Source organism: Cydia splendana, chromosome 10 (genome assembly GCF_910591565.1).
Source record: "Cydia splendana chromosome 10, ilCydSple1.2, whole genome shotgun sequence".
Taxonomy (NCBI): Eukaryota; Metazoa; Arthropoda; class Insecta; order Lepidoptera; family Tortricidae; genus Cydia; species Cydia splendana.
The window spans coordinates 18506656-18750448 of NC_085969.1; the positions used below are offsets into that span (position 1 = coordinate 18506656).

General features: G+C 38.8%; 6 protein-coding genes across 6 annotated transcripts; 2 read left to right on the top strand and 4 right to left on the bottom strand.

Moving 5' to 3' along the window:
* Positions 1 to 127077: 127077 nt before the first annotated feature.
* LOC134794409 (toll-like receptor 7) lies at positions 127078 to 131677 on the bottom strand. The gene has a single exon (XM_063766217.1). It carries the CDS (start codon positions 131461 to 131463, stop codon positions 127714 to 127716), a length of 3750 nt encoding a protein of 1249 aa, XP_063622287.1. The 5' UTR covers positions 131464 to 131677; the 3' UTR covers positions 127078 to 127713.
* A 6126-nt stretch (positions 131678 to 137803) lies between these two features.
* On the bottom strand, positions 137804 to 167170 carry LOC134794410 (UDP-N-acetylglucosamine--peptide N-acetylglucosaminyltransferase 110 kDa subunit). Its single transcript, XM_063766218.1, has 11 exons — positions 166879 to 167170; positions 166536 to 166746; positions 164747 to 164930; positions 146169 to 146237; positions 144350 to 144546; positions 142533 to 144174; positions 141906 to 142197; positions 141521 to 141701; positions 141157 to 141261; positions 140595 to 140750; positions 137804 to 140546 (listed from the first exon to the last, which is right to left on the bottom strand). Exons 1-11 carry the CDS (start codon positions 167012 to 167014, stop codon positions 140501 to 140503), a joined length of 3219 nt encoding a protein of 1072 aa, XP_063622288.1. The 5' UTR covers positions 167015 to 167170; the 3' UTR covers positions 137804 to 140500.
* A 9206-nt stretch (positions 167171 to 176376) lies between these two features.
* LOC134794464 (protein inturned) lies at positions 176377 to 212025 on the bottom strand. The gene is made up of 13 exons (XM_063766281.1): positions 211879 to 212025; positions 211429 to 211598; positions 211014 to 211156; positions 208734 to 209648; positions 208383 to 208624; positions 187060 to 187150; positions 186250 to 186421; positions 181985 to 182198; positions 180600 to 180693; positions 180436 to 180521; positions 179383 to 179565; positions 178856 to 178996; positions 176377 to 176503 (listed from the first exon to the last, which is right to left on the bottom strand). Exons 1-13 carry the CDS (start codon positions 211974 to 211976, stop codon positions 176398 to 176400), a joined length of 2655 nt encoding a protein of 884 aa, XP_063622351.1. The 5' UTR covers positions 211977 to 212025; the 3' UTR covers positions 176377 to 176397.
* Positions 212026 to 212452: 427 nt separating this feature from the next.
* LOC134794436 (uncharacterized) lies at positions 212453 to 221129 on the top strand. The gene is made up of 10 exons (XM_063766249.1): positions 212453 to 212692; positions 214421 to 214585; positions 214861 to 214947; positions 215459 to 215674; positions 216332 to 216484; positions 216969 to 217197; positions 217493 to 217803; positions 218447 to 218594; positions 218962 to 219192; positions 220999 to 221129. Exons 1-10 carry the CDS (start codon positions 212468 to 212470, stop codon positions 221052 to 221054), a joined length of 1821 nt encoding a protein of 606 aa, XP_063622319.1. The 5' UTR covers positions 212453 to 212467; the 3' UTR covers positions 221055 to 221129.
* A 1376-nt stretch (positions 221130 to 222505) lies between these two features.
* On the bottom strand, positions 222506 to 223538 carry LOC134794452 (uncharacterized). Its single transcript, XM_063766267.1, has one exon. The coding sequence runs from the start codon at positions 223455 to 223457 to the stop codon at positions 222546 to 222548; it is 912 nt and encodes a 303-aa protein (XP_063622337.1). The 5' UTR covers positions 223458 to 223538; the 3' UTR covers positions 222506 to 222545.
* A 136-nt stretch (positions 223539 to 223674) lies between these two features.
* On the top strand, positions 223675 to 242595 carry LOC134794462 (exportin-4-like). The gene is made up of 15 exons (XM_063766279.1): positions 223675 to 223956; positions 226594 to 226872; positions 227510 to 228337; positions 230269 to 230435; positions 231195 to 231362; positions 231937 to 232043; positions 232940 to 233096; positions 236774 to 236933; positions 237730 to 237899; positions 238261 to 238391; positions 239018 to 239169; positions 239476 to 239645; positions 240223 to 240322; positions 240677 to 240862; positions 241537 to 242595. Exons 1-15 carry the CDS (start codon positions 223906 to 223908, stop codon positions 242008 to 242010), a joined length of 3300 nt encoding a protein of 1099 aa, XP_063622349.1. The 5' UTR covers positions 223675 to 223905; the 3' UTR covers positions 242011 to 242595.
* Positions 242596 to 243793: the final 1198 nt, after the last annotated feature.

Consider the following 243793-nt stretch of genomic DNA (forward strand, 5'->3'; position numbering starts at 1 on the left):
TACTCTGTTGCAACGTTGCTGCTGCAGCACTGTCAATTTTCGTGATAAAATTATGTGACTGACTTCCATGCTAAAAGTAAAAATGTACAACTGTCTGTCTATCAAATTGGGTTTTTATATCGAAAAATTTTCGCGCTCGCTTCGCTCGCGTTTTTAATCACTTTCTAATATATAGCGACTGCAGCAGCATTACTCTGTTGCAACGTTACTGCTGCAGCACTGTCAATTTTCGTGATAAAATGATGTGACTGATTTCCATACTAAAAGTAAAAATGTACAACTGTCTATCAAATTGCGTTTTTATATCGAAAAATTTTCGCGCTCGCTTCGCTCGCGTTTCAATAACTTTCTAAGATATGGCGACTGCAGCAACATTACTCTGTTGCAACGTTGCTGCTGCAGCACTGTCAATTTTCGTGATAAAATGATGTGACTGATTTCCATACTAAAAGTAAAAATGTACAACTGTCTATCAAATTGCCTATTTATACTGAAAAAATTTCGCGCTCGCTTCGCTCGCATTTTCGATCACTTTCTAAGATATGGTGACTGCAGCAGCATTACTCTGTTGCAACGTTACTGCTGCAGCACTGTCAATTTCCGGATAAAATGATGTGACTGATTTCCATACTAAAAGTATAAATGTACAACTGTCTATCAAATTGCGTTTTTATATCGAAAAATTTTCGCGCTCGCTTGGCTCGCGTTTTTAATCACTTTCTAATATATAGCGACTGCAGCAGCATTACTCTGTTGCAACGTTATTGCTGCAGCACTGTCAATTTTCGTGATAAAATGATGTGACTGATTTCCATACTAAAAGTTAAAATGTACACCAGTCTATCAAATTGCGTTTTTATATCGAAAAATTTTCGCGCTCGCTTCGCTCGCGTTTTTAATCACTTTCCAATATATGGCGACTGCAGCAGCATTACTCTGTTGCAACGTTAGTGCTGCAGCACTGACAATTTTCGTAATAAAATGATGTGACTGATTTCCATACTAAAAGTAAAAATGTACAACTGTCTATCAAATTGCGTTTTTATATCGAAAAATTTTCGCGCTCGCTTGGCTCGCGTTTTTAATCACTTTCTAATATATAGCGACTGCAGCAGCATTACTCTGTTGCAACGTTATTGCTGCAGCACTGTCAATTTTCGTGATAAAATGATGTGACTGATTTCCATACTAAAAATTAAAATGTACAACAGTCTATCAAATTGCGTTTTTATATCGAATAATTTTCGCGCTCGCTTCGCTCATGTTTTTAATCACTTTCTAATGTATGGCGACTGCAGCAGCATTACTCTGTTGCAACGTTACTGCTGCAGCACTGTCAATTTTCGTAATAAAATGATGTGACTGATTTCCATACTAAAAGTAAAAATGTACAACTGTCTATCAAATTGCGTTTTTATATCGAAAAAGTCTCGCAACGCATTGAGGTTACAAGGGGCACGTGTCTTCCTCAGGAGTCTGAAGAAGACCACGGTTAGTGGCGGTCTAGCCACAGGCAGGCCGCTTCGCTTTCGCTCGCGCGCGTATACCTTACGGCTTACTGTATCGTGCGATATACACCTACTACCTACTCTGTCGTTTAAATCACGTGTAAAATTTGAATAAGGGCAAAAAAACTATTGACTTTGGAGTGTAGTTTTATTTAGTGGTACCTAATTGTAAAATATTTTATCTGGACTACAGTCCTCTAGCATATCCATCTGTCAACTTTACCTACTTCAAGTTCCGCCTCCAGGCGTGAGGGAGAGAAATTAGGATTAGAAATTAGCCGCTTACTGACACAGACCGAATTCCACGCGGGCGGAGCCGCGGGCACAGCTAGTAGCAATTATAATAAAAACATGTCATCAATTAAAATTTAAAAATTACCAATTATAATTTACGAATGTCGAATGAAGGCCGATCCATCTTTTAAGCATTGGTGAATCCCACCTGTCGGCAAACACCCTTAGAAGGCTGCTAGGGCTCCCCCGCATCCTTTCTAACAATGAGGCGCAGCGCTTCCTCATGATCGCATGAAAGCCGTCAATCCCCGCCTCCGTAAACATGCCCGAAGCACTGCACCTCCGATGAAGCCCCAGCAACGCCCTAAATGCATTATTATATTGCACCCGGAGTGCGCTGTACGTCCTCTGCGCATAATTGACCCAGAGATTGCAAGTGTAAAAGCACTGGCAGTATGCCCTAAATAGCGTTAGTTTTGCTTTTCTAGTACTATAGTGAACGGGAACGGTAAATCGTACACGATATAGTTTAAAAAAATGGCTGTCCAGGAAATGTCAGGATTTTTAGGGCAATGTCACAGAATAAATAATAGTACTAGGTACAGAAGACTCACTCTCTAACAAAACGCGTCTGTTGCTATCAGGACAGATATGGCCGTTAGGTGGCGAAGGCGAGCGCCACGCGCGGCTTATGGCTAGCCACCGAAATTGGTGTGGAACGGATATACTTTTAGCTACCTGTTCCAAAGCGACGAAATCGCGGAGTGAGCCACGCCTGGCAATGTCCGGATTTAGGTATGTTAGGATATTACATTTTTTCATGGGTCAACCCTAGCTTCGAGCTATATTATCCACAACTTGAAAGACGACAAAAATAAAACACGGCCAACATTACCAAGAATGTGCACGTATACTCGTATTCAGATCACATTGGAATAATAATCATACGGCCGTTTCAATCATAACAGTACACAGACACAAATATGTATATGCAGATATTACATGTAATGTAAGCTTTTGCTTATAATTTAACCCGCGGGGTCTTGGGTACGGGAATGTTAGCCAAAGAATAGGTAGAAACTGTACAACTAGAGTTAGACCAAGAAAAGTCTGCAGCAATTTTGATAGCCCGCGCAGTCCAAGTGTAATTATACGTCATAATTTCATAGAAGTTTGAAGATCAAAATCGCTGCAGACTTTTCTTGGTCTAACTCTTTAAACATTTCTAAGCACATTTGGAGTTTACTACCTATTTTTAAATTCATAGTTTGGTAACCATTTTACAACAAACCAATTCATAATTATTTACAAGAAATTATTTCCGTAACCAAAACCCCCAGGTATGCTTAATAATGTTAGGTACCTACCTACACTTCTGTAACTGTTGAACCAAACAAAAAAAACATAAGTATGTAAGTACTTTTTTTGCACCATACGAGTATTAGGTGAATCGGTCCTCGCTGGAAGTACCCGCCACTGCCTCTTGGTTATCTTTATAACTTTCGGAAATATAGCGGAATCTCCTCTAACTAATTTATTTGATAATCATTCAATGATAAGGGATCGTTAAAATGACACTACTGTGATGTACCCATATACTGCGGCCTGCGTAAGGCGGAGCAAGGAAGCATATATCATTACCACATACACATTATGCAAAACGGATCGGACGCATCTTTTGTTTGCTCTGCTCGGATCTCTGTGGGAACTACGCATTAAGACCGATACAGGTGTCGGCTGCCGTTTAAAAATAATTAACGACTAAGGTCGATACCTTCGGATTTAAAAAAAAGAGCTTGTGGCCTAGCGGTAAGAGCGTGCAATTTACATTCCGGAGGTCGCGGGTTCAAACCCCAGCTCGTACCTACCAATGAGTTTTTCGGATCTTACGAAATATCATTTCATATTTGCTAGTCGCTTTTCGTAGAAGGAAAATATCGTGAGGAAACCGGACTAATCCGAAAAAGGCCTAGTTTACCCAGAAGGGGTTGGAAGGTCAGATGGCAGTCGCTTTCGTAAAAACTAGCGCCTACGCAAATACCTGGGATTACTTATCAAGCGGACCACAGGCTCCTATGAGCCGTGGCAAAAAGCCGGGATAACGCAAAGAAGATGAAGATGAAGGTATCGTTCGGATTTAGACTGCACCAGCATTACTGCAGCAGTATAGCAGGGCGACGTTACTGCTGACTGCATTGCTGCAATGTCGAAAATCCGGGCAGCAACTTCAGTATAGACGATAGACGCGCTCCAGTACTCCTGCAGTCAGGGTTTGCAATCCGGATCCGAAATGTATGAAATTATCCGGATCTGGATCCGGATCCGCGGATATTCCCATACCTGCAGTAGGTACACCATTACTGCAGGAAACGTCTAAAAGGTAATTTTATCGAAACTTTTATAAGAAATATATGACTTTTTGCTGCCGACTGCAAAAGAAAAAAAAATTGTTTAGTTTATTTAATATTTAGCGTCCTCCAAATGATTTGATTCCTTTGACGTTTGTATAAAACAAACATTAATATCGACATTACATCGACAAGCAACATAAACACGTCCACTCTCGTTTCGATATCCCACTTACCATTACACACAAAGCCACCAAAACTGGATCATTTTTAGGACAATTTCTATAAAAAGTGACCCGATTTCATTGCTTTTCATTACAGTTTGTCGACACGTGTAGGTGTTGATCGCGTTAAGCTGCGCTTAGCGCCGAGTGACCTGTAAACCTGTCTAGATTAGCCCGCCGGCAAATTACGGCCTACATTACAATATCGACACTTAGGTCGATACCAAACATAACAATATTATCGAGTGTAGAAGTTGTAGAACTCATATTACGCCTACAGATGTAGTTTATAATCTTATTCCATCGTATTTTCAAGAAAACGTACGAACGTGTCCATGTTATTTCAGTAAATTACAGTACAAAAGGTACAAAAGTACCTACCTACGAACGATATTTATTTTTTATTTTTTTATTTATAGCATTATTTCAGAAATATTTTTTTATACTATATCTACAGTTTTCCTTAATCTACGATAGGCAACCGATTCTGTGTGGCTTTGGGCAAAGGCCTCCCCCAATCTTCTCCACTCTTCCTTATTTTGCACTAATCTGGTGCATGTTTTAGTCCTTCCAGCCATGTTTTCGATTTCATCGGACCATCTTTTAAATTGTCGACCTCTGTTTCTTTTATACCCTCTAGGGTGCCAGAGTGTTACAATTACGAACGATATACAAGATGCTAATGATGATAAGATGAGAACAATTTCTACATTTCGAAAGCCGCTTCAATTTGAAAGGTAATTACCTACATAAATACCGATTACAATTGTGAGTAGTGAGTCCCCGGAGCGACATAGCGGCGCTAATAGCAATACTTAGACTATCATGATTAATGCCGCATATGCCACATCCTTTATGTAAATACAAGATCCGAGGCGGTTAGGGCCAGTGTACACTTAGGGCTAGGCCGCAAAGAAAAGGTATTCAAACCTGATACCAATTAGGCCAAAAAGAAAAAATAGTCTGACACAGATAATTTAATTACAATTCAGATTTCAAAATTTCGTTAGAACTGGTTAAGTTTTCGAAGAGGAAACAGTCGAGAGAAAGCTCGATTTTTGAGATTTTTACTCAGGATTTTTCACCTAAGCAGCAGTTGTCCTTATCGCACTAATTTTAGGACCATCATCCGCGCGCCGGAGATATTTACCTGAAATTCTCAAATCTAAGAAGGGGCTCAACAGCTGACCAGTCTCTTCAGAGTCCCCAGCAAGCTCGGTTGAATTTCACCTTCCCAGATAAATGGAGTTTCGTTCTCATTTTAAAACTACGTGTTCGATTGTAATTAAACTTTGCACATACAATGACATGAGGTAAGATATCTAGTTTTGTAATTAGTTTATATAGCTCCAGTTTATAAAACAAGCAAAATAGAGCAAAAACAAGTTTTGTATGAAAAACTTTCATTCGCAGTATTTTTTTAACTATGGTATGTGAAGCTACATAAACTAATTACAGAACTAGATATACCTTATCTTATTGTAAGTACAAAGTTTCAGCGCAATCTAGATAGTTTTTTTTTATGAGAGCGTAACTACGTCTGTATGGAGAACCGCGCTTGCGGCGGATTTAAGAATCGATACTAGATAACCAATGATAGAAACTGGCCCCGTAGACAACATGCCAATCGCTAACTACTCGCTCGCTACTGTCACTGTCACACAGCCGTATTCGAACAATGAGATACGTCAAATACTAGATATTGAAACGATATGGATTGGATATGTCAGTGTCAAACAAGTGACGTTTTTGTTTGAAGAAACGTCAATTTTGACTGACACTAATATGCAAGAGTGATAGAGAGACACAAAGCGATTCGATGGCAAAGCGTAAGCGATTGTCAGTGTCACCTTGGCTGGGCCGCCAGTGTACCTCCACCCGTAGAGCAACGGCATGTGTCTATGTATGTCCGACTGTCAGCCATGATTGATGTCTTCCGCGAACGGCAGATTGGCCTAATGTGTACTACGGCCTAAATTGGGTCACTAGTCTTTTAGATACGAAAGGTTTACACGGTGGTTTTTAAATTTTGACCGGGCTTTTAATCTATTTATTATGGAAAATAATTTTTATCAGTCATTAGCATACATAGGTATCGGGGTTTTCGGTGCGGCAATGTTTTACACTAGCTAAAGAACAGGTAAAAACTGTAAAAAACGATACTAATTTAACATTTAATTCATAGTTTGGTAATTATTTTACAATAAACAAAGTTATAAATACACGAACTCATTCCCGCACCGAAAACCCCGATGTATGCATTAGTGACTACTGTGAACACGACTCACGACTGTGAAAGAGTACCTTCCTCAAATAAAACCACTTGTTTACATAAAAGATATTTATATACAGTACTTAAATAGTTAACTTAAATTTAAAATTGCCCTTGCCCTTGGAGGCATTGTACCGAGGATGCTGGCAGTGCTGTCGGCATTTCCTCGTTGTATCGCAATGCTGATACGTTGTGCGAGGAAGCCGCCAGCTCTTCGGTCACCAGTTACGTCAACCAGACGCTTCGCGATTTCTGTAACGTGTACCTACCGTGTGCGCGCTAGGACCCCATGGACCCAGAGTTTCAACTCCAAACTACTTGAGATCTGTTGGTTGTATGTTGTATTGAGGTCTGATTCCAAATCCATGTGAACTATGTATATCTCAAACGAAACCGAAGTGCCTTTTATTTTATCTTTCATGGTAGGTATTATGGTTTCATGGTTCATGGTTAACGACCGGTCTGGCCTAGTGGGTCACTACCCTGACTATGAATCCGATGGTCCTGTGTTTGAATTCCGGTTCCTGAGTCATAGATGTTTTCAATGTATAAAATATAAGTATGTATGTATTAACCGTTAGACCGTTACCAAAATCTCGCTCTCACGATGATGGAATACAGGCCACTATAGGGTTCAGCGCGAATATTAGTGACTAACACAGTGCTAACACTATCAATAATCGATCAGTCACTTTCTGCCAATTATCGAGAGTCACGGATGCTTAACAATACGCAACTATATCACCATAGGCTCGTTTTGAATCACACATCTTTGGATTAAAGGAAAATGGAAAAATTCAGCTACCCAAGCTTACCAGAACCGTGCGAATTTTTGAATTTATTTCTTTTGTTACTACTACCACAGAATAAATAAAAATAATAGTACTTACTAAGGTACAGAAGGTTCACTCTCTAACAAAACGCGTCTATTACGACAGATATGACCGCAAGGTGGCGCAAACACGAGCAGGCGTCTATTCCGTAGCGGTGCGCGACAACTACTAGGGCAAGACACCAAAATTGGTGTGGGCCGCATGTACTTGTAGCGACGCGACGAAATCGCGGAGTGAACCACGCCTGCTACTACATTACTTTTGATGCTGGCTGTACTTTACACAAGTTTCAACTATCTGAATTCATACGTTATTACATAAGCCAAATTCACAAGTAAAATCCCGTTTAAAACGGTTTAAATACGTATCGGATTTCAATATACTTATTACCATTTAGTTCACTACACAATTTACCTTAATCATAAAAAGTTTTATAAACCATGAAACCCGATTATACCTCAGGCCATTCCGAAACGGATTAAACCCATTCCCGCTAACACGCTCCTATTTATTTGGAATCGACAATCGCAGTTGGAACGGTTCCAAGACAAGTTGTTCCGAAATCTAGTAATCTACTAGGAATGTATGGCTTGGAGTAAGCCTAAGCCTTAGTTATGTGATAAAGGTTTGCTTTGATAGTGTGGAAGGGAAGTAAATAAGTTGGAACAGTTTTTTTTTATTTAGCAATAATTATTCAAAAAAACGGAACTTTATCGCATAAATTACTTAAAAGAAAAATGTTACATAGGTACTACAAGAAGTCACGTGACTGTTTCTAAATAAATAATCCAAACCCTTTTTACAATCCCAATAAAAAAATAATTAGCTCGATGCAGATGTCACCGCTTCCGGAACAGCGCCATCTAACGTGATACTTAGTACCTAAACACATTTGTATGAAAGAACTCTACAAGTTCCTATCACCGTCATAGCCACTTTAGGTATAACATTCATTCGCTACTTGAATGGGCACAAGTACCCATAAAACCATATACCAATAAAACCAATATTTCAAAAATAATCCAAAACCGATTAAAATTTCATTAGCGCGATATAGAAATCGCCGCTCCCGGTACAGCGCCACCTAGCGTGATATTGAGTAATCATGTTTCTATAACAGATCTCTACAAGTTCCTATCACCGTCATAGCCACTTTAGGTGCCTACCTATAACATTCATTCGCTACTTGAATAGGCACAAGTACCCATAGGATTTCCTTCATCGGAGAACGGTCTAGACGGAATTTACCACACAAATGCGATAGATTTATGCCTTAGAGAGACCACAATACTGACAGATTATTTAGAATGTCGTTTTACTTGGGTCCTCGTACAGTTAAATGGAAATCTTAAAAGGGAAATGTAGGTTTTAGTGCGAGTAAGTTGTACTTCAAATAATAAATGAAAACTTTTTTTGACTCGATGAAGTAAAACAAAATTTGCCCCTAAGGGAAACACAAAATTTATTATATTTATTTAAATTTATTAATTAACTGTAAGATATCAAGCAAAATCAAACCAAAACAAAACCAAATGAATGTTATTAAATATTTATCATTCAAAATCATCATTTAAAAGTCAATTCTAACAGCAAACATAAGAAAACAATTCAAAATTTACATTTGATTACTTTACCTCACATGTGGATAAAATGCAACTTTGCTGTCAGTTTTTTAACAATCAAGAGTGAAAAGTGGGTGAAAAGATTTTTAAGTCGTATACTTAACTAGAATATTAACTGTCTCTTTCTAATGTTATCTCGACCGCGACATGGTATCACAGCGCATACGTACTACCTATGCGCTAAGGATGTTATGGTGGTCCGACACTGGCTGTTATAACATCGTGTGACAGGGACAACATATTAGTATTGATAGTATTTTATTACGTTGTCCCTGTCACACAATGTTATATAACATTTTATAACAGCCAGTTTGATCACCACCCTAAGTTCAAACCAAGTTCAAACTAAGTAGGTAGTTGAAAAGCACCTCTTTTGGCAAATATTTGCTTAGTCAAATTAGATAAAAAAAACCGGCCAAGTGCGAGTCGGACTCGCGTTTCTAGGGTTCCGTACATTAGTCCGACTCACGCTTGACTGCACATTTCTAATAGGTTTTCCTGTCATCTATAGGTAAAGAACTATTTTGTGTATTTTTTCAAAATTATAGACCCAGTAGTTTCGGAGATAAAGGGGGGGGGGGATGGTAATTTTTTGGCTATTTTCGTAAATAACTTCTAACCTATGTATTTTAAAATTATAAAAATAACATGTCCATCTTTGGGTCACTAATTTACATATGTGTACCAAATTTCAACTTAATTGGTCCAGTAGTTTCCGAGAAAATAGGCTGTGACAGACGGACAGACAGACAGACGCACGAGTGGTCCTATAAGGGTTCCGTTTTTTCCTTTTGAGGTACGGAACCCTAAAAACCAGTCAATTGCGAGTCGGACTCGCGTTCCAAGGCCCCGTACATTACCTAATTTTTAACAATGTATTTTTTTATGTATGTAAAACGTGAATGAAATGTCTTTAAAAACCCGTAGGGGTCGAATCAAAAAGTAAGTAATTCAGTCCGACTCATGCTTGACTGCACATCTCTAATAGGTTTTCCTGGCCTCTATAGGTAAAGAACTATTTTGTGTATTTTTTTCCAACATTTTAGACCCAGTAGTTTCGGAGATAAAGGGTCCGAATGGTCGGACAGACGGACGCACGAATGATTCTATAAGGGTTCCGTTTTTTGCCTTTCGAGGTACGCAGCCCTAAAAATAATATTTTAATAATTACCATTAAAAAGCATAGGTACAGTCGGCAGCAGAAGTTGCTACGCGGGCCAGGTGTTCAAAATAATGCAGATGTATTTCCTTTGTACCTAGCATATAAAATTTGAAGAACTATGAAGAAAATCCCCCATGAAATAATATTTTAATTAGTTAGTGCCAGAGTTTAAAACAAAGGGAACAAAAGTGATATGATATTAAAACGGCTTCAGCTTTGATATGGCCTGAAAGGCGTGAACGGATCCTTAATTAAAGTTTTCACTATCATTACAGAGCTCCTTTCAAACCACGAGGTCAATTCTAATTTCACAATTTGGTATAGTTATGAATTGGTTTTGACACGACTTTTTATTATCGTCTTGACGATTGGTGCTCATCTCACGCACGATTGCCACTACATACAGATCGCTAAATCTCGGTCGGTCGATCGGTCTCGATGGGTCGGTCGGTCGGTCGGTCTCGATGGGTCGGTCGGTCGATCGGTCTCGATGGGTCGGTCGGTCGGTCGGTCGGTAGATATCTAAAGATATTATAATACAGATCACTAGTAAAGTTACTAGCTTTTACTTCGTCTGCGTGGAATCAGTAACAGTAGCTAGAGTATGTACCTATAGCGCCTGGATAAAGTGTAGTGGCAATCATTAAATTTGCGCCCAAGCTTAATTGCTTACACAAATTATCAGGCAATTCATTAACTATCTCAATGCGACCCCCCTTTTCAACCTCTTAAGGGATGATTTCCGATATAAAAACTATTCTATGGCCTTCCTCGGAACTCAAACTATTTCTATACCAAATTTCAACTAAATCGGTTCAGCGGTTTAAGCGTGAAGAGCTAACACACAGACAGACAGACACACTTTCGCATTTATAATATAAGTATGGATTAGGTCGTGTCAAAATAACATCAGAACCGTAACAAAATGTTAAATCTGAATCGGATCCTGGTCGAAATGGGAGTTTACTATTCAAAAGTGGGTTTAACTTTTATATTAATGGGGAAGTGTGGTTGAATAATTTAAGAGTTTAATTTTAAGGGGTTAGAAGTATTTATTGTTATAGCGGCAACAGAAGTATATCATCTGTGAAAATTTCAACTGCCTAGCTATCACGGTTCATGAGATACAGCCTGGTGACAGACAGACGGACAGCGGAGTCTTAGTAAAAGGATCCCGTTTTTACCCTTTGGTTACGGGACCCTAATAAAAGAAACTTCACAGATATAAATAATAATAAAATAAAATAAAATAAAATAAAAAGCCTTTTATTTCCCGCTAAATTGTTACAGGTTTTTTTGCTGTTAAAGATTTCTTACATTATGGTTAGTAAATCATTTTATGTTTCATGCTTAAATACTAGTTTAGAATTGTTAATTTTCTTATAAATATTTACTAAATAATGTGTACATAACAGGAACCCCTCTCAGGTGAAGGCCTCTTCCAAAGTTTGCCATTTTGTTCGGTCTAATGCTGTTTGGTGCCAGTTTGGTCCAGCTATTTTTATTATGTCCTCGTCCCAGCGTGAGTGTGGTCTTCCACTGCGTCGCTTGCCTGCAGGGCCTTTCCATAGAGTGACGATTTTCGTCCATCTGCGGTCTTTAAGTCGTGCCACATGTCCGGCCCATCGCCATTTCAACTTTTGAGCTTGGTTGAGCGCATCTATAGTTTTAAGCGCTGTTCTTATTTTCGTGTGTCGTACCTTTTGAATTTTTTTCAAGTTTAACAGGCTACGTTCCATACCTCTCTGACACGTTATTATTAAATTCTGGATTTTTTTGGTGAACTTCCAAGTTTGACTTGCATATATTAAACATGGAATTATACATGTGTTCATAACTTTCTTTTTCAGCTTTATTGGCAATTTACTTTTAAACACTTCCTTTAGGCTCCAGTACTTATTCCAGGTAATTTTCACTCTCCGCTCTACTTCTAGTTCATTGCTATTTCTGTTGAATCCAATTTGTTTGCCTAAATATATATATTGTTCCACATATTGTAATAATTCATTGTCTAGTGTGATGTTTGATTTTTTATAATTTGACATGATTTTTGTTTTAGAAATATTCATTTCAAGACCTATTTGCCAACTAGCTTTATGTAGAGTTTCGATCATGTATTGCAGATTTGGTGCTGATTCCGCCAGTAGTACTAAATCGTCTGCAAATCTGAGGTGACTTAAGGTTTTTCCTTGTATCAGTAAGCCCTGTTTTTGCCAATCTAGTTTGCTAATAATGTTTTCTAAAATAGCAATAAAAATTCTTGGGGACAGGGGATCCCCTTGCCTTACTCCTCTTTTTACTTGAAAGCTCGGACCAATCGTTTCTAGTTTTACTCGGTTCGTGCTCTTATTGTATATAGATTTTAGAATATCTATGTATTTTGTCTCTACCTGTTGAGCTTTTAGTGTTGTCCATATACTTTCGTGGGATACAGTGTCGAAAGCTTTCTGATAATCGATAAAAGCTACGTACAATGGTCGGTTTTGTTCCTGAAATTTCTCTATTATTAACTCCAAGGTATGGATATGGTCCATCGTAGAAAAACCTTTTCTAAAGCCGGCTTGTTCGATGGGTTGTTTTTGTTCTAGTGATACATTTATTCTCTGGTTTATAATGGTTGAAAAAAGTTTATATATGGATGGCAGAAGGCTTATCGGTCTGTAATTGCTGATATTTTCAGGGTCTCCTTTTTTATAAAGCAAAATAATATTAGATTCAGACCATTGTGTTGGTGTTTCAGTGGCTTCTAAAATTTGATTGAATAAATTTGCTAGTGGTCTGGCTAGTATATCTTGACCGATTTTTATAGCGTCGTTCGTAATGTGATCCGAGCCTGGACTTTTGTCTGATTTTAGCTTTCGTATTGTCTCTATAATTTCTTCACAGTCTATAGGCTCTATGACATATCTTGATATTTCATTTGACAGCTGAGGCTTCGGTGAATAATTCTCTATTGGATCTCTATGTGTTGTTGTGGCGCTATATAAGTTACTGTAAAAGTCTGTTGCAACCTTTATGATTTCAGCACGGCTATTTTTCGTTTCTTCCTTCTTTTTTAAACTTTTGATCCATGTCTTGTTTGTTCGTAATTCTTTATATCCTTTTTTTGTGCTTCCATTCTGTTCTAAATGTCTTTCTAATGTTAAAAATCTGTGGTGTTGATAGTCCATTTTTATATATTTACTGGTTAATTTGTATAATGCTTTGAGTTCGTTTTTCTGTGATCTAGATTTATTTTTGGTTTGTTGCAATTCTTGTTTTCTTTTTATTAGATTTTTTGTGCGTTCTGTCAGTATACTACGGTCTTTGGGTGAATCTTTTTTACAAGCACTTTGTAAACTTATTTGAATTGTGTTGATTATTTTGTCATAATGGGCTTGTACTGTCTCCTCTTTATTGCTGTATTCTAGAGTATTTATGTTATATATCAGGCATTCTTTAAACTGTGAAATCTCTTCTTCGCTATTGAGAATGCTGAGTTGTTTATTTATGTAGTTGGCTCTACTTTTCCTCGGCTTAGCAAGTGTTATTGTAGCTCTGAGCGGTCTGTGGTCTGACGGATAATCTAGATTCAAAGTTTCGATATTTTGAAATATTTGTGGACGATTAGACATTATGAAATCTATTTCGTTTCTATGTTGCCCGTTTGGCGAGCGCCACGTCCATCTGTTTTTGGGTTTTTTCTTGTAAAAAGTGTTGATAATTGCTAGCTTGTTTTCCAACGCAAAGTCTATGAGCCTCTGTCCTCGTGCGTTTCTGTCACCATAGCCATATTGCCTTGTTACAAGATGTTCATCCATTTGTGGTTTGCCTATTTTTGAATTGAAGTCCCCCATTAAGATGTAATCTTCATATGCCATGCTTATAGCTTCGTAGATTTCTTCGTAGAAAGTATTCACTTCTTCTTCTTGCGCCGCCTCTGTGGGTGCGTATACCTGTATTATGGTGAGCGGTTTATCTGAAATTTCGATGTTTAGAAGTGCGACTCGTTCAGAGATTCCAACATAGCTCTCGATATTATCTTTTAGGTGTTTGTTTATTAAAAAACCGACTCCATATTTTCCTGGCGTTTGACCCGTGTGACACAGAATGAAGTGATCGTATTCTGAAATTTCGTTGCCGAGGCGTCGTATTTCTGATAAACCTATGATGTCGTATTTTATATTCGCTATTGCTTCATTTAGTTCGATTAATCGTTCGTGTGATGAAAGAGTTCTAACATTGTATGTCAATATGTAGAGCTGGAGTGAGCTTCTTTTGCTGAGTTTTGTAAGTTCTGATGATTTCTTTGGAAGGTTTTGGTCATAATCTTCCACGGTGACCAACCGGCTTGGAAGATGGATTTGTGGTGTTAATAGGTTTTGTTCTTCGTATAATACGTGTTCTGAGAGAGGTGTTAATTGCTAGGCGTTCAAGTTGTCTTCGGTTCTATTTTTATCTCCTTCCTGCTTACTGTTTGTTTGCTTATTAGTTAGGAAGTTAAGGATGCCTGGTTTGACGGGTCCTTGCGACGTACTGGGTGAGCTTTGAGATCCATTCCGTGTTGCTACAGTTTTATTTTTCTTCGCCACTTGAATATTGTGTGGAGGCTGTGGAGCGTTTACTTGGGAGTTGCGAGTAAAGTTATTTTGTGGTGAGATGGATAGGTTCCGTTTCCTGGTATCTGAACTTGATTCTGTCTCAGAATTATTTTTTAGTACAATTAGTTTGTCATATTTTATAATGACTCTATTTCCTTTATTTTTCTCTACCTGCGCTTGCTCCTGTAGCTCTCTCCTTTTCTCCAAAATGTGTTGTGGATAATCTTCCTTTACGTAGTAAGCAGTATCCTTTAGTAGTCCTTTTTGCTTCATTATTTTGATTTTGCTGCCCAAAGTGGTAAATGTAACGGTAATGGGACGGGGGTTTTCTGATTTTTTGCCGATTCTCCTCGCTTCTTGGATATCTATGTTATTTAATTTTATTGAAAGGAAGTTGTTTATGAAGTCAATTATATTTGTTTCTAGCTGTGAGTAAGAATTTTCATTTTCCTCGATGCCGAAAAATACCAAATTTCTCTGTCTTACTTGCTTTTCTAGGGTATGAAGCCTCTGTTCCTGTTTTTCTATCTTTTGCAGTAATTTTTCTTGACTGTCTTCCCATATTCTAAATTTTGTGTCTAAAGTTTTGTTTATGTTTTCTGTTATCTGTTCAGTAACTTTCTCTCCATTCTTTTCTATTGTAATTTTTTGTTGGTCCATGTCTTGTTGGAGCTTACGGAGTGCGGACATAACTTCTTCCATCTTCAGGATTTTTTAATTGGTATTTTACAATCTTTTGTCACCTACTCGACGCTAGATGGCGCTCTTACGCTAGACTTGATGGTGGGCAGTTGATCTTTGATTTTTGCGCCCTCTATTGGGCGATAGCAAAACTATTCCTCGGTGAGTGAAGCAGTTTATTTACCCTTTATGCCGTTATATTTGCAGGTTATTTTGATGAATTTGATTTTATTTTTCCACTAACCTCGGCGTAATTATGGTATTTTTCACTATTATTGTTCTCTGATCTTCCAGTTGTATTTAGTTCGTTTAAAAGTCTTCACTAGCACGGAACAAATCACTTGTTGTGTAACTTGGTTTTGTCTGTTTTGGCACTGTTTCTTCACATTTTTAAGGAAATTTATAATGTATTCTTGATTTTTCTTCTTTGCACTATCTTCCAAACTGATAATTAGTCTAAAATTCGTAGTATTTCCATTTTTGGTAGCAACATTATACGGACAGTAATGTTTACCGTGGCACAGTAGCGCCCCCTCTCCCCTCCCCCCCTCCCCTCCCCTTCACAGATATACTCGTAATTAATTAAATTTATTTTAAGACGATAGGTCGGCCCAATGCCCTTGAGCGTCTGGGTGGAGCTAAGCGCTCTGTCCCCGCACCACCCGCTTACCCCGCTCACTGCGATCGTACGTGAATTTTGTATCGCTGCACCGCCACGAGGTACAAAGAATAAGATACAGCCCAGAGGCGCGCAGTTGGCGCTATACTCGTATAATCTTTTGTTTGCAGATATTTTGTTGTTTGAGTATGAGTAGATCATGCATTTAGTGGAGGTCGTAAATTCTCCTCGTCCCGTTAAAAACTCGCGTCCCGCTTAATAGGTACGCCAAATAAAATTATATTATTATTATATATTACTTACCCATCCCGTTACGCACCGTGTACGTTTGTGTAATTGACATAACCGTCGTATTGGTAGAGTGTCTTTCTATGAAACTTGCTAACTATGTAATCAAACTTGATGAATGAATGAACTTTTGTTTACAATTACATAGTTAGCAAGTTCCATAGAATGATACTCTATGGAATACGCCGTTAGCCAACATTTTTTAATGTGTTTATTACCTACCTTAGGTTTTTTCTTTTGTCTAATATCTAAAATTATCTTTTATCTGATCCTTATCGGCGTAAGAATGCGACGCCATCGCCATCTGTTTGACCGTTATGGACCACGGAGTGCAAGCTATCGCTCCCATATTAATTTGCAGTCAGTTACTCCACGACTTTCTAGCTGAGCCTATCGTGGTAGCTTTGAACGAGGAGGTTATGTCGCTCCGTGATTTCTTTGTACGCTTGTACGCTTTGTACGCTTATGCTCGGCCCAAGTGCAGCCAAAAGGCTAATTTGTTGTGGCGTAATTACACTAAATCAATAACGCATGGACGTTTTAGTGTTTAAAGTATTATCAGTATTAAAGTAGTATCAGATGACCGCTTCCCATCAGGCGGCTCATTTGCTGACTATCAGATAAAAAAAGCGGCCAAGTGCGAGTCGGACTCGCCCATAAAGGGTTCCGTAGCAGCAAGTAACATAATACAATTGCGGTTTACGATTTAAGACTTATTAAAAAAACTACTTACTAGATCTCGTTCAAACCAATTTTCGGTGGAAGTTTGCATGGTAATGTACATCATATATTTTTTGAAGTGAAAATTTATTTAGCGGCGCTGGGCACTTTTTGAGGTGGGGATAAAATGGTAAACTCGAGACAGCGTAAGGCGATCACGTGACCGTAACGTTTAGATGGCATTTAAACCAATAAAGAAAAAATCAATGACATTACATGAAAAAGGTTCTAATCTTGTACGGGTTGAAATACGAAGATCTCACAGTTACATTCTAACTTTATATCACTCAAATATAATTCAATAAAGCTACATCTTGATGAAATCGCTAATAAAAGTGAACTCTAGTACTGGTGAATAAAACGCAAAATACCATGACCAAATATATTTAGATGCGAGGTCTGCAAGGTAACTTTACAATTTCTATTCGAATTTTAAACAATTAACGCTACAAATTTGAATTTCGAATTTTAAACAAGCTCACTGACCAGCAATTTCCGAAATAAAGTATTTCAATAGAAAGGAGGATGGGTCAATTATACATAGTGCTGCAGACATTTTGGACTAGTCATTGAGTTTTCACTTCTGTCGGCACTCCCGGAGTGCAACCCGTTGTTTTTTTTTAGTCTTATCACTCACGAATCCACAAGGGTTCCGTTTTTTTGCCATTTAGCTACGGAACCCTAAAAACATTTCTCGAAAGAAGATATTTAATATTTATAATATTTACACATGGCCGGGATATCCCTATTATATGCCTGCCGAGTATGATATTAAACACACAGCAAAGAAATTATATTTTATGAACGTAAGGCCGGTAAATGTTATCGCGATTGCAATAATAATATGTATGTATACTTACTTTTCTCAAAAAATGCGTGGAAATACTCGTGGAAGTTCAAAAAGGACGGGACGTAATGACAATATTTCCACGCATGTTTGAGAAAACTTAATTTACTTAATAAACTAACATCATTTTAAGGCGTGCTTTTCCCGTAGGAGCTAAGCGAACCAGTTTTTTGAATCCATCGGAAATATAAGAAACAATGTTTTAAAATTGTGAAAAAAAAATATCTTATACTTAAGGATCTGGCAGATATGTTTTGGATCTCAAAAACATGATTAGATAAACTTTGCTCGATAGAAAAAAATTCCAAAGTTACGCCTTTTTTTAACAATAAATCAATCTCAGAGCTACAATACAAACTTTATTGGCTTGTTTTTTACATAAATGTATAGGTAATAAGATAATCTAGATGGTTTGGATCACTTTGTCTCGGTAACATCATTAAAATAATTTCTATGTTTCAATACCTACTAAATCCGCAACCGCCATCACTCGCGAACGCACTTACGCCCTCTTCAGTCGCGCGGCAGCGCTTGTAGAGGACGGACCTGCGTCAGTGTGTTCCGCGCGGTCACGTGATTTTACCATTTACAAACAATGGGAATCAAAGCATATGAAACGTAAGAAAAAGTCACTAAGTGCTATAAAAACACACTTTCTGATAACAGAAGCATCTAATACTTTACGAGGTGCTTGAAAGCGCCTAGCTTTCCTACATCAACAGTTAAAATATTTCAGTATTTTCACTAGGTCAGGAACCAATTTCAATGTAGGTAAATAATATTATATTCCTAGATAATATAATTGTGAGTATGTAAGTATGATATATTTACAGTATTTCACCTTTACTGATATACCTACGTCCGATCTGTAAAATGATTATATTCCTTCGTGCTCTTTGACTCCTTTGAAAATCACTAATTATTTATTTGGATGTATACAGTATGGGGATGTTACAATATATGTATAGTGTTACGCTTTTAGTATGAGGGTGCCGAAGGCGCCCGGCTTTGGATCGCATGCAACGCGCCACGCCCGTCAAGCGTGCAAATTCATCATCATAATCATAAATTTAAATAAATATAAAATGTCAAATTGAAATAATTGAAAAAATTACCCTAATAGGCATATCGCAATACAATTATTTAAGAACTAAATACATATCACTAATTTTAATATTTGGCCACGGTCGACATGAATTAAATATAATTGAGAGTTCAAGGTGCCTACAGGCAGTTCATCTTGCGCTTGGTTGTATTTTAGTCTTGTTCGAAGCGTCACACGTGAGGAGGAAGTTGGAGCTGCAACACGACCCAATAGGAAAAGTTACGATTTCCCAAGCACGCGAGGCCGAAGGCCGAGCTGCGGGAATGAAGTTCTCGCATGCGGATCTTTTCTTTCTATCAAAAGTACAACTTTATTTATTTCTCCCTTTGGAAAACAAACTACTACACAACAATAACAACAGCAGGAATGGACTGCTACCAACAATGTGGGTTAGGTTAGGTTAGAACTGCGACCCTCACAGGAACAGACTGCTACCAGAAAAGTGGGTTAGGTTAGGTTAGAAATGCGACCCTCACAGAAACGGACTGCTACCAGAAAAGTGGGTTAGGTTAGGTTAGAACTGCGACCCTCACAGGAACGGACTGCTACCAGAAAAGTGGGTTAGGTTAGGTTAGAACTGCGAACCCCACAGAAACGGACTGCTACCAGAAAAGTGGGTTAGGTTAGGTTAGAACTGCGACCCTCACATAACCGGACTGCTACCGAGCTACAGGAATGAAGTGCTCGCACGCGGATCTGTTTGTCCTAGCAAAAGTACAACTTTGTTTCTTTTTCCCTTTGGAAAACAAGCTACTACGCAATTACAACAGCGCAAACAACAACATTACCAACAACAACACGTCAACAACAGCACCAACAGCAAACAACACGCGTACCGCGGGGCCCTGAGGGCCCTGCGCACAGGGCAAAATCTAGTTAATATTATTAAGACGATTGGTAGGCCCAATGCCCTTGAGCGTCTGGGTGGAGCTAAGCGCTCTGTACCTGCACCACCCGCTTACCCCGCTCACTGCGATCGTACGTGAATTTTGTATCGCTGCACCGCCACGAGGTTCAAAGAATAAGATACAGCCCAGAGGCGCGCAGTTGGCGCTATACTCGTATAATCTTTTGTTTGCAGATATTTTGTTGTTTGAGTATGAGTAGATCATGCATTTGGTGGAGATCGTAAATTACATGTCACGGTTAATACGACTCGCGTCCCACTTAATACGCCAAATAAAATTATATTATTATTATATATTACTTACCCATTCCGTTACGCACCGTGCACGTTTGTGTAATTGACATAACCGTCGTATCGGTAGGTAACCGTTCTATGAAACTTGCTAACTATGTAATCAAACTTGATGAATGAATGAATTTACTAGTAACTTTTGTTTACATAGTTAGCAAGTTTCATAGAACGGTTACCTACCGATACGACGGTTATGTCAATTACACAAACGTGCACGGTGCGTAACGGAATGGGTAAGTAATATATAATAATAATATAATTTTATTTGGCGTATTAAGTGGGACGCGAGTCGTATTAACCGTGACATGTAATTTACGATCTCCACCAAATGCATGATCTACTCATACTCAAACAACAAAATATCTGCAAACAAAAGATTATACGAGTATAGCGCCAACTGCGCGCCTCTGGGCTGTATCTTATTCTTTGAACCTCGTGGCGGTGCAGCGATACAAAATTCACGTACGATCGCAGTGAGCGGGGTAAGCGGGTGGTGCAGGTACAGAGAGCTTAGCTCCACCCAGACGCTCAAGGGCATTGGGCCTACCAATCGTCTTAATAATATTAACTAGATTTTGCCCTGTGCGCAGGGCCCTCAGGGCCCCGCGGTACGCGTGTTGTTTGCTGTTGGTGCTGTTGTTGACGTGTTGTTGTTGGTAATGTTGTTGTTTGCGCTGTTGTAATTGCGTAGTAGCTTGTTTTCCAAAGGGAAAAAGAAACAAAGTTGTACTTTTGCTAGGACAAACAGATCCGCGTGCGAGCACTTCATTCCTGTAGCTCGGTAGCAGTCCGGTTATGTGAGGGTCGCAGTTCTAACCTAACCTAACCCACTTTTCTGGTAGCAGTCCGTTTCTGTGGGGTTCGCAGTTCTAACCTAACCTAACCCACTTTTCTGGTAGCAGTCCGTTCCTGTGAGGGTCGCAGTTCTAACCTAACCTAACCCACTTTTCTGGTAGCAGTCCGTTTCTGTGAGGGTCGCATTTCTAACCTAACCTAACCCACTTTTCTGGTAGCAGTCTGTTCCTGTGAGGGTCGCAGTTCTAACCTAACCTAACCCACATTGTTGGTAGCAGTCCATTCCTGCTGTTGTTATTGTTGTGTAGTAGTTTGTTTTCCAAAGGGAGAAATAAATAAAGTTGTACTTTTGATAGAAAGAAAAGATCCGCATGCGAGAACTTCATTCCCGCAGCTCGGCCTTCGGCCTCGCGTGCTTGGGAAATCGTAACTTTTCCTATTGGGTCGTGTTGCAGCTCCAACTTCCTCCTCACGTGTGACGCTTCGAACAAGACTAAAATACAACCAAGCGCAAGATGAACTGCCTGTAGGCACCTTGAACTCTCAATTATATTTAATTCATGTCGACCGTGGCCAAATATTAAAATTAGTGATATGTATTTAGTTCTTAAATAATTGTATTGCGATATGCCTATTAGGGTAATTTTTTCAATTATTTCAATTTGACATTTTATATTTATTTAAATTTATGATTATGATGATGAATTTGCACGCTTGACGGGCGTGGCGCGTTGCATGCGATCCAAAGCCGGGCGCCTTCGGCACCCTCATACTAAAAGCGTAACACTATACATATATTGTAACATCCCCATACTGTATACATCCAAATAAATAATTAGTGATTTTCAAAGGAGTCAAAGAGTCATTCCGTTACGCACCGTGCACGTTTGTGTAATTGACATAACCGTCGTATCGGTAGGTAACCGTTCTATGAAACTTGCTAACTATGTAATCAAACTTGATGAATGAATGAATTTACTAGTAACTTTTGTTTACATAGTTAGCAAGTTCCATAGAATGATACTCTATGCAATACGCCGTTAGCCAACATTTTTTAATGTGTTTATTCCCTACCTTAGGTTTTTTGTTTTGTCTAATATCTAAAATAATCTTTTATCGGATCCTTATCGGCGTAAGAATGCGAACTATCTAGTTCTATCATCCGATCAGGGTGCTTAGCCAACATGCCAAACGTTGACGCTCCGTAGAGTTGCGCATAGTCTCTCTCTATCACTCTTACATATTAGTGCGATAGAGAGACAGATAGCGTTTCGTTGTCGTAGCACTCGTGCCGCAAACGATTGGGTGCCTAGCTAAGATACCAATTTTTGTTTTTAATTTAATAACCAAATCATTAGGTACAATTTAGCTGTTTTTAGCGCTTTCTGTCTCTATCACTCTTACATATTAGTGCGATAGAGAGACAGAGATAGCGTTTCGTTGTCGTAACGCAAACGATTGGCATGTTGGCTACGCACCGAGGGTGCCTAGCCAAGATGACAATTTTTGTTTTTAATTTAATAACCAAATCATTAAGTAAATTTAGCTGTTCTGGGGGCCTAGCCAAGATGCCAATCGCTTGTGCTCCGACAACGAAGCACTTTCTGTCTCTATCACTCTTACATATTAGTGCGATAGAGAGACAGAGATGCCGTTTCGTTCTCGTAGCGCAAACGATTGGCATATTGGCTACGCACCCAAGGTGCCTAGCCAAGATGTCAATTTTTGTTTTTAATTTAATAACCATCAAATCTTTGTGTACAATTTAGCTGTTCAAGGGGCCTAGCCAATATGCCAATCGCTTGCGCTCCGACAACGAAGCGCTTTCTGTCTCTATAACTCTTACATATTAGTGCGATAGAGAGACAGAAATAGCGTTTTGTTGTCGTGGCGCAAACGTTTGGCATGTTGGCTACGCTTCCAAAGTGCCTAGCCAAGATGCCAATTTTTGTTTTTAATTTAATAACCAAATCATTAGGTAAATTTAGCTGTTCTGGGGGCCTAGCCAACATGAGACGATAGAGAGACAGAGAGAGCGCTTCGTTGTCGGAGCGCAAACGATTGGCATAATGTCTAGGCCCCTAGAACAGCTAAATTGTACCCAAAGATTTGGTTATTAAATTAAAAACAAAAATTGTCACCTGCTAGGCACCTTGGGTGCATAGCCAACATGCCAATCGTTTGCAGTACGACAACGAAACGCTATCTCTATCGCACTAATATGTAAGAGTGATAGAGACAGAGAGCGCTTCGTTGTTGGAGCGCAAGCGATTGGCATGTTGGCTAGCCCCCAGAACAGTAAAATTTACCTAATGATTTGGTTATTAAAATACAAACAAAAATTGGCAACTTGGCTAGGCACATTGGGAGCGTAGCCAACATGCCAGTCGTTTGCGCTACGACAACGAAACGCTATCTCTGTCTCTCTATCGCACTAATATGTAAGAGTGATAGAGACAGAGCGCTTCGTTGTCGGAGCAGAAACGATTGGCATCTTGGCTAGGCCCCTAGACCAGCTAAATTGAACCTAATGATTTGGTTAGTAAATTAAAAATAATACGGTTACTGAAACTATGCGTTATGCGGCAGCGTTATTGAGTTAAAGGAATCTGTAAAGTAAAATTGTTGATTAAGGTTAATAACCTTTATATATAGAACCCTTAATTGACCGTCTCCTTTAAAATTGTTACTTTCCTTTAGGTACTTTAACTCGAACACGCTGCCATGAAATTAAAACGTTCTTACTGATCAATAATAAGTACACATGTCTATATAAAAATAATAATTCTACATGAAATGATCAGAAATACGTAATGCAAAAAATACATACGTACATATACAATAAAAACTCTAAAACGTGACCATTTCCCGGTCTAGTTAAAATACTGCCATCATAAGATCATTATACTGTGACCCGTCTGCAATGTTTACCGTGCGCGGCGCGCGGTCACGAGCTCGGCGAGAGGGTCGCGGGACGCGCGGGCGGGGCTTCACGGTTTGCCGCGCACCTCACCCCCTCAGATTCGTTGATGAGTCGAATCATATCGCCTTAATAGGTAACAATCCGTCCAATGTAATGGTTTCTGAATCAAACTATATAGTATATACTAAAAGGAGACAGATGACAATTGCGTGCGACGTCATGCCACGTCACCACCACCACCCCTCTCACAAGCCTTTATAAGCGGGAGCACACCTCACATCGGTCTCTTTTTCTGCACCAGCAACGTGGAGTAAGGGTTGTTTAGGGAAGCCTTTGTCAATTCTGTACATTTTTTAGATTTCTGTGTATTTTAGTTATTCATTATTGAGATTAGTTTTAATGTTAAGGATCATAATTGTGTAATTTAAAATAAATAAGTCGATTTGTTTTTAATATTTTTATTTAAATCCTGGCCATCGCTAAAATCAGAAATGGGATAGTGCCTATCGCCTATCGTAGTTTTTGATTAGCAGCGAACATTGATTTAAATCTTTTTATAAATTAACAATGACCGAAAGATCCACTCGTAATAGGGGTAGGAGTAGGCAGAATAATCAATCAGTTCCAGGAACGGACGGCCTCGAAGAGCAGCTTGGCGATATATTGGCGCGCCTTCACGCCCTTGAGGGCAGCGCGCCGGTGGTCCCGAGCCCGGCCAATGGCGCCACCAGCCACGTGGAGCCGGACGCTAGCCACGTGGACGCGGCCAGCCGCCTTGACATCGCTGCTCCCGGATCCAGCTCGCAGGCTCCGTCGTTGACACCCGGGGCAAGTGCTAGCACCGTCGGCGAACCAAATGGGAGTTCTTCCGCAGCACCTGATGCTACTGACCGTCTCATTGGGGCCCTTACCGCATTAACTAAAGTAAGATCTAACCATTACTACATTTCAAATTTTGATCCAAGTTTGCATGACATCGATTCTTGGTGTGAAGAGGTTGAAAGAGCACGTGATTTCAATCGTTGGGATGACAATGAGTGCCTTTCTAGGATAGCTAACTGTTTGAAAGGGGACGCTCGTAGTTGGCTTAACGAGTGGGTTACCAACGATCGTTCGTAGACGAACTTTAAATTCGAATTTAAACCGTTGTGCTCGCGAAGAATCGATGTTGCTAATATTTTATTTAGCGTCATGTCTACAAATTCCGACAGTTATACCACGTATGCAGAATATGCAAGACGTTCGTTACTAAGATTGAACATAGTAAAAGGTTTAAGCGACGAGTTAACGGTTGCTATTGTTATACGAGGTATAACTGATGCTCAGATTCGGGCTGCCGCGACTAACGCTCAACTATTGCCCAGAGATCTTGTCGAGTTTCTTTCTATTTATACCAAACCTAATTCAAATATTGCTCAATCATCCACACGCCAATCACGCAGTAGGCAAATTGAATCAAATAACCTAAAACGCGATAATAATTTTAATACGCCCAATCGTGAATTAAAATGTTATTCATGTTTTGAAATAGGCCACCTGCAACCCTTGCCCTAAACGATTTAAACAGCTTGAGGACCAGAAAAAGCCTTCTGACACTTCGTCTAATACCACTGCGAACGTTTGCTCGTTTTGTAAAAAACCGGGTCATGACGACACTGTGTGCTTTGCTAAGAAGCGATCCGAATCACGAAATTAAAACCATGTTAAATTATTGTCGAGAATTAACGGGTAGTTCGGACGAGTGATATTACGACGGCGGTAATACAAGGCATACCTACGGATATTTTGATTGACAGTAATGACAGTGACTCTCGCTTTTATTTAATCAGTATATCCGTGCTTAAATATTTTGAATACACTTTCAAGTTTTGCGCGGTATTGGCAGCAATATCGTTAGCACTGGTGGTGCAACATTCCTAGTTGAACTCTGTGATTACGCTTTGAACGTTTTATCTATTTATGTGTTCCCCTGAGTATAATACTAGTGTGCCCGTGATAATTGGGACAATTGCTTTGATTGGCAACTGAGTATAGCATATCTTCTGGCTTGAATGGTAAACATTACGTTATTTCCTTTTTCTAATACTAACGGTAAAAAGGACGTGTTACGTGTACAATTCAGTAATCCACTACCGATCAATAGTCCGCTTACCGGGTGAGGTTATGAGAAATTTTCGCAATTATTTATAACTGTAACGACCGTTTGGTTGAGTTTTGGTTGATACGACTGTTACAGACGGGATGTAGATTGAATTGACAAGTAACATTCCTATTAATTTATAGACCATACAAAATGTCTATCGACGAGAATTTGATAGTGCGCGTGACAGTTCGTGATCTATCTAGTTATTATTCACGAGTCAGTCACAGTACGCTAGCGCGCTAAAAACAGTAAAGACGCGACGCAAAAGACCATACGTGCGTTGATTACCGTACGTTGAATGCCATTACGGTGAAAGATCGCTTTCCACTGCCTCTGATCGAGGACCACATACACCGTCTTGGTAAAAGCTTGTAGATACTTTTTTTGGATATGGCCACTAGCTTCCATCAGATAGCATTGGATAGCGATTTTGAATATCTAAAGGTCTTGTAAGGCCCTTATAACGCACATATGTACACCAGCGAATAATAACAATGACACTCTCTGCTGGGTTATCAATTACCTAACTTTAAGTCGTAAGAAATCACGTCAGGTTAGGCCGAGGGAAAAATCCTTGATTGACTCTCAATGTACTACAAACGTACGTCAAATACGACAATTCTTGGGCTAGTCTGTTATTTCTGGCAATACATGCCCGAATATGCAGTTACGATGGTTTCCTGAATTATGCACTTTTTTAAATAATGAGATACATAGCGCATCGTTTGATTTGTTTACATCATACTGCCTGACTCGAAAGGTTTTAAATGCGTTTCATTAATAGTCTATGCATTTCAAATATTGTTTGCCTAATAATGACTAAAGACGACTCTAATTTGATTTATTTTGACAATAGCATTGTTAAAGTATGTCGATTTAAGTATGCAAAATTGTTTTCCTAATACGTACGGATACGTTCGGATATAGTTTTAGGGTTATGTTAAGAGTATAGGGCCTAGCATACATTGTATAACTCCTCAATTGCACGGTGAAAATGGACAAGTGGAGCGATACTGTAGTTGCTACATAACATGCTTCGTGGAGGTCACTAACTAAAAATCGTCTGAAGCGAATATTTAAATAAGATAGTTTTTATAATTAAAACTTCGCAGATGACTGGCAAGCTCAACTCCGGGTGCGTGGACCTTACCACGTCACGGGAGTGTGTGATCCACACGGTCGCTACAACCTGCGACTGGTGGCCCGGCTCCTACGGCAAAATACAAACTGCAGCTGAGCGTTTGTTTATTTGGCGCGAAGAATTGACCCCAGAGTCATGTGCCGCCTTCTTTGACAGTGAGTAAATGAAATTGCATTCTATGTAGCTGTACATGCAAACAAGGTGCCTCTGTATTTGGTGCTACATAGATAGACATGCTAACTTGGTGCCTCTGTCCGTGTTTGGTTGTTTAAGGATACGCTAACTTGGTGCCTCTGTCCGTGTTTGGTTGTTTAAGGATACGCTAACTTGGTGCCTCTGTCCGTGTTTGGTTGTTTAAGGATACGCTAACTTGGTGCCTCTGTCCGTGTTTGGTTGTTTAAGGATACGCTAACTTGGTGCCTCTGTCCGTGTATTAAAATATAAGGGTTAAGCTAACTTTGTGCCTCTACCCATAAGGACACAGTATTATTAGATAAGCAAACTAGGTGCCTCTATCCTTTTATGAGACAGACATGCAAACTAGGTGCCTCTGTCTTTCAAGTTGATTAATGAACTGTCTTTTAATTTATTTTGTTATCAATTCCAGGTGACGAGGACACTGCACAATCTTTGACTCAAGCACTGAAACTGTCAGCCCACCTGCCGATGAGTCAGCCGGGTCCAACTACTAGCGCCGCACCTCCTGAACCTAACATCCAGGAGAGCCAAGCCGTAGAACGCACGAACCGCCACCTACCATCTGCCAGTCACACAATAGAGAGCTTCGCCAGACTTATAGATAACGGCGACAATGACGTTCGTGACGCTAAAGCGCAGGAGCCTAGACGACCATGTGGTCGAGGGCGACCACGTGACAGGAGAGGCCGTAAAAGGAGACAGATGACAATTGCGTGCGACGTCATGCCACGTCACCACCACCACCCCTCTCACAAGCCTTTATAAGCGGGAGCACACCTCACATCGGTCTCTTTTTCTGCACCAGCAACGTGGAGTAAGGGTTGTTTAGGGAAGCCTTTGTCAATTCTGTACATTTTTTAGATTTCTGTGTATTTTAGTTATTCATTATTGAGATTAGTTTTAATGTTAAGGATCATAATTGTGTAATTTAAAATAAATAAGTCGATTTGTTTTTAATATTTTTATTTAAATCCTGGCCATCGCTAAAAATACCTACAACATAAGTTGCCAATGTTGATCAATTACATAATTATTATTGTTTAGGAATCGAACTTTATTAAAAACGTTAAATTTTAATGGCAATATGTCGGCGCATGTTCGAAATAATTTTTTATAAATTTCAAATGAAGCTTTCTCAAACATAAGTGGACATATTGTCATTAGGTTTGTAATAATAGGCTGCGAAACACCGTGTTACGCGCGCTAAAGCGCGTCACAACCAAATCAACTTTCTGCAGTTATTTAATCTTTGCCCACAATAACTCCAATTTTATTGCACTTGGGCTCAGCACAAGCATGCAGGATACAAGGAAGGCACGGAGCGACGAGCGACACAGCCTCCTCGTCTCAAAGCTAGCACACGACTGCCGGCCACGCCTTTTTCGAGCTACATACGCACGAAATGTTGAAAAATATTCAATTTAAAAAAAAAAATATATTAATTAACATTATTCTACGTTGCATTTGTAGTGTCGGTTAAAACATTTATTTTAGTTTAAAAATAACTTTAATCGAATAAACCGTTTAGTAGAAATAGGCCAATTTAGTCGCAAAACTGCCTATCGTAAAGTTTTTTTTTTACGAAAAATTATAAGTCACAGGTAAAAAGTCAAACGGTACAAATATTGCACATAAAACGTAGATTCATATATATTTTTTTCATAATTTTTTGTTGAACCGTTTTGAAGATATATACTCTAGAAAGTAAGAGTTTACGGTCAAAAACAGCGCGTAGCGCCTTAAATACAACAAAAGCTAGCGGCCCGAGACCGTTACCTTTTGTTATATTGTCCACAGAAGAGACCTTTTTCCGAAATGTGTTTGACCCATAAAATTAAATTGACTGTCTTTTACCCACCATCGAACACATACTTTATTGAACAGCTACCCCTAAATCTTAAGATCAGATAAAGAGTGAAGTCGGCTAAAATCACAAAGTTCAAAGCGACGTTCCGCTAGAACTGCGCCGTGCCACCTGCGCCAAGTCAAAGTTTTGAACTAAGCCGTTTATTACTATGGGGTTGGCCGGTCGAAGTGTTTAGCAGATGGCGCCAACATAGCTTGCCCTGTCAATCCCTAGAATTGTATCGAATTCTTGTTTTTTTAATGGAATTTTACGAGTATGCCCTGGGTACCAGACCTTTAAGCCAAATCTCATAGAACTCGACTAGAGAAAGGGGGAAGCTATGATGGCGCCATCTATGCAAACTTTTGACAGTTGCCAACCCCATTGGGCGAGCGCTGGTGCAGGCAAAACTAATTCTAGCGCGAACAAGAGTAACTTGCCCCGAGCCTTGTCCGAGCTGAAGAGCCGAAACAAGTTTTTTTATACTACTTCTGTGGCAAACAAGCATACGGCCCGCCTGATGGTAAGCAGTCTCCGTCGCCTACGGACACCTGCAACTCCAGAGGTGTTACATGCTAACATTCCGCACCCTCGTTGAGCTCTGGCAACCATACTCACCCGCAGGAACACATCGCTATGTGATCACGTGATGCTTCCATAGAAAACAAAGTGTCGGACGCCTCGGCCCTGACCCAGACCGGTCTAGAATGAGTATTTAAGGATGACTCACGCTAGGCTGGGCCGTGCCCGCAGGCCGAGGCGTCCGACATGTCCTTTTCTATGACGGCTGATTGGTGATCACATGGTACTTTCCATAAAAAACGAAGCGCCGGAAGCTCCGGCCCGGCCCCGGCCCGGTCAAGCGTGAGTCATCTTTTATCCTGGTCTACCTGAGCCCACGACTCGCCTGAGCCAGGCAGGCGATTACAATTGTATCCCTGATCAAAGGAGTCGTCCATAAAATACGTCGATGGTTCATCCCTGATTTACGTGCACTTTGGCGGGAATAGAGTTTCGAAATGTTGATTAAGTATGTTAGTCTATAACAAGTCGAGAACAATACTGTGTCGATATACTACCCTATTGTGTTACGCAAACTTTTTTGTAACTTTTGATACCTAGTTCTTTTTTTTAGTTCTCGTTTAAGCTAAGATTCTTAAATTAATTTCTACAAAAATATGATGTTTGTAATTACACTCCCTCACTTCGTTCTATGTAAGTAATAATATATATGTAATAAATAATAATAAATATATAAATATACCCCTTACATTTCATTAAAGTGTCAAAAGGGCCTCTACGTGTTGGCTTCAGCTACGCGCACGCCTCCCAAAGGTCCGGAACACCATTGTTCCGTGATGGGAAAGACATACAATAAATAAATATAATAGTTATGATGCCGAACAACTATCGGAAATATATCCTGAAGGATGGTACGGTCGACATTTGTCGGGCATGCCGCCGCCCCGGAGAGTCACTCAGGCATATAATTTCCGGTTGTTCTCATCTTGCTAACGGCGAGTACTTGCACAGACATAATCTCGTAGCCAGAATTATTCACCAGCAACTTGCTCTTCTATATGGCCTTGTGGACCGCGAAGTGCCGTACTACAAGTACTTACCTGCGCCTTTTCTCGAGAATGGTCGTGCCACGCTCTATTGGGATCGATCTATCATCACTGACAGGACTATTATTGTAGCCAATAAGCCTGAGTTCGTCGGGCCGTGCTCGTTTACATCACCATCCCCCATGATGAGAATCTCATGAAGGCCGAGAAGGACAAGTCCAGTAAGTACCTAGACTTGGCTCACGAGATAACCGCCATGTGGGATGTTGATTCGACGATCATTGTCCCGATAGTCGTTTCAGTGAACGGTCTAATAGCGAAGAGTCTCGACCAACATCTTGAGAGAATCTCGCTAGGTAGTTGGATCAAGGGTCAGATGCAGAAGGCGGTGATCTTGGACACGGCGCGGATAGTACGTCGGTTCCTCTCTCTGCAGCCCTGACCACCGGTAGCTTGGGCCTTGCCCCGCTGCTGGCGGCACCCTAGGTTAGGTTTTTTATAATGTGTTTATATGTATTTTTATTGTTTTGTAAGTGTTTTTATATTTTACTTTTATATTCATATTATAAAAACCCTAGCCTAAGAAGGATGATGAATAAAGAGAATAAATTAATATTATCAGGACATTCTTACACAAATTGACTAAGTCCCACGGTAAGCTCAAGAAGGCTTGTGTTGTGGGTACTCAGACAACGATAAATATAATATACAAATACTTAAATACATAGAAAACATCCATGACTCAGGAACAAATATATGTGTTCCCCACACAAATAAATGCCCTAACCGGGTATTCGAACCCGGGACCATCGGCTTCATAGGCAGGGTCATCACCCACTAGGCCAGACTGGTCGTAATAAGTATTAAATATAAGTCGATACAAAGTTTTATCTGTTACTATTGTTGACTGTACGACTTATCAGAACTAAGCATGTAATGTGTGTAGTCATCTGAAATCGAAAATATTAATAAATTCTTGGCGATAACCCTTTACAATTAATATTAATATAACAAACAAGCCGGTCAAACAAGTTTGTCAGTAGAAAAATGCGCGAAATTCAAATAAAGCCGCTCTTTTCTACTGACGGAAATGGCTTGACAGAGTATATTCTTAAAATTTGAGCAGGGTAAAAAATTGTTAAACTCTAAGGCCGTTTTGATTGGACTGTATACAGGTTGATTCATTTTTAATTCGCGTGCAGATCCATGCGATAGCGCCTCACCCCAGTAATCCAACAAAAGATAGCTTTGCAACGTTCAAGCAAACTTCAGTAATACCTACCTATTTTATTTTGCTGTAAAATTTCTCACAGGAGGTGTTTTAAGGCGGGACGTGTCTTCTAGCACCAAAAAAATAGATTATTTGAGCGTTTCTTTTATATTTTTTGCCATTTTTACATATTTTGACCTTTTTTGCCACACTTGTGTTATTTCTAAGTACAATCACGAGCTCTTTCGATCCTAATAAGATAAAAAAAATGTTAAAAACAAAATAATATTTTGCTAATCCGCGAAAAGATAACGTGCTAGTCAATCAGTGCTAACCCGTTATACTTACTTGCGTATTTTTACATGCAATTAATATTCCCACCCTCCCACCGCAAAAATAAATACGCAAATAAATATAACGCCTCGCCTCTCTACGAGGCATCCTCAGGAGTTGTTGACGGTCTGACGCCCGGCAACGGAATGACCTGTCTAGAATGGTCGGCCATATTTATACCTTGACCACTCCCCCTACCGTGCAAGTGTGAGTGAGATGGAAAAATTCGTAATAACGGCGATGACGCAACATTCAATTGTTCGTTAAGAATCATGCCCCTATTGTTGTACCTAATTATTTCCAGTTGTTCCAGAACACCCAAACGCAATCCCTTTTCGCAAACATGTAAAATATCAAAAGAATGATTCTCAGATAAAGTGTGACCTGTATCTAATAAGTGCTTTGCAAAATTAAAAAAAAAATGTCCCAGAGTTTTCTTTTTTATTGTGTTACCATTTCCCCATATACTTTGTATGGCGGTAACAAAAAGGATAGTTTGATAAATGTATGGAAATTTTAGGACACTTTTTTTCTCCTATACGAATGAAAAGGGCTCACGATCCTTACTAGAAATAACACAAAAGTGGCAAAAAAGGTCACAATATATAAAAATGGCAAAAAATAAAAGAAACGCTCATTTATAACAAATGGAGGCAAACAATGCTGGGGCTTGTGTAAAATATAGATATTAATTTATTTAGTTGTTATTTTAATTGTTATTAGTTTTTACTTTTTTGTATACTAACATAGACTAAGGCATTGTTACTAACAACTTTTATGGGCCACAGGTCTGAAATAAAGGAATATTTAATTTAATTTAATTTAATTTAAGTTTTATTAGAAAAAGTCCGAACTTTTTCTCACGTAGTCGCTCGTGTCACTCCCGAGAGTGACACGACTGACACGAGTGACTACGTGATTACAATTACTAATTGCAACTCAATATAATTAGTACCAAAGAGAACCAAAGTTACCGACATAGCTCAAAGAATTAGCAAGCTGAAGTGGCAGTGGGCTGGCCATATCTCACGAAGAACCGACAACCGCTGGGGTAAATGTGTTCTTGAGTGGAGACCGCGACTCGGCAAACGTAGTGTAGGACGCCCTCCGACCAGGTGGGATGACGATCTGCGAAAGACTGCAGGCAGATGCTGGATGCGGCAAGCTGAGGACAGGGCGCTATGGCGCTCTTTAGGGGAGGGCTATGTCCAGCAGTGGACTAATATAGCCTGATGATGATGATGATGATGATGATGATGATGATGATGATGATGATAATTATTACAATGCAATTGCTAAATGTTTTCTTTTATTGAGGTGTGCAAAAAAGAGTAGGTATTGCTATATTAAGTCTTATCTTTATACCTATTCATAAGCGAACTTGTTAATTAATTTTACTAGATATAAGTTGAAATGAAAATCATATAGGTCGTAAATGACGAAAAAACAAAAGTTAAATTTGTACGGAAGCCTCGGTGGGGGAGTCCGACTCGCACTTGTCCGGTTTTTTTACATATAGGTATTATATGTACGTATAAGAGCTTTCCCCATGGTAGGTATATGATTATGAGAACAACGAAACTAGTTAGTATGTCACACATTCTAACTAGGAGACGCTCGCCTTAAGAGGAAAAGGGACGGCATCTTCCCCATACAAACGTAGTCCCCATTTTCCTCACTAGTTATTGACATTATGGTAAATAATTTCATATAGCTATGCCCCTACATTTGACTTTTTTCGATTTTTTGATTATTAATAAAATCAGGAGCGAAAAACAGATTACATACAAATTTGTAATGCTCCTAGCTCTTTTTTTTAATAGCCTGTTATAGTGTCCCACTGCTGGGCAAAGACCTCTCCCCTTGATTTCCACGACTCCCGTTGTTGACTTGTTGAGCATTTTCCGGTCAGTTATTAATGAAGGTGTGTAAGTCGTCCTAACTCTTATAATAAGTAATTAAAAATTCTAAAAAAATCAAACGTAGGGGCATAGCCGTGGTTGGTACTTGATATACAACAAATTGTGTTAAAATATTTTCAATAATGTTAATTTTCGGAGAGGATAATGAGGACTACCTTTGTATGAAAAGGCGATTTCGCGCGGGTCCTCCACTGTCGTCTTTAGATTGACCTACTTTCCAGATTACAGCTGCAAATGATTCGGGAGTAAGCTGCTACCAGTGACAATGGACCGTGAGCACCTTCAGTGGGGCGCTTAAAACTTGGCGTTGTGGATTATTCATGCTACGATGATCGCTCGTTCACTCGATTTTGCAAAGGTGACAAATCGCTTCATTGAATTTGCTTCACTTTTAATCGCACTTATGCGTGGTGCCACGCCGTTTTGTCGACTAAATAGTGTTTCGTTTTAAGTTTATAAAGTACATATTTATGTTAGTCTGTAAGGTATTTGTAATATGGGCCTTGTTGCCTGATTTAAATTTCTAAATAAATAAATAAATAATAAATAAAACATGTAAAGATGTAGTGCATAATTTTTTTCCTTCGTATTTTCTTGGAAACGTTCGTATTTGTCATGCTACCTCAGTCAACCTCAGTACTTTTTGTACCGAGACTGAATGAAATAGCAAGACACGTTCGTAAGTTTCCGTGAAAACACGATGGAAAGTAATTATGCACTACATCTGTACCAGCCGTTCACAAATCTGTACGGATATGATGGTCGTTCTTGTCTACGTGACAGCGTGATAAAACGGTGTCCGTCACTTTCTATCCCACGGTGTTAAAAAGTGACAGTTGTTGTATCACGTGGATAAAGCTATCCATAATACGCCGGCAGCTGAATCTAGAATTTGTAGCTACGATAATTTAACTTCTTCATCAACGAGAGCTTCATTTTTTACGATGTAACTTTTTGAAGAGTCCTGTATTTTAAATCGTAAAAGTTAACAGGCCAATTCTGGTTTTAAGGGGCCCACTCATTACCAGTCCGCCGGACAATATCGGCCTGTCAGTTAAACGCAAAATCGGACAGCTCCGAACAACTGACAGGCTGATATAGTCCGGCGAACTGGTAATCTGTGGGCCCCTTAAAACCAGAATTGGCCTGTTAACTTTTACCAAAAAGAATAAATAGTATAGAGGGGTCCTGTCATTGTAAGTTATTTTTTAATCTTATAAATAAATAAAATGTAGTAATTCATATAGTATAAGTTAGTACTTAGCAGTCGCCTTGTGTCACCGCCTCAATTTCGGGCAGGCTGAAAATCAGCGCTGAAACCACCCAGTAAAAGGCGGGGCTTCCAGCACATTAGCTGAGACTGTCCAATTGTCACGTAATTTGAGCTTATTTATACATGTACTGTCTAGGTTAAGTATGTATAGCTTAAGTGTGTAAAAATAATTGTAACCTAAAATCCTTGTTGTGGCAATAAATGCTTTATCTATCTATCTATCTATCTAAATTTTGTAGTCACTGTAAATTTACTGCCATCTATCGACACACGACTAAAACTCAAAATGAAAACATATAAAGTTATCAAAAAATTTATATATATGGATAAAATGATTTTGTTATTTTTATATCATTTTGATCCATGTTCATTCACTGATATCTATGTGTTAAAATTGATAAATATGAAACGGTGTCGTCACGCCATCTAGCCGAGGATAGGCTAAAGGCGTGTGCGCCATCTATCCGAGAATGACTTTTACTTGAATTCTGAGGCACGTTTTTTCCTTAGACTTTATTCGTCTTATACGAAGTTACATATGTCTTTGCTTTTACTTTTTAAAATACAGGACTTTTCAAAAAGTTACATCTAAAGGGGTTTAGTTATTCTACTGTTTCCAATATGATTTCATGAAAAAAAAAACATTACCAAGGTGATTTACGCACTGTAAATTTTCTGAAGTTCCAAATATTGCTCGGCTGAAAAAAAAACTATATTTAATTCATTGACATTGTAGGCAATGTTACATATGAAAGTCTAATAGATGCTTAGGGGTTAGTAGTATTGACATAGACGTAAAACTCAGAATATATCAAGACCTCATTACTTCCAGAATATAAATAACGTCCAAACCCGCCCAAACCAGACACCATGACAGTTTACAGGACATTCAAAACTCTAAAATGAAATGTGGTCGACATCTGCCCCACTTTCATAAAAGTTGTAAGAACCATTGTAAAACTCATTTAATTCTGTACCGTATTAATGCATAATAAAATCCAAATTTGAACTTATTTTTCAATGGTTGTTACGCGTGGGGTAGAATTTTCGAAGGGAGCTAGTCGGAAATTTCTAGAAGACCCGTTGGGGATTTTCGTGAAATGCTCCAGAACGATCTAAATGCAATCCGAGACTAGATGGACGTGTGAATTTCCTATTTGGTCCCAGTTGAGAAATTTTAGGTTATCCAAGACTTTGAGCAGTTTACCTACTTAGAAAAGCGACGGAATATATCTATCTATACATATAATAAAGCTGAAGACGGTCGAAAGTCTGTACATGGAAGATATTTGAAAAAAAGTTGGCTGGGGATACTTAGAATCGATAACAGAACACGTTCCAAAAGTTTTTAGAATTTTTGTCTGTTTGTCTGTTTATCTGTTTATCTGTTTGTCTGTTTATTTGAACGCGCATCACATGAAAACGGCTGAACGGATTTTGATGAAAACTTTACTAATCTGTCGAGAAAATCCCCGGTCAGGTTATAGGCTATAAAAATTCAACCCCTAAAAGGGGGGGTAGCCACAATACCCAATTGGCTTAAGTTTGCCCCTGAATCTTATGGCGCTACTTAGGAAGGAGGGGCAAACTTTTTTCAAATATGTGCTACCACTATTGAGTACCCTGGTAAACCAACAGATGGCGCTGAATTTAATACGTTGTGGCATGAATAAGCCACAAAGGAAAGATATTGCCAAATTAACTCTAAGTTTAGAAGACACGGATATCAACAAAAATAATTGAATAATTATGTTGATTTAATAAATTAATAATATATCGAAAAATGTTCGCGCTCGCTTCGTTCGCGTTTTCAATAACTTTCTAAGATATGGCGACTGCAGCAGCATTACTCTGTTGCAACGTTACTGCTGTAGCACTGTCAATTTTCGTGATAAAATTATATGACTGACTTCCATACTAAAAGTAAAAATGTACAACTGTCTATCAAATTGCCTATTTATATCGAAAAAATTTCGCGCTCGCTTCGCTCGCGTTTTCAATCACTTTCTATGATATGGCGACTGCAGCAGCATTACTCTGTTGCAACGATACTGCTGTAGCACTGTCAATTTTGGTGATAAAATGATGTGACTGATTTCCATACTAAAAGTAAAAATGTACAACTGTCTAACTGTCTATCAAATTGCATTTTTATATCGAAAAATTTTCGCGCTCGCTTCGCTCGCGTTTTTAATCACTTTCTAATAATGGCGACTGCAGCAGCATTACTCTGTTGCAACGTTACTACTGCAGCACTGTCAATTTTCGTGATAAAATGATGTGACTGATTTCCATACTAAAAGTAAAAATGTACAACTGTCTATCAAATTGCGTTTTTATATCGAAAAATTTTGGCGCTCGCTTCGCTCGCGTTTTCAATAACATTCTAACATGTGATAAAGGTGACATTCGGGTGGCGACTACAGCAGCATTAGGTACTCTGTTGCAACGTTACTGCTGCCGCTCTGTCAATTGTCGTGATAAAACGATGTGATTAATTTCCATTCTCAGCTGTAATGCGGCAATGAACGTCACTCAATTTACCAAAAAAATAAATGTAATTTTGATGACCCTAGGGAGAGGGGGCACCATGGTCTAGAAATGCTTAGGGCATCAAAATATCTTAATCCGGCACTGGTCGTCGTTCGTTTCGCATTACCATGCATTCCCGAAAACAATCGAATCATTCCCGAAAGTCTCGCTACGCATTGAGGTTACAAGGGGCACGTGGTCTTCCTCAGGAGTCTGAAGAAGACCACGGTGAGTGGCGGTCTAGCCAGGCAGGCCGCTTCGCTTTCGCTCGCGCGCGTATACCTTACTGTATCGTCCGATATACACCTACTAGGTACTCTGTCGTTTAAATCACGTGTAAAATTTGAATAAGGGCGAAAAAACTACTGACTTTGGAGTGTAGTTTTATTTAGTGGTACCTAATTGTAAAATATTTTATCTGGACTACAGTCCTCTAGCATATCCATCTGTCAACTTTACTTCAAGTTCCGCCTCCAGGGGAGAGGGAGAGAAATTAGGATTAGAAATTAGCCGCTTACTGACACAGACCGAATTCCACGCGGGCGGAGCCGCGGGCACAGCTAGTATATGTATATAGAAGACGCTCTCAGTACAGTTTTAACTTCGAAAAACGGTTCATATGACAGCCGCAATATCACTGAAAGTTATCCCTTCTCCATAAATATCGCCCGCAGCTTTGAATAACATACATCGATACATTGATTGGTCAATAAAAGTTTTAATTGGCAAAAAAAAAGTCAAACATCTTGCGCGGCACAATTCCCTTGAGGCTATTTTTGAGATTTATTTAGACTTCTATAGTTATTCTAGAGTCCGACATAGTTATATGTAGCTGTTAGTGGTACCTATAAGGTAGGGTGGCCTAAGACCGGATGTGACCTAAGATCGGATGCATAGAATCTACCGCAAACTAAGTGATATTTTTCACTGATGGCAACATAGTTTGCTTCGCCATTTTGTTCCGCCCCTCCCGTCATTCCACGATCGGCGCTGCGACGATCAGCACGTGAGCACCGGACGTTAAAAAAAAAGTTGCTGTTTTTTCGAATTTCACGTTGATCCGGTTGTCTCTCCTCGAGTTTGTTTTCACGCTATCGTAAGTATATATAATTTTATTGCTTTTGAAGTTAATTATTGCGTTTTAGCAAATTCTCTATAGATTTGTATACTTTGTTTACGCCTAGGACGTCTGTAGACAAAGATCCGGACTTTCCTCCCCTTGCCAAAGATCGGACTAATCACTGAGGCACTTAAAAAACTCAGCGGTTCTCAAAATTTCGGATCGTAATAAAGGGATATAAATGAAAAAAAAACGTGGATCATGACAAGACAATATATCTACGTGAATTCAGCCCTTTTTTACAAATAACCAATGTATATCCGGTCTTAATTCACCATCTTAGAACGCTCCCAGACTGAGTTATTAAAGTTTGAGAATCCCAATTTAGCTCCAATGTGCCTGAGGAGGTAAGATCGGACTATAAAATCTCAAAAAATAAAGAATTAGTTGGTCTAGTCACACCACACGGCATATCAGGATGATTTTGTGATATGTTATTGTTAACTTAACATCGGATATTTTCCTGTTGTGCACTCTAATGCTGCACCAACAGTGTTGAAGTTATGCAGTAGTCCGAGCTTCGGCAACACTTTGTAAATAGTTACTATTAAGTAGTATTAAGATAATTGCAATGCCCTAACGGGGTATCATGTACCTACTCTTCACAATGTTTTATACCATCCTCTGTAATGAACATGATCGCAATAAATATATGAATATGAATATGAATATGAAACACTAGAGTTTCGTGTAATGTATCCAGAAAAAAAAAACCGTCACTTTGAAGGCGTGTCTCACACAAACTATTGCTTTTATTTATCGAAATAAATAAAATATGACCAAATTCATTGTTTCATTGTTAATTACTTTCGATAACAGCACATTTAGAAAATAGTCGTAGGGTATGATAAAAAAAAACTGTAACCCTGTCCAAAATTGAAAAAACGCGTCCGATCTTAGGCGATATACAATACAATACAATTTAATAGTCCAAAACTTAAAACATTAGATAAGGAGGCTGATGAACAAGTACAGTTTTATAAAATGTTTCGTTTATAATTATTCGTTACAATTTTAATTGAAACAAGCCGTGCCCATGTTTTATAATAATTTGTGCTCCGGGGTGGCATTCGACGTTTTAAAATGTGATCTTGATTTGATAATACCACCCTAAGGGCCACTTGCACCATCCGACTAACCCGGGGTTAAGCGGTTAAACCGTCAACCAAGTGTCAACTCCAGGTGTAACCGGTTAACCTCGGGGGTTAGTGGAATGGTGCAAGTGGGCCTAAGTTCTATTATTAAGGACGTCTTCACTTTAAATGCGGATCCGCACGCCGCGCCACTCATGTGCGCAAACGAAATAGGTATTGCTAGTAGGTATGTGCCTGACCCTATCTCGCTCACACACCGCAACAGCATGTGGGTCCGCATCTGTGTGATAACCATTTTAGCCTCCAAGTTCAGGATGACTCACGCTAGACCGGGCTGCCGTCCAACATGTCATTTTCTATAACGGCTGATTGGTGATCACGTGGTGCTTTCCATAGAAAACGAAGCCCCGGAAGCTCCGACCCGGCCCCGGCCCGGTCTAGCGTAAGTCATCCTTTAGTCAAGATCAGATTTTTATACTTGAAATGCCGCTCCATGTCGTAATTATTTTCGCGATCGCCGGCGCGCACCCGGTCATTAGTGTCGCAAATAAAATAAACAATGTCCCGCATTACACATAAACGGTTATTAATTACACTTAAGTGCACACGTGACTGAAAACTTTTATAACTTAAATGTAAGGATGAAATTGGTATGGTATTCGATCTTACAGAAGAAAATGGGCCATATAAAAAAAATATGGCCTAGCACTATAATTAATGGTCAATTAAAACACATTCGCTAACCAACAGACCAATTGGAACATTTGGGGCGCGAGTCGAGGCGCATTTGGCTGGTTTTCTTCAATTGTCCCGGTCGACGTTCCCGTACCTACTGTACCTACCCTAAAAATGCAGTCCCGTCTTTCCTATGTTCAAAATGAAAAAAATGAGAGGTGAGATTGTGATACATATTATAAAACTCCATCGCAATAAATACACAGAGAATGTTAATTGTACCCCCAACAACAAAAGCGTTTTGGCATTAAACTGGCAAATGGCACATTAAAATGTCAAACGTAGCGGCAATCATGACGCGCTGGGATATCTTTCCCAATGTCATATTTTCATGTAATATATAAATGTAAATCCGACCCTGATGCATGTGACATAAAACTCATTTTTGAGTATACTGTGCAAAGTTGACACGAGGATAAATAAGTGTTAAGTATGCTATCGAGGAAAATTCGGAACAGGAGTGCTTTTGGTGCAGTTACCTAAAGGAAAATAAACTTTGTTTAATAGGTTTTCTGTCTCAGTATAAATATAGGTAGGTATACATGAAATCAAAAGTATATGGTGGCGGAATTCAAGCGATGATGATTCACACAAAGGCCATAAAGTTAGCTTTAGTGGGCCATATTTTCCAGCCAATGCCAGTCGCACACATAGCTAATACGGGGTGAAATCTGGAAGGTGATCAGGGGGTCAGAAAACGAGACGAAACGCTATCACTTCCATACATTATTTACCATTATCTTAGCGTTTCATTTCGTTTTATGCAAACGATTGTCATCTGGGTCTGGACTAGGCCCCCTGAAACGACCAGACATGATTAGCATTGGATATGTTACGCAAATGTTCACACCAAAGTATCATGTAAATTAAGCATATCGTTATAAAATGACAGGGATAAATAAATATACTAAATATTTAACTTCAATTGTATGGGAGCGGGTTCGTGACTATTAATGCATGAAACTTTTATCAGCCAGACAGATATCACGATTCACGATCACAATGCGATCTTCCTAAAAGTACGTGAAACCGAGTTCCCGTAAGTTCACCGTGTCGTTATAAACCTTGTTATTTAAAACGGCCCCACGAGTTAACTTCTCGAGGCCCGGGCGTTATTTGCGAACTTTTCCAAGTCCATGCGACAGCGGGTTTCGGGTTCTCGTGTGAAAACGATCCCTTTTCTGCACGCGGTTTAAATTTTAAAGAGCCTTTTTCGAGAAGCGTTTTAAGAAGCTTTTGTTCAGTTTTGTAGGTAAGATACCTATGTATACGTATTACACGGATTCGAAATGTATTTATACCGGAATGGGTGATTAGACTAGAATAGATTTATTTTCATAATAGCATTACATTTTAAATTTTTAAAGTACCTACCTATGTTAATTTACAAGAATACATATATTATGATCGTCAATAAGAAATAATAAAAATTAAAACACAAATCAATACATTGCAAAAGTGAGTAGAAAGAATAGAAGATAATGTCAATAACACATTAATAATATTAAGTAATTAAGAGATTTAGCCCCATATAATTGAAGCCAACAGTCTCCTAAACTCATCAGTAAAGGGAAAACAGTATGATACTTAGGGCCCAGACACAATTATAGCTTACAAGCTAGGGCCGGCTAATTACTCCATCATAATGACTGGGAGCCTAGAGTATCGTAAAAAGTAGCGTATTTCATCTAAAGTGTCATTCTATGCATGGTCTAATAAAACATGGTCTTCCATTCCCAGAGTGACACGGGCCTACGTCACAATAACATTGCCACTTTATTTCAACATAACATGTTACATGGGTACATTATACCTATGGTTAATAAGTTAAAATATTTCTTTATAATTTTATAATTTTCATTTATATGTATTTTAGCTTAAATTTTACAATAACACGTCATTTTTAATTACTCGTTAGCAATATCTTCCGATTCACGAAAGAAATTTCAGACTTTCGGATAATTCTGTTTATACTACTGGCAACACAGGATAGCGCTGTGCACATTTGACAATTCGGATCTAGATAACTTCATGCCCTGACCGTCATCCTTGTCGAACGCGTGTTAATTGTTATTTCCTTCTCGCTCAGTGTCAGCAGTCGCAGTGTTTTCCAAACTTTTCACGTCGTAAGCTTGGTAATTAATGTGTAACTGTGAATTAGTTTTTTAAACGTTTGTCTTGTATAGATAAATAAAGTTTAATTTAATACATTAGATTTGTTTTATTTTACTATGTTTCTACATGAATAACTTAAAATTAATGCCGTTAAAATAATTTTCACCGTTGGTTAAAATTCTCCCACATTTCAAAGTTTGAGAACCTGTAAACAGCATGATGACGTAGGCGCGTGTCAGTTAGGTCATACGCGAATCTCGGAATGGAGTACCAGGCGGAGTATATTATTATACCATGATTCTATGGAACTTGCTAACTATGTAAACAAACCGCCATATTGAAGCTGTCAAAAAATATGAATTTACTAGTGACTTTTGAGTTCTATAGAATGACACTTTATAACAGCAAGGTTATTATGTTTTTTTGTGCATTAAAAAAAAAGTACTGAAGCCGAATAGGAATACTTACCTAAATATAATTTATACGAAAATTATATTTCAATTGTATTAGTTGTAACAATGTCAATGTCAAGCCAGCCATTGTACTTTGTAGGTATTTACGCAAAATATGACTTTTTGTACCTCTTATTTTTCTCTTTTGTTTGGGACATTGGTATGGGTCGAGAAGCCTCTGTAAGGGGGCTACATTGGCTTTGAAGCTTCAGTAAAAAAGGAAAAAAATACAGTTTAGAAACGGCCACCAAAAATATTGTCACGCGGTTTGCAAACATTTTTCTTCATATCAAGGGTGCTGTAACATGAAAAAGGTTGAAAAAGCCTATGTATTTTCTTTCTAAATAATACAATGCTTTATTGTGCACACTACATAAAATAAAAGATAACTATAGAAACTTTGAAAAGACGTAAATTTGTAGGTAACAACAGGCGGACTTATCGCTAAACAGCCAAATAACCAAATGTAACATAAATATGTGTGAAAGTGAATCTTTGATACCTTTAAATAAAAAAACATTATTGGACATCCTTACACAAATTGAGTTAGCCCCACAGTGTAGGTACTTAGACAACAACAAATACTTAATGTTTTCTGTGTACCTGATTCATATCAAGAACAAATATCTGAGCTCATCGCACAAATAAATGCCCTTACCGGAATTCGAACCCAGGACCATCGGCTTCATAGGCAGGGTTACTACAGATTAGGCCAGACCGGTCGTCAAAATCTTTTATGTTAAGCAATATCTTATTTTGTAAATTTTTCATGTATTCTGCCTCTGTGTTCGTTAATTACGAGTACGACAGTATTTTCCGCCCTAGACCAATATGGTACACAATTACTGCACGATTGCAATCACGGCAAACTTATTGGCACGAAACCTGATACACACCATTTCTTATCCCCAAAACGACCCGCAACGCAAAATACGGGTACTTGTACGATTGTTAACTTCGTAACAAATGAGTTTAGAATATCTTGTATATAATTCCTTCAAAATTAAACTCTAAGGCAATCTAGATAAGACTTAAATTTTATTGAAAAAGTATTATTGCCGTCGTCTCACGCACACTATAATCAACGCATTGATAGACCCTAAACAATGCTCATTTAGACAGTGTTCGTAAGATCGGAATTAATACACGCGACGCCATCTCATGCCTATTTCAAGCAGGGTTGGCAGATGAAAATTGATATTGACATTCCCTAGTCCTGTTCTTAATCACTGACCCTTTTCATTTTCGACCCCTTTGCTGATACTGATTACTGTCGGCTGATGGAACTGCCGAGTTCTTGTATTAGGCTCAATTTAGACAGTGCGAGAACTCGCATGCGAGTTTCATTACATTGCGTTATTTGATCCGTCTGCTGTGTTGAAGTAACCTCAATGGTCCGCAATGTAACTAAAATCGCACGCGAGTTCGCGCGCCGTCTAAATGAGCCCTTAACCACGCCCTTTGCCGGAATTAACCTAGATGCTGATACTCAAATGAAAAATAAAATCACCTTCTAATACTATTTAGATTTCTTTTGAGCATATATCCAATGTCACGGAATCAAACGACTTTTAAAACTGTTAAATTTGCGCTAGGTTTGGAAACTATTAGTTATATGCATAATTATAATATTACTTATGTACATATTATGTATATTTATCTGAAATAAAGAATTAATAATAATAATAATAGTCATATATCCTAACAATATACTGTTAAGACAGCTACTTATACAGTTTTCTTATGCTGCAACCATTTTTCTGAAAATAATGATAATATGAAAATTGGCACATACATAAAAATGGGGTCCGAGGAGAAAGTACAAATTGACGACATATTTCTACTTAATTTTTTTCAATGTAACATACTTTTGATTTTTTTTATATCCGTGAGCCGTACTATTAAGTGTGTGGTTCTATAGGTAAAGGTTTATTATTATTATCTACTTGTTACTTTACCGAATAGATCCAAATACCGTTTCATTAACACATTACGCGCTGTCATCGAACACCTCCCCCTCCCCCACTTCCCAAACCATCAAATTGCCAAGTGCGACCATCAAATCTGCTAATACCAACAACCCTGCAACACTCGAGCAACGCGAACTCATTAGGAGAACATTATGCTATCAGCTGTAACTCCTGATAAGGCAACCGTGGCAACACATTTGACTTCACACCATCCCATGCGAAAAACAACCTTATATGTAGAAAATACAGTTTATTCTTCTTTGGAATTCAGGATGAACTTCTGACGTTGTCAAAATTGTGATACACAGTATTTGTGGTGGGTATAATGAAGTATTTTCGTTTAATATCTATAGCTCCGAGGGCGAAATTTGAGAGAACAGTATTGATTGCCGAGGCGAACGATATTTTGAATATTTTTACATCTTTTGAAGCGTGCATCTCATGTTTCTCTGAAGCATTGGTATTTTATGGTATCATTTGTTTTTATTTTAAAGAAAAATGTATTTACATTGTTGTAAATGTGTATTAAAAATAAAAAATAAAAACGACACAGATTATTGAAGGAAAGTAGGTAAGTGTTCAAAATAATGACACACACTTGAAATGACGATGACGCCATAGCCTGTAGTTATTTTATTAGAAATAAGCTGTCAAACACAAGGACGTTTACCTTAATTTGAATTTCAGGCAGAAATTAACCCGATAAATAGCGACCAGACCACAAAAAGGGCAAAAACTGTCCGTTACAAAATGTTTTCCCAAAATCCCATTAAAATGCTAATATTGCATAGTTAGCTAAGTGCTAACTACTACACCGAATATACCACAGACTGAGAAGCATACACTTTCGTAGTAAAGTTTTTGATTCGTTTATTTATTTTATTTGTCTAATCCTTTTATCCTTTTTGATTCACAGCTGATTTTTTGAGGCATTAAATTACTGTACTATACTATATCATTTTAACATGTTTATATTCATCATCATCATCATCATTATAATCTTCAGTCGCCCACTGCTGAGCATAAGCCTCTCTTCGTGTACGTCACTTATCCCGGTCCTGGGCTATATCCTGGGTATTATATACCGGGCTGGGTATATTACTTATTTGTAACATAGAACCTAAATCATTCCAACTCACAAAGAAAACCTAGATTACACGAATAAGATATATTGAAATGAGATGAAAAATCATACAAAGGGCAGACTAAGAGGATTAACAAATGCTGAGGTCTAATAATCTACCGAACAAAAATCTTTGATTTTCAAATGTACTAAGGTTTTTTTCCGTTGATCCATTATCGACTATTGCCCTAGTGCCACGCCAGCTGTATAGGTATCAGTGGCGGAGCGTCCATAGAACTCGGTTCCCATCGGCTTGTCTGATATTCAGGCTCTTGGGCCATTTTCCTTAAACTTATGAAGAAAAGGAAGGGCAACTCAGCTACGGCTTGCCTACGTACAATCTAGAGGCGCCGCCACTGATAGGTATCGCCACCAAAGTTGAGGTCACACACATGTTATTGTCATGTCTCTTCTTCCTCGGTTATCCCGGCATTTTGTCACGGGTCATTATCATGGGAGCCTTGGGTCCACTTGACAACAAATCCCAAGAATACGTAGGCACTAGTTTTTACGAAAGCGATCGCCATCTGACTTTCCAACCCAGAGGGGAAACTAGGCCTTATTGGGATTAGTCCGGTTTCCTCACGATGTTTTCCTTCACCGAAAAGCAACTGGTGAAAATCAAATGATATTTCGTACGAGCCGGTATGTTAGTGTCATGTAATTACATCGTAATTTTGAATTTACTATACCTACCAATAAGCTAAGGTACCGTTCAGACTACACCAGCATTACTGCAGCAGTATTGCAGCGCGGCATAACTCCTAACTGCATTGTTGTCGCAAATGTTAAAAATCGACGTGACATTTGCAACAGCAACGCAGTTGAGAGTACAAGTAAGGCACCGCACCAGGGACGTTAGCTTTAAAACACGTCACATACAACTAAGCGCTACAAATGTATGTTTATGTTATAACCACATGTTTAGCTACCTAAACGGGAAATAGTTTCAAAATAGGTGCATCTGTTAATTAACCACTTAATTAACAGAGTTAAAACAGACACATAAACTGCAGTAAACGCACCGCAAACTCTATATGCGGTGCATTTACTGTATTTTATGTGTGTTGAAATACGTAAGTGGTTAATGCTTTTGAACCTAGTTTTGACCCCTGAGGTAACCGGTAGCGGTTCAATTGGGAATCATTAGTAAGCCCTGCGGAACACAATGGTTGGGATAGGTTATTGCAAAGTCATCTTTTCCTTGTCTATTTTTAGTCAAGTACGGAAAGGGTTATGACTTAGGTATGACTTTGGCGGGTTGAGAGATTGCGACATCGCCTAGTGCTGCGTCCTTGTCGCCTACAATTGTCTGCCAATTTCCTTGATAAAATTAACTTTGATAAATAAATGATTCTTGAAAACGGATTGAACGTCATTCGAGGCAGCAATGCGGCGGTGAACGTCACTCATTTTATCAAGCAAATTGACAGATACAGCGGCGAGTAATGTTGCTGCAGGTGACATCCGAATGTCACCTTAAAATTTCCCGTGCGTTTTCGTCGCTTACGCACTTTGCACACAGCCAATAAGTAATTTAAAGAAGACACATTTATTACGTAATTGGTATGATATTAGATCAACAACCTTTTTCACTAGACTTATATCGACCGGGATATGAACCGTGATTACCTTTTGTATTGTTTTCGAGCTCCCGATATTTCGAAGCAGTTATATGCATCTTGTTCACGGGTAACCTTAGCGGGTAACTGATGATAGCGGGTGGGTGTCAAAATTGTGTAGACCGCGCTCGGTCAGAGTGTTGCCAACTCAGATTTTGAAAAAATGCTAAACTAATGTCTAGATTATGCCAAAGTTTTTTGAAATATGCTAAAAAAAATGCTAAAATGTCACTTGAAAATAGACACTTAAAATAATATGGCGCCTAAAAATATTCAGTAAAAAACACCGTACTTTGTCAGTAGAAAAAGTTGCGAAATTCAAATTTTCTATGGGATGATATTCCTTCGCGCCTACATTTTTTTTAAATTTGCCACTTTTGTTTACTAACGGAAATGGCTTTACAGACTATAGTTACGACGGTTACGAGTCTGCTGTTGTTTGGCAATATAGGCTGGCCACAGACGCACGGAATTTTCATTCGGTCAGGACGGTCAGGTGTGAACGGGGCGTCGCTATACACATAACTATACATGTCTCGTTTGCAGCCGTCATTCGTTTTGCGTCCATCCGCCCACAAAAGTCAAAATTCATATGAAAATATGAACCACAGACACAGAAGGCGATGGCGCATATTGTTGCTGCCAAGTTGGTGCAAACTTGGCTTAGACTAAATTATGCTAAAAAATATGCCAGATGCTAAATGGAAAATTTTGGTGCCAAAGCGAGTGAAAATATGCCAGATCTGGCATCATTTATGCCAAGTTGGCAACACTGCTCGGTCTACCCTCATTCGTGCACGTCGGCTGCGTTCGCTTTCAACGTCGATATAAGTCTAGTGAATCATTCAAAACTGTTAACAACTTTTTTGTCAAATTCTCAATAATAACCTAACAATGAAGAACTAAAATAGCAGCAATCGATTGCCACAAGCCAGGCATGCAGGTATAATTAGAAGTGTATCGGACGTGTAATGAGCGCGCCGCAACGTAAATAAATACAGAAGTTCCGCTGGTTATCTTTTTACAATCCTTCTGAACAATATACGGTACTGTAGAAATATTATGTTTTTTTTATAGGAGGCAGACGAATCGCCTAATGGTTAGAGTTACACCAAGAAAAGTCTGCAGCGATTTTGATAGCCCACACAGTGCAAGGGTTATTTAAAACGTCATAATTTCATAGAACTCTAGCAATTATCGCCCACTCCTGTAACACCAGAGGGGTCTATTGGTCCGAAAATACATAGGCGACAGTTCCACGGTTTAGCTGTGCTATGCTTTTCTGATGACAAATGGACAAAACGTTTAAGACGAAACAGGAGCTGAGTTTAATATTTTAGGTAAATATACCCGTCTCGCTAACGGAAGCGGCACCAAAAAGTAGTGCGATAAGGACAAGGCGAAAAATCCTGCGTAAAAATCTCAAAAATCGAGGTTTCGTACTCCTCTGTTTCCTCCTCCAAAACTTAACCAATCGTAACCAAATTTGGAAATCTAAATGATTATGAAATTATCTGTGTCGGACCGTTTTGCTTTATTGGCTAATTGATATCAGTTTTGAATGCCACGCCTCTCATTGCGGCATAGTCAATTAGGCCATTTTGGCCATTTTTGAAAGCCTTTAGCGCCTTAAAAAACAAAAATATCAAAAAAAGCAAAGCGGTCCGACACAGATATTGACAATATTAAACTGTGTTGAAAAAATCATTGCTCTAGCTTCAAAAACCACGGAGGAAAACGAGGAGTACGTTTGTATAGAGAAATGACCACTCCCGTTGGCTCTTAACTACCTGGAAGGGACCATGTGGGAAACGATGATCTGGGCGTTCCCGCGCTCGCTGGGCAGACGGCATAAAGAGTGTCCAGCAACTGGCTCACAGAGGCACAAGACCGAGAACGGTGGAAGAGGTTGGCCTATACCCGGAAAGGGTTCTAACACTTTATTAGATAAGCATAAAATAGTATTTCGTTTATAAATAGTTTGTATAAGTGGTTACGGAAAAAAAGGCTTTTTATTTTATTTTATTTATGCAGGAATTAATCCAAACAATTTTTCGATTTATGATTTCATCTTATATATCTTGCACTGCATGCATAATTTTTAAGTACATGATTTTTTGTATTTTTCCAGGTATAGTGAACCGATATTGTGCTAGTTCTGCTGTGCCTGCGCGCCTGCCCGTTAATTGCGCAGGCGCCGTATAAATACATCTAAGTGCATCGACCGCGTTCCCACCGGTCAGCTAATCCCGTCTGGCTGCGGCTATCGTCTAGATTCGATACTTTCAACTAGTACAGTCGCCTGCTATATGTACAGTTATCATCAAAAGAAGCGTGAGGTTACACGTCAACAGCTTTACAAACAGTTGACACATAAAAACAACAATTATAGTAGGAGATCTCCCATATAGCCGACCTTCACCAATCTGTCTGACGGATGAAACTATGAAAATATGAAAGAAAATATGTTCCAGAACATAAATAAATAGGGTTGCCTAAAGAAATATGGTAAGGCTATTTTTAAAAAAAAATTGAAAAAAATTTTTTTTCGGCAAATTTCACCGATTTGTCTGACGATCGAAATGAGTTTAAATGGAAAGTATACAACTTGTACAACATAAATCATCTAGGTTGCCTATCTTTTTCCGGTCACTATTATGTGGTTGCCGTGTTTAAAGAGGTGATTTTATATCGATAATTGTACTCATCTGTCTGACGCTTGAATTATACATCAAAATGATGGTAATTTTATTGCAAATACAATGGCATAGGGTTGCCTGCGAAAATCCGGTCACAAATGAGGGTTGCCAGGCTTTTAATTAAAATAAGAAGGGGAGACTTTTAGCGATAACTCATAAACGACTGAACTGATCAAGTTTGTTTTAATTTTATTTGATTGAGTTTTTTAAGCACTATTTTCATGATTTTTTTCATATTTTTTGGACAGATTTTTCAAAAGTTAGAAGGAAAAACTTGTTTTTTTTTCTTTCTAAACGATTATTTCCGAAATGATTCACTTTATCAAGAAATGGTGTTTAAAGACCCCTATTAATTTTGAAAGCCCTATCCAACGACACCCCACACTTATGAGGTTGAAAAGATAAAAAATTTGTCACACACAATTTGTTTCTTTCAAAGCGATTATTTCCGAAAATATTCACTTTATCAAAAAATGTTCTTTTAATACCCCTATTCATTTTGAAATACCTTTCCAACAATATCCCACACCATAGGGTTGACACGAAAAAAAAAATCCTCACATATACATTTTGGACCGCTCGGGAAACTCGGCGACTTTTCTATGACATTATAAAAATTAACAATTTGAATAGATTTTTCAAAGGTTTTCATCATTCAAATTGTAAGAAGAACGTTTTCAGATGCATACGGATAAAATACGTAGGCTTTAAATCCATACGCATAATCTTAACTCATACTAAAAAAATATTGACACAAATACCTAAAATAAAATAAAATAAATTAGGTCACCTCAGAAATAACTGTAGGTAACTAAATTCTCTTGGAAACTTTAAATGGGACAAAACCCGCCAAGGTTTACGATGACATAAACTAAGTTACGCAAAGTTAACGTGTGTAAACGTTGGGACAATAAAAGCACAGTGTAAAGACAATGACAGTAAACTATGTCCGAAATTGCCTGCGACAGTAACCTAACTCCCGGCCATTTGAAATAGGGCAACGGATTATACCTAATCAAAATAACTTTAATTAACTTACTAAATAAATAAAACTATAACGTCTTAAGTCTTCTTCGTTATCCCGGCATTTTTGCCACGGCCCATGGGAGCCTGGGGTATGCTTGGCAACTAATTCCACTTGGCTTAGGAACTAGTTTTTACGAAAGCGACTGCCTTCTGACCTTCAAACCCAGAGGGTAAACTAGACCTCATTGGGATTAGTCCGGTTTCCTCACGATGTTTTCCTTCACCGAAAAAGTGACTGGTAAATATCAAATGATATTTTGTCCATACCTAAGTTCCAAAAAAATCATTTGAACCCGCGACCTCCGGATTGAAAGTCGCACGCTCTTACCGCTAGGCCACCAGCGCTTCTGGATGTAAATGAAACTGACGTCAATAAGGATATTTATATTAAGCACGCTTCTGTCCACAACTTCATCCACGTGGGTTGATGATGATGATGATTAGTAAAAACTATCCTCAAATGACATTTGCGGCAGTAATGTTGTAGTAGCAATCCTGCTGCAGTCACCATCTGAATGATACCTTAAAGATGGACTACTTTGCTCTATTAAATATAGATCTATTCTGACAAAACATTATGAATATTTTTAATTAGAAACAAGCTGTGTGATTGTATGACGCCGACCAGAATGGATGGTATCATGTACATCCTGATGTTTTGTCGCCAGCAGCATTCATACAAGCAGATGCTTATATTAATGATACTGAACAAAAAGTATTCGTTAAGCACCGGCACAGATCGCTTACTGCTAGATGGAGCATTTAAGACCCCTTGCTCATCATGCTTGGATGTTCACACAACATACTACGCGATATGTATACTTATGCCAAAATTGTAATACTTTCCCAAAAATATTTGTAAGACTGCTACTAAACGCTGTTTATAGTAAACCTCCTGAATCATAATTCCATTTATATTTTTTAGGGATATGACATTAAGGATCACAATTTTATACATTTGAAGTTCATTTTCTAGGTCAAACTCAAAAAATTAGAAAAATACATTTATAAAACCGAATATCTCATGAAACCATTTATTTTTGACAACTTGTTGAGAGATACTTATTTATTGCAAATTAACTTTATTAATATTACGAGTAGCTCCATAAAGGAATGTATCGGAACAGAACCCCTCTGAATAGAATGAGAGAAAGTTATCTGACAAGGGTAAGTACTAGAAAGAGACTAGGCTTTTCAGATATCCTGTTCCCTCGAATTTTCAGACTTCTTACTATATAACTTTAAAATAAAACTTTGTCAATTTACAAGCTCAAGCATGCCTGCAAGGTGTTTAGGGCCACACCATAGTTACATCTTAAAGTTGAAATCTGACAGATCATATCCGGTATATGATATGACGGGTGATCGATAACCACGTGATGCTTTCCATAGAAAATGAAGTGCCGGACGCCTCAGCCCGGACCCAGCTCGTTCTAGTGTGAGTCACCCTTAATGCTGCATCTATATCACGTAGTCCACAGCCACCGGCCATGGCCCGCTTAATGGGACAGGACAGTTTAAACAATTGCTCAACACTAACAAAGGTAAGCCATTGTTTATCACGTCACCTGTCCCTTGCAGCCACAATTACACTGATTACAATGATTACTGCAATTATACGCAACGCCGTGATGACGGACTTTTTATCATACGTGCGTTGAATTTGGCAACTTGTGCCAATGAGATATACGTATCTTGAGTCACGCTTGTCTGCTTGTACTGAGTTTCGAGCACGGACTCTAGGATAGAACTAGGAAATATTTTGCTATTGTTCACCTGTCCCTTGCAGCCACAATTACACTGATTACTATGATTACTGTAATTATACGCAACGTCGTGATGGCGGACCTTTTACCATACGTGCATTGAATTTGGCAACTTGTGTCAATAACGTATAGGTACGGTACTTATCGTGAGTCATGCTCGCTTGGCTGCTGGGAGTATAAAATTGTGCTGAGTTTTGAGCACTGTCACTAAGAACTAGAAAATATGGGCTATTATTTGGTGAACTAGAAAACTAGAGACTTTGGAGAACTAGAAAAGGTGTATTGGTGAACTATTTTTATAGAAAATCTTTCATATGCAGCTATAATTACACTAATTACAATTATTTCTGCAATTACATGCAACGCCGGCGGACTTTTTTGAACCATACGTGCGTCTAATAATTTGTCAACTTGTGCCAATCTTGTCAAAGATTTTAGTAAACGCGTTTCTGCATATCTTTTGTTTTTCTATAGAGATCAATGAATTCAATGATATTTTACCAATTTCGAACTGTGTAGGCAACAATATTCAACTGTCTTTAAATAAAGATCACACCAAAGACTTTGTTAAATTACTGTGTGAAAGTCAACAACAATAGAACCGAAAGTGTTTAACAGTGACAAAATGCATTTAACCTCCAAAACTAATTTCCCAATGTCCCATGAGAATTCTAAATAGGTATTCCACAACACATCTCAACACTAAGAACTAAGATGAAATTTTAATTTTTAACAAGCAGAAACGTCTGCGAACGATGCTATTAAGCTTAGAATAAATTTAAAAGTGGAAATATTACTGTCTTGGGTGAGACTTGAACTCACGGCCTCTGGATTGATACTCCAGCGCTCTGCCATCTGAGCTGAGCTGAACCAAGACCTCATCCATAGCCAGCAAATCTTTCCACCATATTATAGGTCAAGGGGACCATAGCGACATCTACCGCAAGAGTGTTACACTTCTTAAACGGCTACCGGAGTTCCAAGTCATATTGGAAATTCACCAGTTACGATGTGCTAACCATACTAATTTTAATTTTTAACAAGCAGAAACGTCTGCGAACGATGCTATGACAAGACCGTAATTTTTCCACTTTTAAATTTATTCTAAGATGAAATTTGTTTCGACTTGTGAACTCAATGTAAAATTAGCAGCTCACGTCGAACGAATTCCTAGGGGAGATGCAACATTTGCGGTTTCCTAAAATAACTAAGTCTTTGTACAACTATTTCTTTGTTTCTGCTTCCCGGTGGGAACGACACGATATTTCTGATGCTATTTTAAAAGAGCAGTCTATTAAGGTCAATTGGTGGCTATAAACATTTTATTTGATGAAATTTGTCGCGCTACAAAACATTTCCTTCTGACAACTGGGTTAAACGTTCCATTCATCGGTCGTAAAATTAAATCACAATTAATTTAAGCCCTTTTAATATATAGCCCTATAAATCATTCCGCATATCACATCACCTATCTTTTGATCGACGATTTCCATACAAGGGTAGTGCATAAATTTTCCATTTGTTTTGAATATAAGGGGATCGAAACACGTATTGGGCTTGAACCTTTATATCACTGATCAAATATAGGTAACGTTCAGAACGCAAAACAACACAGATTGAGAAATTTCCTTTGTTTTAGCTGCTCTCCAACGCAGTTTATAAAATGTTGTATACTCTTGTTCCTTGCATGTGGTTCGAGCGGTATATCGAAGAGAGAAATGCGTACGTACATTAATAGCTTTATGCATTGGAGCCATTTGCCTGTATTGATTTATGGAACATCTTCGTGTGGGCGGTGATGTGTGTGCGTCCGCTATTTTCCTTTTATCCTAAAGAGTTGGCACTAATTTATTAGTGCGATTACCACCCAGGCAAGGCATTAAATACTACAATGCGAGCATCGTTACAGTTTATGTGCCCAGCTGTACGTAGCCATAAACGTAGAAGCAATCACAGCAATATTGTTAGGCTAGGTATTCGCATAGAATTTACTGAGGTAGGAGGAAACACTTTACTCATTGTTATGTCCTGTAAACCTTTATTTTGTGAAATATCTGCAAAATTTCTCATGCGGCAAAGGTACAACATAAATAAAAACTGGAAAACTGGATAAAAATAGGTCCTACGAATAGAAGTCTCTAAAAAGCTTACATCAAAAGGCAAAACGTCGTTAATTGTGAAATGAATAGTTCGATTTCATCATTGAAAATGTCATTGTGACGTTGTCTTGCCTATTCTGGCAATAAACATTCATAGCAATGTGTTCCTTGTGTGTCCTAAGCTCAGAAGCTACATGTTACAAGTAACCACGATACAAATGATCTGTATCATTAGCTCTGCAGCACATGTCAGACCTACAACGACGCCGCCACGCCGCGCCGCCGCCGTTACAAAGTAGCCATCATATTCGGTTATTTACTCCACGTTGCCGGCGTTCATTTCTATGCTAATCGGAAGATCGCCAGGCGCCCGGACATTCTATTTACTACACGAGTACAGGCGAGTGAAAGCTCATGGAAATCAGTAGGTATACATCTACTGGTTTCCATGAGCTTCCACTCGTCTCGTCGTCGGGAGATCCCAAAAACCAATGGTTGATACCTACAGATGGTTTTTGAAAGATTTTCTCTCTCCGATTTCTAGGATTGACTTCCGTCGCGCTCGGAGATTAGTGAGAGACGACTACGCTCAGCGCTTTCAACTGCTTTGAACAGTTTAACACATTCAGTGCCGAAAACCCGACTATCGGGTATTTTATGATTTCGTTCCCAGGCCGGACGAACCCGATAGTCGGGATCGTGGTACTACTGCTTTATATGGCGAAATTGTTGTGGCCTGACGTGTTCGTCTTGTTTGGCTGAGTGCCAATGAATGTGTTAAATATTAGCTATGAGTAGGTCCTGGGCCATTTAATTTTAAGTTGTACGCTACATTTTTTTTCAGATTTCACACAGAATCACAAGCTCTTTCGATCTTAATAAAAGAAAAGAATTATACGAAATTTTCCATACATTTCTCATTCCTTCTATTCCGTTATCATCATACAAACTCTATGAAAAATGGTAATACTAGGGACACTTTTTCATTCGCGAAGCATTAAGAACAACACAACCGGCTAGGATGGACGACCCTTTGAGGTTTGATGAGGATGCACGGAGCGCATTAACATTTTATAATCTAATATGTTGCCGTTATGCTTGCTAACTTTACTTGGAGACTCACAAATTAAACTAGCCCTTCATCATGAGAAAACATATCTAAGTATCACCACAGAATAAATAATAGTACTAGGTACAGAAAGTTCACTCTCTAACAAAACGCGCCTATTGCGACAGATATGACCGCAAGGTGGCGCAAGCGCTAGCAGGCGTCCGTTCGATAGCGGTGCGGTGCGCGGCAACAACTGCTAGACACCAAAATTGGTGTGGCCGCATGTAGGTGCTTGTAGCGACGCGACGATATCGCGGAGTGAGCCACGCCTGGTATCATTTAATACAGTTTTTATTATCCCTATAGGGTCCTAATACATCGCGACCCCTAATGTAGTTTCGTTTTATCTACTTACGTAACTCTAATCTCTTATAGCCGCATTGTCGTGGTTAGTCTCTCATTTTCCTCACTAACTCCTTTGGATTACACCCTGTATGTAAATCCAGCTGATTGCGAAATTCCTCAGAGCGATTTAGGACTTTTCAGTGTAAAATTAATGGAAATACTAAAAGACATTTTAATAATCCTAAAGAAATATATTACTATTTAACTTTTTTTTAAATACAAAAAGCACAATAAAATACGATTTAGGCTTATTTAAATACAAAAGCACAATAATATATTTAGAAAGATTCTCAAATAAATCACAGTTTTATTCCGCCCGTAAGCCTAAGACGTAATTACTGAAATAGCTTCAGTATTAAATTGAAACAAAGTAAAGTCCAGTATTGTAAAGTGAGGTAAGTCCGGTCACGTTCGCAGTGTAAACGAACCATAAAGACGGGGCACAGTAGTAGATATAAGCAGTAGCCCAACTCCACGAAGAGAAGTAGAAAAACCGGACACGTGCGAGTCGGACTGTTATTTATAGCGGTAACAGAAATACATCATCTGTGAAAAATTCAACTGTCTATCACGGTTCATGAGATACAGCCTGGTGACAGACAGACAGACAGGTACGGTCGGTTTGGGTACGGAAACGGAACCCTAAAAATCATTTATAATGTGCCAAACTTAGATAGAGTAAGTCAAGATAACTTGGCACCGTTTTGAACGGAGCACAGTGAAGGACTGTCATTATTAACGTCATATTTTCATAGCAATTTGACATGAATGATGACATTGCCATACTTTATGCCATGCAGATTATATGTAAGTATATGTAGGTAAATTAATTTTGAGGTTTACTATAATGCTTGATATTCTTTGCCTTTGAAACTTTCCTAGGACGCTTTATTTGTCCTTAACTTTTTTCTTTTTAAGTGACAACTTCTAGGGATCGGATGCAACGAAAAATGACTAACCCGGTGCTTCTTCTCTGTCGTATCGCACTTGACAGAGCGGTCGTGGTCACATTGGGGCGTCCGCATCGGTAGTAGAGGCGGACACAGCTCTTCGCACAATCTCCCGCCATCTCTCCCTGTTGGCAGACTGTCTGGCACAATCAGTCACGCGGTTTCCCACTGCCTTGTTGCTTACTTTAATTAATCGAAATAAAAACGTGAAAGCGAGAAATTGCTTCACACTGCAAAAGTTTCTAAGCAGTTGGACTACTGCTTTAAGCTTTATTAACACTGCTAAGGAAGAAGGCAGGTCGAGTATTAGTATTCGCTTCATAACTGCTTTAGCCTGAAGCACAAGCTGTACAATACGTGGCGTTGTATGAACTATTAAATTTTATGAACACACACAGATACGTTTGAGTTTAAACTATGACTCACTACTTAAGATGCCAAGCTTTATCGGATACAAGATCATGCAAGTTCGCGTAAAACGTTATCATGTAAAATTGATGATGATGATGATCCTTCTAGCCGATTTCAGCCGTGGCGACCACTACGACTCTATATGTTTAGGTATTTAAATAAAAGTAAACAAAATCTACCCTCAAATGGCTCGTTAAGCCAGTTGAGGGTAGATGAAAACATTACATGAACAAATAATGTAGGTTAAAGTCAGGTCGTTCAGTGACAGATCCAGGCGGTTTTGTATTTGGTTGGTTAACCAATAAATGTTATAACTACCCGAAAATGTACAAATTGTTTGTTTACTTTTGTTTAAATACCTAAATACAATACAGAGTTATAGTTCGGCGCTCGTGTGCCCGAAGATGGCTGACGTAGCCGATCTTCGAGGTGAACCTCCGCGCACATTGAGGGCACGTGAGGACCCACCCATGTAAAACTGTCAGTCAAAAGGCGTTCACTAATTGACAATCAAAATCGGATTTGAAATGTTGTATGTAAAAAGGTGCTGTTTTGAACTTTGGCCTTTGGACGTTGGCTTGACCATCTTGTAAAATCCGTTTCATTTCGTACGGAATTAACTATTCCCATACATTATTTAAGTTTAGATTGGTGGCGATTTCTATTAACGATTGTTATCTTGGCTAGACCCCCAGGCACGGTGTATACACAGCCTTAAATCGATCAGGTGGCAATAAATTTGTGGATGGACGCTAGAGTTTACGGGAGCGATTTAGATTATCCGGAGTCTAGATTGAATCTAGGACGATCTTATAGATAGAGCATCTCGCTGGTGCCAGACATGGTAGAGTTAGACCAAGACAAGTCTGCAACGATTTTGATAGCACATGCAGTGCAAGTGTTATTTAAAACGTCAAACTTCAATACTTTTTTGAACTAATTTTCTTTTTATTTACATTAGTGAACGTAAGATTTCATTGACTTCTTTTACTATCGTCATTTTACAAGTGACTTTTTTACCTATTTGTAAGTGTACCTATGTGATGTTTTGTCGTAAAAAGGTTATATTTTAAATCAGATCCCTGTCATTACATTATTACAATATTGTCGCAACATGAAACCCACTGAAACTGCGCGGAAAAACATCAACGCATCATTAATCATCATCATCAACACATGACACAATGTCATCAATCACAGTTCCTTCAATCCATCCGAAATTCGGATTTTATCAGGACTGCTGCAATAAGTGTATTATTTATCGAGTTGGTATTGTTGATTGTAATAATATATTTGGGTTAAGGAGCGCTGGTGGCCTAGCGGTAAGAGCGTCCGACTTTCAATCCGGAGGTCGCGGGTTCAAACCCCGGCTCGTACCAATGAGTATCATTCGATATTAACAAGCTTTTATTAGGTCGACCTGTATGTAACTAACTATGTAATGGAATCTAAGGTAACTAATTTAACCATCTTCCAAGGATCATAGCGTCATGAAAATTGGCAGCTGTATGTAGTTCTGATGACAATAATACAATAATATAGTACTGTCGAACTGATCTAATGATGGAGACAGGAGGTGGCCATAGGAACTCTGTGATGAAACAACGCAACCTAATTGTGTTAGGGGTTTTTAGAATTGTCTCGATGAGTAGGTATTAGTTGTCTGTTGTAAGAAAAGTACAGTCAGCGATAAAAGCTTGTACCAAAAATGAAATTTTTGCCAAAAACTTATTTACCAGTTGCTTTTCGGTGAAGGAAAACATCATGAGGAAACCGGACTAATCCCAATAAGGCCTAGTTTCCTAAGGGTTGGAAGGTCAGATGGCACTCGCTTTCGTTATGAACGTTATCTAAGTATGTATATAGCGTCGCCTAGTACCCATAGTACAAGCAATGCTTAGTTTGGGTATGGGTTGATCTGTGGAAGATTGTCCCCAAATGTTTATTTATTACCTATTACCTACCTACCTACTCCTACCTTATACTTACCTACTTACTCCTTATACTTAAGACGGACCAATTACCTACCTAACCCTTATACTATACCAAAGAACTGATGTAAAAAGTAATGAAATAAAGGCATTTGCGTTTGTATTTGTATACCGTACCTAATTTTTTCATGGTTGTTACATAAATAATATGACTATTAGGAATACTACACGTGAAGTAAGCTCGATTCGATCGATCGAAGCGCAAAGAATTCCTCAACAACCGGTAAGTTCGCACATAAGTCTGTCCCCGGCGTTACATACAGGACATAAATCCCAATAAAGGTACCCCCCGGTCACATCAACACGGACACGTTACGGGCACGTCACGGACACTTTCCCGCGACGTTACAGCCTCGTCTCCATCAATTCACATTATCGCCACTTTCCCATCCACACTATCTGCGCGTTAAATTTTACGATACTCATTTGGAAGACTCATTTTCGACTAAAACTCAATTTGTCTATGAACATAAAAAAGTGAGATACCACGAGTGATAACACTAAAATTTAACGTGAGTGTAATGGAATTTCAATTTATTCGTCTTAATTGTGAGTACTTGATTACATACCAATAAAGACAATATCGAAGTTCTAACTCTAGGCAGGTACAGTCAGCATCAAAAATAGCGTGTAATAACTGCGTGAACTCGATCGCACTGATGTTGGTGCGATCGAAAGGGATTGCGTTCAAGTTCACACAGTCGCTATCGTAAATGTGAAATGTCAACTCGTGGTAGCCGTACAGGGGCCAAATTCGACTTATACAACTGTCAGATTTCGCGTCCACATCAAATCAACACTTGATTTTGATTCTATCAAGTGTTGATTCGATCAACTGTGGATAATATCATTTGGAACAACCTAAACTCATTCCTAATTAAAAAAAATAATTAAATTACAACTTTGTTTTATTACTACTATTAATACTGTATGCATTATTATTTGCGTTATTTGACACATTATGACTGACGTATATAGAGATGTAACTAACCCAAATCGATTGTCACATCAAGCGATTACGATTGGATGGCACGTAGACTGAGGTATCGAATTGTGACGTATAATGAATTTTTATTTGAAATTTAAATAAAGCTAGAATCATATGGTTTTCCCGCAAGGTAAATGCATTTAATACACCGACCGAGTAGGTCGCACCCATCGTCAAAATTTAAACTAACTGGGGATATATTTTAAAGTTTATTTATGTTATTTCTGTGTCAAATTTGTTGGCTGTTAGGTGACGATAAATATATCCATATTTACAGTTAATTATCCACCTTTTCCTTATTTTTATTAAAAGAAAAATGAAAAATTCATATCGATTTACTTAGACGACTACCGATTCATAACGGTGGTGTCCGGCCAACCCTAAAATTAAAAAAAAAAAGACGTAGAACGTAAACGTTCGCAGTGCAATAGTTTTCCTTTGTGATTTCGATGTGCAAGACGTTTTACGTTGTATTGCTGTTGTGAGTGTCAGATGTCAAATAACGCAAATAACGATGCACACAGTATATACGGTTTATAATGGCTCTGAACTCGGGGTGGTTCGGTTTGGTTTGGTTGTCACCATGTTGTCACCTAACTGAGGATTGCTAATGTCAAATTTTGACATTGTACGTATTCGAATACTCACAATGTCAACCCACGTCAACGGGAGATCAACACGATACCTCAAACGTCGCTTGTCGAATACCCCTCCAGGAATCAAGCTTGAAATGCTAGCTTCGGTAATATGAATAGGCAGAGTCGTTACTAAGCTAGCCACGTTTCCTTTTTCATATTTTCTGGCTAACTAATGGCGCGGTCGTCCATTTTGCTCTGGCGCATTTTAAATTTTGCGGGCGCCTTCTTTCAATTAGTTGTACAAACAATTAGGGAACTCTGCATTCAGGAGCTCAGGTCAATTTGTATACAAATTATTAAGAGGGAAGTATAGCTACTGATAATTTGATAAAAGGTACTTTTTCATACAATTTCCATTTCGGGAGAAAACGTTCTCCACTAACTAAATCTTAACATATTATTATCACTTTGATTTTGATGTCGATCGCTTCAGCATAATATATTCTAAGTTTGTAAGTTTTGCAGTAAAAAAAAATCGTATTGCAAAAAGGAAACTTATAAACCTAGTTTTTTATTGTGTCAATAACATACTAAAAATCATGGAGAATAGAAAATATTTAGAAACTAGTGGAAAAACGTTTTCTCTTTTTGTATGAACAATCACCTAAGAACCTGAATACTTTAATTTTTATCGCTAATGATCAGAACAATATACTTGGACTGATAGGTAATAAAATCACATCCCTTGCAATCCTGAGTCGTCTGGTGTTGAGTTTGACTCTTAGCTCGTACGAAGGCAGGTCTGATATAGGTACACTACCTAGATAGGTACATATACAAGCAGATGAAAGCGACAGTAAAGGATGACTCACGCTAGACCGGGCCGGAGCTTCCAGCGCTTCGTTTTCTATGGAAAGCACCACGTCATCACCATCAATCACCGATCAGCCGTTATAGAAAATGGCATGTCGGACGCCTCGGCCCAGGCCCGGTCCGGTCTAGCTTGAGTCATCCTGAACAATGAACATTGAAAGAATATTTATCCGTATAGTCGTATTATGTTACTATGTCAGATGGCAGTCGCTTTCATAAAACTAGTGCCTAATACGTCAATTCTTGGGATAAGTTGACAAGCGGACCCCATGCTCCCATGAGCCGTGGCAAAATGCCGGGATAACGCGAGAAAGAAGAAAAAGTCCTATGTTACGAAGATACCTTTAAATAGCCCTATCACATCCGTGAGTGGAAGCCCCTGCAGTAGGACTTTTAATCTGATAATAATTATACGTCGCAACCCCTAGTTGCGTACATAAAGTCAGTTGAACAAAACAATACATTTTGGAATAAATCCCGAATCACAAAGCCATAATTTTTGCTACAACGTACCTGGATACACTAATAGTTTTCCAAGCGCAAGCGAGTTGATTGCTCAGACAGACCAGTTTAATACCGGCTAATAACACAACTGCTGCAGGGACTTGGTTTGACTTTAAGGATGTGGCCCTTAATCGCCACCCCAGGGATCACTCACGCTGCGGAGGATCAAGCATCTTTGATTCTCCTTTTCAGCGGTGTGGGAACTCTGGCGTAATATAAGCCAGGGCCGCCGGAAGGAGTCACGGTAGAATCTCAGGCATCCCATGGCTCCTTCTAAACGGTAAGAAGGGTGACGCCAGAGTGGCTTTTAGTGGGTATACCTCCTCTCCCCCTCTCAATAGGAGAGGATGGCTACAGGAGGTAGTCCCACATATCCCCCCAAAGGCTCCCCAGGTCGGGGGAGCTGCAAGGCGTTCAAACGAGTATCGCCCTAAGGGTGAACACCGCGAGCGCAGGCGATTGTACATCCATATGTCATATGCCAGTCTGTTTGTGGAGACTGGTCTGTTTAAGCTAACACAAGCTATTATACTTAGTAACTTTATTTTTATTAATTAATTACAGTGAGACGCCTCATTCTGCTCTCGTATGTTTCTTTTCTCTTAATGAATGTATTAATTATACAGGATATTGACTCTTGGAGACCCTATACATCTCTAAGGATAACTTGATAAACTATATAATGTTATAGTTCTGACACCTAGAGACATTTACACCTCTAAATATTATAGTTTTTTTTTGTATTTTGTATCTGTATTTTTATGTAATTCGACATTAAGAGACCATATACATCTCTTAGTAATTGTAATACGTTAGATTGAATTCTTAGTTTTATTTTATAAAATTGTTGATGTTATTATTTTTGCATGTATGTAAATTCAATGATGACGTGTAAAAGTGCCCTTGTGGCCTATTTGCTGAATAAATGTTGATGTTTGATGTTTGATGTTTGATATCCATACTCCATACTAATATTATAAAGGCGAAAGTGTGTCTGTCTGTCTGTCTGTTACCTCTTTACGCTTAAGCTGCTGAACCGATTTAGGAGAAATTTGGTATAGAGATAGTTTGAGTCCCGGGGAAGGACATAGGATAGTTTTTATGTCGGAAATCATCCCTGAAGAGAGTGCAGGGGAGTGGAATTGAAAGAGTTAATGAATTGCCTAATAATTGAAGTAAGCAATGCGCGAGTTGAATTATTGCTATTAGCAATCCAGGCGCTATATCTATTTTAGGTGCTGTCACTAAATCCACGCAGACGAAGTCGCGGGCAAAAGCTAGTATGCCTAGTATCTAATACGTATCTTGGGGTCTCGATAAACTGGTGCCTGTAAACGTGACACGCTTTTACTTTGCCACCACAGACACGTACACGCACAGTAACTCACAAGTCGAAACGAGCCAATCCGTTAAGCCGCCTCTATTCATGCCAGCCAAACAAGATTAATATTTGTTAGCTCGCATATACACGGCGTTACGTTGATCAATTCAGACTTATTTACGGCTCGATTCGTTTTTTCTGTAATTTTATATTGCAGAGATAGGAATTTGACAATATTTCTGTAAAAAATGATTTTAGGTACCTACTTCAGACTCTGCAGCTAGTTTCAAAGAGAACAGGTTTGAATATGTAGAAAGATTAAAGATGCCATTAAGAAATACGTTTATCATTATCAACGTCCAAAATTATTAACACTTAAAATTAAATAATACAAACTGACGCTAAGAAGGAAAAAGGAGAAAATAGAAAACAAGTTAAGCAGTTAGACACAGTCACAAACTTACTTATTACTGTGGCGCGATGACCCGAAGTGGATCTTGGCCTCCGACGCCAAAAACCGCCATAATGCTTCTCTGGCCATAGACGTTTCTGTCCAGGCGACGGCACCAATTACGCTAAGGTCTTTAATCTGCACTTCGTCTCTCCAGCGGTACCTAGAACGTTCACAATAATTGTATGGTGACGGCAAATACAACGTATCATCATTGTATTTCAACGTACCTATATTAGACATAGGGATCTCTTGTGTTGCGACGATTCCGCTCCACTTTAACTGTACAGCTATTTGGCTGACTTTCCCTCTTAATTAATATCTAACAGCTTAATCCCACATCCCATTCCTTCTACAATCCGTTTGATTGCAGTTTTCTCCAGAATTTCAACCGCAAGTAGGTCAAGAGGGATTAAAATCGCAGGCCCGTCACACCCCATAAACTTTATCTCGCTCACGCAGCAACGTTAACGGTAATCCTAATTAATTAGCCCGTTACAAGTTAACTAGCAAAATAACCCTTATTTTCAATAGCGTAGGGAACGAGATATGAAAGGGGGGAGTTAAAATAATGGCTCCGTACTTGACGTAACATGTCTACGGTTAATGCTCACTTGAGAGGCGTTACGGCCCATTCGAACAATGCGTATAAGATGTCACAGCGATGCGATACCGATCACACGCACCCGAGTTGCATACATCGTCATTGTTAGTAGCTTGGTACTAATTACAGGGCTAGCGTGTCTTATAGTAAGTCTTGGGCAGTTGTTTAAAAGTCTTTGACAACCCTACTGTGTCCTTGTGCAGTGTCGGCATTTACGCAAACATCAAAGGCCTCGGACTATTACTCTTTACACTGTGCTATTACTTAATACAAGCAAATTGTGTAATACTCGTATGTATATACTTTATCTATGGATAAGTGATCTATGTTTGCGACATTATACGCCTAATTCACGTAAGTTTTTCTTAAATAACTGAAAGCCGAGCTGTCGGTGAGTACTCAAATATTACTTAACAAAATGTAGGCAAAAATGTCTCTCGCTTTATCAAAACAAAAGCTTTATAAAAAGAATTTCTGCTCATTGTCAGCTTTTTTAGGCATTCCATTTGTTATTCACGAGTGTCGTTCCACGTAACCTTTTATTTATTTTTAGGGACAACCCTACAGTAAAATGAGAACCTTTCGCGAAAATTATAAATCGACATTTCGTTATCTTCCTCTCTATTTGCTATACAGTCGATAGAGAGGCAAATATACGAACGAACGAAAGGAGTGACAGATTTTCATGACCCATTATAGCATTTCAGGTGATAACTCGTAAAATGGTTAAGGGAGATGTGTAATGTAAATGTGTAAATGTGGACGTCAGCTGCCGCTCCGTGGATGGGTTGAGGAACAGTCATCGCATACCGATTAAAAGCTGTATCAGGTCATAGACGCAGAAGCCAGACAGGAGCATCTATCGCGTATTTAAATGCACCAGCTCCGTATTCCACCACTAGAGTGGTTAAAGATGGCTAATGAAGTCTCGTGAACATCAGTTGCCACTCCATTAACCACTTTACGAGTTATCGCCCGGGATGCACCGGTCATGATAATCTGTTTCGTTTTTTTTTTATATTAGCGCCTGGCCTGCAGTCTAGTTGGCCCTGTGATGTCTGCTATTGCGATGAATAATATGTTGCAATCCCGTCTCACGGTTTTTTAGAACATACATATTTTATATATGGACAGTGAGCGTATAACATTACGATATCGACTATCAGTAATTTAAAATACTACCTTTTTTTATTGCCAAGGCCCCTGAGTTACGTTAATTAAAAAAACATAAATGTAGCTAAGTTATAAACTCTGTGGCGAATGAAGAAAAACTGCCTTGTCTATAAAAGTGATCATAAAATTGCTACAGTAGTTTGGGACGTTTGGGACCAATGGGAATCATGTTAAGACGATGAAACAGTTGTAAAATATTTTATAACTGAAGGAAATTTGTAGAGATGCCCCAAATAGTGAATTTGGCCGAATACCGAATACCTAATATTCGCCCCCCCCTCTCGGCCGAATACCGAATATTCGGCATGACATGCGAACATTTTCCGTCACAATTATTATGAAAACTGTTCGCCAACAAACCACAACGTTTGCTAAGATTTATTGTTATGTTGAACAGAATCAATTAATGTAGGTAGAATCAATCAAATCATACCCATGATAAAAATAAAATATTTTGGAATCAACAAATGCTCAAAAACGTATACCTTGGTATTTAACTAGTTTCCAAGAATACATTATATACCTAGTTTTTGTAATTTTTCTTTTTAGGTATGTGCAACAGGTATTCGGTATACGGCCGAATAGTAGGTAACATCCGGCCGAATACCGAATATTCGGTAAAGTGCCGAATAGGCCGAATACCGAATAGTTGCCGAATATTCGAGGCATCTCTAGAAATTTGTAAGTTCTGTAACTTTGCACTCGTTTAGTATCCTTGGTAAACGAATATTATAATTGGGTACAAATATACTTCTTATGATGATAGCTCGTTTAAATACAACTTGATCATGTAGGGGACCATTGGGCAGTCCCCCCCCCCTTGTTCTGATTTACACGGGGGTGCCCGAGGCTCCCGACTGCCCAATGGTCCCCTACCTCCCCTACTTACTAAATAAATAATTTTCGCTTGTAGCGAATTATGTAAATAATGTACAATTGTAGATATCCAAACAGGCCTAAAACTTTTTTAGTCAGTAGTAAGGTTATGCGACTTTTCATAAACTGACTTTAAAGCTTCCTTAAAATAAACTTGACAGCATGTTAAAACCTTCCACTTTTTTAAATTTGAATGATGAAAGTCTTACAATTCGAAATATATATGCGAATCATTAACTTTTCTACTGTCCACAGAAAAGATGCCGGTTTTCACACACCCCTGACCATCGTTAAACTTTATGCCCTTGTAGTAAGGTATACGAAACAACTGAACAGACGATGAAACATTTTTGACGCAGTGACACGCAATGCATCCTTTTAAACAAAAGCTGACCTAATATCCTTAATTAAAATTCCCCCTCACACCGCATTGGAGATAATTCCCTTTAATGGTCTTTATAGTTGCATTTAACTATCACAGATATCTTTCCGGGGTCATTACACCCGGGCGCCGCGTTAAAACCAAAAGGTAAGCGTGTATAATGGTGCCATACTTACATAGGCTTTTATCGTTCTAAGGCGATACTGGCCGGTCGCCACCCACACATCTAGCCGTCGCTAATGGCATAGTGTATTCATTTACTGTTTTGATTTCCGCTATAAAAGTTTAAAACAATGATTTATACCATTTTATACCGAATTTTTGTCGACCGCGATAAAATTCTATGAAGTTGACGATACTGGATTTGAATCCCGATTAGGGGGGATATTCGTGAGATGAGCACGTATATTTTGTTTCTGAGTCATGTAAATATTTTGTTTTCTATAATATTGCTTATTTCTAGGTATTGCACCGACCGTGGAGAGACCACATACAACAACCGTCGTAGGAAGTGGCGTACCTACGCGTGGCCGAATGGGGCCTTCGCCCACGGCCTCGCACTTAAGGGGGCCTCGCAAAGCCAACCTTTTTATCACCTTGGGAAAACACATTGAAAAGGGCAAATGGTTCGCGCTACGCCACTGGTCGTAAGTATATAGATAGACATGTCAACGCCATTTTATGTTTAGTTTCTTACGTCCATAATATTTTATAATAAATATGTGTGTGTATGTGTACCTACTCCATTCATTAAAGTTTCGTTTCATTTGTTTCTCTCTTTATTACAAGTTATAATGTACAATATACGTTTGCTGAGCTTACTTTAGTACTAAAACAGTCTCTGTTTCTTCATATTTTCGTGTTTTAACATCAAAAATACAAATTTTTCTTAATCGTTTACGTTTGAACAAGATTTTGTAATTTACGAGGCCAATACAAACATACATTTTAATGTCAAAATGATATGTACAGTCGAGTGTAAAAATATGAGTGCATATAACTTCTCAAAAATAAGTCCCCTAGATCTTAATTCGCTGACATAAGAGTTATGGGACATATTTTTGAATATAATGTGTGCAACCATATATTTACATTTGACTGTACCTAAATAATGTCATGGTATCACCATTCCCCGTGCGTCTCGCTATACATGTACCGAAATGCAGGCGTGAATGATAATAAAAATACATCATTTTAACATCGTCAGTTCGAATTGGCCTGTAGGTCAGCTGATTGATTCATTAGAGGATATTAATGATTCAGAGAAGCAGCCGGTTCCTTGAGAACCTGTTTAATGCGATGATATTATGGTAATTGAGTCGTTTGAGTCCTCGGTGAATCAGACCTGGGGTAACCTAGTTAGTTTGTATCTAAGGAACTGGATATGCAGCTGTATTTACATCTACATCCAGTGAATATTTGTAGAGTTTGTCTAGAAAGAGGAGGGTCGTAGAATGTATGGGTTTATATTCCACGACTCTTCTCTTTCCGCACAGACTCTATGTTTCGTCTTTGTCAAGTTATTGTTACTGTTAATACCATGACAACGGCCACACCATCGTAAAACTCGAGATTTGCATTTATTTGCCCACTTTCTATTCACAGCCATTTGGTTTCGAAAGTAAAACCTACCATGACTCATATTAATAAGCCCATTCTTACAATGACTCATTACCTTGATAACGACCACACGGCAAATCACCTGGACAACATTTACGGTCTAAGTCAACCGAAAATCGCACCTAAATTTGAGTACATAAATGCTATATCGACTGCACTAGTTTTATTCAGGAATACAGGACTTTGGGGATGTATAAACTTCCGTGGCACGTCACGCGAGCGTGTCAACCCTATTTTTGTATTCCACGGCACAAACAAATGAATTCTCCGCCATTTATTACTTGTCCCTATTACTGGTATATTGCTGAAATGAGACAGTTATAGTTTCCCGAGTTGTATTAGGGTTGATAATCCGATATTTTATTGATTCCTATGTAAACATTGGTAATATTCGGGGTTGCCAAAGGGATGGAAACTTGGAATGTAGTTACATATTTTATTGGACTCTATCAAACTGCGTGTAACTTTTCAGTAGTTTACGACTAGAACATCTGTTTGTGTTGTTTGTTATTCATGAAGTTGGAACTTTTACTTATTCGTGCATTAATAATGCCTATGTGGATTAAGTTGGGTTTATGTAAGTCTTATGTGTCTGAAGTCTGGGCACAATGTACCTACCTAATGAAAATCTGTAAAACTATTTAAACAACTATTTGTCTGGCAACAGGACTGCCTCATGAACAAAGCCCGGTCCGACCGGGGAAATTTTGGGTTGAGGTTTAGCTAGTGCTAGGGCAAATATGCATATTATGTCGATGTCGATAAAATTATGACGTATGATACTACAGTTACACCGTTTTCAATAATATTAGAATAACTGACTATACGTTTATATTTAAATGTATATGTATAATTGAATATTAGCCAATCAGAACATTAATTGAAAAAATTACAACAGTTTTTTTTTTATTTATTTAGGAGGAATATTTATAGAAAAGGCATAACTGTCAGCGATATGTGTTACATAAAATTTAAGCCATATGAACCCTTTTTCAAAGTCAAAAATGTACCGAGAGCTTCTTATATAAGTATGTATCCGTCGCTGCCTTGGAATTCGAAACATACTTATGAAGAGCAGACTATAAGCCTTTAAGGCACCTTTTTTGGACCAACCCCTAAAGGGGTGAAAATGGGGTTGAAATATCTTACACTAATATTTTGGGTTTAAACTATAACAGAACGCTAGAGCAACGTGAACTGACTTAAGAACGCCTTGCCTTTACCTTACAGCCTCAAGTATCGTTATTGTTAACCGCTCATAACCGTAAATAGAGTATCATAATTCAGTAGTCTTCCAGGCCATTACCACAGATAAATTACGCCAGTGACGCCGACATCTGGCGGCAGGCCAAGGCGATGGAAGAATCGCACCCGGTCTACCAGTAGCGTTACAGAACACCGAAGAGTCTACGAGTCGGCCATCCAGCATAATGGTACCACCACACTCCAGCGTCCAGCATAAAGGTAAGTTATCCAGAATTTAGAATGCTTTAACGTTATGGCTGCAGTAATGCGCCGTAAGTCGGCAGAATTGTGCTGGACTAATATTTCGATATAACATCTGTGTTAACCATGATTCTAGCAAATAAATTACAAATTACAATGTCAAAATTCCTGGATTGTTGTAATACTGTAGTACTAACCCTGTATTGCTGCAGCAATTGTCAAAACTAGTGAGAATGCCTGGATTTTTGACAGTTGTTGCAGCAATGCAGTCGCGACAATGCAATCTGAATTCAAATATTCTTAAAAGCGTCCTCCAAACACACGCGTTTGCTAAAGTAAGGACGCTAATCGCGAAGAATGTCGTACATTGACCGGCCTGTTCTTATCTCTATCGCACGCACATAATTATATTGCTGTCCCGCTCGCACAGTGTCATTCACCGCCGACATCATAGGCGGTACAGCAATATATTTTTTTACGTGCGTGCGAAAGAGATACAGGAACAGGCGCCGTAGACAACATGCCAATCGATAACGCGTCGTAGCGACCGAAACGCAACTTTCACTGTCACACTAATATGGAAAAGTGATAGAGAGACACAAAGCGACTCGATAGTGAAGCGCAAGCGCTTGTCACCTTGGCTAGGCCGCCAGGCGAGTTAATGTACGAAATTATTTGTGTAGGTCACATTACGCTGGTTGGTCTAAGAACTCGTCTAGCCTCGCTAACGCCATCTATAGGAACATTCGGTCAGGGCATTGAAAATTTCATTTGTTATGACGAGTGCCGTTCTGCCGTTATGTTCGAGCGTGATACTGTTTTATGGCTGTAATTTATTTAGGCTGTGGCGATTTCGAATTTGAATGTGGACGGTAGCGGTTTGTTGTTTGTTCTGCTTTAATATTAATTGGGTGTACTTGGGTGTGTGTTTTCGTTTTTAGCATAAGGTAAACGTGAACCCGCTGAAATATACCTACCTATTAAAATCCTTTAGGTAGTAAGTCTGATCCATAGACGTATATCTCAGGACTGACCTTACGGGCAAAAAGAATGGGGCATGAATGGGGCCAGTACAGCGGTGTGACACCGCTATCAACGCGATTGGTCGCAACTAGTTGCGTTAGACTGCACGATTGGCTCGAATTTGTGAGTGACACCGCTGAACTAGTACCATTTTTAGTGCCGCAAGGCCCGTCCTTAGATACGTCAATGGTCTGATCACTGACGTTAGAATCTTAAGTAGGTAACGCACCGAATTGATCTCGTCCTGATCCCATTGGTTTTCAAGTCACATCGCTTAGGTACTGAACATAACTCGTGTGCTCTTATTGTCAATAAGACGATATAATCTTCATGTTTAACACTGTCGCCTTTGTGAGATACTAGAGCATTACATCACACATAACACCTTAAGCTTAACATTACCAATGATCCGGTCAAGTTATGTTCTAATGTATGGGGAAGACAAATAAATTATAGCCAGCATGAAATGAATGTAGTATGATACCCTTGGGTATGGTGCTTTACGCACACTAGCGTCAAAATTAAAAAAAAAACTGTCAACCGGGACATATTTCATGCTAGAAGGGGGGGGACGCTAGTGTGCCTAAAGTACCATACCCAAAGGTATCATACTATTCATTTCAAGCTGGCTTTAATTTGTTTATCAAAAAACACAATTTGATCGAATCACAAATATAAGTATAGGATGGGTAGTTGCACAAATCTGTTTTGACATTTTGCTGGGACATCACTGCCGTGACCACGACCAGTGAAACCTGTGTCGAAATCGAAACGTCGATAAATAAAGGTAATAAAATAAATTCGCGATAGACCCGTCTATAAATGTGAGTTAATATCTGTTCAAAACGCGAAAGTTTTAAATATTATATAGGGTGGGAGTTGATCATCCACTTATTTGATTTTGAATTAGAAACTACGACTGGATTCTAGAGATGTATTTTAAACACTCGTTTTGATGTTGACCGTGACTTTCTGACCCCATTGATAGACAATAGAGGAAACAAATCGTGTTTAACCACAAGAAAGAGGTAAGGTCAAAGCCAAAACAAAGCCGCTACGATGCGATGCCTACGATACGAAGTGAAGTTTAAATGCAAACGAAGTGTTGAAAAGGGTCAGTCGGCGCGCCTACCATCAGGCGGGGTGCATGCTTGTTTGCCACCGACTTGTTATAAAAAACTCACCTTTTCCCTTTGTCATATTCATATTATATATCATCCAAAATTTTAACAGCTGGACAAGACTTTCTCCCATGAATGACTAAGCGCCACTTGCACCATTCCACTAACCCGGGTTAACCGGTTAAAGCTGGAGTTACCATGGATACCAGTACAATTTGAAAATGGGTTAATGGTTTAACCGCTTAACTCCGGGCAAAGAGAATTAAGTAGATGCTTTCTTTTGTCTATGCCCCGGGATGGGATATTGCAAGTGGCCCTAATAAGAAGCCGAAGAGTCACGGCCTGATTCCAACTTTAAGATACATCAGTCGTCAATGAATATATCTAGAAATGATATGGATTAGATATGTCAGGGTCAAATGTGTTGTTTCTTCAAACAAAAACGTCACTTTTGACACTGACACATCTAATCCATATCGTTTCTAGATCTATTAATTTAATTGACGTAAAGTTCGAATCGGGCAGTCAAATTCTGGTGTGGCAAATATTGTATAATTTTTAGGGTTCCGTACCCAAAGGGTAAAACGGGACCCTATTACTAAGACTCCGCTGTCCGTCCGTCCGTCCGTCCGTCTGTCACCAGGCGGCAGGTATCTCGTGATCTGTGACAGATGATGTATTTCTGTTGCCGCTATAACAACAAATACTAAAAACAGAATAAAATAAAGATTTAAGTGGGGCTCCCATACAACAAACGTGATTTTTGACCGAAGTTAAGTAACGTCGGGCGGGGTTAGTACTTGGATGGGTGACCGTTTTTTATAGATAATGGTACGGAACCCTTCGTGTGCGAGTCCGACTCGGACTTGCCCGTTTTTTATTTTATGTCAGATGTTAAGAAAAGGAGATGGCGGAATGACTTGTACGCATTCTACCCCAAATGGTGGGAAAAGGCCGATGACAGGGTCGAGTGGAGAAAACGAGGGGAGGCCTTGGCCCAGCAATGGGACACCAAAGTAGGCTAAAAAATGTCAGATGTTTCGTGCCCGTGACGTAACGGTATGCACGTTCGTCATATTCATCTAATGCCACAGTGGAGTTGTAGCTTTATCTAACACTCGCTTTATCCTCTCGCAGACATTGTTAAACCTCGTCAACAAGCTCAATTAAAGCTCCTGTTCGTTTTTGTAATCCGAGACGCCACCCACGGCGCGATATGACGCGTTATGTAAATATCACAGTTGCAAACCCGTCGGGACGACATTCCAATTTTAAGAGTACTGAGTCGAATTTCTGCTGGAGATCCAGTATAGTTTATAACCAAATCAGATTACTTTTTTTTTATAATTTAGGAGGCAAACGTGCAGATGATGCACCTGATGGAGCAATGACCGTAGCCTATGGACATGCACCTGCAACACCAAAGAGGTTACAACTGCGCTCTTTTCTTGAAGATTTGAAGGTTGTATCGATACCGACTAGTTGTTACAAATCAAGAACAGAAATGCCTTCGGCAGAGTTAATGTTCGTGACATAGCACATTAGCTTCAAGAGTAGAAGCAACCGAGTTCTGGACACTAGAAGCAGAGCATCTAGTGTCCAGAACAAGCACCTACGAAGTTTTTTTGCAAGATCCGGCATGATTCCTTGATGGGCATTTTCATTTAACTGTGTAGGTACCTTAACGGCCGGTAAGCAATCGTCACAAAACTGACGGTCAATGTCAAACCTGACATTTTGTCAGGAATGTGACGGGGAGACGTTACTGAAACAAACTGAAAATGCCCTGATATCAAATGCATGACTATGCCACCTCCGCCGCCTGAGCCTAGTAAAAGAGATTCAAGTAGGTAGTTTTAGGTAGTAGGTAGGTGTTGGCTGGACATTGCGAGGGATGACATGCGAACCAATGGTGCGAACAAAAGAGGATCCCCAACTGTACGTCTACCACCAGTTTTGACATTGACATAACGCGCACGTCTACGTAATTTACTTTCTGTACATCTCGCTTGCACTAATATGCGAGTAAGAGCGAGATGCATAGAAAGTAAGTTACGTAGACGTGAGCGTATATGTCAATGTCAAAACTGATGGTAGACGTACTGGTGAATAAAAAACCGCAAAGCGAAACCTGGCGCCTATTTCACCAACTTGGCAATTGACACCTGAGTCACCTGACACTGACAATATCCAGTACATTTCTGAGTCAGTAAGTGACAACGGTACATAGCAAGAACGTTTACTTGTTGAATCAGCAACGTACGATGAACTGTCAATATCAGGCGACAATTGTCAGTGTCCGAATCAGTAGCTGAGGATAGAGACGGGATAAAAGCTAGAACAGAGACAGCAGAGACGCCGAGTGAGAGAAAGAGATACAGATCTCCAATTCCACCTTACACTGGCGGTGGTGATCTCGACTCTCCAGCGCTCGCGCCTGCGTCGTTGCGTGTTCGGAGAATGTTATTGTATTCTCTTTGCGATGTGTTCGTGCCATACTTCCGTATCTTTTATGAGGTCTGTGTTATGTAAGTCTCTGCTGTCAACAAAAATATTTGTTGGTGGGTACTGGGTAATAAACAAAAACTTTGCTTTGGTGTTTTACTGCTACAACTTTCACAATACATAGCACAAATCGCGAACATAACGATAATATACACATAAAGTGTAAACAGACATGAATAATAACAAATAAAACCTTTGTTTCATTTGTACTTAAGTTTGGTCTGAAGTACGTCATCCGTTCTCATGCTTCTAAGTTCTAATCTATCTATCTATACATATAATAAAGCTGAAGACGGTCGAAAGTCTGTACATGGAAGATATTTGAAAAAAATTTGGCTGGGGATACTTAGAATCGATAACAGAACACGTTCCAAAAGTTTTTAGAATTTTTGTCTGTTTGTCTGTTTATCTGTTTATCTGTTTGTCTGTTTATTTGAACGCGCATCACATGAAAACGGTTGAACGGATTTTGATGAAAACTTTACTAATCTGTCGAGAAAATCCCCGGTCAGGTTATAGGCTATAAAAATTCAACCCCTAAAAGGGGGGGTAGCCACAATACCCAATTGGCTTAAGTTTGCCCCTGAATCTTATGGCGCTACTTAGGAAGGAGGGGCAAACTTTTTTCAAATATGTGCTACCACTATTGAGTACCCTGGTAAACTAACAGATGGCGCTGAATTTAATACGTTGTGGCATGAATAAGCCACAAAGGAAAGATAATGCCAAATTAACTCTAAGTTTAGAAGACACGGATATCAACAAAAATAATTGAATAATTATGTTGATTTAATAAATTAATAATATATCGAAAAATGTTCGCGCTCGCTTCGTTCGCGTTTTCAATAACTTTCTAAGATATGGCGACTGCAGCAGCATTACTCTGTTGCAACGTTACTGCTGTAGCACTGTCAATTTTCGTGATAAAATTATATGACTGACTTCCATACTAAAAGTAAAAATGTACAACTGTCTATCAAATTGCCTATTTATATCGAAAAAATTTCGCGCTCGCTTCGCTCGCGTTTTCAATCACTTTCTATGATATGGCGACTGCAGCAGCATTACTCTGTTGCAACGATACTGCTGTAGCACTGTCAATTTTGGTGATAAAATGATGTGACTGATTTCCATACTAAAAGTAAAAATGTACAACTGTCTAACTGTCTATCAAATTGCATTTTTATATCGAAACATTTTCGCGCTCGCTTCGCTCGCGTTTTTTAACACTTTCTAATATATGGCGACTGCAGCAGCATTACTCTATTGCAACGTTACTGCTGCAGCACTGTCAATTTTCGTGATAAAATGATGTGATTGATTTCCATACTAAAAGTAAAAATGTACAACTGTCTATCAAATTGCGTTTTTATATCGAAAAATTTTCGCGCTCGCTTCGCTCGCGTTTTTTATCACTATCTAATGTATGGCGACTGCAGCAGCATTACTCTATTCCAACATTACTGCTGCAGCACTGTCAATTTTCGTGATAAAATGATGTGACTGATTACCGTACTAAAAGTAAAAATGTACAACAGTCTATCTAATTGCGTTTTTATATCGAAAAATTTTCGCGCTCGCTTCGCTCGCGTTATCAATAACTTTCTAAGATATGGCAACTGCAGCAGCATTACTCTGTTGCAACGTTGCTGCTGCAGCACTGACAATTTTCGTGATAAAATGATGTGACTGATTTCCATACTAAAAGTAAAAATGTACAACTGTCTATCAAATTGCCTATTTATATCGAAAAATTTTCGCGCTCGCTTCGCTCGCGTTTTTAATCACTTTCTAATAATGGCGACTGCAGCAGCATTACTCTGTTGCAACGTTACTACTGCAGCACTGTCAATTTTCGTGATAAAATGATGTGACTGATTTCCATACTAAAAGTAAAAATGTACAACTGTCTATCAAATTGCGTTTTTATATCGAAAAATTTTGGCGCTCGCTTCGCTCGCGTTTTCAATAACATTCTAACATGTGATAAAGGTGACATTCGGGTGGCGACTACAGCAGCATTAGGTACTCTGTTGCAACGTTACTGCTGCCGCTCTGTCAATTGTCGTGATAAAACGATGTGATTAATTTCCATTCTCAGCTGTAATGCGGCAATGAACGTCACTCAATTTACCAAAAAAATAAATGTAATTTTGATGACCCTAGGGAGAGGGGGCACCATGGTCTAGAAATGCTTAGGGCATCAAAATATCTTAATCCGGCACTGGTCGTTTGCGGAGTCAAACGATTTGGGACTCGCATTTTATTTCGCATTACCATGCATTCCCGAAAACAATCGAATCATTCCCGAAAGTCTCGCTACGCATTGAGGTTACAAGGGGCACGGTGAGTGGCGGTCTAGCCAGGCAGGCCGCTTCGCTTTCGCTCGCGCGCGTATACCTTACTGTATCGTCCGATATACACCTACTAGGTACTCTGTCGTTTAAATCACGTGTAAAATTTGAATAAGGGCGAAAAAACTAATGACTTTGGAGTGTAGTTTTATTTAGTGGTACCTAATTGTAAAATATTTTATCTGGACTACAGTCCTCTAGCATATCCATCTGTCAACTTTACTTCAAGTTCCGCCTCCAGGGGAGAGGGAGAGAAATTAGGATTAGAAATTAGCCGCTTACTGACACAGACCGAATTCCACGCGGGCGGAGCCGCGGGCACAGCTAGTACAGTAATATACTAGATCTGTCTCTCTTTATCGCTAGGTACTTAAATAATTACCTGTGTAGTTGCTTTTTTTATTATTTACGCCACAATATCCTGTAGAAATTAGGTACACTGCAGAGGTGGGTTAGGTCACTCACGTATTTAAGTCGGAGACTGCTCGACATGTTTCGCTCCAATCTTCGACTTAAAATACATGAGGGACCCGTTTTAATACTTATATTACCTAAATATGTCTGTGTCCCAGGGAAGTTTTGTTATTTAATTACTGCGAACGAGTCACATGAGCTCAATTAACGCCGTTTATCTTCCATTTTATTCCATTTAAGCAAGTGTCATGTTCAAGAATAGTCTGTCAAATGAATACTTAATCGCCACACTAATTGTCCCGGCCCTTAATTGGTGATCCAATAAGTCTTGACATTTATCCTCGTCAACTTTGAATTATAACTCTGTATACTCATAAAATATTCTATGAATCGATAAACCATAAACCGTCAATGTAAAGCTATTTCTGCGCCCCGCTTTCATCTTAAACCTTTTTGAATTATATTTCATTCATTTTATATTTAAGGGATTTACAAGCATAGCTTGTCATCAAATTTTAATATTGAGAGGCGATCGTGAAAAGATAGGCCGTGGGGCGAACAAAAACAAGGGCCCGGGGCCCGGAGCTTATTAAATCAGGTTTATTAAAGGGCAGACCAGGACCCTGATCCTATCTTGGGATACCAGACCTCAGAGATTTTCGGGACAATTCTGAAATTATTGCACTTGAAGAAATGTTTACATAACAGTAACAAAATATTTTGTTACTGCTTACATAAACATGGGACCTACGAACTATGTGTTACCTGTTACAAAATAGATATTGAGCAAAATTTATTGCTTTTTACTTAAGTTCAGTTTTTTTTGTAATTACTCAATGAGAAAAGGATAGGATTTGTCAGACCAACGATTTAATTGTGAAATGGAGCAATTCACCAGGGTTCACCAGAGTATCGCTCACTTTTTTTTATTTTTCTGCTTATTATTATAAAGTTGGTGACGCGGCCAGAAGGGCCGCATCCCCAAGTGTCGCTCATGAATATCTTCTGAAGATGCTCGCAAGCCCATTTTTGGACTAACGTTCTTATCCCGCTTTAAAGAATGACAAAATTCAGCTCATAACATACAGAAAAACAAACGGGCGTTTATATACAATTTTTTTGTGCAATGAATGCTCCAAATTTCCTAGTGATAATTACGAAGTAAATCAGTATGTCTGTTACTTCTTCACGCTTAAGCCGCTGTAACGATTTAAGGGCCGGGGAAGGACAAAGGATAGTTTTTATCAATCATGCACGCAGACGGCTCGGCCACGACATTGAGCGACTTGCGATGGCGGCAGCGACAACCATAGGTGGGAACGAAAGGTCCGATCGCTGTGTCTCGCTACAACCTATGGTAATCGCTACCGCCGTCGCAAGTCGCTCAATGTCGTGGGTAAGTTGCGAGTAGAAGCTAGTTTATGTTTATTTTTAAATGTACATCTGGTAACCCTAATTCTATCTCGTCTTAGGATTAGTCTGCTTGAGCACTCGCTCAAAGGAAAACACCCAAACCCCGTCAAGATAATTAGGCTGACTCGGGCCCTAATTGGATATAAATTACTTAAGCGTCGGAGGTATTACGGAATCGAAAAGCGTCACTAATAGGTGTCGTGTTTCTAAGTAACACCTAATGGATATCTAATAATTGTTTTCTCTATTTAATAACATTTTTAAAACATAATAAAAACGCTTAAATTAAAAACTTATAAATCAAAAATTTTTACCTAAGTCGTAGTCGCTCGGTAGGGTGTCCAGAAAAGCTGCATTTGATATTTTATATGAATCAATCAATCAATCAAAAATATACTTTATTCATGTAGGCCTAGCAACAAGCTCTTATGAATCGTAATTAATCTTAATCTAATTATCAGAGCAATTTATTGATGTTAATATTATTCCATAATAAAATTGGATTATTATACATATCAAATTTAACACTAAGAATTTCACAAAAGGATCATCAAACATTAAAAAGATTGTATAAAAAAATACTAGTCTAGAATTTCTAGAATGATATAAATGATGTTACTTCTAATTTTATTGGCATTTCCCGTGACTTTGCCTATGTGGAACGTTAACCACCCTCCCATAGAAACAACCAATACCTTTGGGAGATGGTTTCTAGACAAAAAAATATTCTTACCTCCTTAATCCTAAACGCGTTACAATTAAGCTTGATTTAGTTAATTTATGTTTTATCCCTTTCTTACAAATAAATGAGTCAAAATGACAGATTAAGACAAACGATAATTAGCTAATTGAGGGGTTAGTCTTTAGTAAATCCGACTAGGTAGTATCGTTTGCGTGAAAGGGTAGATAACAAACATAAACCCATCTAATGTTACAAAGTTTCATCGTCATCATTATCATATATATTTATTTGTCCCACTGCTGAGCACATAGGTTATCTACTTATTCCATGGTACAGTCATCAGCAATAGTATCTTACACAACTAGGGCCGCAAAAATATGTGACACGTTCTTATTTGGAGCGCAATAAGAGCACGTCATATATTTTTGCGGCCCTAGTTGTGTAAGATACTATTGCTGATGACTGTACAACAGAGTTTGGTCTATAAGTAATCCGTTTGTTTCCCTAATGCATATTGGAACTTCACACAGACTTTCGTCACATCAAATTATATTGTTACAAAGTTAATAGGTTGTTTATTGAAGAAGTTTATTGAAATTTTCTTGGCAGCAAAACTTTTAATTCACTTTAAAATTTATGCGTAAAAAAGTACCTATTTGGGCGCCATTAAAATTCGGTTACGAACCAGCCATTCCCCGGCGCCGGTTGAAAGCTTTATAATAACATGTCATTACTATCCTCTTAATTCGTTTTTTTTCTAAAACCTAGTTCGAAGACAAGATTAGACGTAAGTATTAAAAAACGCATAAGTAGAGTTTTTAACGTTGGAACAATTTCTGTAATTGCTCGTGGACCTAGATCGTACCATGTGATTAGCAATTAGAGGATACAAGGCATCCGAGCGATTACGTCCGCCGTTTAATATGAGTTTCTAGGTTGTTTTCATTCTTGATGATTGCCATATACATATGTACGGAACTAGAAAGACTCTAGAGTTCATTGTAGCGGCAGTGATACGACTATTTGCAGTAATCTAGCATATGTGCATGTGAGTCATGACGCCCATTCATAATTGCGAAACAAATCACATAGCAAAGTGGAACTATAAAAAGTTTAGCGCTTTAAGCGATTGTAGCCGCAGTGCACTCAAATATAACTTTAATTCGTAGTGTAAGTACCTACGTATGTACTACCTACTATTTTAATCTTCCAAAAGGTATTGGTTTTCAAGGGTGAATTGTCAAAACGGTCAAGTGCAGAGTGTGGTTGATGGTATGGAGGTTGAAGAAAGAGTGATTTGCATGAATTAAACAAGTATACTATGCTAACCGTTTTAAACTTCTTAAGTATTTCTAATTGGGCGCGATAAAGCGTGTGTGGAGCGCTGCCATTGGTGCTTTAGAAAAACCCCCCGAAGACTAGCCGAGCCCGGCGGCTACGTTTAGATACTGCACTATAGTTTAATACAAATACAAAGTTGCATTCGCAACAGCCAAGGTAAATATAGGTAGGTACGGTGCGTAATAAAAATAACGCAAAGAATCACAGAGAATAAAGGAAGTCGGCAATTAAAACAGTATCTACATCACCCTCATTACATCATACAGCACCGTAACGTTGAAATGAAATGTTTTGCCGCCAAGTAATTACCGCAGCAAAAACGCGGCGCTCTGGAACTTGGCGCGTTTTTCTCCGGCGATTATCCTCGCCTGTGTTGCCAGTAAAAACGGGAGTATTTCGCCAATTCGAACGTAGGTACACTCATACATATTAGAATGAGATCTAACGTAATAGTCATTCAAATATCCTGTATTTCGCTCGTATTACTTATTCGTACTCACATGTATTACGAGACGAGACGCACGATAACTAAATAACATGTTCCAAATATAATTCTAATGTAACAGGCCAATTCGAACGTACACTAACAATAACATTAGAATGATTTTGGATCATGTTATTTAGCTATACTGCGTCTCGCTCGTTCCAATACATGTACGTACAAGTACAAGCGAAATGCACGATATTTTGTATGACACTAGTTAGATATCAGTGTACGTTCGAATCGACCTGTATTTGTAAACGGATCGCATAACGCAATCCTGCGTTCCGCATGGCCGAGCGGTCCAATTAAACGATAATTAACCAAAAATCTTAATTGGCTCCTTTATTGATTTGGGCGAAAATTTATTTAATATCACAACTGGAGCCGCCTTTTTGCCGCTCTGCTAATGACGTATTCTGCCGAACGCTTAGGGCATTATTAAACTTGCTTGCCGAGCTAAACGCTCAAGCGAACCGGTTTCTTTTGTCTGTATGATAAGATTGATAAGGATCCTGATCCTTTTGCATTATTTTCGAAAACGATTTTGCGTGCTCTATAGGTACAGCACAACCGAGGTGTGAACCCATTATTTGTTATATTCATGTTACCTGTCGTGATTGTTTCACCGGATGGTCTGATCGGAAGATCAGCGCTGGAATTCGCCAGCAACATGCTGAGGTGAGACCATTTCGTGGCACTTTCTCCTATTTTATGTTTCTCTGCTTGTATAATTTTCTTTTTTGTGTTTCTGCTCACGAATAAAAATATATCTTTTCTATTCTATTATATTCTATTTTTTAACACCACACAGCCACACACATAGGTATTAAAAGGTTGAGTTCGTTCTCCAGTTGCATATACAGTCAGAAATGTCAGCATCAATAGTAGCGGATGACACAACGCGTCAAATGTATCTAACACCCCAAATATAGATTATTTTCTATTTATTTATTTATTTATTATTAATATCTTTTACAGTCTTGTTTGTTCTACATATGGGCATTTTCACTTGTACTTTAAAGCGCGACTTATGTAAGTCGTGTTTCAGTAACGTCTAACCGTCACATTCCAAAATGTATGGGATTTGACATTGACCGTCAGTTTTATGACAATTGCTAACCGGCCGTTAATGGTACACACATGAAAATGCCCATATAAAGAGTAAAGACATCACTTTTTGTGAGTCGCAAAATGACATGGCCCTTTAAGAATGACATACCTGATTCATGTCTACCATCTCCATCTGACCGTCTAGAAAGTTTTTCGTCGCTTTAAACCCTTGCTTTGGTACACATTCTCCACTTAGGTCGGTGGAGCAGAAGTAGCGAAACTCTTCCTTTCTGACTGTGTCTGAGTGACATGTATACAAAAAAGACAGTTCATGCTCTATGACGGTCTTCCCAACCAAAAATGTTATACTTTTTTATCACTTGTCATGCCATGCGTCACTTTCGGACTTACATATTCGTTAGAACGTGACAGTCATGGCGACAAATGATAAAGAACCGACCATCTTAGCTTTACTTGTCTCCACCTTTATCGTACCCAAGTGTGCTCGGCAAGTAATAGTAACGACACCTCGGAAATGTGCCTCGATACCGCCGCTCTTCCGACCCGTATCTTATCGGCCGAACGCGATCGTTTGGGTTATTGCCACTTCTCTGTTTTTATTTACAAAATTCGATTTACATAAACGAATATAGGGACAATAACATCAGTCTGTTCGGTAAACGTTCGTCGTCTTTATAGGTGGGCGGAATGTGGAACATTTGGGACATATATGTGGAAATGGTTTGTAGTTTCAGAATTATAGAGGTATAAAAGTAAAGCATGTTTTTGTGTAACTGTAAAATAGGTAGATACAGTCAGCAGCAGAAGTTAGGTACTTGGCGCAGAGGTTGCAAATGGTCAGCATGTGCAGACTATTTTGGCTACCTTCTTCTGTTGCTGACTTTATATTTGTACATATATTATACTGGAGTGAATTCTGAGTGATACATAAACTACAACCGTCATTTGTTTCATATACGTACGTTCTTACGTTCTATAGAATAGTTAATTAAGATTTTCAACTTAAAAATCTTAACTTAAAAATCTTAATTAACTAGGTACCTACTATCTAATTAGCAACAGTAATAGTTGTTTAACTTTGCTGTTCACACACATTTCGGTTTCCGCTGCCACCTTCAGGATCCGGACCTTCCATCTCACATACCGTATTGTAGTACCTACTTAGCCTTGTTCTCAGTTCTCAGTCTCTCTCAAAAATAAAAACCCGCGCGATGGCTGTTTCTTCTGTCGCCATATATTTTGCCCCCTTCTAATTTCCTGGCTTAACGCCCACTCTTAATACTGACTGTACACATATATTATGCATAGTCAAATGTCTCACCTTGGGCCCAGGACAAGGCGGGCCTTTTACCGGCTAATTGATTTAACTCGACCTTTGGAAATACCTCCGCCGTGTAATTATCTGACTAACCTAATTAGAACTTCGGAGTACATTAGAAAATTAGAACCGAAGTGAGCTGATATATAGTCTGTATCTTTAGGTATTTAAATAAAAGTAAACAAAATCTACTCTCTATACATATATCTATCTCTATCAAATGGCTCCTTACTTACATGATTAAATAATGTAGGTTAAAGTCAGGTCGTTCAGTGACAGATTCAGGTGGTTTTGTATTTGGTTGGTTAAGCAATAAATGTTATAAGTTATAACTACCCGAAAATGTACAAATTATTTGTTTACTTTTATTTAAATACCTTAAGATACAGAGTTATGTAATATGTTATGTATACTCCTTTGAATATACAGGATGCTTTTGTGATCGCTGACACTGACCAAACTCTGAGGGGTGAATATGTAGGTCATACTGAATAACTTTTACTATGGACTCGAAATCGCGAAAAAATTAGCTGTCTTTTAGAAAAGATTGACTGATTCACCGAAATGTATATGAGACGCAGAATTTTTTTGGCGATTTCGGGTTGGCCGTATAGTAAAAGTTATTCAGTATGACCTGTAGATATGCCTATAACATAGTTACCTACCTACTACTGAATAAGTACCAACAGTAGGGTAGGTGTAATCAGCGAACGAAAGAATTATGCACTTTAGTACTTTGCCATTGTAAACTTCAAAATCTCTCTCACAGCTACTCACCGAAGCGAATCTCAATTCAAAACGACATGGTTGCTCGGTGCGCTCAACATTTTCATAAGCCGACTGTTCGTGTCATAAAATGAAACATGACGCATGACACATGTCAGAATAAACAAAGAGAATGTGTTAAATCACCAATTCACTGTTAGCAGAGGCTAGTACTAATAGAACACTCACTCTGACAATTTCGATATACGCCACGTATCTCATCGTAGGTGGTCCAATCAATATTTTACTGATAGCAAAGGCTAGAAATAATAGTAGATTGACATTTTTCATACAACACAGCGGGCCTCGTGATGTAAGTAGGTAGCGCTATTTAGGTACTATTTTTACATTTTAATTTTATGTATAAGAAAACTGTCACCTTATTTTGGTAACTTCGAAACGTAAAATTGCCTAAAAGTGATTCATCCTTACGTGTCTTATCATGTAAACAAACAAACTTCAAATCCATAGAAACTCTAGACATCGTAATGTCAGATGTTTTTGAGGCGATCTGTTGGTTACTGCGATTATTGACGAAAATCTTATTAGAAATGATATTTTTCAGTGGTTATTTGGTTAATTTCTATACTTAGTGAGTTTCTTTAAGTATACAACAACATTTTAAGATTATTGAGTAATTCCAGAGAAAAGTGTGATAATGTCTTCGAGAAGTGATTGTTAACATGATAGGACAAGTAAGGATGAATACACTTTACTTGCCTGACTGCTCTGAAGTTTTAGGTCTATGTTAACACACTTGATTAATTTAATACCTACCTACTTACTGCCTGTTAGTAGCAACTGCGAGTCATATCCTTTCTATATGAACAATGAAGAAAGCAGTATCTGAATGAACTTTGTACACTTCTGTATCTTGTTCCATTGAGACGCTAATCTGCACTTTATCCAATAAAGGAGTCATTTAGGCATTGAGTCATCTCAGGACTCTGTCTTTAAGTCTATGAACTAAGAAGTGCTGTCTCGTAGTTTATTTGAAATCCGGTAACCTATAGTAGTTTGAGTTTTCACCAATTTATTACCTAAATACTTATTAACTACGTTTCCAAAAAAAACTCCGAAAATCGTAACTTAAAAATTGAATAATATTTAGCATCTTATAAAAGTAGTATAGTAGTAATCACTTTATTGAGCACAGCACAGGTTTACAAAAGCGTATTTATCCCTACAAAAGCCTAAAAAATCCTAAAACTAAACCTATACGGTTTAGGCCGGTTAAAGAAAAAACAGCCTTTGGCAAAACATTATTAAATCATACATTCGGACCAAAATAACATCGTAAATAGTACGGTTTGGTGAATAAGAAGCCATATTTATACACAATTTTATATTTTACCCAAACATACCCTACTTAGGCGGCATCGCCCTTAAGAAGGCGTTAGAACCTGTATCGTGGGAAGGTAGGTATCATAGCGGAAATATTATACATATTAAAGTAGACAGCACTATGCGCTATGCGTCTTTTTGACATACTAATACCCATCTCGTTCTGGTTAGTACGATGAGATAGAGATGACACGTTTATTACATTGAGCTTCGTTTTTTGTAGTTTTGTTGGCAAATCGTGTGTAACGTAACTCGACTTAGCTCGTGGCTGTCTGTTCGAATCCTTATTTTAGAATTTCCATAATCCGGACCCAGAGCGACCTTCGCAAATAGCCGCCCTTGAAACTACCTTTTACTTTATACAATTTATAATATAAATTGTATTATACCTAAGGAATTTTACCTAAATTTCTAAAGGCAGCTAATCTGTGGAATGAAGTTTCGCTCGCGGTATTTCCCAACCGATACGACCATCAATCCTTCAAGAAAAAAGCGTACCTACTCCCATCTTAAAAGCTGGTAACGCACTTACAACCCTGTTGCTGGTGTCGTTGGCCGACGGTAATTGCTTACCTACCACCAGGCGATTCGTCTGCTCGTTTGCCTCCATTAAGGCAAGTCATCAACCATATTGTCTATGTTGATACATCTACATGAATTATGCACATTTATTTTTCTATTCGTAAACATCAGTCAAATTATTTTCTATTTTACTTATAAAGGATCCTGCTTCAAAAATTCGTTAATATAAAACCAACGAATATAAAAAATAAGTTCAAAAACTAAAACCCGACTACTGCAAATCGCGCTCTAAAAAGTATGAAACAAGATAGAATTCTTATCTGAAATTATCATATAGGAAAATTCTCTCTGTAAATATATAAAAAAGTGATAACTCTTATAATTTTCCTATATGATAATTTCAGATAAGAATTCTATCTTGTTTCATACTTTTTAGAGCGCGATTTGCAGTAGTCGGGTTTTAGTTTTTGAACTTATTTTTTATTTAATTAATTTTGGGGTCAGGATTTCGTTACTTACAATAATATTTGAAGTCACTTAATATTACTTTTGCGAGGGCGTCCTCAGTACAGAAATGCACACAGAGCGCCGCATATATCGGGCTACGCCCGACAACCTTTGGCATGAAGGCGCCTTCGGCGCCTGGCTTTGGAACGCGTACAGCGAGCCTCGTACGTCGGGCTACGCCCGACTCTTTTAGTATGAGGGCGCCTTCGGCGCCCGGCTTTGGAAGGCGTACATCGTGCCTCGTACGTCGGGCTACGCCCGACTCTTTTAGTATGAGGGCGCCTTCGGCGCCCGGCTTTGGAACGCGTACAGCGAGCCTAGTAAGTCGGGCTACGCCCGACTCTTTTAGTATGTGGGCGCCGAAGGCGCCCGGCTTTGGAACGCGTCCATCAGGCCTCGTACGTTGGGCTACGCCCGACTCTTTTAGTATGAGGGCGCCTTCGGCGCCCGGCTTTGGAACGCGTACAGCGAGCCTCGTACGTCGGGCTACGCCCGACTCTTTTAGTATGAGGGCGCCCAAGGCGCCCGGCTTTGGAACGCGTACATCGTGCCTCGTACGTCGGGCTACGCCCGACTCTTTTAGTATGGGGGCGCCGAAGGCGCCCGGCTTTGGAACGCGTACATCGTGCTTCGTACGTCAGGCTACGCCCGACTGTTTTAGTATGAGAGCGCCGAAGGCGCCCGGCTTTGGAAAGCGTACATCGTGCTTCGTACGTCGGGCTACGCCCGACTTTTTTAGTATGAGGGCGCCGAAGGCGCCCGGCTTTGGAACGCGTACAGCGAGCCTCGTACGTCGGGCTACGCCCGACACGTTCAGTATGAGGGCTTCGAAGGCGCCCGGCTTTGGAACGCTTACATCAGGCCTCGTACGTTGGGCTACGCCCGACTCTTTTAGTATGAGGGTGCCGAAGGCGCCCGGCTTTGGACCGCGTACAGCGCGCCACGTACATCGGGCTACGCCTGACCCTTTTAGTGTCGCCTTTTGGACCGAGTCCGGTGCGTCACATTTAGGGCTTGCAATCCGGATATCCGGATATCCGTTTTATCCAGATATTCGTACAAGTTAGTATCCGGATTTAGATTAAGTTGATATCCGGATAAAACGAATAATTCGAATAATACAATTTTTAAGAAAACTATTTTAAAAACGTTGAGAGTTGTAATGTAAACCACGTTGTCGGTTGATTTTATTTATTTGGATACATTTTTACGTTATAAAACTGTTTATTCATTACTCCTTGATTGGCGTCTACTCCTTTATTTCCACAATCGTATGCAGATCGACCTAGCTCCGTAAAAGTAACTTTAAGTGTACGAGTACCGTGTTCCTTTCAAACATTACGTGACGTGATGCGCTGTCATTATTGTTAGCGTCCGAATTAATAAAAAAGTGCGAACAGAACTAATCATTTTAGTTCGCGTTTGGTCCAACGGAGGAAGACTTCGGTTGATATTAAACAGCCGATCTAAATGCAGTAGGGTTTAGCAGAATGATGAAGGTTTTAGAATTTTGTATTTGAATAAATAGAAGAGGGAAAATGATCGGCCACATGCTACGACACGATCACTTCATCAGAAACATCATAGAAGGGAAAATAAAAGGAAGGAGGGAGAGGGGAAGAAAGAGTTATATGAGCCAAGTGAAGGAGCATGATGGACCGTGTCGTACCAAGACATTAAGGGGCTGGCTTCGGATCGACCAAGGTGGAGACAACTTCATCACGCTGCACCGACAATAGCCCAGCTCTTAAATTGAATGATGATGATTTGAATAAATCTGTAATGGAAACCTTGATTGACTTTAAATGCAATGTAAAATCACAACAATAAGAGACTGTACTGTTCTAACAGTCAGAAAATTCTCTAAATATTATCAAATACTCTACCAAGAAATGAATTTCGGAGCGCAGACTGCCAATAATAAATGGAGGGTTGAAGTATCGCCATAACATATTAAATTATTGCAAATATAGTTTGTGTCACCCGTTCGACCATATCTAATTAAGCAATCAAAGCTTGTGTAAGAAATCTTTACCGAAAATTATTTTAGTTCTTGGTGAATATAATTTATTGCCTAATGGCATTTTGCCATTATCACGTCACGTGGCAACTCAACACAATAACTCGTACCAACTTAACTAACCTAACCTAACCTCACGGTTACATCAGCTGTATGTTTGCACTTGCACATCAACTTAAAAGCATCGGCGAAAAGGTAGAACGCCAAAAATAGCTTAAATACTTGCTGTTACATAGCCTTGTATACGTAAAATTGTATTATATTACACTTTTTATTGAGTTCATGAGAGATTTCTTAAATAAAAAGTAAGTATTCGAATTATCCGTTTTATCCGGATATCCGGATCGTAAAATAATTAATATCCGAAATATCCGGATACGAAAACTGGGCGGATATTGCAAACCCTAGTCACATTAGGTACGTTTCAGTATGCTTCGCCTGACCACTGCGAATTTTAACGAGGTGAATATACTAAGATTACTAAGCAACTTTTACCATGGGACCAAGCCCGATCTCGTAAAAAAATTTGCTGATCTGGACTTCTATACCTATTCACGTTATAAAATATTACAGGTCATTAAAAAACACCATGTATATAGCGGCCAAACAAATTTCTTTTGAAAAATCCTTCTTGTATGGCCGTAGTCGCGTAACACGCGGATAGATAGAATCCAGAGCGATTGTAGATTCGTAGTACGAATTACCTACCAGATAAATTAATGTTTTATCGGGTGCATTCAAGCAAAGCCGGGTGCAAAAGCTAACAATATGTATATATTTGAAATGTGCTAATTGAGCTCTTTCAAATGATATACAACACGTCATCATTACTTATTTTTATTTTTTTGGTTCGTGACTTTATGACCTCTAGAGGGCGCCGTGTTCATTTTTTTGTGACGTCATATAGCCTATAACCAGCGGACGATTAAGACTATTCGAATGACACGTCGTTTGTCAAATTTCAATGAGTACTTTAGAAGTTATGAGGGAACAGATGAACATACATACATACATACATACCCACAAACATACCGGTCAAAATCATAACCCTCCTTTTGCGTTGCCGTAGTCGGGTAAAAACAATCGAACGGGTATTTCTCAGAAACACTCAGAAAGAATTCCCAGTGAAATTGGTCGAAACTGTTCGAATACTTAAAGGTTTTAGTCGAGATTCAAGAACAAAATCAACCCAACCCAGATTCGGACTGAAACTGCACGTAATCTGCAATACCGGGAAAAACCAGTACGCCTGGTGTAAATTTCATTCGATAACGTAACATGGCGTACGCGTTTGCGTTAAGCCTCATTTTGTATGGGATTTTGAGTTTCCAAACTAAATTAGTAGAGATGCACCGGATATTCGGTTACTATCCGGTAACCGGCCTACCCGGCCATTATATTAACTACCGGCCGGATACCGGATAGTGGCCTACTATCCGGCCGGATACCGGATAGTAACATTGCTTGATTTCGGAGTAAACAAAATTGGAATAAGAAACAGTCACGGTTATAATCGTACTCGTTTATTATTTTAAAACAATTTAAACATTCCACTCACTTGCACGCGCACTCATTTCGAACCTAGAAATGAGTCCGCGCGAACGTTCACTACGAATCAGGTCGAAACCTGGATTAAATGCGCACCTGAAATACCGAAATGTAGGTATAGTTCCGCCGGCCGAATAATCGGCGGCCGGATACAAAATATTCGGCCGATGGTCAAGCCGAATATCCGGTATACGGTATCCGGCCAAACAACTATCCGTTGCATCTCTATAAATTAGACATAACGCAAACGCTCGTCACGCTATATATCGAATTAAATTTACAAGGGGTTCTGCAGTTTCTGCACTATCGCCATAACCTATATTAGAAACGCCATTTTACTCCTCTACCAGACAAGTCCATCGAACAAAGAATGTATAAATCAGGACATTTCAGGCGGCACGGGACTGGAAACCCTCACCTCTCGAATAAAAAATAATAATATTATGAGATTTGTTCGTCTGCCGCGTACGGATGGCAGTATTGAGTAGTGATGTGGTGATTTATCCTATCTATATTTTCCAAGAGAATGAATAGTTATTTACGATACAAGTGCGGAAAAGAGGAAATTCGAAACGAGTGGCGATAAATTGAATAGGCTACGTTCCTACTAGTCAAATCAGTTTCTTTTTTAGAACTGTCAAAACGATTTGCTAATATGGAATTTATATGAAAACGAATGTAGTGACGTCACGGTAAACTCACCTACTTTTTATATTTCAATCCGATTTATTAAATACAAATTGTATTTAAAAATAGCTGCTATCTATGTTTTTCTAATAATTATCTGGTGCTTTATTTCGTGCACGGTTTAAAATAATTTATTTTAAGTACAGGAAACATCCCTATATTCCCTATTACCTTATCGCACGTGGATTGTACAGTCACCTGCAATAACATGTTACTCAACGAAGGCCGCAAAAATATCTGACACGATCTTATTTGTAGAGCCATAAGAGCGTGTCACATATTTTTGCGGCCTTCGAAGAGTAACATATTATTGCAGGTGACTGTACTACGTTTTACAATACATATGACCCTTTAAATTTTTGACATAAGCACGTATTGTCCTTATTCCCGCCCTAGGGCGATAAAGTAGCACTATATATATGTACCTACTGTAAAAATATTTTCTTCACACTTGGACCCGGATTGTTTGAGTGAGAGTCATAGTTAAAGCCGGAGAAACAGAAACGGATACATCACTAGTATTGAAGGACCGTCATAAATAACGGAGATGCCCGCACCTGCTGAAAAACGCGAGTATGGATGGATATGTACGGAACATTACGGCCTTCCCTTCGGAGATGTGGGAAATGTATTCTATTAAATGGTTTAAATCTGTCTTTCCCCGTTATGTATGTCTATTGATCTTCACACAAAACGGAAACATTTTGACATTGGAAATGTCTTTTCGTTCGCTCCAGTATACGGTCCGATTTCACGAAAAAGTGCGATCCCCTTATATCTCGGAAAGTTGTGAAGATATGATATTAAAAAATAGGCTCAAAAGACGCATAATCACGAGAGCTGTAAGGTGCAAAAATAATTATTCGAGAAAGTCAAAAACAAAAAAAGTTATGGTCGAAATAGTGAAAATAAAATTCAATTTTTTCCGAATTTTTGATTTTGGTGCTCGATAATTTGGAAACGAAGAATGATATCAAAAATTTGAGAAAAACGGCTCTGGACAATTTAGTCAGCTACAATTTGAGCCTAAAACAAAGACGATCGGGTTAAGGGTTTGCCCTGTAGCCTAACCTTAAAATAGTCAAAAAGTCAGAACGACATTTTTCACAGGACATTTATGACTTCATGTTTCGCAGAGTTCGTTATCGGTGTTTGTTGTGAATTATCGGGATTATGACGGCAGAATAACACTTGCACTGCGTGGGCTTTCAAAATCGCTGCAGATTTTTCTTGGTCTAAATCTATCTATCCTGTTTGAGACGGGCGTAGATAACGCACTATTTGACAATCTATGCATTCTTGTGGTGGTGGAAATAGAAATAGAGATAGAGGGAGAGGGAGAGGGAGAGGGAGAGGGAGAGGGAGAGGGAGAGGGAGAGGGAGAGGGAGAGGGAGAGGGAGAGGGAGAGGGAGAGGGAGAGGGAGAGGGAGAGGGAGAGGGAGAGGGAGAGGGAGAGGGAGAGGGAGAGGGAGAGGGAGAGGGAGAGGGAGAGGGAGAGGGAGAGGGAGAGGGAGAGGGAGAGGGAGAGGGAGAGGGAGAGGGAGAGGGAGAGGGAGAGGGAGAGGGAGAGGGAGAGGGAGAGGGAGAGGGAGAGGGAGAGGGAGAGGGAGAGGGAGAGGGAGAGGGAGAGGGAGAGGGAGAGGGAGAGGGAGAGGGAGAGGGAGAGGGAGAGGGAGAGGGAGAGGGAGAGGGAGAGGGAGAGGGAGAGGGAGAGGGAGAGGGAGAGGGAGAGGGAGAGGGAGAGGGAGAGGGAGAGGGAGAGGGAGAGGGAGAGGGAGAGGGAGAGGGAGAGGGAGAGGGAGAGGGAGAGGGAGAGGGAGAGGGAGAGGGAGAGGGAGAGGGAGAGGGAGAGGGAGAGGGAGAGGGAGAGGGAGAGGGAGAGGGAGAGGGAGAGGGAGAGGGAGAGGGAGAGGGAGAGGGAGAGGGAGAGGGAGAGGGAGAGGGAGAGGGAGAGGGAGAGGGAGAGGGAGAGGGAGAGGGAGAGGGAGAGGGAGAGGGAGAGGGAGAGGGAGAGGGAGAGGGAGAGGGAGAGGGAGAGGGAGAGGGAGAGGGAGAGGGAGAGGGAGAGGGAGAGGGAGACACGAAATGGTCTCACCTCAGCATGTTGCTGGCGGCTGCTAGCAGATAGCTGATGCTGAGCCCTGGCAATACCTAGTGGAGCTCGGGTTTAATACAACATAAGCACACGCTGTTTTGGTCATCGGACTCGTCTCGATGAGCACTTAGGAGAGTAGTACCCAAGATAGAGCTGATGCTGAACCCTGGCTGTACCTAAAGGAACTCAGGTTTGTTGCAACATAGGCACACGCTGTTTTGGTCATCCGACTCGTCTTGATGAGCACTTAGGACAGTAGTACCCAAGATAGAGCTGATGCTGAACCCTGGTTGTACCTAGCGGAACTCAGGTTTGGTGCAACATAGGCACACGCTGTTTTGGACACCCGATTCGTCATGATGAGCACATGGTAGAGCATTACCCAAGATAGCTGATGCTGAACCCTGGTAGTACCTATTGGAACTCAGGTTTGGTGCAACATAGACAAACGCTGTTATGGTATTCTCTCGTCGCGTCAAACTGCTGTCAAGAAAATTTCATAGCTTGCAGCAAATGGGCCGCTGCCGATCACCACTTCTCGAGTTGACTACGGATTTGCCGTGTAATAATTTTCGTGTACTTTGAACATTAATATATCCTGCTTATTAATCGAAAAATGAAATATGTACCTATACTTATGCGCCGCGGCGACAATTATTCAAACTTGGATACGCGTGTGGAAATTTTGCAATTTGTTTGTTCACATGCGTTATGTCCAGGATACTTGTGTTAGTCTAAGAATAAAATAATTATCATTCAACGTTGTAGTTTTATTTTGTAACTTTTTCCTTATCCAGACTTTCTCGTCGCTCAGCTTCGCTCAGCGACAATATTTTTTCGAATTCCGTAGATTCATTTCCAATGTGCTCGATAGTCGTGTGAGGCACGAAATCTGTGAATTTTTTCTTTAGCTTGAGGAATATCAAGCATTTATTTAGTGTCGTTGTAATTTATGTCACTTTTCGACTTTGTTCGAATGTTAATAATCGAAATTAAACTTTCGTGAGATATATTTCTAAATATTTCGGTCACCACGGTTACACGGTTACGGCACTCGAGTCTGAGGAGCCTGACGGGCCCGAAACATGTCGCCAATAGCGACTAAAAATACTATTAAGTGTAACCGTAGTGATCAAAATATTTTAATGTTAATAATGTTCAAAATTGATTGACGTTTAGTTTCTCAAGGGCCACTTGCACCATCTCACCTAACCCGGGGTTAAGCGATTAAACCGTTAACCCAGTGTCAAATTGTGCTGGTAACCATGGTAGCTCCAGGTTTAACCGGTTTAATAGATATATGTTACTTGAATGTTCATGTCAAATGTCGTTTTAAAATAAGAGTGTAACTTCAATTGTATAGCAGCGCTAGGATCATCTGACACTTAACCGGATAATATAGGTATTATAGGTAAGTAGTTTCTACGTCAGCATACCTACCAAGCCTGTCAAGCGTGAATAATTTAAGTATATACCCTCGACCGAGCTATCGGGCCCTCGTTCGGAAATATTTTAGCAATTAACCAAAAGGCGTAAGTAAAATTAGATAATTTACCGTTTCTGCGTAGGACGGAGCGTGGGAGCAGTATTGCTTTACACACAAAACGCCGGTTAATGATGATATCCTGTTATCCCTCATCAGGGACATAGGGCTCTCAGAAGGGATTTCCATTCTTCGCGGTCCAGCGCGGCCTCCTCCAGCTCCGCCTAGCCGAGGCCAACTGATGCCGCCTCTTTTTCCACTGTGCGCCTCCAGGTGGTACGTGGGCGACCTTGCCCTCTTTTTCCGGGAATTTTCCAGGTCAGCCCTTGCTTGGATAGGTGATTGTTTGGCCTTCGTAAAACATGTCCTATCCAGCGCCATTTCCGCAGAAGTATCTCCTTAGCTAAAGGGTTTTGGCCAGTCAGTTCCCATAATTTAATATTGGAGATGGTCCGTGGCCAGTAGACTCCTACGATTCGCCGCAAACACTTGTTTACAAACACCTGGAGTCTACTGGTTATGTCTTGCTTGACGGGCCATGTCTCGCATCCATATAGGAGGACCGACTTTACGTTCGAGTTGAAAACCCTTAGCTTGGTGCGGCGAGTGATGACTGTGGAAGTCCATACGGGTTTCAACTGCGCATATGCGGCGCGGGCTTTATTGATGCGAGCTTCAACATCCGCTTCTGCACCTCCCAGGGGGTCCATAACACTTCCCAGATATGTAAATTTTGTTACTTCTTCAACTGGTTCCCCGTTTACTAAAATAGGCATTGCATTCGGGGCGTGCAGGCGCATAGCTTTCGTGTTAGCACAGTTGATACGCAATCCCTTTCTTCCTGCGGCATCGGCCAATAATCGGTCTTCGACTGCAGATGGTCCTGTGTCGTAGCGAGTAAGCACAGGTCATCAGCGAAGTCAATATCTTCAAGGGTTTTGCCACGCAACGCCGGTTAATACGAGGAATTATTTCGAATATAAGACTTTTTGTAAATAGAAAAGGATATGTAAATAACGTACTTGCGAAAGTGGTAAAATAAAGGAACAAGTGCTGCTAAATCCTGTATGGCTACCTACTTGTACCTACATGAATGGCCAAAACACGCATCTGAGATAGGGAGCATGTAGAACTTAAAGAAATACCTAACGTATTAGGTTTAATAAATGCGTATTAGGGTTCCGTACCCAAAAGGTAAAAACGGGACCATTACTAAGACTCCGCTGTCCGTCTGTCCGTCCATCCGTCTGTCTATCACCAGGCTGTAACTCATGAACCGTGATAGCTATAGGTACACTGAGCAAAAAAACTAACAAAAACACACTTAGAATTACAAAAATAAAACTTAATCCGGGGACAAGGAGAGTCAACTAATAGGAACAAATTGACTTTTGCAATTTCCATTTAGTAGGAAATACAACTTCTATATTTGTAATTTGAAGTATGCTAGAGTAATTTCAGAAATTTGGTTTTGTTATTCCGAGAGGTGCTTTAGCAATATCGGAGGTGATGACGTCATGGGTGAAAACTAACCGTTTTGTAATTCTAAGCGTGCTTTAGCAATATCGGAGACCATGACGTCATAGGTTTTACTAAACTGTACTGCGATTCCAAGCTAGCTGTTGTTATTCTAGAGATAATGACGTCACAGGCAAAAACTAAACTGTTTGCAATTCCTCCGCCCCTAGCAAACGGGCGCCGCGAGAGCATGTCGCGCGCGTGGTAGCTACCCGTCTCTATTTCTGTCTGTATGAATAAAAAAGCGTTTGGTAGTATATCTCTGTACTAAAGAGGCACTATAAAAGCCTGTCGAGATATTCTACCCATTCCTTTCTTATTCATACAGTCAGAAAGAGACTAGTATTTATTACGCGCGCAACATGCTCTCGCGGCGCACCTGTGCTAGGGAGGTTGGAATTGCAAACAGTTTAGATTTACCTATGATGTCATTATCACTAGAATAACAACAGCTAGCTCGAAGTTGCAGAACAATATATTCCTGTAGACACCAACTACACAGTAGGTCGCGGGTTAATATGTCCATGGCCCACAATATATCCTAAATTTATTATTTAACTTAAGTATGTTTTAAACAAAGAAGACACGAGACACGCCCGCCCGACATCCGACACAATACTAACTCTAACCAAATGAACGTAGCAAGTAGTAAATTTTACTAAAATCACTAACATTCGTTTCGCTGTGTTGGTATTACAAAACTCGTTTAGTGATTGGTACAACAATGAACATAAACACAACAAGTCTATCTACTAAATACCAGTAAACTTTGTAATGTCGCTATAGTAACAACTGAATTGTTATTTTAAATGGGGTAATGTTATTCCCGCGAACTCGTTTTTTAGATATTACAAAACTATGTAAGTGAGACATTTACTAAAATCATAACTTGAAATCACAGATGCTTTTTTCCAAAAATCACAAACTTTACTAGTAAAAATCGGAGAATTTTAGTAGTAATAAAAATGGATTGTAACAAATACTGAACTTTGTTTAATGCTCCATTTACTAAAGTCTGTTTGCTGAAATTAGATTTAGTATTACTGAGCTGTTTGTAGAAATAAATAAATTTTACAGAAATAGTGAAACTTCCATGATTACTACTAAAACTTCATTTTTTCCCCCAGTACAGAACTGTTTATTAATTCCTGGTGATGATTTTTCTCTCAGTGTAGGTACTAAAAACAAAATAAAATTAATGTTTAAGTGGGGCTCCCATACAACAAACGTGATTTTTTTGCCGTTTTTGCGTAATGGTACGGAACCCTTCGTGCGCGAGTCCGACTCGCACTTGGTCCTTTTATTTATAATATTCTTACTAGTAAGACAAATCACCCTTTCATCTCCGCTCATCGCCGCCCCAGTGGGAAGGCAGACTAATATACTCGTCCTATCTAGATGTCGTACATATTTATTTTAGTATTTCGTGTACACAATTGATAATTTCAAGGGAATCTCCCTACAAAAAGTGACAAAACATATTTCATGGGTGAAAGGCTTCAAGCCTCTTTCCAAAGTTTGCCTCACATATAATCTCCAGTATTTATAAGCTTGCTTTGGAACCATCCTAATTTCTCAAACAAACATTTCTCGCTAATGTTTTCCCGCGTCGAACGTATTTATTTAGCCTCAAATGGAACCAGTCAGTATCTAATAACTTTCAGACCCAATAGGTCATATAAGTGTGTCAATATCGATATTCCTATGCGGTTTTGGTAATGTCGGTTGTGTTGTATCTATTATCTGAAGTTCGGCGCGCCTACGCAAGTCATACGGGTAATTTATAGACGAAGCCAGGCTCTAATTCATAATCATTACGGTGACATGTCCGTGTTTGTTTACCTGTTACATTCTCATTTATTATCGATAGTTAATGTATTGAGAATATTGGGATATTACAGACTAGACCTTGAAATAACGTACGTACGTAGCTACTTATGTTTTTACACAAATAAAACATACTGGAATAAAGTTTAATGTGTTCGGCATTTTAATGTAAAGAGACTTCTAAACTTGTACAATTGTTGTACAAGTTTAGAAGTCGGTACATAAGTGCAACGGTGCCCCATTTCGCTCGCAGCCAGAACTTTCCCGTACATCTTGTTTTTATTATTTTCTGCTTGTCTTTAATACTTAGTATTGCTGGGAAGAGAACACTGGTTTACTTTTGACGTGGCAAAGTCTTTTATAGAAAATTTTGTTACTAAATCGTTAGATACCTACCTAGAGTTAGACCAAGAAAAGTCTGCAGAGATTTTGACAGCACACGCAGTGCAGGTGTTATTTTAATCGTCAAACATCTATGAAATGATGAAGTACATATTTATAAATAACACTGGCAATTTATGCAGTATTTTCTTAGTCTAACTCTAGTAACAAGTAACTAGAGTATCCTAAAGGTAGTTAAATAATGGGTATGAAATACAGGGGGTCCCACGGCAGATTTCCGATTTTAAGGCCCCGTGGATTCAGGTTCTCTCACTCTCAATGAGTTAAGAGCATTCCATACGTTTTCGTAACTCAGATGAAGATTATTTGATATTGCGCTCATATTGTACAGAATAGGAAACTTTATCCACCGAATTTTATCTAAATCTGTTGGTTGTTTGGACAACCATAAGTTTGGAACATAAAACACAGAACTCGAAGGTTAGCTGCAAGTGATCCCTTATAGGGATAATTTCGCCTTTGTACCTCTTTTTCTGTAAATTTTTGTAAACCTGTGTCATGTACAATAAAGTGATTACTACTACTACTACTAAAACATTTGAGTCCCCGACCTCGCTTCGCTTGATCGAACATACCACAAACCAATGACCTTTACTGATCTACTAGAGTTAGACCAAGATAAGTCTGCAAGGGTTTTGATTGTGCTATCAAAACTCAATGCAGTGCAAGTGTTATTTTAAACGTCAAACTTCTACGAAATTATGACGTATCGTGACTCAGGTAGGTAAATCGCGATTGCGATTTTGGTATTAAGAAAAGGTAATAGGGTAGATATTTGCTGAGAGAATTGAATGGATTAATTGGAGTTTGAACCAAATAACATTTGCACAGCGTGTGCTATCAAAATCGTTGCAGACTTATCTTGGTCTAATTCTACCAGAGCACTGACTGATTCACACGCAAACTATTCAATCAAATAACAACGTCCAATTCATTTAAAACAAGAGTTCATCAAATGCTCAATGGGCTCGGAATCTGAATTTGTCTCGTGTAATTGGCGCTCTCCTGAACTGCAGGCAAATTGCACTACTCTGGTGCTACGATGGCGCTTCAACCTCGCAACGAGTCCGTGCCAAATTGCCTAGGAACAACAGCGAGCAGGCAGTAGGCCTACTTTGGAACGATTGTCTTGTATTTTTATTTTTAATTAAAAATAAATTGTATCAGTAAAGTTGTATACGTATCTGTTTCATAAAAAATAATAGTTGTATTGTAAAAGTTTTATCGCTTTATGAATTATGGCAGGCAAATTGCACTACTCTGGTGCTACGATGGCGCTTCAACCTCGCAACGAGTCCGTGCCAAATTGCCTAGAAACAACAGCGAGCAGGCAGTAGGCCTGCTTTGGAACTAATGTATTGTATTTTTATTTTTAATTAAAAATAAATTGTATCAGTTGTATACGTATCTGTTTGATAAAAAATAATAGTTTTGTATTTTAAAAGTTTTAACGCTTTATGAATTATGGCAGGCAAATTGCACTACTCTGTGGTGGTACGATGGTGCTTGAACCTCGCAACGAGTCCGTGCCAAATTGCCTAGACACAACAGCGAGCAGGCAGTAGGCCTGCTGCTTTGGAACGATTGTATTGTATTTTTATTTTTAATTTAAAAAAATTGTATGCGTTGTATACGTACCTAATTTAATTTACGTATCTAATTTAGGTATGTAAGGTGTTACTTTTTGTTGAATTCTGATAAATTTAGAATTGAATTCCTAAAATGGACTCTATAATTGGATGAAATTTTTGGTGATTTTCAAAATAAATATTTCGAAGTACAGTCACCTGCATGTTACTCTTCGAAGGCCACAAAAATATGTGACACGCTCTTATGGCTCTACTTGTAATATCGTGTCAGATATTTGTGCGGCCTTCATTGTGTTACATATTATTGCCGGTGATTATACATAGGGGGCATTACCCGGATACACTATAAATATTATTCCCGTAGGCCTAGCACAGTAGCCCAGTAACTCATATAGAACGATTGTATCCCATTTCCGTCTTCCAATAGTGCGCCTGCTGTATTTTGCTTATTGCGCGGCCTTCAATATTAAACTGAACAACATAATGCCTTGCCTACTTACCAAATTATGCCCCACGGGACAGCCAAAATGGAGGAAGTCATATTTTTCTATTTAATACTCGTTTGCCTGTATTTTCTGCGGTTTCGTAAGCTACTTCGTATACTAGGTTACTAGTCCAACAAAGTGTGGGTAACTACTTACCATTTGATTAACTACATAGGCAGTTAAGTACAGTCGCCATCAGATATATCGGAGCGGCCAAGGTGCTCACAAATATCGGAACACGCCTCTATTGTCAGGGCGTTAGAGCGCGTGTTCAGATATTGTGAACACCTTGGCCGCTCCTATATATCTGATGGCGACTGTACTTATATCTATTATCTATTAAATTGTTACTACGACTAGTAGTTGTACAGTCAGCATCAAATATGTATGTATGTAAACACTTTATTGTACATAAGACAGGTTAAGATACAATTATTCAGTCAATCAATCAACCGAATTTACCCAATATTTAACAATGTATTTTTTTATGTGGAACGTGAATGAAATGTCTTTAAAAAACCCGTAGGCGTCGGATCAATAACTATTAAGTAATTAAGTTTGACTCACGCTTGACTGCACATTTCTAATAGGTTTTCCTGTCATATAGGTAAAGAACTATTTTGTGTATTTTTTTCAAAATTTTAAACCCAGTAGTTTCGGGTAATGATCGGACAGACAGACAGACAGACATACGCACGAGTGATCCCGCACGAGCGAGTGAGCGATACGGAACCCTAAAAAGGACAGACAAACGAACACTAGGTACAGAAAAGTTAATTATACTTCAAAGTATCAGTCTATGCGTCAATCAACAGTATACTAGCGTATCATTATCTGTTAGCTTAATAAAAAGAAATATGTCTCTATTTGTAGAACGTCTACTTTTTCCCGGTTTTTTGCCTCGGCTCATGGGAGACTGGATTCAGTTTGGGACCTAATCCCAAGAATTGTTGTAGGCACGGGTTTTTACGAAAGCGACCATGCGACCTTCCAATCCAAAGGGAAAATTAGCCCTTATTGGGGTTATTGCGATGTGTCCAGTTTCGGGTAAATATCAAGAATATCCGAAAAACTCATTGGTACGAGCCAGAGTTTGAACCCGTGACCTCCGTATTGAAGTCGCACGCCCGTAACGCTAGGCTAACATGAGAAATGAAATATACTATGACATATTAAGCATCAAGTTTTAGTTTTCTTTACATACCCCGCACCAACTATGCTTCTCTGTTTGGCCTAAAGGTTGACTGGTAGAGAATGCCGTGTAGCATTAAGTCCGCCTTTTGTCACTGTGTATTTTTTACTGTGCAATAAAGTTTAAATAAATAAATATTACATGAGTTACAAAATGTAAACACAGGTTAGAAATGACAGAACAAGCGGATCGAGAGCAGCTGCGGCAAACATTCAATCTCAGACGTTAGGTCCGAGACCAACTCGGCAATTTCAGCGAGCAGCATAATATACGCCACGACAGGATATTGTATGTGAAATATGATGTTGATGTCAACTTGAGCCAGTCTTCTCCGAGACCACGGGGACAACGCCGTCCTCGAAACGTCGGAGGTAAATTTTAAAGCTTAAATACGCGATTAAGTCCCGAGTGCAGTTTGATAATGTTTAATAATCGTGAAAGTTTAAAACAGTATTTTAAGCCAGGCCAGATAGTATTTTTAATACATCGTGGTATAAATTGAGTTAGCCGTCATATAGAAAACTATTAAATTAAAAATTAAAAAAACCCCTACGCTAGATGCCAACAAAATCCATTTCATGCCAAAAATGCCTTACATAACTTTGTAAAAGAGCTGATATTATTCAAACTGCTGGATCGATTTATATCAAATATAGCTAATAACTAGCGCAAGGAAACTTGGTTTCACATAAAAACCGCATCCGAATCAGCCCATATGTTGGCGAGCTACGATGCCACAGGCAGACTGAGAGACGGACATTATTGGCGTCAAACATAACACACCTCTTTTTGCGTCGGGGGTTATAAAAAAGACATGCTAGTTGAATGAACGTCCAACTTGGACGGAGCTCCTTTGACAGCCAGTCTTGTTGAAAAGAATCTGGAATAGAATAGTTGAGTGGAACGCAAAGGCACGGAACTCGACCGCACACTGGAGGTACCTGTAGGCAGTGTGCTTGAGGTATTTTTGAGCTGTCTGACGGAAAAAAATAGTGCCCATTATAGCATAATCGAACTAGGGCAGGACAAACGTCGAAATCTCTAGAATAGTCCTGAAATTTGGTACATATGTATATACAATAGTTGTCTTTAAAGTAATACCTATGTTGCTACGATTTATATTTTTCAAATTATTTAACTTAAATAATTAATTTAAAAGAAAACCTTAGGTACTAAACCGTCATATCATGGCATATTTACTTACAAGTCTTTTTCCATAAATTAATTCAGAACCTAGGAACAAATTTTTTGGCTAAAAATTTCAAATTTCATGTCCAATCTCAATACCGCAGGTTACTTTCCGAAAAAATCTTCATACTTCTATTCAGGAATTTTGCTTTACACGTGCCTGCCTAATCTGAATTATTGTATATGAATTTTAGATATATTTGAACATGCCATGCAAATGAATCATTCATAGTTATATCAAACGCTTCACGAATATGAATGCTGTATTTACATGAATATTTGGTAATTTATCACCAGTAGCTTGCCAACTAGTCCGATTCAGATATTACAATCTGTTACGGTTTTGATACCTACGACCGTGAAGATCTCTCAAGCTGATTGGTGCATGCGAAATGAAGTGAAAGTCATGCGTGAGATCCGCGCCAATCACCAAGACGACCGTCAAGGTCTTTAGACTTATATCGACCGGGATATACCCAAATAACCATTCCAGTCGCAGAATCACAAAGTGGTAACTAAATGTCAGATGTGTCGTAACAGAGTCCACACAATGTGTCTAGAATTGTTTCGAAACAAAGTGTCGTCGCCGTGTCTACACTTTTCCGTAACAAGGTGTCGACACATTTGTGTGCACTTTGCGTGCGGTTTGCGACTAAATCTGACAGCAAATTTGTGACAGCAAATGTCAATATAAAATACCTCTTGAAAACCAAGGTTTGTCAAACTACTATTAGTGTCTCGTGTGCTCGTAATTCTAGTAAGTCATCATGGGCAATGCAAATGATAATAATCGACCGAAACCATATAAACACCCAACACCCGTCAACCTTTTACAGAAAAGTTTTTAAAGAAATTCAATAAGCTACTTAGGTCAGGCAACGAATGCTCCAAAAGTTGTAGAGGGAAATGCTCGGAACACAATTTTTGACTCCGTAACTCGGTTTGACAAGTTAGGAGGTGAACATATCAAAAGTCCCCGGCCGTAGCCCTTGAGCGGGGGGGCGAGAGGGGGCTTTGAAGGTCCCATTTTCCCGTTTTTCGATTATATCTCGGAAACTATGCATCTCAGCGACATGGCCACTTATACAAAATGAAAGTCAATTTTTTCGATATGTTGAATAGTTTTTGAGATATCCGCTCTTGAAAGTTTATTTAGGGCTCTCAATTTTATCCCGATATATCTATATCAGTGAAGGTGCCAGGCCGTGCTTGGTATCGTTTTCGTATAAATCTGGGGTGTTGAATCCATTCAAGATATCACATTGACACCATTCCACAAAATAAAAATAAATCTTTTTAGGGTTCCGTACCTCAAAAGGAAAAAACGGAACCCTTATAGGATCACTCGTGCGTCTGTATGTATGTCCGTCTGAATACACAAAATAGTTCTTTACCTATAGATGACAGGAAAACCTATTAGAAATGTGCAGTCAAGCGCGAGTCGGACTTAATGTACGGAACCCTTAATACGCGAGTCCGACTCGCACTTGGCCGGTTTTTTTGAAACTCCTCTTGACGCTCAACCGCTGAACCGATTTCGTTGAAATTTGGTATAGAAATAGTTTGCGTCCCGGAACAGGACATAGGATAGATCTTATAACCAAAATCATCCTTTGAAGGTGTGAAAAGTGGCGTGGAAATTTGTACGGGAAATCAATAACCGCTGAACCGATTTATATGAAATTTGGGATGGTCTACATCTTTGATTTAGTTAAAAATAATGAAAAAACATGACTTCAAACCTAAACTTAAACAGTATTAACTTCAAGAAGTCAATTCTGAATTCCCCCCTACACCTCATTTCACACCTTTAAAGGATGATTTTTGAGATAACTTATTATATCCTGTCTCGGGACTCAAAATATATGTGTACCAAATTTAAATTAAAACTGTTCAGCAGTTTAAGCGTGAAGAGGAGTTTAAAAGAAAGTACTTTAATAAGTTTATATGTTTTTACTTCGGAATGGTGTCAATGTGATACCTTAACTAAATTTGGTACTGCGAACTTATACGAAAACGATACCAAACATGGCCTCATAGCTTTACTGTTGTAGAAGTCAAAATAAAATTGAGAGCCCTAAATTCTTATTACTTGGCCAAACTTGTGTAGAAGGAAAAGGTAAAATAAAAGTCTTCGGCAGGAATATAAGACACAAATATATTTTTTTTTTGCGTTACTATTTCATTCATCAAATATAAACATACCTTGATTATACTAATTCTAGTGAGATCCTCATAGATAAACAAAAACATTTAGTTAAAAAATTACAAGGTCGAAATGTCACGGAACTTGTGAGAGTAATATGTGAAAAATAAAAACTTTTATGACAAAAAAAATCTGGACACAATTTAAGAATCACCCAATTGCGTCGAGGAATCATCTGTATTTTTGCTTGTTTCATTACCTCCTCGCTTCTTTTTTGTCCTTTGTATTCTGTAGCAATTTGTTAGATCTGAAAATAAAGATAACTTGCGTCGTCACGGATGTCGATTTATAGGTTTAAGGGAGTGCAGAATTCGAAAACGATGATCACTCTATAATCCAAGATGGCGGCTACGTATTTTGTCATAAAAGTGGAATCCAAAATAGTCATCATTTTCGAAATCTGCGCCCCCTAAAACCTATAAAACGATATCCATGACGACTTTTATGACATAGTGCATTGCCGCCATTTTGAAATTGAAAATGTTATCATTTTCGAAATCTGCGCCCCCTAAAACCTATAAAACGACATCCATGACGACTTTTATGACATAGTGCATGGCCGCCATCTTGGAATCCAAAATAGTCATCATTTTCGAAATCTGCGCCCCCTAAAACCTTTAAAACGATATCCATGACGACTTTTATGACATAGTGCATGGCCGCCATCTTGGAATCCAAAATGGTCATCATTTTCGAAATCTGCGCCCCCTAAAACCTATAAAACGACACCCATGACGACTTTTATGACATAGTGCATGGCCGCCATTTTGGATTCCAAAATGGTCATCATTTTCAAAATTGGGGCCCCCTAAAACGTATAAAACGACACCCATGACGACTTTTATGACACAGTGCATGGCCGCCATTTCGGATTCCACAATGGTCATTATTTTCGAAATCGGCACTCCCTAAAACCTATATATCGACACCCATCTCGACTTTTATGACAAAGTGTTTTGCTACCATCTGCATGCAAGACATTTCTATTATTTTTACGTACAAAAATGGCCCCCTGTCAACTTTCAATCGAGATTTAATCGATAATTTATTCGATTAATATTCAGATTAATTCAATTTCAATCTATGTTAGGTCGAGTAAACTAATCGCGATTAAAATTTGAGAATTATTTTTTTTATTCCATTAATTAGTCGAATAAACAGTTAATCGATTAATGTCCATCTCTGACCACGGCATTTTTACACTTTGAGAATATCTGAAAACAAATCAACACAAGGAGCCATTTTGCAAATCCAGTAACATACCAGTAACTTTGTTATTACTTTTGACAGCGCGTGTCATGTGTCAACACAGAGTCGACACAAAGTCGAAACATTGCAACTACTTTGTGACTGCAATATTTCTCAGCCTTAAACCATATTTATACATCATAATTAACAAGTTTCGTAGTATGTAAAGCGTTATTTCTGTTATTTAAGTATAGTATACGCATCGAAGTACTAAAAATGCTTCAAATAATATAGTTATGAACACAGGCACTGAGAAGTAAACAATTTCATTTCCGGCTAAACTAAAACAATGTGGTGGCGCGTTGATTATATTACACTTAGTTTATCAAATCACTCGAGCAGTTTAATTCCCCATAATAATTTAAGTCCTATTGTAATATAAATGCAAACAATATATAATTACGTCTTGTAATCCGTTTTAGAGATGGCGTATTAATGTCACTTATTTTTATTTAAGTATTTTTCCATCTGACAGTTTCCATTTGACAGGAACAAAATGAACGAATGAACGAATGATTTTGGCATAAAGTAGTCGCAAACCCGAAACAATGTGTGCACACGGCGACCACACTTTATGTCACTTTGTGTCATGTGTCGACCCTTCCCCATTTCTGGTAACTGTGTCGACACGGCGACGACTCTGCGACTGGAATTGTGACCGAAACAGACGGTGTCGACACAAGATGTGTCAACACCGCGTCGTAACGGCGACTGGAAATGGTTGTATGGGTATACCGCGATTATATTGGTATTTAGTCATCTTGCTCGTTGGCCAATTTACGCAAATTTAGAGCCGACCCATACAACCATTTCCAGTCGCCGTTACGACGCGGTGTTGACACATCTTGTGTCGACACCGTCTGTTTCGGTCACAATTCCAGTCGCAGAGTCGTCGCCGTGTCGACACAGTTACCAGAAATGGGGAAGGGTCGACACATGACACAAAGTGACATAAAGTGTGGTCGCCGTGTGCACACATTGTTTCGGGTTTGCGACTACTTTATGCCAAAATCATTCGTTCATTCGTTCATTTTGTTCCTGTCAAATGGAAACTGTCAGATGGAAAAATACTTAAATAAAAATAAGTGACATTAATACGCCATCTCTAAAACGGATTACAAGACGTAATTATATATTGTTTGCATTTATATTACAATATGACTTAAATTATTATGGGGAATTAAACTGCTCGAGTGATTTGATAAACTAAGTGTAATATAATCAACGCGCCACCACATTGTTTTAGTTTAGCCGGAAATGAAATTGTTTACTTCTCAGTGCCTGTGTTCATAACTATATTATTTGAAGCATTTTTAGTACTTCGATGCGTATACTATACTTAAATAAAAGAAATAACGCTTTACATACTACCAAACTTGTTAATTATGATGTATAAATATGGTTTAAGGCTGAGAAATATTGCAGTCACAAAGTAGTTGCAATGTTTCGACTTTGTGTCGACTCTGTGTTGACACATGACACGCGCTGTCAAAAGTAATAACAAAGTTACTGGTATGTTACTGGATTTGCAAAATGGCTCCTTGTGTTGATTTATTTTCAGATATTCTCAAAGTGTAAAAATGCCGTGGTCAGAGATGGGCATTAATCGATTAACTGTTTATTCGACTAAATAATGGAATAAAAAAAAGTTAATTCTCAAATTTTAATCGCGATTAGTTTAGGCGACCTAACATAGATTGAAATTGAATTAATCTGAATATTAATCGAATAAATTATCGATTAAATCTCGATTGAAAGTTGACAGGGGGCCATTTTTGTACGTAAAAATAATAGAAATGTCTTGCATGCAGATGGTAGCAAAACACTTTGTCATAAAAGTCGAGATGGGTGTCGATATATAGGTTTTAGGGAGTGCCGATTTCGAAAATAATGATCATTTTGGAATCCGAAATGGCGGCCATGCACTGTGTCATAAAAGTCGTCATGGATGTCGTTTTATACGCTTTAGGGGGCCCCAATTTTGAAAATGATGACCATTTTGGAATCCAAAATGGCGGCCATGCACTATGTCATAAAAGTCGTCATGGGTGTCGTTTTATAGGTTTTAGAGGGCGCAGATTTAGAAAATGATGACCATTTTGGATTCCAAGATGGCGGCCATGCACTATGTCATAAAAGTCGTCATGTATGTCGTTTTATAGGTTTTAGGGGGCCCCGCTTTCGAAAATGATGACCATTTTGGAATCCAAAATGGCGGCCATGCACTATGTCAAAGTCGTCATGGGTATCGTTTTATAGGTTTTGGGGGGCGCAGATTTCGAAAATGATAACATTTTCAATTTAAAAATGGCGGCAATGCACTATGTCATAAAAGTCGTCATGGATATCGTTTTATAGGTTTTAGGGGGCGCAGATTTCGAAAATGATGACTATTTTGGATTCCAAGATGGCGGCCATGCACTATGTCATAAAAGTCGTCATGGATGTCGTTTTATAGGTTTCTGGGGGCGCAGATTTCGAAAATGATGACTATTTTGGATTCCACTTTTATGACAAAATACGTAGCCGCCATCTTGGATTATAAAATGATCATCGTTTTCGAATTCTGCACTCCCTATCGACATCCGTGACGACGCAAGTTATCTTTATTTTCAGATCTAACAAATTGCTACAGAATACAAAGGACAAAAAAGAAGCGAGGAGGTAATGAAACAAGCAAAAATACAGATGATTCCTCGACGCAATTGGGTGATTCTTAAATTGTGTCCAGATTTTTTTGTCATAAAAGTTTTTATTTTTCACATATTACTCTCACAAGGTCCGTGACATTTCGACCATGTAATTTTTTAAGTAAATGTTTTTGTTTATCTATGAGGATCTCACTAGAATAATACATATATTCAAGGTATGTTTATATTTGATGATTGAAATAGTAACGCAAAAAATATATATATTTGTGTCTTATATTCCTGCCGAAGACTTTTATTTTACCTTTTCCTTCTACACAAGTTTGGCCAAGTAATAAGAATTTAGGGCTCTCAATTTTATTTTGACTTCTACAACAGTAAAGCTACGAGGCCATGTTTGGTATCGTTTTCGTATAAATTCGCAGTACCAAATTTAGTTAAGGTATCACATTGACACCATTCCGAAGTAAAAACATATAAACTTATTAAAATACTTTCTTTTAAACTCCTCTTCACGCTTAAACTGCTGAACAGTTTTAATTTAAATTTGGTACACATATATTTTGAGTCCCGAGACAGGACATAATAAGTTATCTCTAAAATCATCCTTTAAAGGTGTGAAATGAGGTGTAGGGGGGAATTCAGAATTGACTTCTTGAAGTTAATACTGTTTAAGTTTAGGTTTGAAGTCATGTTTTTTTATCATTTTTAACTAAATCAAAGATGTAGACCATCCCAAATTTCATATAAATCGGTTCAGCGGTTATTGATTTCCCGTACAAATTTCCACGCCACTTTTCACACCTTCAAAAGATGATTTTGGTTATAAGATCTATCCTATGTCCTGTTCCGGGACGCAAACTATTTCTATACCAAATTTCAACGAAATCGGTTCAGCGGTTAAGCGGTAAGAAGAGTTTCAAAAAAACCGGCCAAGTGCGAGTCGGACACGCGTATTAAGGGTTCCGTACATTAAGTCCGACTCGCGCTTGACTGCACATTTCTAATAGGTTTTCCTGTCATCTATATGTAAAGAACTATTTTGTGTATTCAGACGGACATACATACAGACGCACGAGTGATCCTATAAGGGTTCCGTTTTTTCCTTTTGAGGTACGGAACCCTAAAAAGATTTATTTTTATTTTGTGGAATGGTGTCAATGTGATATCTTAAATGGATTCAGCACCCCAGATTTATACGAAAACGATACCAAACACGGCCTAGCACCTTCACTGATATAGATATATCAAGATAAAATTGAGAGCCCTAAATAAACTTTCAAGAGCGGATATCTCAAAAACTATTCAACATATCGAAAAAATTGACTGAATAAACTTGTAACAAATTAAATAAACTTTCATTTTGTATAAGTGGCCATGTCGCTGAGATGCATAGTTTCCGAGATATAATCGAAAAACGGGAAAATGGGACCTTCAAAGCCCCCTCTCTCCCCCCCGCTCAAGGGCTACGGCCGGGGACTTTTGATATGTTCACCTCCTAACTTGTCAAACCGAGTTACGGAGTCAAAAATTGTGTTCCGAGCATTTCCCTCTACAACTTTTGGAGCATTCGTTGCCTGACCTAAGTAGCTTATTGAATTTCTTTAAAAACTTTTCTGTAAAAGGTTGATGGCCAACATTTTCAATTTGGATTAACTTTCGGCCAACACTGATTACGAGCACACGAGACACTAATAGTAGTTTGACAAACCTTGGTTTTCAAGAGGTATTTTATATTGACATTTGCTGTCACAAATTTGCTGTCAGATTTAGTCGCAAACCGCACGCAAAGTGCACACAAATGTATCGACACCTTGTTACGGAAAAGTGTAGACACGGCGACGACACTTTGTTTCGAAACAATTCTAGACACATTGTGTGGACTCTGTTACGACACATCTGACATTTAGTTACCACTTTGTGATTCTGCGACTGGAATGGTTATATGGGGAGACGCCATAAAAGAAAAAATCACCAACTGTCACGATGACACTTCATATAATAGTTTAGAGCAGCGGTCGGCAACCTTTTAGCAGCCAAGGGCCAATGTAGTTAACGGAGGTGACGCGGGCCGTACTTTGTTAATATTTATGACTTTATGAGACATTGTCGTTTGTCACTATTACATACAAAATAGCCAAGGCGCTTCTCGGGCCGCAAGTGACAGTTTCGCGAGCCGCATGCGGCCCGCGGGCCGCAGGTTGCCGACCGCTGGTTTAGAGTATTCATAAACTGCTTGGTAGTAACCATGAATCCATGGTTACTCGAGGAGGGGGGGATACCCCTTATCCAGGACTAAATACTTCATATAATCAGGATTGAACTTCACTTTAGGTAAGTTCGTTATTTGTCGTTTATTTATTACTCAAATAAGTGACACAGCATTACAGTAAAAACTAAGGCACTGTGAAACTACAAAATAAGAATACTCTTGAAAACAACAAAAAAAAACTACAAATAAAAACCAAAGACAAATTAAACATTAGATTTGGGCGACAACGTAACAGCGTGGCTCCGTTGCGTTTAATCCAATGATTACCTTTTGTATTCTTTGTTTTGTGAACAAGATACATATGTAACTGCGTCGAAATATCAGGAGCTCGAACACAATACAAAAGGTAATCACGGTCCATATCCCGGTCGATATAAGTCTAGTGAAACTAACCGTGAATCATTCAAAACCAACGTCAAGGTCGTGTCAAAACCAATTCAAACCCGTAACAAGTTGGTAAATCAGAATAGGTTTGCCTGCCAGCCTGGTTTCTTGGCTGGGCCAGTGCCTAATGGATTCAAATCACATGTCACGACGATTATCATACAATCAACATCATATTGACTGTTAGTGCGTATACGCAAGCGGACTTTCAAAGTGAACTGTGAAGTGCATATTTGTGATTTTTAGGGTTCCGTAATCCGTACCCAAAGGGTAAAACGGGACCCTATTACTAAGACTTCGCTGTCCGTCCGTCCGTCCGTCCGTCCGTCCGTCTTTCTGTCACCAGGCTGTATCTCACGAACCGTGATAGCTAGACAGTTGAAATTTTCACAGATGATGTATTTCTGTTGCCGCTATAACAACAAATACTAAAAACAGAATAAAATAAAGATTTAAATGGGGCTCCCATACAACAACGTGATTTTTGACCAAAGTTAAGCAACATCGGGCGTGGTCAGTACTTGGATGGGTGACCGTTTTTTTTTTGCATTTTTTTTTGTTTTTTTTTTGTATTATGGTACGGAACCCTACGTGCGCGAGTCCGACTCGCACTTGCCCGGTTTTATGGCTATTACGTAAGTTTTGTACCGTTACTTCGATTTTTAACACAAATAACGGCCTGTAAGTTTATTTTTATGTAAGTATATATGTTTATGTGTTAACAAATATGATAACGAACAAGTTTTATACGTCTATTATAACCACATCAACGGCGAGCCGGCCTAGAATTTTAAAATGAATAGGTAGGGTAATTCGCCAGTGTTAGTAATTGGCTACCAAATGAATTCTATTCACCTATAAAACAGAGTTCATTTCAGTATAAGGTTTCAATAACTGGCCAGCTTTCAATAACTAGCCGCCTTATACTAAAATTAATTATGTTTATAGGTGAATAGAATTCAGTTTTAGTTTAGGGTGGCCAATTACTTTACTAGCGAAATACCCACCTATGAATCTGTCAACTTTTCTCATCTCATTGCAATTTTGAGGTATGTGTCGTGGTTGACTGCTAGAGAATGCCTTGAGGCATTAAGTCCTTACATTGTTGTATTTGTTCAGATTACAGCTCAAATTTTAGTTTAAATAAATAAATTCACTTTACAAACTCAAATACTAATTACTATAAAATCGCGCTGCTAAAAGTTAGCCACTTACTTAACCGCATTTTAATAAACATTAATAACAAACTAAGAACAGCTCTTCAAGGAGGATTAGTAGAATTACTTAAGCAAATGTTTAAAACTCGTCGCAACTATCCTAACTTAAAGTTTTAACCCTCTTGCAATCTGCTCCCCTCTGGAGGGTTTCGGAGCTAAGCTAATAAAAGAATAATTGTACAAGTTGATTTTTGCCCCCACGCGTGTCGTAACTTGATTGTCGCCAACTTACCCGTAAATGGCTTCCCTGTTGATAAACTACAGTAGGTCTGCTTCGCTCAATGGGCCATGTGGAGTAAGAGACAAGTAGTTTATTTTGCAAGAGAACCAGTATGAGGATTCCCTAAAAGTGTTCCTCTTTCCCCAATGATTCTCTTACACCATCTAAATTTAAGTCATTCTAAAGTTTCGTCTAAATCGCACAGGTATTATGAAATATTCGCAATGGATTATTTAGTTCAGGTACCCCTTAGCGCTAATCTTTGTCACAGTTTATATAATACTTTCAAAAGTTTGTTTCTAATAAGACAATAAAAAGACAAATAAATAACTTAGGAACTAAATATATCTATGAATAAAACTAAATTAAAACTAAGAATCCTAAATATAATACTTTTGTTTATATAGATAGGTGTCATAAAGCTTTCACTGGAAGCCGGTTGTTTCGTTGCTCTCCTCAGCTATCCCTAAATTCGTCTCCGATTCCTGAACATAAGCTGAAGGGCGATTGTGCACTGCAATGAATTTTACTGTCCGGCAGTCCGAGTTTTTACGGTCCGATATGGCACGCCATTAAATGTATATAGTAGCTTGTGCACTAGACGTAATTTTACCGTCCGACATTTTACTTTTCCCCATTCCGGACAGTTTTTTTCCGGTCCGAGATGACAGCTATGAAAAACGTGTTTATGCTTGTGCACTGCGTCTGGAATTAGTATTACCTATTCATGACTTGGCCGGGCGGGGGCGGGCTAGGGGGGTGTGTGTTTCATGCTACTACGCCGCACCTGCGAGTAAAAAGACGGACAAGTGCACAAGCCAATCATCCGTTTCTTTCATGCCACTGCGCCGCACCTGCGAGTAAAAAGACGGACAAGTGCACAAGCCAATCATCCGTTTTTTTCATGCCATATCGGACACAGACTGCCGGACAGTAAAATTCATTGTAGTGCACAATCGCCCGAACAGTGAACAAGTACCTACTTATTTTTTTGACAAGTTGTATTTTCGGCTGACACATCTTATATATATACAGGGCGAAATCGGGGTCGTGATTCAAACCTATTGTACTTAACTCGGTAAATTAATGCGATGTTAGGTATAAAGTTAATTTTTAACTAATTGCAGCTATCCATTAATTAATCAGCAATTTAAGTATCCCAGTTGAAAACACAAATTATGGTTACCTTACAATTAATGTTAAAACCTATTTAATAAACAACTGATTAGACGAGTAAGAAATGTCAACCGTCACTGTTATGACAAAGTCAAAACTTTAAAATAAATAAAATCATTCCAGGACATTGAGTTCATTAATTCTGGCAATTCTAAAGATAATTAAGCAGAAGAATGCCCGCGGCATATCCATTTTCAAATGTTGAGCGGTCTGACATGGTAATGTTTTATTACCAAGCACGTCGTGCTACCACTGCTCGGGATTTATTTATTTATTTACTGCTAGAAGTGCCGGAACATTAATAACTTACACTATCAAAACGATGGTGTTTCGGCTCATTTTGAACACCGAGTACGCAATTACCTCGATGAACAGTTCCCGGGACGTTGGATTGGCCGCGGCGAACCCGTGGCATGGCCTCCTCGTAGTCCCAACCTGACGCCCTTGGATTTTTTTCTCTGGGGCGAAATCAAAAAATTGGTGTATGAACAAGAGTCCAACACTATCCTTCGATTAGTTCGAAAAAAGTGTGAAAATGAATCACTTTGCTCTCGGCAGATTAAAAGATAACCTAAGGCGACGAGCCGAATTGTGTCGACAGCAAAACGGATCACACTTTGAGCAGCTCCTGAAGTAGGTATGTTTAAGTTTTGGTCGTATTTGTTAAAAGCTTGTGGAGTCTCCGTCCCAGTGATTGTAATATTATTTTAATAAAGTCTTTAAATTACTTTTTAAACTTTTTAATTGCTTTTACACTGAATGTAAATCCGAAGATAAGTGTTATCAATTAATTATCGTAAGTTACCACTACTTTCTTTACTAGATGTTTGTCTTGTCAAGTCTGTACAGGGTGACCATGACTCTAAATAAGATATTATTTTGTAATTAGTTTTTGTATGTACGAAAAAGATACAAATTAATGCACTCTAATCTACAGTGTTGTATTCCTAATTAAGTGGCAAGTCTTATTTTTCTTTCTTGCTACACGACCCCGATTTCACCCTGTATATAGGATAGGTATTGGTAGTCACTAGCTAGCCTACTGAATCTTGTTCTGTGTATTATATTGCCTATTAAATTCGCAGCTAGTAAAACGAGGAGCTAATTCCAAGTTACATTTTATTGTGTTTGCGTAACTATTTTACTGTCACAAGTGTTATGGCGGCAAATCAAATTCACTTACGTTGCTTTCTGAAGAGTAGCACTTTTGTCAGGATTTTGAAATGCTGTATGAACTAATGCATGGGTTGGGTGCTTACGACTTTTTAGAATCGTACGATTTAAATTTATTGGTATTAGGGTGCATTGAAGCGTGAAGAGTGATTTAGTCGATGTTTTAACAATATTTGAATTTTTAACTTCCCCATTAAGGGTCAAACAGATCACTGTGTTATGTCTTTCCTGTAGACATACACAAGAGTTAAGGGCTATAAAGGTTAATTTTCTTATTTAACCCTTATCCACGTGAAAAGGTCCTCCTTTTATTTAAAGAACTATGATAAAATCATTACTTACATGCCCATAAGCTGTTAACTATTGCCCACAGGAGAGAAAACTAGTGTGTTATCGCGAACAGTACATTTTTCTCTCCTGTGGGCAATAGTTAACAGCTTGTGGGCATGTAAGCAATGATTTTATCATAGTTCTCTAAATAAAAGGAGGACCTTTTCACGTGGATAAGGGTTAAATAAGAAAATTAACCTTTATAGCCCTTAACTCTTGTGTATGTCTACAGGAAAGACATAACACAGTGATCTGTTTGACCCTTAAATAACTTTATGGGCTTAAACGTATGCATTTTAAGGGTTAGTGGACTGGTCACAATTTTCCTAATATTTAATGGGTAATTTATCGAAATGTCGAGCATTGCGTAAATAGCGAGCGAGATTGCATAAATCGAGATTGAATCTCGAAAATTGGCTCGAGATCTCGCAGTTTCGAGATTTTGATAGCATGTGTGCAAGTGTTATTTATACGTCATAATTTCATAGAAATTTAATGAGCATACCTATCTATGTCACTTTGGTGACAATGCAATGTCTAAAGTAGCATCAAACTGGAGAGATGGAAATAGTGATTTAATTCTTCGCATGGTCTTAGTGGTTACTTATACTAGCATAACTAGATGATAAGAAAATAGCTAATATTGAAATTCATAGGGTTTCTTTTTGTGTCGAATCGTAACTAGGTATTTCACATTATCGACCAGATATTATAAGCACGTTTAAAGGATAACTCACGTTAGACCGGGCCGTGTCCGGGCCGGAGCTTCCGGCGCATCGTTTTCTATGGATAGCATCACGTGATCGCCTGTCATGTCATAGAAAAGTAAGCCCCGGATGGCCTGCCCGGACACGGCCCGGTCTAACGTTAACCTTTGAACGCCACAGACGGCAATTCACGTCAATCGTTTTTTGATGAAAATCTACTGAAAAACACTTTTAGGTTGGCATTACCCTAGTAGCATTTTCGTTGGGCCCTACGGTGCCAACGGTAGGGAAAACGTTGGGATGAGGTTCGTTCCGTAGCCAACATTAATTTTGTATTGGCCCACCATCGCATTTACCAACATTCGCTGTGGCACAGATGCCCAACAATGGGCCTTTGTGTATTTTGGTACCGTTGGCTAAACAACGATAATATTCGTTGGCCCAATGATGACATATATCGCATTTACCAACATTGGCAGTGGCAGTGATGCCCAACAATGGGCCTTTGTGTATTTTGCTACCGTTCGCTAAACAACGATAACATTCGTTGGCCCAATGGTGACGAATACCGCATTTACCAACATTGGCTGTGGCACGGATGCCCAACAATGGGCCTTTGTGTATTTTGGTAACGTTGGCTAGTCAAGGATATCATCCGATGGCCCAATGATGACAAATATCGCATTTGCCAACATTGGCTCTGGCACTGATACCCAACAATGGGCCTTTGTTTATTTTGGTAACGTTGGCTAATCGACGATATCATCCGATGGCCCAATGACGACAAATATCGCATTTACCAACATTGGCTGTAGCATTGATGCCCAACAATGGGCCTTTGTATATTTTGGTAACGTTGGCTAATCAACGATATCATCCGATGGCCCAATGATGACAAAAATTACATTTACCAACATTGGCTGTGGCACTGATGCCCAACAATGGGCCTTTGTTTATTTTGGTAACGTTGGCTAATCAACGATATCATCCGATGGCCCAATGACGACAAATATCACATTTACCAACATTGGCTGTAGCATTGATGCCCAACAACGGGCCTTTGTTTATTTTGGTAACGTTGGCTAATCAATGATATCATCCGATGGCCCAATGACGACAAATATCGCATTTACCAACATTGACTGTAGCATTGATGCCCAACAATGGGCCTTTGTGTATTTTGGTAACGTTGGCTAATCAACGATATCATCCGATGGCCCAATGATGACAAATATCGCATTTACCAACATTGGCTGTGGCACGAATGCCCAACAATGGGCCTTTGTGTATTTTGGTAACGTTGGCTAGTCAAAGATATCATCCGATGGCCCAATGATGACAAATATCGTATTTACCAACATTGGCTGTGGCACTGACGCCTAACAATGGGCCTTTGTGTATTTTGGTACCGGTGGCTAAACAACGATAACATTCGTTGGCCCAGTGAGCACAAATATCGCATTTACCAACATTGGCTGTGGTACTGATGCCCAACAATACCAGTTGCGTTTGCTTGTGGCGTCACTAGATGGCGTTACTGTCTCCAAACATCGAAGTTATAGTTATTTTCTCGATTATTCCGGATATAATCATAATATTTTTTAAAAGTAACTTATAAATCTAATAGCTATAACTATAAAATTTATACATAAATTTAAAAAATTGTATTTTACCAACATTTTCTCAATTTAAATCTCAAAAAACATAAATCTCGCTTACGAAGTTTCGAAGTGCGGTTAGTATATGTACAAATTAGAGTGTATAGTAAGTGTACTTGCTTCGGCAGTACATATACTAAAATTGGAATGATACAGAGAAGATTAACAACAACTGCTGCCTAGGGCCTTCATGTGGATACAACCAATGCCTACCGTAGTGTAATTGTAATATTTATCAGCAAAGGCCTAACGTCGTATTACACAACCACTTACTTAACGTAGGGTAACTGTAGGACTCGTAAACAAAAGCCCATTACATAATTAGACTGTAGGCACACTATAAATTACACAACTATTTACCTACGGTAGTATTGTAATAATCCTACACAAGGCCCAACGTTAAAGTTACAATGTTGGCCCTTTGTGGGACAAGCTGTGTTGGGCCTTCAACCTGGTGCACGACTACCTACCGACCTACCTGACTTGCCGTTGGGTAATTGTTGAATTTGCAAACAGAAGCACAACGAAAAAATTGCCCTTTTTTATTTTTTTGCAGTTGGCCCTACAGCAAGCCATACGGCCAAATGTAACAATTAACCAACCATCAAACAAATGTGTATAGGCCCAACCACGGCCCAACCAAAACCACCACCGTTGAATAATTGTATGATTTATTTAAATAGGCCCAACGAAAAAATTACTCTAATGGCCCTCTGTTGGGAATCTTCGGGAGGGCCTTTGTCGAGGGCCCTCCAGCAAATCGTACGGCCAAATGTAACAATTAACCAACCATCAAACAAATGTGTATAGGCCCAACCACGGCCCAACCAAAACCACCACCGTTGAATAATTGTATGATTTATTTAAATAGGCCCAACGAAAAAATTACTCTTATGGCCCTCTGTTGGGAATCTTCGGGAGGGCCTTTGTCGAGGGCCCTCCAGCAAATCGTACGGCCAAATATAACGGTTGCCCAACTAATACGTAAACAAAGGCCCAACAAAATCCCTACAAGAAAATGCTATTTGGGTATTTATTCACAGAACTAAATTTCACCCCCGTGGCGTCAGTGGCACGGCAAATGGATGCGCCGTTTGGCGTTCAAAAGGTAGAGCTTATTATTTTGACATATATATAACTCTAGTATATAAAAACAATACAACATAGTTCCTCTTGACCTTAGCCCTATTTCTAGGCACATTCAATGTTCACACACGCAACCCAATAGCGTCCGAATTCTAGGAAACTACGTACGCGCTTCCAGAAACCGCACATACCTACTCATACCTAAATATATTACATACCTATATATAATAAGTTAGACGCGTGCCCGGAACGCGCGTTCGCGGAACTGGGCACGAACACGATACAAGATAACACCAGCACGTGTCGCTTACGTGCCCGGCATACTACGCGCTGTGGAATTAAGGACACATTCTACTTTGTATTATAATGTAATGATTTCTTCTGAAATTCTTTCGCGTTAAGAAGGATGTTGCACCGGCAAAAACCGAATTATTTTATTAGTTTAAGTAAGTACATCCACATCGTGTATATTATATATTACACTTGTTGAATCCCGGGTTCAAATCCTGGTAAGGCCATTTTATTTGTGTGTTTATTACAAATATTTGTTCCTGTGCTATGAATGTTTTCTATGTATTTAAGTAGGTAGGTATCTATCTATTACATACATCGTCGTCTAGTAACCTACCAGTACCAGCCGTATTGTGCTTGCCGTGGGGCTAGGTCGATTTGTGTAAGGTTTTCCCATAATATTTATTTATCTGTAATCCATCCTCTAACGGGGTAAAATAGGGGTTGAAATTTAGTAAGTACCTGAGTTAGGGGCAAATTATTAACACATAATTAAGTAGGTAGGTACAGCCTACATCTTTCATTTCTCTTTTACTCTGCCTCATCCATCTTTCATGCCAAATCAATACAAATCACATACCTAATTTATCATATGCCAAGTCAGCCAACACATTCCTGTAACTTACTTTCCAATAACTAATAATATATTTGTTCGATATCCTCTACTATTTTTTCTGTTCTGGCAATTGACATTGGCAATGATAAAAAATTTCATCAATCTCATTCAGAACGGATATGATGGTCGTTCTTGTATACGTGACAGCGTGATAAAACGGTGTCCGACACTTTCTATCCCGCGGTGTTAAAAAGTGACAGCTATTTTATCATGTGGATAAAGCCACCCATAATACGCCTGCAGAACAATTTCATTTTAAAGCAATAGGTAGTTTGAGTCGTTTTAGGTAGGTATTTAGTAGGTAATTGTGGATTTGTTCCTCGCTTATTCGGTGACTACTCGGCTAAAAAGGCACCTGCAGGGAACACTTTTTAACTAATATGACTGAAGTAAAACGATTGTTTTTCAAGTGCACCAGAACTTAGATGAAAATAAAAAATGTAAGCGCCATTTGCTCGGGATTAACCGGTTAAACCGGGAGTTACCATGGTCACCAGTACAATTTGACACTGTTTAACCGCTTGACCGCTTTAACCGCTTGACCGGGTTAGTGAGACGGTGCAAGTGGCGCTTAGTCAATCATTATTTAGTTTCGTCTAAGTTCTGATGCACTTGAAAAACAATAGTTTTACTTCAGTCATATTATTAGTTAAAAAGTCGGTTAGTCGGCTTGTCAGCCAAAACAACAATCGGTACATCACTAAAAACAAGGCTTTGTTCTTTTACCTACTTATACTGCCAAGATAACACGCAAAACCTAACCTTAATACATATTCAGGCATCTTCGCAGGAGAGCTGACAAGAAAATATTAGGTAAGATTCCATTAACATCAAGTACCCAAGTACTTTACGAGAAAACATGTCATTCCGAACAGACGTATGGAATTGAAAGCAGATTCCTTGGATAAAAGCCGTGTGTTATTTGCTTTGTGGGAAGTGGCGATGTTATTAAAATTCATATTTATGAATGTCAATTTCGTTTTCTATTGGTTGTCTTCGTGAAAATGGCGCAAATTTGTGCGATAGGGAGACAGATACCTAAAGAATGATTGATTTTCGTTTGTCGCTAGTTCGCGACGCGATTAACACATTCATTGCCACTAAGTGCTACGGGTTACGCTCGTACCGCGTAGCCACGTCTTTGCCGTTTGGAGCGCGTAGTCGCTACGAACAGTGTGTGTGTAGTACGAATGTGTTAATAGAGTAGGTACACGTGCCTGATACAGAAGTCAGCATTATATTGAAATACTTCCATACTCTATTCACACAGGCATTCACGGTACGCTGACTACATTATCTTCCATACAGCATTATCTTCCATATGCTCTTTATTCGTAATTATAATGGAGTTAGCGAGCGGAAGCACTGGCCACTTCTACTAATTAGGAAAAGGTTGTTAAAACATTGTGAGCTTGGTGTAGTTACGACCTTTTGAAATGGAGTTTGAGAACTGCGTGTCATCGGCGCCTGAGCATGAGCACAGTTTATAAACTTGCAGGTAATTAACTGCTTTCAATAGAACGCTCAAAAATGGGAGTCCTGCAATTGATTGCTAAATTAAGGACTTCATTGTCAAAGGTTTATCATTAAACCCATTTTGTTAATGATGGACACCGTTAATTAATACCTTTTATTAATTAGCACCCATTGTAACTGTTAGGCACTAATTACAAATAATTATGTTGCATTACTTTCTTCAAAAGACTTCTTTAAAAAAATATTGTATAATGACATAATCCGATTGGTTCATTACATTGATTGGCGTCAGCTTTCGTGAATCGACCTGATATTCAGTCATATTGCTGATGTTTTAATGCACTTATTTAAAAGGACGCCTGGAACTCATGTCAGGAAGTACAATAGGTAGAATCATTTGATCGGTCGTAAATTAAGTGATTGTCAAAGATGAGTTACTGTCTATGTCTATACTGTGACACAGACGGTGAAGTGATGAAAAATATTAATATAATTTTATATTCATTTATTTTATAGTGGTGATTATCCACGGTCGTGCATAAGTGTAATTTTATAGGCATAATACAATTTGCCGTGGTTCTAATGATGAGGGCGTATTATTTATAATTTTAACATCAAAATTGAAAATGTACAGTCAACAGCAAAAGTTGCTACGCGGGCGAGGTGTTCAAAATGATCTTGACGTGACTTTATTATTAAGAGAATAATACCGTGTCAAGGTGATTTTGAACACCTCGCCCGCTTAGCAACTTCTGCTGCTGGCTGTACCTACATCACATCACAGCAACAACGGCTTTTTATAAAAAGCTCCATTCTCCACAAATATCGCATCAATCTTCGATATCTCGCGGCGCCGATAAAAGTTTCGCACATAAAACAAAATATTTCACCGAGATTGCGGAAGGCGAATAAAAACACACATTTCTGCCTCAAATTAATGTAGCTTATACTATTTTATTTTTATACCACGTCGGTGGCAAACAAGCATGACGTAAAACCACCCAACTATATAGTCAAAAAGCTCCCAACTATAGTTCAAAATTATCTCGAATAGTTTCGTTTAGCTATAACCAGTACTTGAACGTAGTAATGGCAAAATACTGTAGACCAAGGCGAATTGGATCAAGATGAAAAATCAGTTGATATTTCAAATATTGCATTGATATGAGCGAAATAAAATTACTCCGTACGTTCTCTTCTCTTAGCCTGCGACGCAGTCGTATGAATATTTTAAATAACCACAGATTTCTTTCTAGCCTAATCCGATTTACCCTGTGATTCAATTGTTCTCGATCTACCCTAAGTGCCTAAGGGTGGTATTTCACCTGTCCAATTTCTTGGCCCAATGTGCATTGCGTCTCACTCTCTCATTAAGCAAAATGTGAGACGCAAATACACATTGGACCAAGTACCTAATTAGACAGGAGGAATACCAGCCTAAGTATTTAAGCACCATATTAATATGTCGAGCAATTTTTGACTTAAAATACGTGAGTGACCTGTTTTAATATATTTATATAAAATAAGACATTTATCTGAGTTTTTATATACTTACATATTTAATAAGACTTTTATCTGATTAGGTACAATGTTCTTAAGCGTTTAAAAAACTCATCGTCTCTCTCAAATCCTTTTCAGCCTTAGTAAATTTACTAACTCGAGCGCAAAAATTCTTGAATTCACTTTTCTTTTATTTTTGCTAGACAAAAACCTAACGAAACACGCGGCCCTAGGGACTGGAGTAAAAAGAAGCGACGAGTTTTTTGCGACTCGGCAAAAAAGTCAGAACGGTAAGACATCAGACCGATAAGCTAGACTTTGTTATTTTATTACTTTCTCGGTAATATTGCAATTTGTTTGCTCATCGCTGAAACGTTTTATGTTTAGACATACTTACTTATAGTTTGATTTATAGGACGGACACAACGCCCCAAAGTATCTGCCACCCTGGTAGGTATAACTCTAAGGCCCACTTGCACCAACCCACTAACCCGGGTTAACCGGTTAAACTAGGAGTTACCATGGTTACCAGTACAATTTGACACTGGGTTAACAGTTTAACCGCTTAACCCCGGGTTACTGGGATGGTGCAAGTGGCGCTAAGAGTCTAAGTGCCACTTGCACCAATTCACTAACCCGGTGTTAACCGGTTAAACCTGGAGTTACCATGGTTACCAGTGGAATTTGACACTGGGTTAACGGTTTAACCAGTTAACCCCGGGTTAGTTGGATGGTGCAAGTGGCTCTAAGATATATACAGTATCTACAAATCTACAGTTCGCATTCAACCTTTAAAATGACTTCGATTGCGTAACTTCGATTGTTATGTATGGGAGCGGCTTTTTGGCGGCGGGTTCGTGAGACTTAGTATTTCTCTTGGTCAGTTAACTGTAAGACGAATGATCATACCTACTTACTTGAAATATTATGTAGTTTCAAATCTGAACATTTTATTGGTTAGACCAGGGGTCAGCAAACCGCAGCTCGCGAGCCGCATGCTGCTCTTTGGAGGTAAGCGATAAAAAAACATATTTAGAGTGCTTTGACCACTGAATACAACATTTGCAGCTCATTGCGATTCCTAAAATTGGTGATTTCTGCTATGATTGGCTCGTCTTTTCAAAAGTTTGCCGACCCGTGCAGGCTAAGTTGCTCCCAGTTCCAGGAATGCAGAGTAGAATACACCTGTGCTGTTAATGAGTTCCTGCTAATTGAATAATTAAATAATTACCGCATTAGCTGGCGAGGCAGCTAGAAGGCAAAACATGCGTGGCTGACTTGTATTCGCGTGTTACTAACCTGGGGCCCTGGGGCTCTAGCCAAGATGACAATCTTTAATAGAAAACGCCAATCGAAACTTAACTAATGTATGGAAATAGTCACCTGACTTTTTGTAGCATCTGTCATTCCGATACTAATTAGGGTTGCGTAAAAAGGGGCCTATTACCAAGACCACTGTCCGTCTGTCTGTCCATCTGTCTGTCACCAGGATGTATCTCATGAACCGTGATAACTAGACAGTTGAAATTATCACAGATGATGTATTTCTGTTGCCGCTATAACAACAAATACTAAAAAGTACGGAACCCTCGGTGGGCGAGTCCGACTCCCACTTGTCCGGTTTTTCTTTCCGATTGGCGTTTGTCGATGTACAATTGTCATGGTAATCTATTCGCTAAAAAGTAATCTTTGGTGAACAAAAATATCATTACAGTGTCGTAAGATTTTTTTGAGTTACCTACCTATATGTACATCCAAGGTCACTAAGCGGGTCACTTTTCATAGCAATAATAAGGTGACAGGCAATTAACTTGCTCTAGAGTGAATTTTCAAGAGAATACCTACACATCTCTACGCTTCCGATATTCTTTCTTAGATATTAAAAAAGTTAGAAGCTACTAGAAAAATGTAAAGCAAGTCGTGACTGTAAATCTTAAGATATTCACACTTCACTGAGCTCGGTTGAATCAAATATAGCAGCTTTTATGTCAATTTTTAAAGCACAGTTAACTTAAGAAAAGAACGTTTTAGCGACGTCTGGCATATGAAAGAGTGTACACAAAACGCTTGACTTGGTAATGTGATATTTCCAAGACAGTTGAGACTAGGTATCTCGTTCGTAATAGTACGCTATCAAAGACTCGTAGCGTTATTTTCCCATTTGCAAAATCTGTAAAAGAAAACAAGTTGAATAGAAACATTGCGAGCAGGTTTGTGTAAGTAGATATTGAAAACATACGCCCCCGCCGCCGCCGTTGCCTCTCCACTCATTTTTATTCTGTTTACACGAACCATCTGCCTCTTTCGTCGTTAAAACTGAATCGGAAATAGCATAAAACATGCATTTTAATACCGACTTTAACAGCTTCATTTCCATCCGGGAGAATCATAAAAAAATCATTTTCATAATTTATAAACCTTTTTATTTACATACGAACCTATTTAAATATCAGCCGATAAGAATACGACTACACAATAATTTACAGTCTTTTGAATTAATACTTAACAACTTCTATACAAAGTATAAATTAATAAATACTGAGAAGCAAATTGAAATGCAAAATTTGGTATCAATATTGTACAAAAGATATTACAAGATTGTTACTATATACAATGCTCAACAATTTCTATAACAATGAATTAGCGAAGGCTAATGCTACGCTAAAGTTTAATAGAGGTATAGAATCGATTACGAGATCGTCCGAGGTTGTTAAGCTATGGCCAAAGTTGGCTCATTTGCGCTAGTGAGATAAATGCTTACATTACCACACGGTCGCAAAATCGTGTGACTTTTGAACGAGATACAATCGCCAAATGATCAAATTATAGTCTGTTCGTGATCAGCTGAACGGAATTACTGATTGCGTTTTCAGTTCGCTGATTGGTAATGCATTTATATTCTAGTATTTACCATGTTTAATTAGTGTTTTTGAGTTTCATAAATTAAACTCTATTAAAAGTTCCACCTCGTATTTTAGGACAGCAATCTATGTATGTATGCGATTTATCTCATTAACACAACCAGTTTTCCACGCTTTACACAAGATACGTCTGCACAGTGTGTTGTAGCACCACAGATTGTGGCTGATGGTGCCTCGAATGGTAGTCGGCCGAGGAGTAGTCGGAGTCTATAGTCGAATATATGTGTTCGGACAGTGGCCGATCCGCGGGCGAGCGCTCGGCCGACGTGGCCGACTTGCCACACAGCGTCTGACACGTGCTGTTCAGCACCGACGCGTCCATCGTATAGGTGTTAGAGCTCCTCCCGTAATTCAGACGCTTCAACTTATGACTGCGCCGTTTAGACAACGGCATCGCGTAACGTAATCTCTCCCAAAAACGTTTCTCTTTCCACGTTATCTCCAAACCCGTTTTGAAATATGACTTCAATTCCGGATCTCGTGGGACGAGGCCCGCGGTGACTATTATTAATTTATGTGGATTCTTTCTTAGCGCCCGCTGCAGCGCCTGCCGGAACTCCATCTGAGACCACTCGGTCAAGATGAAGTTCTTTGTTAGAACTACAATGATGCGACGAGAGGCTTCCGTCGCCTCAACTACTAAATCAGGAAACTGCGCGTATGTTGCCTCAAATTGAGGTACGTCGCGGTAATGTAAACAAAGATGGTATGATGGATAACCGTTCTCGAGCTCTCTGGCTAAAGACTCGATCACAAACTCCTCGTCTTTAGGACTGTAGCAGACGTACGCGTCGTAAAGCTTATCCGCATCCTCGAACGCTCCCGCCAGAGGCGACAGCTTGATCCCACAGTTGGAGAACAACCACATTCTACAAGCGTATCTAAACGTGAACACTAGCACTAGTATCAATAAAATAAGCATGAACCCCGTCAGCACGGACGCCACTAATGGCAGGTTGTTGGACACGAAGAAAGCGCTTATCACAGAGCTATCGCTCATTTCACTGCAGACCGTGACATTTAGATTCAAAGGCTTCTTCGCCGGCTCGGGCCCATTCACACACCACACGCTACCGATATCCAACACTTTTTCTACGTTTTGCGATATGTACGTCAAAAAACCTTGTAAATATTTACAGTCGCAAGACCAACGGTTCCCGCCCACGAAGAGCGTTTGCAACTTTTTGTTATTGTCTAAGTGCCACAGTCCGTAATTCACGAGTCTGTTTCCGTCCAAGCGTAAAACTTCCAGGGCTGCCAACGAATAAAAAGTTTCGTTTGAAATGTGTTCTATTATGTTATTCTGCAGATACAATTCTTTCAAGTTGCTCAACTTTGCAAATTCAAGCCCGCGTAATCTCGTCAGTCTGTTATTGTCGAGGTGCAATATACGCAGCTCGCTCAACCGGTTGAACGTATCATTTTCGATATGCGCGATGTTACTAGAGTTTAAATAAAGAATGACCGCTTTAGGCATCGGATCGAAAACAGTCCCGTTTAATTCATTATAAACATTTCCGTCTAAATATACATGAGTTGAGTCCGAAGGAAAGTTAAGTGGAACTAATTTTAGTTGTTTTAAAGAACAATCGATAACGCTCGTCGACTTGGTCGAGTCGTGATAACAAGAGCAGTTTTTAGGGCAGACGGTTTTGCAGTCGCAGTTTATGGAATCGCAACAATGGCAACCCTCCGGGCAGTGAGTCTCGAACTTACATAAGAAGTCTTTGATATGCAGAGAGCTGACAGGGAGGTATTTCATGCCGCGAACGTAGGATTCCTTGCAAATTACATTTTCTAGGTCCATGACTCGCGGATATTCCCGGGAATCTAGCGAGTTGATGAGCAGAAGCCATTTCATCGTGCAATCACAGCGAAATGGGTTGCCGCTAATGTAAAATTCCGGCAGGGCGCGATCGTCCGCCACTCTCGCGAGCCGCAAGCTATTCAAGTCCAAACTTTCGATCTCATTTGTATACATATCGACACGAGAAAGATTTCTCTTTTGAAGGAATGTGTCCGTTTCCACGCTGGCTATAAAATTGTTATTTATAAACAGAAGTTCGACGCTATTGGGTATAGACATCGGCGATATAGCCACTAATCGATTATGGCTCGCGTCTAAAGTTTTGACCTGAAGTTCGTTCTGAATTTTGTAATAGTTTCCGAGAATTTCTATAAAGTTAGCGTGAATGTCGAGCCATTTCAGACTGGCGGGTACGAAAGCGTAATCGAACCAGACCAAATGGTTTTCTGATAGATTTAGCCACAGCAATTTTGTCAACGACACAAACACTCCGTTTATATCTGAAATGAAGTTGCTATCCAATCGGACGGCTTCCAATTGCGTGTTCTTTTGAAAGGTTTCCGTCTCGATGGACTGTATTTTATTTTTTGCCATATTGAGAACTTGTAAACTTGTCAAACCCCAAAACATGCCAGCTGTAAGGTTTCCTATTTGATTATCTATCAAACGCAAACCGGTCAACTGTGAGAGATTGTGGAATGAATTATTTTTAATTTCAGTTAGCAAATTCTCCCCCAAGTCTAAAGATTTCAAGAACGGCAACTGCAAAATCGCCTCGGGAATGCTCGTTAACTTATTAGAACTCAGATCTAACTCTTTTAAATCGGAACAGTTTCTGAAAGCGTTTTCGCTTATGTACGACAGTAAATTGTTATTTAGATTAAGTTTGTTTAGAATAAAAAGTCCGTTGAACACGTGTTCTTCGATGGCTTGCAGTTTGTTTTGGCCGAGGTTTAGAGTGTGGAGGTTGAAGAGCGGGGCGAAGGCGTTGTCGTCGATGTGCGAGATGCTGTTGTTGTTGAGGTTGAGTATCTGCAGGAAGAACAGGTCCTTGACCATGTGCGAGGCGACGCGCGCCACGGCGTTGTGCGACAAGTCGAGCACGACTAATCTTATTAGACCACCGAACGTTTCATCTTCTATGCGGTCGCTCTTCAATTTATTCGCCGAAAGATCTAAAACGAGCAATTGTTCCAACCGATTAAATATCCTCTTGGGTAAAGTTTCCAGCTCATTATTCTGCATATAAATCTCTCGAATCTCTCTCGTATTGGAAAATAGGCCTTCCGGTAAATAATTTATTGCATTGTCGGATAGGTTCACAACTTTTAATGATAGCAGGTCGCTGAACACTTCGCCTGGCAGCTCGTTTATCTTATTATTTTGCAAAAACAGCTGCGTTAGCCTTCTCAGATGTAGGATCTCCGAATCAGCCGGCAAAGCCATGATGTCGTTGTAGCTTAAATCTATTGTTTGTAAAGTCGAACCGCACTTATGTCCGAAACCGAGTTCATCCACAAATTTCAATTTGTTCCGCGTTAAATTAAGCGAGATAATATTTTCCAAAGCACAGAATAAGTCCGAAGGGATTTTCCTAATATTGTTGAATCCTAAATCTAGCGTGTGTAGTTCTCTCAGACCGTTGAAGGCGCCTAGAGACAGCTCGAGTTCCTTATTGCTGCCCCAGTCATTGTTCATGGAGCGTATCTTGAGGGACTTCAAGCCTCGGAGTCCCTCGAACACGTTGCCGGGCAGACGGAGTATCTTGCAGTTGGTGATGGATATCTCCGCCAAACCTTGCATCCTACTGAAGTGGTGGTCGCGCAGGGTGCTCTCGGCCAACAGCGGGCCGCAGCGGAGCGCGAGCCGCTCGGCGCCGTCCGAGTGCATCGAACCGATGTCCCTGTCCGCGGACAGAGCCCGCACGTTGCACTCCAGGGAACCATTCACTCCGGACACACGAAAACAGGCGTCCGCGTCCGGCGCCTCCGTCAGCGCCGCGCCCATCACAAAACAAAACAATATCACGTTAATTATCATTTTAACCACTGTGTCCATATCATTTTGATCACTTGTCAAAGTATGATGAATGAAAGTCGGATATTTACGTCGCGCACGGCCATATTTACTATTTAACTGTCGCCGTGGCTCGATAGTATGTGCGGAAAGATTTCGATAGCCTCAGCGCAGCAGTGTGCAGAGTACGGAGCGGCATAGCGGAGCGAGCACACTGTACCCCCCGCGGCGGCGGAGCCGCGACTGCCGTACAATGAAATGCGATGAATGCGTTTGGCGCGGCAGACGGCAGAAGGGACAGGGGGCCTACCTCATACATCGAAATTCAATGCCCCCTCCCTCCCTATCTCTATCACTCTTGCATTGAGTGACAAAGATGTCAAACAAGGAAAATTCGGATTCGGAAGTTCGCGGTAGGCCTCGAGACCACAACAATTCTATTGCCGCATTCTAAACAACCCCCGGTGGTTTTCGTAGGGAACCGTTACGTCACGTGACTTTTACTTGATTACGGTTATTTTCTCGTACAAAGCGTGCGGTCAAAACAGATGTACACAATGAGTATTGTCATTAATCTTGAGAAGATCACACTGCCCACAGTAGATAGTGTGAAGATTGTGAAATACTACAACAATTGTTAAAGTTTTACTTTTGCATTGAATGCAATAAATTGTTAACTTCAGGAATCGGGAGAGTTCCTTTAGTCATGATTTTTTATTAACCTGTTATTACGTTTGCGTGCTAATTTATTGATGATTTATAGATTAGCGTAAGAATTACTGTAATTTATCATTATGAAATAAATAAACTAAACTAAATTAAATTAAATAAGAATACGCCTGTAGGTTTAAAGTAATATTTCCCAGAGCGCAAGGGAAGTCCGTGGAAGGGCAAACTTACCAAATAAAGTTTAGAATTTTAATATTTCCAAGAAGTTATTTCTCTGCGCCATGCAGCCATTTTACTCAATAGCTATTCGAGCTCTCCGAGTATATTTTGTGACAAACTTATTTTTTCTCTTCACTTTATAGTTGTAAGTTTGTTTGTTGCGAGTGATTGTATTGACTTGAGTTAGGTTTTACGACAATGCAATATTAAATTACCTACAAGATGCTACAAAGAATAGTTACTATTATAATATGGTTTTGTCTCTTGCATATGCCAAGTGTATTAGGGTAAGATGCAACACGAATATTTGGGCTATTTAGGACTGGGTGTTGCCAGTATAAAGACAGATCCCACATTAGCAACAGTACAAACATACATATAGTTTGTCAAAGGACTGTCTCATTTCAATCATAGGCAGAGAGAATCATACTATCTTTGTCTTACACTAGTACTAGCACCCAAAAGAAAATGATGGGTATAGTTTTCCGGGTTCTTACTGACTGACCAATTGGTTTGACCAGCTATAGTCAAGTCACCTAATATCCCATACCTATTGCTAAACAATAACCTTAGCATACCTTAAAGGTACAAACAGCAACACTCCTAACTGTACATCGGTGGACGGTGGACCATATTACATTACAAAAGGCATAAGTTCACCTATGTACAGGTAACAGTGTGGGTGATGTTGCCGTTCGGGTTCAGACTAGGTACACCAGCCTTTACTGCTGCAATTAAATCAATTTTTCATATCTCATGCTCTGAAAGTGGGTCGTTGTTGTTCTAAAAGGTGCGCAGAAAGTGATACGTTTATGCTCTAGCGCAGAAAAGTGGTGTACTCCTCTGCGTCCCCGTCCCACGAACAACTGGGTGGAAACAAAATGGAAAAATAGTGTCTTTATTTCCTCGCCTGGAACAATTGGTAATTGTTTAATTTTACTAATCCCACGTTGATCCTTTTTTTTTATAAAAAATGATGTAAGTAAATTGTTAAAAACTAATTATTCTTGATTTCTTTCGTTGAATTCTATTTACTCGATTTCATAAGGCGGGAACCAAAAGGAATACACCAAAAATATTTTTTTAAACCTTACACTTGCGTAAATGAGCAAAGGCAGAATCTTATACAGCCACAGTTAAACGTTTGTACGATATTAAATTGGTTTTTAAAGTTATTTAGCACTATATTCATGAAAATAAATAAAATACAAGATAAAAAAATCTTTTATTATTAATTTAATTGTTATTTAATATTTAAAATACTTTTATTATGTTATTACGTAGTGCGGCGCACCAAGGTCGCGGTGCGGTCTGGTAGTCTGTTGCGGCTTTTAGAACGAAAAAGTATAAAATTAAAAAGTAAGAGGCAATCCCGCTGATTTTCATACTATAATGAACAAATCATTTTAAAATTACTGCAGTTTGTTAAAAAATGTGTGTTTTTGTAAATATTGCAATCTAAATGATTTTCGCTAGGGGTTATTAATCTTCACACATGTAAAGTCTCCGATTGCAAGTAAGTCCTAAGGAAAAATATCATGGCCGTAGGTCTATTGGGTACTTCAATTACTGATTTTGCGAAATTGCCTTGTCTTGTTTGGTTTCCTCGCATTCGATATGAAAAGTAGAGTGTTTAACTCGGGTGAAAGGCACCATTTCCGTCTCGGACTATTGGCGCTCTCACTGCGTTCGAGCGCCAAACTACCTCGACAGAAATGGGTTCCTTTCAACCCTTGGTTAACAATCTACTATTGACATTTGCGGCAGCATTCCATTCGGCAGTGATGTCGATGTTGCTGCCCGGAATTTTGACGTGTGGCAGCAATTTATTTATATAAGTAAGTATATATGTGTATTTATTTATTTCAAATACCTTACAGACTAACATACATACCTATGTATTTTATAAACTTAAAACTAAACACTACAATACAGTCGGCAGCATTACTGCAGCAGTAATGCTGGTGTATAGTCGACGTCAAAGATATGTTTACATTTTTCGCCTTATTACAAAGGAATAAGGTGCAAAAGTGTAAACATATTTTTGACGTCGACTGTACGAACGGCATCTTAATGCGCCTGAAGGAACTAAATAGCTACAAACCCATGACACGGATCTTGGCAACAATCTCCTAGGCGATGATACGAGCCGCATGCCGATGATACATACGATGATATGAACATTCACAAAATAGTTTTCACCACACCAACTCGGAAAGGCTTACTTTGCACTTCAAAAACGGATAGCAAAGTTGCACTTTGCTATCAGTAATTCAGATGTGAGGCAAAGTAATCAAATGCAAATATTGAGTTGTTTTCTTATGTTTGCTGGTAGAATTGACTTTTAAATGATGATTTTGGATGATAAATATTTAATAACATTCATTTGAATTTGATTTGGTTTGATTTTGTTTGATATTTTACATTGAATATTTGCTTCGGGTTGGTGTGGTGAAAAATTTTGTGTTTCACTCGGGGGCAAATTTTGTTTAACCCTCGTGCTTTGAAACCCTCGCAACGCTCAAGATTCCATTTTTCGAACCACTCGCTACGCTCGTGGTTCAATTTTGGAATCTTTCGCTTGCTCGGGTATCAATATTAGCACGAGCGGTTAAACAACAACTTTGCCCCCTTGTAAAACAAATAACTATTAAACTCGACCGTAAGCCTATTCCTATTCGTAGCCATAAAATTACGCGTAGAGTTAGACCGAGATAAGTCTGCAGCGATTTGGATAGCCCACGCAGCCCAAGTGTTATTTATATTTCATAGAAGTTTAACGTTTTAAATAACACTTGCATTGCGTGGGCTATCAAAATCTCTGCAGACTTTTCTTGGTCTGACTCTAAACAAAACTTAAGTGGTATCCAGACGGGAATCGACTGATTTGATCAGAAATGAAATTGACGTCAATCTCCAATTTTAGATTTATGGTGATATTGGAGCCCTCTAAATTAAAAAAATGCCCAGAACGAAAATACTGGCCTCACAAATTGGTATTCTTGCGTCCGCACCTCATTTTATCGGTAATATCGGTCATTATCGGCGGTTGAATTCGGCGAGCTAAATTGGTATTTGCATCCGCATCGGGCAATTGAATCAGATTGGCGAAAAATTGACTAATCTGGCCTTTTATCTTATGCTCGGGTCACGCGAAGCAAACTAAAACGACTGCAATTTCGGTTAGGATACATTTTAATGCCCAAAGCATTTTTTAACTATTAACGCCTTTTTCTCTCTGGTGTCATAATCAATAAGGGCATTTTCAAGTGAAAATGCCCTTTCTTAAGTAACTGTACACCATTAACGGCCGGTTAGCAATCGTCACAAAACTGACGGTCATTGTCAAACACCTTTGTCAGGAACTTAGAGGATATAACCAACGGAGACGCCATGTCTATAATTTTCGGTACAAAATAGTCTGCCGTTTTTTGCGGGGGAGGGGCACATCAAATGTATACGTAACGTAAACATAGCCATGTCAGATAACCGTCAGTCCATACATGTGGTTGACCATTGGCCGCCTATTTTCGACAGAGGGGAACGCCTGTTAATGACCACATCAGGAAAGTGAGAGTTGAGTTAGATTTGAGTTAAAAACAACTTAAGTCGCGCTTTAGCCCTTGAAAATGCCCAGAAAGAGTTTGCTTCTGAAAGAATCAACGACCTCTGAGGGCCAACTCGAACCACGTTCGTCGTGTTGCCTCTCTGTCGCACTTGTAAATTCGTACGTAAGTGTAACAGTCGCAGTAGTAGGCCCTCTGCTTATAATAACGTAGAAGACACTTCAAGCGTCGAGTGAACTTGATGGCAGCGAATTAATTAATGTAAACTGCTACTATAATGTGTTCTAACTACTTTTAATCTAATTAATTAAAACCATTACTAGAGTTCAATGCATTCTTGAATGGTGTTAAAAATAAAACAGTTTCAGTAACTGATACAGTTTAGCGAAAACAGAGTTAGTAATACGCTCTGTGTCGCGTCTTCATTACCCCACTATATTAGCTTCTGAAGTGGCGGAGTATGTACGGTCAGCCAAGAAAGTGGTCTACCACTTTTCGACTCTATCAATCAGATGATAGAGTCGAAAAGTGGTAAACCACTTTCTTGGCTGACTGTACCTACACCAGAAGGGGTGCGTAACTCCTCCTTTCGTGCAAACTCGGCTCCGTTCGGCTCAGCATTTCTCCGAACAATTATTAGGGTTGACACATCTTGACGTCCCTTTGCGTGCACGACCACAGATAAGATAATAATGGCTTGAATTTTGACAACCCTAAATAGCCGAAAGGGATAGTGCCATATATTAGAAAGGGACAGCATGATTCGATCCTGAACCGCTGTCAAACTTCGGTTTTGTAGGACGGACGTTTCCTTTCTTTCGTGTACGGAGTACTATTATTTATTCTGTGACACCAGTGGCCTATTTTATAAAGCTACAAGTTACAATTTACAAGCGTAAGTCTCTTTCTAACGCATAGGGTTAGAAAGAGACTTCCGCTTGTAAATTGTAACTTGTAGCTTTATAAAATTGGCCACAGAAGACCGGTTACACGCTGAAGGTGTTCAAACTGTTCAAGGACGGATCCAGCTTTATGGTCAGGTGCATAGTCTAATAAAACATGGTCTTCTATTCCCAGAGTGACACAGGCCTACGTCACAACAACATGGCCGCTATATATAGCGCTGTCGCATGATGACGTAGGCTTGTGTCAGTTAGGTGACCTAGAAAAGACGGGAATAGAGTACCAGGCGGAGTATATTATTATACCATGGTCAGGTGGGGGAGCGGTATGGTCACGTGGTCAAACTGTAATAGTCTTTACATAATAGGCCAATCAAATTAGATCCAAAAACAGCGTTTTGAGGAATTAATACCCAGCAAGCTGGAAATCGTATGTATTTTCATTTGGTCCTAAATGCCTGTATATCCGAGTTTGATCCATCCCAGGAGGTTAAGGGCTGATTTACACGGCGCGCGAACTCGCATGCGATTTTAGTTACATACATTGCGGCCTGTTCGTTACGTCCAATTCAACCGACCGATCAAAAACCGCAATGTAATGAAACTCGCATGCGAGTTCTCGCATCGTCTAAATGAGCCCTAAGGGTCGCAAAGAGAACGATTTTCAAGATTCACCATATGCCTAGGAATCAGCCTGATTTTACGATCCGCCGCCGATAAATATGATATGACTAATGGATCTAATTTTCATTGAATGAGTATCCATAACAACACACTATTAGTACATTACGATATAAGTGCGAAAAATAGGAAATTCATGAGTGACGATAATTTAAGTCGACACGAGTTGCGAATTACCTCTTCGCACGTGTATCGTACGTTTTACAGTACATATGGCCATTTAAATTTCCAACATAGTTACATAATGTGCTTATTATAGCACAAGGTGTCGTAACGGAGCACCAGCTGTTCTGTAAAATCATCAGTAATCTAGTTAGTTTTGTAGGAACGTAATTGAAACCACACTTTCATTATTTTGTTTTTTATTTCTATCCTTAAATATTAACTATTTACAATAAAATCAACCGCAAGTTACAAAGGTATCAACTGGGTTTGTCACACTATCAACTTATCAACTCATTTGTACGCAATAAATAGTCAAGAATTACAATTCGTCCACTCGAAACTTCATTGTGCCATGTCTCGATTACCTAGCCGAAAATACTGAAATGTAAAAAAATATACCTCTTTAGTAAACCAAGATACATGTAATAGATTACGAACAGCGTGTAATTCAAGAAAGCGATGCTTAAATGCAATTTTAACACACTTTAAAGTTGACTGCCAAAGACGTCGATGAACGCGCGAGGCTGCATCCCAATATCAACCTTCGTTGCTTACCCACAAGGTTCACAATGACGCGCCCGCGCACTATAGGCATGGCGTTCAAAGAGTTAATTTACATAAAAGGACCTACTCTTTATATTAGGTACATATATCAGTAGTTAACAGATGTTAAACATAATTCATGGTGGCATGGTATCAAAGAAAACATCCTTAGTTGATAATATTTACAAAATCTTTAAATTAACCAAAGGCACAAACTAGGTATGTTAAATTCGTTGACGCACGCTACAAAACAAATATCCAGAGCTATTACAACGGCAGATGTCGAATATTGAGAAATAACATCACAATTGTCTAATAACAATGTATAATACATAGCCATTAGATATACTATCACAATACTTTAGCGTCCCCTATCTTAACAACTATAGGAAGAAACCCACTGAGTGACTAATAGTTAAATTGAACTAATGAACGTAAATTGTCAGTTGCAGATTGGGATCATGTTCAGTCTTACTTATGTAGCCCCAATGATATCGTAGGTAGGTATTGTTCGAACATTTGAACAGCCATCATTAGTGAAGTTTTCCAAAATTGCGAAATTTTAACGTCGAAAATTTTCCGAAGATTCTCACATTGAAATTTTCCATTTCTAAGAAGAAATTTTCCTTTGTTTTCTGTGAAATTTTCGATAACTATTTGGGAACTTTAACATCTGTAGCCGTCATTAACTTCAAAGACTATTATTAGGCATAATATGACATAACTTCATACTTTCTAGCAAAGAACGAGTTACTTTTCGTCAAATTTGTGCAAAAGTTGTCACAAACCACAATCACTAATGGTCTTTAAGAGCAGACTTTACAAACACTCAAATATTCATTGTGGTACCGGATTTCGAATGTATAGTTCATACTAATTAATTAACATTTTATTTTGGCATCTTCAAATGTCTCGTAACTTTGCTTATCAAAGCATTTACAAAACGTTTGTGGAATCCATTTTGTACAATACATAAAAAAAATCGCATTTCTACGAAAATATGCGACACCTGTCAATATTATCAACAGTAAAAATAACAATGAAACCAAACATTGTTTCATTCGAACACATGCAGTCAATATTTTATCTTCAAAGTGACTGATTCATTTTATGAGTATGTCGCACAGAAAAGAAGTAACAGTTAAAACAGCAATCTGCTGCCTAAAAGGCCACATTTCTATTACTATATACTTTTAGCGTCGAAAAATATATCTGCGCAATAAATTGGCCGTTTTTTATTGTTGGCGAATTTTTCTATTCGTTAGATTTCAATATAATATGGTGGATAGTTTTCTATTCTGTGCAATATAAGCACAATATTACGTCCGTGCGTATTATATCTCCTACAAAATCTTCCTCTGAGTTACGAAAACGTAACTCAACGGTAAATTACATTTTTTTGTGCCAATTTGGCATTTATCCCGCCCAGAATGAGGAGCTCTTCAAACCAGCCAAATTTAATCGAAATCTAACGAGAAGAAATCGATAACAAATAAAAATCGGCCCAAATGGAGATTACTCAAGCGATTGACTAGAAAAACTAAGTAGACTGGCGGCGTAGCCAAGATGCCAATCGCTTACGCTCCGTAGTGATCGAAACGCAACTGTCACTGTCGCGCTAATATGGAAGAGTGATAGAGAGACATAATGCTTTTCGTTGTGGAAGCAATAGCGATTGTAACCTTGGCTAGGCCGGCTGGTTCCCACAAGCAGTGGAGGAAATCTAACCCCCGTATTGATAAAACTTAGCAAACCTTTGTTAAATTCTATCCCTTTCTAACACATTAATTGCCAAAATGACGGTAAGGACAAACGATTATCAAGGGCTTTTTAGACTTAACTGGCGTTTATGAATAACGCCATTAGGATATTGTCACACTTATATTTACTCAGTTCTAACGTCACACTTTAAAATTGTCTTTAACCACTGACACTGATCAACTAGCATGAAACCGGGATGCGTAATTCAGATCATATTTAACACCTTCATTGTAACATACCACAATAGGTACTAGGAAAATTACAATATTAACGTTTATGATGTCATTGCAAGATTAACAATCAAACGCACGAGATTTATGAGCTCATAACAACATCACGTTATCATCACGATGAGGCATAAATTATTTTAACAAGGTGAAATAATCTTTGATCTTTACCACTTGCATTAATTAACACTAACGCACCAAAAACATTTGTCCGCGAAACTTCTACACTATCGCTTTTGGATTGAGATTTGATGCATTTTAACACGTTAAAAAAGCATTGCCATTTCAAAAAAACCCTTATCATGTAAGGATTAAAGTTGAAACTCAGTTAATGTGTTAAGCAACACTAACGTTCAGTGGCACTGTACATAATACGCTCCCGGTCCGCCTGGCTGGTGGCCGGTGGCTGGTGGCCGGTGGCCGGTGGCCGGTGGCTCTACTTGTCGACGGCGGCGAGGTGGTCGGGCCGCTCGCCGCGCGCGTGGCGCTCCCACATGGCGTGGTAGAGCATCTCGAGGCCGGTGGCGTACGCCTTGCAGTCGAACAGCGGACTCTCCATTCGCGCCGCCCATACTTTCGCACGGATGCCTTTTAAACTGAAAAGGAAGGTTTCATTTTAGCAAACATTAATATGGAGGGCCACTAGGCAGCAAATAATACCGCGTAACGTTTACCCCGGCCCTTAAGATGGAACTGAAAAGGCAGTAAGATGAGTTGTTGACAGGGATGCTATTTTATAATTATATTATAACACTAGTATTCTGAATGCCGTAATCAAATTCACAAAGAACTTCTACTACGGCAAATATTAGAGTGGAGAGCACGTAGGTTATGACTGTAAGGAGCACCCCAAAGATAAACTTTATAGGGCTATATATTTAAGGATTTTAAACTTTAATTCAATAAGATAGGGTTCAATTTTGCATAATTTCTGACACCCTTATGCCTTATAAAGGGTTAAATGGGCTAAAAACCAGTGAAAATAATATAAAATATACTTACTATTCTCTATCGGTTCCTAATCTTACAGCTATGTCTTGATATTCTTGCCTCGTCCTAGCTATTAACTCTGGGCACCCCAGTGTGTTGAGTTGAGAAGCTGCCACTCTGAAAAAACGATAAAAAACTTGTTAGTTTATATGTGAATATTTTTAAACTATCTAGGTCTCATAGGCGGCGTGCTGTGCTCGTCGGGAAACAAAACAGATGATGAAGGTGGTAAAATTACTATAGTATTAGCATAAAACACGAAAGTTTTAATTTTCTTCATCACACTAATCTTGAGTTGCACACGCGATTATTAGGCCGCGGACTAGACGCACGATTGGCTGCGGGCAGTCCTCTTGCTACTGTGACATGTCCTCACCTGGACGCTAACGTCTCTCCGGGTAGAGTGACGACCGGGGTCCCGGTCCACAGGATGTCCATGCTGGTGGTGTGTCCGTTGCACAGGGGAGTGTCCAGGCATACGTCAGCTAGTTGTCCTCGCCGTACGTGCTCTTCTTTAGCGGCTACGTTCGAGAAGATTATGCGGCCGGGTGGCAGTCCTGAAAAAAAAATAGAAAGATCTTATAATTTTGTAACATTGCAGAACAGAACAATACATGTTTAGTGCAGAGGAATTCGCATGAAGCAACGAAATAAACGTGACAGTTTTTCTGAAGTTCACCCAATTTTGATTATGTCATGTCTGGATGAATCATCTTTTTAGTTTCTACCTAATACCATGACCTGCATTTCTCTCAACTTACCTAACTGTTGAGCCGTGGCCTGCAGGTTCGGCTCGCCGACTGCAGGGAACCTCAGCAACCACAGCACACTGTTTGGTACATGCTTCAGTATGTACACCCACATATGTAGCGTTAGCGGGTCTATTTTGTACAGTTGGTTAAAGTTGCAGTATACAACAGCGTCGTCGGGCAGGCCGTATTGTTGTCGGGTGGTGATTACGATGGATTGCGGTACTTCTTCGCCGGTTGCCGCTTTGTTGTTGGTTTGCGTGGTTGCCAGGCCGTTTTGGAGTATTACACCGTTTACTGAAGTCTGTAAAATAATTGCAGTGTCAACACAAAATTGAAGAAAATAATACAGTGTCAGTGTCAAAGTGATAATGTGGAGTTTTTTCTAAAACATATCATGGTATATGGTAAATGGTACATGGTAAATGATAAATTTTCTAGATTCATGTTTTCAAAATACATATGTATAAGAATTTACAGTGTTGACTGTTGAATCTAATAATTTGCGTGATTTATCATCCAGTTACTTATACTCAAATAAAAGGAAGATTTAAATCAGTCCCTATTCGGATTACAATGGAATTTGAGAGGCCATATTATAAAGAGTATTAACAAAAGGTTACAAGTGTTGTTTCTTACCTGAACTTGTCCGGAAGCAATCATAGTCTCAATAGGCGTGGTTGTCGGTAATTCTGCTACTTTCAGCGATATCTCCACGGGTCGAGCAGCCCTCACTATTTCTTTAATCTCCTTAATATCGGTATTCTCCACTAAAGGCGATAGATCTGTAGCATTGATCACGGCTACATTATCTGCTAGGCTGCCCAGGTTGTTGTGAGACTTGATTTTGTCACTTAAGATTAGACGCTCTTGTAAATGAGGGAACATTTGCTTATGATCACCAACGAAGTATGTATTAGGCATATATGCGAGCTTCTCGCTGTATTGGCTGGCTAGTTCTAACGGAGATGTGACGGCGTCGGTTACTAGATAGTCCATGTAGCTAGCTCCACTGGTACCTGGGTAACCCAGCCACATAACTTGGACAGGCGCGGGTCGGAGTGCGAATATTTCATTCCTAGCTCCTTTAGTGTACCCATTCATGTTTACAAGGATATGGATGCCGTCTCCGTAGATTTTGTCAGCAGCCTTTCCGTTGCACGGCATTTGGGATAGATCTATGAAGTGTTCAGCTTCTCTAGCGATTTTAGAACGGAATGTTGTGCCGTCATCAGTGCTTAGAGCGTAGCAGAAGATCTCAACCTTGTTACGGTCATGCAAGCCAGGCACAGATTGCATTAAATGCGATGTGGGATGGTTTCCAAAATCACTGCTCACGTAACCGATACGAAGACGTCCTTGGAGATCGCGAGGGAATTTGTATGTAGGTTTGTGTAGTACTTGGACTTTCTCTAAGCAAAGATTTGCGTGGCGTGCGGCGATAGCCTTTCTAAAGTCATGTGTTAGTGGGTACAGCATGGAATGATGCGGATGGACCGACGGAAGCCTGTTCTTGTCCAACTGCTCAGCAACAATGCTGACTAATTTCTTCATTCGGGCTTCATAGTCCGTCCAGTCGCATACAATTTGCAAGCAGTGGGCTAGATTGCAATACGCATCAGGGAAGTCAGGCTTCAGCTTCAAGGCGGTTCTATAGGACTGTATGGCTTCAGGAATGTTCCCTGAGTCTTTGTGGATGCTTGCGAGATTGCTGTGAGCGTCTGCGAAGGCTGGGTTAATCTGGATGGCTCTGGTGTAACACTGGAGCGCTCCTGCGACATCCTGCATCTCTTTAAGCGTGTTACCCATATTGCTGTAAGCATCCGCGAATGTTGGCTGGATGCGGATAGCCTCTTTATAATGCATGAGAGCTTCATTGAGTTTGCCTTGTTGTTGCAGCACGGAAGCTAAATTGCTGTGGGCTGCGGCGAATTCTGGGAAGACTTCTAAAGCCTTCAGATATAGTCGCGTAGCCTCCTCGATATATCCTTGTTCACGTTTGATGTTGGCTAAATTGTTGAGAGAATCTGCGTGTGAGGGGCAGAGACGTAGAGCGGTGTTATAGCACTCTTCGGCATCGGCGACTTGGCCTTTCTCTTTCAAAGCGTTCGCCAAGTTGCAGTAGGCGTCAGGGAAGTTGGGCTGGAGCTCTATGGCTCTCCTGTACGTGTCTACGGCCAGGTCGATCAAGCCCTGCTCGTAGTAGACGCAGGCCAGGTTGCCGTGGACGACGGCGTTGTTTGGTGATAGGTTTAAAGCGCGTAGATAGGCGGCTACGGCCCTAAAAAGGAATAAACATTTGAACATTGCTCTAAGTTTTATTTACCTATAGTGAAAAATGTACCATCGCAAGGCAAAAGATAGGTTGTCAATTAAGAAGTAGCAAAAGTAATCCAGTTCAAAAACAGTCTTTTTTCTGGAAATGACAAAAATAATGCAAACATTTTGTTAAGTACCTGTCAAAAATCCTTGCTTCCTTGAGAACATTCCCCAAGTTAATGTAGGCGTCCAAAAAGTTGGGATCCAAGGCCACGGCCTTCTCAAAGTGGTGAATGGCCAACCAGATCTCACTCTGGGCGTTAAATACACATCCCAAGTTGCTCCATGCCACTGCAAAGTCTGGCCTAGTTTCGATGGCCTTCAAGTAACAAGCCTACACACACGGAAATGTAAAATGTTATTATTTTGGACGATGTAAAAGGGAGCGATGGTCTGAAATGTCCGTTACGCCAAATGTCGAGTTACAAAATCGGGTGATGCCTGGTCGGACCGCCCATAGACGAAAATAGACGCCGCAAAAGGGTACAATGACGCTACAAAAATCTATTAAACCATTTTTTAAATGGTAGAAATACACTAGCTGCGTCTATCTTCGTCTGCGGGATGCCAGTCGACCCAACACCAAGCCCGAAAAAAAATAATTACGCAATATGCACCCTAAATCAATTACGCCGAATGCCACACGATCAGCAGGAAATGCAAACGACCAACCGACGTGATATATGAACGCGACCCAAAAAACAAGCGAAAATCTTTCGTGTTTCGATACGCTTCCACTTCCTAGCCGATGGGATGATGACGACATGACATCAGAGACGGGCCTGACGGTAAGTTTAGTCTTCCCTACCGGTACACTTTACCTGGAGCGAAAACGTTTGGAGTAGCGCGGCGACCAGACGTTACCAACCGTAATCCAGCTAGATACAGCACCCAGCTCACCTACTGTCTTACCAGACAACACCTTGTGAAAATATAATAATAGAAATTAGTTGATTTTGAGTCAAACTATTTCACCGGATTGTCGTCTTAGCACACATATTAATAAATCAAATGTTTATGAAGGATCACAGCGAGCTCCGCTGTCTCGGCAGGCGTGAGGTGGATGACAAATAAAGAAAACTCGCTACGTCAACCACTAATGAACTACTGCCTCCCTTGATCCTCAATGCAATGTATAGTTACTACAAGCACTAAGGCGCGTCCACACTAGGCGCAAAGTTAACGGCTAAGCAATCAATTACAATCTGTTTTTAGAATAGCGTTTACACTACGCCGCTAACTGTGGGCTTAATGTGAACGTGGCCTTATTACATTCTATTGATATTGAAGAAAACAGGATGTTAGTATCAATGATCGTATATTTGAGCATGTAACATTAGCGCGCTCTCCTCTCATACGTGAACATCCCACACAAATTGCGTTACACAAAATCGGAGCTCCAAAATGCAGACAACAAATTGCAATTAACGAAATGGCGAAACTAAATAGTATTTGTGTGGAATATTACGGTTGTACATTACGCTTTGATGCTGTCGCAAAATATAATTTACCTTTTAGGTCGGATAATATTTTGTGACATTCGGTTGTGTGTGTAACGAAGTTGAAAACAGAATGGACTCGACGCAATTATGGCAGAGTTGCGAGATAAGAAATAAAGGAGATTAGAATGTAATTATAAGTTCAATTTAATGCCCGCAAGCGTATAAACAGAAATCGGAAAATATGTTCAAAAATTAACTACCTATTATTATCTGGCATCTCTAAAAACATGTGTTTTCCACTTCGCTAACACTAACGGTTTAAACAAAATCGCATCTAATATTCAAACGAAACATCGCATTATTTAAACCGTTATAAACAAGTTACGCTGTGCTGAAATTACGCAATAGACGCAGGGCAAGCAGAGAGCACGCTAATTTAATATACCTCAAAGGAAATACAAGATGAATCCTGTTTACTTGAGCAAACCAGTGTCTGGAGCAATATTGCGCTTACCTTCGCCTCGTCCAGACGTCCCAGCGCCTTGAGCAAATTTCCCAGGTCGCTCCTGACGCAGTATAGGTCCTGCAAAGACACAATAAATCTTAGTTTGCAAGCTGGGAGATTTACTGAGATTGTCGCGCAGTTCTTATATTGGATTTGCGCTAGGCTTACGAAGTCGCGGTTGCCTCACGGGACGTTATTCTTTTGTTAACATTGGATGATAGAAGTCGTAAAACGTATTAGAGTTCACACCAAATTGGTACTAGAACATGATCAGATTATGTTTGTGCTTTTCTTCGGCAGACACATTTTCTTTAACAACGCTCGTTGTTTTCCTTTTATACAAGGTTTTAGCAAAATAAATTAACACCAACATTTTGGTGAAAATACATTCACCTTCGCGGTATCTTAACAGGACGATTATTGCGATGTTTAAAACGAGACTTAAGCGAGTACCTGCATTGCATGAGGGCCAATCAATTTCCAGACCCACTCTTTTTTTGGCCCTGGAGGATATATTATTACCTCATCAACAGAACAAAGCAAGTGTAATTGTGCAGTCTAGAGGGCGAGAACAGAACGTGTCAGGTAGAGGACAGTAGAGAACATGATTCGTGACCTTCCTCTGTCCTCTGTCTACCAGTTTTTTTAGACTGTCGCGAATTCTGTACTACTATTATTTATTATGTGGCCGAAGTGAATAAAAGACTGCACCCTATACATTCAACCACCGCTTTTGTAGTAATTAACTACAAAGCGAGTGTAATGCATGGCGCATACTCGTATATCAGACGTTACGCAACCCATTAACATAATATTATTGCACGGAATACGATACTGCAACGCTAACCATACCTAGCTACAGTTTGCTATTAAAGTTAAAACAGTTGTGTGCTCAAAGGTTACGTGTGAAATGTGGAATTAATGAGCTATAAAATAAAAAAATGTTGCAGTATAATTGTTATCTATATACAATATGGATACTTTGGATACTATTTTAACTCAGCTAAAACTTCGATAGCGTTGAAGAACTCCATTTTTGCGACTAGATATGTATTTCATATTTGTACAGACGTGAAACTTAAACGTTTGAACCTAATATTTCGTTTTTCTGACCACAAAACTTTTTATAAGAAATTAGGCCAATTAGCGCATAACTGCCCTTTAGGATTCCACACAGGTTTTAAGGCTGTATGGCGAAGTTATTTCATGGTAAACCATTATCTCCTCGATGTTATCTATCAAACTGCAAGTAGGCGGCAGAATAAATTTAATTCTAAATTAATAGAACACAACTAAGAACAAGAACGGCTTTAAGTACAGTCACCAGCATAAATATATTACTATGGGTAGTCGTGCAAAAATATCTGATCCTCCATTTGAGGCATAAGTATATGACGACTTTGACGACACTACCTCGGTAAAAATATGTGATGATTTGTGGCCGGCAAAAACATTGTTACTCTGTATCCGCATAAATATCTGATCGGGTCGCTTAAAAATATTTGATTACTCATAAAAATTAAAATTATGTGATTACTCTCACCTGGCATAAATATCTGATACACTATGAAAGCAATATCTACATCTGATGGCAGATGGACCGCCTATATATCTGACACGTTGGAAAAGCAAAAATATGTTATTGTTGTTATCAACCTGCAAAAATGAACCATACCCGTTTGGTATAGAGCCGTAAATTGTATGAAGTTATTTGACAATCCACGAAAACAGTGCAGACTTGTCATTGCATATGTCTATCTCACATTTTTTTATTTGCACAGTTAAATTGTGACTTATTTAAAAATCATGTATCAGAAGACTTGATAGGAGATGTGTAATAAACCCAAAGAGTATAGTAAGTATATAATAAGCCTCCTTCTTACATGGCATTAAAAAGAATAATAAATAAGTCAACTTGAATATGTCACGTTACATAAAATCGACTTTATTATTATTTCGTAGGGATAGTTGCCTATTAATTTACTCCTTGGGGATAATCACAACAGTTAGGCACAGAAATAAATATCATGGCGACTTATCGAGTCGACGACCATTTAAAACATAGAATTGTTTCCATGCACGAGGAAAATAAACCCATTCATGAAATAATGGATGTGTTAGGAGTTTCTGTAAGTTATTTTATATTTAATTACTTAATTCCGACTTCATGAATAGTGTTATTACTTAATAATATATTCTTAATATTTGTTTTTTTTTGAGAAATACCGTTAAGTTATGGATTACGCGATGGGAATCAGAAGGCAATGTCGACCATCATAAAAGTTTAAGTCGTCCCCGTAAAACAACAGCCATTCAAGATCAAAATATTGTTCGCTTATATCAAGAAAATCCTATAACTTCAACGCTCGTAGTCGCAAATGACTATGGTATATCCCGCGATAGTGTTCGTCGAAGATTGAAAGCGGCTGGCTTAAGAAATCGAGTCCCTGCACGAAAACCCGTGCTGCAAAGAAGGCATAAGGACCTCCGACTCGATTTTGCGAATCAATATTTAAACTTTGATTTTAGAAACGTCGCGTTTGTAGATGAAAAAGTGTTTCAGTCAAGCATGGATGGTCGAGTGTCATCGTGGAGATTGAATAATACCCGTTATGACGAATTAAACGTAATGGAAAATAGAAGATCGGGTCGTATTTCATGCGGAGTTTGGGGATGGATATCGTCTGCAGGGCCGGGAGAACTGTGCCAAGTAACTGGTCGATTAAACAGCCGAGATTATATTGAAATCCTCAACGATGTGCTATTGCCCTCGTTGCATATTACTTATCCAAACGTCAATCCTGTATACGTGATCCAGGACAATTGTTCTTTTCACGACAGCCGTATTGTTCGCCATTGGATTAACGAACAAGAGAAAATTGCGTTGTTAGACTTCCCACCTAAAAGTCCAGATCTAAATGTCATTGAAAACTTGTGGGCCATAATGACACAGCACTGGGACCCCACACAAGCCAGAACGAAGGCAACTTTAAGTCGGCACTGTTTTGACTTATGGGAATCTCTGCGGGGCTTGAATCATTGCTACAACATGGTTATGTCCATGCGAGACAGGCTGACTGATGTTATCAATGCCGAGGGTGGGCATACTAGATATTAGAGTTCATTTCACGTATTCTATTAAAGCAGAGGATAGGAGTTTAAGTTCAAGACAATTTATTTTAAGTTTTTTATTGGTAAGAAAGTGAAAATAAAATTGATAAATAGCTGCCGTGTTTTATTGAATGCAGTTGTGCGGCAGCTGTCCTACGAGCGGCAATAAAGCGATTAACAAATGGTTATTTTCCCTAGCTCGAAACGTAGAGGGAAAATATTTAAAGTTGGCTTACATACCATATAGATCATGTCATTCAGCCAGAAGACGCGTGCCTTGGTTCATATTGTCACGGCATTAAAGGTTACATTTGACAAATTTGCGCGTCTGTGAATGACACGATCATAATCTTGTATACAACAAAGCTTTTATTTCAATGCTACAAACCATTTTATTTCGTCAAATTGATGATAGAATAAAATGTAAGACAGACATGCAATGACAAGTCTGCACTGTTTTCGTGAATTGTCAAATAACTTCATACAATTTACGGCTCTATACCAAACGGGTATGGTTCATTTTTGCAGGTTGATAACAACAATAACATATTTTTGCTTTTCCAACGTGTCAGATATATAGGCGGTCCATCTGCCATCAGATGTAGATATTGCTTTCATAGTGTATCAGATATTTATGCCAGGTGAAAGTAATCACATAATTTTAATTTTTATGAGTAATCAAATATTTTTAAGCGACCCGATCAGATATTTATGCGGATACAGAGTAACAATGTTTTTGCCGGCCACAAATCATCACATATTTTTACCGAGGTAGTGTCGTCATATACTTATGCCCCAAATGGAGGATCAGATATTTTTGCACGGCTGCCCATAGTAATATATTTATGCTGGTGACTGTACAAAAGAGGAAGTCCGCTCGACTGCTGCGTGGTTGCGAAGGAGGTTGTTCATTCATTAAGGCAGTCACAGGCTTATTGGGTCGGCGCTAACGTAGTAAATAAACAGGCAACGCGCCGTCTTTGTTGCGATATAGGCGTGTCGCAAATAGGTACCGCATTAACATTTAAATAACTGAAAATGCGGTGATGTAAGGATAAAGGCGTGTTAATTTAAGTATAGCATTTAAATAATTAAGAATGAGGAAATGTGATGTCCATTTGCCAAATTAAAAGCCAAAACGTCAAGTTGTAGAAACTGTGTCATGCCCCTTTGCGCTTGATCGACGAGCCTGGAGACACTCTTATACTTTTAACTGATCATTTATCAATCATATATCTTTGCAATAAAGCTTACGAATCGTCTGTTAAGAGCCAACGGGAGTGGTCATTTCTCTATACAAACGTACTCCTCGTTTTCCTCCGTGGTTTTTGAAGCTAGAGCAATGATTTTTTCAACACAGATTAATATTGTCAATATCTGTGTCGGACCGTTTTGCTTTTTTTGATATTTTTGTTTTTTAAGGCGCTAGAGCCCTTCAAAAATGGCCAAAATGGCCTAATTGACTATGCCGCAATGAGAGGCGTGGCATTCAAAACTGATATCAATTAGCCAAAAAAGCAAAACGGTCCGACACAGATAATTTCATAATCATTTAGATTTCCAAATTTGGTTACGATTGGTTAAGTTTTGGAGGAGGAAACAGAGGAGTACGAAAGCTCGATTTTTGAGATTTTTACGCAGGATTTTTCGCCTTGTCCTTATCGCACTACTTTTAGGTGCCGCTTCCGTTAGCGAGACGGGTATATTTACCTAAAATATTTAAAACTCAGCTCCTGTTTCGTCTTAATAATGTGAACGGTGGCTCATGTTTACCGTCGAAATGTTATCGGATCAGCCAAACACTTGGGCACTGTTGTTTGTTTAGATTGTCTAAATTATCAGTGTGTACACAATACGCGACCTTGACAATGATGACATATTAATGTATGTTACGTCAGTCGTCAGTCGTCACTCCGTTATAACAGGGTCACTATCACAGCGTTTTAGTTCCCCTCATTTCTTTGGATATTTGTGAGGAATTATTTCGATGTTTTGATGATATTTTTAATTGTCTGATAGAGGTCCCCACTACCACCAAACCACCAGAAATATTGAAATATAGATAGAAGTACTTCCAGAAAAATGTGTCCAAGGACACGCCCGTGATATTGACACAACAATGCCCTTGCCCTCGTCCTTACTTGCCACTGTGTAATTAATTAATTATGTAATAATTATCGATGCAATGTGTCATTCATTTATCTGCTCAATACAATGTAGTGTACTTTAATCGTTATCTAAGTAGGTATTACCTACTAACATGTTTTTATTATGTAGGTACCTACAGCTACAACCTATACCTATACAATAGAAGTATAATAATACTCAATCAACAATTTAAAAAAAAATACAGCTATATCCACTACATTTTTTTCCTATAAAACCTCCTATTTTGGAAGTCGGTTAAATAATATATGTAAACCGAGCTACAAAAACGAAACGTAACTGCGCAGTGGAAAAGTTTGTTTTTAACTTAGGGGCTGTCCATAAATTACGTCATCGATTTTTGACCCCCCCACCCCTAAAATCATCCAGAAATCATGCTTCGAATGACCCCGTTTCCTCCTTCGTGCAATTGTGAATTATTGATAAACTATTGACCAACATATAAAGGCAAATTCATCGCGTAACGTAACACACAAAAGGGGCTATTCATAAATTACGTCATTTCAAATTAGGGGGGGGGGGGGGGGGGGCTGGACATCGGATGACGGTAGCATGATGTAGGAGGAAACGGGGTCATTCGAAGCATGATTTTTGGATGATTTTAGAGGGGGGGTCAAAAATCGTCAAAAAACGATGACGTAATTTATGGACAGCCCCAAAGCAAAATTCATTTAAAAGTTTGACGAAGCAAACACTTCCTCCTATATGACAGTTGCTGATAAATGGACAGGTGTAATTGTATGTAAATTAGCGCGTTCACTAATGTCAATAGTATGACGTAAGATAACATACTACTCAGTGTAAAATCAGTTTTGTAGATGGGTTGATATCGTTCTGATTGTATGGTTTGTGGTACTGGTTAAATAAAATATATAATATTTAAATATTTAATTTATTGAATGTTTCAGAAAAAACACTAAACAGTAAACATAGCTTATTTGGAACAGGGATTGCCTGCCTCGTATTACCTAAACGAACTTTACATGTCAAGTCAACTGCGGTAATGCAGCTCTCGCGATGTGCCTCTACTTGTTACTGTCAGTGTGACGCAAAAAAAGCTAACATTTATTTTATAACTAAAATCTACTTGTAATGTCCCGTCCCGACGGCGGCGCTTAAACTAGAAGACAATTTGATTTATTTGATAAATAGACTGCCCGATTCGAACGTTAAGATACGTCAATTAATAGATCTAGAGATGATATGGATTAGACGTGTCAGTATCAAAAGTGACGCTTTGTTTAAACAAACGTCACATTTGATTTGACACTGACATATCTAATCCATATCGTTTCTAGATCTATTAATGGTCTAAGAGCTAGCCACGGCAATAGGTATGCAATTTATAGAGCAACGAAATCCCTCTAGTTAGTATGCCATACTATTATTATTTATTAATCCGGGCGCCTGGCAGCTGTCTAGCGGTGGGTGCGGAAGTGGATGGGCAACAAAGGGGTTGTAAAATCAATTGAAGGTGTGCAATTTATAGAGCTCTGTGTTTGGTGTGATATAATAGCTAATTATGTATTTAATTCAAATATAACAATGCCAGGCGTTTTATTTGGGGGAAAAGTAGTGCCAGGTGGTGAAAATACACAATCACTTGTGCGCCTGCAGGAAGTACTCACAATTGCTTTACGCATAGATTGTGAGTCAGGTGCAATTTGCTCGTGATCTTTTTGCACAGACTTATACAGAACAAAGTGAGGGAGTGTCATTATATACTCATTATAAATGTCATAGAAATTTGACAATAATGATATGGCATCACCACACTTTGTCATTGCAAATGCCATGCAAAGTTAGCTTGGCCCGATTCTACAAGCCTGTTACGCATCATATTTCACGTGCAGTTGAGTTTGCGTTCTGTAGTGACCACTGCATTACTGCAATGATACGATCGCGTGAGCTCACTCTAGTGGAAAGGCGTCATGTTCCGCGGTTCCGGGGTAGCGTACAACCGTCGACACAATTAATTTCAATCTTATTGTATGGTGATAAGGTTTACTAATGGTTGCTAGTGCCGAACCCGACAACGGAGCGAAGCCATTTTGTTCTTTTATTTTATTCATGGCTCAAGGCTCTTCAACACCCCAACTGAGTTGAACTGAGTCTGTTCACGTTACATGGAGGCTTATCCCAGATTGTTGCGAATAAATCTAAAAAGGTATATACAATTTTTACTATTTGCGAAACATACTAACATTGAATAATTTTACGGACGTTGTGAACGCTGCTCGCACTGTCAGTGCTTGAGAAAGGAGACCTGGGCTCTCCGAAAGATGTCGCGCGAGTCACTTAAAACAAGTGAGTCTACACAGTAAAATTATTCAAATAATAGAATAATTGTACAATACCTACAGCTTAAGCCAACATTGCCATTAAACGAAAATAAAGGTCTACTAATAAACGTCCAAATTAAATTCTCATCAAACTGCTAACAAGTACGTACGTACATTACATACGCATAAACATACATATTTATGACCTCTATTTACACCATTTCGGCATTTTATATCACTAAAATGACTCATCGGTTTATATTATATGGAAAAGTACAATTGTTACAGCACAGGGAGTTTCCTCTACAGCTAATTCACAAAACATGATGGTCCAAGTGTATATATACAAGTATAACTAGACCTTAATATTCGCTACAGTAGTATGAGATCGAATCTCAGACTATTTCGGTTATTCAGAGGTGACCGCAGTGTTACCAGCGCGACAACTTAGAAGCTAAATTTAGCAGCTTTTGAAGCACCAACATTTGCTAACTGGCAACTTTTAGCATTTAAACATCTAAATCTATATTTTAGCCAAAACATGCGTCATTTGTAACTTTAGTTAGAACATTCTTATAAAATATTTTGTGTTATTTGAACATAAAAAATCTAGACTACAACATGAATTACTTAATGACGCCAAAGACAGTGTAAAATAAACCTTCATGCCATCCAATAACGTCCACTATGGCATGTTATATAAAATATACGTGGCGTTCAAAAGTTTAAAAAGACATCGATTTCAAAACGAGTCCCCATAAATTTTAGCATTTTTTCTCTAGGTCGCGTTGGCAACACTTGGTGACTAGCGAGGATTATTAATGAGTCGGCCAGATAGGTTGCCAAGGTTGAATTAATGATCCTTATCAGCGTTAACAACGTTGTACTACATGTACTCGATTAGAACTGATCGTTGGACACGCCTCACGGTTATATCCGTAATATTAATTACTTCAATGTAATTTATACCTTTTTGAATTGGAACAGAGTCGTATTTCTTTTGTTTCATCCGATTTCAAAACAATATAAATCCAACCATATTTCCTTCACGATTGGTTTCAAATTCAAATGGCATTTTTTTTAACGGTGGTCCTTAATAGAAGGATAGAACAAGGACGGGATGTTGCGGAGGACCTATAGCGAACCACTTGGTTCGTATGTTATCTCTATTGCTCGATTACGCAAGAGTGATAGAGAGGCAGATAACGAAATTTCGATTGTCGAAGTTCGCGGTAGGCCCTCAGATCATGTGTAGTTAAGTATCGTAGGATTCGCTTCATAGAACAACGACGGGATGTTGCAGAGGGCCTACTGCAAACCACTTCGATCGTTTGGTCTCTTTATCGTTTGATTACGCAAGAATTATAGAGATAGATAGATATTTCGATTGTCGATGTTCGCGGTAGGCCCTCAGATTGTATGAAGTTAAAAGACTTAAAAGTTAAACATAGGTGTACGTTATTGCATAATTATTGGATAAGGTACTTTATTGTTGGAAATAAAGGCATACTCGTATTATTTATTATAAATTACTTTCTGCTTTTGTAAAATTGTTTGAAAATTGGAGCTTACATAAATCTACCTTTGTTTGATTTCACGCCATGCGATTTCGTCACTTTTAATTCTACCACCACACACTTACGAACGTAAACGAATACGAATCAATTTAAATTTAAAATTTGACTTACTTTTATTTAGACCCCTTTAGCTAAAGCCCTGATCGCTCAAACTTCAAAGTAACGGTTCGTCGATTTTTAGGGTTCCGTACCCAAAGGGTAAAACGGGACCCTATTACTAAGACTTCGCTGTCCGTCCGTCCGTCTGTCTGTCACCAGGCTGTATCTCACGAACCGAACAGTTGAAATTTTCACAGATGATGTATTTCTGTTGCCGCTATAACAACAAATACTAAAAACAGAATAAAATAAAGATTTAAATGGGGCTCCCATACAACAAACCAGGGTGACCACTATTTACTACAACCAAAATTCCCTGACTTTTCCCGGTTTTCCAGGCGTATTTTCAAGTTTTTCCCTGACCATAATCTTAAATGTAATAAATATAAAATATATAATTGGAATACATTTTTCAGTTTTTGCAGAATTTTCTGCTAGCAAATTACAATTTATAAATACAATGAAATAATACAAAAACGGAAATAATAAGTAGTAGTATCTGAATAGCTCAGTTGGTAAGAGCGAAAGCATAGTTAGACGGAAGTTCACATCCTACGTCAGGTGACGTTTTTGTACTGTTTCATTGTATTTATAAATTGTAATTTGCTATCAGACAGTTCTTACAGTTACCCAATAATTGATTTAATTTTTGACCATTTTTGTTAAAAGCTGTACAGGAAAAACCAATTGAAACAGTAGGTACCTCTGACTACTGAATTTATTGGATATTAAATGTATCATATAATATAATCCAGCGAGAAATACTAAAGGGAACGATTTATACGGGCCTTAATCGTATTTGGTATTACTAAGAATAGTAAGTAGTAGACTTCAAAGTTTTGCGTATTATGGTACAAAAGCGACGAATTGAGAAACCCCATTTTTTAAGTCGGTTAAAAATCTTGGGTATAACTGAAACAAAACTACTTAGTGATCAGTGATCATGTTTATTATATATTTGAAAAAATAATAACAAAATCTATTGCAACTTGGTAATCTGTTTTTCCAATAACGCAGCTTCTTTGGCAGCCCCTTCGAGAATTTTTGCCTTTTTGCTTCTAGTTCTCTGACCATTTCCTCCGTTTTTCTTTTTTCTGCTCTGATTTTCGCCTCTGAACTTAAATTTTCCTTCTTTTTGTGTAGCTCCTCCGTGTACAAGGAGTGAGCATTACGAGCCGCATGTGGATATTTTTTTTTAATATTTATTTTGTCTATACCGCCGTGGTAGAGTCAGACCAAGAAAAGTCTGCAGCAGATTTGATAGCCCACGCAGTGCAAGTGTTATTTTAAACGTCAAACTATGAAACTATGACGTATAAATAACACTTAGGTACACTGCGTGGGCTATCAAATGCGCTGCCGACTTTTCTTGGTCCGACTCTAGGATATAGCGTCATAAAACTCATAAATATCTCCTTATTGATGGAAAAGCCACGCTCACTATAAGCGTTTCCGTGGGATAACACCATGACCATTTTTATTAAAGTTTGTAAGTCTTTATTTTCCTTTTTTATCAAACCGAGCCAAACATCGTCCAGCGGGCGCAGCACGGTTCCATTTTTATCGTCTATCACTATGCGCGTCCCTTTCGCACTTACATACTTGTTAGAACGTGACAGGCATGGTGACAAGGGATAAAAACGCGACCGTGCTACGCCGCCAGGTGGCCGATTTTTGAATTTCGACCACTCGATTCCGTGTATTTCATTAAATAATATCTCCACTACTAGGCATTTAAATTCTACCAATAGAATTGAAATCGAGTGGTCAATACCAATAGATTCCAAATTTCGATCGCTCGTATTTCAAAAATTAGCATTTCGCCGTTTTCCACCGATTTTCGAGTGACGAAATCAAGCGATCGAAATTCAAAAATCGGCCCCCAGTCGGTGACCATCCTTAATGGAAAATTGTTTCATAGATTTTTTAAATTCAGGTGATTTACAAATATCATTGCAGACACTTTTGGCGTTATGTGCTTCATATCCTGAAAGCCGGTTATTTTTGACAAATATGTCCAACACTTTATCGAGCCTCTCTCGTCGGAATTTTGCATTGACTGCGATTGCGGGATCGAAACAAGATATTCCCTTAGTCAAAGCATACGAAATAACTTTAGTGGCGCGATCAACAACGCTAAAGTTCTCGAGCCAACGTACGTATAGTCAGCAGCAGAAGTTGCTAAGCGGGCGAGGTGTTCAAAATTACCTTGACGCGCTCTTATTCTCTTAACAATAAAGTCGCGTCAAGATCATTTTGAACACCTCGCCCGCTTATCAACTTCTGCTGGTGACTGTATCTACTGCACAAAATTTTAATGGGAATGTACTCGAGCCTGAAAACCTTGTATAGTCTTCACGTCGCGCGGGGCTATAGCAGAATAGGTAGTATAGAGAACGTAAAAACGCTACAAACAACCTTCCATCCCGAGGCTTTCAGTGATTTTTTAAACGCATTGTTGTGATTATGAAGTCCACAACTCCCCATGTTGAGCAGAATTGGGTCACCTGCTTCGCCCTCATTTTTGAGTTTGGACTTTAGGCCTTTGCAAATTTTTTTTATTTACATTAGGGCCATCCATCGAAACCTGCAATGTTTTTTTTGTGACAATGCCATCAGTGGTGGCAAGAAAAGCCTTCAACAAATCAGCAGCAGTTGCGTGCCCCAAACTGAGCCGTAATATCTACTTCGGGGACTTTGTTTTTCTCATTGTCCCAATAACGGAAAAAGATGTCCATCTGCCCTTTCTGAGCAACTTTATTAAGGGATTCGTCAAAGCCAATGGTAACGACATCACAATCAGAACATTCTTCTTTTAATTATCGAAAAAAATATGGCGCCCGTATACATCAACAGTGTAGGCTATTTTTGTTCTTTGCAAGCGCATTTTTTTTGCGATATCAGAGTCCGGAATCATCAGAGGAAAGAAATCTACGGCTTGTCCATCGCCCCTTTGTTAGCTATGACTTAGTACTTGATACAGATACCAAATGATTTCAGCCTTCGTCCTTAATCAGCATTGTCATTAAACACGTTTTTCTTTAAGAGCGCTATTACATTTCGGCGTTGAGCGAGTTTAGGTATTTTACGCGCTGCGGCAGGCCGTGCGAGCTCAGTATGCCGATCCCTTCTACCACACTCGCACTACAATGATGGATTAAACATTCTTGATCCTTCGCGAAGCATATTGAAATCAACCATAACAACACTAACTGTGCTTAACTTTTAAAGTCCTAAAACTGTTATTTGGTAAGTACGAAAATACTAAATGCAGTGCAAATGTAAGTGTGTGCAGTGTTCATAAATTAATCTTTCATCTATTTTTGACGATTTTTGACCCCCCCACCCCTCAAATCATCCAAAAATCATGCTTCGGATGACTCTGTTTCCTCCTACGTCATACTACCATCATCCGATGTCCAGACCCCCCCCCCCCCCCCTCCCTCCATTTGAAACGACGTAATTTATGAATAGCCCCATACTCGTACTTATGAAGGTATAAGTATTACTCGAAATAAATTATAGGTACTCGCTTATTTACATGTTTCGTCATAGCATTTGGTACCTATAGGTTGTAAAGTTTGTATCAACGAGGGTTTAAAAACGAACTAGTATTGAGGATCTGATGATAATGATGATGATTAAGGTGGCCACGGATACCAATCAACCATGTAGTAACATGATTAGGCTCGTTTGATTCGTCTCAACAAGATCTTTGACACTGAAGATACACAGGGTCTGATGATGGAGCTGGAAGGTGGCCACGGGTACCAGTCTATCATGTAACTAAACCACTTCGTGTTTGGGCTCGTTTGATTCGTCTCAACAAGATCTTTGACACTGAAGATACACAGGGTCTGATGATGGAGCTGGAAGGTGGCCACGGGTACCAGTCTATCGTGTAACTAAACAACTTCGTGTTTGGGCTCGTTTGATTCGTCTCAACAAGATCTTTGACACAAGACAGTACTCAGGGTCTGATGATGGAGCTGGAAGGTGGTCACCATTACCAATCAACCATGCAACTAAACCACATCGTGTTTAGGCTCGTTTGATTCGTCTCAACAAGATCTTTGACACTAGGTGATACACCAAACACGAAGCCCAAACACGATGCCCAAACACGAAGCCCAAACACGTAGCCCAAACACGAAGTGGTTCAGTTACGTGATAGACTGGTACCCGTCGCCACCTTCGAGCTCCATCATCAGACCCTGAGTAGTATCTTGTGTCAAAGATCTTGTTGCGACGAATCAAACGAGCCCAAACACGAAGTGGTTCAGTTACATGGTAGACTGGTACCCGTGGCCACAGTCCAGCTGCATCATCAGACTCTGAGTACTAACTTTTGTCAAAGATCTTGTTGCGACGAATCGAACGAGCCCAAGCACGAAGTGGTTTAGTTGCATGGTTGATTGGTACCGGTGACCACTTTCCGGCTCCATCATCAGACCCTGAGTACTATCTTGTGTCAAAGATCTTGTTGAGACGAATCAAACGAGCCCAAACACGAAGTGGTTTAGTTGCATGGTTGATTGGTACCGGTGACCACATTCCGGCTCCATCATTAGACCTTGAGTACTATCTTGTGTCAAAGATCTTGTTGAGACGAATCAAACGAGCCCAAACACGAAGTGGTTTAGTTGCATGGTTGATTGGTACCGGTGACCACCTTCCGGCTCCATCATCAGACCCTGAGTACTATCTTGTGTCAAAGATCTTGTTGAGATGAATAAAACGAGCCTAAACACGAAGTAGTTTAGTTGCATGGTTGATTGGTACCGGTGACCACCTTCCGGCTCCATCATCAGACCCTGAGTACTATCTTGTGTCAAAGATCTTATTGAGACGAATCAAACGAGCCCAAACACGAAGTGGTTTAGTTGCATGGTTGATTGGTACCGGTGACCACCTTCCGGCTCCATCATCAGACCATGAGTACTATCTTGTGTCAAAGATCTTGTTGAGATGAATAAAACGAGCCTAAACACGAAGTGGTTTAGTTGCATGGTTGATTGGTACCGGTGACCACCTTCCGGCTCCATCATCAGACCCTGAGTACTATCTTGAGTCAAAATTAATACATATAGAATGTCAGGTCGTTTCAAATATTTTTAATCCTGTCCGGTAGTTTATTAAACTGTACCATTATAAATTATAATACTATAAAAACAGTGCTAGGATCAAAGTCTCTCGTTGCGGTTTACACGCACACAGTATAGCGTTTTACACGGCGCCCGCCGCACACAATGATAAAAAATCTCGTTGTCGCCGTTGAAAATGTGCGGAGCCGACCGACACACGTCCTGCCTCTACAAGCTCTGCCGCGGCACTGAGCTGGCGCAGCGCACGTCATCGGTAATATAGAGTAGTTTTCAAAAAATTGCCAAAAAATTATAGTAGAATTTCATAAACACTAATGTATACCAACAGTATAAGCAAACGTTGCAGATTGCTTGAGTATGAAAATGACTTCGATATTAAGTAGATTTTCGTAGGAATTGACACTTGTTTCGGAGAGAAAATTGAGTTCGTTTTACTTTGATTTTCTCTTTCTCAAAGGTGTGTAGGAAAAATATCGTTTAATATGCCTAAAGTACAGGGTATTAGTAATACAAAATAGCCAGGTTTAGCAGAGTAAACTTCTCAACATTTCCAAATAAGAGCTTGCCATTCAGTGCTTCACGGGGTTTTTCGGAAACGACCATCAGAAAAAAAATCATTACTAATTTAATAAGTCCTTTTTCTAATATTTACAACGATATTTAAAAAGATAAGAAGACGCTTTTACTGGAACAAGTACTCATTGTTTCTAATAATGAGCACAAAGTCCTGAATTTCGTCGACTAGTATCATCAATTTTGCGTTATTTCGACTTTTCTTGTAAGAGCGCTCTTAATATTAGTGTGATGTGATAGCGTGATCGCATTTACCTACTATAGTAGGGGAGAAGTGGCATGAAAGAGCCAGGTTTTGAAAGAGCCATTTGCATTATTTCGGTAGTTTTAGAACAGATTTGGTTGGCAATATTATTTTTAGGTGGCAACACTGATTTCCTGTCACCCACAAACATTTGACAGTTCGCTGAAACCAACAGACGCCGGTACATCGAGTCAAAGATTTTGGCACTCAAAAGTAAGTTTTTTGCTTCATTTAAGTCGTTTTTTGGTATTTTTTTGTTAACAATTATAGGCAAATGGATTATAGATTCAGTTTGTGCATATATTTGGCCTTATAGCTTCATAAAAACTAAGCTGCAAAAGGTTTGATATTGTTGTTATTTTGAAGGTTATATTTTTTTCTGGAATCAGTAGTGAAAGAGCCGAATGAATGGGCCATAAAAAGTCGGCTCTTTCATAACTGGCTCTTTCATAACCTTGAAATTTTTTTTTTTTAATAAAATAAAATAATACTATATATCCATATTTTTAATTTGTTATTAAATTATTTGCTTCAGATATTGCATTATGGAGAACGCTGGTCGATAAAAACGAAAAAGACCCGAAAAATCGGTAATTGAAGAGGCAGTCGCTGAAGTTTTAGAAAAATGTCAGTCTATAAATAAAACTGCACTTATCTTCAATATATCGAGGGCTTATTTAGCAAAAATAGTTAAAAAAGCAAAGAATGAAGCAAAGAAAACTCCAAAACAAAAACAAACAGTGATGATTGCACAGTTTGTAGCAAATCATATGAAAATAGTGATCAAGATTGGTTTCAGTGCAAAGTTTGTTTTGGTTGGGCTCATGAGCCTTGTGGCATTATGGGGCAATTGAAATTTTTTTGTAAGATAATGTATCTAATTATGAGAAAAATATGTTACATATTCCATGTTGCTAACAGTCTGATTTTTATAATTAATGAATAGAGAGATATTTAAGCGTTCAACGTTAAAATATTACTTTTGAAGTTCCTGAAGATTTATTGATGTTGGTTTTGATAGAAGGTTTATATTTTATTTATTTTAGAGACTGTTATTAATAAAAAGCCCCATATGCTAGGTTATATAGTAGGTATAAGTACCTATGACTGATTAATTATGTTAAGATTAAAGCGTTACAAACGATTACTTAAAATGACTGATAGAATTAAAATTTTCTTAAAAATGTTAGTAACTACTTAAAGAAATTTGTTATAATTTATTAAGAGTTTTTTTTCATGTCGCATTTATTATTATTTTTGATAATTTTCTTAATTAAGCGTTGTAATACGAACCGGCTCTTTCAAAACTTGTAGCAGCTCTTTCAATACTAAATTGTTTTGAAAGAGCCAAATGACACATTTTTTTGAAATGCATATTTCGTTGATTTTTGTATATTGTTTAAGATTTGTTTGTACGAAATTACATGCTCAAATAAATAAAGAATAGTTTACATACATAATAATAACATTTTTTTAATTGTAAGTAGTCTTTTTTCCTCCGTAAAAAAAACTGGCTCTTTCATGCCACTTCTCCCCTAGATATTTAATGTTTGGAGATGGTAAAATTAATAATTTGTTTTTTTTTATACAGTCGACGTCTAAGATATGTTTACACTTTTGCACCTTATACTCCTTTGAAATAAGGCGAAAAATGTAAAGATATCTTTGACGTCGACTGTACATACAGAGACAATTTTTATTCCCTGACCTCCATTAAATTTCCCTGACAATTCCCTGACTTTTCCATGACTAGCGAAATTCCCTGACTTTTCCCGGTTTTCCCGGTTTTCCAGAAAGTGGCCACCCTGACAAACGTGATTTTTGACCAAAGTTAAGCAACGTCGGGAGTGGTCAGTACTTGGATGGGTGACCGTTTTTTTTTTGCTTTTTTTCTCGTTTTTTTGCATTATGGTACGGAACCCTTCGTGCGCGAGTCCGACTCGCACTTGCCCGGTTTTTTAACGTCCCTTATAACGTAGGGTGAACATTCACGACGCTTATTCATTTACGATTCAAACGAACCAGTATAAGCCTCAACTACAATCACGAATAATTGTAACGAACGAATACTACGTTCAAAGACGACAACTGACGCGTTCGGTTACAGTGTAATATGAACCTTCGTGCATTCCGATAAGGTTTAAAATGGCGCGTTGTATATAATAGGCGCGGCGTTTGACAATTCCTAAACCTTATTCCAAAGGAATAAGGTCCACCGATAACACTTAAGTAGTTAGTACTCTCTCTTCTCTTAACGTGGTCAGATTCAGATATTTGTGAGCAATTTGGCCGCTCCGCTATATCTGATGGCGACTATACAAGTATACATACATACAAACAACGTCGAGCAACTTTGTGAATAACGTAGGGAAGGGGAGACTCCCCTTCGCGTTTATTCCGTTCGTTATAGGAATGGCTTTTAAATGAGTTCGGCCGTTTGATATTATTTGTAGAGGAAGAATTTAGTATATCATATAGATAGAGCAGTAATCATTATAAACGATTTTACACTATTCATTTAACGGCTAAAAAAACCTTTGAAAATACCTACACAAAATTAAGCTTTTCGTCACTGGTACCCAATTTGGTTGACTCATTTTGCAGATACTTCAGAACATTCATTGTGAACACAAACATCAGCCTAACCTTGTATCCCAAATTGACAGTTTGACTGTCCCAAATTGTCTAGCCCAGCGGTCGGCAACCTTTTAGCAGCCAAGGGCCACATAGTAGTTAACGATGTTGACGCGGGCCGCACTTTGTTAATATTTATGACTTTATCAGACATTGTCGGTAATGTCGGTTGTTAATATTACATACAAAATAGACAGGGAGGCTTGCGGGCCGCAAGTGAGAGGTTCGCGGGCCGCGGGTTGCCGACCGCTGGTCTAGCCGATTCGTCATTACAGTATGAAATTTGTACAAAAGCAGTATGGATTGGAGAGTAAACTGGCCAATAAATTTTAAAACTGACATTTTAGTACCTGGGTTATAAAATAAAAATTAACCCTAAACTCAACAACATCCAAAATACTTTAACCTATTTAGCAATTATTTCCTAGCTATTGAGTGCCGAGGCAGTTTGAATTCACCACTACCATCCTGTATCAAATTATGGGTCAAATATTTGTCCAACCTATTCTGTTCTACAGAATGGAGAGCCCTGGTGCACAAAACAACAACCTCATGTTGTTGTGACTATCAGTCATGAGGAAAAGAGGATGTTGTCCTATGGCTCCCCAGAGGTGCAAAGGGCCTTCACAAGCTCGCGCCACGCCTTCCTATCTTCAGTGACCCTTCTGGCCTCGCCCCAACTCAACCCGACTGCTTGCAGCTCATTTGTGATGGACCAAAAGAGGATGAAGAGACATTTAATGTTCCGTTCTGTTCCGTTGCGTTCTGTCATGAGTATAAATAACCTAGTACTTACAGGATTATACTGTAGCGCTGTGACGTAAGCCTGCACGGCCTGCTCCATATCCCCGGCTGCGACAAGAGCCGCAGCCAGATTAATGTAGCCATCGATGAAGTCTGGCTTCAGTCTGACAGCGTGTCTGTAGTTCTCCAAAGCCTCTTGGAGTTGGCCTCGCTCTTTGAACACATTCCCGAGATTGCTAGGACAAAAACAGAGATGAAAAAAACCTATGTTTCACTTTAACCACACAACTTTAGGGCTACAAGCCAGCCATAACACACATTGAAGTTTTACAATAAATTTGATTCTTTTTGAAGGTTATAACCAGAAATTAATAGATTTCTTGTCAATTAATCTAGTGTACGAAAATAAAGTTGAATCGGCCTTGGTTTTAAAACAAATAACAAATGCCATTGAAGTAAATTATCACTAAATTTGGAACTATGGCCTAAAGAGCTGACCTCGACCTCTACCATTTCATATAACATACATACTGACCCTTATCAATATCAGTTACAGAGCTAATTTTAGCAGATTACTAATACTAAGCATCGCCAGGAAAAATGCCCCAAATTTAATGGCATACAAGTGCCAACATATTTGGCCAAGGAATTTGCCTAATTATATCCCATTTAATCAGGCTATCAAGAACTCAAATATCATAGTTGCCTTTAATCTGTGATATGTTAACTAATGCATAAATTTTATAAAGTGTGACTGTTATTTTAAACTAAAAGTATTAAACGTTCAGAACAGCAACAACAATTAAGTTGTTGTTAAGTATATATGCAGCGTCTATAGAATGTGTTAAAACCTATTTTCTGGCCACTATTTGACTGATATGATGATGATTTTTCCATAACACAGGAAATACCTGAAGCCTACAACACACATGGCTGCATTGACATATATCTAAAGACGGACCTTACGGGCATTAAGAATGGTGCTAGATCAGTGGTTCACGAATTTGAGCCGATTGTGCAGTCTAACACAACCAGTTGCGACCAATCGTGCAGGTGATGCGAACTCATCAACCAATCATGGTGTGGCATTAGACTACACAATCAGCTTGAATCCGTGTGTGTGACACCACTGTACTGGCCCCATTCGTATTGCCCATGACCCGTCTTTAGATACATATGTCAATGCATGGCTGTAATTGTCCAAACATTTGTGTCACAGCGGTTTCTTTCATACACAACAAGAACAAAGTATGAAATAAAAGATGAATAAAGATTTTTTTAGATTCTGCAGACAAAGGAAACTCACAGTCATTGTTTTTTCAACATACTTCATACCTACTTGTTTTATAAATACACTCCTTTGTTGTAATATAGTAGTTAGCCTGGCAAACAAGTTTTGTCAGTAACAGTAGAATAAAAAAAACTATACTTTTGGGGTAATAATGCTAGTTATGCTATCATAAAAAAATACAGTATGATTCTAATCTCTCTGCCTATGCTCTATTGACAAATGACTTGCCAAACTATAAATTGTGTATAATTGTCTACAAAATAAAATGTTTCATGGTGCTAAAACTTTATTGTTTTTGTTTTTATTACAAAAATGCTAAATGTCAGCATTTGATATTTCATCACTTGATGTGTTCAAAAAAGAGTACAAAGTAACAATCGATGTAGTTCTGCCAACCGGGACCAACTCAACCAACCAACTCACTAAATCTCTATTCCAATGTTCACTTCATATTTTAACTGTTTTAAAACCAATAGTCGATTTTCCTTTTTTTTATTGTGGGGTTGTTGGCTCCCATTTGCAAAATTACGTCCAAATCACCACGTCTTACCTGTATGCTTCCGCCAAGAGTGGATTTTGCTTGATCGCCAGCGTCGAAAAGTGCGCAGACTTGTCCAGCCGTCGGCACTGGAAGTGTATGGACGAGAGCAGCAGAAGAACCCCTGTGTTGGAGCTGTCCTGGCGCCAGAGCTGCATGCAGTGCAGCTCGGCACTCTCGTAATCACCCGCCTGGTACTCCCGGTGCGCAAGCTCCAGAAGCCCTGAAACAATTTTAACAATAAACTATATAAACTGAGGCTACGGCATTGTTCAAGAAAATTCCCATATATTAATGGCTATTTAAAGATTACATTAATCCGAGATGCTATAGGTTGAACTTGAATTACACTTACCGACTGTCGATATTTGCTGGATGTCAGACATCTTCAATATTACGGCATTTGCGGGGACACCGACTATTTGCTGAGGCTGAGTCGTGACAGATTGGGGCACCGCGACGTTAGCTTGAGTTTGCATTTTAGTTATCATAGTTTATGTGATGTAATCAGATTGGCATTAAATACGATGTAAAACAACACATTATTCATTTAAACGAGAAAATAAAAACGAATAACACTATTTTTCCATGGGAATATTCCACCACAACACCACAGTCACCACAAATCCATGAGCCAATCAATGGGCACGCGGAGAACTACAACCGGAAAACCTTTCTTGCTCAGTTGTCAAAAGTGTTGCATTGCGGTTGTCTATGGTTCCTGTCATATTCCAATTTTTTAAACTGAAAAATGGCGTTTATAGAATGTTTCTTGTAAGTTAACATCATAAAAAGCATTTTATAGATTTATATAAAACGTAATAGAATTTATTAATGCACAATCGCAATAATAATTCATTTTATCATAGACAAATTGAGATGTTATAAACCTCATTTTACTTACGCGCTTCCGGCGTGTGAAGTTATTTTTTTCCGCGGCATTTTTTAAATATTTTATTGCTTGTTTTGCAATGAATATATGTGACGTCCCACGGTCAAAGGTACCTTATGGCGGGTATGGAGTTATGCATACCCCAGTAATCTACAATAAATAAGCTATCGATAACACAAAAGATCAACCTTCTAGGTTGCGTAGTTACAGAGATATGATTTTTTGAAAATAATGTTGTGAAATTAGCAACTTTACGATAGAGAAGTTTTAAGTTTAGCCGCCTAAAAAACTATGTTCCTGAAGTAAGTTACATAGTTGACTAGAAATAATAATACCTTATAAGTATATGTGAGATTAAAAAAATATTGCGACTTGTTCTGTAATTAATGCAAATAGAAACTTTTGATATCGACTGATTTATGTGTATACTAGCCAATCTCTTGAAAATAAAGTTTTATTTCATTTTCACGATTGATTGCAATGAGCTCTCAAGATTTAAATTCTATCTATTAGAAAACGACACTGACAGACAGTTTAAGCAAAAAACAATACCGATTTAGAGGTGAAAATGTATTTTCTGACTTTTTCATATAAAATCACAAAATTGAATATTTTTACTTTTAATGTGACACACAATCAATTTTTCTGAGCACATATGAAAGAAATTCTGTCATTCAAATGAAATAAATCCTAAAACCCCAACTAAATACTATATTTAACCCCTTATGCCACTTTAAACTTACATAACAATAACAGTATTTGCTCCATACATTTACGAAAAGGTACCTTATGGAAATAAATCTAATAATACATCACTACAAAATATCAATCATATTACAGTTTATCTTTTATGAATAGAAAATATTAATTTACATTAAACTGCCCCAAATTTAATTAGTTCTTCGTCATAAAATAGTCTAAAAATAGTAAACTCCGGTCCTTACCATATGGCAGTCACAGTATATAACAACATACCGTTAGAACTAAAACATATAGAGAAAGATTCAACATTCTTCAACAAGCTAAAAAAGTTTCTGGTTGAAAACTCATTTTACAATATAAAGGAGTATCTTAATTACAAGTCTTAATTATGTTAATTGCTAGTGTGTGCTAGTTTTTAAGTACTAGTTTTTAAGTATTAGTTTTTAAGTATTAGTTTTTAAGTCTTTATGTATATTGCTGTGCCCCAACGGGGTTTATGTTTGGAACATGTAAATATTTTAACTCCTTGTAAAACCCATAAAAGCAATGAATAAATAAATTATGAAAAATTATTATAATAATCTTAAAAAAGACCAATAATTTGTATGTAATGAAAAGGTACCTTGTGATTAAGTTACATGATGAGGCATGATGATGATGGAACAGTTAGGATAAACTAATAATATTTTGGGGTTAAGATGGTATAAATCGTCTATTTCTTATCAATAATATATTTCGGTTGCTATTGAAGATAAGCGGCATTGAGGTTCAATGACCTCAGATATTCCATAAGGTAATGCGTCGGGTATTGGCATTTTTCAGCAAACCAATGGCTGATTTACTGCATGCGACCAAACCAAATGAAAATTATTCTAGTTAAGAAAGACTTGACGAGAGTAACTTTGGTATAATAGCAGGCTACTTGGATTTGTGATGTCGGTCTATGTACGGTTATAATATTTGCGAGGCGCCCCAACCAGAACTGAAATTATCAAATTAGTTTTGCAGAATGCTAATACAGTTCTCTACCAAACTTCTTTTCCCGTATTGACTAGTTTTTTTGGGAATTTTCAATCTTTTTTCCATAAGGTACCTTTTCTACTAAACTCTGAGACGACATTACTAGGCTTAATTATAACTAACTTATAACAAAAATAAAAACAGGTAAACAAACGTTACGCATTAAGGTTTCAGATCACACAATAAAAAAAAATTGAGCATTTTTTCACCTCTTTACAAAACATTTCATATCTCCGAAACTAGAAACCCTCATAAGGTACCTTTTCCCGTAGAACGTCACATATCAGTACGTTATTGTTGCAAAGATTTAGCGTTATAAATTATTATACAATTATTTTTTGTCCCGATGGTTATGGTAATCCATAGAAATATCTCTGGCTAAAAAACTTATACGAAGCCATTATTAAAACTGAAAACGAAACATTTTTTATACTTCTTTATTAACATTTTAGGGCATTTCGGGTTTTCTCTTACCTGTTAGTAGCCAGAATTCTGTGTATCAAGTTCGTAAAAAGGTTTCATAACATACCTACTCTGGCACAGTATCAAAGAATATAATACTCACGGTGCACAGTATGCACGGTATGCACAGTACACCTTCAGTACACATTGTCCGTAAACAAGGCGGCAAATTTAAAAAATGTAGGCGCGAACAAGGCGCGAATGTCTTATAGAAAATTTGACAAAGCGGGTGTGTTCACAGGGTGTGTTTGATAATAGGTGTTTGAGTACATTATGTATGCATTCTTACTTTGATTCTTACTGCCAACTTTGTACAAAGTTAGTTTGACTCATACAGACTACTGTGAGGTGTAAAATATTTTTATGAATTAAAATAAAACAACAGGCCATTTATCTAGATAAGTGTATAATAATATTAATCATAATAAAAAACTTTATCACAACATTTACTTATAGTTCATATTGGACGGAAGAACATACATTATTATTTATTAAAGCTCAGGATGGAAGAACATTATAACATAACCATTACTTACACATGTAGTGCATAATTATTCTCCTTCGTATTTTATCGGAAACGTAAACGTTCGTATTTGTCATGCTACTACAGTCAACGTCAGTACTTTTTGTACCGAGACTGACTGAAATAGCAAGACAAATACGAACGTTTCCGAGAAAATACGAAGGCAAACAATTATGCACTCCATCTGTACAATAAACACTTATATTTAGCCTATTCTCTAAAATATATGGTCACACACAACTAAATAAACAGTTTCCATTTTTCTCGTTCGTGTTAATATTGATAAAAAAGCTTCACGTCGTCAAAATCACTATAATGTGATTTTACTAGTCTAAACCTGCAACATCGATCAAAACGTTACTTATCATTGGCCAAGCAAGCGTCAAACGCATCGATGTTGCCAGTTTACACTTCTAAAATTGTAATTTGTTATACAATGAGGTCCATAAGTCTAACGCCGCTTAAGAGCGCTCTTACAAGAAAAGTCGAAATAACGCAAAATTGATGATACTAGTCGACGAAATTCAGGACTTTGTGCTCATTATTAGAAACAATGAGTACTTGTTCCAGTAAAAGCGTCTTCTTATCTTTTTAAATATCGTTGTAAATATTAGAAAAAGGACTTATTAAATTAGTAATGATTTTTTTTCTGATGGTCGTTTCCGAAAAACCCCGTGAAGCACTGAATGGCAAGCTCTTATTTGGAAATGTTGAGAAGTTTACTCTGCTAAACCTGGCTATTTTGTATTACTAATACCCTGTACTTTAGGCATATCAAACGATATTTTTCCTACACACCTTTGAGAAAGAGAAAATCAAAGTAAAACGAACTCAATTTTCTCTCCGAAACAAGTGTCAATTCCTACGAAAATCTACTTAATATCGAAGTCATTTTCATACTCAAGCAATCTGCAACGTTTGCTTATACTGTTGGTATACATTAGTGTTTATGAAATTCTACTATAATTTTTTGGCAATTTTTTGAAAACTACTCTATATTACCGATGACGTGCGCTGCGCCAGCTCAGTGCCGCGGCAGAGCTTGTAGAGGCAGGACGTGTGTCGGTCGGCTCCGCACATTTTCAACGGCGACAACGAGATTTTTTATCATTGTGTGCGGCGGGCGCCGTGTAAAACGCTATACTGTGTGCGTGTAAACCGCAACGAGAGACTTTGATCCTAGCACTGTTTTTATAGTATTATAATTTATAATGGTACAGTTTAATAAACTACCGGACAGGATTAAAAATATTTGAAACGACCTGACATTCTATATGTATTAATTTTGACTCAAGATAGTACTCAGGGTCTGATGATGGAGCCGGAAGGTGGTCACCGGTACCAATCAACCATGCAACTAAACCACTTCGTGTTTAGGCTCGTTTTATTCATCTCAACAAGATCTTTGACACAAGATAGTACTCATGGTCTGATGATGGAGCCGGAAGGTGGTCACCGGTACCAATCAACCATGCAACTAAACCACTTCGTGTTTGGGCTCGTTTGATTCGTCTCAATAAGATCTTTGACACAAGATAGTACTCAGGGTCTGATGATGGAGCCGGAAGGTGGTCACCGGTACCAATCAACCATGCAACTAAACTACTTCGTGTTTAGGCTCGTTTTATTCATCTCAACAAGATCTTTGACACAAGATAGTACTCAGGGTCTGATGATGGAGCCGGAAGGTGGTCACCGGTACCAATCAACCATGCAACTAAACCACTTCGTGTTTGGGCTCGTTTGATTCGTCTCAACAAGATCTTTGACACAAGATAGTACTCAAGGTCTAATGATGGAGCCGGAATGTGGTCACCGGTACCAATCAACCATGCAACTAAACCACTTCGTGTTTGGGCTCGTTTGATTCGTCTCAACAAGATCTTTGACACAAGATAGTACTCAGGGTCTGATGATGGAGCCGGAAAGTGGTCACCGGTACCAATCAACCATGCAACTAAACCACTTCGTGCTTGGGCTCGTTCGATTCGTCGCAACAAGATCTTTGACAAAAGTTAGTACTCAGAGTCTGATGATGCAGCTGGACTGTGGCCACGGGTACCAGTCTACCATGTAACTGAACCACTTCGTGTTTGGGCTCGTTTGATTCGTCGCAACAAGATCTTTGACACAAGATACTACTCAGGGTCTGATGATGGAGCTCGAAGGTGGCGACGGGTACCAGTCTATCACGTAACTGAACCACTTCGTGTTTGGGCTACGTGTTTGGGCTTCGTGTTTGGGCATCGTGTTTGGGCTTCGTGTTTGGTGTATCACCTAGTGTCAAAGATCTTGTTGAGACGAATCAAACGAGCCTAAACACGATGTGGTTTAGTTGCATGGTTGATTGGTAATGGTGACCACCTTCCAGCTCCATCATCAGACCCTGAGTACTGTCTTGTGTCAAAGATCTTGTTGAGACGAATCAAACGAGCCCAAACACGAAGTTGTTTAGTTACACGATAGACTGGTACCCGTGGCCACCTTCCAGCTCCATCATCAGACCCTGTGTATCTTCAGTGTCAAAGATCTTGTTGAGACGAATCAAACGAGCCCAAACACGAAGTGGTTTAGTTACATGATAGACTGGTACCCGTGGCCACCTTCCAGCTCCATCATCAGACCCTGTGTATCTTCAGTGTCAAAGATCTTGTTGAGACGAATCAAACGAGCCTAATCATGTTACTACATGGTTGATTGGTATCCGTGGCCACCTTAATCATCATCATTATCATCAGATCCTCAATACTAGTTCGTTTTTAAACCCTCGTTGATACAAACTTTACAACCTATAGGTACCAAATGCTATGACGAAACATGTAAATAAGCGAGTACCTATAATTTATTTCGAGTAATACTTATACCTTCATAAGTACGAGTATGGGGCTATTCATAAATTACGTCGTTTCAAATGGAGGGAGGGGGGGGGGGGGGTCTGGACATCGGATGATGGTAGTATGACGTAGGAGGAAACAGAGTCATCCGAAGCATGATTTTTGGATGATTTGAGGGGTGGGGGGGTCAAAAATCGTCAAAAATAGATGAAAGATTAATTTATGAACACTGCACACACTTACATTTGCACTGCATTTAGTATTTTCGTACTTACCAAATAACAGTTTTAGGACTTTAAAAGTTAAGCACAGTTAGTGTTGTTATGGTTGATTTCAATATGCTTCGCGAAGGATCAAGAATGTTTAATCCATCATTGTAGTGCGAGTGTGGTAGAAGGGATCGGCATACTGAGCTCGCACGGCCTGCCGCAGCGCGTAAAATACCTAAACTCGCTCAACGCCGAAATGTAATAGCGCTCTTAAGGTGCGGTCAAATGCCTCAAAATTTCACCTACCTAAAATCTATATCTACTAGAATTATACTGCATAACCGAGTCTTGAATGTTTGTCACACATGGAAATACCAAGGGTGGAAACTTGCTAGTTTACTCACAACCTCTCACAACACACAAATTATAAGTGTTTATTCTAAGCTTCATGTTTGCCCATTTTTAACCGACTTCAATTTCATAGAAGGAGGAGGTTCTGTATTCGGTTGTGGCTATTTTTTTTTTTCTATGTACGTTCACCGATTACTCCGACATCCGTAGTCCGATTTGAGTAATTCTTTTTTTGTTTGAAAGGAGCTACCTCCGAGTTGGTCCCATTTTAATTTGGTTCTGTTCTGATGATGGGATCCATGAGGAATTGAGGGAACTCCTCAATTTTTAAAGGCACATGCATGGTGTTTTGGGCGTTTTCTTAAGCAACTCGAGCATTTTCTCCCGAAAACCACCAATTTGATGAAGTAGACCTGATGATGATGATTATTTTGATGATAATGATGATGATTTCTTTAAATGTAAGTATGTTCAGCGATTACTCCGGCACCTGTGATCCGATTTGAGTAATTCTTTTTTTGTTTGGAAGAAGTTACCTCCAAGGTGTTTCCGTATTATTTTTGGTTCTGGTCTGATGATGGAATCCATGAGGAATTGAGGGAACTCCTCAATTTTTAAAGGCACGTGTTAAGTGATTTCGGGGTTTTCTAAAGTAACTCGAGCATTTGCTTCCGAAAACCACCAATTTGATGTACTGCAACTGTAGCCTTACCACGAGTTTGACATTGACACATTCGCTAACGTCTTATGCATCTAAATGTAACTTTTTATGCATCTCGCTCACACTAAGGTTAGTACGAGCGAGATGCATAGGAAGCAAGTTACAAACATGCTAGCGAATATATCAATGTCAAACTCGTGGTAAGCTGGTAAGGCTACTGATCGGGGATTAGGGTTAGGAGTTAAGGGGTCAGGGATTAAGGGGTCGGGGAATGGCGGTTGAAGGGTTGCTGGTTCAGGATCGAGGGGTTCCTGGATCAGGGGTTGATGTGCTGTGAGGTTGAGTGATCGGGGGGCTGAGGGATTGGGTCAGTGGCGGGGCGGGCGGATGGATTTAGTTGACAGGAATTATAATTTCCTAGACGGACTCGAGAAAATTTCTGGTTCAGGGTCGAGGGGTTCCTGGATCAGGGGTTGATGCGCTGTGAGGTTGAGTGATCGGGGCGTTGAGGAATTGGGTCAGTGGCGGGGCGGAGGATGGATTTAGTGTAGTAGTGACAGGAATTATAATTTCCCAGACGGACTCGAGAAAATTCCTGATTACATATTTATTAAAGAAATAGGTACACGAACTTAGTGTTAAACATGATCTTGTTTTTCATTCATGCGTCGCGCTCTTAACAATGCGTTAAAACTAAAAATGGAAAAATAAAAACTTTTTACAAAAAAAAGCAAACCGACTTCAAAAAGGATGAAATAAAATATTATCCTTTTTGAAGTCTATGCGTTACCAACTGATATGTTTGAAGTCGGTGCCAAGCCAAGTAGTAACAATACCAGTCAAAAATAATCAGCTTTATGGCTATGAATCCCATTAGAACTGTACTAATAACTATTACAAATGTGTAAGTAATTCTGTCTGCCTCTTTGTCGCCTTTTCATGGCTAAACAACTGAACCGCTTTAGGTGAAATTTGGCAAGAAGGTAAATTTCTTGAATTGTTTTATATTTTGAAATGTAGTCCTCTGGATAAGGGACGGGAAATTACTCAGTCCCAATCTCACACTTGCGTGCTATAGACTGTTCGAGCATTAGTAAGAAATGCTCTTTAAAAAAGACGACGGAAAAAAAAATGCATTGGATTTCCACTAATGTGCCGACAAACATGGTACAGACTGCGCCAAGAAGGTTTGATCGTGTGTTCTGAGGTGTGTTCTTAGATACAATCGACGTCAAAGATATGTTTACACTTTTGCACCTTACACCTTTGTTACAAGGCGAAAAGTGTAAACATATTTTTAACGTCGACTGTACCTACAGAAAGTATGTTCATTGTCGTCGTGTAAGGCAATCCAACGTAGGTACATCCTTATCGAATCGCACCAAAATCATGGTATGCTTCAAAATTTGGCTTGGCACCGACTTCAAACATATCAGTTGGTAACGCATAGACTTCAAAAAGGATAATATTTTATTTCATCCTTTTTGAAGTCGGTTTGCTTTTTTTTGTAAAAAGTTTTTATAGAGTTATTCATTTTTTTTTCTATTCAAGAAATTGAAGCGCAACAAATACTTACACACAATTTTAATACATCCTAAAACTACGTACAGACTACGTACAGCCAGCAGCAGAAGTTGCTAAGCGGGCCAGGTGTTCAAAATGATCTTGACACGACTTTATTGTTCAGAGAATAAGAGCGTATCAAGGTAGTTTTGAACACCTCGCCCGCTTAGCAACTTCTGCTGCTGACTGTACCATCGCCCACACTGTTAAGTGACAGTTCGTAAACCTTATTACAAAAGGCATAAAGTCCACCAATGGACAGTTAAAAGTGTTGCTGTTTGTATAAGTAAAGTCGGGTATTCATTAGTCATTAGGCAACATTTGTTAATAAACTGTTTATGAATTTGATCACCATGTTTTGCAACAAGTTTACCGTAAACACTGTTTCTGAAACTTAGCAGTCCACACTAGTTTAGTTGTTGCTAGGATGTCGCCCGAGGAGGTAGTACTACTTCCATGTTTCTAAACTTGCGTCACACACGTCCACACTCAATGACATCTGTTTATAAACTGAATGTTTCGTCTTGTTCTCCACCTAGAGTGGGGAACACAGCAACATGTTTATGCAACAATATTTCATCATCCTTGTTTACAAACATGTTTACAGAGGTGATGAAACATTGTGCAACACTGTATATAAACAGTCATTAAACAGTGTTATTCTAAGTAGGACAGTAAGTATGATATTTCGGTGAGATCTTGCGGTACGGACTCGTGGTAGCAGACGTACAGCTCGCGTGGCTCGGGCTCACTGAATACGCGCCTGAGAAAAACAAAAATGTTAAATAAAACAACATAATTATTTTTTTAATTCAAACCAGCAATTCTTGTATATTTATATATTTCGGGGATCTCGGAAACTGCTCTAACGATTTCGATGAAATTTGCTATATGGGGGTTTTCGGGGGCGAAAAACCGATCTAGCTAGGTGTTATCTCTGGGAAAACGCGCATTTTTGAGTTTTTATACGTTTTCCGAGCAAAGCTACCGAGCTTTTTTGGGGGACCGCCCCCCGATATTTATTAAAATATGCCTAGTTCTAGTGAATGTACCGTGAGAGTGCAGGCAAGTTTGCTTCAGATTAACTAATTAGCATGATTCCTAAGGCCCGGGGAAAGACATAGGATAATTTTTAGGGTTCCGTACCTCAAAAGGAAAAAACGGAACCCTTATAGGATCACTCGTGCGTCTGTCTGTCTGTCTGTCTGTCTGTCCGTCTGTCACAGCCGATTTTCTCCGGAACTACTGGACCAATCAAGTTGAAATTTGGTACACATATGTAAGTTTGTGACCCAAATACGGACATGTAACGTAAACAAATGAATTTTAAACATGGGGGCCACTTTTGGGGGGTAAATGAAAAAATTAAAAAAATTAATTTTTCTAACTATATCATGTTACATATCAAATGAAAGAGCTTATTGTAAGGATCTCAAATATATTTTTTTTATAATTTTCAAATAAACAGTTTAAAAGTTATTCAAGAAAATAGGCAAAAAATGACCATTCCCCCCCCCTTATCTCCGAAACTACTAAGTCTTAATTTTTTAAAAAAAATACATAAAATAGGTCTATACCTATAGATGACAGGAAAACCTATTAGAAATGTACAGTCAAGCGTGAGTCGCACTTAATTACAGTTTTTGATCCGACCCCTACGGATTTTTTAAAGAGATTTCACTCACGTTTCACATAAAAAATACATTGTTAACAGTGCCGGATTACTTAGAGTAGTAGTTTTCTTAGAGTAATTGGTGATAATTTTCTGATAAGATAATCATTTTAAATATTTAACGGTCTTACCTACTTACGAGTAATTGTAAGGTCAAATTAAAAATAATGTTTAAAAAATATGTTAAATTGAGAGCTAGCTCAAAGTTTTTTGTACTCGTCGACTTTAATGGTTGAATTAATAAAGACTTTGTAACCAATAAGCAAAACAAGCACGTGCTTACGGCATCACGTTCAGGGGGGGCACCTAAATGCCAGGTTGAAAAAGTTGAACAAATTTTAAAATTAGGGACAGACACATCGTTTTTACCACACGATTTTTTTAGCTGTCCAAAAGCTAATTTGCAAAAATAATGGCGCGTAATTCTTTGGGAAACAATCGGTAGCAGTAGAAGAGTCGTGATTACATGCATAGATTCGATTTCAACCCACTCTTTTGCGGTTTGGCGTTAGGTCTTATGCGAGGCCTTCTGCCTTACGGCAAAGTTGATCTTTTGCCTTAATTACACTTGGGCGGGGATCCAAATCCAAGCTTTCCTCTTTCGCAGCTGGGCCTACTGCCTTTCTCACACTTCGCCAATTCAATTCCAAGCTCTCTGCTTTCTTGCATATTTTATGCATGAAAACAACCTAGCTGAGACCCTTAAATATCGAGCCCTATGCGAAGCTAGGCTGATAGAAAACTGTCCCATCCCTTCTCTGTATGAAATCCTGGATTCGCGCCTGGTTGGGACTATAACTAAAATTGCGTTTTTATATCGAAAAATTTTCGCGCTCGCTTCGCTCGCGTTTTCAATTACTTTATAAGGTATGATAAAGGTGACATTCGGGTGGCGACTGCAGCAACATTACTCTGTTGCAACGTTACTGCTGCAGTACTGTCCACTTCCGTGATAAAATGATGTGACTGATTTCCATACTAAAAGTAAAAATGTACAACTGTCTATCATATTGCGTTTTTATATCGAAAAATTTCCGGGCTCGCTTCGCTCGCGTTTCTATTACTTTCTAAGCTATGATAAAGGTGACATTCGGGTGGCGACTGCAACAGCATTAGGTACTCTGTTGCAACATTACTGCTGCGGCACTGTCAATTTTCGTGATAAAATGATGTGACTGATTTCCATTCTCAGCTGTAACGCGGCAATGAACTTCTCTCAATTTACCAAAAAATCAATGTAATCTTGATGACCCGAGGGAGAGGGGGCACCTAGAAATCCTTAGGGCATCAACATATCTTAATCCGGCACTGATTGTTAAAAATTGTGTAATATACGGAACCCTTGGAACGCGAGTCCGACTCGCACTTGGCCGGTTTTTTATTAATCATCATCATCATTCCACGCAGAAGTTGCGCGCAAAAGCTAGTATAAATTATATTTACCCGACAACCCAGAAGTGAAATGTCTCATTCTTGATCCCGCACTGGTGCAGCGTGGCGGGCGGCGCGCGGAACAACATCGCGTACTCCTTCACGGCCACCAACACCTTGTTGGGATTCGGAGGCGTGTAGTTTCTTTTGAAGCTGGAAAATAAAGTTTTTGTATGTGTAAATGGAAATAAAACTGAAGTTGAAAATTACTCTTGAGCACAGGATAAGTATTTCAGACAGAATGGACACGCTCTATTCCGCCCCGAATGGAATTACCTTACCCTGTGGCGACAAGTTGTGTACAGATTGAGAGAATCCCTGGGTGCCTGAGTGCCTGAATCCCAAGGTGACAACAAAGCGACAGTGACAATTGCGTTTCGTTCGCTACGGAGCGTAAACGATTGGCATGTTGGCTACGTAGCCTGTTTGGAAAGTTTAATACACCGGCATTTTGAACTTTTATTGAAGGTCGTGTTTTAATTTATCGCCACTCGTTTCGAATTTCCTCTTTTCCGCACCTGTATCGTAATAGTACATACCGCACACTATGTTGCAACAGCTCATGTATCCGTTTACTGGCCGCCCGAAAAGTCCGTACAATGTGTGTGTACAGGGCATTGTTGGCTTGTATATCTATACTCTTCACTGGTGCTATTAGGATGCCCTTCGCGGACTCTAACTGTAGGAAATGGAATAGCACGTTATCGTCGCCCGCCGTTATTCTGAAAAATAAAGTTAGGTATAACTTGAAGATCGAAAGTCAAATAAAAAGAGATCCTAGATCCCAGTTAAGCTTATACAGTAGAATAAAAGGTACAGAAGAGGCAAGAGGCTTATCTTATATTATAAGAGTCACATATGTGTCAAAGTCTATTAGTAAAAAGCCCCACTTTGTCGCTTAACATCAGGACGATATTTTCTTGTATCTTTATACGAATAACTTGTCAAAGTGTCCTTATGGCAAGCGGTAAAGTGGGACTTTTTCCTTGGAAACGACACATATATCATATATGTACGAAAGCTTTTATATGTCCTTGATAATCAGGGCTCGAACTTTTAGTGCGGATGACGTAAAAATGACGTCGTTTTGCACATAGAATGATGATGATGAATGATTCAGGAAACTTATTACCATAAGGTACCATCGCTGACACTAATTGACAGTTTGTAAACCTTATTACAAAAGGCTTAAAGTCCACCGATGGACAGTTAATTGTTGCTGTTAGTACGAACGATTATTAGCATGAGCTATACACGTTTTTGTCACGTAAAGAACTAGTAAGGAAGGCATTTCACGGCGACTTTTTATTATCGTGTTAAAAATAAATAGGACTATAGACCTCGCGCTTAAATGAGTACTCGCCTGCGCGGTACGGGGGCGCCGACGGGCGGCCGGCGAGCGGGCGGGGGAGGGCGGGCGGCGGGCGTACGGCGCGTTCCCCGTCTTAGCGGTCGACCGACCGACTCATTTAAGCGGTCGGTCTATACAAAATTACACTTAATTTAATAGAGTGCAATACAGTACTCATGAATATTCTTCAATCATAGAAGAGATTGTGAATGCTAAAATAATAAAATATAAATTAACTTACCTATGAACAGTGACGTGATCAATTTCATTGAGCAAGGATTTCCTGATATCAGAAGCATCAATACTGCCGCTAGCTCTGCTGCCCTCCTGAAAACCAAATGCGTTACGGTGGGTTATTCCCACTAGTTACCAAGTGGTAACTACTGGGAATTTTTGTATGTATACCTGTCTGTCCCAATCAGAATCAGAGCCCGAGGAATCCCGTCGATTCCTTTCTCGGTCGGCTCTTCGTCCTTGTATGCGCTCTTCACTCATTTCACTAAAACAAATAAAAATCTATTTTAGGGTTACACAATCAAAATGACAATAACTATTGAATAAAAAAAATATAAAACCCCTACGCTATATAGCAATAACTATTAAATTAAAATAAATAAAAAACCCTACGCTATATGCACAAGAAAACCATTTTATGCCAAAAATCCTTTAAGTACATCATTTTGGAACATAACTGATACTCTTTTCAAACTGCTGGATCGATTTCTATCAAACATAGCTAAGAACCACCACCGCAAGGAAACTCGCTTTCACGTAAAAAAAACCGCATCTAAATCGGTCCATCCGTTGGAGAGCTACGATACCACAGACAGACAGAAATTGGCGTCAAACATATAACACCCCCCTTTTTGTGTCTGACGTCCAAGTTCCAGCAACTTGGACGTCAGACACAAAAAGGGGGGTCTTCAGAAGTTGCTGGCGTGGCGTTTCCCGTTGTTCCACTGGGAGTACAAACTGTGATGGCTGCCATAGTTGACGGAGTCGCTGGAGACCTTTATCTGCTCGGTGGAGTTGTGGCGACGACGATTTTTTGGACTAGTATATTACCTATTGCTCTTCAATTAGGCTATTGGAGTCCTCAGAATAACTGACGTCCAAGTTGCTGGCATGGCGTTTCCCGTTGTACCACTGGGAGTACAGACTGTGGTGGCTGCCATAGTTGACGGAGTCGCTGGAGACGTTTATAAAATGTTACCTATTGCTCTTCAAACTGTTGGGAGTCCTCAGAATAACTGACGTCCAAGTTGCTGGCGTGGCGTTTCCCGTTGTACTACTGGGAGTACAGACTGTGGTGGCTGCCATAGTTGACGGAGTCGCTGGAGACGTTTATAAAATGTTACCTATTGCTCTTCAAACTGTTGGAGTCCTCAGAATAGCTGACGTCCAAGTTGCTGGCGTGGCGTTTCCCGTTGTACCACTGGGAGTATAGACTGTGGTGGCTGCCATAGTTGACGGAGTCGCTGGAGACGTTTATAAAATGTTACCTATTGCTCTTCAAACTGTTGGAGTCCTCAGAATAACTGACGTCCAAGTTGCTGGCGTGGCGTTTCCCGTTGTACCACTGGGAGTACAGACTGTGGTGTCTGCCATAGTTGACGGAGTCGCTGGAGACGTTTATAAAATGTTACCTATTGCTCTTCAAACTGTTGGAGTCCTCAGAATAGCTGACGTCCAAGTTGCTGGCGTGGCGTTTCCCGTTGTACCACTGGGAGTACAAACTGTGATGGCTGCCATAGTTGACGGAGGCGCTGGAGACGTTTATAAAATGTTACCTATTGCTCTTCAAACTGTTGGAGTCCTCAGAATAACTGACGTCCAAGTTGCTGGCGTGGCGTTTACCGTTGTACCACTGGGAGTACAGACTGTGATGGCTGCCATAATTGACTGAGTCGCTGGACACGTTTATCTGCTCGGTTGAGTTGTGGCGACGACGGTCTTTTGGGAACTTGAGAGTTGAGGGTTTTAGAGTGCCGTCGGATTTATGATCTGAAAATAAAACAGTGGTTTACAAGCAAAGCAAGTGGTCTATAGGCAAAGAGAATTGATTGTAATTAAATAGAGAGGTATAGTCTAAGACAAAAACGTACTCCTTAGTTTGGCATCCAAAACAGATGACGCTGTGCTGCGCCCTATGTTTTGCGGCCACTGAATTGTCAAACAAGTTATGACAGAGTTACCGCTAATGTATTGAGCTATACAGCGCCATCTGTCAAATTTAATGCACAAAATTGTCTTAGATTTTACGCATCTTACTCAATCAATGTATCTATGATATAGGTAATGCATACAAGTATAGCATTTAAATTCGTATTTATTATTATTAGTGTTAACTAGATTCCATAATTAGTATTTACTGTGATGAAACTAACTAGATATTAAGCAATACATAATATGTTTTGTAAGGTAATTTTAAGTATTTAGCTATTAAGATTAACTTGCCATCAAGGCCTATTGACTTCCTTGGAATGACGTGACCCTTCATAATTGTACATGTGTGGCTCCATTCCTAGAGGAAGATTGCCAGTAATTACCATAAAAATATTTTACTACAGCAACATTGCTAGAACTGGCTTTGTCTATACGATTTCTAGGAACAAATCCAATTATTTTATCAAATATATTTTGATTTGTATTTTATGAAGTAGTTGAAGTCATATGTAAATTATTATCTATTTCAGTTTGTCTTTGTCTATGTTCATAAAATCTATGAAGGGTAGACGTGCCTCTACCCTCCATGATAAAATTAAAAAAAATCTTTGTCAATAGGCCTCTTTGATAGGCCTTGATTTGGGTCTGGCCGGTAAGAACATAGGCAAGACAAAAGTCTGTAATGTCAATGCTGTCATTAAAGTCATTTAACGCAAAAATATCAGTTTTCTTATAAAACGATTTATTCACTTGAAATATATTTATTTACCTATTAATTTTAAAAATAAAAACTATTCATATGTACGAGCAACATATCTAAATGCGTCTTCGCACAGACTTAGTTAAAATTAAACCGTTGTAGTAAACCAGAAACAGCGATAATTTCAAGGTAAGAAATACATATATATTAATCTTTAAATAAAAATGAGCGTACTAATTGCCAAATTCAAATATAATAATTTAATCTTACTATCCCCGTAAGTCCCGCGGACGCTATATCGCGTCCGAAATTTTAATCAAAATTCATCATAGATGTAAAACCTCACATTGTTTAAGCTGGTAAATTTAGACCCGGTAGGAATTAGCGACGCTAGTAATTAGGCAGTTAGATTATATTGTTTAATTTGTGACTGTTTTGTTTTAGAGAGTGAATCAGCAGATGGCTTGAGCGTGAGATAACAATATAATCCTGGGCCGTCATATGATTTCTTGGAAAAAGCTCAAAGGGCACGTATCTGCCGCATATCCAGACTAGTACCCCGGTGACCAAGAACGCTGCGCGGAGCTGTGAAGCAGAAAATGTCCGATAACCGGATAGATGTAATAACAACTTGTAACCATTTGCCATATCAATGTATGTATTCATATGTATTGCTCCTAACATAATATATACAGTAATCCTAATAGGAATGAAAATATTTATATCTTAATATACTTTTTTGTTTATATACTTTTTTATGTATATTTGACGAATTTCTAAATATAGTACCTAATCATTACCTTTTAACGTATTTTTTTATTTATTTGTGATATGCTAATTTAAGAGCCCATCAACGTGCACATTAGCGCCGCTGCTAAATAATCGTAATTATTTCAATTTAATGACAGGTATTTAAAAAAGGGGGCCGCTACGGACTGTATTGTGTATTTAAGTATCTTTTGAATACATCAAACTACTTTTTATGTTACTGGATTCGTCAATCTACGCGTCCAAAGTTAAAACGGCCGTTTTTGTTTCGAGCTCATAGATCGACGAATCCAGCAACATAAAAACTAGTTTGGTGTATTCAAAAGGTACTTAAATACACAATACAGTCAGTAGCGGCCCCCTTTTTGAAATACCTGTCGCTAAATTTAAATAATCACGATTATTTAGCAGTGGCGCTAGTGTGCACGTTGATGGGCTCTTAAAAACCTGACCCCAACAAAAAAGAAAAAATACAAAAAGAAATTCCCTCTCCGGGATTCGAACCCAGGACCATTAGCTTCCTGAACAGGATTACTGCCAATACCCGCTAGGCTAAACGGGTTGTCAATTCTAATTACAATGGTATCCTACCAGAGCGCTAGTAGTATAAACGAACTTTTGAAAGGGACATTTTTTTGTATGGAGTTATCGTTCTTCTCCTAGTGAGTATTATATTCTTTGCTTGCCATATCCTATTCAGGGTCCATGTTGTTCAATTTAATTTAAAATACCATCTGTAGGTACATACCATGGAATGCAATAAATAAATGAAATGAAATGTCAATTATGTTAAACAAACTTGTAGTCAAAAGTAAATGAGCAGGTATGTTCAAAATGATCTACAGTTCTAAAGTTGTGTTCAAATGATTTTAACACCTTGCGTGCTGATGCCTTGCCTATTGCATGATTAATGATAGTTTATAAGGATAAGAGTTATGTTACTTACTTATCTTCTGCCCCTGCTTGGTCAAGCGCTCCGGTGAGCATTCTAGTTGCGGCTGTGTATTGGACCGTAGCCACGTAGAGAGGTACTTGTCGAGGCCTACGTCGTATAGGAGTTCTATGCAGCTCTCGCACTCTTCATAGAAGGGTGATGGGGGGGGTGATGCCTAGTGCCTAATTAATGATAGTTTATGAGGATAAGAGTTATGTTACTTACTTATCTTCTTCCCCTGGTTGGTCAAGCGCTCCGGTGAGCATTCTAGTTGCTGCTGTGTATTGGACCGTAGCCACGTAGAGAGCTTGTCCAGTCCTACATCGTATAGGAGTTCTATACAGCTCTCGCACTCTACGTAGAAGGGTGACGGCAGGGTGATGCCTAAGTGCCTAATTAATGATAGTTTATGAGGATAAGCGTCATGTTACTTACTTATCTTCTTCCCCTGCTTGGTCAAGCGCTCCGGTGAGCATTCTAGTTGCGGCTGTGTATTAGACCGTAGCCACGTAGAGAGGTACTTGTCCAGTCCTACGTCGTATAGGAGTTCTATGCAGCTCGCGCACTATTCATAGAAGGGTGATGGGGGGGTGATGCCTAGTGCCTAATTAATGATAGTTTATGAGGATAAGAGTTATGTTACTTACTTATCTTCTTCCCCTGGTTGGTCAAGCGCTCCGGTGAGCATTCTAGTTGCGGCTGTGTATTGGACCGTAGCCACGTAGAGAGCTTGTCCAGTCCTACATCGTATAGGAGTTCTATACAGCTCTCGCACTCTACGTAGAAGGGTGACGGCGTGGTGATGCCTAGTGCCTGATTAATGATAGTTTATGAGGATAAGCGTTATGTTACTTACTTATCTTCTTCCCCTGCTTGGTCAAGCGCTCCGGTGAGCATTCTAGTTGCGGCTGTGTATTGGACCGTAGCCACGTAGAGAGCTTGTCCAGTCCTACATCGTATAGGAGTTCTATACAGCTCTCGCACTCTACGTAGAAGGGTGACGGCAGGGTGATGCCTAAGTGCCTAATTAATGATAGTTTATGAGGATAAGCGTCATGTTACTTACTTATCTTCTTCCCCTGCTTGGTCAAGCGCTCCGGTGAGCATTCTAGTTGCGGCTGTGTATTAGACCGTAGCCACGTAGAGAGGTACTTGTCCAGTCCTACGTCGTATAGGAGTTCTATGCAGCTCGCGCACTATTCATAGAAGGGTGATGGGGGGGTGATGCCTAGTGCCTAATTAATGATAGTTTATGAGGATAAGAGTTATGTTACTTACTTATCTTCTTCCCCTGGTTGGTCAAGCGCTCCGGTGAGCATTCTAGTTGCGGCTGTGTATTGGACCGTAGCCACGTAGAGAGCTTGTCCAGTCCTACATCGTATAGGAGTTCTATACAGCTCTCGCACTCTACGTAGAAGGGTGACGGCGTGGTGATGCCTAGTGCCTGATTAATGATAGTTTATGAGGATAAGCGTTATGTTACTTACTTATCTTCTTCCCCTGCTTGGTCAAGCGCTCCGGTGAGCATTCTAGTTGCGGCTGTGTATTGGACCGTAGCCACGTAGAGAGGTACTTGTCGAGGCCTACGTCGTATAGGAGTTCTATGCAGCTCTCGCACTCTTCTACGTAGAAGGGAGACGGTGGGGTGATGCCTATTGCCTGATGAACAGTATGAAATATATGTCATTATACATTTTTTTGTCGCTATTGGCGACATGATTCGGGCCCGTCGACTAAAAAATTTAAGTGAGTGAAACCATTGTCGTCTAAACAGTTTAAAATATGTCTCACGAAAGTTTAATTTCGATAATTATACATAACTTTAGTTTGCTAAACGACATTCTAATTTTACCTTAAGCGGGTAACAAATTAGGCAGCGTGACAGTACAGACAGTCGCCATCAATTTCATCGGAGCGGCCAAAGCACTCACAAATATCTGAACACGTCTCTATTGCCAACGCGTTAGAGTGCGTATTCAGATATTTTTGAGCACCCCGGCCGTTCCGATATATCTGATGGCGATAGTAAATGGTCATTTTTTAATATTTAGTCATACTTTGTGAATTGAACCAGCAGTTCATTATTTTCCCCGATTGAAATACATTTTGTAAGGTAATTGCGCCTAAGAAGGCCCATCGTTTTTTTTTACTCTTACAAAAGACTCTTGAGAATAGAGCTTCTTGATTTCAAAATAGTCAATAAGGGATTTTTTTTAATCTACTTCAGATAAGGTAAGATTTTAGAAACAACTTAGAGAAGGTATATGAGTACTTGAGCAGGGCGTTAAATAACTTACATCTTCAGTACACCCTCCAGCCTCCATCAGTGTGGCCAGAATGAAGTGTCCCTTCCCGGCCACCAGTAGAAACCAGCGCCCGTCTGGAATTCTGACACATATTGCCATTAGGGTTGCCATTACAAAAAAAAAGTAACTCGAGTCACAATTCCCTTCCGTAGGTTTTCAATATTTCTGAATTTTAACAAAAATTGAAGCGAACATTCTCGTCTCACAAGTCAAAAGTCTACACCTCGACATTGGCAGAATCCACCTTGCTAAATTTAGCGAGGAGTAAAACGCCGCTATACTTACTCAACCTCGTATCTGCAACACTCATTTGATGACAAAACACCCGTATTCCGAATGAAGGAAAAGCGACATTTCCATCAACCTCATATCTGCAACAATGCAGATATGAGGTTGAGTAAGTATAGCGACGAAAAGCCATTATTAAAAAAATCTGAAGGATTTAATTTTTAAGTAATACAAATGGTAATGAGCTTTACTCTTGGAGTGGAAGGACCCATTATCATTACTTACACATATAAACTACTATTACTACTATACTACTAGTAGTAGTGCCTGAAATAAAGATTTCATTTCATTTATAGTTCGTTTTTTTTTAGCATTAGAAAGAACTTGTAAGAAGGTTAAGCGATCTTGACATGTCTTTTAATTGAAAAACGCTTTATAAAAATCAATAACTATTACTTATGAAAGCAGAAGAATATAAAAGATCGTATTAGATTCATAATTGTTACATATTTGCCGTAACTTATTTTTAAAATGTGTTTTTCAATTAAAAGACACATCAAGATTGTTTACTTTATTTCTAACTAGCTGTGCCCGCGGCTCCGCCCGCGTGGAATTCGGTCTGTGTCAGTAAGCGGCTAATTTCTAATCCTAATTTCTCTCCCTCCCGCCTGGAGGCGGAACTTGAAGTAGGTAAAGTTGACAGATGGATATGCTAGAGGACTGTAGTCCAGATAAAATATTTTACAATTAGGTACCACTAAATAAAACTACACTCCAAAGTCAATAGTTTTTTCGCCCTTATTCAAATTTTACACGTGATTTAAACGACAGAGTAGGTAGTAGGTGTATATCGGACGATACAGTAAGCCGTAAGGTATACGCGCGCGAGCGAAAGCGAAGCGGCCTGCCTGTGGCTAGACCGCCACTAACCGTGGTCTTCTTCAGACTCCTGAGGAAGACACGTGCCCCTTGTAACCTCAATGCGTTGCGAGACTTTCGGGAATGATTCGATTGTTTTCGGGAATGCATGGTAATGCGTATAAAATGCGAGTCCCAAATCATTAGACTCCGCAAACGACCAGTGCCGGATTAAGATATTTTGATGCCCTAAGCATTTCTAGACCATGGTGCCCCCTCTCCCTAGGGTCATTAAGATTACATTGAATTTTTTTGGTAAATTGAGTGACGTTCATTGCCGCATTACAGCTGAGAATGGAAATTAATCACATCATTTTATCACGACAATTGACAGTGCCGCAGCAGTAACGTTGCAACAGAGTACCTAATGCTGCTGCAGTCGCCACCCGAATGTCACCTTTATCACATCTTAGAAAGTCATTGAAAACGCGAGCGAAGCGAGCGCGAAAATTTTTCGATATAAAAACGCAATTTGATAGACAGTTGTACATTTTTACTTTTAGTATGGAAATCAGTCACATCATTTTATTACGAAAATTGACAGTGCTGCAGCAGTAACGTTGCAACAGAGTAATGCTGCTGCAGTCGCCATATATTAGAAAGTGATTAAAAACGCGAGCGAAGCGAGCGCGAAAATTATTCGATATAAAAACGCAATTTGATAGACTGTTGTACATTTTAATTTTTAGTATGGAAATCAGTCACATCATTTTATCACGAAAATTGACAGTGCTGCAGCAATAACGTTGCAACAGAGTAATGCTGCTGCAGTCGCTATATATTAGAAAGTGATTAAAAACGCGAGCCAAGCGAGCGCGAAAATTTTTCGATATAAAAACGCAATTTGATAGACAGTTGTACATTTTTACGTTTAGTATGGAAATCAGTCACATCATTTTATCACGAAAATTGACAGTGCTACAGCAATAACGTTGCAACAGAGTAATGCTGCTGCAGTCGCCATATCTTAGAAAGTTATTTAAAAAGCGAGCGAAGCGAGCGCAAAAATTTTTCGATATAAAAACGCAATTTGATAGACAGTTGTACATTTTTACTTTTAGTATGGAAATCAATCACATCATTTTATCACGAAAATTGACAGTGCTACAGCACTAACGTTGCAACATAGTAATGCTGCTGCAGTCGCCTTATCTTTGAAAGTAATAGAAAACGCGAGCGAAGCGAGCGCGAAAATTTTTCGATATAAAAACCCAATTTGATAGACAGACAGTTGTACATTTTTACTTTTAGCATGGAAGTCAGTCACATCATTTATCACGAAAATTGACAGTGCTGCAGCAGCAACGTTGCAACAGAGTAATGCTGCTGCAGTCGCCATATCTTAGAAAATTATTGAAAACGCGAGCGAAGCGAGCGCGAACATTTTTCGATATATTATTAATTTATTAAATCAACATAATTATTCAATTATTTTTGTTGATATCCGTGTCTTCTAAACTTAGAGTTAATTTGGCAAAATCTTTTGCTCGGTGGCTTATTCATGTCACAACGTATTAAATTCAGCTCCATCTGTTAGTTTACCTGGGTACTCAATAGTGGTAGCACATATTTGAAAAAAGTTTGCCCCTCCTTCCTAAGTAGCGCCATAAGATTCAGGGGCAAACTTAAGTCAATCGATTGTTGTGGCTACCCCCCCTTTTAGGGGTTGAATTTTTATAGCCTATAACCTGGCCGGGGATTTTCTCGACAGATTAGTAAAGTTTTCATCAAAATCCGTTCAGCCGTTTTCACGTGATGCGCGTTCAAATAAACAGACAAACAGATAAACAGATAAACAGACAAACAGACAAAAATTCTAAAAACTTTTGGAACGTGTTCTGTTATCGATTCTAAGTATCCCTAGCCAACTTTTTTTCAAATATCTTCCATGTACAGACTTTCGACCGTCTTCAGCTTTATTATATGTATAGATAGATGCTAAAAAAAACGAACTATTTGTAGTACCTAGTATTAAGGTGGTTCTCCTTATGCGAATTTCATACAATTTTATTGGTCAATTTTCTCTTAATACGTATCTACGTATTAAGAGAAATCGTATTTACGATTATGCACTACCTAAACATCAAGGTTGTAAGTGCTGTAAATCTTTACAGCACTTACAACCTTGATGTTTAGGTAGTGCATAATCGTCTGTCGTCGCCAAGTTAAAAATAATGACCAATTATTCAATATTTTTAATTAAAAACCATTTGAAAAATGCGAAGATTTTAGTTAAGCGCTTGTTTGTGTGAGTGATCTTTACACTATCCATGTAAAACAAGATGGCGAGATTCAGTTTAATAATAACCAACATAGATGTCACTTTAACACAGGTGACCTAACTAAGTAGTGTCTAATTTACTCAATAGATGGTAATAACGTAAGGGTATATAATTCACAAAATATGTTGTAATAGTTTAGCTTACAAACCATTTCCGTTAAAATTTGATCCCTACATTAGTACATGTAACTACCTAATCGGAGGTCAGGCCAGATTTGCTTTCTAAGGGTTTCTAGGAATTTTCGTTAATCAATTATCAGTTCAAAACTGGGATTGGTAGTAAGGTGATAATTTTTCAATGATTTTAAATAAAAATTATATATTCATAAATTATAAATGAATTTTCATTGATTTTACAAATTTATAAGATCATAACATTTATAATAAATTATTATTAAGTCCGCGAGAGTGTGAAGGGTACTTATTCCATAGATAAGCTGTGCGTTTTTCTGCATACGTTTTTTTAAACTACCTACCTACCGCTCTATTTTTTTCCCGTTCACCGTAAATTAGACTATTGTACGCAAGAGTATTGTGGTTGTGGTTTACTCGCTGGATTTATTTATACGGACGCCTAAACTAAAACTCATTAACAGGCTTTTATTAGGTCGACCTGTATGTAACTAACTATGTACTTAATGGAATCTAAGGTAACTAATTTAACCATCTTCCAAGGATTGTAGCGTCATGAAAATTGGCAGCTGTATGTAGTTCTGATGACAATACAATAATATGGTACTGTCGAACTGATCTGATGATGGAGACAGGAGGTGGCCATAGGAACTCTCGACCTGTATGTAACTAACTATGTAATGGAATCTAAGGTAACTAATTTAACCATCTTCCAAGGATCGTAGCGTCATGAAAATTTACAGCTGTATGTATATGTAGTTCTGCGGGCTCAGCACGGTTCCATTTTTATCGACTATCACTATGCGCGTCCCTTTCGCACTTACATACTTGTTAGAACGTGACAGGCATGGTGACAAGGGATAAAAACACGACCGTGCTAAGCCGCCTGATGACAATACAATAATATGGTACTGTCGAACTGATCTGATGATGGAGACAGGAGGTGGCCATAGGAACTCTGTGATGAAACAACGCAACCTAATTGTGTTAGGGGTTTTTAGAATTTATAATGAGTATTAGTTGTCTGTCGTAAGAAAAGTATAGTCAGCGATAAAAGCTTGTACCAAAAATGAAATTTTTGCCATAAACTTATTTTACATTTTCGGTAAGTACCTAATACATGTCAAGTCATTACTGTAATTAGTTTCTACGTAAGCATTTTTTGTCTTCGGTACCTACCTGCTCTGCTATTATTATTATTATTTTAAAAAGTTTAAGAGAACATGTCGACATTCGTACTTTTTTGGAAAGCTGAGGAACTCATTTCTGTATTTTGTACGCAAAGTGTCATACTTTTTTTTAAAGTAATGCCTTAAAATGTTACAAAGTTTGGGGAAAATTACAAAAACATTGTGACTTCAAATCCTTTTTTTTTGAAAATTTTGGAAAGTTTTGGCAATCTTTTTTTATTTCACGTAATCAGTAGTTTATTGGCTATTAGGTGAATGTTTTTTTACGTCCAAATTTGAGTAGTTTTTTCACAATTACCACTTTTTAGTCGAAAGGCGGGTTTTGTAAACAAAAAACTAAAAACTCATATAACTTGAAAACCAATGAGTTTTGACCCCTGGTTGACTGGACTTAAATCATTGCAAATGACCCATAGAATAACCCCTTTCAAGGAATACGGCGAAGACTAAGACTCCGCTGTCCGTTTGATCGTCCGTCCGTCTTCCGTTGTCGTCCGACAGTTGAAATTTTCATACAAATTATGTATTTAATATTATAGGACATTTATAGGACCTTTTTACACAAATTGACTAAGCCCCACGGTAAGCTCAAGAAGGCTTGTGTTGTGGGTACCTACTCAGACAACGATATATATAATATATAAATACTTAAATACGTAGAAAACAACCATGACTCAGGAACAAATATCTGTATCATCATACAAATAAATGCCCTTACCAGGATTCGAACCCGGGACCATCGGCTTCATAGGCAGGGTCACTACCCACTAGGCCAGACCACACCACCATTCCGGGTATTTCTGTTGCCGTTATAACAACAAATACTAAAAACAGAATATAATAAATACTTAAGTGGGTCCCATACAACAAACGTGATTCTTTTTCCGTTTTTTGCTTAAGGCCGGCGCCCCACTTCTGCGCACGCTACATCCACGGCCCACGTTTTAATACAAACCGTGGGCAAGCCCACGAAATTTTGTATATGGTCTAAGATCCCACATATATGGTCGACCTTCACCAATACGTCTGATGGATGAAACTTATATTTTATGAAAGAAAATATGTTCCAGAACATAAATAAATAGGGTTGCCTAAAGAAATATGGTCATGGCTATTTTTAATAAATTTTTGAAAAAACATTTTTTCGTCAAATTTCACCGATTTGTCTGACGATCGAGATAAGTTTCAATGGAAAGTATACAACTTGTACAACATAAATCAACTAGGTTGCCTATCTTTTTCCGATCACTATTATGTGGTTGCCGTGTTTAAAGAGGTGATTTTATATCGATAATTGCACTCATCTGTCTGAAGCTTGAATTATACATCAAAATGATGGTAATTTTATTGCAAATAGAATGGTATAGGGTTGCCTGCAAAAATCCGGTCAAAAATAAGGGTTGCCAGGCTTTTAAATAAAATAAGAAGGAAGGACTTTTAGCGATAACTCATAAACGGCTTAACTAAGCAAGTTTGTTTTAATTTTATTTGAATGAGTTCTTTAGGCACTATTTTCATGATTTTTTTCATATTTTTTGGACCAATGGTTCAAAAGTTAGAAGGAAAAGCCATTTTTTTTCTTTCTAAACGATTGTTTCCGAAATGATTCACTTTATCAAAAAATGTTGTTTATACAGTGGAAACTGGATAAGTGGAACCTGGGTTAGTGGAAAACCTCTTTAAGTGGACCCAAGTTCTCGGTTCCAGTCCCTTGGTAACAAATTACCTCTATAAGTGGAATTTTGGGACCTCTATAAGCGGAATCCATTTTTTCGAAAATTTCTTATTTTTACCTCTGTAACTGGAAGCAGCCGTCTCCGAAACCTCTATGAGTGGAATAGCTCGGCGTTATAAAATTTGTATTTTTTATAAACTGTCACAAGGAGGGTAGTTTGTTTCGTTAACATTATGGTTCGTGTTTTAACTACGTATTTTGTATGAGATCACACATCGTTCAGTTTTTTTTGCATTAAAGTACAATCTGGACATTGATTTATTTAACCATACTGGTTTCTCTTGCATAAATAAATATTAGGAGTGATTTTGTTTTTGTAATTTTGAAAATTGTATACGACTAGGTACTGTGGATTATTTACAGTATTGCTTTTTTTAAAGTCAGGATTACATACCTATTTTTGTTAATACATACATATCTACATACATATTTAATAAAAGATGATTATTTCAGTCTTGATCATACCATACGTGACCTCTATAAGCGACATTACTCGCATCCACAACCTCTGTTAGCGAGAGCCTCTGTAAGTGAGAAAATGTTTTATTTGAACCTGGTTTAGTGGAAAACTGGATAAATGGAAAACCTGGATAAGCGGAACTAAACAGCCGGTCCCTTGCGATTCCACTTATCCAGTTTCCACTGTATACCCCTATTTATTTTGAATGGTCTATCCAACGACACCCCACACTATAAGTTTGAAACGATAAAAAAATTGTCACACACATTTTGTTTCTTTCAAAGCGATTATTTCCGAAAATATTCACTTAATCAAAAAATGTTCTTCCAAAACCCCTATTAATTTTGGAAGACCTATCCAACGACACCCCACACCATAGGGTTGAAACGAAAAAAAAAATCCTCACATACATTTTGTTTCTTTCGAAGCGATTATTTCCAAAAATATTCACTTTAGCAAAAAAAAATTTTTAAAGAACCTTATTCATTTTAAAATTCATATCAAATGACATATCACAACATAGGTATCAACCGAAGAAAAATAAAAAAATGTATGTATCCATTTTTTTCGCTTCAATCCCATAGTGTGACATGTCGTTGGATAAATATGCAAACAATATAATATATATAAACAAAAAATATGAAAAAAATCATGAAAATAGTGCCTAAAAAACTCATTCAAATAAAATTAAAACAAACTTGATCAGTTAAGCCGTTTATGAGTTATCGATAAAGTCTTCCCTTCTTATTTTATTTAAAATCCTGGCAACCCTTATTTGTGACCGGATTTTCGCAGGCAACCCTATACCATTGTATTTGCAATAAAATTGCCATCATTTTGATGTATGATTCAAGCGTCAGATAGATGAGTGCAATTATCGATATAAAATCACCTCTTTAAACACGGCAACCACATAATAGTGACCGGAAAAAGATAGGCAACCTAGTTTATTTATGTTGTACAAGTTGTATACTTTCCATTGAAACTTATTTCGTTCGTCAGACAAATCGGTGAAATTTGACGAAAAAAAATTTTTTTTCAAAAGTTTATTAAAAATAGCCTTGACCATATTTCTTTAGGCAACCCTATTTACGGGTCATCCATTAATTACGTCACACGAATTTCTAGGTTTTTTTACCCCTCCCCCCCTCCTTGTCACACTTGGTCACATTTGGCAAACCCCTCCCCCCTGGTGTGACGTCACATCAACGAAATCGGCAAATATTTATTTAATATTTTATCAAAATATTTTTGACAAAAGAAATATTAGTAATTTTATAACCCAACACTGATTAAGAAATAAAATTAAACGAATAAAAACGATTATCGTTTCTAAGACTTGTTATTTAAATGTATATTGGCGTATAAAATAATTTAAATAAATTTTCGGTTACTGATGAAGTTAAAGTGACGTCACAAAGTTTGTGACTCCTCCCCCTTGTCACAACATGTCACATTTTCTTGACCCACTCCCTCCTCCTAAACGTGTGATGTAATTAATGGATGACCCCTTATTTATGTTCTGGAACATATTTTCTTTCATATTTTCATAGTTTCATCCGTCAGACAGGTTGGTGAAGGTCGACCATATATGTGGGATCTCCTACTAAATAGGAACGTGGGTCGTGTACATAGCGTGCGCAGCAGTGGGGCGGCGGCCTAATGGTACGGAACCCTTCGTGCGCGAGTATAAATATGTATAGGAATATATAATATAATCGATAAACGTTTATGGTTTGTCACGATGTGTGACATTCGTATTTAATTCTTTATATTTTTTTGCACCTGGTCCTGTCCTGCAAACTGCATCATGCATATCTACTTCAGATTCTTTTTGACTAGGCTAGGCCGATCATCATTGTTTATTGTGTATTGCATTTCCATGTTGCTACATAAAGGTGTTACAATACAATTTCGAGTACAGTGACATGGACCCTGTAAGGGCACAGCAATTCTTATTCTAAAATAACAAATTAATTCTAGGCATGTCAAACAAATTAAAATAGGTAATAACAAACATTAAAATATATAATAATATGTACATACAGTCGACGTCAAAGATATGTTTACATGTTTGCACCTTACTCCCTTGTAATAAACCGAAAAATGTAAACATATCAAAGACGTCGACTGTACATAGAAAAATTCGCCCTTGCCGCCGTGACCTAGCAGAGGACGCTGGTTCGATTCCACCCCGGGGCACTGGAGGCCTTGGTCACTTTTTCTTAAGCCGCGTCTCGATATCGCGCGGCGGCCGCGCAAGCATTGTTCGACCGCGGCAAATCTGTATTTTGGCTCGCGAGCCATTTTTGGCACCATCTTGAATTATAGCGCGGCAGCCGCGCGCGGCAAGCAATCCGACGATCGACCAGTTTGTACTCAGGAACCATGGACGTACGTCGTCGTGCAGCTGCCGCTTTAATAATTATTTATCATATTGTTCACAAGAAACCAAAACGGAAAGTTCGATGGTGGTAACAACATGGTGGTAACTAGTGGGAATAACCTCCAAGTTACATATGAATGTAAAATTTCAGCTCAATCGGAAATCGGGAAGTAACAGGCCTATTCGGATTTCGAGATAATCACAAGATCTTGCAACGATTTAGAGATCAACTAGATCTACATTAGATATCGACTAGATGTGACTTGGATATCTAAGTCATAACTTGTCGAAATCGTTCAAGAGGACCTCCAGAATCGCGGAAACGTCAAAGGTCATTGGGCGTTTTTGACCCGCTTCATGAACTTTCCCGTACAGAGACCAAACTAGTTTTAAAATAGAGAATTTAATCTCACTTTTGTACGAGATAGTGTTAGGGTCAGTTGCACCAAACTGTTCGTACCGTTAAAGAGTTCGCTAATTTTTGATGTATGGAAAGTTTCATAGTAAGGCGCCGGGGCGCGCCGGCTGACGTTGATCAGTCTGTCAAATGTGGTTGGTGCAACTGGCCCTTAGTGTTGTGTGTTGTTATTGGAAGAAATAGTATTCAAAACTATTACTGCTCGTGTATACAAGGCCATCGCACTACCGTCGGAAGGGTTTAGGCGGAGTATGTCACTTTCTTACGAGGTCACTTTCGAGCTAGGTCACTTTCTGAGGACGTCACTGTCTGAGGACGTCACATTCTGGGTTTGTCACTTTCTGTGGTCGTCACATTCTGAGTACGTCACTTTCTGAGAACGCCACTTTCTGAAGACGTCACATTCGGAGTTCGTCACTTTCTGAGTACGTCACTTTTTTAGCATGCACGTGCACCGTGCGCCTGCACGAACAATGGATACCAGAAATTATATTAGCGGTACGGTATAAGGCCACTTTTATGTATGACATACAGAATGTTTTTTCAGTGACCATTGAAGGGAAATACGAATCTATAGACGATAACAGGAAACTGTCGTTGCCGTTTGGATTCAGACGCCCGTTATCCTCTATAGATTCATATTTTCCTTCAATGGCGACTGAAAAAACAACCTGTATATGTCATACATAAAAGCGGCCGTATGCCGTACAGCTGATTGCTGGTATCCATTGTTCGTGTAAGTATACGCTTAAATCTTAGTATAAAAAAGTGACGTACTCAGAAAGTAACGCCCACGAAAAGTGGCGTTCTCAGAAAGTGACGTGCTCAGAATGTGACGACCTCAGAAAGTGACGAACTCAGAATGTGACGTCCTCAGAAAGTGACGTCCTTAGAACGTGACCTAACTCGAAAGTGCCCTCTTAAGAAAGTGACATACTCCGCCTAAACCGTCGGAAGCTGTGCACATGCTGCAAGCGTAGTCTATTTTTTATCATGGGCCAGGCATCAAGAAGTGATTGACGCGCCTGCTGCTGCCTTTTTAGACGAATTAACAATTGATTTTGATCAAGCAGAATAAAAATATTGTTTTTTTAGAACTGGATTTTATTTTTGTTCCTATTGATATTAAACAATATAACAACAGCAACGTAATCTAACAGCAGCTATTCAAAGTATATTTGAAATAATTCCAATAGTTCTGACTTAATTCATTGCAAAAATGCTATAATGATGAGAAATGATTTTTATTTTTTTCTCAATTCTCCCATGTCTTGCAAGAATGCGACTCATACCAGTGGGTAGCAGATACATTTACCTACATACCTAGCCCTATTTCGTTTGTGTACGCTGTGGGTCATATGTCCGAACAAAACGCCCAATGACCTTTGACATATCTACCTTACAAATATCTTTAAATTATCCGTATTGTAACTTGTTGAAGTCTAGTAGAAATCTAATTCATTTTCCGAATCGAGCCGTAAGCCTAAATTTAGCTTTCAAGATTTGACCTAGATACACTAACTAACATACATAGTAACAGGGCAAATTTAATTAATTGTTTTTTTTTATATAAGTTTTAGTGTTTTGTTATAAAGTTGTATAAATGTTATTAAATAAATAAATAAGCTTATTAATTGTAAATAATATAAAAACTTAAGTATAGTAATTTCATTTTAAGTAACTTTAAAACTATTCCAGTCTCAACTAGATTTTCTTAAAATTTATTATCCTCATTCCTTATTAGTTAATATTATCTATTTTGATCCTTTTTAGCTGATCATCAAACACAAACATCCGCTACCGATATCCTGCCTACGGGAGTGAACTCCTAAATATCACCTGGCCACAACAGAACCAGTGAAAATGAAAAAAATAAGTACCTATTTGTAAATATACTCAAATTTGGTAAAATCATATGTTGTTTTTTTTTTTATTTAATAGTACAATAAGAAAATACTTTTATTTTCTTTAGTTTACTGTGTTGTAATAGTTATGATTACTTAAACATTACCCAGGGCCTAAAATGAATAAAGTATGGAATAATGTTTCGCCCTGAAAAACTCTGAAATATACTTTGTAGCATGTGGTATGTATAATGAATGATTTATTTATTTGAAACAATATACCCTGTATTGTATTAATCCTTGGCAGTGCTTTTAACAATTTGTTCGAAAATGTGCGGCAATAATGACGTTTATTAAAAGTCAGAATCTTATTAGTGTCATAAATAAGAAAGATAATCAGAAAGGTCGAAGAAGGTTACCTCAGGAGCTACTAACACATACAGGCTGCTCCAAAGTAAAAAATCGTAATTAGTTAATTTCTTCGTAACCACTACCACTACACCGGTTGTTATGATACTGTCTACTGGCTCTAAATACCCTAATGCATGTGTACGTTTCCGTTTTGTCCCATGGCCATACATACAATATTGTCCATGGTATCAGTCAGTATGTGCCCTACATATACATATCCAAACCCAAACAGGCGACGCATGACATAATTATTTAAAAACAAGTATTTCGGTCTTAGCGGCCATTCACGCCATTTTTGAGGCAAATCTCAAGAGCTCGCGGAGTGCACTGAATACGCTTAGCCCGCACTTGATCAATCAACATTACGAAGTTTTTAATTTTTTCAAGATAAGTAAATATTTAAAAAAACTATGAAATTTAAGTGTAAAAAAATACCTAGTCAGCATACTATTATACAATAAATAAGTAGGTAGGTACTTATTTGGCGAAGCTAATGACAATTGTCACAAGAAACATGACAATTGTTACAAAGTTTCGACACAGAACTCATTTCCTGTTAAGAATTACCCAAAATTCTTTTAAATCTTGTGACAATTATATAAAATATATATGAATCAAAAAATATATAACCATTATACCATTGCGGTCGAGCGGAGTATCACATTATTATATTATAGTAGACAGTATTCACAGATTCTGCCCCTTTCCAACTTTCTTCCTCTGCTACACGTAAGGTTGGGCAGGGCCGGAACATGGGGCAGAATCTGTTAATACTGTCTACTACTTATTATTATATAATATCGTAATGTGGTACCCCGGTCGACTACAAGGTACTATCGTTATGGTGCGGCACAAACTCATGCGGTATTATGAAGTAGCTACTAAATAGCACGTAAGAATTATAAATTTGTGCATTGACCAATTATTGAAACTTACTTAATATTAGGTCAGGCAACGAAAAGGTATACATACAGGGTGGATTTTCTTCTTGGGTCAGTGAGAGCAGCTACCATATCCCGTGCTGCTACGCGAAAACGCGGTCTTATTAGAAGACCTTCCCTATCACCCCTATCATCCCTATTCATCCCGGTTGACGGTATCTTCTCTTTTCCGCCTTTTATGTCTATAACTTTTGATTTTTTTGTGTTCTAATAAACGCTTCGAATACATTTTTCTATACATCATCCGAATCCAGGTATCACACGTATTTTTAGTAGTATCTCTATTTTTCACCATTTTGAACTTGTCGACTAGACTACACTCTGCATGTATAAGTACTTCTAATATCTATTAGTGATATTAAGCTTTTTGTATCACTTTAGTAATTAACTTGAAATACTTATTCTTTGAAGAAGGAAAGTCGGATCAATCGTTAATTAATAAGCAGGCAGAGTAAAACAAATATCGGGCGAGTACTAGGGAATTGAGTTTCTCTCACCGCTGTCCAACGTAGTGTGAACTGAGTGCCTAGCCAAGATATCAATCGTTTGCGCCATAGCGAACGAAACTCTGACGTCTCTCTGTCGCAAATGATTGGCATCTTGGCTGAACCCTCTAGAGATCTAAGAACTGTGAATAATCGGAAAATACGACCATACTGGTTAGCCCAAGCGGTCATCCCTTTCGACGCGCTCGGTAAGCGGATGGAATAGTAGCTTTAAAGCTTGCATTAGGTTAGGTAGGTACTTTCCCCTAAATTAAAACATGAATATTTCAGTTCTGCATTGAAATTTAACTTTGTGTCCATGCACATTTTTGGGCTCATTCTACACCGTCAGCATTCCGTACTACCACTTAAAAAAATGTCCCGAGATGTCCGTTCCATTACGTCACGTTTTAGTACTTCACTTGTACGTGTTTGACGCACGGACGTAGAGAGTAAACTGGATAGTGTACACTGGCCAAAAAGTGTGTCCACATGAGAGGTCAAACCTGAGCCCTCCATCTCTTTCTAATTAGGGTGACCATAAGTCATATGAATGTGGGATATTAGCATAAGATGGAATGTATAGTTTGGCCAGGATCTTTTCTCATTCGTGCATAATCAGAGAGAATCATACTGTATTTACCCTATGCTAGTATAATTGCCCCAGAAAAGAGATGGATATAGTTTTTTTCTCTTCTGTAAAACGCTTCACACAACCTTACTTAATTTAGTCGTTATAAAGCTTTTAGTCGTTATAAAAGCTGTTACAGATGGGATGGGCGTATTGGATCGCGATCAATGCGATCGTGGTTTATTGTGAGGAAGGTGGTCCGCCGTACGTCCATCGTACGTATTGGGTGAAAACCAGCGTAGTGTCTTACAGACACTGCTTATGCTGAGCGGCATCCTATTTGGTGTATGTTTACTGTATTGTTAACTTTATGGTGTACTTACCGTAATGTAGGTATGTTTTTGTACGCCAAATAAATATTTTCTATTTCTATCAAAGACAGCTATAAGAGAGAGCGAGACAAATATCCAGGGTCGGGTAAAACGTTGTAGTTGTACTTGGTAATTCGCAAATCGTATCGATTAAAAACGCTGCCTTCGGTCGTGTTTTAATTTATCACCACTCGTTGCGAATTTAATTCCTACTTTCAACACTTGCAACGCAAATAAATTTATATTATTACTATGCCCACTGGTTATCGATACTAGTCATTTTGTGAAGCCCTAGCGTAGCGTAACAATTTATGTTTTTACACGAAATTATCTTGATTATTGACTAAAATGATAAAATATTAGCACACGACGAAATAAAAACTTACATTTAACTGTGTAAACCGGCATTCTACACTATTTATGCTCTTCATAATTCATAATTTAACAAAATACCTATCACTATCAATATCATACTCATGGTGTGTTCATATACGTGATGACTTCCCTTTTGCATACTTTAGCTATTCTTTAAGCGTTAGCGTCATCGTAGATCTGTAATTGAAACAACATTTTCAAATTTGCCGCTTTTGTATACTGACGGAAATGTCGGCCCAACCTATATAGAATCGATTACATATATATAAATAGTTAGAATTAACGTTCCAGTAATTAAATACTATGTATAAAAATATGAGTCTGTAATGTCCAATCTGTAATGTAAGGACTTCGGATTTAATTTTTGGCAATTATGTAGCTCTCATTACGTGAACCGAATAATTAAACATGCCAAAATAAGTATATCTTTATTTATTTATTAGTATACTATTTAGGTAAAGTTATTTTTACATTAAGTAGGAAATAACAATTTTGTAAGACCGATCCAAATCGTACCGACATCATGGTGACCCTAATCGTCATCAAGTTGGGGATACCAATTAATATTCAAAGTTACTACAATTTCTACCATATTCAATTTACTGTTTTTTTTGTTGCGCACATGCTTGGCTTAATCAGTTAAGAGCGCTCTTACAAGAAAAGTCGAAATAATGCAAAATTGATGATACTAGTCGACGAAATTCAGGACTTTGCGCTCATTATTAGAAACAATGAGTACTTGTTCCAGTAAAAGCGTCTTCTTATCTTTATAAATATCGTTGTAAATATTAGAAAAAGGACTTATTAAATTAGTAATGATTTTTTTTCTGATGGTCGTTTCCGAAAAACCCCGTGAAGCACTGAATGGCGAGCTCTTATTTGGAAATGTTGAGAATTTTACTCTGCTAAACCTGGCTATTTTGTATTACTAATACCCTGTACTTTAGGCATATCAAACTATATTTTTCCTACATACCTTTGAGAAAGAGAAAATCAAAGTAAAACGAACTCGATTTTCTCTCCGAATCAAGTGTCAATTCCTACGAAAATCTACTTAATATCGGAGTCATTTTCATACTCAAGCAATCTGCAACGTTTGCTTATACTGTTGGTATACATTAGTGTTTATGAAATTCTACTATAATTTTTTGGCAATTTTTTGAAAACTACTCTATATTACCGATGACGCGCGCTGCGCCAGCTCAGTGCCGCGGCAGAGCTTGTAGAGGCAGGACGTGTGTCGGTCGGCTCCGCACATTTTCAACGGCGACGACGAGGTTTTTTATCATTGTGTGCGGCGGGCGCCGTGTAAACCGCTATACTGTGTGCGTGTAAACCGCAACGAGAGACTTTGATCCTAGCACTGTTTTTATAGTATTATAATTTATAATGGTACAGTTTAATAAACTACCGGACAGGATTAAAAATATTTGAAACGACCTGACATTCTATATGTATTTATTTGACTCAAGATAGTACTCAGGGTCTGATGATGGAGCCGGAAGGTGGTCACCGGTACCAATCAACCATGCAACTAAACCACTTCGTGTTTAGGCTCGTTTTATTCATCTCAACAAGATCTTTGACACAAGATAGTACTCAGGGTCTGATGATGGAGCCGGAAGGTGGTCACCGGTACCAATCAACCATGCAACTAAACCACTTCGTGTTTGGGCTCGTTTGATTCGGCTCAACAAGATCTTTGACTTAAGATAGTACTCAGGGTCTGATGATGGAGCCGGAAGGTGGTCACCAGTACCAATCAACAATGCAACTAAACCACTTCGTGTTTAGGCTCGTTTTATTCGTCTCAACAAGATCTTTGACTTAAGATAGTACTCAGGGTCTGATGATGGAGCCGGAAGGTGGTCACCGGTACCAATCAACCATGCAACTAAACCACTTCGTGTTTGGGCTCGTTTGATTCGTCTCAACAAGATCTTTGGCACAAGATAATACTCAGGGTCTGATGATGGAGCCGGAAGGTGGTCACCGGTACCAATCAACCATGCAACTAAACCACTTCGTGTTTAGGCTCGTTTGATTCGTCTCAACAAGATCTTTGACACAAGATAGTACTCAGGGTCTGATGATGGAGCCGGCAGGTGGTCACCGGTACCAATCAACCATGCAACTAAACCACTTCGTGTTTAGGCTCGTTTTATTCGTTTCAACAAGATCTTTGACACAAGATAGTACTCAGGGTCTGATGTTGGAGCCGGAAGGTGGTCACCGGTACCAATCAACCATGCAACTAAACCACTTCGTGTTTAGGCTCGTTTTATTCGTTTCTATAAGATCTTTGATACAAGATAGTACTCAGGGTCTGATGTTGGAGCCGGAAGGTGGTCACCGGTACCAATCAACCATGCAACTAAACCACTTCGTGTTTAGGCTCGTTTGATTCGTCTCAACAAGACCTTGGACACAAGATAGTACTCAGGATCTGATGATGGAGCTGGAAGGTGGCCACGGGTACCAGTCTACCATGTAACTGAACCACTTCGTGTTTGGGCTCGTTTGATTTGTCGCAACAAGATCTTTGACACAAGGTAGTACTGAGGGTCTGATGATGGATCCGGAAGGTGGTGACCGGAACCAATCAACCATGCAACTAAACCACTTCGTGTTTAGGCTCGTTTTATTCGTTTCTATAAGATCTTTGATACAAGATAGTACTCAGGGTCTGATGTTGGAGCCGGAAGGTGGTCACCGGTACCAATCAACCATGCAACTAAACCACTTCGTGTTTAGGCTCGTTTGATTCGTTTCAACAAGATCTTTGACACAAGATAGTACTCAGGGTCTGATGTTGGAGCCGGAAGGTGGTCACCGGTACCAATCAACCATGCAACTAAACCACTTCGTGTTTAGGCACGTTTTATTCATCTCAACAAGATCTTTGACACAAGATAGTACTCAGGGTCTGATGTTGGAGCCGGAAGGTGGTCACCGGTACCAATCAACCATGCAACTAAACCACTTCGTGTTTAGGCTCGTTTTATTCGTTTCTATAAGATCTTTGATACAAGATAGTACTCAGGGTCTGATGTTGGAGCCGGAAGGTGGTCACCGGTACCAATCAACCATGCAACTAAACCACTTCGTGTTTAGGCTCGTTTGATTCGTCTCAACAAGACCTTGGACACAAGATAGTACTCAGGATCTGATGATGGAGCTGGAAGGTGGCCACGGGTACCAGTCTACCATGTAACTGAACCACTTCGTGTTTGGCTTCGTTCGATTCGTCGCAACAAGATCTTTGACACAAGTTAGTACTCAGGGTCTGATGATGGAGCTGGACTGTGGCCACGGGTACCAGTCTACCATGTAACTGAACCACTTCGTGTTTGGGCTCGTTTGATTTGTCGCAACAAGATCTTTGACACAAGGTAGTACTGAGGGTATGATGATGGATCCGGAAGGTGGTCACCGGTACCAATCAACCATGCAACTACACCACTTCGTATTTGGCTTCGTTCGATTCGTCGCAACAATATCTTTGACACAAGTTAGTACTCAGGGTCTGATGATGGAGCTGGACTGTGGCTACGGGTACCAGTCTACCATGTAACTGAACCACTTCGTGTTTGGGCTCGTTTGATTCGTCGCAATAAGATGTTTGACACAAGATACTACTCAGGGTCTGATGATGGAGCTGATAGACAGGTACCCGTCGCCACCTTCGCGCTCCATCATCAGACCCTGAGTACTACCTTGTGTCAAAGATCTTGTTGAGATGAATAAAACGTGCCTAAACACGAAGTGGTTTAGTTGCATGGTTGATTGGTACCGGTGACCACCTTCCGGCTCCAACATCAGACCCTGAGTACTATCTTGTGTCAAAGATCTTGTTGAAACGAATAAAACGAGCCTAAACACGAAGTGGTTTAGTTGCATGGTTGATTGGTACCGGTGACCACCTTCCAGCTCCATCATCAGGCTCTGAGTATCACCTAGTGTCAAAGATCTTGTTGAGACGAATCAAACGATCCTAAACACGATGTGGTTTAGTTGCATGGTTGATTGGTAATGGTACCTTCCAGCTCCATCATGAGACCCTGAGTACTGTCTTGTGTCAAAGATCTTGTTGAGACGAATCAAACGAGCCCAAACACGAAGTTGTTTAGTTACATGATAGACTGGTACCCGTGGCCACCTTCCAGCTCCATCATCAGACCCTGTGTATCTTCAGTGTCAAAGATCTTGTTGAGACGAATCAAACGAGCCTAATCATGTTACTACATGGTTGATTGGTATCCGTGACCACCTTAATCATCATCAGATCCTCAGTACCAGTTCGTTTTTAAACCCTCGTTGATACAAACTTTACAACCTATAGGTACCAAATGCAATGACGAAACATGTAAATAAGCGAGTAGGTACCTATAATTTCTTTCGAGTAATATACCTTCATAAGTACGAGTATGGGGCTATTCATAAATTACGTCGTTTCAAATGGGAGGAGTGGGGGGGGAGGGGTCTGGACATCGGATGATGGTAACATGACGTAGGAGGAAACAGATTCATCCGAAGCTTGATTTTTGGATGATTTGAGGGGGGGGGGGGGGGGGTCAAAAATCGTCAAAAATAGATGACGTAATTTATGAACAGCCCCTATGTACATTTGCACTGCATTTAGTATTTTCGTACTTACCAAATAACAGTTTTAGAACTTTAAAAGTTAAGTACAGTTAGTGTTGTTATGGTTGATTTCAATATGCTTCGCGAAGGATCAAGAATGTTTAATCCATCATTGTAGTGCGAGTGTGGTAGAAGGGATCGGCGTACTGAGCTCGCACGGCCTGCCGCAGCGCGTAAAATACCTAAACTCGCTCAACGCCGAAATGTAATAGCGCTCTTAATAATATTAACATCATAATAATTAACAAATTACTTAAAAGATATCAGAACTGTAATTAGAATATAGCACTAAAATAGTATAAGAAGGTAATGAATTTCAGTAGTATATTGATATAATTTCTATCACAATGGTATCTTTTTAACATTGGCAACATGTGCGAGTGAGACACAGGGCTCAGGTTTTTCTATCTCATGTGGACCGTTTTCTCTAGTCTGGTACGAACAACATTCTGTCTCGGTGATAAGGTTCAAATTAGTATGGCAAAACAACTCGCTCCAGTTTAAACAATATAACTTCATGGTTTGACGTACCTACTTAGTGGAATCTACAATTTCCATACAAATGTGGCTTTCCATTCAGACAATGCAATGGTCCTTATGTTTCATGTGCAATAAGAACCTTTTTATAAGAATTTCAGTTGGAAAGGACCTTATTGCACTTGAAGTATAAGGACCCATTTGTAATGGAAAGCCACAAATATTTAGAGGATTTTTTTACTATCAGGATTGAATATGCCAGTGATTTTGAGCTGGAAGAACTAGATAAACAAATTATTATAATATATAGGGTCTGTGAGACTCAGGTCTATTTTTTTTTTGGAAAAAGCTCTTTTGGACCATTTGGAAACACTCATCATTCATTGCGGTGTGAAAACAAACATTGTAGAAAGTATGTAATCGTGACCTTTGAAATTTACAATTTGGAATGTAGGTAGCTTAAAATCGGACCAAGCTAACGCCTCGGCCAGGAGCCACGAAACGTACGCTACGTGCATATAATGTGGGTATTGCTTATGTAGGTAGTATAACAAATGTATGGCAGTCGAAGGCAGCGTCGAGCAAAAAAGAATAATAAAGGTCTGCATACGGTCACGAATTTATTGTATGGACCTCTATATACCTCACCGATAATTGCATGTGATTTCCGTTCCATTCCGGTATTTGTAGCAAGGTCTGTCGAGGCCTTACAGAATATACCGTCCGTGACCATAGACAATCCGCCCATTCTGGTGCTAAATTCAGTTCGTCTGGATGCGCCTTTACCTTAAATTAATCTTGCAAAAAAATTCATCTCTTACACCGCGCCATCTAGTTTACACTTTTGTCCCTAGTTAGCTAATGAGAGTAATCAGAAAAGCCATCTTCTGTACTAGCGACCTCTAGTCTGTTTTGGCTTAATGGTCACAAGACTGACACTGGGGGATATGGTAGTGTGCGTGAATGCATGAAATTGCAATATTTTGCAGTTTTGTCAGATTTTGATGAAATGAGACACTGTTGAGTGGAATATATTTCGATTTAGACGTAATATTTTTTATTGTTTGCGCCAATATTAACACATCTTAGAAAATTGTTTGGGTTTTGAAAGAAATAGTGATAATCCGCAATTTGTGCACAATCACGCCATCTTTTGGTGGCTAGTCGGCAGGACAGCCCTACACATCCACCTTAAACACTTTATTGCATAGAAGAAATACGAGTACATAACACAGAGAGAATACGGTAAATGTGTAACAAAGGCGAACTTATCCCGTTAAGGGATCTCTTTCAGCTAAGGTTAGTCACTTAAAGGTTTAAGTGACTGAGAGATACATACGAAATCTTCATTTCATAAAAAGTAAACGGCAAAGTGAACAGCCTGACCAGGCCCTTGGGTCAAAAAGTATTAAAGACTCCTGAGAATAAAAAACTCTATTAAACATACCTGTATTCATTGCTATCATTTTTGTTCTGTTTCCTATGTTCGTGTATATAAACTTCCTTCCAAACGACCAGTTTTTCCAATTCCTTTTCCGCACTCAATTTCAAAATACCGTTGAATTTCAAAAATGAGTTGATTTCGAACAAATCTTCGTCTTGTACGTGAGAACTTAGCAGATGCCCAGAGTAATATAAACAAGTTCCGATCACCGTGTAGAGTCTTTGAAAGTTTTCAATGTCGTCAGTCTGAAAAAAAATGAAGGTAGTAGTAAAACCTTATCACCTTTCCATTTGTGAACCTTATTCCAACGATGTAAGGTCTATCAATGCTCAGTTCGGTGCATTTTATACATACCCATTCTCTGTAATCTGCCGCCTGAAGCTCCGTCATAGCGTCGTCCACTTGTATCCTTACTTCTAAAGGCAGCGTTATACAATGCGCTGCCAAAACATCTTCCAAATACAACCCATTACTCTTATCTGTATCTTTATCCATATTACTAAACAACAAACTGATAAATATGCGAGAAAATAGGCTATCCAACTTATCAACATTATTAGGTTTAGTAAAACAAGTCTTTAAAGAACCATAAAGAAATTCCAAAGTCCTTGTTATCTGAATGATTATTCTCTTAGCAGCGAATAAGTCGACTTCTTTATTCGGAAATGCAACTAATAATAAATCATTATAATGTGACATGTAGGCAATATTTATTAAAGTACTATTATGTAATACGGTAGAAGTTACAGGCTGGCTTGTACCTAATGACTTTGGAGCTAAGTGATTTAAAGTTACATATGCTCCTCGGGTATTGTAAAGAAAGTTTTGATTAAATGGTCTCGGGTAGCAATATAATACTCCTTTATCATCATTGCTATGGTATTCAATGTCATTACAGCATATGTACAAAACTGAACAGTTAGAGTCTTTCAGTAATTGTGTTAGAGAATTCTCCGGAGCTTGCTTTGTAGTTAGAAGCTTTTCTATATCAAATAAGGCCCCTTCGGCTGCTCGGAACTGAAGTTTTGGATTATCATAATCATCAGCAACTACTTGAAGAATACTGTTTATATTGTATGAATTAACATCAATGTTATTTATTTTCTGCAAGTAATATCCTTTTTTTACTTTCTGAGAATAGATAGCCCGGGCTTCGGGAAGAAAATCAGCCACTATGAGATTCTTTCCATCTGAGTTTTCTAGACTGATGCCAAACATTTTTTCTATTTGACAATTCTTTTCACTGTTGAACATCATGTTTTTGCTGACCTGGAAGCAGAAAAGTAAAGTTAACTATACTTTTATAATGTAGGTATTATCAGGGGGGTGTCACTACGCAGTTTAGGTACATTTGGCCGGCGGGCCTCCCGGGCAGGGCAGGCGTATGGCAGTGGGCTGCCGCTCGACCGCACGATAGTCGTGTCACGTGGCGCTCGCGCAAACAAGATTCAGTTATAAGTTTCAATTTTGTTGCAGGCGGCGAGTATAGGTATAATTTTATACTTACCTAAATCTGACTTTTGTGAAGGAGTGAATTTTCTGTAAGGTAGTACTATTAGTTATTCTGTGGTATGTGGTATATCCCAAACTCAATTGCACTACTATTTTGCATGAGGGGGGGATAGTCTAGCCAGCCGAGGTCTTCAAGATATTCTATCAAATCTTATTTAGTTGTTATCAATCAACCTCTTGTCTATGTACAGTCACCACACGGGATTGTTATGCCATTTAGGGTTCTTGCTAAATTGCTAAGTATTGAACAACCAATTTAGCTCGGACCCTAAATGGCGGCGGCGCAACAATCGCGGAGCGTGATGGTATAACCAGAACCCTGACAGAATTTTTAGTCAACTTTTAGCATTTTTAGGGTTCCGTACCCAAAGGGTAAAACGGGACCCTATTACTAAGACTCTGCTGTCCGTCCGTCCGTCCGTCCGTCCGTCCGTCCGTCCGTCCGTCTGTCACCAGGCTGTATCTCACGAACCGGTTATACAGTTGAAATTTTCACAGATCATGTATTTCTGTTGCCGCTATAACAACAAATACTAAAAAGTACGGAACCCTCGGTGGGCGAGTCCGACTCGCACTTGTCCGATTTTTATAAATTTCTAATCCATACAGCACTGAGGTTTGAACCCGCGAGTTTTGGCTTCCAAACTGGAGGTTGTGGGGTTCCTGATGTGCAAAGTGTGCAAACGAAAAATTGCGAAGATTAAAAAATATATATTTACAGTGTTTAACCTTAATTTTATTTTATAGTTTTAAATTTTAATCTTTTTAATAATCAATTAATTTTATTATTACCTATCAATTAATTGTCAAGTTATTTTATATTTTATCAGTTATCAAATGCTAAGTTTAATTTAATTGTAATGTCTTGTCATGAATCTTTTGTTATACCTATACCTAATTTTTAATTTTATCTTAAATGTACCTATACCTATGGATCGATGTTGTCTGGAATAATGATTTATTTATATTTATTATATTTAAATTTGATTGTTTCAAAAATGAAAGTTTCCTTAATGTTGTATGAAATTTTTGAGAACTTTTCTAACTTTTTTGACACATTCTGCAACCTGCAGAATGTCCAGCTCTTTTACACTTTTATGAAAAAATATTCAAAATGCATACTTGTATAACAATTTTGTTATCCTCAAGAGATGTTTTCTTCAGAATACCAGAAAGTGCCCCAGCTCCCTGGTCATCCGCTTTCTTTCGGCCAAACAAATCCAGCTGTTTTGATTTATGACTTTTTAGAACTCTGAATATTTTGCCTGAAATTACATGAACTTAGTTAAGTAATCTAATTTGCTGAAGATTCTCATCCTGTGACAGACTGTGAATTATATCACTAATTTGTATACAAGAATCCTCAATTGTCTATGTGCATGACCGCACCACTTCATAGGCATAAGTTATTTGGCATTATTAAGGCAAAAATCATCAAGTATTTTCATACTTGGGTTATATGCTCATGTTATACCCTGAAATTTCACAGTTTGATATAGCACACACTAGAACAAAGATTTTATACATTTTTATTCACCTTTAGTTGACCGTCTTGTAGAGGTTCTCTTAAAATTATTCTTCCTTTTGAACGCCTCACAGTTTTCCAAAAGCGGGGCCTTAGAATCGTCCACATCATTGCAGGCTTTAACTTTAATGTACACAAGCTCTCCGTCTTCGCCAACATCGGAGTCCCATTCAGGAACAGAACTTAAATACAATACATTTGTATATTTTTAACTATTGGGGCTCATTTAGGCGGTGCCAGAACTCACATGCATATATTAGTACATTGCGATATTTGATCACTTGGCTAAGTTTAGTGTAACCTTAGACCTCAATGTAATGTAATGTAGTAGTCGCATACGAGTACGCGCGCCGTCTGAATGAGCCTTCTTATACCTATGTACATATATGAATGTCAATGAAACTATTTTTTATGCATAGCTCAATGGTTTAAACTGTTTAAAGGTAGTGGTTATAGGAATACCTGTCGGAATCGGAATATTTGGAATCATCTGAAGAAGTCCAGTCGTTGTCCGAATCACACGGGCTATCGTAATTTAATTTTGTCTTAAAGTTATTCATTTTAGCGAAATGTTAATTTCTTGTTTACAATTACAAAACAAATAATAGGCGTGGTGTTAAAATTATCATGGTTTGTAAATACATGGCTAAACTTTGCAATTAAGTAAAGCTTCTAATAATATTTAATAGTTATAATTATAAAGTTTCGCAAAGTAAATAAACCAAATTCCAAACAAAATTGCTATTTTTGACAGCACTTTGACATTTATCGGCTTGGGCTCCTGTAATGTTCAAGACACTGGTGAAAACGATAGACCTAAATTGAAATGTATCAAAGAAGAATATTTGATTGGCAACATCTAGCAGCGTTGACATCTCAAAAAGATCAATCAACGAAAGCGCAAAAATTCAAAAGTATTTCAAAATGTAAAACCAGAACCACAATTTGATTAACGATTAAGCCCCCCCCATCCATCTGCAACCACTATTCAAGCTAATGAATATTTAATAAGGTCATCGCGTTGGTACCTTGGAAGTCACCACGATTCAAAATGACGACACCAAACGCTAATAGATCTTCCGATACCCGCGCCAATAACTTTGATAGTATAAGCGAAGCAACCGACAATGAAGAAGACATGCAGTTAACTGCAGAGCCCTCTAGCTCTTATGACCTTATATCTAACAGGCTTGACCAGCCCGACTGTGTGTATGAAAATAAAGATGACTGTGTGAAGTGCAAGACTTCCAGTGAACCCGTTTGCCATATAAAATTGGTAAGTTAAATAAGCAGTGGGTAGGTACCTGTTTCATTCCTTTTCTGGCACACGGTGCAATGATGTCCGAACCGAAATCACAGAATAAATAATTGTACTGCCGTACAGAAAGGAAACTTCCTACAAAACCGAAGTTTGACAGCGGTTCAGGGTCGAATCATGCTATCCCTTCTTTCTAATACATGGCACTATTTCGGGTAAAAATAAACATGGCCTTTCGGCTATTTAGGGTTGTCAAAATTCAAGTGATTATCTTATCTGTGGTCGTGCACGCATAAGGATCAAGTGGTGCCAATCCCAACCCTAATAATTGCTCGGAGCAAAGCTGAGCCGAGCGGAGCCGAATTTGGCCAAAGTCAGGAGTTTCGTACCCAGTGGCGTATCGAGGGGGGGGGGGGGGGGGAGCGGCCCGCCCTGGGTGTCACCCAGTTAGGGGTGACACCCGACCGTGAACATCAGTAGTGCCATCTATAAAAATTCGTAATTCTGTGGCAAATTGAACAACCGCCATTAAGGAAATAATATACAACATGCCCACGAGGAACCCGAGAGGTTTTGACAGTATATTCCTGATCATATTTAAAGACTAAAATGTCCTATAAACTGTTTTGGAATTCGCCTAGGTTCAGAGTCCAGTACCACCAGCCGTCTAAAAAAAGCATCTTTTTACTAAGTAATTAGTGCAAAATGTTTTTTGATGGAGATGTTGCTACTATGGGACCTAGTCCAAATATCCTTATTGATATAAGTAATGTAAAAAAGTGACAAGTACACTTTGCAAAAACTAGGTTTTACAAAAAAAGTTAAAATTCTTTTTGAGTGATTGTTATTGATAGTTTTACAAATAGCATTTATATTTTACGTACAAATAAGAGCACCGTGAACAAAGTTTTGTACGGTGCTCTAAAAATCGGAAAAAACATTTTTTTTTCGTGAAATTGACGTACCTAAACTCTTTTAATATTTTTTCCTTCTTTGGCCTCGGAAATGCGTGGTTGAAATCTCCCTTTTTTTTAACATAAATTATTTGTATATCTTTCACGGGACAATGATGACTCGGACCTTTGGGAGGCGTGCGCGGAGCCCAAGCCAACACGTAGATGCCCTTTGACACTTATGAAATGTGGCTTACACCGAGCGGATGCTGTCCTTGCCCGTGTCATAGAATGCACGCAGAGGCAACACCCGCCAGGGTATGGACTATTGAGAGTTCATCGAATCTAAAATGAAAGCGATGGAGTAAATTGTGAGCTATGGAATATTAAACATAATTTTATAATTGTAAAATATTAAACATATTTTACAATTTTGATTGAATTTTGGGGTGACACCCACAATTTCCGCCCCGGGTGGCACCCATGCTAGCTACGCCACTGTTCGTACCCCTGCCGAAATGTCATTTGGAAAGCGCGCGCGGAGCCAAAGTCAACAGAGCAGAATATGCAGAGCTCTGCTGATGTGACCAGCTGGTGGAACGCAGATAGAATCCACCATGTGGTAGAGTCTGTGCGGAAAGAGACGAATCGTGGAATATAAGGGGACCAACCCATATATTCCACGACTCTTCTCTTTCCGCACCTAGACTCTAAGAACTAATTCAAGTTAGCAGAGGGTAGTAGTCCCTTTTTCTTTCGTATGTTTCATATATTTCAGTTTAATGGAATCTGTTGATTGAAGACGCTTGAGTTATATTTTTACAATGCTATCCGAAATAATTTAACATTTCAGGAGCAACTAGAAAATCTCAAGAACAGCACTAAAAGGCTTTTATGCTTATTAGAAGATGTGCAGGCAAAAACCCATTCCACGGCGCTGGTTACTGATGATCCGCCGAAAATGGCCGACGTTTTAAGACCCATGGCCATTTGGGATACTGAAAATCGGGATATGATGGTATCTTATAAACCTAAGCAATTTCTTATCGATGATAATAATTTGAAGGTTGAAAAAAAAAACAAACACTCCTAAAAGCAGTTGTACTTAAAACAAAATATCGTGCTAGTGTTATTATTATATTGCGATAATGAGACAAGGATATGGGATAGTGGGAAATGCCAATGGTCCAACACAAACAAGACATTATATTCATATTTTTTTTAACAGTCTGCAATGTCTAGAATAATAAAAAATACATTTCTTGAAACTATACCTACAATTCATATTTTCAGGACCGATCAGTGGCTGATATCATCGGTGACGCAGCCATGAAAAGATTGGAAAAACAGACTAAAGAATTAGACTCTATTGTTATTGTCGTAAGGCCTCATTTCTTTCTTTCCAAATGTGCACTCATGGTTACTGTTACCGTCCATGGAAATTAGTCCACGGAACATTAGCTGAAAATCAATAAATGTAACGGTAAACAATACGTCCATGAAAATTAGACCACGGAGTATCGTTGACAGTTTTAAATGTTATACCTACTGATTCCATTCCATCAGAGAAGGTCTCATGCTCTCATGCTTCAAGTGCAATATGAATTTTTCCATCTGAAATTCCAATAGGATTTCTAATCAATTATTGCAGGTGAAACATACGGATCCTTCTCCGATGGCAGGCCACAAATATACACATACAGTAACCGTGGGGACAATAGCCTAAACCCTCTTGTACTAATCTAAGTGGACGTCGTTTGCCCCCAGCAGTATAATAATTATAAATGCTTATTGCTTATGAGCTTATGACCATAACGTACAGTTGGCCATTGCCTTATTGCAATTAATATACTTATTAGCTGATTAATTATGCTTTTTTTGCTATCTCTAGGACAAAGACGACGATTGTTCAGTATACAAAAGATTAAGTAGAAAGTGCCACTGCCTGAACCAGCAAGAATACAACGACTTTATTATCCATTTTAACGAAGAGACGAAATTTGGCACCAACCCAATAGGAGAAATCATAAAAAACATGTACATTCTCAAAAGGTTTTTATATATGGGCGGCCAATATACTAAAAATGCTTTGCTCTTTTTAAACCAGGTATAACTAAGTATTATTTAAAAAAAAAACCTGTATCAATGATTGGATTTTGTATCATTTTGTAACTTTTATCAGCATGTACAGTTTCATGGAAGTATTTGTACGAATTTTTTTTCGTTTAACTTCTTGAAATTGTTTTTGATTTGTGTAACATAACTATACTTGGTCAAGCAGATCTTGTCAGTAGAAAAAAGCGGCAAATTTGAAAAATGTAGGCGCGAAGGGATATCGTCTCATAGAAAATTTGAATTTCGCGCCTTTTTCTACTGACAAGATTTGCTTGACCGTCTATAGAAGATATTTTCTAACAATAAATTCCGATAAACTGTAATAGGATTTTTCAACCAGATTACTTTTTAGGGTGGTTGTAAACTGGTGATATGTTTGCGTTTTTTAATCTAAGCGATATTTTTATTTGCTAATTCAGTCACTCATTTGATCAGTGACTGAATTAACAAGTAAAGATATCACTCCAGTCACTCATCAGTATTAGATACACTACCTATTTTTCAGAAAGTTGATCACTCTGTTATCCATAATTTTTTCATTCACTAAAGAGGGTTATCCATTAATTACCCAGCATGATTGATATGTTGATTAAACTTGGTTGTTGAAGCATATATAGAACATCTTCAAGTGACTGTTCTTAATTTTCAGGGCCTAGAAGAAGGCACTTATACGGAAAAGTCGGAGATCATACAAGCATGCGCCTTCGCTGATGTCTGCTGTATATTCGATACACGCACCATTGTGACTGTGTGCATTTCTTGGCCGTGTAAGAACCCCCGCTTGATAGGAGCAGATACGCAGGTCAGTAAGACGCAATAATACCATCACCTTGACAAGTTGACAATATATTTAAATATCCACCAAACAATTGAAAACTATGACATAGGTACTTATCAATGACATTTCGAATATCGATCGTCCGAGATAGTACTTGCGTTGCGTTTAGTAGCAAATGTATAAACTCATACTAAATACTAATCAAGATGTAAACACTAAACAGGCCCTAAAGTAAGTGCGCTCGTAGGGGCCTTATCAGGTAAAAATAAATCATTGATTATCTCCAAAACGAAGTTAATTAGAATAGAATACCGGTTTCTTTGAGAAAGTTACTTAATTTAGGCTCAGGAATTAATGTACCCTTGAAATTCCGTGTAGATAAATACTTAAATAGGTACATCTGACAAATATGCGTAACACAAATAAATACGCCTACCGGAATTCGAACCCGGGACCACCTGCTTCGTAAGTCCCTTTAAAATAAACCTTTTATTATTTATATTCTTAGGAGATGACAGCAAAACTCCTATACAATCTCTCCAGACTCGAAGAAGGCCGACGGTACTTAAATTTCAATGCAAAAATAACTTGTGAGATCAAGAAGCTTCTTAAGAAATATCAAGATAAAATAAGCTATGACACCGTAGAAATGCTTAATTCGGTTTTAAATACATGCCAGCCGCAAGTTCAGCATACTGGAATGAGTCTAACTTACCACTGTCGGCCAATGCAAGAAGGTAATAATAATAAACTGCCAAAATCTGTAGCCCAAGCAGTGGAATTATATAAGTTTGCATCCATTACCCAAACATCAATAGAATATCGAGACGCATCTACATATAAAAGATCAAAAATAATACCAGAATATACAGACTGAATAACTTTTTTTAACTTGGACCCTATGTAGGTAGGTATTGCTTTCAAGCAGGGTGCCCATAGAGTTATTGTTGAAAGTCGTTGATAAGTTTATGGGTGCCTGGTAGAATGTATTACAGGAATGTTGAATCAGTTTCTAAGTTTCCTTTATTTTAGGTATCGGAAACAAGACACTGAATGCACTGATAGCCTATCGACAGCATATGACTTTAAACGAATTGTTTTTGCACTTGGAAATTCTTAAAAATGTATCTGGAAATGAAGAAACGAAAAAGCATCTCACGCCATACCTGCCATCAATGTTAAGCTTGTTCAAAAATATGCTCCTAGAGTTTGATAGCGGTGATATAAATATAATAATTACAAATATTATGACCAATATAGTGGGCGACAGTGTTGCGAAAAATGTAAAGGAAATTCCAAACGCCATATTAGACGAAAAATTCACATCATGCATAGGAACTGAGGTATTAAATGCTTATTTTTTTAAGGCACATATATATAGATAAGGTAACATCACACACTGTTGGAGGAGGCCTTCACCCGTCAGGGGCCTTAATTACCATTAATATATTACAATTTACAAATTTATATTCATTATGTACTAGTTAAGGTAGATTAAGGATGAAAATAAAGGCTTAATTATTATAATTATAATAATTATTATTAACATCACACGGAGCGCGGTGGTGGCCGAGTGGATATGACGCCCGACTTTCAATCCTGAGGTCGCGGGTTCAAATCCTGGCTCGTACCAATGAGTTTTTCGGAACTTATGTACGAAATATCATTTGATATTTACCACTAGCTTTTCGGTGAAGGAAAACATCGTGAGGAAACCTGCATACATCTGCGAAGAAATTCAAAGGTGTATGTGAAGTCCCCAATCCGCATTGGGCTAGCGTGGGGACTATAGCCCAAGCCCTCTCGCGCATGAGAGGAGGCCTGTGCCCAGCAGTGGGACGTATATAGGCTGAAATTATGAAAATGATGAACATCACACTACATTTTGAAAAAGTGTCCTTACTGAACGTACATGGTAATTATGTCCACGGAAATAATGCCAAAAAAATATAAAAAAATTTACACTTTGTTAAATATTAATTTCAGCCCATTCAGAAGAAAAACAAGACAATTCAAGTGCCTCTGAATAAAACGAACCACAAATACCAGAAAAAGGCTTATCATCACTCACATCATGTACCCGCATACATTCAGAAAAAAGATATGGGAGTTAATAACCGACAAAAAAGCAACGGTCAGTAATTTTCTGCCTTTCACATTCTTCCTATCCCATAACATAACTATATACGTGCTATGAACAAGGTCTCGGTAAACAAAACTAGAGTTATAATATGATGCACTAGTCAAGCCTTTCAGGAATTCAAAAGAGAAAGAAAGTATAGCATCTGCTATACTTAATGACAGTGTGACTTAAGCCATCTGGCTTAAGTCACACTGTCATTAATTTACTAGTTTGATTACAAAATATACGGGCCAAAAAATATTTGGTAACAACTTGCTATTCTATTTATACCTAAAACACGAATACTATAGAAAATCGTCCACAGATATTGCACTTTAGATATAGTACTAACTACATTAACATTTGCTTTTTCTTCCAGTAATACAAAAATCAGAAGTCCAAGATATCAATAAAACGAGAAAACCAAACACATCAAGCGTTATTAGACCAAAAACCGCACCAGCTTTAAGGTCTTTAAACGCGTCCAAAGTTAAGAATTTGGCGTCATTTATTAAATCAAACGTTAATGTTTTCCGGAGAGAAAACACTAAAACTCCTGTATATACTGTTATCAACAGGTCACAAAAATTCACAGGTCTTTCGTGGGGAGGTAAACTCATTTTAACACGTATTTTTGAAATAGCTGCAGCTACAGTAGCGGCAAAAAATCTGTCATACTGCCAGTAGCGTAGCTAGCATGGGTGGCACCCGGGGCGGAAGTTGTGGGTGTCACCCCAAATTTCAATCAAAATTAGATTTCAATTAAAATATAATTATTTAAATAAGTAATTTATGTTTAATACTCCATAGCTCACAATTTTACTCCATCGCTTTCATTTTAGATTCCATGAACTCTCAATAGTACACCCCTGGCGGGTGTTGCCTCTACCGCGCGTTCTATGACACGGGCAAGGACAGCATCCGCTCGGTGTATATAACCCACATTTCATAAGTGTCAAAATGATTCGGTCAAGTTGTGTTCTAATGTATGGGGAAGGCAAACAAATTATGGCCAGCATTCAATTAATGGAGTATACCTTTGGGTATGGTGCTTTACGCACCCTAGTGTCCCATGCCCAGCATGCCCTCCCCCTGACGCAACCCCCCCTTTTAGCATGAAATATGTCCCGGTTGACGGCTTTTTTTAATTTTTGAGAAAAGTATTAGAATTAGGAATCAAGTGGCAAGGTAAGAAATAATCCTTCGTAAATTTTAAACAAAAAAGGTTATATGCAACTTTTTGGTAAGACTCACCATATTCATGTAGGTATTAACTTGTTGAAGTTCAATATAACATAGTACGTGATAGTACTGAAAGAAATTTACGGAGAATGAGCTTGCAAGGTTAAGGTTTCACGGCATGTGCCGTTTGGCGTTCAAAAGGTTAAAAAAAACCTACGAGGCGCCAACATATTATTGTTACATACCAGGTGCCCATGAGGAACCCGATATTTTAACCACGCATTTCTGAGGCCAAAAGAAGGAAAAAATATTAAAAGGGTTTACGCCAATTTCGCAAAAAAACATTTCTTTTTTCGTTTTTTTGACGTATTTGTAAATAAAATATAAATGCTATTTGTAAAACTCAGGGGCGTACTTTGAAATTTTGCGCCCCGGGCATTGGCACGTTTCGCCGCCCCAGAAGTCAAGGAAGAAAACAAAATGCAATACGCCAGGGGCGGCATATGCCGCCCCCGGGGGTTGGCGCCCCGGGCCATGGCCCGGATGGCCCTAGGATAAATACGCCCCGTAAAACTATCACTCAAAAAGAATTTTCACTGTTTTTGTAAAACCTAGTTTGTGTACTTGTCAGTTTTTTACATTCTATCAATAAGGACATTTGGACTTGGTAGCCAATAGTAGCAACATCGTCATCAATAAAAACATTTTGCACTAAGTAACAATAAAAAGATGTTTTTTTTAGCTGGCTGGTGGTACTGGACTCTGAAACTAGGCGAATTATATATGATCAGGAATATACTGTCAAAATCTCTCCGGTTCCTCGTGGGCATGTTGTATATTATTTCCTTAATGGCGGTTGTGCAATGTGCCACGGTTTTACGAATTTTTATAGATGATACTACTGATGTTCACGGTCGGGGCGCCCCTATATTGTAAATTTCATCGAAATCGCTGCAGCCGTGTTTGAATAATTAATTAATTATTAAAAAATATTATGCGAATGTATCTGAAAAAAATATGATAGATTATTTGCCGATACTGTATGTATGACCATTCACTACGCTGATTTAAGAAAATCTCTTTGAAAAAAGTATCCATATCAAAGCAACCCACGATTATTCGCTCATACCACGACTATTCTTGAGCATTAAAATACACGGAAATTTGCCCTCATTTCCGTGGGCAAATTTTTCATGTCCGTTTGTAATTTAAAAAATATTGCCTTCTTTTTCAGATGTCAACGATGTTATAGTGGTACCCATGGACAACGAAAAGAGTGACGTTAAATAAATTGTTTATAATTTCATAAAATTACAAAAATGTATATACATTTTCTACCTCCATTTGCCATAACCAGAGGACATCACGTAGAGTTAGACCAAGAGAAGTCTGCAACGACTTTGATAACACAAGCAGTGCAAGTGTTATTTATACGTCATAATTTCACAGAAGTGTGACATATAAAATAACATTTGCATGTGCTATCAAAATCGTTGCAGATTTGTCTTGGTCTGACTCTAAGTACATAATTATCATCTTATTTTCAGTATTATTATCACTAATTATAAAATAAATAGTCTACAATAAAATAAATAAACATTGTATACAATCATATGTGTAAATGCTGTGAAATTGTTTTGAATCTTTATAAAATTAAGTAGTAAAAGTAAAGTCTGCAGCGATATTGATAGCCCACGCAGTGCAAGTGTTATTTTAAACGTCAAACTTCTATCAAATGTTGACTTATAAATAACGTTTGCACTGCGTGGGCTAACAAAATCGCTGCAGACTTCCTAGGTCTGACTCTATAAGGGGTGGCAACCATAGACAAAAAAATACTACTATTTTTTTTCAGTGCTGGCAATACATCAGGGAATTTCTTGGGGACAAGCAATAATGAATCTTGTTAGTATTTATAACAACACAATATACTTAAAAAAATGTAGGTAAACTTTCGTAAACATCTTGTTATAAAGCTGCGGACTTAAGGTTCATTATGGCTTGTTCCACAAACACTATATCAACTATATGCCAAACAACTCCTAGAATGGAATGGGATGAAACAATAGGAATGTTATCATAATGCGGAATATTGCGGAAACAGAGCAGCTATAGATATAGCAAAGATTGCAATTTGAAGAATGTTAACATTTTATGAGCAAGTCTGTAATGTTGAGGTCCAGCCTCATTCTTCAATATTTTATTGTATAACCTAACCATATGAATTCCCAATCTATGAATATTGCAACATTTGCAACTAAGATACAAGTAAAATAGGAAGGAAAAAGAAAGTACCCACCACCATTTTGGGTATGTGGGTAGGAAGACAGAAAAAAATAGAAGGGGGTGCTCATAAGATCACTATGCTTAGTATGCTGACATGAATGTGACACTTTTTAAACGTCTTATTTATTATCATCGTTATATTGGCTTTGTTTTGCCACATGGTGATGGATCAGATCATAGATATACACTAATGTACGTGATCAGGGGAGGAGTTGATTATATTTGTATTAGAGCTTTCTTTAGATTTCTATTAGGGCTGATACAGACAGACTGCAACCTGACTGCATTTTTTATGCCACAATTTAACTTTTACCTTTGGCATAACAAAGTTGAGATCTATAGTCTGTTTGGAAAGAGAAGAGTTGTGGAATGTATTGGGCCCCATAGATTCCACAACTCTTCTCTTTCCGCACAGACTCTACCCCAAATAAATTTTAAACAACTTTTCATTACAAAGTCTAGATCAAAATCTTAAAAAATATATATAAAAAACAATCAGTCAATATATCTGCTGTCAAATTCATTGTTGTACCTAGATTGTGTATTGTCATGGTATCTAAGTGATCTCTTGTTCTGCTGAGGTGGGTTACTCGGCTTAAAGAACATAGCTAACAGGATGTAAAATCCCCCAACAATTTTACTCAAAAAATCTAAAAAACCCAAAAACATTGGAGTTGAATTTTTGACCAAAATTGACATTTCTCTCAACAATGCTAAAATAAAATTGCCAAGGAAATTGATAAATGCAGTGCTTCCAGTAAAAACTGCAATTACAAGAGCAAAAATGAATGTAAAGAATTCTTTTACATTGGTTATAGATAAAGCAGTTTTTAAATTAGCTTTTATCTCTTGAACAGTGTCATTAAGAGCCTCAATAGGCTTTTCAACTTTGCCTTCACTTTTTTCCTTACTCTTGCTTGTACCTCCAGATCCTCCAGTCAATATAGGCTCCAGTTCCAAAAATGCATCTGATATGTGCCGCAGACACTTGACAGTCACTATGATTTCTTCATCCCTAAATTTGAGGCTCTTCACTTGAAACCAAAACGGTCCGAAGGGTTGGTTGTCTATTTCGGTCCAGATGCATACGCCAGATGTGTAGCCGAGTGGTTCAGAGTCAGTGATGCCTATCCATTGGATGTTTGGACAAACAATATGGAGACTGTTTTGCACTTCAAGCAAATCTCTCTTCAAGTCAACCTCAGCCGGACTAACAACAACAACATCTCTATAGCCAATGCGTTGGTTAATTAGCCGCCTTTCTAAGTAGCGACCCAAGAAAATTCGAGATTTCAGCAAGTCCTTTGCGAGATTTTTCTGCTTCACAACATTTATGTCGTCGTGATCGTGGCTCTCTTGCGAAGATGCTGTTGAATCGAACTGCGTGCTTCTTCTAATAACACTCATCTTTCTTTTAAACAATACAAACTGGTAATTTGGCTATCTCGATTTTTAACGAAATGATAATGACGAGAGTGCACTGACTGGTGCAATGACATTGACAAATGACAAAGACATAATGTGACGTTGACATTTAAAAAGTAAATAAACGGCTGTGTCCTGTTTAAGCCATATTTAAAACCGTTGCCCGACAAATTGTTTTTTTTTTGTACCTAGTAGCATCAAATCCCAGGTGAAAATATATTTTTTTTTACAGGTAACATAGCTCGTAACTGTCACTGCACGGTTGTCATGCGATATTATTTTGGAAAATTCGTGGTGTTTTCACAAATTCTCTACAATTATGCGACTTCCTAATTACTTCAAACCGTGATCCGATTCGCATGTCTCGGTTACGTTCAGTCTAATTCATCGTTTTCGTGCAATTTGTGGTGTTCCAGTAACAACAGCTACGATGGATAACGGTCCGATACAAACACTGGAGACTGCAGCCCAGATGTTGATGGTATGACTAAAATGAATGTCTATAAATCTATCCTAAAATTACACTAGACAATGACACATTTGAGCTTCATAATAAATTCTAGGACAAGCTTATACCGGATGCTCTCATTCTTTTTAGGCGCACTAGCATTTTTATTTGATAATAAAGCCCTAATTGAATATTGTACAACCAATCCTACGATTGGACGTAGGCAGAAGCTCGTTTTTGTACGCAGAAACTTTTACTAATACTAGAAACAAGTATGCTGAATCCTTTATAAGTACTGTTTTGTTAGAAGAATTTTGAGGATTATCAGTTGGGCAACCTACATTCATTCTCTATTTTACTACAATGATGAAATGAAAGAGTGTTATAAAGCTATCCTTATAACACTGCTTTCTACACTTAGATACTAAGTAAGGTAGGTAGGTAAGTTTATTCCTAGATACTTATTCTCATAATATAAATTATCCTAAACTAAGCTAAACAAATTTATATTATGATCAACATTATTAACCCATTCAGGGCCAGCGACTCAGCGTATGGGTCATGCTCAAACAGTTCCGCAGGGCCAGTGACTCACATGTGAGTCTTGAATAAATTCCAATTTAAACTTAAACGAAACGTAATTTGATGTAATAACGTAAGTATCATATAAGCTAACAACCATTTCTACAAGGTATATTAGGTAAAAAAATTATAAACACGTATTTTTTAATGAAAACGGGGTCTAGAATATTCAAGTTTGGTTTACTATCAGTGCAATATACTAAATATACTGAAATTCTAGATACATATGCGATGCAAGCAAACAGAAAAATCCATATTTAAAAAATACAAAAAAAATATATATTTCAGAAGTTATTGACATGGCTCAAGGTATGGGTCACCGTGGCCTGGCGCTACTTGTAAAAACTACTAATGTTTCCGTAGCATGCTAAAATAAACTTTATTGGCTTGTTTTAAAGCTTATTTCATGTTGAAGCTATTTGATATTGTACCATTTTACAACCGATTACTGTTTGGATGATGGTAAGCCACATTTTGTAGGAACCAAACCGTAGTACGAGTATAATAATATGTATTTTGTTTTGTATAAGGGGTAAGGCAACTAGGATTTTCTCCCACTGTACATGTCATAATATTTGGTGATCGTTGTATTGTATCTTAGGCAATTACCTACTCACAATGATGTTAAGGTTCATTTTTTTCGTTTCAATATAAAACAAGGCGGTTGAAACAGTCATCACTAACTATTATGTATTGTATTACAAATAGTTTGTGACAAATATTAACAAGTTCTTTAAAACATCGTGGTTTCTACGGCAGATTAGAAAGTAAGTATTATAATACATTTTAAGTTCTCTATTGTTACTAATATAATGGCGTTTACCAAAACAAAGATAAATGACCGACTAGGTGTAAGCTTATCGGACACACTTGGACAATAAACAAGGAATGCATCCGAGCGGCGGCGGCGGTATTATTTTTCATGTGGTATTTGACGTATTTGTCACAAGAGTTCAAGAAGTGATTCATCCCATCCCCCCTATTAGAGATGTATTTTGGAGTAACATGGGAAATAAATATTATTTAGTCACGATTTATTCGTGGGCGACTTTATACTCCTCCTGTGCTGTTGTGATTTCGTATTTTGTGACCATGGCTATGGATTACCGGAATTTGAACCCGCCTAACCAAACTGCAATAAGTAATTAGTTTTTTTTTGATAGGCACAGAAAAACGGTGGTTAGTAAAAATTTTGCATAATGCTGTTCAACTGGCCGGCTTCATAAGCGGCGATTTATTTACCGTGCGCGCCAGGCTCGAGACCCATAAGCTGAGTCATACGTTTTAGCTAAAAACGGTTTGTATGGTGGCCCGGCGTATTGTGTACGCTCAGCGGTTCGTGGCCATGAATGGGTTAAGAACATTACATATAAACAATAAAATAGTTAGAAAACTTTGTAATAAGGTCTGTGGTACAATTAGGAGTGTTTGTACCATCAATACATTCATCCACATTATCACAACCAAACCTGTTATCGATGTTGCAATTCATTGAAAATTTGGGTTGGCAAGACTACCTACTATGGGGAACCCCACGGGAACCCTAACTGCACCAATGGTGCCCAACTTGGCCGAGTAACATATTTAAATAATAATTTTACCATGAAGTTGAATAGTTGATATCCATTAAATTAACAATAAACAGCAGTATAGAAATAATATTAAAGTGAAAAAATTAAATATTTAAAATACCTTAACCTCGCCACCTGCCTCTAACCTAGCCTAATCATTTTTTTTTTATAGTCATTGTGGGATTAGATTTAATGCTAGTTGCAAAGTTATGCATGAATTGAAAGGCGAATTTTAGGTCCGTAATTATGTATTTGGCCAACCCTTATCCTTTTAACCACCATAGAATTTGTCATCAAGCATGCTTATATTGCGGGTGGTACAAAGTTACACAAACTTTTAACTTATTTATCAGACCAAGGTGAAATGATTTTGTATGTCTTACATATATATCAGTCTATGGTTTACAACATTATTTTGTTTATACATTAGATATCTTGTAGATAGTTGAACACTACCTATTATTAAATACTTAATAAAGTAAATTGAAATAAATAAAGCACTATTTTTCATTCACAGGCCCCACCAACCCTGGTGACATCAGAACAGCGGCATCAAGCAGAAAGCGTGTTTCTAGAGTTCAGGAGTACCAAAAACCCTTACCAACTCTGCAGGGAGATTCTAGAAAAATCCAGAACTGACTATGTCCTATTTGAAGCAGCCGGGCTGCTGAAGACAGCGCTTATCAGAGAATGGACATTGTTGTCAGAAAGTGATATTTCTTCTCTCAGAGAATATTTGCTGAATTATTTGCTGAGGCAAGATACTCCGCCGTTTTTGAGAGAAAAATTATTGCAGGTATATGTTTGTTATTTATATGAATACGACGCAACGAAAATAGTTACACAAAAGAAGTGCTTTGAAACATCTGCATTATAACGTTGATGCATATCTCAGGACGGGCCTTAGGATTACTAAAATGGTACTAGTTCAGCGTTGTCACTCACGAATTCGAACCAATCGCGCGCGTGATGCGAACTCATCAACCAATCGCGTTGTAGCGGTGTCACACCGCTGTACTGGCCCCATTCATGCCCCATTCTTATTGCCCATAAGGCCAATCCTGAGTTATACATCAATGATTTATAACAATAGACAAAAGGAAATAACTTTGCACATTTTATTATAGCTTGTAAATTATACGGTGATTTTCAAACAATTACTTCTAGCCATATTGTGCAAGGTTGTATACATGTTGGCTGATTAGATGTTGGTAATTTTTTTAGGCTATTTCTTGACTGATCCCATGCTGAAAGTTGCTCAGGATGTCCTAAACTTCACAATACATATATGCCTAAGGCCGCGGACTGGACGCAAGCGGCGTGCGTACGGTAAATGAAGGCCATTCACTTGATTTGCCGCGCGCCGCACCGAGCGCCGTATGCGACGTTATAAAAAAAAAACAGAAATACCTAATTCAATATTTCTTCCACAGACAATAGCAATAATCGTCAAAAGAGGCAGCATAGACGATGGCGGAAGAGAGAGGAAGGCTTTACTCACAGAACTAGAGAAAATAATTCTAAGCTCACCCATAAGTCAACAGAAGCTGGCCTGCTCTCTCATCCTCGCTATCATGCAAGAATATGCCATCACTGTCAAGTCAGCCGACGTAGGCTTGATATGGGAAGTACACTTTAGGCTAAAGAAATCCTTCGAAGCGTTAGACTTAAAAAGAATATTCAGATTCACTGTCAGCGTTCTAGAACAGATAGTTCGCTCCGGACATAGGCCTGAAGGAGAGCAAGCGTTACTGACAAAGCAACTGCTAACCATAGTCGAAACAGTCTTATGCTGGGGGCAAGTGTCTCCGCTACTACCAAAGCGGTTAATCGGAGCATTCGAAGCTATATACGAAAGCGATGCAGCACCGGCTTTAAGACTAAGTTTAAATTGGAGAGACACAATATTACAACCAGAGCTGATCGCTCTATTCTTCGAGATACATATGTATGTGCGAACGAATCCTGATTTAGCTAGTCCGTCTTTAACTTGCCTAGTTCAACTGGCCAGTTTGAGCGGTGTAGTGGTGTCCGCTAGTAATTTAAAACAACAGTATTTGGAGAACTATGTGAACAGTTTCTTGAATATGATGGCTAACATTCAGCCGATGGAGAGAGAGATGCTCGGTATATCGGATATATATAGGCGTCTGATTCAGTTCTTCGCGCCGAGCATGATCGCGAATACGCCGCCGACTTTGCTGCAGAATTTAACGACGCTCACTTGTCATTGTATTAGAGGAGCTGTGGTGGAAGAAGGGGTAAGTTCAACTTTTTGACAACTTGAAAAGACGATTACCACAAGGATTTTCGTTCGTACTTTGACCCATCTGTTGCTACATCTATACTGTACCGTACACGGCGGGAAGAAGTTGATAACTCGAGATATTTTATTGAAGAAATTTGAACTTAAAATAAAAGTACATAAAGTTCAATTTTTTTCTCGCCATTTATCAACTTCTTCCCGCCGTGTACTGGACGCGCATGATTATATTGCTGCGCCGCCCATGGTGCCGGTTGTCAATGTCACTGTGCAAGCAGGACAGCAATATAATTATGCGCGTGCAATAGAGATAGCAACAGGCTGGTCAATGTACGAGAATCCTTTTGGTAAGCGTCTTTTCTTTCATCAAATCATTTTATTAATATTTTGATTTGTTTTTTAAGTAGTTACACTCTTCGAGCAACACCGGCTTCCGACACATCGGAAGGGAGGGGCCCAAGCGATATCTCACCGTACAAATCTTTCTGCCATTTTTCGCGGGGGGAAAGGTGCACACAGTCGCACTTCTCACACACTTACATACAAAATCCAATCTGTAATGACGACACAAATACATAGAAAATGACACACGTCAAAGACAAATCTTGCAAACCTCGATCTCTTTTTGTGTACGGACGAGTGACAAGTGTCACAACACGCACACTAACACATTTTCGTTGAAGTATGTTATTGTATTTTGAGAGATGAGAAGTCGAATTTGTCGCTCGACCGATCCGCAATGTGTACTGAGCGAGCAAAATCGATAAATCCAACAATTACATGAGACTAAAATATAATAATTGTGTTTGAATATAATTAAACGTATGATATGTAAAAAAAATATTACATGTGAAATGTAACACTTTCTTTTTGTAAATTTGATGTCCCCGACCTCTTTTTATAACAAAAAACCGAGCAAAGAGGCATTTTTGTGCAGCGGTGTTCACGCGCGCGTCTGGACTCGGTCTAGTGAAAAATCCAAGTGCAACTAGTTTTATTACCCGCGCTAGATTAGACTGACGCGCTAATCTTGTACCTCGGCAGAGGGGAAATAGTGCGAATGCCGCCTCCCTTCCGTGTTGCTCGAAGAGTTACACTACTATATATAAGTTATAAACTGAAATAGATGTCATATACTAATAAAAAAAGTGACCACAAGCACTTCAGTGGCAGAGGCTAGATTCGAACCGTCGTCTTCAGCTTACACAGCTATCGCCCTGGACCTCTAGGCTACCCTGACACGACGGTACCCCGTCCCAATTTTTCGAGTGCAACACTCTTAACTGTACATCGGTGGACCTTATAATACAAATAAGGTCCACTGATGGATAGTTAACAGTATGGGCGATGGTTCATACAATCTTAGAAAAACTAGGCGTCTTTGACCAACTCTCACTTACTTTGGTCACTTTTTCTTTAGTCTACTAAGCGCCACTTGCACCATTACCCTAACCTAGGGTTAGCCAGTTAAACCTGAAGTTACCATGGTTACCAGTACAATTTGACACTGGGTTAACGGTTTAATCGCTTAACCCCGGATTAGTGGGGTGGTGCAAGTGGCCTTAAGACATCTATGTCAGTTTTTATGGGGTGAGTCCTTTAACAGTTTTCTCAGGCTAATTTCCATTGAACCCAGCCGGGAATTATCGTCATCAAAGAAGTTGCTGTTAGAGCTCTTATCACAAGCTGTTTCATAGAATTATTTATATAGCAACAATGTTGCATATCAAATAACGTGTCAGTTTCAATAAGCTGTTGTTTCATCTAATACCTTTAAACGAGCAATTCTTGTTTATGTATATATTTCGGGGATCTCGGAAACGGAAATGTCATGCATGCATTAACGTTAGTATAGCTTATAAGTTTTAGAAGTTAATGCTTACCTTACTTTGTACTTTAAAAATGGACCTATAAATATAAATATTTCAGGTAAACGATGACTCTGTGTGGCGAGAATCCTTGAACAAATTCCTGCACACTTGGAGTTCCATCGTCCACGACACGGATGGATACTCGGCGGAGACCCTCACCAACCCGTGTATAGAGATATTTAACACTTATCTACAATGCCGGTTGGCACCTCCGGACGGGACCAGGTATGTCATACAAATATAGACTTTATGACTATTGAGATAAGGTAGAGAATCACTAAATAAGTTCGCTTGACAACGACACGGACGGATACTCGGCGGAAATCCTCACCAACCCGTGTATAGAGATATTTAACACTTATCTACAATGCCGGTTGGCACCGCCGGACGGGACCAGGTATGTCATACAAATATAGACTTTATGACTATTGGGATAAGGTAGAGAATCGCTAAATAAGTTCGCTTGACAACGACACGGACGGATACTCGGCGGAAATCCTCATCAACCCGTGTATAGAGATATTTAACACTTATCTACAATGCCGGTTGGCACCGCCGGACGGGACCAGGTATGTCATACAAATATAGACTTTATGACTATTGCGATAAGGTAGAGAATCACTAAATAAGTTCGCTTGACAACGACACGGACGGATACTCGGCGGAAATCCTCACCAACCCGTGTATAGAGATATTTAACACTTATCTACAATGCCGGTTGGCACCGCCGGACGGGACCAGGTATGTCATACAAATATAGACTTTAAGACTCTTGGGATAAGGTAGAGAATCTCTAAATAAGTTCCATTGGCAACGACACGGACGGATACTCGGCGGAGACCCTCACCAATCCGTGTAGAGAGATATTTAACACTTATCTACAATGCCGATTGGCACCGCCGGACGGGACCAGGTATGATGTTAAAGTATAGACTTTATGACTATTGGGATAAGGTAGTTATTTAAATATCTCATTGTCCACAGAGGCGTGGAAAGCAGCGACACTTGCGCCAACGACATTAAAGACGATGTAGAAGAAGATGAGAGAAAACAACACAGCGACGTGCTATTGACTATTGGTGCCATCGCCAGGAAAGCTCCCGCGCATTGCTGTCATGTGCTTTTCACAATACTACATGAGCGTAGCAAGAGGTGAGCTTAACGACACGAAACAAGCTGTTAGTTTCAACTTAGATGCACCATTTTTATATTGTAAAAGCACAGAATAAATAATAGTACTAGGTACAGAAGACTCACTCTCTAACAAAACGCGTCTGTTACGATCAGGACAGATATGGCCGCTAGGTGGCGACAGCGCCACGCGCGGCTTATGGATAGCAACCAAAATTGGTGTGGAACGGATGTACTTTTAGCTACCTGTAGCAAAGCGACGAAATCGCGGAGTGAGCCATGCCTGGTAAAAGGAGGATGATTACTCATCAATGTCATAATCAGTTAAAATAATAGCTTTAGTTTTATATTTCTGGGTTCTAGCAGAATTATCAATTGCTCACCCGAAAGAGTGGAGAGTTCACTGAGCCAGAACCCTTTTGTTTTGCTGCAACACACACAGCAAACCTACATATTGATTTTTTGATTCATGCTTCTTGTACTTAATTTTACTTTTATTTTGGTATTGTTATTGTTTTTTATTTTTTTGTCTATATGTATGTGTGGCAAGCGAATAAATGGTTTATCTATCTATTTCCCTGTTGTGTTTCTGTAGATTGGAGGAGCACCTGCAGCTAATGCATATGGGCAAACTGACTGTGAGCGGCGGCGAACAACTGATCAGTCTGTTCGAGGATCTACACTGGACTCTCATGATTGCAGGTATATCATGATTAAATGATATCTATCATAGGAAAATAGGGGTCGTATTGGACATGTTGTTTGACGTATTGGTTTTTTAGGGTTCCGTACCCAAAGGGTAAAACGGGACCCTATTACTAAGACTCCGCTGTCCGTCTGTTTGTCACCAGGCTGTTACTTGAGAACCGTGATAGTTAGACAGTTGAAACTTTCACAGATGATGTAGGTATTTCTGTTGCCGCTATAACAACAAATACTAAAAATAAAATAAATATTTAAGTGGGGCTCCCATACAACAATCGTGATTTGTTTGCCGTTTTTTGCACAATGGTACGGAACCCTTTGTGCGCGAGTCCGACTCGCACTTGGCCGGTTTTTTCGTCCTTAAGAGTCACTAAAAAGTTGCTCCTATACAATCAAAGTGACGTTCTTATCCGACTCGCACTTGACCGGTTTTTATTTTTTATTGATGTCGCCGCGCGCACAGCTCTTGTGAGCAAGGATCCCGCTAAGGATACGGGCGAGCCTCGCTCATATGCATATCTGTCGCCAGTTTTCCCTTAGTCGCCTTATACGACACCCACGGGGCGAGATGGGGTGGTGCTATTCTTTTCTGATGCCGGCACCACACGGCACAAAGGCGTGTTGGGTTGGAAGGTCAGATGGTAGTTGATTTTGTAAAAAAAAGGCTCTTTATAAATGGACCGGGACAGAAAAAAACACTATGTATACAACACACACACAGACAGGTGGAAACAGGTATTATTTGACCCTTTTGCCATCTAGATACCGCGTCAGAAAACGCCTTTCTTTCGATCCCTCGGCAACAATGTACTATAGCTAAAGCTGTAGATATTTAAGTTGAGGATGACGATGATGATCTCTAAATGCCAATATGTTATCTATAATATTTTCAGGACACTTCCTCGCGATCGATTGCACCGAGGGTGAGACGGTGATGATGCCGAACGAGATAGTGCAGTTCAGTCTCCGAGAAAACGCCAATGTGGACGCTTCCCTGCGATATCTAGTGGGGGAGAGCGCTAGCACTGAAAATGTCGATCCTGTGCTCAAGTAAGTCTATTAATCTCCTAAGACAGTCTATAAAACAATACAGATTTTCAACGAAGGCATCTAGACAGGGCAATCGTGCGAGGGGCGAGGGGTGGGTAGCGCGCACCCGAGCTGCATACATCGCCATTGTTAGTAGCTCGGTACTACTTATAGGACTACCGTGTCTTATAGTAAGTCAAGTGTAAGTCTTGGGCAGTTCTGTAAAAATCTCTGACAACCCTACTGTGTTCTTGTGCGGTGTCGGCATTTACGCAAACATCAAAATCGGTCCACTGTTACTTTTTACACTGTGCCTAAGATAAGATAAATACTAGTGGCTCTGTGAGCTGTAGACCTCGCGAGCAGAGCTTGAAATAACATGGTGCTAAGAGCTTTAAATACACCGTGTTTTTTTTGATTTCCGTTAATTTCAAGGGTGCATTCCTGAGCTTAAATCAAGTAACTTTCTCAAAGACACCGATGTTCTAATTAAGTCCATTTCGGAGATAATCCATAATTTATTTTTTTACTATAAGGCCCCTACAAGCGTGTACACTTGCCTTAGGGCCGGCTTACATATTGATTAGTGTTTAGAATGAGTTCATACATTTGCTACTAAACTTAAGTACAATCTCGGTCGATTGATGTACGAAATGACATTGATATGTCGCAGATTTCAATTGTTTGGTTGAGTTAAATGTAATGCCCGTGTTACAACAACGCTATATGCTACATTTAATTACTTTTTAAACAAAAAAGAAACAAAAAAAAAATTTTTTTTTTTAAATTAACTATGCCATTTAGTTCTTATAAACGTACTTAACTATACCCCGAAGTTAACGGAATTCAATAAAAACACGGTGTATAGTAAATTAAAGAAAAACAATACGAAATTTATGTGTAAAAAAATACAAAAAGCTATAATATCCCAGCATACAATTACTGGGGATCGAACCCAGACCCTCTGTGCAAACAGAAAAAGCGAACGTTTACAAACTGAGCCAAATAGTTCTTAGATGGGTTGACGAAATTTAGCTACTCCTTCTCAAATTAAAATTAGTTAAAATTAAATATCTAAATACCGCCTAAACCAGCGATAATTTTTTTCTGCATTTTTTGCTATTAACTCTGTAAACATGTTTCAAAAAGAAAAAAGTCTTATGATATCGATACGACTATTTGTTTAGGCGCCAGGTATCACGACTCCGCCATTTTTAAAAATTTCCAAAAACCGGATTGACAAAAAAATTTTATTTAGTCATAAAATTCGGTCACAAAATTTCACGAGAATCGGTTAAGAATTGCGACCTGTAGAGGAGAACATCCGGACATACGAAAGCAAAATGCCCGAGTCAAAACGTAGACCTTCGCTTCGCTTCGGTCAATTATTACGGTCCACTGTTAACCTAAGGTCCACTGTCCCCCCTAACTAGTTCAGTCTTAAATGAAACGCCAACGTGGATGCTACCCTCCGATGTCTAGTGGGAGAGAGCGCTAGCACTAGGGTTGCCAACTTTTTTTTGGTGGAATATAGTATTTTCCAGAATAAGGCATCAAAAATATTGTACATTTCAAAAAAATATAGTACTTTTAGATAAACTACTAAACATGAGTGTCTTCTTCTTCTTCCTCGCGTTGTCCCGGCATTTTTGCCACGGCTCATGGGAGCCTGGGGTCCGCTTGACAACTAATCCCATGATTAGGCACTAGTTTTTACGAAAGTGACTGCCATCTGACCTTCCAACCCAGAGGGTAAACTAGGCCTCATTTGGGATTAGTCCGGTTTCCTCACGATGTTTTCTTTCACCGAAAAGCGACATAAGTTCCGATATTTCGTACATAAGTTCCGAAAAACTCATTGGTACGAGCCGGGGTTTGAACCCGCGACCTCCAGATTGCAAGTCGCACGCTCTTACCGCTAGGCCACCAGCGCTTAAAATACTAAACATGAGTGTAATATACGTTTAATCGGAAATATAGTATTTTAGCGTACTATATATTTTTCCAAAAGTATATAGTACAGAGAGCCAAAATATAGTACAATACTATATAATATAGTACGGTTGGCAACCCTAGCTGGCACTGAGAATGTAAGATAAGTCGTAAACCGATGATATTCACCCGGCTAACATTATTCATGCATTACAATATTTTTGTCGTGGAATTCTATGACTCCTTTTATTTTATTTTTAATAATAGTACATTACTACAGAGGCTGGGAAGTAAGGGGTTGCCGGCCGAATGCATATAGACGGCCGAACGTAGTGAGGCCGACAACCCCTTTTCACGCCGAGGTATGTATAGTGCTTTTCTTAAACATGCAATGAAATAATAATAAAAATTGATGATGATGATTGTTTCATGTCCTAATGTGATAGGTTATTCAGTGCGTGAGGTTCATAAGGGGAACGAAAATTTTATTATGTTTGCGCTACGACGCACGGTTTAAGAGCATTATAAAGTATTTTTATTTTTTATTATCCTTTTTTAAGTTTTTTTTTAGGGGTTTCTTACAGAGGAACGAAAATTTTATTATTTTTGCGCTACGACGCATGGTTTAGGAGATACAGTCCTATAAAACATTGTTTTGCTTTTTTTTTTATTATTTTTCTTTTCTTGTGTTTTTTTAAATGTTATTAAGGGGTTTCCTAAAGGGGAACGAAAATTTGATTATTTTTGCGCTACGACGTACGGTTTAGGAGATACAGCATTATAAAGTCTTTTTTGTTATTATTTTTTTTCTTTTTTGTGGTTTTTTTTTATATTAATTAAGGGTTTCTTACAGAGGAACGAACATTTTATTATTTTTGCGCTACGACGCATGGTTTAGGAGATGCAGACCTATAAATATTTTTTTTGCTTTTTTTTTCTTATTTTTTTAAATGTTATTAAGGGGTTCGTAAAGGGGAACGAAAATTTGATTATTTTTGCGCTACGACGTACGGTTTAGGAGATACAGCATTATAAAGTTTTTTTTTTCTTTTTTGTGTTTTTTTTTAAATATTAATTAAGGGTTTCTTACAGAGGAACGAACATTTTATTATTTTTGCGCTACGACGCATGGTTTAGGAGATACAGTCCTATAAAACATTTTTTTTCTTTTTTTTCTTTTCTTGTGTTTTTTTAAATGTTATTAAGGGGTTTCCTAAAGGGGAACGAAAATTTGATTATTTTTGCGCTACGACGTATGGTTTAGGAGATACAGCATTATAAAATTTTTTTGTTATTATTTTTTTTCTTTTTTGTTTTTTTTTTTATGTTAATTAAGGGTTTCTTACAGAGGAACGAACATTTTATTATTTTTGCGCTGCGACGCACGGTTTAGGAGATACAGCCCTATAAAGATAAAAAAAAAAAGAAATCGTACCATAAACCATCAAGCATAAACTGCCTATAGTTTTTTTTTTAAAGCGGTGCGATAGTGTGTTATCACTTTAATGGCTGAATGCCACGATGGTGTGTCACACATATCTGTGAAATGGAAATTTAAAAAAAAATTACTTCCCGGCCTAGGCCTTAAATTTTGTATGAAATTCCTTTACAGTTCTCTGGAGTTGCTCCGCCCTAAACGTGATACTTCGAAGCCTGATATAACGCCCGGAGTGACGACATTTCATTGCATGTTTGAGAAAACATACTGTATGCATGTTAATATAGGCCTTAGATGCCTGAAACAATTTTATTTTATTTAATTGCAGGCTGATAGGCGAAATACTCCGCATCAGTGCTTACGAATGCGCAGCCCTAGAGGCAGGACTCGCGGGGGTCTTCTCTCCTGAACTCTCCGCTACAGTGTCGTGGCTGCTCAAAATATGGGCCAACTCGTATCTCATGCCGCAGCCGTCTTTATACTCCGAGGTTTGTATACAACAAGTTAATTCCAACCTTACCGCGTTAACAATAAGGTTGAGATACCCATCAGTTGGGAATGCGTCTAGAGGCGTGGCTCGCGGGCGTCTTCTCCCCTGAACTCTCCGCTACAGTGTCGTGGCTGCTCAAGATATGGGTCAACTCGTATCTCATGCCGCAGCCGTCTTTATACTCCGAGGTTTGTATACAACAAGTTAATTCCAACCTTACCGCGTTATCAATAATGTTGAGATACCCATCAGTTGGGAATGCGTCTAGAGGCGGGGCTCGCGGGGTTCTTCTCCCCTGAACTCTCCGCTACAGTGTCGTGGCTGCTCAAGATATGGGTCAACTCGTATCTCATGCCGCAGTCGTCTTTATACTCCGAGGTTTGTATACAACAAGTTAATTCCAACCTTAGCGTGATAACAATAAGGTTGAGATACGAATTAAGCGGCGGCAGCAATTACAAATTATACGGTTTTCGAAGGTCACTTGACGGACGAAAACTTAGAAAACGACTCCCAAAATATTTATCTGAAACTATTCACACATGGTGTTAAACTAAAAAACTTAACTTGCCGTACGTTGTTGAGTATCACGATTCTTCAGGTAGAAGTTGCTTCGAATTAAAAAAAATCTAGCTAGCTCAAGTGAGACTGCACCCCGGGCTCAAACCCCTGTAAGCGGTCCCTGTCCCTACATTGTTTAATTAAATTAAAATTTCTTCATTAAATACAACATAAATTTCGTGCATAAATTTGTTAATGTTTCCTGAACTTAAAAGTAACTCGTTTGCTCCCAGATGGCACCGATCCTAGAGATGGCGTTCGGTCGCTCGTCGCGCGGCGCCGTGTGGACGGTGCGGCGCCTGTGCGCGCGCGCCGGCGCCGGCCTGCGCCACCTGGCGGCGCAGCCCGCGGCCGCCACCGCCGCCGCCCAACTGCTCACTACCCTGGCGTTGCATCACCACAAGTACCTAAATAATCATAATCATTAATTCGTCGCAATCCATGGTAATATCATATCATTTATTCAGTAATAGTCATACTTTGTCATTTATATATACAATTCACTTAATGAACTGAGGATAATATTCATATTACACATAATACAGATATTCTAAGTTAATAAAAGTTACTTCAGCCCCAAAATTTTACCCCTTCTACCATAGATGACCTTGCCATAAGACACTCGTTTTCTTTTACGACATCAACACCCTATTATTATATTTAACTAAATTATTACTATTGTAATATAGTTATGACCCAATTTGTACGTTGTGTGCTCCTTATGCTCTATTGATTTGATAGATCAATATTCATATTATTTTCAGGCAAAATCCACTAGCGAGTTGCGAAGAATTCCTAGCCCTCGTGGCTTGGGAAGCGGCCGGCAGTAACTTACCAGGCGAATTAAGGAAAGAATTGCATAGAGCTTTTGCAATCGCTGCAACGTATGCAGAAGGTATGGACTAAACCCCTTATTGATAAAACTTTACGGCCTGATTTAGTTAAATTATGTTTTATCCCTTTCTTACAAATACATAAGTCAAAATGACAGATAAAGACAAACGATTATTAGCTAATTGAGGTTTGTAGCGCGTTTATGAATAAGGGGGTTAATCATTCCCCTGCCGAACTGTAAGGGTCCTTATTAGCTAACAATTTTGAAGGTGAGGAGCAATCTATGAGAAAAAAGGAAGAACTTATAGATGTAGTGAATTGTAGTGCATAATTCTTTACGTATTTAACGGAAACGTACGAACGTGTCATCCTATTTCAGTCAGTCTCAGTACAGAAAGTAGTAGAAAATACAATGGTAGATTATTCACGACATCTGTAGACGGCTGACAAGTTCACAAGCTGTGTTCAGCAATTTCGATGTTATGTTAATCTGAAAAAAAAAATGTTTTGCCCACTTTCGGCAATTTCCTTCAAATATATCCTTGGATTTCAAAAAATAAGCCCATCAAAGGGCTCTCAACGTGTTATATGTTTCATCAAAATCGGTTAAATCCTGTTCGGAAATTCGTTTCTTTTCTGCCTGTTTGTTTTTCATGAATTATCAGGTTTAATATATTTATTCCACAGGTGAAGTCCGAAGCCGCCTCCTCGCAAGCACAGTGGCGTTACAAGAGAAGCTGATGAACATAATTAACATGGAGTCGGATACGGAACCCGTACGAAATATGTTGGCGGACACGCTTGACTGCTTTATTGGCGTCACAGAGGGCGTGTTTGAGGTAAGATTGTTTCTGAATGTAAACATTACCGCGTATTTTTGTATACCTCACAAGCAGAAAAAAGTTTCCAAAACTTTTCGTACATTTTCGTATTTCCATTCTGTTACTTTTAATTAGGAGGAAGTAGCAAATTGTAAAAAAGTGATTTTCATTATTTTTTTATATGAATCGCCGTCGTCTTCAATATGATGTGAGAAACTAATTTTCTAAGTTATCATCTATTTCTGACGTCATAAAAAATATTTCTTAATCTTCTCAGACGATTTACCAAATTTCTAGTTTCAATTAATATTCCAATGTTACCAGGTGGGAACCATGGACGAGCAGTTCATGATGCTGATCGGTGCGCTAGACAAGATACCCGGTATAGTGTACCGGTACCACAACTACCCAGGGGTAGTGCTACCTGCTCTCAGACTCCTCGCCAAGAGCGCCAAGCGGATGCTGCACTCCGTGCAGCCGCAGAACGTTAGCAAGTACGTACATTACATTTTCGTATTTCCATTTTGTTACTTTCATACGGAGGTAACAGAAAGGAATGAAAATTGATACAACATTTTTTTACAAGTGAAATTAAACTTAACGTACGAGTAATTAACAGTTGAAAATTGTGTTAAAGCTATGTCCGGCGTTTTGTGATACCATACCAAGTCCAGTTTGTGATCATTAAGGCCTGCCCACTTGCAATAAAAAAATCATATTATACTCATAGAATATAACACTCTTTATAGGCACACCTCAGAAAATATACAGCTTCAGGAAAAACAATATAAATTCTAAATCGGTTTAAGAGGAATTTCCTCCTGCGGACGCTCCGGCTGTGGAATGAAATGAGCCCCCTGCCGAAATTTTCCCGAGGGGTGTATGGGGTTCTTCAAACAGGTTTTTAAAGGGTCGGCAACGCGCATGTAACACCTCTAGAGAGTCTGGAGTTGCAGGCGTCCATAGGCTGCGGTGACTGCTTAGCATCTGGCGGGCCCTTTGTTTGCCATCGACGTGGTATTAAAAAAAACCGCCTTTTATAAAAATTCAACGTTTAAAACCTTGTTCCAGATTCCTGGAAGTGTGCAATACAACATTCGACGTGTACATGCGGTGGAACTCTGGCAAGATATCCGGCATTCCACAGGACGCCGAGGAGGAGGCGTATGAAGTAAGATTACTGTTTATTTCGACAATGCTTTAACGGAGTAGTGATACAATTTTATTTCTACTTGTATTTACCAATTTATATTTTAGTGTTTTTATGTTACAAATAATCTTCATTTTAAAACAGCAAAACTGTTCTAATTGTATGTACGTTTATCGTATTTCCAGGTAACGGAAGGATATGAAAAATTACAGTTTTTTTTTGTCCAAGATATATATAATAATATTGATAATTTATTTATTCCATAAAAAATAAACAATTCATCCCTATCACTAATATTCCAAACTGTATCTCAGTTTATTAGCAGAAAACCACGTACAACCATTTTTTACACCTCACTGATTCCACTTTCCCCAGGATATCTGCGCCCTAATGGAGGTGGTGTGCTCCATCGCCCGCTGCGGCGCCGAGCGCGCCGTCGGCGACACGTGTGCGAGGGGCCTTAGATTATTGCTGCCCCTCATTACGCCTTCCCTGCTGGCGCTACCTACGTTAGCACACCAGGCTTATCGCACACTTCGCGAGTTACACACAGCGGAGCAGGTAAGATACTTGCGTCTAACATTATTGCTGAGACTTAATACCCCTTCCCTATTGGCGCTACCCCGTCGCGAATTACACACGGCGGTGTAAGTAAGATACTTGTGTTTGTGGCAGGGATGTTGCGGATGCAGATTTTTTGACATCCGCGGATGCGGATATTTAAAGGTCAAAACGTCAAATATTACATTTTTAGTCATTTTTATTTAAAAAAAAACGAAACGTTTAGTATTTGAGCAAGAATTAGGTGCGTTATATTTAACAAACAGTAACTTGGCCGACTTTTCTGGATCTAGACGATTTCGTTATAAGTAAGGACGAAATTACTTAGCACTTAAGCCGCCGCTAAAGCGTTCCTGTGCCGACTTGTTCGACATCCGCACCCGCATTACGCTCCGCATCGATTTTATGCGGATGCGGATGTTGAATTGAAAATAATGCGGTCGTTCCGCGGGTGCGGATGTGGATGCGAATATTCGCAACATCCCTGACTTGTGCTCTTTATGCAATGAGGAAGACTATTATAGAATCTTTCGCTTGCACGGGACTCAAAATAAGCACTCGAAGAAATATCAAACTTTGATCTCTTGTTGTACAAATAACTATATTGTCAGCCTGGATAAGGGTCTTCTAACATGAAAAAAACTTAATTAATTCAAAAATGTTTATTCTTACAGCTAACAATCCTACCAATAGATGATTTCAACATGGTAGTCGCCGCGCTACGAGTCGGCCTGACCGCCGTATCCTGCGACGTGTCCACTCTCTGCTGCGACACCATCGTAGGCCTCTCAAACAAGGCCCGCACTTTAGGCGATGACAACCCATACTCTCTATCCCTTCTAACTTTAGCAGAGTTACTTCTAATGTTGATTATCAAGATGGAAATACCACCAGATTCGATCCCAGCGGCCGGCGCAGCCATATACGCTTTAACATGCGTCAAACCAGCCCTCTTAGAAGGCCTCGCACGCCAACTTATAGAGGCCTACGCTGTCAACGATCCAGCCAATGTACCTAGACTAGAAGAGGCCTTTGGGGTCCTCACAAATGGGGTGCTCTTCGACGGTTCGAGACCCCATAAATTGCGTTTCCAGGATAATTTCGATAAGTTCCTTGCGAGTGTGCACGGGTTTTTGATTGTGAAATAATTGTGCGGGATTGTAATTTGGAAGTCGACATTTATTTGATGCTCTAGGTGCGTTTGATGTTTTTTTAGCTAATATGACATTTGAAATATATATTGTTTAAGTATATACGAAGTTTGAATTGGAATGTTATCTTTATAGAACCATCAGTAGGCTTAGCACTGCCGCAACAGTATCTCGCGCGCGAGATAGACTGTCAGCCTATTTCTACCTGTATTTATTAGAGAGGGACGAGTAGTCTATCTCGCGCACGAAATACTGTCGCAGCGCTCCTTAGCTAAGCCCAAAGTTACAGAAGGGAATTATTGATATCAAATGTTATATTAGGTGAATCAAACTTTTATGAAATTACGCACCGCCTTAGAGTGCTAGCTAAAATTCGAAATATCTGAATTAGATATCGGTTATTGCGCGTTGCTATATGCGCTTTGTAATTTAAGGAAAAACTATTGTTTTATTAAGTCTAACAACTAAATGTGAGTAAGAGACTTATTGTAATATAAGTTCTTGTAAGTAAGCGCTTTTTACCGCTACTATCTAATTTATTAGTCTAAGAGACGGTTTCTCAATCTCAGGTAACTAGCCTCACAGACGGAATTTTATTGTACAATATTAGTACATTCATTAAGTTAAGTGAGAATTACTGATAAAGTAAAGACACTATTAAGCACGAAGTATTTCGTACACTGACCCGCCGTTTCTATCTCTATCGCACGCGCATAATTATATTGCCTTCTCTCTCGCAGTGGCATTGACCGCCGGCATCATTAATGGTACAGCAATATATTTAATTATAAAACGCGTGCGATAGAAATAGGAAATGGCGAGGCAATTCGCGTTCTTACTTTATCGATTAATGGGGTAATTCGCCAGTAACTGGCCACTTTTAGTTTTAGTATCATTACTAAGACTTCACTGTCCGTCCGTCCGTCCGTCCGTCTGTCCGTCCGTCCGTCCGTCCGTCCGTCCGTCCGTCTGTCTGTCACCAGGCAATTTTCACAGATGTATTTCTGTTGCCGCTATAACAACAAATACTAAAAACAGAATAAAATAAAGATTTTAATGGGGCTCCCATACAACAAACGTGATTTTTGACCAAAGTTAAGCAACGTCGGGAGTGGTCAGTACTTGGATGGGTGACCATTTTTTTTTGCTTTATTTTTTTTTTTATATATGGTACGGAACCCTTCGTGCGCGAGTCCGACTCGCACTTGCCCGATTTTTAGTTTAGGGCGGCCAGTTACTATAAGTGGCCAGTTACTGGCGAATTACCCTATCACAGTTACAAAATGAATTAGATAATCATTGCGCAATATTATTGACCGTGTGACTTTCTAACTGAAGATTGTAAAACCGATTCAGAATTGGATTGGCGTCCCCCAATGGGCTGTGCGAAATCAAAGTAAGGTAACACTATTGTGTTAGGATTAGCGATATTGTAAGTATATTTAGTGCCATTAAGTTCGACTGGAGGCCATAGAGTTATACGCTATCATGTCAGACAAAATTCGTTTTATATAAATATCAATTTGTTGTTTTTGACCCTAACGGCCACCCCACGCTAGCGTATTTCGAGCGTCGTCGTCTTGCCAGCGCCCGCGCAACGGCGAGCGCGACCACGCAGCGTTCTTGCCCTGACGCGGGCGCTGACAAGACACCGACGTTCGACAGACGTTAGAGACGTCGCATGGTCGCTACGTGGACGCTGGTGAGACGCTGGCGCTCGACAAACACTGCTGCCGTCGCGCCGACGTTGCGTTGACGCAACGCAAAAGTTGCGTCGCCG

Excerpts from the sequence above, each read along its gene's own strand:
- LOC134794409 (XM_063766217.1), bottom strand. The coding sequence starts at position 131,463 with ATGGACACAGTGGTTAAAATGATAATTAACGTGATATTGTTTTGTTTT.
- LOC134794410 (XM_063766218.1), bottom strand. The coding sequence starts at position 167,014 with ATGATAACTAAAATGCAAACTCAAGCTAACGTCGCGGTGCCCCAATCT. Across the intron at positions 146,238-164,746 it reads CAGCGCTACAGTATAATCCT|GACCTATACTGCGTCAGGAG; the intron begins GTAAGTACTAGG and ends GTGTCTTTGCAG. Across the intron at positions 140,547-140,594 it reads CACCTCGCCGCCGTCGACAA|CCAGGCGGACCGGGAGCGTA; the intron begins GTAGAGCCACCG and ends ACCGGCCACCAG.
- LOC134794464 (XM_063766281.1), bottom strand. The coding sequence starts at position 211,976 with ATGAATAACTTTAAGACAAAATTAAATTACGATAGCCCGTGTGATTCG. Across the intron at positions 209,649-211,013 it reads ATAACAAAATTGTTATACAA|GTCAGCAAAAACATGATGTT; the intron begins GTATGCATTTTG and ends TTCTGCTTCCAG. Across the intron at positions 180,522-180,599 it reads ATTCTGATTGGGACAGACAG|GAGGGCAGCAGAGCTAGCGG; the intron begins GTATACATACAA and ends TTTGGTTTTCAG.
- LOC134794436 (XM_063766249.1), top strand. The coding sequence starts at position 212,468 with ATGACGACACCAAACGCTAATAGATCTTCCGATACCCGCGCCAATAAC. Across the intron at positions 216,485-216,968 it reads TGATAGGAGCAGATACGCAG|GAGATGACAGCAAAACTCCT; the intron begins GTCAGTAAGACG and ends TTATATTCTTAG. Across the intron at positions 217,198-217,492 it reads CTGTCGGCCAATGCAAGAAG|GTATCGGAAACAAGACACTG; the intron begins GTAATAATAATA and ends CCTTTATTTTAG.
- LOC134794452 (XM_063766267.1), bottom strand. The coding sequence starts at position 223,457 with ATGAGTGTTATTAGAAGAAGCACGCAGTTCGATTCAACAGCATCTTCG.
- LOC134794462 (XM_063766279.1), top strand. The coding sequence starts at position 223,906 with ATGGATAACGGTCCGATACAAACACTGGAGACTGCAGCCCAGATGTTG. Across the intron at positions 223,957-226,593 it reads CTGCAGCCCAGATGTTGATG|GCCCCACCAACCCTGGTGAC; the intron begins GTATGACTAAAA and ends TTTCATTCACAG. Across the intron at positions 240,863-241,536 it reads AGTTACACACAGCGGAGCAG|CTAACAATCCTACCAATAGA; the intron begins GTAAGATACTTG and ends TTATTCTTACAG.